This window comes from Podarcis bocagei (assembly GCF_964188305.1).
Source record: "Podarcis bocagei genome assembly, chromosome: 8".
NCBI classification, from domain to species: domain Eukaryota; kingdom Metazoa; phylum Chordata; class Lepidosauria; order Squamata; family Lacertidae; genus Podarcis; species Podarcis bocagei.
The window spans coordinates 34,308,186-34,596,543 of NC_138133.1; the positions used below are offsets into that span (position 1 = coordinate 34,308,186).

At 42.7% G+C, this 288,358-nt stretch overlaps 2 protein-coding genes across 9 annotated transcripts in view; both read right to left on the reverse strand.

Moving 5' to 3' along the window:
* Nucleotides 1-76,386: 76,386 nt before the first annotated feature.
* NFATC1 (nuclear factor of activated T cells 1) lies at nt 76,387-210,733 on the reverse strand. Of its 3 annotated transcripts, none has more exons than XM_081205800.1 (10): nt 210,141-210,733; nt 186,001-187,102; nt 176,683-176,842; nt 146,895-147,097; nt 140,166-140,338; nt 139,676-139,816; nt 125,416-125,471; nt 124,246-124,378; nt 114,436-115,116; nt 76,387-79,055 (listed from the first exon to the last, which is right to left on the reverse strand). In XM_081205800.1, exons 1-10 carry the CDS (start codon nt 210,157-210,159, stop codon nt 79,006-79,008), a joined length of 2,718 nt encoding a protein of 905 aa, XP_081061926.1. In that variant the 5' UTR covers nt 210,160-210,733; the 3' UTR covers nt 76,387-79,005. The 3 variants fall into 3 exon arrangements, with proteins under 3 accessions (XP_081061926.1, XP_081061928.1, XP_081061927.1); XM_081205802.1 differs by lacking the exon at nt 210,141-210,733 and adding an exon at nt 197,681-198,065 and having other exon boundaries at nt 114,737-115,116; XM_081205801.1 differs by lacking the exon at nt 210,141-210,733 and adding an exon at nt 197,681-198,051.
* A 31,415-nt stretch (nt 210,734-242,148) lies between these two features.
* Nucleotides 242,149-288,358, reverse strand: part of ATP9B (ATPase phospholipid transporting 9B (putative)) — a 116,303-nt gene continuing 70,093 nt past the window's right edge. For 5 of the 6 annotated variants that reach the window (XM_081205788.1, XM_081205792.1, XM_081205791.1 and 2 more), the window contains 19 exons: nt 280,615-280,775; nt 274,911-275,053; nt 265,390-265,502; nt 262,051-262,299; nt 255,617-255,778; nt 255,284-255,376; nt 252,704-252,787; nt 251,381-251,551; nt 250,357-250,455; nt 249,771-249,860; nt 248,238-248,382; nt 247,866-247,930; nt 247,452-247,607; nt 247,268-247,332; nt 246,709-246,817; nt 245,836-245,893; nt 245,282-245,485; nt 244,732-244,764; nt 242,149-244,095 (listed from right to left, as the gene is read on the reverse strand). In XM_081205788.1, coding sequence (XP_081061914.1) covers nt 243,959-244,095; nt 244,732-244,764; nt 245,282-245,485; nt 245,836-245,893; nt 246,709-246,817; nt 247,268-247,332; nt 247,452-247,607; nt 247,866-247,930; nt 248,238-248,382; nt 249,771-249,860; nt 250,357-250,455; nt 251,381-251,551; nt 252,704-252,787; nt 255,284-255,376; nt 255,617-255,778; nt 262,051-262,299; nt 265,390-265,502; nt 274,911-275,053; nt 280,615-280,775 — 2,337 coding nt within the window. In that variant the 3' untranslated portion in view covers nt 242,149-243,958. The remainder of the gene's footprint in view (nt 244,096-244,731; nt 244,765-245,281; nt 245,486-245,835; nt 245,894-246,708; nt 246,818-247,267; nt 247,333-247,451; nt 247,608-247,865; nt 247,931-248,237; nt 248,383-249,770; nt 249,861-250,356; nt 250,456-251,380; nt 251,552-252,703; nt 252,788-255,283; nt 255,377-255,616; nt 255,779-262,050; nt 262,300-265,389; nt 265,503-274,910; nt 275,054-280,614; nt 280,776-288,358) is intronic. The other variant, XM_081205789.1, reaches the window with a different exon arrangement.

Consider the following 288,358-nt stretch of genomic DNA (forward strand, 5'->3'; position numbering starts at 1 on the left):
GTTTATGTTATGATATAAATAGCAGAAGTAAATGTACACGTTTATGTGCATAACAGAACACACTAATGAAACTCAAGCCTGCATGCAACCTAGGGTGAGTACAGATGGCCATTTACCAGAGAATAAATTACCACTGCATGCACGCAACTCATCTATAAGGCACTGACGAATGGCGAGGAGAGGTTTTCCACACATCTGCAACCAGTCAGAAATCTGAGGAAGTCAGGGAGTGGTAAATTCTTCCCTCTGCTTGGCAGGACCTCACATATGACTGCATTACTAATACATAGTTACAGCCATATAGGCAGTAATTCCCATTCAGTAAAGGATGGCCAGGTCTTCTTTGTTAGCAGCTTCCTGCAATATACCTAGTACAGTGGTACCTCGGGTTACGAACTTAATTCGTTCCGGAGGTCCGTTCTTAACCTGAAGCACCACTTTAGCTAATGGGGCCTCCTGTTGCTTCCGTGCTGCCGGTGTGCAATTTCTGTTGTCATCCTGAGGTAAAGTTCTCAACCCAAGGTACTACTTCTGGGTTAGTGGAGTCTGTAATCCAAAGTGTTTGTAACCAGAGGTACCACTGTAATCAGAAATATCCAAGAATTCAAATTATCTCAATGGCAGAAGGTTAGTAGATAAAGTGTGACACAATCATACATTGGGGTTAATGTTTCATATCACACTATTGGACTGTTCTTTGCATTTCTGTTATTTTTATGCCTTGTTCATTTGGTTTATTCTCTCGTTATCTCAAAAACATCACCACTGTTGGCAACTAACATATACATGAAATGCAACCATGTACTGTCTAGTCTAGCCTTAAGACGGAGCACTAACCTGTTTGTCGCACAAAAGTGTAGTTTTTCTCAGTATGAATTTTTCCCTGCTTATCTTCAAGATACTGCTTTCAATCCAGATTGATTCTAGACACTTCCATCCAGAAGGGCGGTGTGATTACTTGATATGGGTTTGAAAACTTTCCCTTTTATTAGGTTATCCACACCTTTTCCTCTCTAAGCGTTCCCCTGATGAATGAAGAAGGAAGATGTAATTGCAATCTTGGTATAAACCCACTCACAATGTCATTGTGAGCATGGGTACATTTCCATTGCTGGGGCCACCTAGATCTGTTTTGGTCAGTTTTCAAATGGACACACTGTAGAGTAACACAGACTCAGTCTGCGATGAGCTTCATTTTCAGAATGAAACCATTTTCTCAAACAGTGTTTTCAGGAACAAAAACTATGCAACACATCTGGATTGTGTAGGGCTATGTAGAAAAAAGAACTATTCAGTCTCCACTGAATCTAGAATAAAACATTGTGTGTATACAGCCCAAGACCCTTTGGTGTGATAGACTAACACAGCCACATTTCTAGAAACCATGTTTTTCTGTCTTTCACCACATGATGGCACTGCAAGATTTAAGTTTTCTGCCTTAGTGCTGGAGTACACATTGCTGTCTGTGTTCATGTTTTCATGTAGTTAGTCCAAAAATTAAAAGCAGCATTGAAAAATATAGACTCAGGGGCTAGGTTTCAGTGTTCCCTGGCATGAAAGGGAACAGTGCTGTCTCAAAACTCATTCCTAAACATGAAGAGTCTGCAGTTTCTGTAAGATTTAGGCAAGTAGTCTGCGTAAAATCAGATATAAAAGGATGTGAGGCTACATTCTGCTGAGGGCCAGTTCTCACATTACTTTGGATATTGTTTGATTGCAAAATTCTCAATTACAAACACCCTTCCAAAGAAAGAGAAACAAATGACAACAGCAGCACCTTTTCATTTTCCTAATTTTAAATACCTGAAGCTATAGATAATGTTCATTCCAAAAACTGAGATGATCTAATTTAAAATCAAACTCTTATAATAGTGGCCCTTTCCTTACCTACTTTAATTAGAACTGAATGCATAAACATTATCATTTATACTTTATTTCATACTCTGGACATTGTGCAATTTCTCATTTATTTGCTACCTCAGTTTGAAATGTAATCATTAAAAGCGCAACCCTATAATGTCTACCCATAGGTACGTCCCTTTGAGCTCAATGGGGCTTGCTCCTAAGGGGGTGTAGGATTGCAGTGTAATTTCCCCACCAATTTGTGTTTTTCAGCTGATGTTACATCCTGAAGGTACCATAGAATACAGTGGTACCTCGGGTTAAAAACTTAATTCCTTCTGGAGGTCTGTTCTTAAGCTGAAACTATTCTTAACCTGAAGCACCACTTTAGTTAATGGGGCCTCCCGCTGCTGCCGCGCCACCGCTGTGAGATTTCTGTTCTCATCCTGAAGCAAAGTTCTTAACCCGAGGTACTATTTCTGGGTTAGCGGAGTCTGTAACCTGAAGTGTCTGTAACCCGAGGTACCACTGTAAATCCTAGCAGTGAGAATGTGCAGTAATTCATGTTACCTTTTGATGGAAGTCTGATTTGAGCATACATGCGCTTTGAGTCAGGTGCTTCCAGGTGACCTGCCTCTTGAGCATTCATCCTGATTTGTTCACTGGGAGATTAGACAATGTTGGCTATTTAATGCTCGTTCACTCTGATCTCTTTTCAGAGAGGCTAGATGACATTGTATCAAAGCAAGTGTCATTACCCCAGTAAGGAACCTATCAAATCTGCACTCTCGGAAACAATATGCAAACAGAAAGGCACCTACAGTATCTTTCAAAATGTTCACTTACCTGAGTTTTGCAATGCAGCTCTGTAATTGAACAACAGTTACAAAAATGCATATATTGGTGTGCACAATAATGTGTACATTAGCCAAAACTGCAAATAAAAATGTGTTTGAGATATACACACAAAAATGCTGGTAAAAAAAAGAATTCATGAATTGCTTCAGAAATGTGGAGAGCTGAATTGAAGATTGGAAAAACAACAAGCTAAGAGAATAGAATAGATGGATCTTTGCACTCCATCCCACCCTTTCCACTGTATTTGCCCATCACAAAAAGTTCAGTCCTTGGGGGAACTGGGTTTGACACGCAAGAGTTCCTGATCAGCATTAATTGTGCATCCTTAATTTGTCCGTATATTCAGTGGTACCTCGAGTTACAAATGCCTCAGGTTACAAATGTTTCAGATTACAAATGCTTCAGGTTACAAACTCCGCTAACCTGGAAGAGTTACCTCAAGTTGAGAACTTTGCTCCAGGATGAGAATGGAAATTGTGTGTTGGCGGCACAGCGGCAGCAAGAGGCCCCATTAGCGAAAGGACACCTCTACTTAAGAACAGTTAAGAATGGACCTCCAGAACGAATTAAGTTCGTAACTAGAGGTACCGCTGTAATTGAATCCCACCTGAAAATAGTGACACTCTGGAAGCAACTTTGATGTACCAAGTGCATTGCTTTAAAAATATTGCATGTGTAAAAGAGAGGGTCTTCAGACTCTGCGAAAAAGAACTCCCTCAACATGGAAATCTGAACTGGGTCTCGTGCCGTTACAACATGTACTACATTGGGAGAATTGGGTTATAGTGGTGTTGTTAAATGTAAAGACGATTTGGGACCAGGAAAAACCCTGGTTTTTCTGAACCCTGAAGGGAGAAAGCAGACAAAAGTTTGAGGAGCAGAAACCAGCAGTGTAGTAAGCTGTGGCACTTAGATAAGAACTGTGTGTTCCAATTAGAATTAAATATAGCATTACGGCCACTGCCTGGCCTCCCTTTGTCAGGGAGTTTGCTTGCTAATTAATAATCAAGGGTTAGATGGCTGGTTCTTTTTTTCTTCCTTAATGGGAACTAATGTTTGGGGAGATATGGGCAATCTTCTGTGCGTCTGAATGAAATAGCCATCAGCGTGCAGGTGACCCCTCCTCCCCCGTCTTAAGAAGGAGGCTGATAGAAGCCATGGGTGGGTGAAGACACTGGAGGTTTGTGGTTCCAGAGACAGAAGGGCTGCATACACGCCACACATTTAAAGCACATGACTTCCTCCAAAGAATCATGGGAACTGCCATTTTTCTACCACAGAACTACAATTCCCAGTGCCCTGAAGAAACTACAGTTCTCAGAATTCTTTGGCGGAAAGGCATGTGGTGTGTTCGCAGCCAGAGAGTGTATGAGATCTCTGTCTGGGGATTTGATGTAGGGTAATGGATCTGCTGCCTCGCTGGAGTACATACTAGTTTCTTCCACTTATGCTCTACCTGTCCTTTCATAAATAAAGCACATATTATAAAGATGGCCCAAGTGGGCTCTTTCCTCTGAAGGAAACTAAGCCTGGAATGTCCCACTGAGATGTGGGGAGGCTGCAACAGCTTATCTGGAGAGTCTTATTCTACAATCTTCTACCACAGGTCCACATGTGGTGGATCTGTAATAAAATTAAGAGCTTCTGGGATATGGTATATGAAGAGCTGCAGAAAATATTTAAACAAATCTTTATTTAAAAAAACAGAAGCTTTTCCGCTGGGTATATTAGACTCAGACATTGCAAGTGAAAATAAGAGAATATTCCTGTATGCAACATTGGCAGCGAGAATCTTAATTGCAAAAAATTGGAAAAAGAGATAGCACCCACAAAAAAATAGTGGCAAGATAAATTATTTGATTACCTTGAACTGGCCAAAATGACAGATACATTTAGGGGACAATCTAAACAAAAATTCCCAAAAGAAAATATAGAGATTCTCTAAAAAAGCAGCACCCTAAAATCAATACCTGGACTTGCTCTGAGTAATTTTTGCAAAACAAAATATGGTGTAAAAGTATAAAATATAGAGAAAAGTAGGAAAAAGGAAATGAGAAAGAAACAGTTTACCAAATATGAAATTAGGCCCGCGTTGAGGACCAAGGAAGTCAATTAGAAAAGAATAAGAATTGAAATATGGATATACGTTTATTATTTGCTTTGTATCTGTATCTGTATTTTTTTAAAAGTCTGTTCATTGCGTGTGTTTGTGTTGTAATAATAAGCTAATAAAAAGCATATTAATAATATTCTACAATCTTCTGTGTGAGAAGCTGTTGCTCCTTACCAAGAGAAAGAGTAGCGATTCAGCTGATAACTTCCATGCCTTTCACAATGAAGGCAATCAAGAGTTCTCCGCCACCTTATAGCAAAGTACACTCAGGCAGCCTGGGGACATTTATTGCAGAAGAGAGAAATGTGTGGTTATCATATGAATCCCAAGGAAGATTGGCTCAATTCATCACAGTGAAGGAAAAGCAAGCTAATGAGAGATTAACATGCAGGCGGCAGTGTGGATATCAAGACAAGATGACTTTCCAGACAAGCTGAGTAAGAAATTACAGAAACAGCTTCCCACTTTGTCACCTTCTCATCACCAGCACCATCCGCAAAGTCATTTCTAATTGTCTCAGGTGGCACATGTTGCTTGCATGTGGAGTCTTTTCGTGGCAGGCACAACTCTCCCAGCTGTTTCCACCTGGAGCTACACACAGTGAAAACAATGCAGTATACAATTAAAGGTCAACAGCGAAATCACCATCCCGATAGCCATGTCAAAATGGGAGGGCAGCTCTTCCATTACCGGCAAAGTTGGGAAACTTAAAATACGCTTTAGCAGCTTTTGGAACGGCACTTTTGTGCTTCCTATAATCTTCTGGGTGGTGGGGGAAGAGCACACAATGAATGGAATAACACTGCAATATCCAGGTGTTTGTGGTGTCCATGGGTAGGTCAAAAGGGATGTGTGATGCTAGTGATGCTCCCATGTGCAGCTGCAACCACAAGGCTATATCAGCTCTGATCCAGAGCCTGGTTATACGTGCTTTGACTTCAGGAGAGCCTAAGCAGGCACAGCTGTGTGCCATCATCCAACTCATGCCATAGTCTAACCAGTGAAATGCTAAGTCCCATGAAAATTACCATATTTTTCTGTGTATAAGATGCCCCCATGTGTAAGACGACTCTTATTTTTTGAGCCCAGTATTAAGAAATAAATATTTTCAACATTCTGTGTATAAGACAACCCCCTTTTAAACTTAAAATTGGTTAAAAATATAGTCTTATACACAGAAAAATACAGTAATTGTTCTAGGATTGAACTACCCTTCTTGTTAATTTTAATGGGACCTAAGTGTGCTCATTGGGACTTAAACCCAAATAAGTGTGCAAATTATTTCTGTCTAAGGCTGCAGTGCTATGAAGTTTTACTCAGCAATGTTTAACTGAATTGAGTAGTACTTCCTTCCGAGGAAACATTTAATTGCCAACTGTAATATGCATAGCTAGTGGCTGCTCTCATGTACAGGGTTAGTTAGAATGATTGTAGTTTTTTTACATACTTAAACTCAACCTTTCTGATGCAGCCAATAAGTGCTAAGATTGGGATATACTAAACCAATTGCTAGCCTGATGTCACTAACCAATGAAGTTACTCCAGCACTGAAAATGTTTAGGATCTTCATATTAGGTTCCCTAACATGTTTTGATGAATAAAATGAACAAACTAAATTTCATAGCTGCAGTGCAACAGCTTGTAAATGTAACTGCAAAGTTAACCAGGGAGGGGAGAATTCCACCATTTAAAAATATGCTCTTAATCTAAATCTGATTTTATGAAATTGTGCACAATTCTGATTGACTTAGAATTCTGTTTTGCATTACAGTCATACCTCTTGTTACATTTGTTTCACATTGCGGCTTTTCAGGTTACGAATGCGGCAAACCCGGAAGTGTTTACTTCCGGGTTTGCCACGTGCACACATGCAGAAGTGATCTGTGAGCTTCTCGCATGCGCAGTAGCGGTTCTCTACTTATGGACTTTTCAGGGTGCGAACAGCACCCAGAAACGAATCACGTTCGTAAGTAGAGGTGCCACTGTATAGAGTTTCTTACGGTGCATTAGCAACCACCAGTTCCTAACTGAGATAATGTCCCAGTTCAAATGTCATCTGGAATGATTTATGACTGAGAACAAACCTGCATAAGCCCTGTGTTCACACACACAACTTTGCCTCCTTTGCTTTCACTCCAGAATACACCATGGTTTCTTGTTACGTACAAACTCAGGGCACTTTGTTTTGTTCTAATCACAGTTAGTTAAAACCAACAAGGATCAACTCACTGTAAAAAGTGAGTGAACAGAGCACAACTGTTGCACCATAAATGCCTAGTGTGGAAGCAGCCTTAGCATTGATACACTAATCCTCTTTTAAACCATACAAGGGCTGATCCACACTTACATTTCCTTTGCTCTTTCCAGGCACGGCCTGTGCTTTAAAGCTCCATGTCAACACCCTTGTTTCCCTCAGGAGCTTTCTCTACAAAAACCCACTCTTTAAAACATACAGTGTATGGCAATTCACTTGAAACTCAAATTGACATTTGCTCTGATTGAGTGCTAAAGAGCAGCTTTTCATGGGGAAAACTTTGGGGGAAAACAAAACCATGGGTGGACGCAGAACTTTTAAGTGCAGACCTGTGCTTGGAGAGGTAAGTGTGGATAAACCCCAAGTTGGTGACCATCACGACTTCTTAGGAGATCAAATTCCATACACTGGGTGAGGTACTTCCCTTTGCCTGTCCTGAATCTTTCAACATTCAATTTCATTAGATATCCACAAGCGCTAGTATTATGGGAGAAGGAGGGGGAAAATATCTCTATCCTTTCTCCACAGCCATGCAGCACTTTTTTTACACCTCTATCATATCCCTGCTTACTCACCTTTTACGTAAATGAAAAAGGCCCAAATGTTATAAGTGAAAAACTGTTGACTAAAGTCTCTTGGAACTGACAACAGTTCACTGGAACTGAAAAAGTTGTCAATAGTGTCTTAAATAATCTCCAACATAGATTTTTAAAAATGTATATTGTTCGTCTGGTGAACTTTTTGAACTTTTAGTTTTTCTTCTTCTTCAGTATTGTTTGGAAAGAAAGGAAATGCTTTGATTTCTTCACAATCTAACTTTTACCTTTGGTCATCAGTCGCCTGTTCCCATGACCTATTATCCTGTATTTCTTTTCCCTTGACAATCCACTAATAGCTTCATTCCCTTCCCCTATCATTGGCTCATCTTTCTTCCTACGTACAGGCATAAGTCAGCACCAATGTGCATATCTTCCTTGTCTTCCCCCAAGATCTGATTTTTTTTAAAAAACATCACCATTAACTTTCAAACATACCTGTGGAGAAAAGTAAATGATCGTTTAGTTGTCATTTGTTCTAGGTTTAGAAGCTAACTGGAAATCCATTACATCCCTGTATAGATTTTTATAGTTTAGTTTCATTTGTGTTATAAATGAATGCCTAACTGTACTTGGCACTGCATATATTGGCTAGTGAATAGACCTTCCACAATAAATGCCTGAAAGTTTAATACCATAGTTACTGGGCTGGATTGCAGCTGAAATCTATTGTTTATGTCAAGTGTGGTTCCTTTCAAAGTAACTAACCAGGTGTCCAATGTCATGGCAGCAGTTATACATTGCATACTATTGTTGACCTACTTACAAAAATCCTCATGTGTTGGGAAGGATCCAGTAGTTTCTTGTATTTATTATGGTCCTACATGTGAACCTTCAGCTCAGTCATGCTTACTCTACATCAGCCGTGGGGAACCTTCCAGATGTTGCTGGATTCCAGCTCCCATCAGCCATGAACATTGGCCATGTAGACTTACAACATCTGGAGGGCCACGTGCTCCCCATCGCTGTTCCGTACGTCAGGAATAAGGAACCAGGTAACATCCAGATGTGTTGGACTCCAACTCCCAGCAGCCTCGGACAGCATTGTCAACGGTCAGGAATGGAGGGAACTGTAGTTCAATACCACCTGAAAGTTCAGTTTATCCATCCTTGTTATACATGAAGTCCCTTCACGGGAGGCCAGCATTGCTCTGCATTGTCATGTTTTCTCCTTGCTAATTTGCTGCTGCCTTCCTTGCACTACTTTACAGCTACCACTGGGCCCCACACTGATGTATTTGGTGACACATGCCTCCCCAAACCCCTGATATCAAACAAACACTCAGTAGAAGTAGAAGCAGAAGTAGTGTGCTGTATCAGTGTACAGTGGTACCTCGGGTTAAGTACTTAATTCATTCCAGAGGTCCGTTCTTAACCTGAAACTGTTCTTAACCTGAAGCACCACTTTAGCTAATGGGGCCTCCTGCTGCCACCGTGCCGCCAGAGCACGATTTCTGTTCTCATCCTGAAGCAAAGTTCTTAACCCGAGGTACTATTTCTGGGTTGCGGAGTCCGTAACCTGAAGCATATGTAACCCGAGGTACCATTGTATAGAGAAGAGTGAGCTTCAGGGACAAACCACCTGTGATTGGAACTTCTATATTTTTATGCTACAAAAAAGCAACTAAAAGGGGGATTAGGTTCAGGGAAATGGTGCAAAGTCAGAGGGTTATAGCCTCTTCCTCCTTTTGCCTCACATATGTACAGGATGGAAGCATGCCTAACCTCTCCTAAGCAAGCTCTTCAAAAACAAGGGAACTTAAGTATGACCAAGGAGACACATGGTTGCAGCTGGTGAGCACAAGGCCAAAACTTAAAAGTGATTACATTGAAATCAATGGAATTCAAGCAGTGGCGTAGGGGGGGGGCAGAGGGGATGTTGCCCCTGGTGCATTTTTCTGGGGGGGCCCCCACAAAATTTCAAAAGAAAAACCGCTTTGAGAGTTTTTAAAAATAACAATCAAGCAGTGTAAAAATTTCATGAAATAAATAGTAGTAAAATACAGTGGTACCTCGCAAGACGAATGCCTCGCAAGACAAAAAACTCGCTAGACGAAAGGTTTTTCCGTTTTCGATTTGCCTCGCAAGACGAATTTCCCTATGGGCTTGCTTCGCAAAACGAAAACATCTCGCGACTTTGTTTCCTTTGTCTAAAAACCGTTAAAACCAAGGGTGCTTAGCTTGAACAGCTGCAGTTGCGACTTGACTTCGAGGAGCAACTGTTAGCACGTGGTTTGGTAGCCTTTTCTCAGACTTTGCTCACTTTTGAAGCTTTTCCAAAACTTTTCCAGAACTTCTCTTGCATCCATTTGGTAAGTTAAACTTTTAAAACTTTTTTTGGGGGGTTTGGATTTTGGGTTGGGGTGTTTGGGATTCAAGGACTTGGTGTTGTGGGGGGGGGGTTTGCGATAATCTGGGAGCTTGTGGGCCTTTTTTGGGAATTTTTATGATTTTCTGTGACCATTGGACAAGGTTGTTTTTTTTCAATTTTTTTTTTTGAGTTTGAATTTCTGAGTGCTGGCTGGCTGGGGGAACAGTTGGGGAGGTTTCTGCAGGAATCTGGGGGCTAGTGGGCCTTTTTTGGGAATTTTTATGATTTTCCGTGACCATTGGACGAGGTTGTTTTTTTCAATTTTTTTTTCTGAGTTTGAATTTCTGAGTGCTGGCTGGCTGGAGGAACAGTTGGGGACCATTGGGCCATGTTTTTATTTTTTGAAATTTTTTTTTGTCTGGGTGGGGGAACAGTTGGGGAGGGGTTTGCAGCAGTTGGGGAGGGGCTGGGGGAGCAGTTGGGGAGGGGTTTGCAATTTCTGTGTTGTGGGTGGGTGGGTGTCTGTGGGAGCAGTTGAGGTTTTTGAAGACATTGGTGATTTTTGAAGCTTTTCCAAAACTTATTTTGCAGCCATTTGAGGTTTCTGAAGACTTCGGTGATTGATTGTTGAAGCTTTTCCAGAACTTCTCTTGCATCCATTTGGTAAGTTGAACTTTTAAAACTTTTTTTGGGGTTTTTGGATTTTGGATTTTGGGTTGGGGTGCTTGGGATTCAAGGCCTTGGTTCTGGGTTTTAATTTCTGTGTGGTGGGTGGCTGGGTGCTTTTGTATTTTTTGGATTTGAAGCACATCACTTATTTCTTTTTCTTTTTCTGAGTATACGAAGGTAAGAGCTGTGCTGGAAGAAGGAGAAGGTGACGCTGGAAATGAAGAAGGACATCATCCGGAAGCACGATGGCGGAATGCGTGTGACGGACATCGCCAGGGAGTATGGGAGGAATCCATCAACCATCGGGACCATCCTGAAGATGAGGGAGAAGATCCTGGCGACTGATGCAGCCAAGGGAGTCACCAGGATCATGAAGAACCGCCCAGCTGTTCTGGAGGAGGTCGAGAAGTTGCTGCTCATCTGGATAGAAGAGAAGCAGCGTGCAGGGGACACAGTGTCTGAGGCCGTCATTTGTGAGAAGGCCAAGGCCTTGCACGCCGACCTCATCCAGGAACAGCCAGGAACCTCAGCCGAGCCAGAAGTCTTCAAGGCTAGCAGAGGTTGGTCTGAACGGTTCAAGACAAGATCTGGCATCCACAGCGTGGTCAGGCATGGAGAGGCTGCCAGTTCTGATGTTCCTGCGGCTGAAGACTTTGCAGCGGAGTTCCTGGAGGTTGTGAAGATGGAGGGCTACTGTCAGAGCTGCTTCAAGATCCTAGCTCACAGAGGATCACGCTAGCCAGCGGTCATTAAGTAAAAGTCTTTATTGAATTACAGTTTCCATTCTCACGCTGCTGTCTGCAACTCTACGTCTACTAGCTAGATCGGCGAGGCTCCGTCTGAGTCTCCGCCCCGTGCGCACCAACTTAATATCCTAGCCTTGCTCCACCTTTTCCTCCTGACTGTCCTCCTCTGGGTCCCTCTACCCCCCGGGGCTTCTTCCTTCCGGGATTCTTCTGACGCTGACCCGGACCCTTCTGCCTCCTTGCGCCGGGCTTTAGGACCCGGTTCCCTTTCGGGGCTGCTCACTGCGCCGCCTTCCTCTGCATTTGAACTTGGCGCGCGCGCCCAACCTTCCACTTTCCTCTTAACCGTTTCCTCGCTCCCCGATGGAGGTGTGGCCACTCCTGACTCCTGCCCTCCCTCCTGTGGTGAGCTGCCAGCGCTTCCCTCCTGGCTCCTTTCCTCTTCCCTGCTTCCTGGCGGTGACGCTGGTCCCGATTTCCAGCTGCTCCCCCCTGAGTCTCCTCTGGCTCTATCTTCCTGGGGTGCCTCCCTAGACTCCCCCCTTGCCCTGGCCACTGGTGCTCCTTTCTGTGAATCCTCTGATTCACTGGAAAGACTGGGAGATCTCGGGTCGTCGTCATCACTCATCCTTTCCTCTGTCTCCTCCCCTTCGCTCTCTGTTTCCTCCCTTGCCCGTGCCTCTGCACCTAAACCCCTGACATCCATCCCCCCCTCGAAGCCCCCCAGTCCCCCCTCCCCTCCTTCCGGTGCTGGAGCTGGGGGCTGCTGTTGCAAAGGGACGAACGTCGGATATCGGTCGCTTCCCGTGGCAGGCCTCCAGCGGAACTCTTCCAGGTCTTCCTCTCTGCTCTCGTTGACGACAGTCACCTCCTCTTCCATCTCTGTGCCGCCGTGCTCGAAACCAGGGTCGTCCCCGAAAATGTCCATGTCCGTCTCTCCCGCACTTCCTCCAGGCGGCGTTGCTCGGCCGGAACAGTCCAGCCACTTCCTGCGGAACTGCTCCTCCGGCCTATCGTCCCACCAATACGAGGGTTCTGAGACCGATCCCGAGGGTGACCCCTCCGGGGAACGGACGTCTCGTGTTGGTTCCTCGTCCGAGTCGAACCCCCTGAACGTGCTGTCCGAAAGCGTGGGCGTGAAAAGCCAGTCGTCGAAAAAGTCTGCTGGCATAGGTCTATGTGGGAAGAGGGCATGAAACTCGTCTTTGAGCAGAGGTTCGTCTAAAGCGTAGCCCGGCACCCAGCTGTTCGCACTGGCCGGGGTGCCCTCCCTGGCGAGAAAGTATTCTACTCCCTCTTCCCCCCATCTGGAGTCCAAAATCTCCGTGACTTCGTTGATGCGCTCCTCCTGTGCCACTCCCGCGTGCCCCGTTCCTTCTCTGAGCGGACTCGGCGCCGTTCCGGGTTCCTGGAACCTGTGCGGTGCCTTGTAGGGAGTGAGCACCGATCTGTGGAACACCGGATGCATTCTGGAACCCTCCGGAAGCGCCAGCCTGAAAGCCACCGGGTTGACCTGCTCTTCGACTTGGTAGGGCCCCAGTTGTTTATGCCCTAGTTTCTTCTTGGCCAACGACCTGGCCGGCACTGCGTGGGCTGCTAACCAGACCCAGTCTCCCACGTGGAGCTCTTCGCCAACCCTTCTGTGTTTGTCCGCTTGTACCTTGTATGCGTGTTTAGCCAGCTCCAGGTGGCGCCGCAGCTGATCGTGGACTTCCTGCAGCTCCGACGCGAACGCATCTGCTGACTGCGGCTCCCCTTCTCCCCTGCATTCCAGTCCCGGAAAGGTTCTAGGGTGCCGCCCGTTGTTGGCGAAGAACGGCGTGACGCCCGTGGATACGTGCTTCGTGTTGTTGTAGGCAAACTCTGCAAGCGGCAGGTAATCTACCCACGTCGCAGGCTGTTGGTTTGCATAACATCTCAGGTACTGCTGCATGATGGCATTGGCTCGCTCCGCTTGCCCGTTGGTCTGCGGGTGTCTCGCCGACGCCAGATTGATCTTGACGTTTAGGAAGCCCATCAGTTTCTGCCAGAAGTTCGAGATGAACTGCCGCCCGCGGTCGGACAGAATAGACCGTGGCAGACCGTGAACCTTGAACACGTGGTCTATGAACAGTTTGGCGGTTTGCTCCGCCGTGGCCACCTTAGCACACGGAATGAAATGCGCCATCTTGGAGAACAGGTCCACCACCACCAACACTGCCGTCTTGCCCCTTGAGCTGGGCAGATCCGTGACAAAGTCCAGAGCCACCCTTTCCCAAGGTTCGACCGGAGTTTGCAGCGGCTCCAACAGTCCAGCCGGCGGTTTGTGCACCGGCTTTGCCCTCTGGCAGGTGTCACACCTCGCTACGTAGTCTGCGACCTCCCCTCTCATTCCAGGCCACCAGAAATCCCTGGCTACTAATTCCACCGTCTTCTCCTTGCCAAAGTGCCTGGCCGTGGGTGCGTCGTGCAGCTGCTGTAGCACCTTGGCTCGAAGTTCGTCACCCGGCACGTAGATGGCCCCTTTACGGATGAGCAAGCCATCTCGTAGCTGGAAACCGTCGGCCGCTGCCTTGCCCCCTCGCACCTCTGCCATCTTCGTTCGTGCGAAGGAGTCCCCCTGCAACGCTCGCCGCACCGCCTCTAGGTCCACGGTCGCCGCGGCGCACGCCCACACTGTCGGTGCAAAGATGTGCATGGCGGCCGCTGGTGTTGCGTCCTCCAGATACTGTGGCTTGCGGGAGAGAGCGTCTGCCATGATGTTGGTGTCCCCCGGGACATACTCTATTCGGAAGTCGAAGTCCGCAAAGAACTCAGCCCAACGTATCTGCCTCTGGTTCAGGAACTGTGCCGTGCGCCAGTGTTCCAGATTCTTGTGGTCCGTGCAAACCTGCACCGTGTGCTTGGCGCCGATCAGAAAGTGCCTCCACGCCTTGAACGCTGCATGAATGGCCAGCAACTCCCTGTCCCATATGGTGTAGTTCTGCTCGGACTTGCTGAGCTTCCTGGAGTAAAACGCTCCCGGCCGCCACACGCCCTGCGGGTCCTTCTGCAGCAGGACCGCCCCCACTGCTCTGTCCGAAGCGTCTGTCTCCACCCTCATCGGCATGCTGGGGTTGACATGAAGCAGCTGCTCTTCCGACGCGAAGAGACGCTTGAGGGCCTGAAAGGACTGCTCCGCCTGCTCTGTCCAGATGAACTTCTTCTTCTTGGAGCTAAGGGTGTCAGTGATGGCCGCCGTCTGCATCGCGAAGCCCTTGATAAACTTGCGATAGAAGTTCGCAAAGCCGACAAACCGTTGGACCTCCTTCCGGTTGCGTGGGCTCTTCCAATCCAACACCGCTCGAACCTTGGCGCTGTCCATGGCGAGCCCCTTGGCAGACAGCTTGTAGCCCAGAAAATCCACCTCCGGCACGTCAAATTGGCACTTCTCCAGCTTGGCGTAGAGCCTGTGTTGCTTTAGCCTGCCCAGCACTTCCTTGACGTGCTTGTCATGTTCTTGCTGCGACTCCGAAAAGATCAGGATGTCATCCAAGAAACAGACGCACGTCTTGTAGAGAAGTCCCGCCAACACGTGATGCATAAATGCTTGAAAAACGTGAGCGCCATTTTGCAGTCCAAAAGGCATAACTCTGTATTCGTAGGTACCCAGTGGCGTGAACATGGCTGTCTTCCACTCATCACCTTCCCGCATGCGAATGAGGTTGTACGCCCCCCGCAGGTCCAACTTGGTGAACACCTTTCCCTTCCGTACCTTCGCCAGGAGGTCGTCGATGCGGGGCATGGGGAAGTCCGACGGCTTGGTCACACTGTTCAAAATCCTGTAATCCACTACGAGTCTTTTTTGGGGCGTGTCTCGCTTCTTAACAAAGAATACAGGACTGCCCCCCACTGCCTTAGACTCCCGGATGAAGCCGCGCTCCAAATTATGATCGATGAAGTCTTTGAGTTCCTGCAGTTCGTCCTCAGACATGGAATACAGCTTCCCTTTAGGCAGCGCCGCCCCCGGCAGCAGGTCAATTTTGCAGTCATATGGTCTGTGAGGGGGTAGCCTGTCCGCCTCCTTCTCGCAGAAAACTTCCAGAAATTCTGCGTACTTGTGGGGAATCGCTTGCAGCGTGCCTAGCAGCAGCTGTGACTCCTCTTCCTCTCCTTCCTGCCTGGGTACGATGCAGTGTTCAGCACAAAAGGAAGAGCCGAAGACCAGCTGCCTCTGGAACCAAGCCATCGTTGGGCTGTGCTTGTCCAGCCAACTCATACCCAATACAATGGGCGTGTCAGACAGTTGAGTGACGTTGAAGCTGATGACTTCCCTGTGATTCCCAAGTCGCATCACCATTGGTGGCGTCTGCTTCACCACTTGCCCCCCTAGCAGCTCCCTGCCATCCACCGTGACAACCTGCAGGGGCAGTGTGGCCGGCAGCAACTGCACAGCGTGCCTGTCGACAAATTCCTGCCCTATAAAGTCCGCGTTGCTGCCGGAGTCGATGGTGATTGGCACGTCCATGGTGATTCCATTGGGCAGCTGGAGAGATGCTGTGAGCCTCACTACTGGTTTGGGCGGGAGGGGGTTCACTGGCTGTAAAATTTCTGGGGACTGCGTCACTAACACGTCTGGCTGGGCCCCAGTGCCTCTTCCTCCAGCCAGACATCGTCGTTTCCCTGCTGTGGTCCTCCCTGCTGCGTTGCTGCAGTCACCATTGCTGAGGCTGCAGTAAGCTTGTGGGGCCTCTGGGGACACTCTTTCGCCATATGCCCTGGCTGCTCACAGACGTAACACTTCCTGGTCCCTCTAGGAGGCTTCGCCTTCACTGCTGCCGGTGCTAGGGCTCTGGTTGCTGACTGAGCCCTTGCACCTCCAACCTCCATAGGTTCGGCTCCTCCTCCTGGCGGAGGCGTGGATTGCGTTCGCGCTGCTTCTCTGGGAAAGAAGGAGGGGCCCCCGGCTGGTTCGCGCCCTCCACGTCCTTCGTCCTTGCTCCACGGACGTCCTTCCAGCCTCACCCCCACTGCCAGTGCCCTCTGAACGACCTCCTGGGTGGTTCGGGGTCTCTCCCCCCTCGCTATCTCATCTTTAATCGAGTTGTGCAGTCCCTCCCAAAAGAGGTCTCTTACAGGAGCCGAATCTCTGTCCCATTCCAGGGCGCTGACCAAGGCGAAAAAGCGTGCATGATACTGTCTGACGCTGGCCCTCCCTTGTCTCAGCCCATGCACCTCCTTCCGTGCAAGATCAATGTCAATACTTGATAAGAAACACCCATCCATCGCTTTAATAAAGGCATCCGCATTCTGGAGCGCCGGATCGTTATCTCTCCATAAATTGCGCAACCATGCTTTCGCCTCCCCATGCAGATGGGACATGATGAACCCCACTCTCTCCTGTTCATCTCTAAAGTCTTTATGCAACAGTTGCAGTGCGCACAGTACGTCGGCTCTAAAGTTGGGATACTGTTGCAGGTTCCCATCGAAGTGAGAGAGCAGCCCGCCTGTCCGTCTCGCCAACCCAATTCCCTCCTGCCGGGGTGGTTGCTTTGCCAGTACGTCTAACCTGACCTGGAGATCCCTGCAGGCGGCAGCTGCCTCGTCCTCTCTCTTCCTGGATGCGAGAACCTCGGCGTTCAGTTGTGCCACTGCTTTTCTGAGGTCCTCTATCTGCTGCTCAGCCGTCATGTCTCCTGCCGTTCGTGAGCTCGCTAGTGGGCGCCTGTTTCTCTCCCCTCCTCGAGGCTGCAGATGCCCACAATGTTGAGACGGAGCCTACTGTCAGAGCTGCTTCAAGATCCTAGCTCACAGAGGATCACGCTAGCCAGCGGTCATTAAGTAAAAGTCTTTATTGAATTACAGTTTCCATTCTCACGCTGCTGTCTGCAACTCTACGTCTACTAGCTAGATCGGCGAGGCTCCGTCTGAGTCTCCGCCCCGTGCGCACCAACTTAATATCCTAGCCTTGCTCCACCTTTTCCTCCTGACTGTCCTCCTCTGGGTCCCTCTACCCCCCGGGGCTTCTTCCTTCCGGGATTCTTCTGACGCTGACCCGGACCCTTCTGCCTCCTTGCGCCGGGCTTTAGGACCCGGTTCCCTTTCGGGGCTGCTCACTGCGCCGCCTTCCTCTGCATTTGAACTTGGCGCGCGCGCCCAACCTTCCACTTTCCTCTTAACCGTTTCCTCGCTCCCCGATGGAGGTGTGGCCACTCCTGACTCCTGCCCTCCCTCCTGTGGTGAGCTGCCAGCGCTTCCCTCCTGGCTCCTTTCCTCTTCCCTGCTTCCTGGCGGTGACGCTGGTCCCGATTTCCAGCTGCTCCCCCCTGAGTCTCCTCTGGCTCTATCTTCCTGGGGTGCCTCCCTAGACTCCCCCCTTGCCCTGGCCACTGGTGCTCCTTTCTGTGAATCCTCTGATTCACTGGAAAGACTGGGAGATCTCGGGTCGTCGTCATCACTCATCCTTTCCTCTGTCTCCTCCCCTTCGCTCTCTGTTTCCTCCCTTGCCCGTGCCTCTGCACCTAAACCCCTGACAGCTACGTTCCACAGCAGGTCTTCAACTGCGACGAGACCGGGCTGTTTTGGAAGAGGATGCCCAAAAGGACTTTCATCACTCAGGAGGAGTCCAAGTTGCCTGGCCACAAGCCCATGAAGGACCGTCTGACCCTGCTCTTCTGTGCCAACGCAAGCGGCGACCTGAAGATCAAGCCCCTGCTGGTGTACCACTCGGAGAACCCACGGGCCTTCAAGAAACACAAGGTCGACAAGGAGCAGCTGAGTGTCATGCGGCGATCCAACAGTAAGGCTTGGGTCACACGTGTGCTGTTTGTGGACTGGGTCAATCTTGCTTTTGGCCCTGCTGTCAAACAGTACCTGCTGGACAACGACCTGCCGCTGAAGGCTTTGCTTCTGATGGACAATGCTCCTGCCCATCCTAAAGGCCTTGAGTTGGACTTGTTGGAGGAGTTCAGCTTCATCAGCATCATGTTCCTGCCGCCTAACACCACGCCACTGCTCCAGCCGATGGATCAGCAGGTCATCGCCAATTTCAAAAAACTCTACACCAAGGAGCTTTTCAGGCGATGCTTCGAGGTGACTGACTGCACCACCGTCACCCTGCGGGAATTCTGGAAGGACCACTTCGACATCGTCACCTGCTTGAAGATGGTCACCACGGCCTGGAAAGGGATTAGCCAGAGAAATTTGAATTGCGCTTGGCGCAGCCTGTGGCCGGACTGTGTGGCACCAAGTGACTCTGATGCACCAGAGTCAACAGTGGTGCAGGACATTGTTGCCTTGGGGAGGACCATGGGCCTGGAGGTCACGGAGGAGGACGTCTGCGAGCTGGTGGAGGAGCACAACGACGAGCTGACCACAGTGGAGCTGGTCGAACTGCAGGCAGAGGCTGCGCAGGAGCAGGCCTCACTGGAAGAGGAGGAAGCAACTGAGGAACGGCTGTCCTCCGAAAAACTGAGGGACATTTGCCTGAAGTGGAAGGAGGTGCAGACTTTTGCAGAGCAACACCACCCTGAGAAGCACGTGGCACATGACGTTGGGAACTTTTATGATACGAGGGTCATGTCGCCTTTCAGGGAGCTGCTGAAAAGGCGGATGAAGCAGCAGACTATGGACAGGTTCTTGACCAAGAAGCAAAGAGTGGAAGAGGAGCCTTCTTCGAGTGGTCCCCCAGAGTCTTAGAAAATGTACTGTACACTTTGTTGATTTTTAAATGTTTTTCTGTCATGTTTATAAAGTTAATTTATTTTCCCTTCAATTTTTGAACTGCTCTTTACAGTATGTGTGACTTTAAAGAGCAGTTAATAAACTGTTGTTGTACCAAATTTGGCTTTGTTTGGACTTTTTTTGACCATAGGAACGCATTAATTGATTTTCAATGCATTCCTATGGGATTTCGTGATTCGCAAGACGAAAAATTCGCTAGACGACAAAACTTGCGGAACGAATTAATTTCGTCTTGCGGGGCACCACTGTATATGGCCTCCGCCGCTGTCCAATCCCCAGCTTCCCTCTGCTGGGAAGACCCTTCCACACCACCATTGCCACTGCTTGGTCCTGACAGGGGGCGCAATACTTGCTGTGCCCCGGGTACTGGCAACCCATATTACACCACTGGATTCAAGCATGCTTAACTGATTCTGGATATAGCACATTGTGCATATTTCCCCCGATCGTATGTTCCTAATATGTCAGCAAAGCCAACCTGTTTATTGAATCTATATCTTCACAACAATATTTATTATGGGCTGTCAATAATGTTCCTTTCAGAAAATTATATCTAAATAAAAAAAATCCCAAACCAGCACCTGATGATAGTGAAAGCGTAATCCCCATGGTACTTAGAATCATAAGACTGTAGAGTCGGAAGGGACCGCGAGGTTCATCTAGTCCAACCCTCTAATCCCTTTCCTTTGATATTAAAACTACAACAGTTAAACAACTATCAAGTTGCAGCCTTTTCATAACACCCAAAAGCAGCTGCTTGAGGTGGATGTCTAACAGTAGGGCTGGCTCTCTCTGCACACAGAAGAAGAAGAAGAAGAGTTTGGATTTGATATCCCGCTTTATTACTACCCAAAGGAGTCTCAAAGAGGCTAACATTCTCCTTTCCCTTCCTCCCCCACAACAAACACTCTGTGAGGTGAGTGGGGCTGAGAGACTTCAGAGAAGTGTGACTAGCCCAAGGTCACCCAGCAGCTGCATGTGGAGGAGTGGAGACGCGAACCCGGTTCCCCAGATTACGAGTCCACTGCTCTTAACCACTATACCACACTGGCTCTCACACAGTTCACATAGAACTGTCCATGGAAATGCACCCACAGAACACTGAAGCAAATGGAAAGCCCTTTACACAAAACTTACTATTAGTGTTGGCCAACTCATGGATTTATGGACTGGACAGAATGTTTGAACTGGTAGTGTTTGGCTCTAATTTTATTACATATGTATGACATCTCCAACCCATACTGGAACTCTGGGTTGCATGGCTGGGGGGGGGGGCTACTGTATGTTATATTTACCCATGTTTGCAGCCACTGGAATAATTCCTGCATCTGCCAGCATAATTAGAATGAGAACTGAGAATTTGTAGTCTTGCCTTTTCCAAAATTAATACAAATTAATTTTTTAAAAAACCCTCAGCCGGGCTTTCTAGAATTGATATGTAGAGGGTTGCACTGTAAAAAAACAGAAAGCTGAGGTTCTTGTGAGACTAACCAGCATCAAAGGGTGAGATCTATTTGTACTAGAAATTCAGAATATGCAGCTATGCAGCCAAAGAACAAACTGTGTTTAACTGAGGCAATTTCCACTCTCTTCCCAGGGAAAAGCAGCCTTGGGAGAGAAAGTGAGAAGCAATCCCACCCATACCTGAGCAACCTTAATGCATGGAATATATATATATATATATATATATATATATATATATATATGCAGGTTTTGGTGTCTTCGGGTATCTTCCCGTGTAAGAGTTGGGGTGTCTAGGCGACGTTTCGACGAGGTCTCACTCGTCATCTTCAGGCTGGTGCTTTCGGCTTCTTGTTACTAGAACAGAGCAGGATCTCAGTGTTTGAGTTCCTATAAATACTGTTGAGGGGGTGTGGTGTATAGCCTCCAACGTTCTGGGCAGAGAGGAAGTTCCCAGGTTAGTGTGTCTTTTCTTCTTTTGTTCATTAATTACTTGAGGGATATCTTGAGTGATTTCTTGAGTGATATTCTGAGTACCACTTAGGAGGGTCATTAGGTGTGGATTAGTTGCTAAAGCTTTCGTGTCTTGACCTCTTGACCTTGTGAAGAGTTTTTTCAGAAAAAACTCTTCACAAGGTCAAGAGGTCAAGACACGAAAGCTTTAGCAACTAATCCACACCTAATGACCCTCCTAAGTGGTACTCAGAATATCACTCAAGAAATCACTCAAGATATCCCTCAAGTAATTAATGAACAAAAGAAGAAAAGACACACTAACCTGGGAACTTCCTCTCTGCCCAGAACGTTGGAGGCTATACACCACACCCCCTCAACAGTATTTATAGGAACTCAAACACTGAGATCCTGCTCTGTTCTAGTAACAAGAAGCCGAAAGCACCAGCCTGAAGATGACGAGTGAGACCTCGTCGAAACGTCGCCTAGACACCCCAACTCTTACACGGGAAGATACCCGAAGACACCAAAACCTGCATTCCTGTACCCGTGAAAATCTACGAAAGCATATATATATATATATATATATTTGCTTTCGTAGATTTTCACGGGTACAGGAATGCAGGTTTTGGTGTCTTCGGGTGTCTTCCCGTGTAAGAGTAAGCCTAGACACCCCAACTCTTACACGGGAAGACACCCGAAGACACCAAAACCTGCATATATATATATATATATATATATATATATATATATATATGCAGGTTTTGGTGTCTTCGGGTGTCTTCCCGTGTAAGAGTTGGGGTGTCTAGGCGACGTTTCGACGAGGTCTCACTCGTCATCTTCAGGCTGGTGCTTTCGGCTTCTTGTTACTAGAACAGAGCAGGATCTCAGTGTTTGAGTTCCTATAAATACTGTTGAGGGGGTGTGGTGTATAGCCTCCAACGTTCTGGGCAGAGAGGGAGTTCCCAGGTTAGTGTGCCTTTTCTTCTTTTGTTCCTTAATTACTTGAGGGATATTTTGAGTGATTTCTTGAGTGATATTCTGAGTACCACTTAGGAGGGTCATTAGGTGTGGATTAGTTGCTAAAGCTTTCGTGTCTTGACCTCTTGAGCTTGTGAAAAGTTTTTCTGAGAAGATGGCTGTACTGCACTTAGTTGTGCTCTGGCTTGGCTTCGTGTATAGGGGCGAGCTGTGGTTTTGTGCCCTGTGCCAGCCAGATCTGTGTAGGGATTGCAGGGGGGTGCAGCATCCGGAGGTGCCACTATGGTTTGGCTACTGGATGGTGTCTGTACTTTATCTGTGGAGAGGGTCTGGGTTTGGGTCTGGTGTGGTTGATTGGAGATGGCGTTCTGTGTGTCTCTGGTTCTGGTGTCGGTTTTTGTGGGGAGGGCTAATTTCCAGATGTCTGGCAGGCGGGACGTGTCGTCACGCTTGTTCATGTTGTGAGGGTGTTTCTCTATCTCGATGGCTTCCATGATTATTCTCTTGTGGTGATGTTCCATGTTAAAGAGCAATTTGGAATCTGCAAAATTAATTTCGTGTCCTGTTTCTTTCATGTGTTGGTAAAGAGAGGAAGTTTTTTCTTCTTTTTTGACGGCATTCTTGTGTTCTGCGATACGTGCATTTATTCGTCTGTTTGTTTGTCCAATTAAGTGGTACTCAGAATATCACTCAAGAAATCACTCAAAATATCCCTCAAGTAATTAAGGAACAAAAGAAGAAAAGGCACACTAACCTGGGAACTCCCTCTCTGCCCAGAACGTTGGAGGCTATACACCACACCCCCTCAACAGTATTTATAGGAACTCAAACACTGAGATCCTGCTCTGTTCTAGTAACAAGAAGCCGAAAGCACCAGCCTGAAGATGACGAGTGAGACCTCGTCGAAACGTCGCCTAGACACCCCAACTCTTACACGGGAAGACACCCGAAGACACCAAAACCTGCATTCCTGTACCCGTGAAAATCTACGAAAGCATATATATATATATATATATATAAAATTATATATATATATATATATATATATATATATATATATATATATATGAGAAATCTCCTATCCATCTTTCACTATATACCAGAAATTTTACTAGAAATTATAATCTCAGTGGAGGAGTCTCTCTCTCTCCCCCCTCATTTCTAGCCTGCAAATATTAGGAGCTAAATTAAGCAGAGAAACTAGTCATACACCTTGTATTCTGGAAATATTGCTTTGTCAGCACGAGTGTGATGCCCAGGAAATGTGTCCTTCTTGATCAGAACAAGAAGTCTGTCTCAAGTGACTAATGGGAGTGGTTGCTCATGGTCCCTGAGCCCTTGCTTTCTGTCCATGAGTCTTCCTTCTCAAAGAACATATGGCAGGATGTATTCCGCATTCACGCATGTTATCCTTAAAAATATGGGAGGGACAGGGCTTTCTAAATTTAAAAAGGGGAAGTTTGGTTCAGCTGTGCTTCTTTTCGTCCCTTTTGAAACATACCATTTCCCCCTTAAAAGCATCGTCTGATACATGTATTTGTAAAGAGGTGAAGAACACACTCAGCCAAGGAAACCCCCGCTTGTGGTTTGGAAATCACACTAAACTATTTCAAAACCTGCAGTTGAGGCATCAATAAAAAGGAGCTAGGCAGAAACGCTTTGCAGTAAATTTCAATCTCAATTTCAATTGCAATAAAATAAAATAAAAAACAAATCCTGGTTTTTGAATGGATTCTGGACAATTTGCAGGCTCAGATCCAAATCCCAGTGAGCCTTGCATGGTTTAGAACCTTGTTATCAGGTGAATTGACTCTTCCCAGGCCCTGACATCATCAGCCGAGGACTTCCTTGGAGTTTTCCCTCAGTCCAAGCTAGGGAGGGAGGCCACAGGTGGAGGCCTTTTTGGAAGTTACTCCATGGTTTTGGAATGCCTTACCTAGAGAGGCTTACCTGACTTATTGTGTTTTGAGCAGCAGACAAAAACCAAAAACAAACAGGTCTTCAAAAATCTGCCTGCAAATCGGTTCAGAATTTGAACATTCAAATCATTGCATTCATTCGTTATATGTTTTAGCTCTATGAAGCAGATTTTGTGGCTCTTTTCATTGTGATTGTTTATGACCAGATCTCTTTTAATTTCTGTTCTATAAATTGTTGCTGTGCTTTACAGTGTGGCTATTATTTTCTAGGGTGGTAGTCAACTTGGTTTTACTCATATTAAACCTATAGAAATTAATGGATTTAACTTAGTCACGTTCATCACTTTCAGAGGGTCTACTTTGAGTAAAACTTGAATATTGCACATAGTGTGCAGATATTTGACTCTAGCTGGATCTACACTGATCTGTAAAAATGCTATTAAATGCTATAAAAACGTTCTCAATGTACCTTCTGGTGTCACATTTTTATAACGCTTTTTTAATGTTAAAACCGACCAGTGTAGATTCACCCTCTGTGTTCTACCGGATTTTCATGATACTAAATTATTTTAATTGTTTGGTCCCCAGAAAACTTTTGTTAAGGGACAACTAAAACATGTATTTATTTCATTTCATTATTATTTTAAAAATATTTCCTAATGGCCTTTCCTCAACAGATTCCAGGAACAAGTACAAAAGGGTGAATAAAATCAATTCACACAACATAACCATACATTTCAAAGTCAACAAATAAGCATAAAACTGAGCGTAACTGGCAGGTTCACTCACCTCTAGTTATCAATGCATCCGAAAAGAAGTGGGGTGCCATCTCATCTCTCTTAGAGCATTGGGTAGCTGAAGTATCAGAATGGTGTCTGGTTCAGCACGGAAAGCACTAAAGAACAAATCTAATCAATGTTGCTCAGTGAGAAATGTTCTCATTAAAGTACATTTGTCCTTAGAGACAATCACTGAATGTTTATCCCTGCATTTGATGCATGGAAAAATAGAACCTAGTGCTTGGGGAACATACAGACCCAGTAAATAATTTACAGATTCTGTGTGGGTACAAATAATGGACAGAGGAGCAAGTGGCTGAATCAAGGAATGGTAGTTCTCAATCTGCTAAGTGGGGTCACTAGGCTGCTGACATTGCATCCAATGAGCTAAGTCAGTCTTCTCTCAACCTGGTGTCCAACGGACATCGTGGCCTCCAACTCCCACCATCCTTGACCATTGGCCATGGGATGATGGGCATTGGAGTCCGACAACATCTGGAGGTTGGGAGAGGCTGAACTAAGCACTGGTGGCAAGTGACTTCTACTCAGTTGTTGGGGGGGTCCCCTTAAAAAAATGTGCAGGAGCCACTGCATCAGTGGGAGGGAGGAACCTTTCGGCAAGCTATATTAAAGTGGTGTTAATCGATAGTCATTATGTTTGTAATAGAAACAAAGCATGTGACTGGCTGGCCATGGGCAAAGAACCGACACATGCAGCCATTTTCAGCCAATGCCACAAATCTAATGATTGTGTGAATCACTCCTGAACCCAGGCAGGGGCGAACGAAGGCTAACTGACACCAGGGGCAGGGTAAACCGCAGGCTGCACAAGTGTGGCGTCACTACGGACAGTGCATGCGTGGCGTTGCTACGTAGGGTGCATGTGTGGTGTCGCTATGTACAGCGCATGTGTGCGACACCTCGCATACGTTGTACATAGTGGTTTGCTGCCGGCGCTGCCCGAGCGCCATACAGATGGTGGTGGGATCCTTCACATGCGGCTGTGGCTGCGCGATGGCTGCTTGTGCCGCCGCGCCCAGGGGTGGCAGGGCGAGCACCTTGCGGGGTGCCTTCTTGTCACCCCTCCAGACATGGCACCCAGGGCATATCACTCCCTGCCCCCCTTGCGACGCCACTGAACCCAGGAAGTAGCAGGGTGGCAACCTGACCACCCCACTTTGCTTGATTTAATACAGTGGGTATAAAACCGTGGGCACGTCTGAAGGCCTGTGAGAGCAACTCAGCCCCCATATCTGAAGCAACATTCAGGCTGCAGGAGAAGAGGTGAGTAGCAGCACATGGCAGAGGTTTAGGGGAAACTTTTCACAACTACTGAGGCAGCAAAGTAAACAGAGAAGAGGCAGTTTTTAGGTAGGGGCGGCTGAAATAGAGGACTGAGAGTGGAGTGACTACACAGTCCTGGGCCCTGGAGATACTCAGGGGGAAATGGCTCTAGAGCTCTGGAGGTTAATTAACACTCTACAATTAAGCCCCACTGGAACCTTATGATGAGATGAGTCCCAAACCTCCTTAACAAAGGAATGAGGGACTCACAAGACTGCTGTACAGTAGTGAGTAGACTTGAGGTAGCGTCTTTCTGGGCTAAAGACACCTGAGTTTTATTTATTTCGCAACATTTATCTTCCACTTGATTGCAAGAAACCTCAATGTGGTTTGCAAAAAGAATAAAACAATAACATTATCACTAGCAGTTAAAAACAAGTATTTAAAACATTTTTAAAAATAATATACAAATTGGCAATAAGCTAAAACCAGACGGAAACACACAACAGCTTCTACATGTCTGGGTACCTAAACAAAAATGTCTTTAGCAGGTGCCGAAAAGAGTTTAATGAATGTGTCTGTCTGATGAAAATCAGCAGGGAGTTCCAAAGGGTCGGTTCTGCCACACTAAAATATCAACTTCCTACACGTGCAGAAGGAGTACTATGTGGCACCTGTAACAGTGCCAGTTCCACAGACTGATGTAGTCGAGTGGGCATATATGAAGTAAGGCATTCTTGCAAGCAAACTGTTCCTAAGATGTTAATTCTGCCTAATAAGCACATTTTGGATTTATTTTTTTTGGCCAGGATAGTGCATCTCCCCCCCATTGTTCTCCCTGGTATACAGATTTATGTGTACACTTCCTATAATATATTCATTTTTGTAGGATTATTTTTTTGGGGGGTGCTGGTTGGATACCTGTATTGCAACAATTCAAAGAAGACTGAAGTGGGAGTTAGTTGTGTTTACCTTGAAATGGAAGTGGAACGTATTTCTCTAACATCCCTATTTTCTCTCACCCTTGCTACCCTCCCCCCCAAAGAAAACCATGAAAGGATTTGCTCAAGTTTACAAATCGGCAGTTCTCAAAACATTAGGGAAACAGACTGTTTGCTAAACTTAAAAGGCCCTGTGCTATTATTGTGCAGATTGTTTGCATTTGAGAAAATTATATTCACACTAGTACAAAGGAAGTTTATTTGCAGTTTTATGTTCTTTTTAATAAAACTTGCAATTATCTATAAAAACTGTGTGTTCCTTCTGCCTGCCCTACATTACCCCTCTCCCTCTTTAAAAACACAGGGCATGCAATTTATGAGCTGGCAACAACACTCAATGCCTCCCCATCAGCATGTCCGTCTAACAGACAGCTGGATCACCATAAATATGACGAGTCCAGCTTACAGGAGCCTGCTTCTGTATTCCCTGTGTTCTTCAGGTATTGATCAGTTTCAGATTTTCCACATTACATATAATGAGTCTTAAAAGACTACCCAGGGGAGACACTGCATTCAGAGTTCGCAGCACACACTAAATGGGGGGCAAGGTGTGCTAGGATGAGCGGGTTAGGATCCGGTAGATCTCTGGGAAGTTATTGGCACAGCTGAGCTGTGCCAGCTTAACTCCCTCATCCTTGGCTCAGCCAAGACCCATCTGGTGGAGCTGAGCTCAGTGGATCTTAAGCTGGCATGTAATACCCCTCAGCTGTCCAGCTAAAACCAGGGCATCCCATTTTTTTTCTTGTGAGAGCACGGCAGCTGTTTGGGGCACCGTGATCTCAGGCCATGATCTTGCCCCCTCCCCAAGTGATTTGTTTTTGGGCAGCGATCTCATGCAGTGGCCCAAAATGAGCATTTTAGGGCACCATGCCTTCAAAAGAGCTTTGTCGGAGCTGCAATCTCACACATGTCATGTGACTTGCGCGGCAGTGAGGCCCAGTTTTGGGCCGCATCATGTCAGAGTGTTTGGCACACGATGTGAAAAAGGGGTGTTCCAGGAACATGGGGGCAGGATCAGAAAGGGAACACTTAGGTTGGATTTTAAGCCTGTTCTCGGTCACGTGATCTGGCAACCCAGTGTAAACTAAGCTGGGGAAATGAATGCTGTAACTCAAACACTGTTTTGGGCAGCAACCCTATACACAAAATGCTAGTGTAAAGCTAATAATAATAATAATAATAATAATAATAATAATAATAATAATAATAATAATAATTTATTTATACCCCGCCAATCTGGCTGGGTTCCCCCAGCCACTCTGGGCGGCTCCCAACAGGATATTAAAAACATGATAAAACATCAAACATTAAAAACTTCCCTAAACACTGCTGCCTTCATATGTCTTCTAAAATTCAGATAGTTGTTTATTTCCTTAACATCTGATGGGAGGCTGTTCCACAGGGTGGGCGCCACTACCGAGAAGGCCCTTTGCCTGGTTCCCTGTAACCTCACTTTTCGCAGTGAGGGAACTGTCAGAAGGCCCTCAGCGCTGGACCTCAGTGGGGGTGGAGATGCTCCTTCAGGTACACTGGGCCGAGGCCGTTTAGGGCTTTAAAGGTCAGCACCAACATTTTGAATTGTGCTCGGAAACGTAGTGGGAGCCAATGTAGGTCTTTCAGGACCAGTGTCCTGGGAAGTTGAGCTGGTATAAAGTTACACCAGATCCAAACTCCATTCAGCAGTGGGACTGCTATTGGCTGAGCTGGCCTAAACCTGGCACAGGGAAAACCAGCCTTTAAAATAAGGCTTTAGTTGCATCACTCTTCTTACGAGCTTAGCTTATGCCAGTTCACCAGGTCATATGATTGGGCTTAGGAACCTGCACAAACCCCACCTCTGACTCCACCCCTCCAGGCCCCCCGCACACCCTTTTTCCAGGGTTAACACCAACTTAAAATCCACCAGATGACTGGGTCCAGCTAAGCCAGGTTGGGGAAGACAAGCTGATGTATCTCCCGCTGAGCTGAAGATGAGGTACCGCCTGGCTCAGCCAGAGATTCACTGCATCCTCACCCACTCCTCCTGGCAGATCTTGCTATAGGATTGCTCCCATAAAAGGCTTGTTTCCCCCCTGCCAAGCTCAGGCCAGTATGGGCAGCAATGGCTCTGCTCCTGAATGGATCTGGTTCTGGTGTGCTTCACGCTGGCATAACTTACAAGGGGCTTGCGTTACGGCAACTTATTGCATATAGGATTGCACCCTAAGGTTCAGTTATCCACATTTCCACATCAGTTTGCATTTTTTTTTAAAAAAATCATTATATAAATTCAAAGCCGTTTAATGCAAATTTCTTTTCACATATGCACTTGGATGCAATTTTGTCTAATACACTGGTACCTCGGGTTACAAACACTTCAGGTTACAGATGCTTCAGGTTACAGACTCCGCTAACCAGAAATAGTACCTCAGGTTAAGAACTTTGCTTCAGGATGAGAACAGAAATCGTGCTCTGGCAGCGTGGCGGCAGCGGGAGGCCCCATTAGAGAATGAATTAAGTTCTTAACCAGAGGTACCACTGTATACACATTTTATGCAAAGCAATTTTCTGTAATCCAATGCACTCTTGTGCTATTTTCATTAATATGTAAGTGCCTTTTTTATACACCCCGTTATAGGTATTTTTGTACACGTTACAAAGCGTGGCAAAATTCAGAGAAGTGCATTTCGGTTCTCACGTGGTTTCGAAAAGTGTGAACTAGGTAGATTCATGTTTAAGTGTGAACTGAATCATTTTTCTCCCCCATTCCTAGATAAAACTACCATCCTCTCTGACCATATTGATGAGTAAGTATGGAAGCTGAACTCCATACTTACTCATCATGGAAGACCCTTCCTCCCCACAGCACATCCTCAGCCCAAATAGCACAAAGACACAGGGAATTACTATTAGCTGCGGACGGGAAAATGTGCAGGCACCATTCTCTTTCTCTCATTTCCTAGCAAGATATTATTTGCTTTTGAAACCAGGTCTCCCCACCCCCACAGCATTCTGTAGAAAGGAGCCAAGATTTAGAGGAAAGGGCAGAAATTACTTGGCTATATTATAAAACCAGCAAAGTATAAAATTTCTCATTATTTCGGCTGGCACCATGAAGTTTTCGCACAGTAGTCCCACATCTCGAGGTTTTCCTGGGCATGTTGGGCTACATTAACTGGCTGAGGCTTTGAACTATTTAAATGCATCCAGGGGAAAAAAGCTCCCTGGCCCCTTTTATTCATATAAACACTACCTCTATTTATTAAAAAGTGAAATATGGCTTCTCTTTTTACATCAGATGGCTTTTACAATACAATTCTACTTATAGAAAAGTCTACGGGGAAACATTGTCTTCTTATAAATGGGGATTTGTATGATACTTCAGAGACTTTTAAAAGCCTCTATTGCTGGATTTTCCATCCTCCAAAATAGATTCTTCTGACTACAGCCCAGTTTTGGGCTCAAACAAGTCTGGTGGACACTGCTGTGAAACTGATGCTTTTGGATTTTAAGTAGTTCTGTTCTGAGATGCCGTTTGTGTCTGCTAGCCATGCATATTCTCCTGTGACCACAGCTCAGTGGCAGAAATCATGCTCTGCACCAAAGGCCCCCTGGTCCAATTCCTGTAATTTCTACAAAGGTCTGAGAAAGACTCCTGTCTTGAAACTCTGGAGAGGCAATGCTAGCCCAGTGTAGTGAGCTAGATAGACAAATGTTTTGAGTTTGTATAAGGCAGCTTCCTATGGCGCTGTTTGTTTGCTTGCTAACACTACATTTGAATGCATTGTTTTCCATATCCCTCAATAACTTCTCATCTGCTGATATGAGTGGTTTGTATTTCAATATATCAGCAGCTCATTAAAAAAAAAATTGGGGTGGAGATGAATCACATATATTCCATGAGATTGTGTTTATTATACCACATTTAAGATGTATTTTTCTACTGATTCAGGTAAAAAAGAAGAAGACAAGAACAATGCACAACACATTCATTCTGAGATTTCTATTGTGTAGTATCCTGAGCTGAAGTTCTTTGGAGATCTGTCTGTAGATGTGGCAAAGGCAGTTAGAAAACAAAGTATTTTTTAACTGAAAAAAGCAATGTTATTGCAGAGCAGTGATATTGCCATGCAACAGGCCGTAAACAAGCAAACAGATAGACAAGAATGTTACAGTTGCTATCATATATACAGTGGTACCTCTGGTTACGTACTTAATTTGTTCCGGAGGTCCGTTCTTAACCTGAAACTGTTCTTAACTTGAAGCACCACTTTAGCTAATGGGGCCTCCCGCTGCTGCCGTGCCGCCGGAGCACGATTTCTGTTCTCATCCTGAAGCAAAGTTCTTAACCCGAGGTACTATTTCTGGGTTAGCGGAGTCTGTAACCTGAAGTGTATGCAACCTGAAGCGTATGTATCCCAAGGTACCACTGTATATCACTTTTAGAACTATTGTGTCTGTTATATTCACTACTCTTACAGACTTTAATATTGGTTGCACCACCAACAAGCAAGGCTAATTTCAGAGCCGCAAACGTGCCTGTATCTCTCCTCATATAGTTTAGTTTAAACATTGCAGACCTGCAAATATGCATTTTGACCATATTTCTGCTTACTTGTACAACAAATTCATGCAAATTTGGAAGAAGTGAAAGGAAGGTGAGGCCTGTAATTTCATTCAAGCAGGGAGTGCTTGAAGACCAAGTGCAGATACTGTATCGTGTTCAATCTACACCAAAACATTTGCGCTGGCATTAAATGGCCACTAGGGGCCCTACCAGCACTTTAGCATAAACACCTTGAGGCATCAATGCAGCTACATATTTTAAAATAAAAAACAACCTTATTAACCTAGTCCATCCTCTTCCTTTGCTGAAAATGAGAAGAATTCTTCCTCCCGTTCCACTGCTTTGATATATCATTTCACAGGAGATGTAAAGCAGCAACATTTTCCCTTGACCTAGCACAGAAATGACAAACTTTCATGCAAAATATGGCAGGATTGTACGTTTTAACTTGCTTCACATCTGATTCAGTTCAGATGAGAAGTGGAGCTTTAGAGAAGCACAAATATTCTCCCACTCCTTTTGTAAAATGCATGTACCCAGGACACAAGACACACGCAGGGAAGATTTGCACTGGGTAACTCCTACAGGAACACGGAGAGCCTTTTCAGATTACAGTGGTACCTCGGGTTACATACGCTTCAGGTTACATACGCTTCAGGTTACAGACTCCACTAACCCAGAAATAGTGCTTCAGGTTAAGAACTTTGCTTCAGGATGAGAACAGAAATCGTGCGGCGGTGGCGCGGTGGCAGCAGGAGGCCCCATTAGCTAAAGTGGCGCTTCAGGTTAAGAACAGTTTCAGGTTAAGAACGGACCTCCGGAACGAATTAAGTACTTAACCCGAGGTACCACTGTATTGGTTTATAACCTCTTTTTTTGCCGGGGAGAGGTGGATATAGAGCAAAGATGACAATCTAACTCAGCACTGTTCTCTTATAGCAGTAATAAAAGTCAGTCCTCTCATGTATATGCAGGTCCAAGTAAAAGGACATTGTGGGCCTATCCTGAATCCTGGACTCTAACCCCTTAACCATGCCACCTTTTGTATCAACAAAGGCAGCCCTATTGGGCAATGACACACAACCCATGGGTGCAGGCCCACAGGCACAACAGGTGCCAGAAGCTCTCCCAGAACTGGAATTAAATAAGGTGTGTTTGTATTGAAGGAATGTAGCATGTCAAGCTGTCTACAATTTAGGGGTTTTTGTTGAGGGGTTCTGTTGCTGTTTTAATTGCCCTGCTTAAAATGTCGCAAATGGTTTCTAACCACTTTCAACTTATGTGTTGGGTTTTTTTGTCGATTTTAAATTAGGGCTGTAAGATGTGCCCAGAAAGACAGCAGCTGGGGAGAGCAGGGGTGACCCCAATCACAGTGGTTCTAGGCAAGGGAAGACATACCATATATGTTATACTACAAGTTCTTAAAGAAATGGGAGTGCCTGATCACCTCATCTGTCTCCTGAGAAATCTCTATGTGGGACAAGAAGCTACAGTTAGAACTGGATATGGAACAACTGATTGGTTCAAAATTGGGAAAGGAGTACGACAAGACTGTATATTGTCTCCCTGCTTATTTAACTTATATGCAGAATTCATCATGCGAAAGGCTGGGCTGGATGAATCCCTAGCCAGAATTAAGATTCCCGGAAGAAATATCAACAACCTCAGATATGCAGATGACACAACCTTGATGGCAGAAAGTGAGGAGGAATTAAAGAACCTTTTAATGAGGGTGAAAGAGGAGAGCGCAAAATATGGTTTGAAGCTCAACATAAAAAAAACACGAAGATCATGGCCACTGGTCCCATCACCTCCTGGCAAATAGAAGGGGAAGAAATGGAGGCAGTGAGAGATTTTACTTTCTTGGGCTCCATGATCACTGCAGATGGTGACAGCAGCCACGCAATTAAAAGACACCTGTTTCTTGGGAGAAAAGCAATGACAAACCTAGACAGCATCTTAAAAAGCAGAGACATCACCTTGCCAACAAAGGTCCGTACAGTTAAAGCTATGGTTTTCCCAGTAGTGATATATTGAAGTGAGAGCTGGATCATAAAGAAGGCTGATTGCCGAAAAATTGATGCTTTTGAATTATGGTGCTGGAGGAGACCCTTGAGAGTCCCATGGACTGCAAGAAGATCAAACCTCTCCATTCTTAAAGAAATCAGCCCTGAGTGCTCACTGGAAGGACAGATCGTGAAGCTGAGGCGCCAATACTTTGGCCACCTCATGAGAAGAGAAGACTCTCTGGAAAAGCCCCTGATGTTGGGAAAGATTGAGAGCACAAGGAGAAGGGGACGACAGAGGACGAGATGGTTGGACAGTGTTCTTGAAGCTACCAGCATGAGTTTAACCAAACTGCGGGAGGCAGTGGAAGACAGGAGTGCCTGGCGTGCTCTGGTTCATGGGGTCACGAAGAGTCGAACACGACTAAACGACTAATCAATCGATCAATCAATCAATCAATCAATCAGGAGTAAAACTCAGGTGGCTTCAACCCTCTATTTTATAAAGCTGTTCATATGTCCTGTATTTTATTTTTGTTGCTGTATACGTCTATGTTATGTTATGCATGGGGAAGAGTAGGTGAAAATATTGTTTTAAATTCTTTAGAAATAAAAAGTTCATTAAAATAGAGAGCGAGAGAGCGATACCCTTTTTTGAAAAGGGAAAGAATGCTGTGTAAATCATAGGGTATCCATTTTTGACTTGTGGATCAAGAAAGGAGGCTGGGGAAGGGAGAGTTTATCAGCAGCATAAAGTTTTATATACAGCAATTGAATGGCTCATTGTGTTAATTTCAAAGAGGCAGGACAGAGGCTCTCCACTAAAACTGGTGGGGACATGAGAGAGATAGAGCACTGCATCTATTTCTGTCAATAACTAACTCCTATTCCGGTTTTGGAGCTTAGCTTTGATAAGGCGGCTCTGACTCCTGACAGGCAGGAAGAGAAACAACAACAGTACAACCTGTCAGAAGGCAAACCGCAGGTAGAGAAATGGAAAGTAATGGCCTCCAGAGATCTCTAGCCTTCCTTGCCCAGAAATTAATTTTCCATTTTTGATACAATGAAGATTTGATTTCCCCACAATGAGAAGGCAGGCAAAATGTTTTTTTAAAAATCAAACGTTTAATGCAGTTGCGCTCTCTCACTGGAGACCAATTTCCAACTATTTCACAAATTAATAATGAATGATAGAGCATCTTTTCATTGCTCAGTGCTTTGGTATCTGATTTTTTAAAAATGAACTGGATTGCGAGGTGGGAGGGGGGAGCAGGAGGAAGAGAGAAGGGAAACCAAGAGAGTTAAGAGATACAGCAAGTATACAATTGCAAAGGATAACTCCAAATTCAGCTGAAACATGTGAAAAATTCAACCAAAGTGTGACAGAGGGTGCTTCCTTGCGGCTGTTTGTTGCCAACTTATTGCGGCTCATGCTTCACAGCATCTGCATGACGTCATTGTCATCAATATGCAAGCCTGTACTTTTTCTTTGTTTAAGCCAGATTTCCCCTTACCACAGAAAATCTGAGGTAAAAATAACCTGTTGTACATCTGCAGTCCCTGCTGGTGTGGAAGCTGTTCGTGGGCGTATGTGGCACCTATTGCCACCCCCTCCTAATTCTGTTTGCTCCTCACATAAGCTAGATTTGTGGAAGACCTGAAATAATAAAGAAATAAATGTTTGAGGTTGTTTAATGCTTGGGAGAGGTGGGGATGTGGCAAGGGAATCCTGGTCCTCTTCTTGCTTTTCCTCCTCTGAGGGCGCTTCCAGACTTGCTATTTTCAGGTGGGATTCATTTGTTGTTGTTGGCAATGTCGAGAGACAATGGAGTTCATTAGGGGGGTAAAGGGGACCCCTGACCATTAGGTCCAGTCGTGACCGATTCTGGGGTTGCGGCGCTCATCTCACTTTATTGGCCGAGGGAGCCGGCGTACAGCTTCTGGGTCATCTGGCCAGCATGACTAAGCCGCTTCTGGTGAACCAGAGCAGCACACAGATACACTGTTTACCTTCCCGCTGGAGTGGTACCTATTTATCTACTTGCACTTTGATGTGCTTTTGAACTGCTAGGTTGGCAGGAGCAGGGACTGAGTAACGGGAGCTCACCCTGTCATGGGGATTCGAACCGCCGACCTTCTGATCGACAAGCCCTAGGCTCTGTGGTTTAGACCACAGCGCCACCCGCGTCCCGACCATGGAGTTCATTAGCAGCACCAAAATGACCTCCCCAAGGTACATGTCTGGGCAGTGTGTATGGAGGTCCTGGGGTGCCCAGACGACAAGGCCCTCCTCTCAGCTTCACTGATGTGGTCCAAAGGAAAGCAGAGCGATACGTACAAAATTACATTTTATTGTATTGCGATTTTAATTCCATAGATCGAGAGAGAGAGAGTGTGGCTGGCTGTTTCATGGCTGTTTCACAATATCTGAAGTACCTTTGTCCAGCGCAGTAGCAGAATAAATTGTGTCTGCGTGTGCTGTGCTTGTTGAAATTTGAATCTATGAAATCTATTGCAGTTCCACCTATGCAACTTCCAAGACGTGGCAACTTTCTTCGTTGGTGTTTGGAGCTTTGTAGGTGGTCTATTCTACTGATATAAAGGACTCTGCCAAGACCTGCCATTCATTGTGGCATTCTCTACCCACCGCCACAGCCATTGTTTGTTCCATCGGTTTTGGAACCCGCTCTAAGTCTCTCTAAGAAGTTACTCTTCAAAGCTTTCCCTCGGAGATCGCTCAAGCCAGGACATTTTCTTAATTTATATTTCGAACTGCCGTTTTCTATTTGCCTCTGGTATTTACACTTCTGTGTTTCATTTTTTCGCTGCATATCGTGAGCTAGTTAACCACCTTTTCTCACTATATTATATAGAAGCATGGGCCATGTTCCCAACCTCAAAAATGTGTATTCACATGAGTACATTCTGCCTGTATCCCTCAGCACATTTTATAAAAAGGGTCAATAGAACTCCTATTAAAGTCAGTCTAAAGATTATTTATGGTACCTGATTCAAATCCAGGCAAACTAGCATCAACTCAGACTTTAAATCCCCTTTTTAAAAAAAAGCAACATAAAAGTTTAGAATACTTGAGAGAGCCTGATTTCTTCTTGCTGCTCTTTAGAGAACAGAGGCATAAGCTCTCCTGTCTTTTTATCTTGCCTTCCTTTGAACAGAAAGCAAGGTAGATTACAAACTCAAATAAATATATGGGGTGGTATCTGACTCAGTCATTCTTAGAGTAGACCCAATGGAATCACTGGACTGTTTCCAACGTTCTCCATCTGCTAGCACAAGGGCTGTTGCGCAAGCAGATGGAATGTTGCGCAACGAGGATACCAACCCAACAGTTGCACCCGCAGAAACTTGTTGCATATCAGCTCATGCCATCTTTTGTGCTACAAAGTTACCAGCAACCTGCATATGCATTCTCCTTCGCAACATTCCACTAGCGCAAAACACTTCGCCAGCAGAACAGCTATACTGCCAAATGACAACTTCACGCTATCATTGGATACAACTCCCTGGACTTAAATTAGCCACCCTGATTAACAAAAGCCCATTTGTTTCAATGGGTCGGATCTGAATATGGCTTAGTTTGATTCCATGAATGTTAGCACAGCATGGGAGGGGAAAACATCATAGTTAAACTTGAAAACTTTTTATATGGGCCAATAAGGCCTACTTAGGAAAAAGTTTGAAACCAAAAGGCTAAAATTGTTGGATGCTGGTAGAATATAGGTTCTAGTGAAAGGCATAAAGGAGGCAGTAGGTGGCAATAATAAGATGGCTGCTGTGTGTGGTTTTTGGAGTGGAAATTACACACATTGGGTGCTATTACTTGGTGTAGAGGGTATATACGTAATAACCCAGAGCAGGACTCTCCTGAAGAGAGTGGTCAGATTCATTCAGAAAAGACCTATATTCATGAATACATATGCCTCACTGGAGGCCCAAGTGCTGGACATGGATTGCCCATCCATCCCTGGAAGAAATATTTATTTGCAGATGCAGGACCTAATCCAGAAAGGCAATTCAGTCAGGAATGTCTAGCATTGACAGCAGCGGAAGACCTTTGCTGTACTATCAGGGCGATATTCTTTGTCTGCACTCGTAGGTATTCCAAAGTCCATATTAACCTGTTCGCCATCCTTACCTGCAGAGGCAGAGGCTCGATTTAGTGCATACAGTTCCTAGTCGTGTTGATGACTTTTGCCTTGTCTTTTGAACTTTTTAGCAGTGTGATTTGCAAATCCAAGCCCTGTTGTGAAATATCCGTTGCTGCAACTATTTAAGCAACTTTGGAACGGACCCGTAAGAAACTACTGAACTTTGTATAGCTAACATATGTTAGGAATGCGATCCGATGTTTTGGAAGGCTTGCCTTAGATTATGGGAGCGGGGAATACTTTGACCTATCAATCCAATAGCACCCAATAATGTCTCTTTGAGGACATCCAGTTCGGCTGCTACAGGACTCGCTTTTGAAGCCATTTCGCATGGAAAGACCCATCTTACTTTTGTCGTCTTCTCCTAGGCACTATATTAAACTTATCACTTCACTAGCCACAGCCTTGCTCCAGCTGCAATGGAGTCCTGGGACTGCGGATTCTGGTTCTGAGACATGGTGTAGCGTCTGTCTAGTGGATTTATTACGGAGACTAAATCGTCAGCTATACTCAAAGAAGCAGGTGATTGTAAAGCCCTGCAAGGTGGTGAAGGGGTCGCAGGGAGGGCAGCAAATAACACTGAAGCCGCTTGGAGAGTTCATCTGCCCCACCTTACTCTTCCACCTCACACCCAACTATTTATGATTACATCATTTATTTAGCCTCACAAGCAAGTAGAGCTTGTACTAGTCGTGTTTTTTTAAAATAAAAAACAACAGGGCAAGCTTGCAAGGCAACATTACTTTTTGAACTAAAAACCATGTCCTCTAATAAAAGCCAATTGTGTTGAACTTGTAAGATATATACAGGAAAAAGAAACAAGAAAATTATGGGTCTGCCCTTTGTATTTCAAAGGTCTGTGTGAAGTTTTCCTTTAGAACTTTCCCCTCTTTCCCCCCAGTCTCTTTTACGCATTCCTCCCCACTTTATCATCCCTCTCTCCCATTTTCTATCACATTCATGATAGCCAGCCCTTCTTTCAGGCTTTCTCCCCCTTCCTCTTCCAGATCTTTCTTGCCTCTATGCTTCACCAACTCTCCTCTGAATTTTTGTAGGTTCCTAGTGACTCAGTCAATGGCTTTATGGGAGCTCGCAGTGTGTCAGGTGACAACTGGCCATCACCTTGAAGCGAAGATATTCTATTCTTTACCACCATGTAGGGCTGCAGTAGTTCTAGGCAAGTAAATTAACTGGCCCTTTGAGCAGTGAAAAAGAATTAGAACCCAAGGAATTCCAAGGGCAGACTTCCATTTATTCTGTGCCATCCTATAATACTAACAGCAGATTCGGTCTCTGAGTCTGTTTCCTTATGAAACCAAAATGGCACCATCTAAGCATGAGGAGAAGGTCTGGGGGAACTTAAGTTTGGAGAAGTACAAAAACAATCTTTAAAAAATAAATAATTTTTTATTGAAAATATTTCAGTTAAACAAAATAAAGTGAAAAGCAGATATAAAGAAACAAAAAGTGTATTAAAAACCCACAAACCACTATAATTCTTTTTATACTTAGCTAATACAATAGTATATAAATGATTATTGTTCTAATGCGTATACAATAATTCATAACCTACTATATATTTATTCCCCCCAAATATCATATTTGTCCATACACAGAGAGACATTGCACGTTCCTTTGTAATTCATAAAAATCTTTAATAAAAATTATTCTTTTTAAAAAATATTACTTCTTGCCATTTAAAATCAATCAATAACTTATAAGTAGAAAAAAAAGCTATAGGAAATAAATCTGAAGGGGGGAACCCCCAAAAACTGCCCAATGAGAACTGAGCATATTCAGATGACATGGAATGTTGACTGAATGTTGGGGAAAGGATGAAAAACTGGGGGGTAAGAAAATAGAAATGGACTATCCTGAAAGAATGGTTGGTTAGGTGGAACTCCACCCTACAGCATTGTGTTGCAGGCCCCAGTTGTCCCGGTATATTTTCCACCAGCATAGTCATTTTCTTACCACATTTTGTGTCCAACAAATGTTGCACCTATCTGCCTGGACTGCTTTTGAAGCTTTCATTTCCTGCGTTTATTATCCCACGGTGCAATACTTATTAGACCAAGACAAGCACCCGAGCAATCAACAAGAAAAACTATACACCACCCACCCACACAAATTTCTCACAGTTTAGCTGCATATGACTCATGAGATATGTATTAAGCACAGTGGGTGGGGACTCTTAATTTCAGCATTTCTCTGCTTGTTTTTATGGGTCCTTGCTAATGATGACTTTGGCCGCAAGCCTCAAATCATTTACTCTAGAGTAGGTCAGTGGAAGTCGACTAGCTTTTACATCCAGGCATGTGCTAAGTGGATTCCAGGTTTGAAAATCTGGCAAAATGTAAGGCAAAAAAAATAATAATGTTGGAACTCTGACATAGAAGGCAGCTGCACTAACTCACCTGATGATCTGGGAATAAGGGCGGAAATCGCTGGGGAGAGTCTGCCCCTAGCCATTCCCATTTATGAAGCAAAGTGAGTAGTTGGGCATGTTTCTTGCACGGTCATCTGCGTTGCATCTTCTTGTCGAAAGATCTGCTCGCTTAAATGGGCTCTGTTTGTAAAGGTTTTCTTTTTAAAGTACAAATTAAAATGGTTAATATTTTGTAGCTGGAATTTTTTTGAATGCTTGGTGCTTCGCTCCATTTCTCTTAGTAGGTGGGGATCAGATGGGGGTGAGTTATTTAAAGCTGAATCCAATCAAGAGGGCTGGCATCAATAACTGGCTTGTTTGGGCATCTGCTGAAGGCCCACACCAGAGCAAGGACTCCACTTAATAGAGTCCCCAGGACCTGCTCCATCTCTGCACCACAGCAACCTGCTTGCTTGTTCACCTTCCTCTTGCTCTGGCCCAGTGGTGGTGAGAAGGAGGAATTGCTCGTTCAGGGGCTCTCTGCCTGCCAAGGAAATAAGTGAGAGGCAGGGAAGAGCCAACTAAGTCCACATCTCCACATCTCCACATCAGTTTGTGATGATTTAAAGGTCCTCCTGAAAATTCACCAATGCTCTAGTGCAAATTTCTCCTAATATACACGTTTCTTATTGCAATGCACACATTTTCGCAAAACACTTTCTCCTCCTATAAAGCATTTTTATGTATGTTATGTTTACTAATACATGCCTTTTAACGCATACTAGTAGATGCATTTTTGTACACGTTGCTTAGGGCTACCATATGTCTGGATTTCCCTAGACATTACCAGGATTTCAAAGGTAGAATTGATGTCAGGAAATTTCTGAACGCTTTGTCCTGGATCTTAGGCATGTCATTTGTGATTTTTTTGCGTTCTTGTAAAAAAAACCTGAACAATTTTGGGGTCCTTCCTAAAAAAGGATCAACAACTTTCGGGGTGTCCTGTTTTTGTTTTTTCCTTTTTTTTTTAAAAAAAATGGCAACCCTAACATTGCTTGGCAGGAGAACTGCATCACCAAATTCAGAAAAGTGTAAATTTTGTAATAGATCCCCGCCATCAGTTTTATTAAAGGTTTTCAACATGTAATACAATAAAAACCAAGAACAACTAAACCAAACAGATTTAATCTGAACAAACAATGCAAAGAGAAAAGGGGGAAAAAGGAAAATGGATATATATACACTTCCATCACCATTCTATCTTAATTTTCAATTTACACACAGAAATATGAGTCCTCTTAGCTCTCACCTGGGATAGCTTCCACCTTTCTCAGCCTCTCATCCTGAGAAAAACCACTCTATCCTGTCTCCTACACAGGTCCCCTCCTCTTCTGTCCATCTGGAGAAGTGTAGTTTTTGAAGGATGGCTGTGTCTTGGTTTGTGTATTGTTTTGGAAAGTACAAATCAGGTAGGCTCACCTTTAAATGTGAACGGAATCAAATTTGTCCCCCATTCCAAGCGGTAGCAATGATCAGGAGAGGAGTGACAATAGCTGGCAATGATGGTGGTGGGAAGAAGGACTCGCTCAGAAATGGGGACCCATGGAAGGGTCCTTGCCCAAGATCTTCTAAAACGTGGAGCCAGCCACGCCAACCAAAATGATGTTTGGGCAGGCTCCATCATATCACAGAGATATCATTAAGGAAAAGGTTGTACCTCAGTAGGAGAGCACGTGCTCTGCATGCAGAGGGGGCCAGGATCAATCTCTTGCAACCCCCAGTGGAAAGAATCAGGGGAGAAGCCAGTGGGAAAGAACTTGTGTTTGAAACCCTGGAGAACTGCTCCCAGAGTAGACAGTGCTGGGCTATCTAGACAGACATAGGGTTGCCATATTTAAAACAATCAAACCCCAAAAATTGTGATTTTAAGCTTTCTGGGCTGTTTCTGCTGCTTCTTCCATTGTGTTGCCATACATCCAGGTTTCCCCTGACATTTTGCTAATTTGGCAAAATTCCCCCCGACGCCCAAAAACCAAGACATGTCAGGAATTTTCCTGATGTATGACAAGCCTAGACAGACAAAAAGACCAACCAGATATTAAGGCAGATTCCTCTGCTCCTGTATATATTGTTTTCCATTTAGCAACACAATATTAAGTTCATTATATCCTCCTTCTCTTGCTTTGTCTAGTCTTTCAGGTCAATATACATAAAATATATGGATCAAACTCAATTCAAATAGCCACTTTTCAACGGCAAGGGAAATACTGCTCTTTTACTGAAACTTAATACACCTGCAGTGCCCTCTCTGCTTTTTCCATCACAAGGGTCTTCTCATGAGAAACCCAGCCTTGATGGGTTCCATAGACATTGCAATGGGAGTTCATCATAAATAATTTCTGGAACAGAATCTTCCATATGCACACTTACTGAGACATTATATCATGCTGGCAGTGCAAGTGGGATTCATGGCAAATGGCAGAATGCAGCAGCCGATGGAGTTATTTTCTTGGTTTCATGCACTTGACAAAAAGCTTGGAATGGATCGACCATGGTCACCAGGGGGGATGTATTGTGGTTACACCTTCAACTTGCTAAATGCCAATAAACTATAAGGTGAAGGAGTGCATTATTAGATCATGCACCATTAAGAAAAAGAGAGTGCACTGATTTAGACCTGCTGGCCTCATTACAGTGAAGAACACCAGATTTGTAATCCCTGTGCAGCTGTTGATAACTTGCAACTTTTCTGATTAATACAAAGATTCTGACATGTAAGTACTTGTAATGGAAATTGCAGAAGACCAACATGATCTCAAGGAGTTAGTGTGGTGTATTGCAATTATTCTCTTCAGTGCTTAGTTCTCCAATTCTTTCCCCCATTCCTCCCCTGTTATAAAACTGCAGAGGGAAGCTTTCTGGACAGCTTCAGGCAACTCTAGGAGTTATCTAGGAGTCTTTCAAGGCCAGGAGTCACCTGCATTCTCAAGGACAGCGGCTGCTTGCATTGTGCTTGGCAGATCCTCCAAGGCGTGTGGGTTATCTGTGAGAGGTCTATTTCTGTGGCCCTACCTTACCTATGTATCTCCTATGATGTTATAGTTTATAATTATTGTGTAATGTTTTAATTCTGACTATCGGTCGAATAAAGAAATTGATTGATTGATTGATTGATCCTCCAAGGCCAGTGCCTACCTACCTTCTCTGATGAATCTACCTAGGTACTGTAGTCCAAGATCTCAAAGTTAGTATCTATCACCTAGTCACCATACAGCAGAACCTCAAGGTCACCATACAGCAAGGCCAGCCATCTATTGGAGGGGCCTGGTGTCAACTCACATAGCCTTGGGGAAGATGTGTGCTTACTTAGTGTGTAGCCTTTTAGTATAAATAAAGGTAGGGGAACTTTGTTTAGTGAACCTCAATGCAGATCAGGGAAGCCGACTTGTTGCCATTTTTCAGGGTTCACCTTGAACCTGGCCTAGTAGCAAATCAGCAGTCACATACACCCGTAACCCACAGAGCAGCATTGATAGAAATCCAACCAAACAGTTGGTAACGCATGGTAACTTTTTGGACATGCAGCTGTGAGTAGGAAGGCTGTTCAGATTTTGCCTCTGCCACAAACTCACTAGGTAGCCTTAGGCACACAACTATTATTATCTCTGCTGCAATATAGAGATAATAGCGCTGACTTAACTTACAGATTTGTCCTACGAAGATAATGCATTGAATGCTCTAACGCTAAGTATTCTGATTGCTGTGTAAGAAGCCATTTCAGAAATCTAAAAGCTGTTATTTGGCACTCGCTGATGTGTATATAGGCTATATATTTTTACTCATGATGCGAGTGAATCCATGCCTTATTTCTATACCCAATTGTGATCAATGATGTTTACAGGAATTTTGGCTTGCAGAGTGCTTTACAACTCTTCTTTATTTCTATTCATAATGCATGGAGGTGATCAAATCCAGCTGCTTGCATATGGTATAGAAAAAAGGAAGGGGGGAATTTTGAAAAGACTAGTCATCCACAAAGACACTCCACATGGTGGCATGCTGCTATTGAACTTTAATTATGTCTGTGATCACTTTGGAGAATCTAATGCATTGTGTAAATTGCTAACCAACACACAATTCTGATGTGTGTGGTTTTTATTCTTTTTAATCGTTGTAGAGAATTAAGGTGAATAGCTTTCACAGCAAGCTTCTGTGCCATAGTGGGGGTCAAATGGGTAGTCACTGAAGGAAATCCACTTCATAGTCCATTTTGACAGATTCCCCTAACATCCCTAGTCATTAAGTAGCAAAATGTATTGCATGTGCCCCGAGGAGGGAGATGCTGGCTCCCCACTTTCATCCTCCCAATATGGGGGCTCTTGGCCAGATATGGAATTGTAGTCTCAGTGTATGCCAGAGCCAGGATTTACAGATACCTAGCAAATTGGCTTCTTGTTCACTGCGATAAACTAGGCAGTACTGCACACAAGGAGATTACCTCAGTTGGGAGGTGGGAAAAGGTGGCATCCAAGTGATTTGTATCTGCTTCTTATGTTTCAGCATCATGTCAAAACTGGACTTGGACAACACAGTCCTCCAGACATTGGACTGTTTATGGAAAGTACAAGTTCTGAGGCTTACAACAATAAAAAACCCCCAAAACCAGGTTGCAAACCAAAACCTTGGGAAGCCCTTGATTTCAAGAGGTGAATAAGGGGTTAAAATAAAGAGAATGCAGGGCCCTCTGCTGAAATGTCTCTTTTCTGCTAAATTATCTCTTTTCCTTATAGGATAAGGGATAAATTATATTGGGGGGAGTATTGAAATCATGCACCTCTCACAGACCAATGAAACTCCTTGTGCACTGAATGGAGAAGAACAGCCACGGTGTACATAAACAGTTGAGTACATCTTCTGCCACCTATTAGTGACTCCAAACAATCAGGGTACATCCAGGAAGCTGCCAGCAGAAACATCAGGACGTTATTAAATATTATTCATTACCTTCCATGGAAAAGGGGAAAAAAGAGAGAGACTCCTTAATCCTTCGTCTGAAGTCCAAGAAAGCATTGTAGTGTCCCTTGGGGATTTTTGTTCTCTCCTTTAGAAGCCTTAGGTTTTGGCTCACCGTTAGGTTCATGGATAGAACTGGCTCGTTGTTGCATTTTGTTTTCCAACAAGGTAATGCCTTGCTGCAGGGATGGGCAGAAGGAAGACTGGGATCTATTGCTTGAGTGATTTGCAAGAGCCTGAAAGGGTTTCTGACTCCTAATGGATTAACAATAGCAACTCAAATGGAAAGGGTTTTTGTTGCTGCTTAAATCTTCATTTCTGGCCTTGTGCCAGTCATTTATCTCTCAACCTCAGTGTTTGTCATCTTAATTTTTTTTAATTTTTTTTTAGTTTATTGCATTTGACCAGGTCTTTTGAGAGTTATGTGTTGGAATCCATAATTTACCATACTTCAGATGTATGTTTGTATTAGTATATCCAGTGTGTAGGGTGCAGCAGGTAATTGAATCCCCCCCACAGCTTGTACTTTCCTCTTGGCAGACCCTGGGGTCTGGTAAAAAAACCAAAGTAGATCATACAAACCCAGTCTCTTTCCAGCCCTGCATAGAATCAACTTCAAGTATCATCTTGAATGCCTCGGTTCAGCAAAGAAGATCTGCATGTGTAAAGAACAAGTTTCTGCAAAAGCAGCTGAAGTATATCCAAAAAGTGCATCATTATAACCAGACCCCATTGAGTTAGCGTCATACATTTTTTCTTGTGCTTTAAATACTTTGTTCGGAGCGGCCCAGAGTGGCTGGGGCAACCTAGTGGCATATAAATAATAAAATTATTATTATTATTATTATTTATTATATTTCACTCAGGGACGCGGGTGATGCTGTGGGTTAAACCACAGAGCCTAGGACTTGCCGATCAGAAGGTCGTCGGTTCGAATTCCCGTAACGGGGTGAGCTCCTGTTGCTCGGTCCCTGCTCAAAGTGCAAGTAGATAAATAGGTACCGCTCCGGCGGGAAGGTAAACGGCGTTTCTGTGCGCTGCTCTGGTTCGCCAGAAGCGGCTTAGTCTTGCTGGCCACATGACCCGGAAGCTGTACGCTGGCTCCCTCGGCCAATAAAGTGAGATGAGCGCAGCAACCCCAGAGTCAGTTACGACTGGACCTAATGGTCAGGGGTCCCTTTACCTTTACCTATATTTCACTCAAGTGGGGTTGCTTCTTTCTGAGCAACTAGTTGTTGTGTTGGAAGTGACTCAGATTGTACCTTTAGTACAGAGTCTATTAAACAATAGATAGTCTAAGTGTCATACTAATTTTGCCATAACATAAAATTCAAGATGATTTTAATTATAGATGCAAGACAACCATTTCCCAGATACTTTTTTAATGGAAATCTGTATCAGAACTGGGTTGGTTTTTTTTTAATGTCCCCTTTGTCAAGTAACTGTACCAAGATTAATGTGAAAAGAAAAATCAGCTAATGAAGGTAAGCTGATTTACACAGGCCACCTGACCTTTTATAATAGTGGTGGTATACAGCATGGCTTACATCAGGAAAGAGGAAACTGTGTTTCTCCAGATGTCTCCCATCATCCTTGAGCATTGGTCATCCTGGCAGGGGCTGAAATGAGCTGTAGCCCAACAATATATGGAGGGCCATTGATTCCCAATCCCCATCTTACATCATCATAGCCAAAGCTGCACCTTATGCAAGTTAGGCAACTCCAGTTTGTTCTGTTCTTCATAATTTGCCAATCCATTGATGCACTTCGGAGGGGGCTTCATTCAATGACAAAACACACACAGAAGGTCCCTTGGTATCTCCTGTTAAGAAGAACCAGGTAGAAGTGCTGGGAATGAGCCTCTCCTGAGACCCTGGAGAGTTACTCTCTGTAGAAGATACTGAGCTAATTGGACCAATGATCTGATTCAGGTCACATTCTTACCAAACTCTTAAAGCACTATGATACATGGTTTCCCCCAAAGAATTCTGGGAGCTGTAGTTTGCTAAGGGAGCCGAGAGTTGTTAGGAGACCTCTTCTCCCCTCCCAGAGCTACAATTCCCAGAGTGGTTTAACAATCAACCCCTCTTCACAAGGAACTTCAGGAATTGTAATAAAGAATAATCAGAGTAGACTTATTTAAATTAATGGATTCATATTACTTACATCTATGGCTCTTAATGAGTCTGCCATAAGTATGACTTAGTTGGATATCACTATCCAACTATCTAAAGAAACTTAATTGTTGTTTTTCAGCCCTTGTTGTAAGGACTATTTTATTGACACCACCACTGGAGCAGAAAAGCTCTGCTGATATCTGATAGTGTATTCCAGGATCTGGTGTGTTTATGAATATTATGATAAAATGAAAGGAAAGGAATAAAAAGAAGCCTGTATGTTTACAAAGTGATATGGTAGCCTTACAAACTCTTTTCTTTGGCTGCTGGTCATACCATGTGGAACTAATGACTGCATAGCTTATGTAATGTTAGAGCAATATTTAAGATTTACCCTCTGAAATGCTTCTGATTACTCCATGTCATCCTTAATCAATAGTTTCTTATTTAAAATTCCAAATTAGTTGTTCATTTTCTTGGCTCCAGTCCAGAGCCAAAGTTAGTTATGTGTGCAAAAGTCCTGCCGAAACTGATGGGACAAACAGGCATGCCTGTGGCTTGCTGACATCCCATTGGTTTTCAAAGGATTTAAGCATGACTAACGTAACCTGGATTGGAGATCTAACATTTGGTTGCTCCACATTTCTTGCTATATCAAATATGCTATGTGGCAATTGCCTCTCAAAAAGGCTTGTGTTGAGGGTGGGGTTTGCTTAACCTTTCGTAGGCAACATTTAATTGGTACCATGGAAGCTGGAGGTATGATAGGTAAAGGTAAAGGGACCCCTGACCGTTAAGTCCAGTCGCGGACGACTCTGGGCTTGTGGCGCTCATCTCGCTTTACTGGCCGAGGGAGCTGGTGTTTGTCCGCAGACAGCTTCCGGGTCATGTGGCCAGCATGACTAAGCCGCTTCTGGCGAACCAGAGCAGCACACAGAAATGCCGTTTACCTTCCTGACGGAATGGTACCTATTTATCTACTTGCACTTTGACGTGCTTTCGAACTGCTAGGTTGGCCGGAGCAGGGACCGAGCAACGGGAGCTCACCCCGTCGTGGGGATTCGAACCACTGACCTCCTGATCAACCTTCTGATCGGCAAGCCCTAGGCTCTGTGGTTTAGACCACAGTGCCACCCACATCCCCGGAGGTATGATAGGCCTCTTAAATACACTAACTACTAGGCTCAGCATGGTATTTGGGTAGGATCTTTGTCTCGTACCTTGCAGATGTTCCTGTTTGTCATTGGAAAGGAAATCAAATAACTGTCTTTAAGAAATACAGAAGGGTCGTATTAAGCACCCCCATTGAATATTTCTTGGGGTTTGTGGAGGCAGGGGCGGAACAGTATTCTGCAACAGGTCATTGACACAATAATAGTTAATTGGTGGGGGGATATATGTATACTGGCCCCCACATCATTTTGCTCAGCAATGGTTCCAAAGCGTTATTCCATTATTGCCATTTGGAGGTGGGAGCACTAACACTATATGTGGTTTTAAAAGTTACATGATTTCTGCAAGAGGCTAATAGAGAAGTTTGCCAGCCCCGAAACTTTTGCAGGCTCAAGCATCACTGAAAGTGGCACAGCCGCCCCAATATCACCACAAGCATAAACCATCATGAATGCAAAATAAAAAGGATGTCTGGAGGGGCCCAGAGTTTTATCATGTGGGAAAGTCATTCTTATTCCACAAAGGTGGCTACTGATGGATCAAAAAGAGGAAATGTCTTCCCCACCCCCCAAAAAAAGATGACAAAAGAGAATGCAGATTTGCATGAAAAGTGCATGTCCTTTTTTGCATACATAGTTGCACATTTACAAGTAATTACCATAATTTAAATAGAAACACAACATCTCACCATTGTATGGAAGATTGTGATCAGGTGACTTGGGTTTCTGTTCAGTTTGCAGTCAAGGTGCTAACTGTTGATGGGCATTTCACATCCAAGTTTGACTGGTGCCTAGTTGATGATTTGCCAGTGTAGATTGTGTCGATTGATTTCTTGCATTTCTTGTACTTTTATTGCATCATTATTTATTGCATTAATGTTCAGTTTACCACTTTAGGGCCCCAAAGTAGTGTATAAGCCACATAACTTCAAAGGTCCTGTTCTTCATTCTTACGATATATGAGTACATACTGTGTAATATTAGCTCTCCCAATAGAGGGCTGACCTATGTTAAGCCACCCTATGGCCACATGAGTTTGAATGCCTGATTCAAGTTTTATTTCTGGTCTCCAGGCAATGGGACTTTGTAAGACCTCACTCTTCTTGCTGAATGAATTGCCTGGCTACACAACTCGAGATGCTGCATATGAACTGATAAGGAAGCAAGAGTGATGGTTCCTTCCAACTCTATGATATGCAAGATCTGTGATTCAAGATGATGCAGCTAAAGCAGGGGTCAGCAAACTTACCGCGCCTCGGGCCAGTGTCTCCAGTGCCGATCATGCAGCGGGCCGGAGGGTGTGGGAGCACGTGCCCATACGCATGCGCACACGCTATTTCCAGCACACTTCTGGGTCGGAGGAGCACTGGAAATAGCTTGTGTGCATGTGCACAGGCCTCCTCTGACCTAGATGTGCACCAGAAATAACACTTGCACATGTGCAAATAACGCTTGCGCATGCGCACAAGCTATTTCCAGTGCTCCTCCGACCTAGAAGTGGGCAACCACGCAGTGCAGCACCGTTAAGAGTGGGTGGCAGCAGCGGGGGTTGCTGCTGGCCGGATAAATGAATCCCTCGGGCCTTATCCAGCCTGCGGGCCTTAGTTTGGGGACCCCTGAGCTAAAGCAATCTGTCCCCTTCCTGTTCTTTGTCTGGCTCCTTTGTCCACTCTCTACCTGCACTAAGGTCAAAGCAGACTTAAGTTTGTTGTAAAGGCATGAGTGGAATAACTGCAACAAACAGAATGAAGACGGAACAAAGTGGGAGAAGCCACAGCAACACAATCTCATGCTTTATCAATAGAGGCTGGCCCATTAAGGTGAACAGGGCACTGTTTCACCAACATCAATATGCCCCACCTGCCTGCCATCTTACAACCAATCAGAGGGTGGCTCCGCCTGTCAATGGCCCAGGCTCCGCCTCCTGCTGGTCTCCCTACCTTCCACCTGACTAATCCCAATGGGCAAAGTCACCATTGAACTTTACGCAAACAGGCAGTCTTAGTGGCTGCTATATGTAGCAAAAAGCATAGACTGGAGAAGTATACTGTATCTCACCAGTCATGTGAGCTGATACAAATTAGGAAAATGTATTAGATTTGGATAATTGTCTTGTGTTGGCTGATTGTTTAGTTAAATAAAGCAAGGATTTTTTTTAAAAAAAGCTTGAAGTTTAATATTTTTCAAACTTATTTTTTGCCCTTTCTAGCCAATGAACCTGCCCACTGGAATACAAGGGAAATGAATAAATACATTTTTTTGGGGGGGGGGATGGCTTTGATTATGTAGAAGAAATAACCTCCAGGCCCCTCATGAAAGAAGTACATTTATTTACAATTTGGCTTGATTTTCAAAGGTGTTGAGCACTTAACTCTCACTATTGTCCATGTAAATAGTGGCTGGTCAAAGTCTTTGAAAATCAGGCCAAAATTGCCTTTAGACATTCATCTCTTCAGGGCAGGCTCTTGATGGTTGTTTGATAAGTGTGCTGTAGCACTGTCTCCCCAGACAGCAATATATGAGTAATAATAATAATAGCTAGCAGATTGGGGCAAAGAGTTAGGGACATTTGATGTGGTTCTGCAAGGGCTTTCATGGTGCATTTTATTTCTTTTCAACAAAAATAAGCTCTTGTTTTACAGGCAATATACTAGCGGAGCATGATAGAAGCAAGATGCCTGAAAACAATTTGGAAACAGGAAGGTGTTTGCCTGCTCATGTGCAACTTGGATACTTTTCCATAATTTTTGATTTCATTTTCTCGAAATAACTTGAATAAAACGCTGCCAACTGGCAGCCTCGGCAAACTAAGAAGGGCTTGTTTGCTTGCAATTACTTTTGTATCGTGATGCCAAATGACCAGAGTATTTCACTTTAAGTACATCCATATGCGAGCATAGACACATACCTGCCAACCAGAAGTCGCCACTTTGTTCTTTCGATTTTGTCTCTTTTGTGGCGTCTGTACATGGCAAGTGGCTCAAGCAGAGCAGCAGGCAGGCATGCAGGGCAGGCACAGCTCCTTGATGGATTGGGCCCTGCAAACAAAGGAGATAGCTGAGAGGAAGTGCAAGGGATGAGCCCCGACATAAGCCAGTGAGCCAGTATTTTTACTACAGGGATGGGAAATGGTGGTGGCCCTCCAGACCCCCATCAGCCCAAGCCACCATAGCTGAGGAGAGCTGGAGCCCAACATCTGAAGCGGCACAGGTTCTCCAGCCCCCAGTGGGTAACCTGTAAGATACAAGAAGCAGGAAAAGTCTTAGAAAGCATTGTAGGGTGATTGGCTGTATGTGGTCAGCTGACACTGACGATGCTGGTGCAGATTGTGGTTGAGATGGGGCAATTTCCCTGATATGTACTTAGATAATGGAATATTAGAGACACGAGGAACCTGTGGTCATCCAGATGTTCTTGGACTACAACTCCCATTACCCCCTGACCGCTGGCATGCAGGCTGGAGCTGATGGGAGTTGGAGTCCAACAACATTTGGAGGACCACCAGTTCCTCATCTCCAGGCTATTGTCGCACCAGGAGCCTGGGTGATGCAGAGAGAAGCGTGGATTTTTGGAAACCTCATCTGGGAGTATGGTTTCCAGCCTTACTTTCCAATGCCAACTAATTGGAAACAGATGGTTCTTTGCCATGCAATGGCTGCTTTAGAAATTGTGTGGCAGCTTCATGAGAAGAGGCAATAATCTGCAACTTCCAACTGTGCAGTAAGCCAAATCCTACCACTCTCTGAAATTGAAAGGAAACCAGGGGTGGATGGGAGAGCATTGAGATTGGATTCTTGTGCATGTGATGCTACAGAGGTGGGCAGTACATAGGTGCAAACCCCAACATAGATTAGGGGAAGCAGCTGGGGAAAGGGGTTGGAAGGGGAAGTCATTGGCAAAAGAAGAGTTATTATCTTTCCTCTGCCTGCTGCTGTTTCTCCCTTGCAAATTGTGTTCTCCCCATAACCACTTTGTAGCTTTTTACTGGTGTCTGAGATTCCAGGACCTGAATCTGCTGCTAAACATTTTTTATAACTTTTTTTTTAAAGTGTGGGAGTATTTGGGACTATTTAATGTGTGGTTCATGACAGTACATTTCTGGGCACAATTCAAAGTGTTGGTGCTGACCTTTAAAGCCCTAAATGGCCTTGGCCCAATATACCTGAAGGAGCGTCTCCACCCCCATCGTTCAGCGCAGACACTGAGGTCCAGTTCCCAGAGCCTTCTTGCAATTCCCTCACTGTGAGAAGTGAAGTTGCAGGGAACCAGAGAGAGCCTTCTCGGTAGTGGCGCCCGCCCTGTGAAACGCCTTCCCATCAGATGCCAAGGAAATAAACAACTATCTGACTTTTAGAAGACATCTGAAGGCAGCCCTGTTTAGGTAAGCTTTTAAAATTTGATGAGTTATTGTATTTTAATCTGCTCCAGTTCTGTGTGGGGAGGAGTTTTGGTGGACCATGTGGCCACCCACTCTCCTCCAGGGCGGAGAGTGTTGCCCGGGGGATCCCGGCCACGTCAGCGACTGGCCAGCCAATGGCTGGAGCCATTTAAACAGAGGCGCGAGCTGGAGGGCTTCCTCTTTGGCTCGCTTCCTCTCTCCCTCCCTATTTTGCAGGTTTTAGTCATTGGCCTTGCTATGGACTTGGTTGGTTGCCGTTGAGGGGCCTGGTAGGAATTTTTCCACTTGGCAAATTAGCACTGGCCATTTGGTTTTCGCCTACCTCGTAGCAATCGTCACAACTTTGTTAGGGTTGCGGTTAGGCATTGTTTGACCTTATGATGGGGGAGGGGAGGTGTGGTCATCACCTGCCCCTCCAAGCTTAAGGGTATTTCATTAAAGGAATCCTCGTGTGTGGATCTTGTCCGAAGCCCGGGGTGGGGCTAGGGCCATGACACGACCCTGACGGGAACAACGGGGGGAGCTCGAGTTGGTATGCATTGACGGGGCTCCCCCTTTCGGTGGTTTACCCTTACTGGATTCCCTGCACAGCGGGCAGGAGTCAGATATAGTCAGATATAGTTGGGTTCATTCAATGCCTAAGCCAATACCGCTCACATTCTGTAATCAATAAAGTTGTGGTCTTCACCCAAATGGTAAATGATAAATAAATCTCTACCTGGTGATTTTTTGCCTACTATGCAGTTGCTACTGAGACAGTCATTTTGCCAGGAAAAAGTGAACATGAAGAAGAAAGGAAAACAGGGAAAAGCAACCGATTGAGAGAGATCCCTGTGTGGATCCTGACAGCAGCAGACTTTGAGCTTTAAAATTTCAGCAGCTCCCTAGTGCGACGCCAAAATTCAGTGTCCCTCTCCTCTCACCTTCTGCTGTTTGTCATTGTTGCAGTGTTCCCTGCGGTGCCCCCTTGGCTCAGTGCCCAATGCAGGTGAACCGGTTGGGCTCCCCTAAATCTGCCTTTTGTCCTGAATGAGAAACATAGGGAACCATTTGCTGCACATTGGCAACTTAAGCTAGCAACACCTTAGCAGTCAGTAAGTCAACTTGATTTACATATAAAAGAATAATTTAGTTACATAGCACCATCAGTGTTCATAGTGCCTTATAGAGAGATTCATAGTTAAAAACGTGAGCAATCCCTGGTCTTAAGGATATTAAAATCTAAAGCAGACAGTGGGGAAAAACAGGGGGTGGTGAGGACCTGAATACTTGTAGATTCCATAAAGGGAGCTGCAGGTACTTGGTGCTTTTTAAAAAAAATATCTGCTTAATTCCCCTCATCTGTTACTCATCAATAAAATGAGATAATATGGCCGAGTTTTGCAAAGTACCATTTGAGCTCCATGATGAAGAGTGTCATTATATTATATTATTCTAAAACTGATTATGCTGAGATGAGCCATCATCACATGACCTCAGGTGGCTGCTGTCAACAGATGGCAAAGTGAAATCCTTTGGGCTCGATTATTTACTTATTCAGAAGATTTGCAATTATGAACAGTGACAAAAAAATACATACCAGGTCTTTCTGATTTTATTTTAAAAGCCTATTTTCTACGTACCATATGACATAAATCATGATATAATGGCATATGCTTGAAACTTTAACTCATCACGGTTGAAAGGTCTGTCTAGAATGTTCATTTTTGGGTTAATTTTTACTTGAGTAGACAGTGTAAATCTGAGGATGATTTTGAAAATAGAAGTTTCATCGCTGTATTCTGCTTCATGTAAATTGGCATGTGTGTGTGATTCAACTTGGAAAAGTTTGGCAAATCCAATTAGTGTCAATAAAACTGCTGGGGTTCCTAAATTTATCAGTTTAATCTAAAGGGTGAGGGGAAAGCAGAAGGGCTTGAATTTGGAAATATCCCCACTTTTCACTTGAAGAAAGGAGCAGCAGGGAAAGGAGCAACAACAACAACAATAATAAAAATGTCACAGAAGTTAAAAAGCAGTCCATCAAGTCCATTTTCATTGGCAGCTTGCTTTTCCTCCTTCACTGTAATATTTTGTTCACTGGAGTTCTCTCTCTCTCTCTCTCTGCATACCTCTAAAAAAGAAATTCTAACAGAGTTGCTGTTTGTAAAGTTTAGGGCTGTGCCCCAACGCCTCCCGCTTCTAATTGCATAATTTGATTTGCCAATTGCGAGGAGAGACTCTGGTGGCATACTTGTTTGTTTATCTCCCTCTTTTGGAAAGGTCACTATCCCATCTACGCAAGTCGCTAGCAGAAGAACTGTAAATTAATTCAATCTAGTGGTCAAAAGAAAACACGCAGCTCCTACTCCTTGGCTTCCTCTGCCCTGCTGCAGATATTTCCACAAGTTCCTCCAAGTTACAGAGTCTTCCCTGAGGGAAGCACCTCTCCTTCCGTGACTGAATCGCCAAAAGCCTGGAGAGAGCAGGAGTGAGTTACGTCCCCTTCTGGAGTTGCCTGCCAGTGACAAGCTGAGCAGAGTAAATAAAAAAAGCTAATTTCCTCTTTCTTTCTTTTTTGAAAACTATGTAGCTTATTGCTGAAAACACACACCTATGTATAATCTTTTAAAAATATTACTGAAATATGAGTGTTTTGCAGGAGTTGCTACAGAAACACGTAGTGCTATGTAGAATCCAAAATAGGATGTCTAGACAAACTCCTACTGTCTGACCTTTTATGTATTTCCTAATCCAACCAATCTTGCCAACCAAATTGGTGACTAAGCAGCAATTCACTTTATACACTGTCATAAAGACCTGACAGGGCCCAGGTCACCATTATAAATTTCAGTCTGGCTACTTCAGCAACTCTCAGCTTCCTTTACCAACACAACTCCCGAGTGGTTTCCAGCCTGTGATGTGTGCACTGGATCATCGTGAAGTAATTTTTGGGGGCCGTAAAATCCGAAAGCCACAACTCGGCTGGGAAACAGAGAGCACTTTCATCCAGCAGGACCCCAGAGTTTATATTAAACTGTAAAAGAAAGACTGGAGAAAGTCTCTGGTGAAAACAAAAATTTAAAAAGCAGTGACGTTAAGGTCAAGGGCAGCTGATTGGTTGGGCGAAGGAGATCAGCATTTGCATCTTTGTAATATTAAACGTTGAAATGGGAGTAAATAGCTCTAGCCCATATGAATCACAACCCCTCCTCCTCCTTCCTCCATAGTCAAGTCATTCTTCACTGTCCCAAGCAGCCATGTGTAAAACAAGCCAAGAGCATTTAAAATGGCACTTAACCAAAAAGTTAAAAGGAATGTCCAGTTCCAGATTCCTTCCACACTGAACATCCAAAATCGAGCTCCCTCAGAAATCCTGCAAGGTATCTGCAGCCTGCAGGAGTCTGCAAACACCCCCATTGTTGTTAATATTAATTTCATTTATGAATCGCTTCCTTGATTCAAATGTCAAAGCGATTTATAATACATCAGTGTTTCTGCAAGTTCTGTTGTGAGTCCCATGGTATCTACCAGGATGGGCATGGCAAGATTTGCTGGAGGAGGAAGAGGAGTGGGGGGGGGGAGAGCTTGAGCAATGACATGGGAGCAGGACCCGCCATGTTGTTGCCAGATGACACAGAAGGGGAGGGAGAACCACCTGAGTCAGTCTCCACTCCACCCAGCAAGTTCAATAAAGTCAGCTGATCTGGGTGGTCAGCATTGCTTCATGACCAGGCCACATGCGGTGGAAACTGCAGATGACCTCAGAGTGAAGACTCTGCCAGATATATTGCTTCAACGCATAATTCTGTCACCTGTGGTAGGTTTCCCCAGCCACCTTATCTCTGAAAAGATTGCTGACTACAGAGGCAATTAACACAGCATAGTCTGTTTGCTTAGCTAACGATAAGGGAGGTGGAAGCTGTAGCCGAATAGTATCTGGAGAGGACATAACTTGCGCCAGCTTGCTTTACACCAGCTTCTTGTGTGTAGGGTTGCTCCCTTATTCATCCTAACTGTACCCACACAAGTTACTAATAGTGTGATGCAAGCAGGGCGTGCAACAAAAGCTTGCCACGTAGAATGCTCCTCTTCAGGATACTCCATTCCATCCCCTGTCTCAGCTGGTTTTCCATCCTTCTCTCCCACAGAGGAGATATTATTTTGCTATGTATTGCACTTGAAAATTCCTCTGCAGCTGAAAAAGATAATCACTCCGTGAGGTCTCAGAGGCACAATAAATTATTTGTGTGTGAGAGAAAGGTGTTTGGGGAGGTTTTTATATTACGAAGAAAAAGAAAGTTACTGTTTCCCCCCACTACTCCCAGGGGTGCCCACCCCCAAACACATAGAAATCTGCATAATTTCAAAGAGAAGCCTTTCCAAAACACACAAACACGGCTTCCAAGAGGAATAAAAAAATTGCCTCACCTTGTAAAACAATTCGTAAGGCATGTAATTTTTCTACAGGCATTTTTGTTGTTGTTGTGTTTTTCTATCCTTACATAGAACTTGTAGCTTTGCTCCTGTTTAATAAAGTTTTAGGGGTTTGGTTATCATCACAGTTCTGCACTGTGGGGGTTTGTACATTGCACAAGACCCCCGAAGGAAGACTGAAATTTACCAAGGACAAACTGTATGCTCACCTTTCATTCTAAGTGCAATGTGCACCTCACTGCTCCAGTGAGATTCTTCAGGGATGCAAGGCAGAGTGAGGTGACCCACTCAGGCAGCTGCTTTGGGGTATCATGAAAGGAAATGGTTGTTATTTATTATTGCTGTATTTTTACTGTCGGAGTAAGGAGAGCTGCTTGCAGGATTTTCTGCTGCAGGTGCCAGTGTGACTTGGCTAGCCTCGGGCACCCCTCGGGTTGGGTAGGCAGGGGCACTATTTGTTGCCAGCCCAGCAGTTGCATAGTGCTAACCAAGGCTTGAGTGCCTTCGGAAGGAGGTCATTTAGCTTTTTGTAGCATCTGTATTTGCTTACAAATATACAGGTTGAACATAGGTGGAAGCACAGCTTGAAACACTCTGATCGACAGCCCAAATCCATTCCTCCCACATAAATACAACCTATGCTTACAGCAGGGGTTTGCAACCCCAGGCACTGGGGCCAATGGCATTTCTTCCTCTCTCAAGCCCCCTGGACTGTCACCAGTCCTGCCACCCACACTCCTCAAGAGCATTTGCCTGGATGAAATAAGCTTTTGAAGAGTAATAATAATAATAATAATAATAATAATAATAATAATAATAATAATAATTTATACCCCGCCCATCTAGCCGGGCCTTCCCTGCCACTCTGGGTGGATTCCAACAAAATATTAAAACACAGTAATGCGTCAAACATTAAAAGCTTCCCTAAACAGGGCTGCCTTCAGATGTCTTCTAAAAGTCTGGTAGTTGTTGTTTTCTTTGACATCTGGTGGGAGTGCGTTCCACAGGGTGGGTGCCACTACCGAGAAGGCCCTCTGCCTGGTTCCCTGTAACTTGGCTTCTCGCAGCGAGGGAACCACCGGAAGGCCCTCGATGCTGGACCTCAGTGTCCGGGTAGAATGATAGGGGTGGAGACACTCCTTCAGATATACTGGACCGAGGTCATTTAGGGCTTTAAAGTTCAGTGCCAACACTTTGAACTGTGCTCGGCAACATACTGGGAGCCAATGTAGGTCTCTCAAGATCAGTGTTATGTGGTCTCGGCAGCCACTCCCAGTCACCAGACTAGCTGCCGCATTCTGGATTAGCTGTAGTTTCCGAGTCACCTTCAAAGGTAGCCCCACATAGAGCGCATTGCAGTAGTCCAAGCGGGAGATAACCAGAGCATGCACTGATGGTGCCTCCTAATTGCATTTGATGGGTTAACCCTCCAAGGAGGTGAGCAGCAAGGGATCTAAATTACTAAACAGGTAACAAAACCAGCAGCCTTTCAGATCACACCCACACACCATACATTTAAAGCTGTCTTACAACGCTTTAAAAGCTGTCACTCCCTTTTAAGAATCCTGGGAGCTGTAGTTTGTTAAGGGTGCCATTAGGAGACCCTTAACTACATTGCCCAGGATTCTTTAGGGGAAGCTGGTGACTCTTAAAGGGATAGGAGAGTGTTTCAAATGTATGGCTTGGATGTGATCTCACTCACTTCAACAGGAGTTACATCCCAGCAGCAAGAGTTCAAATGAGGTTTTATACATCCCCAAATGACTGCTGGAGCCCCACCTCTTAAGCTGAAGATGCTCCAGGATCTGTTTCTGTTGTCATCCCTGATGCCAGGGTGAAATTAGGATCCTGTGCTGAGATATCACGTGACACACAATGGCTTTTGACATACTTTGTGGTTTATTTATTGCAACATTCACAAAGCGCCACTGAAAGGGAACTTAATTATGTGAAATGATCTGGAATCCGACCAGCTCCACACTCAGTGCACTTATTCCAAACATGAGTTTGGTTGATGAAGAGCATTTCATATACTGACATGGATCCTATTTCACAGTATTTGAAACAAAACACCCTTTTTTGTTTCATTGGGAGGTGGAGGAGCTTAACTTCCGAATCCCATCTTAAAAGGGCTCACTGTTAAAACCTGTAAGAAAAATCAATTCTGTTTGTGTGAGATGGAATTGGTCAGAGTTTAGTTCTACAGGATATGTGAAAGCTTGAAACGTGCCATTGTAGTGATGTTTTTTCCCCTTATGATGTGAACCCTACTGATGTACACATAACGTAAATGCACCCATTAGTGAGAATGCCTAGGTATCAGCTATGATATGGCAAAGAAAGGTACAGTGAATTATCTCTCCCCCCCCCCACATTTAGCAGCAAGCTATTAATTGATAAAGTGCAATTAATAGGAAATTCCTTCTTTAGATGTGCTCCCACTTCCATTCAGACCGTTCTTCTTAGGGACTGACTGTGTGTGGGTGAGAGATGAAGATGCAATAAGATGGCGGAGATTAGGCTTACTGAGCGGCCGCCGAGCCAGTCTGGAAAAGCTGTCAAATTGCCCCATTTAGCTCAAGGGGGGAAACGGTCTTTAGCTGGTGGGTGATTCAACGATCTGAAGAGCCAGCTCATGGATGCTGCTTTCCTGGAGCAGCTGTGGTTTGCATTCCCACTCCTTTGGTTAATTCTGGAAGTGCATGTGCAATTGCAGTAAGTTCTTGAAACTGCTTCAGCAGATACTTCTGTAGCCTGGAACAGGGGAAGCACTCAAGAGGAAAAAGAGAAAGGGAGGAAAACTCCTGGCACAGAAGGGAGGAAACTCCTTTGCTGAATGGTTTCTCCATATCCAGAGTGGGAAGAGCAGGAAAAGCCTGAAACTTGCTGTTGCCGTTGCTGCTGCTTTGGATGAGTCATAGTGGAGGGTTTTCTGGTCACTGATGTATTAGGACACATTTGCCTTTGGAGACAGAGATGTGCGCTATGTGGGCAATGGAGGAAAAAGTATTTAACATATGTTGTGCTGTCAGGTGGGAGCAATGTGTTGAAGCTGTAGGTGTGAAAATGATCCATGGGTCAGTGATAAAGCTAATTGTATGTTGTTGTTGTTGTTGTTTTGAAAGGGAAGCAGAAGATAGTTATTCAAAGGGATTTATCCTCATGGGATAAAATCCTGATATTTTTTGTTTTGTTTTGTAGCATTTTGAAGCCCTGCACACTCTTGGCCAGAGGCCAGAAACAAAACGTTTGCACAGACATTAGGAAATGATGCCACTTTCAGCTCTCTTGAAAACTGTTGTCTGTCTCCAGACTTGGACTGTATTTGCTATGTTGGTACGTACCACAACTTGCCAATAAAAACCAAACCAAAACAGGATGTGTCTGCAGTGTTGCCTTTGTCACACATGGCTCTTTAATCATTTGAATTTGAGCTCGCGCTTTAACTAAAGTATTTGCGTGAGGGGCAGCAGTTCAGCATTACTGTGGTTCCTGGTATTATTTGTGTGCCATCTCAACACACATACTCCAAGCTGCTGGTCACATGTCCATCTGGCTCTCCTCTGCCTGCAGCCTGTGCTTCCCCCATTTCTTGCTGCAATGGCAATGAGTTCTTGCTCATCCTGATATGGAGCAGTGCATCTCTTGTGAGAGCTTATGCTGTTTTAGTTTTATTGTTTTCAGAAGCTGATCCAGAAAGTTGACACCCAAGCAGACCTTGCCTGCAGGACAGCCCAGTTCATCCAGCATAATTAAAAGCATTCAGAAACCAGGAAAAATAAACTCCATGTCACTTAGAACAGCAATGTTGCATTGCTAAGACTGTAGTCCTGTACACATTTACATGAGAGTAACACCTTGCCAACAAAGGTCTGTATAGTTAAAGCCATGGTTTTCCCAGCAGTGATGTATGGAAGTGAGAGCTGGACCATCAAGAAGGCTGAATTGATGCTTTTGAATTATGGTGCTGGAGGAGACTCTTGAGAGTCCCATGGACTGCAAGAAGATCAAACCTCTCCATTCTGAAGGAAATCAGCCCTGAGTGCTCACTGGAAGGACAGATCCTGAAGCTGAGGCTCCAATACTTTGGCCACCTCATGAGAAGAGAAGACTCCCTGGAAAAGACCCTGATGTTGGGAAAGATGGAGGGCACAAGGAGAAGGGGACAACAGAGGACAAGATGGCTGGATAGTGTTCTTGAAGCTACCAGCATGAGTTTGACCAAACTGAGGGAGGCAGTGGAAGACAGGAGTGCCTGGCGTGCTCTGGTCCATGGGGTCACGAAGAGTCGGACACGACTAAACGACTAAACAACAACAACAACAACACCTTGCATAGTATTCTGCATAGAATTGTACTTAAATCAAGGGTGCAGAACCTGTGGGTCTCAAGGTGTCACTGGACTCCAGCTCCCATAATCCCTGAGTATTTACCATGTTGGATGGGGCTGATGGGAGATGAAGTCTACAGGCTCCTCACCTTTGACTTCTAGAGATATTACTGTAATTAAACAAAGGACAAATTAAACAATGTTAGGACCAGGGTGCAAGCCTGAACTATATTGACACTTGTGAGCCAAACCTGACCACCTTATTCTGAAATCCAATTCGTCTTCTTAGCCTCTTAGCGGCAGCTCATCATGTGCAAACTGAAAACAACAGTCTGTTTTGCAAGTGACAGCAAATTAGTGCGACAGCATTTTGCATGCCATGGGAGGGCATGTAGAAGTAATAGCCAAATTCATTTCCATTTCTGAACCTATTCGATGGCTCTGTGCACCACAACTAACTGCACAAAAGGCATGATGGGAATGCTTCCCATTTTAGAGTCTCAGGACGCAGAGAATTTAATCTTCTGTGACTGCTGGTCTCCAAGCACTCCTGCCAACTGAAGGCGTTGCTGGCACAAGAAGCACATTTGCCAGGTCTCCAACTAGCAAAAAATACCCATGGCTTGTAGTATTAATCTTTTCCTTTGGGTTTCGTTCAAGTAAGGTTGCCAGGTCTCAGGGTTTTATTAGCCTCCTTCTTGGGGACTCCAGAGAAAGAGGTTAAAGCTCAGGCTGAAGAGGTGGAAGTCAGGGTGCAAGCTGTCTTCCAAAATGCTGATCCCCAGGTATCCCCTCCCCTAAATAGATCACACCACTCTTTCCCAGCATCTTTCTCTGAGTGAAAAAGAGGCAGCTACCAGCAAAGGCACAAAACATGTATTATGAAAATATTTGGGAGTGAAAGCAATGACCCTACACTGGAGAAGGGTAAAAAACATTAGTAAAAAAACAATGATTTGAATGTGTTATAAACACACAACGCCAGATGGTGCCAGAGAGCACAAAACCTTTCTTTAGCGTTTTTACATAGGGTTTCTTTTGTTATCATGATTTAATTTCTGACTTCTTTATAGTTCCCCTCCCCCCATGTGTAGATCCACCCTGAGTCAGTCAAGCCATGGACACATCTTGCCCATTATGGCTTACCCAGACTAATGTGCAAATTATATACTCTACTACTAAGCTATGGCTCCTCCTCTAAAAAGATAAAACTGAGATTTCTCTTTTTTCAACAGAAAAATCATCATGAGCCTTCTCTGTCAAGGTCCACCTTTAAGCTCCAAGACTAGTGTGGACATGGAAAATGGCACCAATATCCTGAGAGTGGGAAGGTGCTTGGCATTCCTGGCATCTTGGGGCTAAGAGGATATTCACAGCTTGGACCAACATTTGGAGCAGGTCTGCTGCTGCCCTAGAGTTCTGAAGAAAAGCTATATGCAGCAGAGTTATAGGCAGCAGATATGAGTGACCACTTCACACCTGCTATTCCTGCACGAGGGGAGGGTTATCCATCAGGTATAGCTCAGGTTTGACCTCAGTAGTGTCAGGGACATCATGGCTGGCCTCAGTGAGTGTCTTGTAAGGACAACTTAGAACTACCTTCTCCACAGGGATAGCCTGAGACCTACTGCTGTTTGAGGTGAAGGCAAAATGGTGGACCTCCCATTTCTTGTATAGAAGCTGACCAGACTGGAAGTTGAATCTTAGGCTGGGTAGACAACAGGGGTGTCAACTTGAATAATTTTTTTGGGGGGGCAGGTAAACCCCACCCACATAACTGATCACATGATGTGGTACACCCACACCCACCCACCCACCCACACCATTTGAATGGCAATGCCCATGAACTTGGAGGGGGGGGCAAATATTGGAGATCCCTCGGCCCCTGGGAGTTGGCAGACAACATACATTTAAAGCAAACACCCTCCGCCCTCAGGATTCTGGCATTAGTTAAGAATGTTGGGAACTGTAACTCTGTGAGGGGCAATCTATAGCTCCCAGGAATCTTTCTGATCTGGATGTGCTTTAAATGTATTGCGAGTATGCAGTCTTGCTTGAACACTGCCTGTGTACTTCACTGCAACCGAAGAGATCAAGTTTGTTTAGCGGGTGCAGGGCACACTATCAGGCCTGTTTTCCAGCACCACTTGTCCCTGCTCTCCCCCACCACGCCAGTCTTTGCTGCCTGAGGCGGCCATCACAGACGATCTAATGGTAGGGCTTTCCTTCCCCCTTCACATTGGTCTTAGCTGATGGAATAGGCCATGTGCCTTCAATCAAACTGTGGCTTTGTTAATCCCATCTATTGGTTTCTTTCTTGCTCAGATGGCAACACAATTAGAATACAGTGTTCAGCTGCTAACCCTTAATGATGCTACCCCACAGTGACAAAACTCAAGGGAACTCAAGGAGGACGTTTAGAGTCATGGTGCTGGTACAGAATGTGACTGAGAGAAGAAGAGGGAAGTGGTTGTCTTGGGGGGAGGAAATTACTGAAAAGCGTTGGTAAACTGCATTCTGTGGGTGGCAGGCTTTCTAAAATAGCTCTCCAAAAGGCAGAAAAGGAAGCAAAGATGAAGTAGAGGAAAAAAGTGAAATGTGAAACTGGTACAGATGCAAATGAAATGTAATAAATGCATGCCTAGACATAGCAGTGCTTATGGTGTATGTTCCCTTTGACCTACTTAGCCGGAGCCCCAAAACTGCAGCAGTCAACTTTTTCATGTCCAAATCCTTAATTATAACACGAGACAGTTTTTTTAAAACACACACACACACAAATATATATCAAAAAATCACCACCCTGAAAATTGGGTCTTTGGTCACAGCACGGCATTTCTGAAGCACAGATCAAATCGCTCATGGATCAAACTACACTGCAGGATGACTAATTGTGGGATGACTAATCCCCATTTCCCCTCCAAAACTCTATTTCATAGTGGCCCAGAAAACACAACCATCAAGATGTTGTTATCTCATCATGGGCTTTTGCATTGAAACACTCACCCCTTTGCAAGGCACCCAACAGAATAATTTCTAGCCCCGAGAATAAAGAAGCTGCAATCCTGCACACACTTATCTGGGAGAAAGCCCCCTCAAACTCAGCGGGGCCTATTTTTAAACAGACATATGCAATATTGTGCTGCCAGTCGGTCTAGCATTCCCATTTTTAAAAGAATGCATTTATTTATAAAACAGTTCTGAGCTGACACTGCGTAAAAAGAGGAGAAAAAACAACAGCCCTCCTCAGAAGACTTGTAGTCTATGACAAATTCAATGAACAGAGACTGAGTGGAAGAAATTGAAGGCAAGGCCATTATATGCTGGGCAGAATATTTTCTTCTTATAGTTGTGATAAAAGTGCAATGCCACCATCGTGGCCTGTTTGTGATAGGGATGGTTGAATAAATCAGTTTGCTGTTTCTCCCTGCTTCTCATTTTTTTCATTTCTCCCAAGTTCTGCATCACTATCAACTTGCCACAATTGATGTCTTTCAACTGAATTAAAGGTAAAGGTAAAGGGACCCCCTGACCATTAGGTCCAGTCGTGGACGACTCTGAGGTTGTGGCGCTCATCTCGCTTTATTGGCCGAGGGAGCCAGCGTATAGCTTCCGGGTCATGTGGCCAGAATGACTAAGCCACTTCTGGCGAACCAGAGCAGCGCACGGAAACGTTGTTTACCTTCCCGCCAGAGCGGTACCTATTTATCTACTTGCACTTTGACATGCTTTCGAACTGCTATGTTGGCAGGAGCTGGGACCGAGCAACAGGAACTCACCCCGTCACAGGGATTCGAACCGCCGACCTTCTGATCGGCAAGCCCTAGGCTCTGTGGTTTAACTCACAGCGCAACCCGCGTTCCTTTCAACTGAATTAAGTGTGCCAAAACTTGTATATAAAGTCAAATAAGCATTACTCAGTTTCCGGTATTCTTACTGGGTATGTGAGAGGGAAGCTTTCTGTACAAGAAGTGCTATTAAAGTGATACTTTACACTATCTTCAGGCATAAGGGATGTGAAGACAGTGTGGCTGTAGTGGCTGAAGTACTGAAAGATTCCAAAATGGGCTCCTAGTCAGAAGAATCCCTTTCACTCTCTCAGCTGACCTGATCCTTTGCATTTGAAACTAGTTTAATATCTTTGCTTCAAAGAAATGTAGGAAACTGCCTTGCACAGGGCCACAGCAGTGGTTGCTTGGTGTTGCCTACTCTGCATACCCATGGCTCCTTAGGATTTCAGTATTAGGGCCCTCACTCACTGTGCTGGTTATCAAAATCTGCCAGTGAAGGCAGTTAATCCAGTGTCAAGTTTCTGGCACTAGATTTGCTGCCTACATTGGCAGATTCTCCATTCCACGCTAGATTATCTGCTACAGACATTTCTGAGAATCAGTTTAAGATGCTGCAAGTGCAATTACATTTGATCAAGATGCAGAGCTGGCCCTAGCATTAGGCAGAGTGAGGCAGCCACCTCAGGAAGCTAAAATGGAGCGTCACAAAGGGGGATAATCTATTGCGGCTGGATTTTTAGTGGCACAGAAACGGGAAAGCACTTGTGGGCTTTTCTGCCTCAGGCGCCAAAATAGTTACCCCAGGGTTTTACGCCCAAAGGGGAGGGCTCTGTTTTCTGCTCTGCCTCAGGCAGCAAAATGTCTTGTTAAAGTGCTTGTGTGAATGGTCTTGAAGTTCACAAAGTGGTGGCGATGCTGACATTGTCGCCTGTTGCAACTTCTAAGGAGAGCATTCATGCTTTGGGTGGAAGAAGATTATTCAGACTGACAGCAAATGAAAAACTTACCATAGTCTTGGTTTCATTAGTCTTCATTATATGACCACGACAGCTTTAATTGCTGCCCTGCATACATAAGTAATAAAAATGTAAAATGTTTAAATGAACTGTGCCTCCCAGAAGCCATTATAAAAGATTAATGACAAGCACTCTTTGCTAATTTAAACGTCTCTAAAACCCACATCCGTGTAGCCCTTGTGGTTATGATGATACTAGAACAATATTTGCGAGACCTCTTGTCTTGAGCTATTATGCACTGAGCTTTGATGACTTTGATTATTCCGTCCTTAGTGAGTCTGACTTCAATACATATTTGACTCCCATTTACTCAGCCTGACAACCCATCTCATTCCTGAGGTCCAAAGTGGCTTCAGGTATTGATAGCAGTCTGTCTTGAAGAACTGCTGATGATGCTCCGAGGCCTGGAAGTGCAGGCATGATTAGCAGCACTCCAAACTTTACCTCTTGCAAATTTCACTTCTTGGGCGAAGAGCTAGAGAAGAAAACAGGACTGAGCTTTTCTAACAAGCTTGGGAAATGGTTGAAGCCCTGCAGCCCTGTATCTAGCTCTGCACCCTGTTCTTCCAGCAGGACCTGAGCCCAAAAGCCCTCTCCCCTCCTGCAGTTCCTAGCAACCAGAATTTGATCAAGATGCAGAGCTGGCCCTAGCATTAGGCAGAAGTATTCAGTATAACCAGAAGTATTCAGAAGCATAATGCCTCTGACCATGGAAGGAGAGCATAGCCATCAAGGCTAGCAGCCATTGGTAGACTTATCATCCATGAATTATTCTGATCCTCCTTTAAACCTATTCAAACTGATGGCCACCACTGCTCCTGTGGGAGCAAGTTCCATGCTTTAACTATGCACTGCACGAAGAAGTCCCTTGTACTCCTTGATATCTTCCAAATCCTACTGACCTCACAAAAGTAATGGAGTACCAGCTGGTTGGCCTCCATTGCTTTTCTGGCTTCCCAACACCAAGGGTCTCTGGCGCTTTCTGAGAGGGAGAGGGTAACATGCCCGGAGCGAGGTGTGGTGCAGCATGTGGCAGCAGGTATGTCAGATTGGCTACTCTGCTATACCTGACTCCATGCCTCATTTCCCACACTTCTCCCTTTTAGGAAATGGCAGCAACTCAGTGTGTTGGGAAGCTCCACCTGCACCACCTCATTGGCTGCTACTGAAATAATAGCTGACCAAGCGTAGCGGATGAGCCGAAAACTGTCCTGGCTTCAGCAGATACAGGAGATTATAGCCAACGCTAGCTCTACTCAGAGTAGACCCACCGAGGTTTATGGGCATGTCTAACTTGGGTTCATTAATTTCAATGGGTCTACTCTGAGCAGGACTAGCATGGTGCCCCATGATATTCTTGTAAAGAAGCTGGTAAAATGCGGTCTTGACTATGCTACCACTCAGTGGATTTGTAACTGGCTGACTGACCGAACCCAAAGGGTGCTCATCAATGGTTCCTCTTCATCCTGGAGAAGAGTGACTAGTGGGGTGCCACAGGGTTCTGTCTTGGGCCCGGTCTTATTCAACATCTTTATCAACGACTTGGATGATGGACTCAAGGGCATCCTGATCAAATTTGCAGATGACACCAAACTGGGAGGGGTGGCTAACACCCCAGAGGACAGGATCACACTTCAAAACGACCTTGACAGATTAGAGAACTGGGCAAAAACAAACAAGATGAATTTTAACAGGGAGAAATGTAAAGTATTGCACTTGGGCAAAAAAAATGAGAGGCACAAATACAAGATGGGTGACACCTGGCTTGAGAGCAGTACATGTGAAAAGGATCTAGGAGTCTTGGTTGCCCACAAACTTGACATGAGCCAACAGTGTGACACAGCAGCTAAAAAAGCCAATGCAATTCTGGGCTGCATCAATAGGAGTATAGCATCTAGATCAAGGGAAGTAATAGTGCCACTGTATTCTGCTCTGGTCAGACCTCACCTGGAGTACTGTGTCCAGTTCTGGGCACCACAGTTCAAGAAGGACACTGACAAACTGGAAAGTGTCCACAGGAGGGCAACCAAAATGGTCAAAGGCCTGGAAACGATGCCTTAAGAGGAACGGCTAAGGGAGCTGGGCATGTTTAGCCTGGAGAAGAGGAGGTTAAGGGGTGATATGATAGCCATGTTCAAATATATAAAAGGATGTCACATAGAGGAGGGAGAAAGGTTGTTTTCTGCTGCTCCAGAGAAGCGGACACGGAGCAATGGATCCAAACTACAAGAAAGAAGATTCCACCTAAACATTAGGAAGAACTTCCTGACAGTAAGAGCTGTTCAACAGTGGAATTTGCTGCCAAGGAGTGTGGTGGAGTCTCCTTCTTTGGAGGTCTTTAAGCAGAGGCTTGACAACCATATGTCAGGAGTGCTCTGATGGTGTTTCCTGCTTGGCAGGGGGTTGGACTCGATGGCCCTTGTGGTCTCTTCCAACTCTATTGTCAGGGAACTGCCATCAGAGGCGAGAGGAGAGGTAAGACGCTCCAATGATGCAGGGGAGGGAACTAGCAAGGAGAGAGAGAGAGCTTACGCTGGGGAAGGAAATCCAGGGGACACCAGGGAGGAAGGAGAGGCGGAGAGTACTGCGGAGAGGAGGCTCTGAGACTCTTCCAGTGAAATCAGCGGAGAGAGCACTGGACCTCCGCTTGGCACGCCCACGCTGCGCAGAAGGCTCCCGCGCAGAGAATCTAGGAGGAGACTGGGCGTCAAAGAATTTCTATGTTGGAAGAAATTTAGGAGACGCCCACTCACGGATTCTGCCAGTGACTAAGACAGTCGCGTTGCAAGGGCTGTCAAACCAGGGAAAGTTTTAGCTATACGACTAGCTTGGAGCAGTTTGCAGTTTACGCACAAGCAACCCCAATTCCCATTACATCTATGATTCTATGATTCTATGGTTACAAGTAGACGTGGTGATCCCTTTTCACGAATCAGCTCCTGTTTGTGCAAAGGGTAAGCAATCTCTCAAGAAATACAGCATGCAAGCAAAACAGAGACGCAGTTAATTGTCATCTAGATAAACAGAGACCAAAGTTACTCCCCAACACAGATATTTTTAGTCACTTTTGGTAGCTACCCAATGAAAAGATCGTCTTACCTATTTTGTATCAGTTATTCCATGAGTCCAACACAGCAACAGTTCGCCATACCAAAAAACAGATCATGTTATAAAAAAACCCTTACACACCAGATATAGTTAAGAATGGCTCATGTTTCTGGAAGAAAAGTGAACAGGATCAAGGGAGGGCTAACCTCAAAACCTTGGATTTAGCAATTTGGCAGAATATCCTGTAAGAAAGAAAGGAATGCGTGCCATGACTCCATTTTCTTCATTTCTCCATGTAACATAGTGAATGACAACCGCTAAAAACATAGAAAAAACAATACAGTGGTACCTCGGGTTACAGATGCTTCAGGTTACAGACTCTGCTAACCCAGAAATAGTACCTCAGGTTAAGAACTTTGCTTCAGGATGAGAACAGAAATTGTGCAGCGGTGGTGCGGCGGCAATGGGAGGCCCCATTAGCTAAAGTGGTACCTAAGGTTAAGAACAGTTTCAGGTTAAGAACGGACCTCCGGAACAAATTACGTTCTTAACCCGAGGTACCACTGTAATTGATATATAATAAAACAATAATACATGTATAAAAATGTATAAAAATTACTAAAACCATGCAAATAATTGCAATAAAACAGCTTAAATTTATAGCCTGATATCATTTGACAGCTTGCTAAGCTATAGGACAAACAGTGAACAAGTTCAGACATAAAGATCAGCCTTGGTTTAGTGTAACAAAAATGAGTCACAGCAAACATTGGACTTGCGTGCCTCCACATATCCTACTCTAGCAGAGCTGAGAGGATATCAGAAGCTTTCATTCCCATTTTTTGTAACCACAGTTAACCACATCTGAACCCTAAACTGGATAATCTTAACTGTGGTTCCTTGAAACAACCAGATTCATAACTCAGGTGTAGGAGCTGGTTTCTTCCAAACTAGTCCCCGTTATGATCAACCAGCTTGTCAAGTTCAGACCAAACAACAAGATAAAATAGTCACCAAACTCTTTTTTATAGCAGCACTGGAGGACAAGGGGGTGGGTAACACACAAGCCTAAGGCCTCTTGTGGCTCATTCTTGTGAGGTCTGAACTCTTCCAGTATGTATTGCCACCAATGGATCCCATACCTCCATCCCCACTTTACTAGCAACTTCTATCAGGGACAGAAATTTCATTCATTCATTCATAAAGGCAAATAGAGACTAAAACAAGCTGGAGACAGGAAGTGCCATGGAATATATGCTCCTTGCATACTTTCCAACAGATTTCACAGATGGCAACAAGGACAACTATGTACTGTACTACAAACAAATAAATTCTTGGAACTGCATGCCTCATTGTGCATTGCTGCAGGCTTGTCTCTGCTTACTGTACACTGCATTAATTTATTCAGCAATAAAGCGTCCTGAACTGACTTCAGAAGCAGGGTAAAATCGCCCAGACAATTTTATTTATATCTTAAGTACATTTTTAATATAATGAATGCTTGCAACCCAGTCATTATGGACATTTACACAGAAGAACGCATGCACAGAACTGCAGCCTTTAGTGAAACATGAGGTGCCATCACATTTCATCCCATGACAAGAGATCATGATGCCTATAATATTCCGCACACTAACTCTACAATAGGGATGGGTAAATTCAGCAGTTTCTGTTTCTCCCAGTTTCTCATTATTCCAATCTTAAATTCAGTTCCCTATGTTTCGACATCAATTTGCGATTTTCAAAAAGTGCTCCTTAAAATTCCACCAGCTTTTTACAGGGCATATTTCTCCCATGAAACACCTTTTTGTATGCAATTTTGCCTATTGTACTTATTTTTTGCAAAGCAATTTCCCCTAATATTAATGCAATTTTTTTTGCACCTATTACTTAGCTGGAGAACTGAATTGCAATATTCAAAGAAGTGCAGATTTTGAAGGGTTGCTTTTTTTACTTCACATATTGTTTTGAAAGTGTGAACTAGGTAAATAAGAATTGACTTGAATTTCTGTCCCATTCCCACTCTGCAGTGTGGCATTCACCTCAGTGAGCTTGCCTCCAGTCAAAAAGGAAGGAAATCAGGATCTCCAAGATCTGAATCTGTATTAGTGATCCCGAGAGCAAGAGAATGTTATTACCTTGGGTTATTGAATGCCTCCAAAGGGTCACTTCGTAATACTAAATTCCTACAGGGAAGGTAGTTTTCAGCACAATCCTATACCTGTCAGCTAAGAAGAAAATCCCATTGAGTTCAGAAAAGTAAGTATAGGAAAAATTTGGGATTGGGATTGTAATGTACAAGAGTTGTACCCTGGGATTCTTTCCATTGCAAGTGAAAAAATAGCAATCAAGCATCTGTTTATAGGTGTCATACAGAGGAACAGGGAGGTCAGCCAGAAATCTGGTGTTGTCCAGGAATCTCCAGCTTCCACCTGGACACACAAAACTACTGAAAGCCAAGTTTGAGTCAATTTTGTGGCTTTCATTTTGATCCAAATAGTACAGCTACATTACTGAGATAGAAATCAGGGTTACATGGCAAATAGTGACCCCCTCTGTGTTCTCTGTCACCTTACAGAAGTGATGAACATTTCATTTTGCAGGGTTATGCTGCAATCTCATTCCTGTGTGTAAGTACGTCAATTGAAAATGGATGGAATGTTTATTATTTCTAAATCTCATGGTGCTGGGTGTGGGGAAGGGAAAGGGAAATGTTGGGGTTTTAGGTCAATTACCAGGCCTATAGGTAGCCACGCTGACAGATGAGCCCTTTGTTCATTTGTACTCTTTAAGTACTACACCCAGCACTGGATATTTTTTGTTCATGTAAAACATCAAATGAATATATATCTTAATATGCAACCATTCCTGACCAGAAGCCTGTGTCCTAGGAATATTCCACTCACCCCAGCGTTATTGATTTGGCTGGACCATGAAAAAAAGCAGAATAAATTCTAGGCATTGCAGAGAGTACTGCAATGGGAGGTCCAGGACAGCTCACACTTGCTGGCCACAGTGACGGAATTTGGGCCAATCGATGGTGGAGATGCTTCCTTCACTCAAACTGGCTCATAGAAACTCCACTTCTGAAGTGGAAAGTTTGGTTGCCATGATGGGCAAAGGCTCTAGTCCCAAATCAGAGAGCACTGCACTCACAGAAACCTTTGGAAAACTGAAGTTATTTCTACAAATTCATGTCCAAATCCAAGAGAAATGATCAGAGACAGGTGGTGTCATTTTTAAATGAAGCAGAGGCTGAATGGTTATTCATGGACTCAGTGCTTTTTTTTCTTGGTGGGACGAGGGGTACACATACCCCTAAACATTTTGTGAATCCTTGTACTTTTGTCCATTTACTGTATTTATTTTTCCTGATTTGAACTATAAAATGGTGGTTTTCTTGAGTCAAAATGAGAGTATCCCTAAACACCTGCATGGACTTAAGCTTTGGCTTTTGAAAAGATGGCAATAGTTTCCTCTTGGCCAAAATAGGAGTACCAAGTGCCCTACAAAACAGCAAACTTTGTAAAGGACTTTTGCAGTTTCTAAACAATAAATGGCATCTATATACCTATGCAGTAGTCATGACCTTAAGTATCAATATTCCAGGTTAGGCCTCAAGTTGCATGTAGAGCATTAATTCTTCTGCAGTGCCAGCCTATTGTAGTTAAACAGTTTAGGTTTCTAACAGTTGGGTGGGAATGGACCCTGTGAATCAGCTATGCTAACCCTTCGCTCTGAGGCTGGCTGTTCTGCACTTAGCAGTTCACAGGTGCTTGCTGATATTCCTTTGGAATGGGGATTCTGCAGGCTATTTGCAGATGGTGTGGTTTGGCATCTGGTCTTAAATCAATATCCATAGGAGCTCCTGCTGGCAGACCAGTCTCTCCAAACACTATTGCTTCTCCTTGCTTTCAATAGTCCCCTTTCAACAGCTACCCTACGACCAAGGAAATTACCGTGGTTATGACCTGATATCACATATGCTGTGAAGAGAAACTGGTTTACTTTGTAGCTTGTATAGTGTTCTAGACAATGTTCTGTACCTCTTGACCATGTAAAGTGGTATCTGCCTCATGCAGAATTCTGAAATTCTGGGCTCTACTTTAGGTCCCTTCTGAAATAACTTGACAGCTGCTCCTATATCTGTTATGGAGTTAACCATCATCTGGCAAATAGTTGAGGTTTTTCCTCTGCTAAGAAAAAATGGCTGTCCAGAGCTGTTGTCATTTCTTGCACAATCTGCCTACAATACAGGATAGTAAAAAAAAAATGCCGTTTTTAAACAATTACTGCTGGACAAATTTGTCTAATGTTGTGAGGGTTTTTCCCTACAGCTTGTGCATGCTGTCTGAAAGGGTCTGTCTTTTTGCCGTTTTCTTCCAGGCTTCAAATGCAGACGAGGACAGAGAAGCATGGCTCTCTGATAGGTATCCACCATGGAATTTAGCAGCATGCATCTTGCCTTTGCACTCTCAAGGAGTCACTGCTTTAAATGCGCCAATGTACATGCTGGCAATTTGCTGGGGGCGGGGGAATAATTTGCTATGAGCTTACCACCACCCAAGTACAAATCCTGTATTAATCTAGCATGTTGTCCTATACAGTGGTACCTCAGGTTACAGACGCTTCAGGTTACATATGCTTCAGGTTACAGATTCTGCTAACCCAGAAAGAGTGCTTCAGGTTAAGACCTTTGCTTCAGGATGAGAACAGAAATCGCGCCACGGCAGCGCAGTGGGAGCGGGAGGCCCCATTCGCTAAAGGGGGACCTCAGGTTAAGAACAGTTTCTGGTTAAGAACGGACCTCCAGAACGAATTAAGTTCTTAACCCGAGGTACCACTGTATAAGAATGACACTTGTAATTAAAGGGTAAAACCACTGATTTATACACATGAGCACTGAATGGGAAAGGTTTCGGCACTTGCATGCATTTTTTGTTTACAAATCTGTGCTCCTTAAAGTTGTCTCACACAAAACCAGACCAGAATAAATATCTTACAAAACGCAAGGGAAAGAAGAGAGACCAAAACAATGCCTGACTTGCTAAATAATTGCAAATCTGACCCTCCAGATGTTTCTGAACTACATGACCATGCTTGATGAGCATGAATGGAATTGTAGTTCAGCAGCATCTGGAGGGCCAAAACTTCCCCACATCTGCAATTCAGCATTCCCATGTAGCTCAGATTTTGTTTAGACATTCACTTCATTTATAAGATACGTGCCTTTTCTCTTAAAAAAAAAATCAATTAAAATAGATACCAGGCAGGTATTAAGTGCTACATATGTGAACTATAGGCACTAAAATTTCTATTAGTTTTGCTGTTTATTTTGCATAATCCTGAGTCACAGCTAGCATATATAACAAAAACTGAACTGTAATTATATGACAACTTATATGCCTGTGGTGCTGTGTGGTTCTCCAAGGCCCTTGGCAGAGCTCTTTTCCAATCCTTTTAACTGAGATCTTTCAAATGGGGTTTGAAACGGGACCACTGTGCATAGGAAATATCCATTCTGTCTTTGAGCTCCTTCCCTTTCCAAAATGTTGTCTGGAGATGCTTGGGATTGAACCTGGGATGGGCTGCATTCAAACAAAGTTATCCTGCTCATACAAGGGCTTTCCTTTTCACACTAGAACTTCCTCTCCATCCTCTGTCTCCCCAAATGTTCTGGAGGTTTGAAAGAACTCCCAGAACAGATAGTGGGCACAGGGGGGGGGGAGAGGGGGGTGCTCTGTTGTGCAAGCGGAAGTCCTTGCCTGAACAAGATGACTTCATTGGATACAACCCAATGTGTGAGCACAGACTAGCATCACCCCTGATGTCATGCATGTAGGCTCGCCCCGGTTCCTAATGTAATGCAACATAGAAGACAGTGCACATACAATTGTACACACACTTTCTCACTACAGACATTAAAATACGAAGCATTCCTGCCTTGAACTGGGACTTAATTACCCTGGTAAAAACTGCTCCCATAAATATCAATCCCAAGAAACCATAGATGGGATGCAATATCAGGCATTCGTGTTGGAGGGTGGGAGGCTACCTGGAAGCTAGAGTCAGGCAGGCAGAGGGCCAGACCTCTAGCACCCTTCTGGTGTCACCCGACCTCCAGAGACAGGACGCTGACGGGCTGTAGTGTGACTGTAACTAGCTCTGCATTGTGAGCTATTACACACCACTCATACCATGTCATTCTGTGGCATGCATAGATAGACCAGGGCTCAGTAATTCTTTCTCTGGCAGAATACAGCATGTTGTTTCAAGTTCAAAATGTATGCTGGACTCTCATCCCTTGATCATCAGTTCCAGAGCCATGGTGGATTTGCTTCGTGACAACATGAATTTGTTCTAGTATAGCAGTGTGCCAGCTGATGCTACTCATTCCAGATAATTCCCAGTCTTACCATACAACCATTGACCCTGAATGGGAAGTCTGGACTTTGAAAGTCATCTAATCTTCCTTGCTGTTTTATACTGTATTGTTTTAATTAGTGTTTTTATAGTTGATTTGATTTTGTGTGGAGTGCCCTACCTGGGTGGATGGAGCAGCCAAGTAATTTTGTTGTCCCCGAGAGGGGGCAATGACAATAAAGATATTATTATTATTATTATTATTATTATTATTATTATTATTATTATTATTATGAGCCAGAAAGAACTCTGTGGATCAGGCAGTGACTGCTGATGACCAGTTGCAGGACATAAAGTCAGGAATGCCAGTTTGGGATGCTTCTCTCCATGAAAACACACACACAAAAGCTAGCATATCCTGGAGATATCAGCCTGCTAGTTTTGTTCTAGGAATACTCTCTCCCTCCTTTCTTCACCTATGGGAGCATCAAAAAATGTGCTTCTTTGTTTGCACTTCTGTAACCCATTCTACATTTTTAAGATGTTCCCACCTTGTTCCCACCCCGTTCTGCTGCATATTGCTCATCTACCCTAAACCAACAGCATTTCTGCCAACAAATAAGCAAAAAACACACCACAAAATGAATGTAAAATTCTTATCAGATACGGGTTTTTCATACCAGGTTTTTTATTATTATTATTCATGGATTCATACAAGAGATGCATATTATTCATACAAGAGATGCATAGTTTTTCAGAGCTAGGGTTGAATGTAACAAACTTCCAAGACAGCTCAAAAGAAATTAAACAAACAAACAATGACAAATAGGGGGTGTGACATACCGGGAACAATACATATGATTATCTTGCTAAAGTTATTGCAGAAATGCAAACATTGTGGTGCTTGTGTGGTCAGCACCTCGCCCAAGATATTTCTGTATCAGAGTCAAAAATCCTTTGGCCTGCCTGAAGGTTCCTCCACTTGCACTCTTCTGACATTTCAGGAAAATTGAGAGAAATGGACGTCTGAGAATTACACTGGAACTCCATGTCTTTCTTGGCAACTACATGTTTTAAATGTAGAATACATGAAGAAAGAGCAATTGTTGTCAAGGGGCGTCCAAAAATATGGTTTAATCTATGGAGTGCTGCTCCCGCACAAGTTTCTGTTCTAACAAATGGAAATTATACAGAAGCACTTCTTGATGAATGGTACAATTATGATATTGGAAGACTGAAAGTTGCCTGAAACGGAAGTGCCTGCAATATACAGAATATAGATGCTAACATATGACATTTTAAACTGTATCATTTTATGAAAAATCCCCCTCCCGCAGGAGTCAAAAACAGTTGAACCAATCTAGCTTTCTGTGGAAAGTTGTGCTTCGTTTGATGTATTTTCTAGCTGCAAGTTTAGCTGAAAACTGTCAAAATTTATATGTATATATAATATGGCAGTCTAGGAGAAATGCATGCAACTGCTACAAAGCTGAGTACAGGATAAATATCTCTTGCTAAGCAGTTGGGAAGTCACCCAATTAGAAGGACCAGTAACGTTATAATATTTACATACAGCCATATTATATTCTTATGTTTTCACAGTAATGTGCAAATGTTACAAATATGGCTTTTCATTTTTTTTAAAAAAGTAAGTAAGACATAATTGTACAGAGTAATATTTCTAAATGTTTAGGACTGTTTCACCTTTTTGTGAAACCTGTTGAGTTTGCTTTAACTGTACACTGCACTCAGTCACCACCTTAGTAACTGTGGAGTAGTTCACTCGTATTTCCTAAGGCACAATATTAATGTTAAATGCTTTAAAAATGGAGCCATGCTTTCTTTTTGTCTATGTGACATAATATGCCATTACTAGCTATACGGTAACAACATTATTGGTTGTACGAAATACCATGTCAAAGACTACATTACATGCTTAAGTTTCATACGTACTCTATAAACTTGAAGCTGCTCTGAAAATATACTATACAGCATTGCATATTAAAACATTTGGTTTTTTGGTAATATTTGTTGTACACAAAGCAGAGAGTTATAAGGCTTCAGTGGAATAATTATCTTATAATTGAACAAATATTTTACATTCTTTGAAAATGGTATTTACATTTGCTTTTAACTCATCTTTTGTCATTTGGTAATTAATACATGTTTCATATGCATCCTTCTGGACTGTCTAAAGTGCTTGCTTATCTGCTTGAGGAAAGAAAATGCATAATTGTCTTAAACATAACAAACCCACAACATAGTAATGGCAAAAGTATTTGCATGGGATCAGGACTGCATTCTCAGAAGCAGAAATTATTGCTGAATTCAAAGCCTCCACAAGGCATATATATATATATATATATATATATATATATATATATATATATATGCGCATAAATGCTAGTTTGTATGTATAAGCATAAGCATAAAACAGTTGAGGAAAATATAGGTATCCACGTTTTTGTCCATCAACCTTAATATTTTGTGCTGTTCAATTTTCTTGTGCTATGTCTAGAAATTGATTTAAGTCAAAGTATTAACATGCAGTCCTATGATACATGAGCAAAGACCTGCAATAGGCTGAAAAGTATAGAACTGAGATGACAATCTGGGTTTTTAAAAAAATGCATCAGGAATAAGGCAACAAGATGTAAAATACAGTTCAAAAGTGAAGAAATCCAGGAATTCAGACACGTATTTTACTTTCCAGGGCTTGTAACTAACTAAATCATACTCAGGGTAGACCCGCTAAAATCTTGCCTATCATCTGAATGGATCTACTCTGAGTATGAATGAGCTGATACAACCCAACAGGGGGTTTTATACCCATAACAACAGACAGTTCCAACACACCCCAAGTTCCAATGTATGTTTGATGGTTACTGTGCCTAGAAATACTTTGCATGGCAGCATATCCAAAGCTGCCAATACAATGTCCTGATGTCAGAAGCTAACAAAATAAGGCACTTCCAGTAGAGCCCAAAGGAAAAGAAAGCCAGTTTTCAGTCAGTAACCAGTTGTGTCACATTTCCTATTTCAACTTGTGAAACGCGCCATTTCAGAGTTCGTGTCCTCCATTTTCCTTGAGATGATTTTCTTGACAGAAGGTGTTTCCTTGGTTGAAGCCAGCCAATTAGTTTTATGTATAGATATACAGAGAAGAGGTAATTGTTCCAAACATTCCAGAAAGGGAAAGAGCAGAGCGGTACGAGGGAGGATCTTCCATTTATCTGAAGCCGATGTCTCAGCGGAGCTTAAAGCAGGATATCTAGACGGCCAGCTATGAATGGACGTTGGTGCTGGAGAGGTCGTTCCTTATTATTTCATTTACTGCAAGGAAGAAGAAAACAGAAGGAGAGAAGGGTTATTGCTCTATACACACTTCTGCCAAAAGTGACACTTAAAGGCACTTGAATTAGTGTCGCCTGTTTCTCTTTGGTCACGGATGCTAAGCATAAAGTGCCAGTAAGCAGCCAATCAAACCAGGACGGGACCGCAAGAGCAAAAGGAGCTCATAATCCTAAAGGAAATTAATGCTGGGCTCCCAGGCTTCCATTAGAAAGGAGCACCTGGGGCCTTGTCGTATTGCATCACTCATATTCCACCCCTGCAATTTAGTTACACACACACACACATACCCAGTTGGGTTGACTTTGAAGGGGAAAGGGACAAAGAAGAGGAAGTCCATAGAAGAACTGATCCATGGCACATAAGCTGACCTGAGCTTGCAAGCATAACCCACAAAACAGCAGGGGGCTGACCTGAATGCTTGAAAATGGCTATGACTCAGTTGGATAGGGGTTCCGTATGCTGAAGTTTCCACAGTGGGAAAGAGAGTTGATGAAAGAAATAAGGAACCTAAATTGGTGTTTTTGCTCGCTCGCAGCCGATAGTGGTGAAACAGATAAATCGACATGTCTTCCTCAACAGTGGAAAGCACACAAATGTGTGTGTCTTGGTTTTTTTAAAAAAACAAAACGCACAACCCCTTATTCGCCTTCAGAAAACTTCTGAGGACAAGGCAGCAAGCCATAGCAGGCATTTAAAGAAAGAAGTTGACAGGGTCTATAATCTAAGCATTAACCTGCGGGATGAACAGAGTAGTGCAATGTTTTCGTTACTCGTGGTTATTATTTTTTCATTCCCTTCACCCCCTGCTTGACTTTGGAGCTGTGCAGTTTCTCACACTCCGGCTATGTCCATTTATCGCTTGTGATTTTTGGCAGATGGGCAGGAAATGACTGAACCTGGCAGAGCATATCAACAGTGAGCTGCACAACATCCCTTCTATTTCCACCTCTCCTCCCTGTGGTCCCTGCCACTGCTTGATTTACATTAAGATAGACAAAATGTCATCAGGAAGGCTGTCACCACTTTGGAGCTTTCCTAACATCACAGCGAAGGGGAAACACATGCCCACGTCATGGAATTAGCCTGGAAAAGCCCACATTTCCCTTTGCTTGTGGGCTGTTGATCCTTTCTGCTTGGATAATTCCATTTGTTTGTGCAAGAAAAGACCATGCTGATCAAAAACAAAACTTCCTGTAGCTGTGCACAGATTATTATTATTTTTTAAAAGTTTTAAAAAGATGAGTTTGGGGTTTTTTAAAAAAGTATTTCATCACTATGGCACATTTTTAGAGAGAGAAAGCAACTTAAATTGGGTTCCAGAGTGGCATATGCAAAACTGGACTATGATAGCTTTGTACATCTAAATGCTAGTTTTCCTTAGGAAAATCTGTGTAAGGTATTGGGGCCCTTGAGCACCAGAGGTCAGCTACCTTATTAATCTGTGGCACCAAGGCAGCTCACGGGCTGAAAGGCTTACTGAACTGATCTTTCCTGTGCAGCAGCACCACAAACGTAATGGCCAGAGAAGGTATTGCAGCTTGCCAACCAAGCTGGGTCAGGTGACCTGATCAACCAATGGGGGCCTGATTTGCTCTGTATGACCTTTTTCTCTAGCTTTGCTTTCTCAGTATGATTAGCTTGCTGCTTGCCTTGCCTGCTTGTCTGATCAGCTTGCAACACTACCTAATCATACCAAGAAGAACGCTTTGGTGAACAACCATGGAAAGTAAGTGATGTGGTATGTCGTACTGCATTAACGGAAAGTGCCATGAATGGTTCCTGACATCAAATCTTCTGAGAAGATGCTACAATCGGGGGGGGGGGGGGGGAACACACGGCCGGCCAATCATCAGCAAATATTTGAGCCTGTGCACCTTGGGCCTTCTGACAGAACATTTGATTTTGGACTTGCTTTGAAATTCTATTGACACAGCACTTTTAAGCACCATTGTGGGTAGGAAACAGTTCCATTGAGTCACTGCTCCTCAAGTAACTTCAAAAATCCAAGGCCATGTGGAAGAGTATGCAGCTTAAATCTACCACACACTGGTGTTTTGAGGACCATAGCTTGGTGGAAGAACATCTACTTTGCATGAAGGTCTCAGGTTCAATACCCAGCGTCTCCAGTTAGAGTTGGGCATAACTGTTGCCTGAAACCCTGGAGAGCTGCTGCCAATCTGTGTAGACAACATTGAGTAATATGGACCAAGGCAGTTTTGTATAAGGCAGCTTGCTGTTTCCAGAAACTGGAACAATGGTAGACTTCTTCCATATGGAGCAGGAATTGCCATGCCCATGAGAAGAAGCCCTTAATTGTATGTCCGTACTTGAGGATTCCTTCTCGGAAGCCTGACTTCTGGATCTCAAGGGGCCCTACGGATTGGCTGTCATTGAGAATATGTCATGAATATACTACTGTTACTTTAAATACTCACCAACATCTGTCTGAAAACAAAAAGAAGAGTGGATTTGCTTATGGGTTGAATTCCCTTTATTAGTGCACTTGAAGTTGAAAACAAGCCCTGTTAAGCCAAATGGGGAGAAGGGGAGGGAATCCAGTTTGTTTATTCCATTAGGGTCTACAGCTAAATGTTGTATTTGATGTTTGTCATGGCATACTAATACTTCTTTAAAATAAGCAAAACCTGTGATCTTGCAACGGGGCAATGGGCACAGCAACAGAGCTGGAGAAAAGCTATTTCAAATACCCCTGAGCATGAAAAGTTACTTTTTCGTCCAAACAAAAAGCACAATCAGTAAGCAGACAGTTTTGGGTCTATTCCCCAGCAACTGCCTGAAAATGTAGTCAATTTTAAAATTGTAGCCCAATTGATGTTTCAGCTGTTTTGCAGCAAACACATTTTAGATAGCTTAATGTGTAATCCTTTCTTTTATGAACTATCGTATTTCGGGAATGAAAATGTGGTTCAGTCACTACGTGATGTCATTCACATATATATAGATCTAGAAGCAAACAGGATAACTAATGGTTTGTTTCATTCTTTATTTTCATTTTTCAAGAAAGCTTGAACATTGCGTCCCAATGTCAACAGATGCAGGGATCCGTTCATAATTTTAAAATATTTAACAAACACCTCTTTCCACTTGCACAGAACCCTTACAGAAGCCTTACATTAGTGGCTTTTATATAAACCAATCTGGTTATTACATCTCTTTAAGACTGGGCTTCTCATCTTAACACTCGTTTTGCACGTGAGGTAACTTAGGGACACAGGCAGATAGCTGGCATGCTAAAAATCATACAAGTCAGTTTGTGGTCAAACTGAAATTCAAGACATAAACTTCAGTCTAAGATTATACTGTTCTTGGAGATGAGCGGAATCCTTCCTATACTAACCATTCACACAGCATTTTAAAAATATGTGAGTTTTTTTTGCGAGCTTGCCAATTACACCTACAGTTTCCCAACATGCTCTCTGCTTTAAAAAATTGTCAGAGCGAAAGTTTCCATGTCATCCTCACTTTCCCACTAGCACCCTGCACCCTCTCTCTTAAAAAAAAAGAATCCAAAATAGATTTAAGAAAGGCAGGTTTGTCATGTGACCACGCTACCTGTCAAGGGACCTGAAAAATAAAATGTTCTGTCGTTAAACCCATCAAATGTTGCAGCAACAGGATGTGGCAAGACTGTGGTTTAATAAGGAGGTTTTTCTTCTGAATTTAACTTTAAAATGACCTTGCCATGGAAAAGTTTGCTTCAGGGTAAACAAAAGCATAACTGATAACAATAGTTTTATTTATTTCTTTTAGAGGCAACTATATTTCATCACATTAACATACAAAGTTTAAATACTTTTGCCTACAAGGCAAACTCTTCTGAAGTTCCTCCCCCCTCCCCCCAATATTAAATTGGGTGCTCTTAGAATCACAGAATAACCTTTGCTATAAAATAATGATCTATAGATGTAATCCTGATCCTATCAAAGCTACTATGAAAACATCTATTAATTTTAAATTAAGCCAAAGCACAGACTATTTTAGCCAGAGATCAAAGCTTTCTTAAGGCTTATGACAATGAAAACAAATGGGAGATAATTGGCAAAAGAGAAAAGAATGAATTATTATTATTATTATTATTATTATTATTATTATTATTATTATTATGCCCTTCCTCCCAAAGGAGCCATGGGTGACAAACACAAAGAATTATAACAATACAATTAAATATAAAATTAAAATGGCTTTTGTTTTCAGTACAAAATGTGTCATATCATATTAATGAGATGATATAAGAGTAGAGCACAGACTACAGCACAAATGCTTTGGTGCATAGAAGAATGCAAGTTCAGATCTGCTATGACTTTACAACGATATACATCATTTGCAAATGCAAGTTAAAGAACAGAGACTATTAAACAACAGAGGAGATAAGAATTTAAAGCATGGGCTGCAGAATGCTGAATCTGCAGTTTAATGACCCAAGATTATTCTTATTGAAAAGTGAGTTTTTGAGCCTGCTTTTAAAAAAAAAGAGAATAAAGCAATGTTTAAATTAGCAAGACACTGCACCATATTCCACCTAAGAATATCACTGTGCAGCAGAGTGAATTCAGAAAGTATATTTACAGTGGAATCCTATATACTGTACATCTTCTCGAGCTCAATGGGACTAACTCCCAAATAAGTGTGTAGACTTCTTAAGAGTCTACAACTTTCTGCTTGCACCTGAATCACAAGAACAACTGGTGTGAGAAACATTCACCTGATTGCTCAGAGAATACCACAGAAGAACAAATAGACATGAGCCCAGCCCCAAAGCTAAGCGGTGTATTCCAGGAAGATATGCAATTGTTAAGTTACCCATAATGGAGACAGAATGTGGGCAGATTCAGCAGCTGCAGCAGAGTTGTGCTAAACTGAACAACATCCTCAGGTCAGCCTCACACTGTAAATTTTAGGACATCTTACCTTGGGAGAGAGTAGAAATGAAATTGTGTGTATCTCTGTCCCTTCTAGTGTTTGTGAGGAATGCAGACAGGGTGACTCCCTCTCTCCAACAAATGTCTGAAACCCTGAAGAGCTGTTGCAAGTCAGTGTAGACAGTGTGGAGGTAGGTGGACCAATGGACTGACTGAGCTAAGGTAGCTTGCATTATGTGTTCCTATGAAATGAGGTTTGTTAAAACCCTCAGCCTTGAGCAGGGCTACACTTTCTTACTGGCCTTGATTTGGGGCCTCTAACAGATACCTGATCAGGTGAAGCTTTTACTGGCATGGAGATAAGTTACGTGAAGCACTTCATGTGCTTTCTGTGTGTTGGGGTCAAATGAGATGTGATCCTAAAAGCACCACCAGCATCTATGTCAGGTTTTTATTTTAAGGATCATTGGGACCACAGTACACTAGGAGGGCTAGCCATGATCACCATGAAAACTGTCCCTGTGCTATTCTGGGTGGTTGCAGCCTAAGTCTGCCCCCCACCAGTTTTGTTGAACTCTGTGGTTCCCCAGAGTCTGATGACACCTCTCTCTTATGTGTGGGTGTTGCCAGTTTGACTACATAAGGATTGGCCCTAACCCCCCAAATACTGCTAACAGAGGAATGAAGGACTATGTAGAGGTGCATTTACACAGGTCTCTATAGGCCTTCGCAGTGTTTTTTTCTGGGGTGGGGACCATGTACCCCTAAACATTTTGTTGGCCTCATTGAAGGGCAGTATTTCAATATGAGGAGGAAAATGAGAGTACCCCTAAACATTTTTTTTTAAAGAAAAAAAGCACTGGGCCTTTGAAGCTGGACTCTTCTTCACCATTTAGATCATGTATAGCCAATGTAGAGCCCTACAGATTTTGCTGGATTCCACCTCTCATCAGCCCCAGACTGTGTGGCCAATAGTCAGGGAAGACGGGAAATGTCGCACAACAACATCAGAAAGGCACCATGTTGGCTACCTCCACCAGATAATTCCCCATCATTCCATGAATGTAGAGATGACAGTATAGAAATGGAGCATGCTTAGTTGCTACCATTTTTGCATTTTGCTCATAATTTTGTGGGAGCCAGTGCTCCAGAAACATATAAAACACAGTGTTGGCTTTTACTTGTGCCTGACTTTTTGAAAACTTGGGTTCCATTTCAGGTGGCGCTAACTTACAGTAAAATGCTTAATTTCTGTGAATCCTGGGATGGAAGATAAACTTGTCATCCTTGAATGTATTTCAAGAAAAACTAATTATTTGGCTTCCTCTCTTAACAATGGGCCTTAATGTATAGAATTATGCCAATACAACATCTGACTATACGTGTAGGACACTGTTTGAGCCTTCTCAGAGCTGAATGCCCTTGGTTTCCATTGAATTCAGAATAAATTGTAAGTTCCTTCCCAGAGAATAAAATGGCCACTGCTTTTTACAATATTGAATACATGACCAACTCTCAAACAAATAATAAAAATGACAGCAATGGAGCAGATGAACATTTGTGCCAATAACGCAAAAGAATTCTGCCCAGTGGGCTATATATTTTTATTTAATACAAGTCGCGTGGGTCATTTACAATGTCTGCCTATAGTTTTCTCCTTCCTTTTCTTTTCCTGAGGAATTATGCCTAGTCTTATCAAGGAAAAAACCTGACAAATAAATGACATGAGCTGTAACGTTATAATATGAGGGCCTTTGACTGCACTCTAACAGAGGCATAATGATGCAAAACAAGGCAGATAAGAGAGTCATAATGGTAGCCAACCAGTAGACACTTCGGGGGGAAACCCCAACAAAATGCAACCCAACTTTATTTTAAGTAGTCCTATTCAGGTCCTCTTATTATAAGCTGGTATTATTTCCTGTGCTACAGCTCAATGTGGGAGCACATCGTTAATGATGTGTGAGAAGTCATCCTTCTCCTCTGGGCTGATTCACGCTTGCGTTTACATCAATTGGTATCCTGTAACTTGAAGACTTGCTGCCGAAGGTGTGAGCTGCCTCTGTTGAAAAGGACTTGTGGTTGAGGCGATGCATGATGCAAGCCCTGTCTACGCCTGAGGTGTTCGATTTATTTTAAACATGCAAATCACCTCAGTGAGTAAGGGATATGTGACTCTGAACTCCTCCCAAGGGACCTTGTGCCGTGTGTGAGAGAGAGTCTGCAAAAGGCAGCACCCCTTTTAACTTGTTAGCTTTCTCACAGCCTGTGGAACAATGTGGGGAGAGATGAAAGTTCTTCTGAGAACGAGCTTAGAAGTCATCATCATTATTTATTAAATTCCCATACTGCCCTTCATCCAAGGATCACAGGGCAGTTTAAAACATAACAACAGAAAAAATACACAACACAGTAACAAACAAAAATAATAACACTCCCCCCCCTGCCCAGTTTTAAATGCCATAGATTGTGTAATTAGCCAAAGGCCTGGGAGAAGAGGAATATTTTTGCCTGGTGCCTAAAGATATGTAATGAAAGTGCCAGGCGAGCCTCCCTGGGGAGAGCATTCCACAAGCTGGGAGCCACCACAGAAAAGGCTTGTTCTTGTACTGCTGACCTTTCATGGAGGAGGCAAACAAAGAAGGGCATCAGAGGATGGTCACAGGAGTTGGGTTGGTTCAGGGTCCTCATCAATAAAATTGGGATTATACTTTAATGATGCTGTGGGGGTCAAAATAAGCCTTTGTTACTCACACCTTTAGTTTAGAGAGAGAGATTCAAAAAGATGGGCACAAGAGCACACTGCTTTGCTACATAACAGAAGGTCTGAGTTAAATCTGCCTATAGTCAAAAGAGTTGTGATTTGTCTATGTATTATTTCAATCTTTTCTTGGCCCCCAATGATGCTTTGCAGAACTCAGTCTGAATGGATGGATGTCAAAGGTGGGAGGGACCCACTAAATTTGCATTTCAATTTAGACAGATTATGTTTGTGTATACTATATAGACTTTCCCCCAGCAGCCAACTAGTAAAAGCTTTGAGTTTCTAGAATAGATCACATTAACTTTGTATCATACCATTATCATATAAGGATATTTGTCTCAGATTTGAAATGATCTATTGGCCTAGCTGCATCCTTTTGCACCAATACTCATTCCTGGTCAAACAGACCTCACTTTTCTCTGCCCATTCTCTCCCTGCTCCCCCCCCCCATTTATATTTTCGCTTTAAGATGCTCCTCTTTGCCTTCTCATTTTGGCACTGTGTGTGTGTGTGTGTGTGTGTGTGTGTGTGTGTGTGTGTATATATATATATATATATATATATATATATATATATATATATACACACACGTCTTCCTCACAACATCCACATGCTACACTCCTATTCCTTCCTTTGGCATGTAGCTTTCTCAGATTCCCTAAACTCCTCCTGCTTCTTTCACCCCTCTTTTTAGACCCCACCTCTGCTTGCCTTGAGCTCCTTAAAAATTGAGCATCTCACCCAATGGCAAACACACCCCTCTGTAGCATTAAGGGTAACTCAAACCAGAAGAGATGTTGGAGATCTGTGATTGAGTCTGATATCCCCTTAATGCTTTGCTTTATTTTTTTGGTAATAAAAGGAACTCTCCCTCCATTCCAATCAGGAATGCTATGCTGTGAGGAGGACAGCTGAGCCCCCTTCCCCTGTACCATCTACCTCCCCCCCCCCCAAATCCCCACTTTCCCTTCACTATCTCCTATGTGCTCTCTTTAAAAAATAAAATATCCATGCCAGTTTCTTCTAATGGGGTGAACAGTAGTTTCAGTGGTAGGGTAGGGCCAGAGAACACATTAACTCCTGCCCACCCTGCAGGGCCCTGGTGCTGATGTAACTCCTCTGTGCCCTGGTGGCTACAACAAAATCCCTAAATGGATAGCAGCATGGATTTATATTGCGAGGATTTCCACTCACTACTGATTAAAACACAGCAATCTTCTTTCACGTAAGAAAGGTGTAAATAGGAATATTACATAACCACAAAGGAAGAAGGGTGTTGTTAGGAACTCTCATGGATGGAAAGGCAATTCAGAAACTAGCAATATTTCCCTCAGGCAACAAACAACAGATCCAGCCACAGAATAATAGAAATGCAAAACAATTAGCCAACAACAACAAAAAGGCTTATGGAGCAGTGGAAAATATAACCATACATTCCATGAAGGAACCGGATCTTGTGTTACCTCAGGTATTCTGGATGTGTCTAAATCATAAATTATTTTTATCTCTTTCATCATAATAAGCCACTGCCACAGGGCATACTATTTTTGGAGCAAGAGAATAGGCCGGTGAAGCACACGAGTGACAACAAGTAGCAGGTTTTAACAAAACATGATCCTCCCATATGTGAATAGGGTTTTGGCAGTGATGTTTGACAGCCATTAGAGGGGAGTAATTTTCCTACCTGAGATAGCCTTTCCTTTTCCCTTTGTTTGCTAGCTTGAAAAATCCAAATTGTAAATGCAAAACGGGCCTGGCTGGTAGATGTACTTTGCTGATGATGTTCCAGATGAAGCGCAAAGCCTTTCTTTTTTTCAGTCAGCTTTGAGGGTGCAAATTATTATAGTCACCTGCTGCATTGCCAGGCATAGAACCATAGACTCAGAGTTGGAAGGGACCAGGAGGATAATCTATTCCAACTCCCTGCAGGAATCTTTTCACCTAACGTGTGGCTCAAACCCACAACCCTGAGATTAAGAGTCTCAAGCTTTATCAATTTAGCTATGGTTTATATATATATATATTGGCTATTACCAGTATTGGCCTGCACACTTGGGTGGAGCTGTGGAGCCATCTCCCTGACACCATCATTGCTGCAGCAGAGCAGTGAGGTCAGGTCTGCATGAGCCCAGTGGAGGAGTTAATCCAGTGCTCCTGCAGGCTTGCCCCATGCAGGCCTGACCTTGCAGCCACCATGCCCTGTCCAGACTAGGTAAGTTGCAGCAATGTTGGTGTTGAGAGGGTGGCTCTGCCCTACCACACAGACTACTTACTGCCAGTTAGTCATACCTTGGTTGCTGAAAGCCTTGGTCCGCGTACGTTTTGGCTCCCAAACGCCAAAAACCCGGAAGTAACTGTTCCAGTTTTCAAACATTCTTTGGAAGCAGAACATCCGATGTGGCTTCCATGGCTTCCAATTGAGTGCAGGAAGCTCCTGCAGCCAATCGGAAGCCGTATCTTGGTTTTTGAATGGTTCTGGGAGTCGAACGGACTGCCGGAACGTATTAAGTTCGACAACCATGGTACCACTGTATTACTATAACTATGTGTTCCAAGCTTGTGAAATTTTGTTGTCTTGTTTTATTTTGTGGGAAGCCATCTTGAACACTGTAGATGAGGTACAGTATAAATATTTCGAATGAACGAACGCACACTGTACATCAATAACTAAGGTTGCAAAAATTATACCATGGATATGATTTGGAAGGTAAACCAGGGAAAATGTCAACAGCGCTTGACATCTATGTAGAAGCCACTTGACTAGAACTCTTGCCTGGGTTCCCATCCCATATCAGTGTCATTCCTGGATTCATCCACTCACCCAAGGCAAATCTCATTAAGTTCAATATTTTCTGCCAAGCACAAATGAAAAGCTACGATAATTTGGATTTGTTTCTCCTGACCACTGTGTCATCTATAAATTGTTATGTTGATCTGGTCTATAAATATTTGACAAAATAATGGTAACACACAGAGAGAGAGAAGCTAAAAGTGATGCTAAAGATGTCACAGTCATTTCTTAGAGACAGGTATCTTAGTGTGAGTTTAAAGGTACAGAAATAGCTGCCCAGCATAATGCAAGTTGCAACTGTCCCCTCACCCTTCAATTCACACATAAATATACATATACACTCAAAAAGGAGGACTAAGGGAGCGAAAGCCACATTTTAACCAAAATTATGTATTTACATTCCTAATAGCACAAGTGAAGCAAAAGCTAGGCATGCATTCAAGTTTTACACAGAATTTCCATACCACAAAACAAAACAACCCACTGTAACCGTTATGTCAAATAAAAAAGCCAGTGCTAAAAACCTGAACTGTTAAAGGGCTGGAAGAAGAGAGGTGAGGTGGACCCCATGAATTATTGCTTCTAGGGACTTCCGGGTTGGCGCCTCTGGCAATGGCGGATTTCCTCCGATCAGGAGGAACCCGCTCTGTGGAAAACAGGGTCTGAACCGCCACGGCGAGGCGGAGACCCATCAAAAACCACAGGCGGGAGAAGCCTGTGGACGTGGGATTTGGCTGGCACCTTTCCGCCCCCTCCACTCGCGGGGAAACCCTGTTTTGGGGATCCGGAGCGAAGTGGGGTGAGTGGCGCGGTGCTTTGAATCGACTGCTTCTTTCACGGAGTGAAGCCGCATTGCTGTTGCCGGAGAGCGCTGACTTTTTCCTGTGGACAATTGGATTTCAAACAACTGCCCGTGAGCAGAACGGAAAATTGGACTGTGAAAATTTTTTAATTAGGCACCGAAAGCGGGAAGGTCTAAACAGGAAGTCCGCCTTCCGCTTTTTGTAGATAGATTGAAGCAAAGATACGGCAAGCTAGAGTTCAGAAAGTCGTTTGTAAAAGACTAAATTTTCATCATTTAAAATTACTGAACCCCCCTTGGAAGCAGGAGAAGAGGGGGGAACCTTTTTTAGACTGTTTAAACCTGCAGAAGAGAGAGTAAAGAAAGGTAATTTTCCACCGTCTTGAACCTGGGAGCGGGGTGTCAAGACAGACGTTTTGGAGAAGTTCATTGACTATGGACAAACGTTTTTGACAGATAGTTAAAAGAATAGAAATATATTGATTCCTTTGTTCCCTTTCGCTTTTAAAAGGAACAAAATATTGACAAAATATCTGAAAAAGGAAAACTTTGTTGCTAAATCTGCCTTTAAAAAAAAAAGAGGAGGAAAATAGACGGATACAAATAGAAATTGCTTCCCCTAGAGGGAGCTTGTGAAACTGTTTTTAAAGTCGAACTGGGGAGTTTTGCAGCTGTAAAAGATTAAAGATCGTGGGACCAGACTTCGACCTTGAACAAGAATGTGCTCAGAGGCTTTGGTGCTTGCCCTTTGCAAGACAAGTGCTTTATTGGAACAGTTACATGAGAAAATGGATTTGATGACAGCTGCGATAGGAGATTTTGGACAGGCAGTGGGTACCTATATAGAACCCACTCAGGAATTAATCTAGGAGTGCGCTTTGACAGATGAGATGAGGGAGTAGGCTGTTGCTGGACCTCGGGTGGCAGAGATGGAGGGAGCTGTGGCCCAGCAGGAACATGAGTCGTTGGACTTGATGAATGAACCTGGAAAGAGTCAGACTTGGAGAGATGGAGTTCTGCTTGGCTTGGAGATGGGGGGCTGGATGGACCCCCCTATGCAGAGATGTTTTGACTTTTCAAGTCTGGCTTTAGGCCGGGGGGAGCTCGGAGCTGTGGGGGCCCCTAATTTTGGAGGGGCTTTGAAACATGCCTTTAAATATCACATGGATTTCAGTGTTGACTATGGAAAAGGGGCTGACTTGTCAAGAAGGGACAAGAATATTGTCAAGTTGAAGTCTCCCAGAGTGAAAGGAGCAGAAGACAAAGTAAAGTACAGGAATAAACATGAAGAAGACCTGCGGAAGGGACATGGAAAAGACCTAAGAGCCTTGGATATAAGGTCACCAGGTTGATGGACTAGATGGATGGGACAGAAAGGACTGACAAAACCCGAGACCAGGAGAAGAGACGATGGATGAAGATTGGAAGAAAGTTTTAAAAAATTATTTAAAAAAAGTATCGTAAAATTAATGAGTATTAGAAAAATGTTGGAATGAAATTATGTGGCTTTAGCAGAAATGTTAAAAAGAATTATGTAAGAATATGTTATGGTTAAAAGAATTTGGTATAAGTAAGATTTAAGTTTTAAGTTTTAGGGTTTTTTATGGTAAGATAAGGTTAAAATAGATTAAGGTAATTTAATGACAGAATATCGCGAAAGATGGAAAGGATTTGCTGAGATAATTAACAACTAGAATACAAAAAAGGGAGGTGTGAGGAGGTCAATGAAATAAGTTAATGAAAGTTAAGGATTTGGGAATATTGGATTTGTTTTTAAATTGTTGTATATTTTTGTTTTTTGATTGTGTTGTATTGTGTGTTTTGTTTTTTCTTTTTGATTTTGGTTTCTATTGATTTGTATTGTTTAATTGTTACTTTATCTACTGTTGTCTTTCTTTTTCTCTTTTTCTTGTTTTTTCCTCCTTTTTTCTTTGTAATTTTAAAATTTTCAATAAATATCATTTTTTTAAAAAATGAATTATTGCTTCTATTTCCTAGTACTCACTTAATAAATAATAGTAGTAGTAGTAGTAGTAATAATAATAATAATAATAATAATAATAATAATAATAATAATAATAATAATAATATAGATTTCATTAGAATTTTGTCAACATTTGATAACCTAAGTCATTGATGGCCAAAGGACAGTTTGCAGACCCAACATGCCCTAGTAGTTCCATAGTAGTAGAAAAGGAAAAAAAGAATGCTCCGATTAGCTTTCAGTACATGTGCTTCATAACTCTAAAGCCCTTCCTGAATGGGTGACGACCTTTCATTCCTCCAGAAAAGGCTGGCCATGAGGCACACAGAGCCATGTGACTCAGGCAGCAAATGGCGGGAAGACTATGCCCTTGCCCATCTACACCCCACAACCAGCCAGCCACTGGGATCCTTCCTCAGAATGAGGCACTGCAGGTGTGGTTGCTTAGTGTGGTTGTGCTATCATCTTGCAGTGCTTTAAGATGCCATGTTAAAATTCAGTTTAAAATCCTCTTAAAACATAAACTGCGTTTCAAAGCTATATTTTCAAGCACCACAAAGCAGTGTGCAAGTGCTCTCTGTGAAAATAGGCCACGCTGGTATAGACTTAGCCTAAGTCCTCTCTGTTTTCTTGGTTCCTTTTTAAAAATGTTATCTTTAGTCCTGTTTTTCGTAATAGAAGCAATAAACCCAATAAAAACATCTCAAACAGTTTTCTTGGTCCTAATTGAATGATGAAGGCTAACCCAACATACCTAGTGGTCCTAATACAGGACTGTCATGAGAGCAGAACGTAAAACAGGTTGTTTTTTTAGGATTGCTGGATTATAAATAATTGACATTTTATGGTAAAAAACAAAACCAGATGGAATTAAGTGTGGCTCAAATTATGGTCAAGGACACGTCATCTCACTGCAAACATCTGGCAACAATTATAGTTCACACCAAATCTTGTCACGTGACACTTAAAGACATATCACTTGTCAGCAGACATTTTGTACCCACCCACCCGCACAAACATACAGTATCTAATGATTTTACTAGGAAGGAATGACATTTTCTCCAGGCTTGTGACTGCAGCATGCAGTCTAATTTTATGGAAGTTCAATGGCAACTTCCACCATTAAGGCTGCAATCCTAAACACACTTCCTATGAAGCAAACCCCACTGAACACACTAGAACTTACTTCTGAGTAAGCATGAATAGGAATGCACTATTAAGTGCACAAGGATTCCTAAATGTTGTATAAATGTTTTCCTGATCCATGATTTCTTCAGGTAAGTTACCATCCTTCTTCTGTTTGGGAACAGAACCTCACTTTCCTCCTCTGAAAATCAGCTTTGGGAGGGGGCAGCTTTCAGGAGTGAAATAATAGGTGGATGGATGCACAAACTTTATTCCACCTGCCAGTTTCTCCTTGCAACTTGCCTTCACGCACTTCAAGAGAGTTCTAGATATGCATTTGCTATTCCAGGAGAAGTGGCATCACCAGGGTTTCAGTATATCAGAATATGTCACTTTTGCCTCAAACCTTCCCTATCCTACACCCCAAATCCTTAATTTCTCCACATATACACTCTTACTTGTAAAGAAGTTTCCACTACAACTGTTAGGTTGTGGGTGAACATATCAGACGACACAGCGATTCTTCAAACAGCTCTTGTTTATTCACAGGCCAGGACAGAACTGAACTGAAGGGTTCAGTCAGCCTGCTTATATAGAGCTCCAGTACAACGTAACTGTAACAATTTTCTAAAACTATCCCATCACTGAATGTCACTTTTGATCCCTTATTTGCATAACTATCTACAGTATCCCCCTGCTGGCCCAGGGTGAGAACTTCAGTACATAACAAAAACCACTTGAGAGTTTCATCCATGAGAACAGGAAGCTTATTCCACCGCATCAATGACTTAGTGCCCTGATCAAGGGAAGTAATAGTCCGCCTTGGTCAGACCATATCTGGCACCACAATTTAAGGAGGATACTGACAAGATGGAACATGGAAGGCAACCAAGATGATTAAGGGTCTGGAAACCAAGCCTTATGAGCAGTGTTCAAAACTCCCATTCTTCTAGGCACATTTTGTGACAGGGAATTTCATTAGTGCGAGCAGTAATGTGCCTAAGATTTCAGATTAAAATTGCAATGGAAGGAAAGGAGCAGCTTTTTCTGCCTCCCCACTTCCAGCCTCTTAAGAATATTGGGGGTGGGAGATGGGAAGGGCAAGGACTAGACCATGTGAAAAACAAACATAATATTTTAGCTGCAGTTCATTCATTTCCAGCTCTGTATTCTTGTTATAAAAAAGTGTTCCTCGACATTGCACCCATAACCTAGGTCTGAGGTGCCATTTAACTCCTAGCTTTCACATCACAGTTTCTAACACTGCTGAGGAGGAACAGTTGAGAAAATTGGGTAAGATTATCTGGTAAAGAGGAGACTGAGAGGAGATATCACAGCCATCTTCAAATATTGAATGGGCTGTCACATGGAGAGTGGAACAACCTTGTCTTCTCCTGCTCCAGAGTCTAGGATCCAAACAAATGACTTCAAGAAATGAGATTCCAACATCAGGAATAATTGTCCGACAGTAAGAGCTGTTCAACAGTGAAGAAGACTCCTATGAGAGGTGGTAGACTCTCCTTCCTTGGAGATCTTTAATTAGAGGTTGAGTAGCCATCTGTCATGTATGATCTAGTTGAGATTCCTAGATGACCCTCAGGGGTCCTTCAACCTCTAAAAATCTATGATTTTATTAAAAAATAAATATAAGGTGGCACCTACAGTTTGCATAGTAGTATAGGATGCTTCAATGTGAATATGGCATGAGTAATTCTCTCTTCTTGTCTGCTTCTGAATAATCAATATGCCAGCAGGCACTCTCATCCTGATATAAACTGTTGTGATAGCAGAATTTAAATCATAAACATTTCTTAGAATTGCACAATGTTTAAATAATTCAAACATGTTGTGGTTGAAATAAAACCAGATGGCTTTATCTGGGTATAAACTCCCCTGAATGCCTCATAATGAATAGTTCACAAAATATCAGCCTTTAAAATGCATTAAACTTTGATTAATTTTTTTGTTAATGGCTGTTACTATGGTCTTCTTATGGCCTCTACACTTACTCAAACAACCCTTTTAACCTGGTACTTAAGGCTGTAGATTTCAGATTATTCCAGTCCTTATAGTTACTGCTGCTCATACTTGTAATTACACAAAATCAATTAGAGAGCGTACATGTCTGGTCCGTTGATTTGATTTGATAGTAACTAATGCTCCAGCAATGTGTAATTATAAGAAACCTAATGACCTCTCTCTACCGAATGAAACTATCATTACATCTAATATTCTTTGATGAATTGCTCATTATGTACAATGTTGAGAAATATTCTGTAATGACAAATACTTTTTTAATCAGTACCAAAATACAGTCTTATTTGTGTTCACAACCAGCTGATGCTTAGAATTATCCTGCCTCACTGATGACCCAGGTACTGTTAAATACAAATGTCCCAATTAAACATTTGCTTGTAATCTGGAGAGACAGTTCCATGCATTTTTTTTAAATAACAAAAAGCAGAGTGACGTGGGTGTGTATTCTGATATCTCACACAACAAGCCATGATAACTACTATCTCCCACCAAGAAATAAACTAACCAGTGAGCTGAATGATATGAATTTTGTCTGGGACTCACAACTTTCCGCCCCACAGAAAGCCACATACAGTGCACTGTAAATAATGATGGTGACAGGAGTTCATTGCTACTTGGCTGAGGAAAGATTAATGTTTGGTGGGGAAAGGAGGAATGTGTGCATGAAGTGTACAGAAAAGCTGAGCTCTGCTGTATAACCCCTCACTATAGGCCAAGGGAAGGCACCCCCACCCTCTGAATTTTGCGAATACCTACCTGTTTTCTTGGGAGAAACCATCTTCTGCTCAAACTGGGGAGAGTTTATAGATTAGCTTCCCAGCCTGAGAGCCACATGTGAATACCCAAGTCCAGGCTCTCAAAGTGATCTGGCAGAAAGACTTGAAAGTGAGAGCTGTAGAGCTTCCATTTTTCACTAGAACTACATAAACACTTTGCATGCACTACTTCCTTCTCCTCTCATAAGAGATGCTACTCCCAGGACTAGCAGTTAGGTGAATCTAGGGCAGGGATAGTCAATGTGGGACCCTCCAGATGTTCTGAGACTACGACTTCCATCAGGCCCAGACTTCACAGCCAATGGTCTGCGGTGATGGGAGTTGTAGTCCAACAACATCTACAGGGCATCATGTTAACTACCCCTGATTTGAGGTAGTGGTTAATATAGTCCAACCAATAGGCCCCAATCAGATTATTTCTTTCTCCTCTTCCTTGGCAGGTGAGAGAACCCAATCGTCAGAATTTTCACTGTGGGAAACATGGAAGAATATTCTTTTTTTTTAAAAAAAACAACCCACTGGAATGACTCAGAACATTCTGCATTGTACTTTCAAAGCAATCAATAGCAATCTGCCTGTACGATCATTTTCTGTTTTCTCTTAAATTTCCTGAGAAAACACCTCACCATATCGGTATTTGGAAAGTTACGATGTGTCATCCTGGCTTGGGTTGTGATTCTGCAGTACATAAGAAAAAAAGATTCTCTGAAAGTTAGCTGTGCTCTTCATTCAATTGCTCAGCAGTTTAAATAATAAAAAGAACTGTAATAATCCTGAGCATTCAGCAGCACATTTTGCACACAAAACCTGTAGCAGACAAAACAGGCCACCTCTATTAAAGCCGCAATGCTGATCTCCTTTGGTATCTGAAAGCAAAATCACTTGCAACCTGCATATGCAGGAGTCAAGGGGCTGCCTCCAAATAAGTTTTACTCAGAACAGAGACAGTGAAATTAATGGGCCTAGGTTAGTCATGTTCATTGTTTTCAATGGGTCTTCTCTGCGAAGGAGTAGCATTGGCTACACAGCACATGGTCTACTTTATTGGTACACACTGGAGGCCTTATTCTGCATAGCACTTTGTGTCTAGGATCTCTAAGTGAGCAATATAAATGGGGATATTCTTCAGTCCTTATGCAACTCTAAACTTATACCAAAATTTTACTGATTGCTTGAGCACGCAGAGATATATTCACCCCATTAAACATGGCTGAAAGCTCTCTTGTGCCTTCTGTATGTTGTATTGTTTATTCTGCAATAAGCTTGCCCTGCGCTGGCTTTCTGAAGCATAGGGCATTAGTAAACTGACCACAGCAGTTATAGTTGTATCTTGGTTGATGGACACCTTAGCAGGTGAACGTTTTGGCTGCCGAATGCCGCAAACCCAGAAATGAGTGTTTCGGTTTGCAAACGTTCTTCGGAACCTGAACATCCAACGGGACTTTGGCAGCTTCTAGTACGGAAGCCGTACCTTGGAAGTCGAACGTTTTGGAAATCAAAAGGACTTCCGGAACGGCTTGCATTTGGCTTCCAAGGTACGACTGTATTTAAAACAAACTTTGGATAGTTTAAGCCACAAACAATCTGCTTCCACTTTTTGAACAACTGCAATTTACAGCACAACCCCGGATATGCCCACTCAGAAGTTCAATGGAGGTTAATCTCTACTTTCAGTTAAATGGGTGCAGGACCACAGTCTTAAACTCATTCAGCAACATTTAACTACAGAAAACTATTGAAGGGAAGCACTACACTGGTGTCTTATATGTATGAATGCATGAATGTGCCCTAGAGAAAAGCTGAAATCCATAGTACAGAAACCCATGACTATGTGCACATACATGCATGCATGTGTGTTTTCATTTGCAGAGAAAAACACAAGACAAATTGAACCGCCAAGAGAGTAGAATGTTCAACCTGAATAAGCCCAGATTTTATTAATATTCATTGGAAATTCTTTGGAGTATGTTCGTTGCAGATTGAAAATTGTAATTTTGAACACAAAAAGTGCCAAGTTTTTTGTCAGGAGTGTGTGTCTATTTTCTTAGGTTTCTGGTTCTTCAGCGTACATCAGCTACACATTTTCAAGGCTTCTCCATAACCATGAAGGCTCTAGTCATGTTGTGGCTCTTCGCAGCTCCATATACGCATGGGGGAGGGGGAAGTAGGTGCACAGCTCAAAGCATCACTGAACAGCTAACCCTGTTTAAAATTTTAAAAGGATGACTTTCCAGTAGCACAATTTGTAGCAGCTTCCAGAAACCTCTCTAGCAGGTCTCCCCTGCACATGAGTTCGGGTTTGTAGGACTGTAGTCTTGAAGAAAGCGATTAAAGGCAGGAGTACTTGAAAATGATAGGGGCCCTGGACAAATTGTCCCTTTTATATTTCATGGCTAATCAGGCCCTGCCTAAAAACAATTAACATGATTTGTTTAAAAGCTCTGAGTAAACGTTGTGCATCCTGAGATTTTTCTTTGGACAGGTAGAAGTAGGAGCCTCTCCCACTTTACCACACCTTTTCTAAAGCAGCATTGCACAAATGATTATCTTGGGTAGCTTCCGTCTACACACATTTCTGAAATACTTTCATTCCAACCTGTTTTGGAAGGAAGTTTTAAGAAGAATGGAAACCTGGCATTTAACTCAACTGGGAAGAAGTGGTTTCCACTTCAGTGAGAAAGGGAAAATGCTTATAAAAAGAACACAGAACGTTACAGCTAAGCATGGAGATGGAAGATAAGAAAAGTTGAGAGAGGGAGAAACTCAGGCAATTACCTGTTTTTGTGTGGAGGCTGAGTCACTTTCGCTTGCCTTTCTCTTATCCAACCGTGTAAATATTTTTAACAGCCAGATGGACATTTTAAATCATTCTTTAAAAAATGTGGACTGCCCTGATTTTTTCCTTAAACCTAATGGGTGGGAGTTTTGCCGGCCGAAATCTGGACAAATCGTAGTTCTGGATTGTGGAAGAGAAGATACCAACCTTCTCCCACAAGACTTTAACCTCCCGTTTGCCACAGAACTTAATCTATGAAGGGACCTCTCCTTCTGCCAAAAGGAAATAACTTTCCTGCACAGGGCATCTGGGAATACCAGAAAACAATCTTAAATCCATAAAGTAATTGTAGTGTAGTTTTACTGAGTTGTTCAGTTCAGTTCAGGATTTTATTACAATGTCAACAAATGTTTAATTTGTTTTAAAGTTTAGGTTCTTTAAATCTGAGTGATATATGGTAGTTTACAGCTTGCTGGCAACTGCTACTGTGGAGGAAAAAATGAAAGTGCATATAAAGGCAGTTCTACGTTTTGACATTATAAAGCAGGGAGCAGAGCCAAAAGCAGCAACTAGCACAGCTTTCCCAGTGCTGGCCAGCTTTAGGGACTGCTCGCTTATTGACATCAGTTGCTGTGGGATACATTTCTCTGCTCTTAACCAATCTCATCTGGAGAGCATAATTAAAAAAGAAACGTCTTAATATGTAATTTCTCTCCCCCCAAACATTTACAGATGTTAACTAGGGAGTCAGTCCACAAAACAGCACTGCTCTGTCACACAGTGTCCATTAATTTCGGGAGACTGGGGGCAAGCTTAGGCAAGCAATGTGGGGTTAGTTCGTGTGTGTGTTCGAATTGTGCTCTTCACTGCTGGTGGCTGTGGGCTGACTCCCTCTTTATCAGCTCTGAGATGGCTTCTAGGACCTTATTTTGAAATCAGCAACTATTTAGTATATGAGAGGGGAGGGGAATCTGAAATTGATATACTATATGTATGTATAATGTCTGTGTTTTTTTTTGTTTTTTTTTAAAGAAAACATTGGCTACTTTAAAAAATGTACACCAATTGCTATATTTTCCTGTATGTTTCATGTGCTTCAGCCCTCCTAAACATTGCTGGAGAAAACAGATAAGGCATCATCCTATTCTCCTGACTTCAAACAAAGAAATAACAGAATGCCGTTTTTAGTTTCACTGAGTTTGCTCTCTATTTTCTGTCGGCCTCCTTGGCCAAATACTTTCCCCCTCCCCTTCCCCCCCCCTTCCAGGTGCTGCTAAAAGCATTTACAGAAACGCAGTGAACAAACCTTGGAGGCGATGTACTTTTATGCGTACATTGGGCATGAGAAAGCGATAGCATTAAACAGAGTGGCTTTATAGAAGGCCCTGTCCCTGGGGAAATTTAAGAAAAAGGGGTGGGGGTGGGCTTTCCTCAGCTGGCTGAAAACTGTGCAAGCAGACGTCTCTGCTTGCGCTGGCTGCACACGTGTCAGTCCCACTTCTGCAATGTTAACTGAAGTGGAACTTTTTTCTCAGCGCCAAGTACTTCATGATTTACACAGCCGTATCAAATATCTCTGGAGTACCCTGCAAGAAGGTGATGGCTAAAACCTCAGTCCTGACATTTGCAGCCCAGACACAGTTGTCTGATTGAGGGCCTCTCTCTCTCTCTCTCTCTCTCTGGCTTTCGTTGGAGCCAGAGCCTTGAGTAAACCAGAGGAATTTCTCGATTTTTCTGAGGGCCGTGAGCGCTAAGTGTTTTCCGGTACCCGCTTCCTGCCGTATCTAAAACAACAGCAGCTGCAAGAGCCTGATAGAGAAGCATCCCAGGGCACAAATTTTCATGAATCGGGTGGGAAAGAAGAAGGGCGGGGGGGGGGGAGGGTGAAAGAAGACATTTATACTGGAAGCTGATAACAGAGGCATACATACGGCATCAGATTTGTGCTTGCCGAAGATAGCCCTCTAGACCGAGGGCAGTGAAGTTAGAAGCAAACCCAGCCTTCTGCTGTGACCATGGGAATAATAAGTTTCCATGCTGGTTAGGATAACAGAGGGAGCCACTGCGCACTGGCCCTATTGTACTGAGTATCAAACTTTGATTAGCTAATGTCTCCAACGGGCAGATAAGGAAGGACAAGTGACTCAGACACTAACGCTTTCATGTCCTTTCTTTACCATGACCGTGGGTGTTTGAAAAAGAAAAAGTGGGGGGTGGTGGTGGTGGTTGCATGCTTCCAATAAGAAAACAATAAGGAAAAAGGCACAGCTGCCTGGGAGAAACATATTACAGAACTCAGAAAGATTTCAAATAAATAGCACGTAGTTTCATGGAAAAATTGGAAGATTTTAAAAACAATATTATTGTTGACATTTTCTAGGCCACTGGTTTCCAGATTGTGGGGAAGAGCCCACCAGAGGTTGCTGGCAAGGACCTGGAGGATGAGTTGTCAGGCTGATGAGGAGCTTGCTCTGCTGCTGACAGTGATGCAAAGCGACTCAAATTGCAATGTGTTTGTACCAAATACACGGCATGGCTGCATTTGGAATACTACATACAGTACAGTGGTCTCCACCTTTTAAAAAGGATGTTGAAGAGCTGGAAAGATTCAGAACAGACAATGCGCAACTAATTTATAGAATTAGCTGCCAGAAGAGGTGGCAATTGCCAGGAGCCTAATGGCTTTAAAAGAAGACTAGAGCCAAATTCAGAGAGGATACGTCTATCAATGTCGGCTAGTGTTCTCCAGGTTCGGGTTATAGCCACACCATACATTTAAAGCACTTTTATGGCAACTTAACATTCAGGGCTTCCACCAAAGAATCATGGGAACTATAGCTTGTTCAGAGTGCTTATTGTGGTTGGAAGCCCCTCTGGACTTCAAGTCCCATGATGCTCCACCAGGGCTCTTAGTTTCTTAGCAAGGGGATCAACACTGAGAGACGAGGATCTACTGCAGGTGTCTTGTCTAAGGACTCCTCAAACCAGCACTGGAAGTCTGATAGGAATAGTAACTGGCTGATTCTCTGTTTTCTTTTGGGGGGGCTGACTCTACCTTCTGGCAACTGTGGGCCTAAACAAGATGAACTCTCACCAATAGGAGCCATACAAAGCAACCTATCCAAAGACCCAGTGGGGGAAACGGCATGGGAAAGAATTGGACTTCGAGAAGCAAAAAGGACACTGATTAGAACATTAAAATAGACTTCTATGGGCAAGTCATATATATTTGCTGTGCTGCATCACAGCCTATCCCTGATGTATCATCGCCCGTTATCTGATAGTCACTAACAAGTTTTAAAAGAAGGCTCCAGGTAACAGCAAAGGAAGCTGGCAGTCATGCTTCACTTGTTGGAGCAGGAAACAGGATGGTAAGTTTCCGCTTTCATTTCTGCCCAAAGGTTTGGCCTCAACTGGATTTATGTATATTGCGAAAAGGAAGAAAAGAAAAGAACTTCACAGTGTTGGATGCAATCCTGAGACTAAGTTGCATTTCTGTAGCTCTAATATACTGAAGCAGGAAATGGAATGAAAACCCACTCTAGCAAAACCCTGTTTTGCATTTCCACTTAAAAGTTCATCACATTCATTCAGTTTCTGGGTTTGAGCCATATTTTGCAGGAACGGCACACAAAGGAGGACATTCCCCAATCCTTAATTATTTCTCACATAGTAGAACTATAGATCTCAGAATGACAAAAGGTTAGACTATTTTTTTATGCTTCTTTATCTTATAGGCTCATTTATCTCACATATACCACCAAAGTGAATGGTTATGAGTTATGCCAGGCAGCTTTCTTTTAATATATATATATATATATATATATATATATATATATATATATATATAATGTTTTAAATGCAGCACTGTGGTAATTTTGGTCTGGAGGTACTTCGTAGTCTGAAAACTCCTTGCTGCAGGTGTTTTCCCCAATTAAAGTTAAATATAGCTTTAAAAACTTGTGCGGGTGGTTATGTTCTCTGCTTTCAGTTTCTTTTGTATTAGCCTGGGTTCCACGCACACCCCCATTATAAAAAAAAATGAGCATTAGAGGCATACACCAGATAGCAATCTACAAAATGCAGCAAAATATTCATTGCTATAATATTATGACACATATTCATTAATTAGGCTTTTCTTTAAGCATCTTCTCCAACAGTCCCTTCCAGCAATCCATTAAGCAAGCCACAAGCCTCATGTGAGCCACTTCTTGGATCTAGCCCAGGAATTTGGAAGCAGTTTATTAGTACTTCTTAAATCATTTCCATTAACTAGTCTTAAAACTCATGTTGGCATTTAATATGGGCTTTCCTATAAAGAACAGGACACAGAGGTCCTCCTCCAAGGGTCTTCTGGTGGTTCCCTTACCGTGAGAAGTGAAGTTACAGGGAGCCAATCAGAGCGCATTATCAGCAGTGGCACCTTCCACGTGGAACACCCTTCCATCAGATGTCAAGGAGATAAAGAACAGCACAACTTTTAGAAGACATCTGAAGGCAGCACTATATCGGGAAGTTATTAATGTTTGACGCTGTGTTTTTTTAATGTGCTTTAAGCTGGCTGGAAACCCAGCCAGATGGGCAGGGTAGAAATATTATCATTATCATTACCATCTAATTATAATAAAATGTTCTGGGTCAGTTCAGGCTTAGACATATATACCCGTCAATGACTAACTTGCGTCCCCTACACACTACTACGGGAGCAATCCTAAGTATAGTATGTGTAGGTTATACCGGCTTAAAATAAGCTGGTGTAAAGTATGCCAGATCCAAACTCGGTTCAGGAGCAGGGCTACTGCCAGGCTAAGCCTGGTGCAGGGAAACCAAGCCTTTCACATAGAGTTTGATATAGACCACTCTAAGTTCCGACAGCTTGCCACGTTACATGACCATGACTGCAGCCTCAGGGAAGGAATAGCCAAGGAGAAAGGAGTGTGAAAAAATATCGGTCAAGGCCCAGAGTTAGCAGAGCCTGGGTTTACAGTGTAGTTAGGCAAATGTCCTGTATCTCTTGTAATGTGAGGCAAATGTCCTGCATCTGATTGGCCATTGGGAGAGCAGGATGCAGGACTTCACGGGTCATTGACCTGATGCTGCAGGAGGTTCTAGCTTTCTCAGGAGCTGAACCACCCTCATTTTCTTCTCATAACAACCCTGTGATATGTTGGGTGCATAAATGAACCAGGGTCTCACTGGCCCCGGTTTTTAGCTCTAACCACTATATTACACTATATCTTTGCAAATGCTATTTTTCTTTCTCTTCATTTGAAGGGGGAAAAAGTCAAGATCAACACGAATTCAAATATTACAACTGTAAAGAAACTTGTGAACATTTGGGGAAACTGGAGAAGCAGAAACGTAGCAGACTCCGAGTCACTGACTGCGGCTCCTTATATCCATTTCTCATAATAAGCTGACAATCTTTTCTGTGGTTGAGCTTGTAACCAGTCTTACGTTTAAATAGAAGTGGTAACAGCTCCACATGCCACTATATCCCTACAGACTTATCCACTTTGTGAAAGATGACTATCTGGTCTTTTTGACTTTGCGTTGAGATTCAGTTGCAATACCTACTGGTATTATTATTATAACCCTGAGCCATCTGATGCTATTCCCAAACCTCACTTCTATTACCAAAACACTTGTAAGCTTTCCTGAATTACATATAATGCTTGGAAAATCCTTCGCAGTCTGTTCCCTGTGATCTCTGCATTTCTGGAGAGCGCAAACCTGAACCTCAATTGCTGTAAACTGGCGGCGGAGGTGGGGAGCTGTTGTACAAGCAATAACAGCTCTTCTGGCTTTATGGATGAGGTGAGGATACAGCCTAAACATACCTGTTTTCAGGCAAACTTTGCAGCCGCCACACAAAGCCCTACTTTCTAGCAGTCACTGCACCAATCTGGAGTTGGAGAGGTTTGGGGGAACTCCAAAAGGCAGGGCTTTCAGGACATACTGCCAATGACCTCTTAAGCATATAAAAAGAGCCATGCTGGGTCAGACCAAAGGCCTATCTAGTACAGTGTTCTCACAGTGGCCAGCTAAATGCCTACAGGAAGCCTACAAGCAGGACTGGAGAGCAACAGTACTCTCCCATATGTCATCCTGAGCAAGTGGTATTCAAAGACACACTGCCTCTTGCACTGGAGGTATAACACAGGCATCATGACTAGTAGTATCCTCCATGAATTTGCCTAACCAACTTTTAGAGCCATGCCAGTTGGTGGCCATCACTACATCTTGTCTGTGATGGACCTTGGAGTCTCATTCATTCATTCATTCATTTAGACAAAATAATAAAAATAAATAAATAAGAATAAAAATGTGCACCCCACCACCGAGATCATTCTATTACAACTATCCAACCTTCCAAAATTTCAACACCTCTTGCGATAGTTTGACCCCTTTCCATTTTAACAGTACAAATTCTACAAACACCCTCCATATTTCCTCAAAACCATTTCTCCTGCATATTCCCTGTCTTACCTGGATGGCACATTAATTTATGATTAATATCCCACACCTCTTTATACCATTCTTCCATTTTATATTCTGCTTGCCCCTTCTGCTTCCTAGCTATAATATTTCATGCAGCTGTCAATAAATTTGTGAGCAAGTCCTTCAGAGCCTGTGAACCTTCCACCCCATCGTAAATTGATAATAATGCTACCTCTGGACTTTTGTTCAGCTTTAACCCAGTGATTTCTGTTGTGTCCTTAAACACCCTTTGGAGTCTCAAATTTTAGTGGTGCCCCTCTACCTTTCGTACTCCATTCTGAATAATAGTTGCAGCCATGCATGCCAACTCTAGGGAGCCGAAGGCACCTTGGCACCTTCAATATTTGTTTTAATGGGGCTGGTCCCTCTCAATCTTCAGGCGACCCCACGCATGCCGCGTCCAGTGGCCAGTTCCTCCAGAACGCTCGGCCTCCTGCGTCATGCAACACATTCCAGCTCCCATCTTGGGGGCAACCCAGCACCTCTGGTTGCAGTGTCCCAGCAATGCCTCTGAGGCTCCGTGCCCAGTATGACTGAACCAGCCGTGCTCCCCTAAATCCACCTCTGATATTGTGGCAGCAAACAACATGGCTCAACTGTGCATTGTGCAAGTACTTCCTTTTTTTCTATCCAGAATCTCCCACAATTCAGCTACATCTGATGACTTAGGGCAGGCATGTCCAAAGTCCATTTTGGGGGCCTAATTCGGCCCCCTGACCAGTTTTATCCGGCCCCTGTGTGGCAGTTATTTATTGGGGTCAAATCCTTAAAAAAGCTCAACAACTTCAATCCTAAAAAATGATCAACATGTTTGAGCACCCCTGACTTAGGGCTTTAGTGTTATGAAAGAGGAGGGGGGACGTCTCTCTAGCCACATCCTACATACCTGCATACATCTCTCCTGTGCCTCCCCTTACTCACATTCTCCTCTCCCCCCCCCGCACAATGACCCTGCCTCCCATATATTGCATCCTTTGCTGGTAGGTTTGTTGCACGAGCCCCTTGACCGCTTTGGTTGCCCTTTCCTGAATCTTTTCTAGCTCTACAACATCTTTTTTGAGGGATGGTAACTGGAACTGTACATAGTACTCCCAGGGTGGATGCACCATAGATTTGTATAACAGCGTCATGATAATGGCAGTCTTATTTAGCAAACATAACAATGGAGACAGGAGCAGAGCTGTACTGAATTGGAGGCTGAATCTCCTTCCCATCCCAGACCTCTCCTGAGGATCTCACAGTACTGAGAGAATCTGGACTAGGGGCGGGTGAATTTGCCAATTTCACTTCCTCTCAGTTTCTCATTTCCCCAAACTGAAATTCAGTTCTTCATATTTCCATGTGAGTTTGAGGTTTTGCCCTTTTTTGTTTTTTAAGATCCTCATGAAAAATTTCATTTGAATTTATCCTAATATATATGCAAACACTTTTGCAAGCTATTTCCCCATATTGTGGTACCTCAGGTTACATACACTACAGGTTATATACGCTTCAGGTTACAGACTCCGCTAACCCAGAAATAGTGCTTCAGGTTAAGAATTTTGCTTCAGGATGAGAACAGAAATCGTGCTCCGGCGGCGCGGCGGCAGCAGCAGCAGGAGGCCCCATTAGTTAAAGTGGTGCTTCAGGTTAAGAACAGTTTCAGGTTAAGTACGGACCTCTGGAATGAATTAAGTACTTAACCTGAGGTACCACTGTATATATATTAATATACTACTAGGTAGAGGAACTGAATTACAAAATTCAGAGAAGTTCAAATTTCAAATGATGGCTGAATTTTGGTCCTTCCAATGTTTTAAAAAGTGCAAATCAGGGAGGCTTGCTTTTAAATGAAAACTGAATAAAAATTCTTCCCTGTCCCTAGTATAAGCTCCAGCAGATGTTTATTTTGATTTGCCGGAAAATCCTAAAAATGCCATGCAAATAAAGAGGATTCTTGCACTGTAATGAGCACTAATAGTCTCCAGGACACATTTCGTTGTTAACAATGCTTTTTATATCATTATTAATAATCAACCTTCATATGGTATATTGAACACACTAAATTGATTCATACACATTATCATTTGAAATATGATACAAGCTCCCTTCAGGTCAAGTGAACACATTTCAAGTGCTGGCTACAATAGTTTTTCAAGATTACGAAGATTGATAGTCTGCAACAGTTCTTAATACATAGTCCAGACACTGTAAAGTGAGAACGATGTCAAGCATGCAGTGTAGTCTAAGATTAGGTTATGGAACAGCACAAAGATTAAACTCATATTAATTAACAACGGTAGAGAAATTAAACGTACGTTTCCGAGCACAATTCAAAGTGTTGGTGCTGACCTTTAAAGCCCTAAATGGCCTCGGTCCAGTATACCTGAAGGAGCGTCTCCTATCTTTCCTTCCACTCAGGGCAGTGCCCAGTCAGGATGTCCTGATCTGTTCTTCATAAAACAGTACGCCACTAGGACTACTTTTCCTCACCACATTTGCAAAACTTATGCAATAGTCAGGAATGGCCAAAATCCTGATGAAAGAGACAACTGGCCCCATCTTGGCTTTAGGCCTAATTTTGAAAGAAAGAAAAATTCTCCAGAAGCATTTTTTGCAAAGACAGGCCAGGTCATTAGAGTAACAAGAGTTTAAGCAGCTCCCACAGTGGCTGTGGATTGATCTGCCAACACTGCACAGCTCTCGGGTGACGCTCCCCAGAAATATTTCGAGCTAATATCATATTCCAGTGATGAATGCGAGCATCTGAACAATGCTTTCTCGGGACAGAAGGCTCTGCTTCTGCACAGTGTAAATTTTCTTTGGCACCAGCCCAGGCTTATAAGCAAACAAACGTTACTATAACTTATGCACAGCAGGGCCTTATCCACCGAGCAAAATTGCAGTTATTTTTAAAAAAAATCCTTCCTATTTGGAATGTTGTCGTGGAAGGAAACGAGTGGCTTGAAATGTGGAAGTGACTCTCGTTGGTCTTTCCATTTGTTTGCACAAGACAAATTTGGGCTGAAAAACAGAGCTGGCACTTAATGTCATGAGGCTGAGCACATTCGCTTAATTAAAATGTTTAGTGCAAAAGGAACAGGATTCTACAGGGCTGCAAGTCGCAGCGCACTTGCTCCTATCTTTCTCTACTAACATATTACCATGTGTGGTGTGCTGAACTTAGCCCTTATCCCATAAGAACACCTGCCCCAGCATCCTCCTGAAGTTACACATTGCAAGAGACAATTACTAATGGCAGAGAAGCAGCACTTAGGACCAGTTTGTCCATCACCAGAAGTCTTCACATTGTGGAACTTTGCAGGCCGTAGTTTGAAAATCATTGCCTTAGAGTTGATGTCAAAGAGAGCCTTTTCTAACTTAGCATGCTCACCTTTTATTTCTAAGCCTTCTTCTGGGGTGCTTCTTCTATCCATCGACACCATCATTATCCAGTCTACTGAGCAGGTATATTATCTTAGATGCTCCTTTGCTCCCCATATTGAATGCTATCAATTTATGTAACTTCTTTCTGTATAACATTGTGAAAAACTCCTCCTGCTGCGCTCTCTCTCTCTCTCTCTCTCTCTCTCTCTCTCTCTCTCTCTCTCTCTCTCTCTCTCTCCAGTTAAAACTCTGGTTCATCTCTCTGGATGGGATGGAGATGGGCAAATTATATTCTGACCAGCTAAACCAAATGAATATATAAAACATGTTATATAACATATGACCATAAAATTTAATGAAAATTGGAATACCATTGATATAGCACCATACCCCCTCCAAGGGAGACCCAGGAGAACTGAGAGATTGGAAGTAACTTCACCACCTTGGGGACACCTCAAGGTGTAGGGGAGAGAGGGAGAGAGACATGGAGAACCTTCACAAAGCCAGTAGCTGAAGCAAAAAAGGAAATCTTAATATTGTGACCTGACCCATTGTGGTTTCATTTAATGGTCCACCACTCAAATGTAGACATTTAGATACATTAAAGGTTTGACCCTGATGAATTATTTGAGTTCTATATTTTCCTCTCCTACCCATCGCGTCTAACCTTCATCTCCAATGTTAGCGACCCAGCATGTTTCAACACAGTAGTATGTACGCTTTCAATCATCATTATAAATGAGGAGGGGTCCTCAACCCAGGCACTCAGCCAGGTTTACTAAAACTTTCCATGAGGAAAGCCTTTTGTTTTCCCCTCCAGAGCTGCTAGACTAGGCCAGGAGAGAGGAAGAGAGGGAGGGGAAGAGAGGAGCGGGAAGGCATTATGGGGAGCTTGAAATCCACTCTGGTGTGTTGACAGTATTACTGGGCTTTGCAGAGTACCTGCATGTTGTTCTAATGACATCTGGACTACTGGAAATCAGTGAGCACACTCAGAAGTTTTTAAAAGGCATAATTGTGGCAGCAGCAGACTAAACTTAATGCCTCGAGAGCCAATCACTTTAATCACAAAGCTGAGGTGCATGAAAAAGGATACATTTCAACGCAAGAATAATTCTGTCTGGTATAGTTCCTGTTCAAATAAACTATATGACCAAATCATGTGCATTTCAAATTTATATATAAATTTGAAATACATATAACACCCCCGCCCTTCCCGAACATATGGTGTAGAGGCAACAGAATTTAATATATGCTGCATAGGAGAAATATGGACACGTCAGACATCTAACAGTTCGACAGAGTAAGCAATTCATGGGAAGGACATTAGCAATAGCTCATATTACCTCCATAAGTTACAGCTTTTACTGCAAAAGTTATTTTTAAGAGACACCTTTAAAACGGCTGGTTAGGCTGCAGCTTTCAATAACACTTTGCCTGTGGTTTTACCTTTTTTAACATACTTACGCGAGAGTTTAATACTCCCAATTTATCTTTTATTTTTTTAAGAAAGCCATTGAAATGTATGCATTCATGGGCAAAGTGCTATAAAACTCACAGCTGCACAGAGACAATTACAAGGGGCAGAAGCTGAATGGCATTGGGGCAGGGAAGCGGATGAGGTGTTTTTGATGCCTGCTGTCAGCCATGTTTAAAAAATCCAGGTACCTCTTGGTTTAGCATCTCCCTCTCTCTTTCTCTAAACCCACCTACCCAGACAGATAGACATACAGACAGACAGAGAGACAGAGACAACCTAATGGGCAGGGAATCTGTGGCTCTCCATTTGATGTTGGATGACAACTCCCATTATCCCTGCCCATTGTCCTTAAAGTTGGGGCCGTTGGGAGCTGGAGTTGAACCACAAAGGAGGCCCATAGGTTCCCCATCCCTCTTACAGATAAGACCATCCAAGCAAGCCTTCAATTATAAAGAAGGGGGGGGGGATACGTAGTGCAATGAAAAAAACAGCAACAAACATTTTAGTTCCCAGATTCCATTTCCCAAATTTGTTTCAGGTAACTCTGACTTCAGAGACAAATATGACACTCAGTTTGTACTGAGGTGCTGTGGGCGGGAAAGTTAATGCCTTTTGTCCTTGATGGGAATCAGACCAATGGGCTGTTGTAACAGGGCCTTCTCAGCAGTGACCATGCAGTTATGGAATTTATTTCCTATTAACATCAGGCAGACCCTACCTCTTTGAAGCAGGCCTTGGAGACACATTTCTTCTCTATAGCTTTTAATTCAGGGTCATAAATAGTGGTTGCTTATTGGATGGTGGCCAAACTTTATTATTGTCTCTTTGCTGGTTTTCACTTTATTATTGTTGTCGGTTGCATATTTTAAATGAGCTTTATGAGTTGGATTTATATTGTAAACATGTTGTAAGCTGCTTTGTGGAGGACATCTCAGAAAGCCAATCATAAATCCCTTAGATAATTAAATTAATGTTCCTCGGGTAACAGAATATTGTGGGGAGATGATCAACAGTGCTTAAACCAATGATTTTCAGCACACATTCTCAGAAGCAACTTCCATTGGCTTCACAGATCTTACTTAAAGTATGTGCATTTTAGGTAACCTTTTTAATGGTTTTGTTTAACATTTTGGGAAATTGCTTCCCATTAAGAATATCATTCAAATGATCACACCTTGGCTTAGTTACGCCAAGATGTGTATGAACCTTTCGCATAAACATGCAACCTCTTTAGTTCTTACTCTGCTGTGTGAAATGTTTAAACCAGGAAGTCTTTGACTAAACCAGAGATGCCCATTTTGGCATGAGTTGGTTACCAGCTCCCAAACAAGCCAAGATATTACACCAACTTCAAACCATTTTTTAAAAAAATACACTGGCTTGATCTAAAGTATAACCATGATTTCTAGGAGTTGTGTCCAGTGAAGTAACTGCATGAGGAGAAAAATCCCTGCTCACATGACATAACTTCCCCTCCTTCATCTGTATGCTGAAGCAGATTCGGGGAGGTGTGCTGAAGCAGTGGGGAGGAGAAGGAGATGTTCTGTTGAGCAAGACTGTTGGATTCAACTCCTGGTTCAGACATGATGCGAATCTATGGCTTATTCAAGGTTTCCTGATTTAATTGCAGCTCACACAGAATAATCTGAGTTATTTATTTATTTTTTGAATTCATAGACTGTCTTTTGGCAAACCTATGACTTGTTCATCCAAAGTTTAGATGGAAATAAGCCAACATTAGTTAAAAGTTAATATGCTTTATTAAAAAAAAAGTTTAGAACATAAATGCCTCTGGTTTGAAAAGCTATTGTAACTTGGTTGCTGGTTTTTTCCTTCAAAACATTATTTGTTATCAGTGCATTCAGTGAAACACTGACTAATAATATCTCTTAGCATAGAAAAGTTGGACCATCGGTTACTTTCCAGGAGTTTCTTCCTGTTGGTGCTGACTGTCACTCACAAAGATAACATTTCTTGATAACCCCCGTTAATTTCTTTGATGTTTTTAATGGTAGGAAATAACTTCACAATTGAATGGCATTTGCTGTAGGAAATGACCTTCCTTTGATACTGAAAATGACCAATTTGACTTTGCACATTAGGAACAGTTAGAGAGTTTGCACATACTTTGCAAGGCACAAATTTTACTGAAAGGTGACATTCTGCTAGTGGCCAAAGAACTGCCAGCTTCAAGTGCAAGTGTGGTTGTAAGTCAACCACAGCGAATACTCTGCCTGATTGAGAAATGTCCTACAAACTTTGAGCCATTTTAGAAATATCTTACAGAAGACAGGTGGTGTGGATTCTATATGGATGTGCATAATTTTCACATATCTAAAAGTGTCTTACATTGGTGCAATTTGATAATTTGATTAGACGCCATCTAAAAACAGAGAGCCAACCTTCTGGTGGAAGATTCCAGAAAGAGTGCCATTTTCCTGCTTTTAACATCACCATTTGAAAATAAAATTACCAAAGGAGAATGTTGTTTTTGAAGGAAGGAATGCATTAAAAAGTGTAAGGTAATCCTCAGATACCTTGATATAAAAACATGCAAAACCAAGGGTTTCCTTAGGATTTTTCCTTTTGATTAAATTAATTGCATGATTAAAATTTGCATTGTCTGCATGAGTGCCATATTAATTCCAGTGGTGGAGATGTTTGGTATTAGTCATAGAACATTTTTGATTGAGTCAATTACTTTTGGATTTCCGCCCCCTCAGATCTGTAACATATCTGAACAGGTTGCTACACAACCAGATAACATAATATTGTTCAAGCTTAAAAATTCAGACTTTTAATCAGAATTCAGGAGGAAAATTAATAAAGTACTTCATTTTTTAAAAAATGTCATTGCTTTGCCCCACAAGACAATCATATTCATAGTTTAAGTGGAACAATTACCTTAAAATCGGGATCTGTTCAAAGGTCTTTCTATACCATGGTGCATTTATATCATGTTTTGTGTTACTGAAGTGGGCCTCCTCTTGCCTTGCTTACACGCTCTACGCGGCTCTTGCTTTGCTTGCTTTACAGCGAGCTGGGAGGAGCAAGGCAGGAGGAGGGACGGACAGGAGCCATGGCTCTCGTCCGCCCCTGCTCCCAGCTCGCTATAAAGCAAGCAAAACGAGAGCCGCGCAAAGCGGGACAGAAGCCATGTAAGCAGCTCTCGCTTTGCTTGTTTTACAGCGAGCGATGGACGGAAGCCATAGCTCCAGTGGCGGAGGCATCCCTCAGCTTGGGACTGCAGCGGCAGCTGAGGGATCCTGCTGCCGTCCAGTGCATTTGCTCCATAAAATGCACAGACATTTCCCCTTACATTTTAGGAGGAAAAAAGTGTGTCTTATAGAGTGAAAAATACGGTAAATAAGGCACAAGTTCATATGAACTACCAGGGCTGTAAACACCACATCACAATTCAGTGAGTTAATAAAATTCCAGATTTTGCCCTTTATTGCTCTGAAGGAATAAATCTCTTGGAGTTTGACAAACTCATTGTAGCATTTTAACACTGCAGTGGTGCGTGCAGTGTGTGTATTAGCCAGCTACACATTTACAACAGAAAGTAAGGAAACTGGAGATGTGACTGGTGAAGCCGCCTTAACTTCAGATGTCGAAGAGTGAAAGTCACGATTTGATTTATAATTTGGACTTTTCTTAGCTGAAACAGAGCAGTTTTATCACTTAATTCCAGATAGCAGGCTTGCGCATTTCAACCTGCAGGATATGACAGGCAGTGGATCAATTCCAAATCAGCTCTCAGTGCCATTCTGCAAGCCACTGGCATCGATATAAGCCAAGACCATATGGTTAAGATTATTGCAATGTAGCTGTTGGACATGTGGATACTTCGGCAATGACTAACAGCATTTAAACGTTTAGATTATGCACTTTCATTATTGCTGATGACATTAAAGGAATCTTTCCCATCCAGTTGTCACTCGAGCAAAATTAGGCAACACTCCGCAAAGCTGTTAACGGGCAGCTTCCCCCATCAGAACGTTTCAGGAGGTTAAAAGAACTCAATGGCACATCAAAATGGCTGAACATAAACCTCTACATCTGCAGGAGACTTACCATCGTCCAGGTATAACTGGTCCAATTCCTCGCGTTCTCGCTTGATCGTTACAGGAATAGGGGCCAAATTATGATTACTGTCCTCATGCAACTCGGGCAACGGCAGTGGCTGATTTGCTGGAGATTCATTTCTTTGAACATTCGGCAGTTGCTGCTGACCCATTACGGATGAGCGAGTTGGACTGCAGGACTGCAAATAGGTTGGCTCTTGGGTTACAGATGGAACTGGAGAGGAGGGACTGTTGGGATAGAGTGTTTGTTGGTAACCAAGGGAACAGCTACTGCTCAGATGTTGACTCACCTGCGGCTGCAGCATGATGTGAGATGACTGATCTGGAGAGCTTGGATGCACAACTATAGACCTTGGCACTTCCTGTATGGCGGGGACACCTCCAACCGTCTGCTGAAGTCCTAGGTGGCTGTGGCCTGGGTTGGTGATGCACTTGTAAGCAGGAGAGGAAAGATCATGCAGCTTAGGACTTGAGCTGGGAGACGATGACATCACAGCATTTCTCTGCTGACAGGAAGTGAAGCCAGTCACAAGGCACGAGCCAGGATCAGGAGGCATCATGATCTGCTGGCTGTAGTATGGCTTGGAGAGAGGGCTTAATCCTTGGTTCCTTGGTCCACAGGTTTGAGCAGGCTCATAGTCGTCAGTGGGTTCTGTTTTTATAACTGGAACTGTTGAAAGAAAAAGAAAGTGCTTTAAATAAACACGGAGTTGCACATTGGTATGATCAAGTTGGCTTGTGGCTAGGATACCCTTTGCAAAAACAAACAACGTCTTGAATAAGACTCTGTGTGTCCTTTGCCTGGTTCTCCCACCCCATAAAAAATATGAATGAGTCATCCGCACAAGAAAGTCACAGCTGGTTCTAATATTGAAAAAGACTATTTTCTTTGGACTCTCCTCCAGCTCTAATGTGCTATAAAAATCTATTTGCAAATAGCTGCGCTGCAGTAGAAGCTCTGGACCCAAGGGCTCTATGGATTTGTAGTAATCAAAGGAAATTTTTTAACTTGGATGTACTACCACATGTCTACTGCTACTGATGGCCCATTTGATAGATGTCTGCACAATGGGTAAATTCAAGCATGGGGATTCAGAAAAGGGGCTTCCAGAGTTCACCAAAACAAAACTTCAGGAAGAACGGCATGCTTATGAAAAATGATGCATTTAATCATACAGCTTTTTTCTTGAACAAGCTAGAATCTGACTTTTCTTTTTTAAAGCAAATACAGTGGAACAGGGTCTACATATCATTTTTATAGCCCACAGAAGAGCACACCAATATATATATGGTATGCAAGGAGCATCCAGATCACGGCTTACTTGATTCAGAAAGATAGAAACAATCCTTTAAAGCCCTTGTCTACATTCTACTATGCAAAAACGGGCTACCTTCTACTTGCTCAGTGAGGCAACAGCTCCTCCCACCACCACACCTTGTGGCTGTACTTGCTAATCAAGCACAAGTCACAGTTTCTAAAAATGCTGGGGAGAGAAGGCTGAAGGGCTTATTAAAATGATGCATACAAAAATGTTCATTTTAGGAAAACTTTGCACCAAAATGCAGATAATTTTGTGGTGACTTTTTTTTTTTAAAAAAGAAGCAAACAGATGCAGAAATGTGGTGATCAGGAAATTATCAGATTCATCCACCTTTAGACATAGCATCAGCCAAAATTACATTAGAACCTAATTTCTGCAGCAATGCTAGCTATAAATCAGTGACGTCTCCAAATGGTGACATCACAGAAGTTGGATAAACACAATGAGCTCCTGTGTGGACACAAATGTGGTAAGGGTCATTTAAGTTTTATAAACTGAAATGAAGGCTCTGAATGAGTAAGATATTAACACATCAAACCTTCACAAAAACCTTGCTGAGGGAGGACAAGTATGGTTGGTTGTGTGTATTTTTTAAATGAATTTGCAAAGGTCCATTTGCTGTGATATTAGAATCCAGAGTTTCTAACATTTATCTATTTTGGTTTGTAGCTATTATATAATATGTAAGAAATATGGCACATACTACAAAATACAAGGCATTCAGCTGCCATTCTTCTAATTACCGTATTTTTCATTTTATAAGATGCACCCGACCATAAGATGCACCTAGTTTTTGGAGGAGGAAAACAAGAAAAAAAATATTCTGAATTCCAGAAGCCAGAACAGCAAGAGGGATTGCTGCGCAGCAATCCCTCTTGCTGTTCTGGCTTCAGCAATAGCTGTGCAGCCTGCATTCACTCCATAAGATGCACACACATTTCCCCTTACTTTTTAGGAGGGAAAAAGTGCATCTTATAGAGCAAAAAATACGGTAATTGGGTGACTGCTGTTAAACAACAACCAAAGGTTCTGTGTTGTATTAAAGCCTAGTTAGATTATTGTAATCAGAGCTGTTTTAGGCAACATAATCAGTTGTGCATGCTGCAGTAAACCAGTTAGTTGAGACGTAAGATGTCACAGCAGATTTTCTGGTCTTCCTATAAAGAGCCATGCAAATGCATAACGAGACTTTATTGGCTCTGACGTATGTACTTCTATGGCTCACATCTACACAAAGTGTTAGCCTGTTGGGTTATTCTACTAAAAACTCAACATTAAGTATAATTATATTTCCAAGTAATTCAAATTACTCAGTGATGTTACAATTCTCTTCTGTTTCCAAATAATTCAGTTATTCAGTGCTTTACAATTGCCGTTAAAATGTTTGGCTGTTCAACAAACACCAAAAGAGACAGGACACTGTCAAACCATGGGCATTCAATTCTTCGAGAGGAAAACCCTGGGGCCTCCAATTTGCTTATGTGGAACTAATGATGCTAGAACATGCATTTTCTATCGTAATACATTAAGCATGCAATTCTGAAAGAGGTAAACTGAGTCCAAATTTGTCTTTACTTCTAAAGAAGATTCTTGGACACAAGAAACACATTACAGCCCCCTCCCCCAGAGCAACAACAACAAAATGTGTTGCTTTGACCACTTCTTCATGGTTTACCAAATGCTAGTTGTATTGGTTTGAGAACACTGGGATGGGGTGGAGCCGAGAAGCAACTGCCCATTATACTTTAGGGAACCCAACATTAGTTTACATTGAGTGAGTGTTATAAAGAAAAGAGTGGAAGTGGAAGGGATGAATCTGATTAAGATCCAGAAAACAAGGATATTCCAGTTAGCAAGCTTTTTTGCTGGGAGGGGGCTCCTATGCCTTTAACAGCTGCACGATAAATTGGACTTCAGCAGGTGAAGCTATTCCCATTACTGCATCTCTATGCCAGAAAATTCTTTGTCTGCTGAATCCATGCATGCCATACAGCTGTTGAGACTAACTAGTTCTGATTATATGCTTAGGACGAACTGCATGCTGTCCTGTGATCCAGCATGCAATTTACTGCCTGATCCAAAAGAAGCAAAAGATTACCACGAATGCATGTGTGGATGTGTGCATATGCTGAAAAACAGTAAAAAATACAAAATGAATGTGAATGCCAGAAGAGGCTACAGATGCTAAACCAATAAATACTGTGATTAAAGAGGATTCCAATGCATCCACAGGGTATCTGTGAAGTGATATGATAAGTGCAATCTCTGGAATGCTGTCAAGCAAATCCCATAAATCCTCCATTGTTAGAGACAGTGGCATAAATCCATTAGGGAGATTTGGTTCATGTAGTTAAAATCTTGAGTCAAAATGAAATGTCAGACTACCCTCCAGATTCAACTATGCAGTTTTACTCATGAAGCCACACTGTGGAACATTCAGGGTTCTTCAGCAGGTTGTCAAGATCGGTGCTAAAACCACTGGATAACACATGTACTTTCCATCTGCAGCAAAATCCCAGGTACAAATGTAGGAAGGTATCCAATGAAGTTATACTTAAGAGTAGATGCACTGAAATCAATGAACTTAAATGAGTCATGACTAAAGGAAGTCCAGTTATTTCAGTGGACCTACTGTAGGATTCAGCTGGACACAACCCCAACTACTTTACTATTGTTTTTAACTCTTTAATCAGTGTTACAAGCCAATAATCCACTAACATTTTCACCACTGCGGATTAACTACATAATTGAAAATATATGATAAAACTGACAGGATTGCCAGCAATATATCCCGACTTAAGAGCTACCCTGTTCTCATCACTGCAGTTTGTAGACTAACTTGTCAACAAGCTTCTGTTGCTTTTAGAAAAAACTAATGGCATGATCTGATTTAATCAACAACAACTGTATAGTGACTAGTGCTATGTCAGAAATTTTAAATGTTTGATTCTTAATGTGAAAGTTGCAATGGAGGGCAGGGGTCAACCTTTTCATGCATTCATAGCAATTGTTTCCCAGATTTGAAAGTGTCTGATTTCAGCCTATCCGGGAATCATGGTGTGACTGTGACAACTACATGGTATCACATAACAAATAAGTTATGATTTTGTGATACTGCCAATGCAGTTGGAGTTTGATATTTTCCCCTAAGGACTGTGTTTGCTGATTTTGGCTTCCTGGTCCAGCTCTGCTCCTGGGTGTCCAGGTGGCATCTACAGCCAGGAGTGCTTTTAATCCATTTGAGCTTGTATGCCAGCTGCAAACTGGGGAAAGAAAATATTGCTGCTTATAGCTACCAAGTTATAATATGCTTTATATGGGGCTGCCTCTGAAACACTTTTGGAAGCTGTAGCTAGTCCAGAACATGTCAGACAGATTATTAACCCAGAGCTGCCTCTTTGATCATATTACATCTGCGTTCAAAGTCTCGCATGGACTTCCATCTGGTTTCTAGACACAATATGAAATGTTGGTGCCTGCATGGTTGAGGTGCAGGGTATTTGAAAGATAGCCTTCTCTCATATGAACCTGTCCACGCTGCAGTCGTCACTTGAGGTCCTGCTATGTGACCCTTGTTTTCCAGTGTAAGGTAGAAGGGGAGGGGGCTATGGATAGAGCTTTCTCAGTCATGGTTCCCAAATTCCGGAACTCTCTTCTCAGGTTGGACACTTTGTTCCACTACATAATATGCTGTGGAAATTGAAATTCTCCCCCACAGCTGAAGAGTTCTCTGAGTTCTCTCATTTTTAATATCAGATTTCTGTCCATTTATCCTTTGGCATAGAAACTGATCTGTCTCGTCTACGTAAATGGTTGGCAGATTGCATTGTTGGCAGATGATGGCATATATCATATTAGAGGCTGTGCAGGTGAAAAAGCCCATAATTGTGTGGTTCATGTTGTTTAGTCCCATGATAAGAGTGGAGAGCTAACATTGCTGTTTGTAGCAAGGGTTTGTTCTATGGCTTATATGATTCAGGATGCACATTAGGTTAAGGTTTTACATTTAAAAGGCAGAGCGATAGAAATGCTTACAAGAGGATCCATGAACAGGATCTGGAATCTCTAACAGGTTTCTGAACTTTCCAATTGCATATACATTATTATTTTCATAACATCTTTCTCCCTTTTTAAATTTATGCAACATGCATTGTTCAAACTGTGTATATGATTTCTCTACATCTCCACTTGTACAGTGGAATCTAGAATATATGCCAGGATTTGCATAGAGTTAAGTGTCTCGCTACAAAGCTAAAATATTTCTATTGTCCATTAACTGTGAATTGTTTAACTACATTCCAGAAATTGCATTTAGAAGACATCTGAAAGCAGCCCTGTATAGAGAAGCTTTTTAATGTGTAATGTTTTATTATGTTTTTGAATATGTTGGAAGCTCCCAGAGTGGCTGGAGCAACCCAGTCAGATGGGCGGGGTACAAATAATACAATTGTTGTTGTTATTGTTGTTGATATTGATGAAATAACATATGGGTATATTTTAGTCATAGGGATGCGGGTGGCACTGTGGGTTAAACCACAGAGCCTAGGACTTGCCGATCAGAAGGTCGGCGGTTCGAATCTCCGCGATGGGGTGAGCTCCTATTGCTCGGTCCCAGTTCCTGCCAACCCAGCAGTTCGAAAGCACGTCAAAGTGCAAGTAGATAAATAGGTACCACTCCGGCGGGAAGGTAAACAGCATTTCCATGCACTGCTCTGGTTCACCAGAAGGGGCTTAGTCATGCTGGCCACATGACCCAGAAGCTGTACGCCGGCTCCCTTAGCCAATAAAGCGAGATGAGCGGCGCAACCCCAGAGTCGGTCACCACTGGACCTAATGGTCAGGGGTCCCTTTACCTTTACCTATATTTTAGTCATCTTTGATATCAAGAAATATTTATGACATTTGTAAGACTCAGGCCCTTTCCCCCCTTTGCCATCCGACAGCTCTGCTAACCCAGCAAGGTTAAAGAGTTTGCTCAACTGAGCATGAAAGTTTAAAGCAGAAACATCTCAGGAGAGCAGCAATAAAAACACAGATCTGTGTCACAATAAAGGAAGCTGTAATATATTGCATCTTGGTTTTACTACTTTCACCTAGTAAAAATAGCTTAATATTTCAGTTTAGAAAGTGAGCTAACAGTGGGTGGAGGATGCAAAAAAGAAAAAAGAAAAAAGCAGCGTGGCTCTTAAATACCGCTAGAAAACTATCACTATAAATAGTCAGTGAATAATTATAGACACTGAACAGGCAACAGAGCCCAACGCTAGCAGAAGTGGTCAATAACCACTATTTGAATTGCACCCCGTAGGAATTGGGCCAGTGCAGACCCAGACCATGTCATGATATGGACAGCTGTGTGGTTGCATGCATACGTCAGCAATTCTGAATTGCATCGTGGTTAAGAGGGTGAAGGTTTCTGGCTGAAATCTCAACTCAGCCATGAACTCACATGGTTGCCTTTGACGAGTCACTATCTGCTAGTTCATCCCCGATCCCGTCCCTATAGCTAACGTATAGTGCAGCAATAGGGAGTACTGAGCCCTTAGTAAATGATACGAAACAGCTCTCTTCCATTTAAAATGGCTTTTTGCCGCCATATAAACAGAGTGGCCTGATACTTATTCTCAGCATTGTGGACAGCTGGGATCACATTTAGAAAAGTTAGGATGCCACAACCTGAGAATTGGCCCAGCCATGGCTGTTTATTTTGAATAGCATTTTATGATTCTCTTCATGAGTCTGCCATGGTTGATACTGTTTGCATATGAGGAAAAAATGGTTGCAAGATCCAACTTTAAGTAGGCCCCTCACAACTTGGCAGCTTCCTGCTCAGTTGAAAGATAGAGTTGACCACTTTGTCCAGCTCCTCAGACATTTTTGGTGATTTTTCAGGTCTAATAATGCTAACTTTATTTATTCAATAAAGTATTTTCCTAAACTTTCTGAGTTTTTAGTTCATTGTCCTTGCTTCCTGTCACAAAAGTTTTAAGCCATAAAACCACCGCTGAGAGGGCATTGATAGGAAATTAGAGAGTGCTGTGACACTGAGATTAGAATATCAAATGGATTGAGCCAGGCCCTCAGTATTTAATAAAAATGGACACTGCCAGAAGGGATTACAAGCAACTGAAAAAGAAAGAAGCATTGTTATCTGGAAAAATATATTTGGCAGTCTTTTAACTGACACTCATACCATTGGCATGGGTTTTAAAGCAGAGTGAATGGTTTCACTTGGCCTTAAATTTAAGTTTTAAAACAGATGTTGGTTACTGAAAGTACTATAAAAAATTAGGAACCAATTCAGTTTCACATTGGTGGATTTTAAGAGAGTATGATCTAAAATTACTCACTGCTATTAGTAGTAAAGCTCCTGTCAATATGATGGGTGGCAAACGCCAAGCATCATGGGGGGTAGCGTCGTTTGCTTTGCTTTTCCAGTACATGGTGCTAGGGCTCACTTGCCTTCACTCAGTTCAGCCCAGAAGGACTGGGCTCCATTGGGTCAACAGCAGAGCGTGGCGAGGTAGTAGGAATGCCCACATCTTCCCACTATACAGTCCTAATGCTTAAAGAATCATGGGAAGATACAGGCTTCTGCCATGTTTAGACCACACAGCCCTTCGTCAAAGACCCTGCTGCCATGGTGAAGCAAGCAAGAAGACTCAGAGAATGAGGCCTGTTGTACCCTTAATCTACACTCTGCTAACATCATAGATCTTTGTGCTATGGAGCACAAAGGAATGGCCTGCATGATATGGGCAGATGGTGAAGAAAAACTATCCTCCTCTCTCTCTCCTCCCCATTGTGTCAGGATCAGGCCTTGGGTACCCTTGACAAGACAGAGTTTGGGCAGGTGGGAAACAGCCCTTTGTTGTAAAATGGCTCTCACGGGCTTTGTTTATCCCACTCAGAACAATGATTGCTAGATAAGTTGCTTTTCCTATTTTGCAGTTGGAAAAACGAGGTTGAGAGATAGGAACTTGCATAAAATCATCCATGATCTGAAGGCTGAAGTGGGACATGAACTCTTATCTTGCAGATTCATGGTCCATTGTATATATTGGAAGTCACATTACCTCAGCAGGATTAAAACGGATCACTAGAAATCTGCTGCCTAAATCAACCACAGTTAATATACTTTTCATTTTCACCATAATGATCTGCAGCCTTCACAGACAAATACGTATATCAAATAATATTTGGGTCCCGTTCAACCATCACAAAGGCGCCCCACAGTTAGCAGGGCACTGCTGTATATGGTTATGGTTGCTATTTTCACATTCTCTTTTCCTTGAGTATATTTTGGCTCCAGCCCTCAAGCCACTTCCTCTGGAGCAGCCCCAATGACTTCTGTGGGAATGTCTTTCTCTCAGGAATTGTATGTGTGTGTGTCTATGTAGGTTTAAGGATTATAGCCTTTTGATTCTGAAATATGGATTACCATATTTACAATAGTATACTTCTTACACCACAGAAAGGTACAGGACGCTGTTCCTTTTGATGTGATGTTAAAAACCAGGACTCCCTTTAATGTAGAATGAAGTGAAATTAAAACAGCAGGTAAGTTTGTTTGAAGAATTTCAGGTTTTGCTACAGATGTTTCAGCACAAAATGTCTTCTCCCCTCATGAAATCCATAGTATTTGTTCAGTAAGCAAAATAATTTCTCTGCAAAAACATGATACATATGCACACACGATGGGTAGTCTGTCTCCTCTTTAAAACAGCCTGCTTTATTTTCACCAATGAAGTCTAAAAGAAAATGTTTAAAATAATGTTTTGTTTTTAAAAGGTGAGTGAATCAGTTGATGAAACAATGGCTTATAAATAAGGTCCATGAAGCTCCTCGCATAATTTTGTTACATTCAGGGGTGCAATAAAAAACATAAGTGTTTTGTTCTTTGCCAAGGCTGACCTCTCTATTTCCACTTAGGCCTGTTGAGCAGGGGAAATGACTGTGGAGGTACAATGTCAATATAATCTATTTCCTTCTTAGCTCCAGGTTCTATGAGTAGCATCTATTCCAGTGTTTCCCAAATTTGGGTCTCCAGCAGTTTTTGGACTACAATTCCCATCATCCCTGAATACGGGTCCTCCTAGCTGGGGTTAATGGAAGTTGTAGTCCAAAAACAGCTGGAGACCCAAGTTTGGGAAACACTGATCTATACTCTACATTTGATGTTACTCAAGTAGTTCACAGTGGTAGTGGATTGATCTCAATGAGCTAGAGGAACTTTTGTTGTGCTCCTGGTATTATTTTGCACCAAAATTAAGTCCTACAGAGAGGTCTACTGAAGCAACAAAATGATGATTATTTTTTTTGCACAAGACATTCCCCTGCCCACCCCAGATTATTCCACATATTGACATATCATCAGTTTGCTATTTAAAAGAGTGCTGCACAGTTATTATAATCATTTTTTAAAAATTAATACAATACTTATTCTCTGCAACTTGAAGCTAGAAATATGTTGTTACCATTAGCAGGAAGGTAGGTGAAAAGCTGGTACTGGCTTCTCTTTCTCTTTCCATTGCAGACATAGAAATTAACTTGGACGGGACTTGTAATTCTCTGATTGCGGAACGGTGGAATCTCAATCACCAATGAAGTCTAAAAGAAAATGTTTAAAATAAAAGTTTTGTTTTGAAAAGATGAAACAATGGCTTATACAGAAGGTCCACGAAGCTACTCACATTCGTGCAAAACTTTAGGGATAGGCCTCCAGAGCTTTGCAAGAGTATTTCCTACACATTTGAATTTTCTTACAGTGTCTTGTGCCATGGGTAATCTGAGCAACTCAATGAGAGGGTTTTTGGTCTGTTTTTGCAGTCATGCACTTCAGTACAAAATGCACCTGATGCAAACGTGTGTATTTATTTATTGCTGTATATACTTAAGAATATAAGAAGTGCCTGTTGGATCAGGCAGATGGCCTTTCTAGTCTAGCATCCTGTTCTCACAGTGGCCAACCTTATGCAACACCACTGTCTCCTCCTGCGGCTTCGAGCACATGGTATTCAGAAGCATACAGTCTCCAATTGTGGAAGCAGAACATATCCATCTTAGCTAGTTGCCTTTGGCAGCCTTATCCTCCATGAATTTGTCTCATTCTCCTTCAAAGCCACCCAAGTTGGTGGCTCTAACCACTTATGGTGGGAGTGAATTCCATAACTATCTGTCGTATAAGTACTATGTTTCGGCTGTCCTGAATCTTCCAACATTCTGCTTTGCTGGATTATCAGGGGGAAAAAATCTCTATCCATTTTCTCCATGCTATCCATAATTGTATACACATTGATCACGTCAACTCCCACACATCACAAAATTAAGATAACTACAGATTTCAAACGGATTGCTGCGTTCTGCTTTGCATATTGTTTCAGAAAGTGTAAATTTGTTAGATTTGGCTTTAAATGCATATTGACTCAAATTTCTCATCTATCCATAACAGTCACTCACAGTGTCTCTCCCACATCCATACACAAACATACAGTGTGTGCACACTGTACTTGATATTTTGCTAGCTGAGTGATGAACATGCATACACACACACACAGAGAGAGAGAGAGAGAGACAGACAGACAGACAGACAGACAGACAGACAGACAGACAGACATTATGATGTTTCTCAAAGGGGAGATACTTACTGGCTTACACAACTCTTTGTCAGTTTTGGCTTCCATTTCCCACACGTGATGACCATCTAAAAAACAAGAACATGAAAAGAAGTTGTCTAATTCTACACCGTTATTTCTTCACAGGTGTCAGAAATGAAAAGGGGGTCTCCCTTTTTGAGACAGCCTTCATTTAATATCACACAGAGAGGATGAAGTTGAAACAGGCACTTTGCTTCTTTTGTAGTTTTTGATTCTCCAGTGCAATCAGCCTTCCAAGGTGATCCTAGCAAACATTTCGCAGGCTGTACAGGAAAGACCAATTGCAGCAATAAAAGTGCTAGCACGTTTGCAAAGCTAAGCAGGATCTGGTATGGTTTCAAATTGAGTGGGGGACCACGTGTTGAGATTCCTGCATTGCAGGGGATGGGACTAGATGATCCTTGGGGTCTCTTCGAACTCTATGATTCTGATGGACCATGGTGGCTGGATCCAAAGGGAGTTGAAATCCACCAACATCTGGAGTGCCTTTGGTTTCCCCATCCCAAGGCTACAGTGTTGGACTTGGGAGAGTTGGCTTCAAATTCTTATCCAGCCATAAAGCTTTCTAGGTAACTTTGGACCAGTCATGATGATCCCCCCCCCTCTAGTTAACCTGTGTCCTAGAACTGTTGTGGGCATAGGAAAGAAAAGGAGAAACTGGACATGAGAAGTCTATTAAGGGCAAAGGGCACAGACTAGATCCCACTCATTGTTTTATCAGAGCTGAAAATAGGATAGAATGAAAATGCTATACCTAGAACCGTCTGAGCTGGTTAAGAGTTTGTAGTCCTTTCAGCTTTGTAAATGAATTACCAGAGCTTCAGGCTTTTTCTATATTCAATCTATTCTGAAAGATTAATTACTTGAATTGGGATTCTGTTTTACAGTTCCTGCCAACTCATCAAATCTTTCAATTATTTTTTACAGTGCCATTGCTGTATATTACTTTTTCTTTTTTTCCTTTTAGGCTGATTACAAATGTGTGTCTGTTCATGAAAGTTTTTTAGGTGTTACGTTAAAGGAAGGGGTTGTATCGAGTCCTTTGACTATCTGAGAAATAGCAAGAGTTAGTGTTGCTCCAGTACAAAATTCTCTTGAGACTGTCCAGACTTTAGCTGCTGCAGAAAAGTTGAGGGGAACAGATGACTCAATAAGAGTTAGTGACATTTCATTTAACAAAAACATAAGGAGGAGAAACTGTTATGAAGCAGAGACCAAAAAGCAAATAATTAAAAAAGCAAAGAATTAAAGAGGGGGGAAAAGCAGGCAATTCCTCATGTTACGTCTGGTGAACCAAGAGGGAAATCTCTACACCCACGGACTGGGATCAACTCCAGGAGAGAAACCTTAGAGCACTACGTCAACTTCTTACAGTAAACATGTTTTGTAGGTTTATCTGGATCAGCTAATTTTGTTTTGTTTTTTTAAGGGGGGAAAAAGTTGGGAATGGATGGAATAAATTTTAGGGGTCTCAAAATGCTAAAAGACTTGCTTATATTGGAGAAAAAGGTCTTATGTCAGTACAACATTTGCCAAGTGTCCTACCCAAGTATGCTAGATGCCGTCTCCAGTCAGAATGTGCCGGAGGAGTGAGGAGTGATACACCACAAAAGTTTCCATTGTAAGGCTGCCACATCTGCATCAGCCTGGCTGACTCACAGCCGAAGGCAACTCCCTGCCTGGCCGAAGTCCAACAAAAGTACACCAGAGCAATTTATACCTTTCCAAAATGCAAATAATTCAAATTACAGACATAACATAAAGCTGAAACAGACACATTTCAGGCATTCCCTTTAAAGTTTAACTCACTCAAGTGATTCTCTCCAAATGGACTTTGTTATTGTTGTTGTTGTTGATAGTGTGTGTAAAAGAAAGGGAGACGGAAACCTAGCAAACCACTCATATATGTTCCTCTCATCTATCCCCAGAAATCTTTTTTTGGAACATATAATGTTTCTTCAGTGAGGTGTTGTTACTTTCTGTACTGGAGCAATTAATCTAATATCTGACCCTTTAAAAACCTGGCATTAAATTTGTTTTGATTTCTTTCTTTCTTTTACAGTTTAACTTTTTGCCCAAAGGCTTAAACAGCATTTTCAAAACTGAATTTTAAAAGAAGCACATAGACAACTGAAATGGTTCATAGCTTGCCTGTGAATGTAAAATTCTTGAATTGTTTGCAAACAGACGAATTCTAAGATTGTATCCATTGTGGGATTGTTGCTGACACTGTGAAGCCTATCATTAGTCCCCCTCTCTCTTTTTTTCTTTAAGGGAAACAGACTCACTAAACAGCAGTCCAGCTTTCCTGTTTATACAGCTGAAAGGGGAGTGGGAGGGAAATCCCAGAAGAAGCAAAGGCCACTGATATAATTTGAGGCTTCCACCTTCACGTTAATGGGCTTTCAATAAAAGGCACTAAAGAAAACAATGCAGATGAGGTGTGCGTTCACACATTCACTTCTTTGTCAAAGTCCCCACGTTTTAGTGTGTGTGCTTTCTTTTTAGCACACATGTGAAAGGGTTAACAGGACTTGTGTTTCTAAAACATGTCTGTGGCTGGTTTTGTGTTGGCGCAATACCAAAAATAACCACAATTAACTCTTTCGAATGTGCACTTGTGTATGTTCTAAAGAACAGCACGCCGTTATGAAGAAACACAATTATTAGTTTTTGTGCGTGAGGAGACTAGGTGGCCATATCCAAACAATGAGAACTGTTTACAATTTTAAAACACCACCTCCAAACCCTTGCCATGTTTCCTTGTGGCATAACAGATAGGGAAGTTTCCACAGGAGGAGTGAGGTAAATTAGTTCTCTTGCATGAAGGCAAGAGCTTCAGTCAGAAACTCTGGCATTTGGAGATTGATAACAGTGGTGGCCAATTCTGCCCACCTACCGCATTACTATATAGGCTGGTTTTGAATTCCTAAAAATATAAGCAGGGTTCTGAAATGGAACGGCTGAGCGCTGAATGGGCCTTTGTAACTCACTCTGTATCAACTGCTCTCTACGGAGTTAAAAAGGAAACTCTGCAGAAGTCAAAAAGTAAAAATATTCCAAAACCATTAGGGAATTCCCTGCAGCATGAGTCACAGAAACGGCTTCCCCACCACACCCATCTAGAAGATTTCCACATAAAAAAGCCATTGTGGGCTTGTTCTAACACAGCAGCAGCAAGAGCAAAAATATATTTTGTATATCTCACCACTTCAGTTATTTCTATTGAGATATTGTTGCTAATTTTACTTAGCTTTCTTCTCCTTATTTATTAGAGTGTGGGAAAAGAGGTTTCAGAGGAAACAGGCTAAATCCTTAATGAATGAGTGCCATGGATTATGCTTCAATTAAGATGAAATAATATATTTAATATGAATGCAATGGGTTGTGCTTCAGTTAACGTGAACATAATTAGTGTGCATAGTCTTACCAAAACCCTTATCCCATTCTTAGTACAATCACATTAACTATGGTTTGTTGGAAACATGAAACATCAAGCATGGATTATTAAACTATCTTGTTTCAACAAACCATAGTTAAGGTTAAAGATTAAGGTTTCAATGTAATGTGATTACCTGAAATTAGAAGCCAAGGCAGCAGTACTGAAAGAGGAGAGGAGATTGCATCCACCTGAAGCCTACTCATTTCCATCAAGACAAACCATCGACTACCGTAGTTGCTAAATGAACATAGCACTTTTAGGTCCTAATTTCAAGACAACACAGCCTGCCTTTATTTTTCAAAGATTTAGATAAAATAATTGCCTCCAATGTGGCTGAGTAGTGATGAATTTATAGTACCAAATTATTAATTAATCTGTATGTATAGCTTCCAAATTATTAATTAATCTGTATGTGACCAGGGGCTTCCTACGGTAGTGCCAAAAATTGTGGAAACCCCTCCTTTAGGAGATTTGTCAAGCTCCTACCCTTTCAGTGTATAGGTAGGAACTTAAACACATTTATTTAAGCAAGATTTTGATGCTTAGCAATTTGTTGCCTCTTCAAGTGCTTAACATGTTTTACCTTGCTGCTGTTGTGCATCTTGATTTGATTTAATATTTGTGTGCAGTTTTTCCAACAACAAAGTGGAGCTTAAAACTTTATTTTCTTTCAACTATTAGGAATGGCTATTTATGTTTTTTGTGGGGGTTTTTAAAGAAGCTTTGTGGATATTTGCTACATAAAACAAAGTAAAAATGTCAAATTAAATAATTCGTTTTGCTTAATTATATTTTTCTTATTAAATTTTGGGGTTTGAATTCTGCTGCGGTTGATCTAATACTTTAACCACATGTTCAAACTTCAAACTGAGATTATTGGTAAATACCCTAATGATCAAGGGTCTGTATACCAAGTCTTATGAGGAACTGTTGAGGGGTTGACTAGATGGCCGTTGGGATTCAAGATGACTTTAACAGATTGGACAACTGGGTCCAAACTAATGAAATGAATTTCAGTAGGGGCAACAGAGGAAGGCAACCAAGATGATCAGGAGTCTGGAACCCAAGGCTTATGAGGAATGGGAATTCGCTGTGTTTATCCCGGAAAAGAGGAGATTGAGAAGAGCTATGACAGCTATCTTCAAATATCAAAAGTGCTGTCACATGGAAGATGGAGCAAGCTTGTTTTCTCCTGCTCTGGAGGGTAGGACTTGAACCAATGGATTCCAGTTACAAGAAAGGAGACTCCAATTAAACATCAGAAAGAACTTTCTGATGGCAACAGCTATTCAGCAGTGGAACCGATTCCCTCAGAAGGTGGAGGTTTTTAAGTAGACGTTGGATGGCCCTCTGTCATGAATGCTTTAGTTGAGATTCCTGTATTGCAGGGGGTTGAATAAGATGACCCTCAAGGTCCCTTCTAACTCTATAATTCACTGAAAAAGTAAGTGCAAGGTGGTACCTACAATTTACCTTTACCTATAGGATGTTCCAATATGGATCTGGCATAAGTAATCTCTCTTCTTGTCTGCTTCTAGGAGTCACAGGTGAGAGCTGAGTGCAGGGTAGGGAAGAAAGGTGAACAAACTACCCCAGGAGGACCACCAATGATACTACCCCTCCCCAACACCCCATACTTCCCATTGGACTACAGCTCCCATTATCCCTAACCACTAGCTATGCCAACTGGGGCTGATGTGAGCTGGAGTCCTATACAATTTGCAGGGCACCATGTTTCCTACCCCTGCCAGAGCAAAAGTGGGCTGAGGTGGCTCTGAACATCTGCCAGGAGTGTAGGAGTGTGAGTGTAAGAGACTCCAGGTATTTGGGAGGGGGATTCTTCCAGTTTCACCCCATTAATTGTCCACCATTTGTTTGCGGTTCAACTCTGGTGGTATTCCAGTAGAACTCTGGGGTTTGAAATGCCAATAATGGATTGTGTGTGTGGGCTCACGCACCCTATTTAGTAATGGCCGCTTACCCGTTTCAGCGGTGAGCAGCAGTTGCGGCCTACCACAGCACCTCAAAAGCCCACGGAGCCTCACCATGTTGTTTTGTGACCATTGGCTCGCCTCCCTGGCCACCATGGAGCATTGTGGGCACCACCAGACCCTCTGTTCAAATTCAGCCAATCCGCGGTGGCCTGGGAGGCGGGGCTTGGGGAGTGGACCTGAGGAGATCCAGGTTCAGCACAACCAACCTCACTGTGAGGTTGTGAAGCTAAACCGTCATGACTTCCCCCAAATAATTCAAGGAGCTGCAGTTTAAGGGTGCTGAGAGTTGTTAGGACACCCATACTCCTCTCCTAGAGTGACAATTTCCAGAATTTCCATTGAAGAAGGATGGATTGTTAAATGATGATGATGATGATGATGATAATCTTATTACTTGCATGCCGCCCATCTGACTGGGTTGCCCCAGCCACTCTGGATGTCTCCCAACAAACCACTCTTGGAATGTGGGAGAAGGGGATTTGTGGTTCTGTGAACAACTTTCAGCACCCAGAACAACCTACACTCCCCAGTATTCGTTGGAGGAAGTCATGTCTATTTAAAGTGCTTCAAATGTGTGGTGTAAACTTTGCCTCTAATCCTAAACATACTTGGGAGTAAGCTCCACTAAATCCAGTGTGGTTTATTTCTGAGTAACCATGCATAAGGTTATGCTGCAAGGCTGTGATTCTAAGTATGCTTATGTGGAACAAACCGTTTGAAACTGTACACAAGTATCTAAGGGACATATTGACCTTAATAGCCCTCATCGAAATACTGTATGGCAAGACTCAGTAACAGTGATACCGTCTTACGTGGATGCCATGCATCCCATACTATCTTTGCCTTTTCCTGTGCTGCAGCGTTAGGAAAATCTGAAATGTATTTCCTACCAGCGACGTCACAACTACTGTGTGCTCGTGAAAGGATTCCGCACTGCAATGGTTCCATCATCTGATTAAACTCCCTGCTAAAGATATCTCTTTCTGGTAAGTGGCCAGGGACCCCTTTATAAAACCAGCACCACTCCCGGAAATAGGGACAAGTGACCTTTCCATTAACTCTTGTGCTCCAAACTGTACAATTCTCATGTTTCTAGCCCCTCTTGATGGCAGAGGCTTTCCAAGTTCCTTGCAAATGAGCCGACACAGAAATGGATGCAGCAAGCAAGTGAAATGGGTGTGGTGGACTCTGAGAGATAGGCAGCCGCAGAAAACAACATTATGCAGAAGGCATGTGGCCGAGGGATATTCTCCCACTTAAGTTTATTACGTGAACTGCAGCTTGACTACCAATCTGAAACTTGATCCTTTTCTGGCCACTTGCCCCTCAAACTGCGACTGCTGCTGGCAATGGAAAGACCAATGGAAAGATCTCGGAGAATGTAAGATCTTTTACCAAATGGAGTTCAGCCAAAAGTCTGCTCACTAGTCTCCACGTCTCATCTCATCGGAACAGACGCCAAACCTTGAGCCTTCAAATGCTGCAGTGCAAAACGAAATGTCTACAGAAGCAGAGCTCACACCCAAAGGTCCTTAAAGTATCTGAGGGACGTGTCTGTTTCAGGACCAATCCCTGCCCCACTTCTAGTAATCTTTTTCCTGAAGATTCTCCTGATCCTCCCGGACAATTCTTTTAAAAATGCAAGTGATATAATTCAGCTAAACTACAGTGCTATGTGAATAGTTTAAACTGCCCAAACTCAGTGACGACTTCTTATTCCGTACATTACAAGATGCATTAAAGCCTTCCACGTTCTAGGAATGTAATATAGAAGTGGCAACCTTCCTGCACCTAACTACCCTGCCTTTCTATGAAAACTCATGGGATTAAATACAAACGCTTCCAGAAAATATAAAGCAGGCTATGTTGCTTGCTAAAAGCAAATGTAGAAACATATTCTCCATGGGAAACTACCAGGAATATGATTCTCAATACAGATCTTTCCCCCAGCAAAATTCCTATCCCCCCAAAAAATTAAGAAAAAAACAACAAAATTAACTCATATCCCATCAAAAACTCATACGGAAGAGCAAGGAAGAATTGAAATTGGTGCTTCTTCCAAATAAAACATTATTTAACAAAATGTCTGTTTGCGAGAAACTTATGATTATATCCTGAGGGCAAATTAATATAATTGTGCATGTGATTATAGACGTCACTTGATTAGTGCAATGTGTTCTGTCACTGTGATGGTTATCCTTTACCCATCACATTGCGTGCAACAAAAGGTGAGCCAAGCAATGCCAAGCTTATCATGTGTTTGGTGGTATGCACACTGATTGTGTCAGATCATCTTGAAGATACCCTGAACAAACATGGAAGTGCTTAAACAGGGATGTTATAAAGCCAGGGATCTCCAGCCTTGGGGTCTGCTGGCACATCTGCAAACTGGATTAACTGTCCTGGGCACTGCACACACCAATTGTACACTCAAACCAATTATATTGACTACAATAGAATGCTTCTTGGAAGTCTAAGCAGGAAGGAGATTTATTGGGTTCCAGGGAAGAACTCTGCAGCTGCATGTATGTTCACGGATACCACACAGGTGAGCCCTATATAGGCCTTGACCATCATAGGAAGCTTGATTCTCAAAAGGCATCCCGCAGGCATCCCTGAGATGGCTTTTGAAACGATGTCTGCCATTTTTCTCAACTAAGATTCCGTAAATTGGATTGACAGGGTCACCTACGAGCAAACTACAGTGTATACATTTGACAAAGCATCTTACCAAATTATTTTAGTGATTAATTGTGAATTCTGCCATTTCTTTAAACACATGTCACATACTTCAGGAATAATGTAGTCAACATTCCTTTGATCTCGCGCCGCACACACACCTTGGCCAGTATAGTTAATGTTAAGTCTGAAGACGTTGAAGATTTCTCCCGAAAAAGGACTCTTATTACTGCTTCTCAAACTCTCTTTATTGAATGCTAACCCAAATTGAAAAAAGCAAGATAAATCGAAAGACGGTCCCAAACCACAACTCTTTCTGTGCAAAGAGGAGTTTGCAGCAGCCAAAGGAAGTACTGGACTCACTGCTACAAGGAAATCTTGAATTTAAGAAGGCTGAACCTGTAAAATATAGCTGACATCTTCTTCTTTTTTAATAACTGTGTGACTGAGTGTCTTGGATACACATTTAATATTGACTTTCACTTCTGGAGAATATAGCTGGATGTGCAAGCAATAATTTATTGACAAAAAAGCCCCTGAAGTAAGGGCTTACTTCAACACTTTGTTTTTTAAAAAACAGCCTTATAAAATGCCTGAGGAAATTACAGTACACTTCTGAAGACAGCATGCTATGGCTCTTGAAAGGAGAGCAATCTCAACCCCGGCTCTCACTACTGCATAAAAAATAACTCTGCTTTCAGAAGAGGTCTTTGCACAATGTTTCTCCCCCAACAAGCTATTTAGATAAGTATGCTAAGCAGCTAATAATATCCTCCCACCTAGCTTTTCCTTTCAGCATTAAGAAACAAAGACACAGAGCACTGTAGGTGAGGCTAACGTCTCATACATCTTCTCATACTTCTTTTTTTAAAAGCATTGAAGAGGGAGTTAAGTTGAGACCACAGCTCTGTTTCTGGCTTGAAGTTCAAGAACGGACTTGATGATTCTTCAGGGTTTCCCTTTCATATGAGTCATTGTTAAGATAGGCCAACAGTGCCTCTTCTCCCGCCTTTCCCATGCAAGGACAATGCTATTTCTCCAGATCCTAGCAACTGAAAGCTAGCCCTTATAGGGAGGCAGAGTTCACAACATTCAGTGAATTAATATATTGGAATGCTTTGCATAAGCAAATGCTATTATATTTATAGATCACATTAATTAACATAGACCTTATTAAAGCCTTTGAGTTTGTCCTTAGGGATGGGTCACAGTTTTGGTAACTCGGTGCAGAATGTCAAAATAATATACAGATATATAAATATATGGATACATTCTCTGATATAGTGTTATGAGTTTGAGAGAGGTAGGTTGTATGCCCGAGCCCCCTTCTCATTTCTGAATCCAGCATAGATTCAGTTCCTGGAATAGTCCTGCTAGCTTCCGGGTGAGATAATGGCCCTCTAAACACGAGCCATTAAGGTAACAAAGGAAGCAGTTCTGTGTCAGATAGCAAATGGGCCTGTCCTCTCCCCCAACTTGCTGGTAGCTGGAAAGACAAAGGCCAGAGTTGGGAGTGTGAGTTTGAGTTATGTGATCAAGAAGCTGGCTGCAGGCTGGGCAGCTGAGAGACAGAGCCATTGCTTGATTTCTGCTGGAATCCAAGGCTGTGGCTATGGAAGAAGCAAGACCCTCTTGGAGTGTGAATGCTCTGAGGCCCTCCATTGTAGGCTCAAGTTGTGTATGTGTGTAAATAAACCATATATCATAAAGACACCACAATCTCTGCTGTCCTTCGTTCCGAGGAAACCTGGAACCCCCTGGCACCATACGTGGCTCGTAGATAGGAGTGGCATGCAACAATATAATATTACATTGCCATTAGCCATGCCATCAGCTACACTGGTAAAAGAAGAAATTGCTCAGTACGCATAGAATTGTCAACCATTTACAATGTTAAAAGGCATGCATTAAATTCTAATACTTCCTTTAGACTGCAATCCTATACACACTTACCAGAGAGTAAGTCCTACTGAAACCCAATCTTGTGTAGACATGCATACAATTGCAATACTAGTAACATTATAGCCAGCCACTACATTGCCTGACAGCAAGTTCTTATGCTCCTGGTCAGAATGGGAAGCCCCAGTTTCCCCATATGTGGACTTCAAATCACATGTTTTTATTGCAGTGTGTGTTCTCTTAAAACTGCCTGGATTCTTTTCTCCTGGTCTGCTTCCAATGTTTATTTTTTTGTCAACAGTTTACTGTTTTGTGCATCCAGCTATATTTTTTCACACTGAAAATCAACATGAAAGTGTATCCAACACACCCAGTCACAGGTTTTCATTTTTTAAAAAAGAAAGGATGCCGGCTCCATTTTAAAGCTTTAATCTTGAATTCAAAATGTCCTAATAGTTCAGTACTTACTTTGACTGCCACCAACTTCTGATTGCACAGAAAGTGTAGTTTTGTACAGTTTTTCAATTTGCGCGTTCAGACCCAGAGACCTCCCCCCTAAATAAACACACATTTGACTCAAATATTAGTTTTGGTTTTTGGCAGAATTTAGGCCAAAACCTTATTGATTACAGAAAAGTGAGTGGTTGCATATGCTCTAGTTTGACTCGCTCCCTGCACCCTTGCAGGTAGCACTGACCCAGGGCACCAGCATAGGTCAGCCAAGGATGAACACCTGAGGTAGGTGAAAAGCCCAAGAACAGACTCTATTTACACCCCAGATGCTCCCCTGGATTCAGGCACGGGCACAACCCCCTCTCAGGGGTTGACCAAACCAAGTTGAGTCCCTGGATTCCTTTAATGGAATGCCCTTCATATAGGGATGGTGAGACCGTTCTCCCATCCCTATCACCTGAACCAGTGCCTATCTGCAACCTTACAAGTTGTGACGATTTGCTATGTGGCAGGCAAAACCCAAATGGCAACAGCCAATCAGTCAAGTGGGGAAAATTCCTGCCGTGCCCGTGTCCCAACGACAGATGACACACGACGGCATAGCAAGGTCAATCGCAAAAATGCCCTAAAAGTAGGGAGAGGTGGGTGGGTGTTCAGATGCAGGACCCATAAGAGGAAGCTCTGGGTCATGTGCATAGGTATATATAGGTCCCTTGATCCGTTTAGACTGCACCCCATTGGCCAGATTAAACCCAGCAATGACGGACCTACCAAACAGGTGTTGTGGCTATCCAATTAACCCACCCACAACCAGGAGGTCAGTCTCCAGGTCTCACCGCAACACATGCCCTCTTTTAGTGAGGACACGATTTATCTCACTATTTTATTACGGGAGATCTCTTTCACAGCATTCAGTGGAGAGAGAGTTTCAAGAGCAATAATGCAGTTCTTCGTAGGACAAATCTTCCAAAAGATGTCAATGTCTTAAAAGTTAACACTAACTATTCTGGCCAAGTTAAATATATGTATTGCACAAACTCAAAGACACGTTGAGTACATTCTCCCAGAGGCATGATGGCAAAGAAATCACAGAATCCAGAATTTAATGGCCAGTTCTAAAATAGGTCACACCTAAAGCTCTCCCTTCCTGCTCTTCTCCATGCAACCCACTCCGCTGGATTCCTAGTTTGAAGGCACCCACTTTATGTATTTTATTCACTTCTCCCAGCATTGATCACGTGGAAGACAGCAAGGGAGTCTACGAGAGGGCATTTGACTGACCTGGTCAGTTTGCATCTCGGTAACTGTACTGCAGTTGGATGCGACAGTTGCCAGAGACTGCCTTACTCAGCAAAAGCGCATTGTGCTGTTAGGGACAGTCAGAAGATTGCAGAGCGAAACAGCAATCTCTTTGGAACTCGGTGAATGTTGAGGGTTAAACGGCCATGACCATCAAAGCCTCCGTTTGAACGGCTGGGAGACGTTAAGTGCGAGAATTTCAGGAGACAGCTTAAAGTTCAGGGGGTTTCAGCAAGCAGCTGTGGAATGTCTCGTTTGTGCCAGCACCACGGAAACCTTTTCTAAAACAAGAAGGCATTTAAAAAGGAACGTTACTCCTCCTTTGCTCTCGCCTTCACTGACCCTGCCTTCAGCTCCCTATCTATTCTAGCCTCACTTGTGATCTCGGGTTTACTCTGAATTATATTTACTTAACCCCCAGTCCCACCAGTGGTTTGAAATAAAATGGGAGATCCAGAAAGATGTTCCCTCATCCCCTCAGCCATTTGCAGCTTAATATAGAGTTGACTCTACAGCACCTCGGAAGAGGAAGTACAGGTTATAAAAGGACAGACAACAAAAGTGGGCTTCTTCAATGGTAATATGTTTTATTTCGTTCCTGGTCTTCGCACAGCTGTCAGACATGTTTTGATCAGCGCTGATCTTCCTAGATGAGCACCTACTTAAATTTACAAAGCTTCGCACACCCCTTAAATTTACTACAACAATGAGAATGTAATTCCCCGGTGCGCCACGAGAAATGTTTTTCAATGCTTTCTTGCTGTCAGTAGTGCGCCTTGCCAACTAATTATTAAAATAATGAGGGGGGGGGATGAAATGAAAAACATAAATGAAGCAAGAAACCCCAAATCCTCGTTTTAAAAAATGGGAATTGAAATAAATCATCTGTGAAAGAAACTATAACACTCCCTCTGACTAGGACATAATAAAATCAGCCACACACCATCAGAAGCTCCTTTACAGATTGTAGAGCTCTGTCCAGCAGTTGTTATAAACATTATGTGCAATTACATCATTTGCACTGGCGCCCATCATTGAGAAAGGTTTCATCAGTAGAAAGTTATTATTGTTTTAACAATATAGGCTAAGGGCCAAAGCAGATATAGCATGGGAGATCAACAAGTGGTATCTGAATTTCTCCTTCATACATCACTAGCTTCTGCAGGTAGCCATAGAGCAAACCCTACTTCCTAACTGCACTGGTAAGAAGAGTATTACAGGATCTAATCAGAATAGCCAGGGGCTTATTTCTCTATACACCCTGCAATACCGTATATGCCATTACGTGAAACAATGATCTGTTTATATAGGACAAGCAGGTCAGTCTCTACACAAGAGAATAAATGGATCCAAACCTGATGCCAAAAATTGCAACTTTCTTCCCCACCCACCCCGCACAATCCCACCCACCTCCCACAGAAGCACCAAATGTCCATTTAATTACATTTAATTCATTTCAGTTTTTAAACAAAGTGCTCACTCCTGCGTTATTTGCTTATGGGGGGGGGGATACATTTTCAAATGATGCAGAGACAAGCATTAAGCTTGAGCTATCTTTCACTGAAATTCCAGAAGTAGCTTCTACATTGTGTGAAAGCTGAAATTTAATACATGGAAATTAACAGTAAGGGAAATGTTGGGGGAAATGGAATAAACTGCTGTGTGGATGCAGTTGAGGTCTTTAAAGTCCTAGAGGACGCAGTTGTTGTCTTTGTTTCCAACAGACTCACACAACTAACACTTTGGAATTCACACAGTGAACAAAGGGCTGGGCAGATGCTGGCGAATCTATCTCCTCCTTCCGCATCAGTTCCCCTAAAAAATGCCTCTCCTCATTAATAAGGTGGTCCATAATGGAAGAGAAGGAGTTCCAAATCCTTCCATGAGCCAGTTGCCAGGGATGAGGTGGCCCATCTCCTTCTGCCAGCGCCCCTTTGGATTCAAGTGTTCATTTAGATGCAAGCACAGAGTGCTTTCCCTGATATGTAAATTCCCTGATATGTAAATTATGGAAGTAGAGAAGATGAATCTCCAAATGTTCTGTGTAGGTACACATCCTGATGTGTGCGTGTTAGTTGCAAACACATGTTTGCTTCTTTCACTAGGTTCTAGGTTTTTTTTACTGCATTTAAGAAAGGATAGCATTTTTAGGCTTTCCCACTGAAGTCAGTGGGGCTTACTTCCAAACATGTTTAGGTTCAGGCTATTAGTGTCGCTTATGGAAGCCTCTAAAACAGTAGTGTGATGCCTGTGTCCCTAGAGGTGTTGGACTAAGAACTCCTATTATCCCTGAGCACTGGCTGCAGCTGATAGGAGCCAGGCATCAGGCCTCATCCAGAGAGTTGCAGGTTCCATACTTCTAAAACTGTCTGCATTTTAAAAAATAATGGATAGGGGCCCGTGTAACTTTTACTTGTCATGACATACAACCAGCAACACACAAACACAGATCTGCACTCATCTGTAGGACCAGTGTTTTAAATACCTGGAGCTTTCTCCACAAATATGACTTTGGAGTCTTGAAGAAAGTTGTGTCCGTTCAGTATCATTTTCTTTCCACCCATCACATGATAACTATCAGCACTTTGCTTCTCTACCAAAGGCAGCTCCTGAGCAGATCTTTGAGCTGATGAGATTGAGAAATAAGCACCGTTATTATAAGCACAAATCAAATACTGTGAACGCACAAACACATACACAGAGGTCTGAAGGATTTCGTCCTGATATTCAAACCATGATCCTTCTAGCAAGCCTACCTAAATCAAGATATGCCAATTTCTGCTGGAAATAATTTTAATTTTGGTTTCAGTGATGCAATGGCTGAAATATGCTTTGTCCTGGCTGAATTTTAAGGATGGAACAGACAAAGCAGAACATATTGATGCTGAGCATGCACATGAACACACACACACACACACACACACACACACAGAGAGAGAGAGAGAGAGAGAGAGAGAGAGAGAGATTATACTCACAGCATTCAATTGGGTTGGATGCCACTTGTAGAGAAAGGTTTCTCCCATTAGGTTGGGGGATATGAACGCGGAAGACCAGTCGAACCCGTGTATTCTTCCTTCCAATGTCAGTTTCCCCTTTCCTCAGCTCTATATCTGAATTTCTGAGTTTCAGTATTCCAGCACAGTCAATGCTGTCCAAATATAAACAAATAAAAAACAAACTTTAAAACCAGCCTTCATAAGCTTCCAGAACAACATTTTTTTTTTTGAAGGGTGGGAGGGGAATTATAGTCTCACTGAGGAAAAAGTACCACATAGCTCCCATTCACAGAATTAAAATCCCTCGGGAAGTCCTTACCCAATAGCTTAATCCACCCTTGGATCAATCCCGAAATCAGTTATCCAAACTATCAAGAGTGCCGCCTCTGGAAAGGAGCTAACATGAGTTGCCCATTGGCCCCACTCTTATTTTAGCACTGCTTGCTAATTCGCCACATGGCAGCATGAGGCCTACAGAGTTGCTAGGCAACTGCTACCTGATATCCCTTCCCTTTTATGGGACATTTGGACATCACAGAAAGGATCATGGGGCTCTTTTCCCACTTCCATTCACCTTCTGGAAGTAACTCAGTGGAAATCTGGGGGTTTTGGCTCCAGCTCCAGGGACTAACAAAAACCCTATGATCGATGTCAACAGGGTTGGACCCACATCATTAATCTTCCTGGCATTTCTCTGACAAACAGGAATATACTGTCCCTAGCACTGCAGTTAAGAATCCTGAGATGTTTTTGAAACTTCATTCCACGAATATTTATTACTGAATGGTTCTCTTAATGCTGTAACTCCTTGCTCTGACACCAGTGGAGGGCCGTTATGTTGAAAATTATTTAAGGGTAGGGGAATTTTGAGCAATTGGGTAAGAAAAGAAAAGAAAAACAGCTTCAGGATTAAGATTTATGGATAAAGTTTAAACCAGGTGCCATTCTGAAAAAGAAATGTTACATCCTCTCCAACATTTCTCCACTGAAAATAGGAAACTCCTATTGATGTTTAAATCAGCAGCTGATAGTGTGTTTCCCTTTTCGTGGAAAGGCTCCCAAACCACTAAACTGATATGTACCAGCAAGCGAGTCCAAAAGCTGCCCATTAGGTAGGAGCCCAGACTCTGAGCTCTCATTTTGAAAAATGAAGCCTCTAGGTAGAAAGTTATGCAGCAAAATGTGCTGTTCCCTTTCTAAGGCCCCATCTGCACTACAGCTTTAAAGCAGTATCGTACCACTATAAACAGCCATTGCTTCTCCCAAAAATGGCAAATGCAAAATGTGGAAACTTTGCAAAGAGGCTCAGTCATGACTTCTGCTGTGTTCAGGCACCCCTTAAGAATTCACTATATACTTAACTTAAAGTACAGTGGCATACATATCTACGGTACTTAGAAGTAAGTCTCTTTGTATTTAATGGGGCTTTCTCCTAGATAAGTGAGTATGGGATGGCAGCCTAGGCTCTGGGTTTAGGGGGAAACAGAGTTATTGAGCCTTTAGCAGCTGTATGGCAGGCAGCAATTCAACAGGTTAAGCCTTTTCTAGTATGGATACAATTATGGGAAAAGCTTCACCATGACAGCACTCTAACTTTGTGTTATGCCATGCCCCCATGGCGGCCATGTTGTGACTGGCACCCACAGCACTCTCTCAGACATGTGTTTTAAAAGGTTGGTGACCGCTGCATTCGTTAAACTGAGTTAATTGTCTCAGGTGGTGGTCACAGCAGTTGATTAGCCCCTTCCCCACTTGCCACAGCCCTCCACTTGCTTGCCACAGCTACCACCCCCCTCCTGCCTCTAGAGGGGTTTTCCAGAGTGCCTGACTGCCCCATCCCTGGCTCCGAGGAAGCACTAGCTCCCAACTGGATATAATTTCAAAATCCATGGAAGAAGTCATAATTCCAAGGAATTTTCCTAGAAGGAAAATGGCAAGAATGAAAAAAAGGAGAGGAGAAAGGTGGGGAGAGCAGGAATATCAGAATGGAGAGCCAACAACACTTGCATCACATGGTACTAATGGACCCCTTGATAGGTAAATGTACTACATTTTTGAAGAGTCAGCTAACAGCAATCTTGCTTTGAAGAAAACCTTAAAGAAATGAAATCTTGGGGGTGGGGGAGGTGATGAAAAATCTCCAATATCATTTACTCTGGAGTATCATCTTCAGCAAAACATACTAAGGGAAATGAATGGGACTTAATGCTGAAACTTGGATCCCTGAGTTAGACATTTGCTTTACACTGAGTATGTTAGTATTTTTCTTCCTCACTGTAAACATGATTTGCAGAATTAGGATTTAAATGCAGAGTACAATAACAGGAATAGCTTTTTTTCACCCTGATCCCATTGTTAAGCCCATATTAAGTGTGAGGTTCTCAGCTCACAGACATAAGCAAGCCTTATAAATGTCAAACACACACACACACACACACAAAAAAAAAAAACCTTGAGTGGAAAGTTTGATTAAAATTTATTATAACTATGGATATAATACTGTCATGAAAATTTATAGACTCTGGCTCAGAGATCCACTCAACCAGTCTTTATTATAATGGAGGATATAAAATAAGTTTGTAAAATTAAAGCAACTTCACCTCTTTTATTATCTTTCTATCTCTGGGGCTTTGGGCTGATTCAGACAGAATATGATTAGATGCCATGAAAATTAGTCTTCTAGATGCTCCACGTTGCACATTTCCACCTCCCCTTTACAACAATTTCTTTCCTGGTTTGGGGGTGTTTGTCTTCCAATCCAAGATAGACAGACATAGTTTGAACTTGGCTTCCAGCCCTGGTTTTGAGAGTTTGGGTGAAGCAACAAACTATGGTTTACCTCAGACTAGGAAAGAAGGAGGGAAGTATCTGGCTCCAGAAGATGAAGAAGGAGTGTGTTGGCCCCAAGGCTTCCTGAAGGCTTGCTCTCATTATGCAAACCAATGGTTTGGCTTTATATCTCAACCAGCCCTTACTACTACTACTACTACTACTACTACTACTACTACTACTACTACTATTACTATTACATGACACACAAAAATTCAACAGGTAAAACTTGCTCCCTTTTGTTTAGTTTTAGCACCAAGAAAAGGAGCATGCTATCTGCATAAACAAACTGCCATTATGTTTGTCATTATGACGCGAGTTATGCGGAAGACTAATATGCTACGTGCTTGCCAAACACAAGAAAGGAGTAAATTTACTTCAGTAAACTGGGAAGAGGGCTGGCCATATGCTCCATTTGTATAAATTGATTGCATGCCACCGACTTCAGTGGAAGAAAGCCAGTTTCCACATACATTTTCAACTAGAATTTGGCACAACTCTCCTGCTATAAAATATCAAAAATGGTCAGAGCTGTCTCTGTCTTGGTTTTCGGTGGGTGGGTGGGTGGAATTCTATGAGATGAGCTGCTGTGGTGGCAGGCAAGTATGTCCAATTAGACACAGGGCCAGACATCATAATCCCCAATGTTGTTCCTGTGTTGCAAGCAAACCAGAGATGTTACACAGCTCAAGACCATGCAAGGAAGCTGGCATTGGCCCTCTTTTGCCGGATTCAGCACAGTATTGATAAAACCCTTACAAAGCCCAAAAATGACTGGGACGGGACCTAAAACACATACCATTCTAAAGTCCATTAGAACAATACTATATCCCTGATATATTGTAATAAACTTTTACTGTATGCTTGTAAAAGGCAAACCACAGGGGAAACACCAGTTTATTTATTTATTTATTTATTGCTAATTCTACTCAGCTATTGAGTGTCCCACATAGGACTGAGGTTTTTCCTGCCATATATATCTATGAAATCCTTATCTTTAATGTAATATTGGGGGGGGGCAGGTTAATAAGGCAAACCCCAGCAAATTAAACTCTCCAATCATGGAGCTTCACAGTTAAAGCCTCTCTTTCCAGGTCTCGGTGGAATAAATCTACCGTAATTTCTGAGAAAGATCTTACAATAAATATATGTGTAGCATTGCCTCATTGATCTAAATGGCTTGGCAGACACCAAAAACATTTGATTAGTCTCGGCATTCAAGTAAACAGCTGTGATATTTACACATAATTAAACTGACACATTACATAGATTGATATAGCAAGACCTAAGCGTTTCAGGTTAACTGAGATCTGAGTAATCAAATCATCATTGTAATTATAGGGTCTGATATCTTGCAGGAGCACAGTGAGGGAGAAGAGAGAGAGAGAGAGAGAGAGAAAGAGAGAAAGAAAGAAAGAAAGAAAGAAAGAAAGAAAGAAAGAAAGAGAGAGAGAGAGAGAGAGAGAGAGTTAGAGTTATCTCCATGTTCATTTAGTTGGATTGCTCAAAAAGAAGAGAGATCCCATATTATCTTGTGTGTGACTCTCCAAAGGAAAGGCTTGGCTTTGCACATACAAGCCGGCCTTTTGCTTCAAACTGTCAAAATGCAATCCCATGTATATTAACAAAGAACTAAGTCCCATTGTAACCAATACGCCCAGGTGAGCACGCACAGGATTGTAGCCACAGTGAATTAGGGCTCAATCTTATACACAAGAACCTGGCATAAATTAAAGGTAAAGGTAAAGGGACCCCTGACCATTAGGTCCAGTTGTGTCCGACTCTGGGCTTGCGGTGCTCATCTCACTTTATTGGTCGAGGGAGCCGGCATAGAGCTGCCGGGTCATGTGGCCAGCATGACTAAGCTGCTTCTGGCGAACCAGAGAAGCGCATGGAAATGCCATTTTCCTTCCCACCGGAGCGGTACCTATTTATCTACTTGCACTTTGATGTGGTTTCGAACTGCTAGGTTGGCAGAAGCAGGAACCGAGCAACAGGAGCTCACCCCGTCGCAGGGATTCAAACCGCTGAACTTCTGATTGGCAAGTCCTAGGCTCTGTGGTTTAACCCACAGTGCCACCCGCATCCCTGGTATAAATTAAGCTAGTGTAAATTAACCTGGGATGACAAGATTCCACCTAAACATTAGGAAGAACTTCCTGACAGTAAGAGCTGTTCGACAGTGGAATTTGCTGCCAAGGAGTGTGGTGGAGTCTCCTTCTTTGGAGGTCTTTAAGCAGAGGCTTGACAACCATATGTCAGGAGTGCTCTGATGGTGTTTCCTGCTTGGCAGGGGGTTGGACTCGATGGCCCTTGTGGTCTCTTCCAACTCTATGATTCTATGATATCGGATACAAGCCCTACTTTGGTCAGCTGCTGCTGCTGCTCTAAGCCTGACAGTTTGGGGGGGGACAAAACAATCGTTCTTTACAACAAATGCAGTACAAAGTGTTGTTGTTATCTACTAAGGTCATCATCCCTGACCACTGACCGTGCTGGCTACAGCTTGCAGGAGTTGTAGACTCCAATATCTGGAAGGCACTACATTGGCTATCCCTGGTTCAAATGATTCAGGTTGAAACATATATGCCATGAAGTTGTGTGCATGTTTTCTGCAACTTTTTTAAACTACCAAAAACAGCTGCAAAGGCTACAATCTTCAATGAAGGACTGGCAGGAGGCACAATTATTTGCCCTCCTATCATTTTCCCCGCTCAAAATCATTTCCTCTGCTAACTACCTTTTTCCCCTGTGGAGGCAAAGTGTGCATAACAATGCAAGCATTCACGAAAACAACATGCAAAAGTACATTGTGGTAGGTAAAATTGTTAGCAACATGTGTATATTAGGTAACACTACATAAGAATAATTTGGGCAGATGTACACTACAATGATGACAGATTTAAAAAAGGACTTAAAAAACACTTCAAACTAATCCAGAAATATGACAAACTGCATTTAAAACTGCAAATATGACAAACTGCATTAAAAATGAGAAAATGAAATTGACAAGTTTGTCCATCTGTCTTGGAGGTGGGGAACTGGCTATATATATTTTTCATATTCAGCCATTTTTCTTCCCCCACAATCTGTTGGTATGGTTGGTTACTTACATTTTCCCCTAAGCAATGCATTTCGTACCTATTTTTGGTTGGACAAGCACAGTGCAAAATTCAGAGAAATGTGAATTTTGACGGATAGCTGCATTTCAGTTTGCAGATTGTTTCAAGAACCGTGAATGAGCTGTTCCAAGTTTCTCTCCTATGTACAACCACTCTTTGCTCTAGTTTTCAACCTCCTGTGGCTCCCTTTTTTTTGAAAATTAAAATTAAGAAGTTGAAAAAAACTTACCCAACCTTTTGCCTCATTTAGCTGCAACCTCAGAAAGGACCTGGACTAATTTTTTCCTAAATACATACATACACAAACACACTCCTATTTTCTTCTTCGTAGGAAAGATTCAAATAGGTCCTTTATTGCAGAATAGCCTGCAGGAATAAGGTGGTGGTGTGTTAGGAACTTAAAAGTGGGAGCCGAGGCTGGAAATATTTGAGGCACTGTAACTGATACTCAGATTTTAAATGGCAAAGAAGCACATTGTCGCTTTCTATCTAGAGTTTCAACCAATCAGTTGTCCTAAATAAATATTTGTAAATTTTAACTGAGGCATTAAAATGCTGCTGAGCAAAGCACGCATACAAAAGCTAGGGGAATTTTCCAAATGAGAAAGATATTGTACAGGATTCTGTACCAGGGGCGGGTAAGTTACATACAGTTGGCACTCAGTTTTTAAAAGGGGGGGGGGAGAGAAAGGAGAAGAGAAAAAGCAGAGTAGGAAAACACATAGCACCAAAAGTGCTGGGAGGATGTGTGCCTTACATTGCTCTCATGTTGTTTTCGGGAAGAAGCGGGATTTCCAAAACTTTGGTGTTGGAAAGTATCGTTTCGTGGCTGGTTGTGGAGACCGTCTTCCCAGTGATCCGGTGAACCTGGTAGAAGGCATGGGGTCTCAGCAGGCGGTCGTCTGCAGTCCCGATGAACAGCTGTAGCGTGAGCGGTTCACTTTCTAAGTAACCGTGTAGCTGGCAGGAGAACAGAAAGAACTCTTCATAAGCACCGTACACATAAACTGCAAGGAATCTATTAAATTTTTATATGCAAGGGAGTCTAATTTAAGGAGAAAACTTGTGACAGGTGCTAAGTGTTAAGCTCTCCTCCCCCCTCCCCCCACACGTACACATACTCCTTTTTTGTGGTAACATAATATAGGGACAATAAAAAGGTACACTCCGAGAATGTATCATTATTGTAGATGACCTAAGGCACTTCAGACAGACTTTGAGCAGCACAGATTCATACATTTCATGGAACAATTTTTGACAGAAAACAGCAACGACGAGAGTCTCTGTTTCTCTGGAAAAGCAAATAGGTAGCCGGAGAGTGAAAGCCAGGAGGATTAAGTTTCATCACTTCTGCTGTCAATATCGTGTGTTGGCGTGGAGAAGACACCCTCAAATCTCTAGGAGGCAAAATACTATGTCTAGGTACTCACACAGAAATGGGGGCAAGGGAGAGAGAGAGAATCCAAATAGGAGGAGGAGGAGGAGGAGGAGGAGTTTGGACTTGATATCCCGCCTTTCACTTCCTTTAAGGAGTCTCAAAGCGGCTAACAATCTCCTTTCCCTTCCTCCCCCACAACAAACACTCTGTGAGGTGAGTGAGGCTGAGAGACTTCAGAGAAGTGTGACTGGCCCAAGGTCACCCAGCAGCTGCATGTGGAGGAGCAGGGAATCGAACCCAGTTCACCAGATTACGAGTCCACCGCTCTTAACCACTACACCATGCTGGCTCTTATAGCTGAGGAGGTTGTGTGAGCATCACAATTTAAGGAGCCTGAGCAACCAAGTTCTTTCCAGCCCCTGGTACTGAGGCCTCCTTTATGATAAGTGAGCATATTTGCAGAATGATATTTTATAGCGTGCCTAGGCTGAAGCCTAATATACATATTCTACAAGCACACAGCATATACAGAATGATGTCAAGAGAAGCAGTTTTAGCTCATCTCCTGCTGCTCTGGCACACCTGATTCATCAGAGAAGAGAGGGGAGGAGGGGTTCAGACTGTAGTTTCTGTAGTGGTGACATACAAGATGCTGAAATATAACAAATCAAATCAGCGGATTGGAAGAGGCAGGGAAGGGGGGGAAACCTCAAGTTAAGTAGTTCAATCTGCGCTAGTGTCTGGCTACCTCTTGGCAAGCTGCACACCAGGCAGAGCTTCTGATGTGCACACCACTAAAACTCTGCCAAAGGGAGCCCTTCTGCCGCACGCAAGGCCCATTATATCTGGCACAATTGGCATTCCTTCCGTGTACGTTTGTGAAATGCCTTAGCTAGCAAAAAAAAAGAGAGAGGGGAGTCACAAAATGTGCTGTTAAAGCTAAATGAAAGTTAAGGAGTGATAGTTTTTGTTTCAATCTGATAAAATCCTTTAAACAAACCTTCAGTGGGAATACAGCTTGGTATGTGGGGCAGAAGTAATATCTGGGAGTGCCTTGCTGGGAAGCACTGAGACTGCTCTAGAGGAAAGGGTCTCAGAAGCCCCACTGCTGGCACAGAGTCCACCAGACTGTCCTTGCTAGCCAGGACAAAATAGCTGGTGCACAAAGGAGGGATGCTGAAAAGCAAGCCACTACTACAATTCTGTGTCTGAAGCATGCAAAGAATACTAGCAGAACAGACAAGGAGGCATCGTATTAGCTTCTCCCTTTCTGGACTTTGCATGTACGTTCTTTAGAAAGAACTAGGTGGACCTTCTGAAACCTGTGTGAGACCCAGCCTCAAAACACTGAAGTGTTTTCAAGAAGTGTTTTGTCACTGATGGTGTATTTAAAAAGAAAAGAAAAGACATTACTGCATGGAGATTGCAGATATTGAGAAAGGATCACCAAATAAAAGCCTCCTGACTGATTTGGTGGCTTTTGTGCTGGAAGTCATGGGACTGATAGGATACTGGGGGGGGGGCATTTGATCGTGGCTCCTTTTTATGAAACACTACATTAGGCGCCTCCAGCCCTACCTCAGAAGTAATGCGAGCCAAATTTGTTTAGTACACCCGATGGATATGGAAGAAGACTGAAAAGCTGCTCACTGGTTCAGCTCTCCCCTGTGTCCAAAACATGGCATGGCAATGTCTGTTTCTGTTAGTTAAAAGGTTCACAGGAAAAGTCACCACTGATGGCTAAAAGAATAAAATATGGAAAGGGAAGGGAAGGGAATAGTTATACTAGTGTGTAATGAAGAATTTTTGCTCATCTAGGCAGGGTCGGGATTCATTAGCACAGCGGCACCTATTTTGTCAACTACAGGAGGAACTGTCGGGAAGCAGGCCCAGCCCAAAACACTTTGCAGCCTGAGGCAAAGGACAAAATGGCACCCCATCCATTCCACCTGCAGAAGCCAACCAGCCTGTCAACGGACATTTACTCCAACACTAGCAGCAGTGCTCTCCCCTACTCCTAAGGGCAGCAGGGTAGTTTACGGGATGCAGGACAGGGTGTGCGTGTTCTGTCTTTAACATCTGACACCGTACCCAACAGCATCTGCCTCCTGATGTGGCCACCTCATTTTGCTAATGGTAGGACTGGCCCTGTTGGGAAGTCATCAGAAATCTCAGATGGTACATACAAAATGCCCCATTGAGGGTATGTAGCTTGAGCTGGTGTCTTGTTTATAGCTTATTTGCATCACTGCAACCAAACAAGGAAGCTACAAGTAGACTGTTTTGTCTGTCCCAGATTTTTCTGTCAGCTTCACCCTGCTAATGGATGGGACTTGATAGCTTTGTTCCTCTTGAAATGATTTGCATATCAATGCATAAGTGGGCAGCGCCTTATCTGGAAGCAGGCATCAACTTATTACGGGAAAGATTGAAATGAAAGCAATATTGGTTTAATTAACTTCTGCAAACCTCATAGAACATGGCGCCCAGCCAAGCATTACACTTATAGGATAAAAGGAGTCCTGAGATTTCACCCAAGTCTCGCTCTAGACAGGTGTCTTGGTCTATATATGCTAACTCAACTCAAAAGCTAGTACCAGGACCTAAACTATTACTGCACATTAACACCTTGCTTCTGATTTGCTGCCTGGAGTTGTGATCAGCAGTTCTAGGATGCAAAGTTACATTTTCTGATCAAGATTTATAGCACTGATCCACAGGTAGGTTTTAAAAAACAGCTTTACACTCTGAGGCACAACTTGGAGGTCTCACCATCACGTTGCTTCACTTCACTTTGCAGCTTGTGGTGGAATCCAGAGTAATTGAGACAACACCATTACGTCACAATTACATCACCAACTATTGATAGTCGGCCTACTTACATCACAAAAAGCAGGGCACTGAAAACCCACTTTGCCCTATGGCAGCGATCAACTCCCAAACTGATATGTGTCTCCCACCAAAGACAAGCAGGCAGATACTGCCCCTGATTTTCACACCTATGGTACAAATAACTTGATCAGAATTTCAGGTAAGGCAAGTGGGGCTGATCTGTTTGGTTCTGCCACGGCAGTCAGTTCCTAACATATTTTCACCAGCACAATGTAATGACAGCATGAAGGAATGGAGTCTTTTCCAGGGTCCTTAGGGCACCATGACTGATAATGCAAGAGGCTTTGGTCCTTCTTGAGTCCTACATGGGACTTTTCCTGCCAATAACAATTCACTGTTGCCAATGACTGCAGATGTCCGGCACAATGCTGGCTTCCACCACAGAAGCAAAGGCATTTTGCACCAGTGATGAAGTCCTGTGGAATAGTCCAGTAGCTGTTCCTGGATTCCTGCTGCCTTTGCACTGCAGTGCAGAATACTGAGCAGTTAAACTGTTAAGTTCTCGCCTAAGAAAACTGCAGCAATTTTTCTCAGACGTTTGTTGCCACGCTCCCTCTCATTCTGCTTGTTTTGAATTGGAAAACAGATATTGCAATTCCTCAGGGTGATTATTCAAGCCAGATGTTTGCTGACAAATGTATCGTGTACTTAGTCACCCACTTATGTCAGGTCCAGACAAGAGGAAAATAAACAAGTTGAATAAAACTGCACACACGCACACACAACAAAATTTTGCGTCTCTTTGTGATGGACAGTTCTTACTGCAAACACAAACCATATTTCCCCTTCTAACACGCACTGTGCAGGGGACAGCCTGGGTCAAAACATAGGGTCTAGCCCCCAATACAAAAACACAGGTGTTGCTGTCCCAAAGCTGTCATTTCCTTTTCAATTCCATCAACTGAATTGCATTATTTGCTGTTTACATTATGTCACCCAAGCCTCACTATGCCATCCATGGCAATAAAACATGATGCAAGGATTAACATTTTGAAACGACATATTCAGCGCTTGCCTAATTTTAGATCATGCACCTATTTCCATTAGCTACGCGACGGATGTAGCTGTACCAGCTTTAGAAAAGTAGACAGAATGGAGTCAACTTTTGCTCTGGAAGGGTCATCTACACAAAACAGTTTGTGTCTTGCTAAATATTTGAAGTTGTATTTTACAGAGTTGCTGTAGATCAAAGTTTGGACCAAGGAAACGGAGCTGCTTCTCTCTGCTCCCTGTCAGCTGGACACAGGCAGGTAAAGAAACAGATATGCATGTTAACTGTAAAAACAGGAAGGGGGAAAATTAGCATTCCAAATTATTAGGAAAAAATGTGCGCACACACATGCACATGTGCATATTTTCCACGCATGCTCTGGAATACTGTTCCTGGCTGGCAGCATGGGAACCATGTGTCACAGACCCTATTTTTATCCTTTTCTTTCTGTAACATGGTCCCAAGGCTAAAGTGCCACTGTCAGCCCCGCTGCAACTGAACACTACTGACACAGAACATTCTCGACAACTTCAGGACAAGAATTAAAGTATGCATTTTTGTGGATGCAGTTTTTCAAATATACGGCTCTGCCAAATCTGTGCTGATAAACATTATTGTAAACAAAAATCAAGCCAAAAAAAACCCCAGTATCTGGCTTTGCTTTTCTCACCAGAGCTCTTTTGGTTATAGGTAGGATATCAGTACAATCTATGCTCAACCATAGATGATATTTAGCATTGCACTGTATGTCTAAGTCCCACAGAATTTAGGTGGGGCTTACATGCAGGTTAAGTGTGCATCAGATTGCAAATAAAGTTTTCCAAGTGTAAAGGCACCCATAGATGACCCACCTTTCCTGCACAACAGTATTTCTAATATGGAGGATCTTAAGAAACTCATCTCACCATACTGTGAAGCCACAGGCCAAACTCTGCAACTCAAATGAATATGCCTAATCCAAAAATATTTTAAATTCCAGTGAAATGAAGAATTAGATACAGGCCTGGTTAGTCATTCATTTTATTATGCAATCTAATCATTTACAATGAAAAGCAGAGATGATGGTATTTCGTAGATAAGGGAAACCCATCCACAGGTCAAATTGGTAATACCCTGAGCCCCAGTCCTTCAGTGTACAATGTTTGGACAACTGCTTGGCACTCCTGCTATTTGTGAGTTATTCAATGCAACTCTCTGCAGTTGCCCCAGCAAATCTGTGCTTTTTAATCATCCTGCCTTCCAAATGTTCCATTTACTGAGCACCTCTGACCTCATTTCTACTCAAAGAGTGACAACCTAGTAAGGCTTTGGATATGGCAGTTACACCATCTTCAAGTGCCCCCCCCCAAAAAAATTACAATTGCAACTTTACTCAATTCAGTCACATCCTGTCTGGGAAAGAGGAATGCAAAATCATTTCTCAGTTGAGAGTAAACCTGACTATTCTACATGCTAGGCTGGGGATTTGGAGCAGAACCTTTGCTGGGAGCAAAATAAAGTTGGTTAGGAGGTTCCCCATTCACTCTATGACAGCACAGTGCAATGGAAAGAGAAATATAGTGTAGTTTGGACAAACATAGTTAAAAAGAACCCCCTCCCCCCAAAAAAACCCCTATCTCTCTGCTCTCCTAATAGCACAGGCCTGAACAACAAAACTTCAGGCACCAATCCTGAAATAAAAATATAATTGGGGGAGGGTTTTTTTAATGGCAGGAACTGAGGCGATAGAATTGGGATCATTAGTTTCTCTCACCACTGAACTATCCGGAAAGTGAGTGCTTCCGCCAACAACCCCCCCCCCCAAGACTCGTGTTAAATTATACTGTTTCACATGGCTTGTTTGTAAATTTAAATAAAAATGAAAGATTGTCTGCATTAAAAAATATATGAGCAAGGAGGCTCATATCTTGTATCCACTTCCTTACGCAATGCTATAAAGCAAATGTGCATTGTCTCCCAAGCAGTCTAGCTTTGTGTTAGTTCAAATCTCTGTGATGGGGTGAGCTCCCATTGCTCGGTCCCTGTTACTGCCCACCTAGCAGTTTGAAAGCACGTCAAAGCAAGTAGATAAATAGGTACTGCTCCGGCGGGAAGGTAAATGGCATTTCCATGCACTGCTCTGGTTCACCAGAAGCGGCTTAGTCATGCTGGCCACATGACCCGGAAGTTGTACGCCGGCTCCCTCGGCCAATAAAGCGAAATGAGCGCCGCACCCCCAGAGTCGTCCGTGACTGGACATAACTGTCAGGGGTCCCTTTACCTTTACCTTTACAATCTGGATTATTTAATATAGTTTCTTAATATAGTTCTCTCTGTGATGTGAGAAAGGGTAAGGCAGTCTACATCCATGTATGTGTATGTGTGCATGGTCACACACTTACAACGTGTCTATCTGTATATATCATATATATCCATGTAGGAAAAGGCTGTCTGTGCCTAGCTGAAGTTTGTACAAGAATATGACTATGTTGTAAGGAATTATTAAATTTATAGTAACAGAGATGTTTTGCACTTAGTGACTAGCTTACCAGGCATTTGGGCACTTATCCAGAACAGAATGCTATTTACAGCTGCTGTCTTGCACCATACTCTCTGTCTTTAGGTCTATGCTGTAGCACAGGAGCAGAAACATATCTGTTGTTCTAAAATGTTCCTCCCTCCTATAAGACAGAATCAGGAAGCCACCCCATCACAAATACACACAATTAGATCCATTGAAGTGGCATTCAAGTGTTTCTTATGTCATCTGTGGAAGCATTTTTCTTGAACAAGACTAACAAGAATTTCAGACTGTAGAAACCCCCTTTCTGCAACATGGCATTTTGGCACTATTTTAGGATATCTATTCTTCACACCCCCCCTTCAAATAGTCCCTTAAGAGGAAAGAGATATTGTAGAGTTGGAATGTGATGCAGTTCACACTCACTCCTACCTGAAGAAGCTTGGTGTGCCGGGAAAAGTTTGACAGCTTAATCCATTGATTGACAGATTGACCCAGTTTGACTGAAGCACTTGAGCTGAAGCCCTTCCATCAAACTGGCTTCTGGATCATGGCCAAAAGATTCCGTAGTTGAGTCAAGGCGTTCTGGTGGAGGGGGACTCCCAGTTGAACATTACAGAAAACTCTATATGCTGCACTTTCTTTATCACAAGTGCAGAGTACTAGTGAGAAGGAATGGGGGGGGGACAGGCTTCATGGTGGGATTAATGAACAGTGGTTAAGAAATGGGACTTTAAATGGTTAGTGGATAGTTCGGCAGACTGCATTTCCTACCACAAATAATACTTTAGATGCTTGTTTGTACCAGAAGATCTGCTTTAGTTTTTAACAAGCAGGAGCCCTGTGACACCTTAAAGGCTAACTTTAATATACCAGCTTTCTCCAACTCGCATCAGCCTCAACTGGCAAGTCAGAATGTTGGGGAAAATGGGAGTTGTATTCCAAAACATCTAGAGGATTCCAGGTTGAGGAAATCTGAATTGTGGACTGAGCCTTCATGGACTAGAGTCCACTTCATCAGGCGTATCTGATGATCACTGTACATCACAATACATTTGTTAGCCTTAAAAGTGTCACAAGAATCCTTCCTTTTGCTGCAACATAATGTCAAGAGCATCCCTCTGGAAATACTAGTTTTGAATTTGGCTTGGATCCAACCACGCAAGACTTTCAAAAGGCCATTATGTTGAGATCTCCCTTTGTCTATGAGAGGGGTCCCCTCTGTCACTAAAGGACGGAAACAAACCAATCCAGTTGATACACTGGCGACTTCATATGTAGGGTTGCCATATGTCCTCTTTTTCCCAGGACATGTCCTCTTTCTCATGGGTATGTAAAATGAGAATCATCACAGCAATCCATAGTTAAAAGCAGAAGTCGACAAATGTGTCCTCTTTTTTGCTCTTCAAAATATGGCAACCCTATAATCATCAGGCAAGGGGGGAAGCTGAACTAGAAGGAAGTGGCCATGTGGGCAGGAAATCAACAGCCCCCATGAGATCCAGTGCCAAGGGCCTTCTGGCGGTTCCCTCATTGCAAGAAGTGAGGCTACAGGGAACCAGACAGAGGACCTTCTTGGTAGTGGTGCCCGCCCTGTGGAACGCCCTCCCATCAGATGTCAAAGAGATAAACAATTACCTGACATTCAGAAGACATCTGAAGGCAGCCCTGTTCAGAGAAGTTTTTAATATGTAACGCTGTACTGTTTTTAACACTTGATTGGGAGCCGCCCAGAGTGGCTGGGGAAACTCAGCCAGATGGGCGGGGTATAAATAAATTATTATTATTATTATTATTATTATTATTATTATTATTATTATTATTATTATTATTATAGGATGTTTTTCCCCCAAGGAGGTGAAGGCAGTTGGGCTGAGCAGACAGGCTGCTACGGTCTCTCTCTGCAGACCCACTACTGTAGGAATGAGGAATCTTTTCCAGCACAGATTCATACTGGCCAACCTTCTGGGGGCCGTATGGGTCAGGGACAGAGGGGAAGAGAAAAGCTAAAAAAAAAACCCCTAGTCTATTAATTTCCATTGCATTCTCCCATTGCACCTTATTAGATTCACTGATTATTGCTTCCCATCCTTTTCTCCCCATTTCAGTATTTATTTCCACTCCATTGCACCTTCTTAAATTCATTCCATTATTACTGGATTACTCCACAATGCCGAAGCAGAGTCTGCCTCTTAGATGATAGCAAGCCACACCAAATCCTTACTATGCCAAAGTGGTCAACATGGTTTACCTGTGGATATTTTTTGGAGGAGGGGGGAGTTCTAAAAAGCTTATCCAAATCTCCCTACACACGAAAACTGCCAGCAGACAAAGTTGTGAAGCAGCCTGTGCAGGCAATCAGAACAAACTGTAAGTACACCTGGGAATTCTTTCCTGATCCTAGTTAAGAATTTGAACTTGGAAGTCGTGACCAGTCCCAGACACTGGAAACTTTTACCAGGGAGGGGGCGCTTCCAGTTGTTGTTTCAGCCACCATAGCCAATGGTCAGGGTAATGGGAGCTGCAGTCCAATAGCCTCTGAAGGGCTGCTGGTTCCCCATCCCTGACAAAACCTTCTTACATTTGAGAAGTAAAAATAGAGCACCTTTTACAATATGGTCACGAAAAGTGCTCAGAAAAGGAGTAAGCAATTGATATATTTAACAAAGGTATTGAGGAAAGGAAGGGAAGAGAGATATAGGCGGGTGGGGGTATAACAGACACAGCCAACATGATGTCAACATATAGTTTCATTTCTCTCCATTTAGATATTGCAAAAACATCTGGACTCCAGTCAGAACTCTCATTTTGAATTGGAAAAGCTTTGTACTAGAGACAAGAGGAGAATTACATGCGTGCTTTTTATGATTCCAGATGAAGAAGGTGACGAGAAAGACTGATGAGTAATTTACGGGAGTTTTGTAGAACTCGGCTGAAGCAGCAGATGCTGGCTTCCTGGGTGTGAACTCAACTACTGCGCTAACATTACCACACATAGAAATAATGAAAGCATATTTCATCAAAACTGGAACGTTGCCTTTGTGCAAGTATAAATATGTCTCGGAATTTAATGCTCAACAAATGCTTAAATAAAGGCAGCACCACCAGCTGGTTAAAGAATGCAGTCTAGGCCCAGGTCCTACAAAATGACAAAAAGTGCCCCAACACCTCCCCCCACCAACACCCCACACTGCAAGCTTTGCAGTGTCTGGAAAGAATGTGTATTTTTTATTATACACAAGAAGTTAGAAGGACATACGGTACAGTTCACAGCCATTAAAATCAATGGGAGTTTTGCCATTGGCTTCAATTTGATGTGGATTAAGGCCACCATTCTGAAGCTTCTATGGGCTGCTTGTGGTTCCACTAATATGTGCCATTACCCTTTCTGCATACATGTGCTATGTGACCCATTAAGTTCAAGGTTTCGTTATCCAGATGGCAGTTCATCTTTGGGAACTAGTCGCGGGTGTTACTAATTCATACAATATACCTATGTACATGTAGACAGATTGGGGGGAAACATCCAGTGTCTGATTCTTTAGCAGGGCAGGGGTTGGGGAGGGAGAAAGGCAAGTAGCAGCTTTGATTTATCTGTATCTATCTATATCTATATCTCCATGGCCATAATGAGATAGCGTTCAGTCAACTTCTGCTATTTTTAATACAGAAATTTAATTGTGTGCATACTCCAAAATAGTCCGACATCTTCCTGCCAAGAGGAAGCTTGGTTTATTTAACAGTAGACTGTCGTTTGAAGAGATAGAGTAAGGAGCTCCATTTAAAAGCTTCATTTCTGTAAATATTTGGAGAAGGGTAAGTACGAGGAAATATTGAATCATAACCATAACATTTTGCAATGGATGCCTGAAAATGAATGGGGAGAAAAATCAGACAAATCAAATGGGGATTTGGAAAGAACTAAGGCATGTTGAAGTTGATGTATTTCAACAACACTTAAAAACAAAATTGTAATTCTAAGGATTAAGGTTAGAAGTTTGTGTGAACTGCATAGTGAGGGGTGAGAGAGTGCTTTCATGCTCATGCCTTGCTTGTGGGCATTTGGTTGGCTACAGTGAATAGAATGCTGGACTACCTGGCCCCAGGGCCTGATCCAACAGCACTCTTAAGTTTTTTACCCACCTTCCACAGAAATCAATGGCATAACACCCAGTGTTTTCAATGGCTGGATTGCTATCTCCACACACATACACAGTGCCACACATATACACAGATCTCTCAGATCTGAGTCCAGTACTCTAACCTCTACACCACAGCGGCACGCACATTACTGCATACCGTGGTGAACACTGTGTCAGCCAAGTGGAGACATGTGCTTGTTCATATGCAATAGATATATAGAAGGGATCTGTCAGAAAAAAAAACAGGTTCCCGGTGCTTAGCCTGTCATGTTTACAGAGACACATCCCACTTTCACCTTCTACAATGCTCACTGTGTCAATCACTGGTGTACACTCAGCAAACCCATATACCATATAAGGTTTGAAATCATAGCCGCATACTGTGAAATGCATGTGTATTCTATAACTGCAGTCGCAATTGGCAGAATTGTTCACAAAGCATGCTGAAAATACAGTAACTGGCTCTTTGAGTTCTCGTCCATGATTTCTACTCCAGCCAGAGGAGTGTGCAAAACAAACTGAAAACTAGGAAGCAATGAAGTTTTGGGTTGTTGTTTTTTTTTTGTTTGTTTTTTTGTTGTTGTTGTTTTTGCAAGGCAGCCCTAAAACTTTAAATTGCCATTTGACAGCAGGACATTTTGCTCTGAAAAGCCAAACAGGCATTTTCAATTAAAAGCATGCAGCAAAACTGGTACCAGGGGCACTCATATTAGTGATAGTTCTTCTTCTTTTACAAACTGGTCAAGCAACATTCAACAAAGCCATGGTAGAAATTGTGTTTCAAAGCATGGAAAGGCATTGGGATTATTTCCACAGTAATCGGAACAGCTACATGCCACCATTGCCACAGCCTCTGTTTAGTGAACTTTGAGACCAATCCTAAACTTCTGAGCAGGGCCAGCCCAAGACATTTTGGCACCTGAGGTGAACCACAAAATGGCAAGGAAGAAGTAGTGAGTGAAGATCTACATCAGGAACAAGGGGTGGAATAAAGATCCAAATTGGGAACAAGCGTGGGAGGTGATCAGCAGTACCTCCTATTCATCAAGAGGCTGTTGCAGAGGTGACATTGGAAGGGCGGCCAGGTAGGGGGCAGATGCAGTCCACAAGGAGGGTGCTGCAGCTGACACTGTTACTGTGGCAGCAGAGGCAGCAGCAGATGAGGCATTCCTTGGAGGCCAGTGTTGAATGAAGTATTGCCCTTGTGGGTCTTGATGCCCGAGGCAGTCGCCTCACTTGCCTCATGGGTGGGCCAGCTGTACTCTTGAGCTTTGCTGCTTGAGGGAGTTGAGGGCTATGGCTGAGACACTGGTTCACTGACCTCCACCAACCTGTGTTGGCAGGGCAGAATGGTTGTAGACTTTGGCTTTTTGGAAGAACTTGCTGCAGCCATGGAAAGTGGACCAGGTAGAAAGCTACTGCTGGGAGTGTTCCTGCTAATGTCAACAAGAGTAGGGCCCAGAAATAGGGAGTTATGGAGGTGGAGGAAAGCCAAGCATTGATTCACTGGATGCTAAGCCTCACAATTCTTCTAGAGCAGCCTTTCTCAACCTGTGGGTCCCCACATGTTGTTGAACTACAACTCCCACCACCCCAAGCTAGCAAGGCCAGAGCTCAGGGATGATGGGAGTTGCAGTCCAACAACATCTGGGGACTCACAGGTTGAGAACCGCTGTTCTAGAGCCAATGTAGTGACAATAAAGGGAGGGTGGACCTTTCCAAGCTGGCATGGCCTGGAGTGTGGCAACAGATCTGCTACCCTCTCCGCCCCTCTCCGCCCTGCCCTGCCCTGCCCTGCTCTGCCCTGCCCATCTAGGATTGCTCTTCCTGTTTATCCTGTAGAACTCCTATAAGTTGAACTTTCCTGAAAATGCAAATATGCAGACTAACTGTACCACTCCTAAACTAATAAAGAGAAAAAGAGTGAAAGCAACCAACATCTCTTCCAACTTTGTATCAGTTAATTCAAGTGGACTTTGTGAGAAACCAACATCCTCTCCTGAAATTATTCATAGCATTAGTAATTTAATTTTTGAAGTGTCCACAGTTTCCATGCAAAAAAAATGAAGGCACGAGGGAGGGAAAGGTGAAAGGAAGGATAATCACAGATAGGATTTGTGTTGGATAAAATGCAGTATGTGCTTCATTTTTCACACGGTAGTATCCACATTCCTCCTCAACCCCTCCATGGTCTCCCAATCTCTCCTCCTCACAGCTCTGTCAAATGGATGAGAAGGAAGAAAATGCCATGGATCGCAAGAGCAATGCCACTGTTTTTGTATGTGTGATCAACACCAGGCATTGCTTCTTCAGTCTGCGAACAAATAAGGCAATTCACCCAATTCTACACCTTTCTCTGGTGATGTATCGGCCTGCCCTGTTGGTGGTCTGTGGCCACTGCGGCCTCCTCCATCATGCCCCATTCCGAGCTTTTATATGGCCAGTCACTGCCACCCCCTGTCCAATTGAGTCCAAGCATTTAAGCCAATTAGGGATATGAACACCTGTGGTTCTACACAACCTTGCATCTAGCCTTTATTTCTTGTAAGCTAGAACAGGTATTATTTATGTACAAACATCTGTCGGTAGCCTCTCTTTTTTGCTGTATTGAAGCCAATGGAAGCCAATGAACATTTAGATGAGTCAAACTACAGATCTATCTTATATCAGCTTGGTATTGTTTACCTGGAATAAGCCAGGCAAGGACTCCTAGCTAAAAGCCACACCCAGTGACTGTAGACAATACAAAGCTCGATGGACCAGTGGTCTGGCTCAGTTAAAGGAGATGCCAGCAATTTAACCTGGGACTTTCTCATTGAGCTATGACCCTTCTCACGAAAATGAGAGCTGATCTAGTTTAGTGGTTAAGAACATGATCTACAGTCTGGAAATTACCCATCCCCCCCCAATGGCCTACTCCCATATTGTCTCTCAGTTCTCCATCTCCCTGGAATAGGTGGGTAATGTTACCCTGCCCACCTGACATGGCTGCTAAAAGGGCAGTTAACAGGATGTAAATGTGACAGGCTCCCATGTACAGGCTGCCAAAAAGCATCTGGCCATGTTGGCATTTGATTTTATACGGCAGGCATAATGGTTCAAAAGGTTCCTCGCCCATGAGTATGCAGCTTCTGCGCATTACTCTAAAAAGCCACCTGGCCACACTGTGCTGGCAGAGTCCAGAGCAGCCAGCCAGAGCCTTGTAAAGATTAGAGCTGTCGTGCAGGATGCCAACAGAAGTAAGTACGGCATTGTATAAATTGGCTCTAGAACTACATACTGTATGTGAATGTAGAGTCTAGCCCTTAGAAGAAGAAGAAAACACCATGTCAAGAACTACGATACTGTTCAAAAAGACACAGGCTCATCTTTAACAAGGTTGGTTACAAATAACACAGTAAAGCTCGTTATCACCCCTTTTATCACACCATTTCCTGAGAATTTGGCACTGAACATGCAGAAGTTTCAGGGAATGTATTGGAACTTGTGCCTTGCCAAAAAGAACCCAAAAGCCCACCCTGCTTTTGACTCTGAATAGGGATCAATTTCAAATGTTTATCTAAGACGGATGCTGCCTACAGTATTCTAGCTGGCGTGGAAATAAAAAAAAGCAGCGTCTTGCTGTGGCACCGGAAAATGCACCGATTAAGAGCTTTTAAAACAGAATTACCCAAAAGCTTGTAGAGTAGCTTACGCTGCACTGTATCTTTTTATCAGATGGCACTGATCACTATCAGACTACAAATAGTCTGTTAAAAAAAAAAAAGTCTGAAAACTCTTCCTGCCTTAAACACTTAGTAGGCAGGACAGGAGTTAAGTGAAAGTATGTGAGAAGTTTGACTTGCATTTATTTGCATGGTGGATGTTGCAATGAATGATCTCTCTACTTATCACCAAGATCTCACTCTCTGCTTCAAGAGAAGATAAATGATGAGCTTGTAGTCTAAGCGAAAAGCAAGGGAACATAGTTTCAGCCTAGTGGCAACCCCATACTCCATTCTCACCTTTTTGGGTGGGGACTATGAGTCACTAAAGTGGAAACATGCACTGTTATTATGCATGGTGTATATCGTTATGCCTTCATAACTTTCTAGTCTCGTAACCAATGGAAAAATGTACATTATAAAGAATGACAGCAGGTGAGCTGCTCTTGCTTAAAAACAAATGAAAGAATAGAATTCATTCTTCAATACATAATGGCCCCAATCCATAGAAAACTGGTAGTGATTATGTTTAGTGGGCATCTTGACTACTGTGTAAAAAAACAACAGGATGGAAATGCCAAAAACAAGCGAAAATTTTATTCAAAAGTGATCTGAGGAGGAATCCTGATCATAATTATTTCACATTAAATACCATTGATGTAACTGAGAGCTAATTTGGAATAGGTTAACATGCGAGGGAAGTGAAGTCCACCAGTGTCAGTTGCAAACCCTATTAATATCAGTATTACTTGAGCACAACTATCCCCCCACCTGAGAAAACAATTAATATTTGTGTGTATGCTCTGCAAAAAAATAAAAATATTTTTCTGTGTATGCTTTGCAGAGTTCAAAGACTGAGTTTAAAGTCACTGGCATTATTATAGAAAAGGGACCACAATTGCCATCATCTCTGACATGCTGGCTTCCCCAACCCGATACTCTGCTAATCTAACAAATTAATCAATCCTACGCATGGTCACTTGGAAGTAAGGCTAACTTACTTAGAATTACAGCCCAAATCAATATCATTAGTAGTCCTGGCAGAACCCTAGAACTCTGCAAATTGAAAATGGGAACTGGTCGACATCTTATGGCACTGCTACAACATTTCAAGACCAGTTAACATGTGAGTGGGCCCAATAATGTGGGTTCTCCTTACCACCAAAGTGTTGCCTCAGCTGTCAGTAAGAAGAAGTGCTGCTCAAGGCACAGATGGAAATTGGTCCATAACCAACCACTGTGATCAGAGACAGAATTAAGAGGTATCTCACAATGATGAGCAGATGGCTAAGAGGTAATGCAAGGGCAACGGCAACAAATTTCTATTTAGTGGCCCCTTAAGGCTCCTGGCTTTCAAGGCTGAGCAAAGACATTATAGGCTGTGCTCGTAAAATGCTAATAAATCATCATTCCACACAGAGAGTCCCAAAAAGTGTTCCCTGCTTCTGAAATGCTGCAGCGTGAAATTTTGCAAGAGAGAAAAAGGTTCTTCTACATCTCATTCTCTACAACATTCCCGCCTGATGGTCTGAGAGGGAAATCTGGTCATATGCACATAACAAGTGATCAAAAAAGACAAATGCAGATTTATCCAGGGACTCACAGGGAGAAAAATGTCTCTCAGGCAGTCCAGCTATGCTGGGAAGTTTCCACTGAAACATATAAAATATAGAAGTGATGTTGGCTATGCTTTGTCTCTCATCTATCAGCAACAAAAATCAGCCAGAAGCTTCCTCGTGCTGCATATGATGAATTTGGTGGTATTTTGCTTTGAAACCTCTCAAGTTTAACCTCCAGTCAGAAAGGACACCATGAGAAGATAAGAAAGAAGAAGCTAGAAACAGAACATTTTGCCAATTTTTAAGCTAGTCAGTTGAGAAAACAGAGGGAAACAGTGCAAATTTTTGCATCCACTTAATCCTCCTGTCTTCTGTATGTCAAGTGCTGACCTGTCCCATTCCAGTGGTCTCTACAGGCATGATAAATGGATTTTTGGAAGCTCGCTATTTCATAACGGGAGAAAAACACCTTCTTCAAGTGCCGGTCCTTATCAGTCAAAAGAGCACCATCAATGTACAAACACAGGGACAAAACAGGAAACTACTTTATATCAAGGCAGATCATTGGTCAATCTGGCTTAGTAATGACTCTTCAGGGTTTCAGACAGGGCTCTATCCCAGGCCTACCAAGAGACGCTGGGGGCCGAACCTTGAACCTTCTGCAAGGTTTGCAGAAGTACAAAAAATGGGGGGGGGACTCTTGGAGGGAAAGAACCCCCACAAATCAGCCCATTGAGGACTGAGCGTGGAATACTGACTGACTGCTGGAGAAGCAGAGGAGAAAAATGTGGAGAGGGAACAATGGAGTATCATGGAAGAAGGCAGTTCCAGCCAGTGAGCATGACTCCACACGGCAACATTTTGTTGCTGATCCGTACCAGTATTGGACACCTAGCATCTTGTTTTTCTTTCTTCTTCAACCCACAACAATCTGAACATTCAACAACTGAGAAACTATTATTAATGGTGTGTCACAGCTGAATCCACTCTGTTAGGACTTTTGGAGTGTCAGTTTTACTGTTTGGAGGATATAAGTGCATTCATAATAATAATAATAATATTTTTTGTTATTTATATCCTACCCATCCGGCTGGGTTTCCCCAGCCACTCTGGGCAGCTTCCAGAATATACAAAAACATAATAAAACATCAAACATTTAAAATTTCCCAAGATGCCTTCAGGTGTCTTCTAAAAGTTATATAGTTATTAACCTCCTTGACATCTGATGGGAGGGCATTCCACAGGGTGGGTGCCACTACTAAGAAGGCCCTCTGCCTGGTTCCCTATAACTTCGCTTCTCGCTGTGAGGGAACGCCCAGAAGGCCCTCAGAGCTGGACCTCAGTGTCTGGGCTGGATGATGGGGGTGAAGGAGGTCCTTCAGATATACAGGACCAAGGTCACTTAGGGCTTTAAAGGTCAGCACCATTCTACACCACTTGCAAAACAAAGGCTGTCTAGCACATCATTCACACACAAATCAAATTTCCCACGTGCTTTGTTGTGATGCTGCTTCTTGTAATATAACGCAACTTAATTTGAACAGCTCCATGTGGAGAGCCACAGATGTGAAACACTTCTCGGGGTGGTAGTGGATCTGCTAACCAAGGCATCACAAGATTCCCATGTTAAGGTTGTAGAAGTGTTATGATTAAAATAAAACACAAGAATACACACACAGCATTCTCAAAGTCCATGGGCTTTTTAACAGAAAGTCCTCCAGAACAACAGCTGAGCTGGCAATCATCTAGGAACAGAGGAATCACCATTCACTTGGGTGATAAAGTAATACCATGTTGTACAGAAGTCATCAACTGTGTCCTTCTGTTCACGAATAGTTCTTTGACCCAGTGGAAGCTCCCGTGAACAGAAAGCAGGGGAGACAAATTTCACTGATACTCCTCTTCTTTCCATCAAGACCCTCCAGAACATGAGGGGCAGTAGAAGAGGGCTTTTATCTGCAGGGGTTGCAAGAGAAAGGGACATTTGCAGATGTCACTTCTCTCCTCCCATTCACCAAAGCCCTTCCTAGATGAAAGAGCCTGTTATTAACAGAAGGGACACCATTACAGTGGTACCTCGGGTTACAAACACTTCAGGTTACAGACTCCGCTAACCTGGAAGCAGTACCTTGGATTAAGAACTTTACCTCAGGATGAGAACACAAATCGCGCGGCGGTGGTGCAGCGGCAGTGGGAGGCTCCATTAGCTAAAGGTTAAGATTGGTTTCAGGTTAGGAACGGACCTCCGGAATGAATTAAGTTCGTAACCAGAGGTACCACTGTACATACAACAAGGGATGTTGGAGAATTCCATGAGAAATGGAAATTGCCACAATTTGCATGTTTGCATGAGGCCAGGAATGGAAATCACACAAGTAAAAATGAGCACTATTTTACCGTGGTTGTTGTTTTTTAGTCAAAGACTTTATGTAAATAATTAAGTTATTTTCTGCATTGTTTTTGGCATCTCCCTTCTGTTGAAATCTATTACGTTCATTTAGGCTGTAGCAAATGGCAAGACAAAAGTAGGTTTTCGTGGAAGACAAACTGCAGCGGAACAGAAACAGCTCTGGTTGTAATGAGAACAGGATGGGATGGAAATCATTGCCTCCTTATATCCCTAAAGTTTGGCTACATTTCTTTGCAACTTTGATTCATGAGTCAGGTTTTTTTCTATTAAGATCACATCCTATATATTTCTTTGAAGAACCCAACATCAGTTGCATTTCAGGTGGCCAGTATGCCATACATCTCTGTTTAACCCTACCATCAGCGGTCTAACTTTCTAATGTAGTATACGCATGAGAAGTTCCGCAAGGATAAGGTTCCAGGAACAGCCCTTAATATCTCTAAATACTATGTTGGGGGAGGGAGCAGGAGCACAGAGAATCCATAGCCTCCTACCTATTCCCATGGCACACTCTGCCCAAACTGCCCCACCCTAATTATGCCATCCAGATTTCACTGATACATATAATTAACTATGTGTAATAACATACACTTTCAATTTATTTCAGTCATTCCAGCCCTCCCCCACCAGCCCAACCCTAACTAGTAATACCATCCGTTCCTGTATCATTATAAAATGGTTTGAAAACATGCCCAAACCATCTACCCCATCCTAACTTTGGCTGTCATAGAGACAAATTCTCCACCTTTCTGGAGATGCTAACACTTTTTTTACTAGGCCTGCTCCTATGTGTTTCATCGCAGCACTTCACGCAGAAATTAAGCCGGTGAAACCTTTCCCATCAGTTAGTTCATCTGTATTCCAGGAAAAGTTTCACCTGCTAAATTTCTGCAAGAAGACTTACTTTTAAACACACAGGTGTAGGGCCACCAAAAATGCTTGCAAGCCTAAACCTATCCTAACAACGCACAGTCACCCTACTAATTCCACTTTCCCTTCAGAGCAGCCATTCTGGGCCCCTAGCAACTAAAGTTGCCCTGAGGAGAGGAAAATAACACCGGCATGTTATAATGCAGCCATATTTTAGAAAAAGTGAGTCACTTTTGTAAAGAGAATGCAGTAGAACAGTAGCTGTGGATGATGCTTCAAAAACAGAGCTGGGTGGGAAATACATTAAGGTTAAGATACGCACCACAGTTGACCTTTTTTATTTTAAAAAATCAATTTTATGAGAGTTTTCAGCATAAAATACAATAAAAACCAAACTAATCTGAAGAAGATAAATAAAACGGAAGCAAGAAAAAGCAAGAGAAGGAAAAGAAAAAGAAGAGGAGGTAAAAAAACAAAAACAAAAAATAAGAACAAGGTCCTCTGTTATAATTATATATTAACGCTTGTTCCACACACAGAAGAGTCAACCTTCCCAGCTCTCACCTGGGAGCGTCCCCCTCTTCTTCCAGCCTCCCACCCTGGGAGATCCTCTCTACTCTGCCTCTCACTCAGGGCCCCTGATCTTCCATCCATCAGCTTCCAGTGTGTATCTTCATTAATCCAATACAGAAAACTTCAAAAAACATAGCATAAATTTATATATAATTAACAGAGAGCAAGCAAAAATGAAAGACCAAAAAGAGGGTCTTCTGATTCTCTGTCTGCCTATTGTATTTATAACAATTATTTAAAGTACTCAAGGTGACTCCCAGATGACTTTTAGCTGTATTAATGTCCAGTTTTTTCCTCAATCTGCTAGGTTTTATATTTTCAATCTTCACTTCCCAGTTGTATTTTCAAGGCTGCAGTAGCAGTTGCACACTTCAAATGTGTGTTTGGGGAATACTTTTCTGCCATGTCTAGACGGCAGGGCTGCTCCAACGGAAGCTGTCAGGCCTTCCAGCGCTTTACTCTGCTCAATTCATATTACACGGTAAACAAAAGGATAGAACAAATGACAGGTGATGAGTAAAAATATTTCGAGCAGCATGGGGGGGGGGTGATAAAAAATAAAAAGCCCTCTCCACTCACAGCCTCTGAATCAGCAAATTCTGCCTAAACTTGAGAGTCTGAGTGACGATGCCTCCAGAGCACACATAACATTTGTGGCAGCAATTAATTTAGCCATTTCCAAAGATGGATTTGGGATTCAGCTACATTAGTAAAAAAACAACAACCCAGCATTTTAAATGTGTTATAAACATGCAACACCAGAAGGCGCTGTAGAGCACAAAACTTTTCTTTGTGATTTTACATAGGGTTTTCTTTTCTTTTGTTATAATGATTTTTAGCAGGGGTTTTTCCTGTGTGTAGATCCACCCTAGAGAAAATGATGTCAGTATGTTGATGTGGTTTATGCTAAGCTCCACCTTTATCTGCCGTCCTTTCTGATTGGCTCTGTGCCTGTACCATAATTTCATGACTGGTTGGCTTCAGTAATGTTCAGCCTTCTCAAGTATGTCCTGGTGTAGAAAGTTTGAGGACCCCTATCCTAAATCATTATTCCAAAAACAGAAGATAGGTCCCCCTTTTTTTTGTTGTTACAGCGTACACACCCCTACAAGTCACCTGGTTCAGTGTAACATGTACCAGCAATGAAATGATCAAAAGCAGCAGCACACCCTGTTTCAGGGCATCCTATTTTCACTCTGAGATGTACTGTTCTTTTTGTGATCCAATTGACTATCTAAAATATATAGCATTTTACTTATAAGGCATTCGGAGAGACCAACACAACACACCAATCTTTCAAATCTCAGCAGCCTTTGTGATAGTAATCCTGAACATTTCTATTTTCTGAAGAATGCATTTTTGGGGAGCGTAGATGGCTACCTTGGCAGCTCTGGTTATACAGTAATCCTGTGGAGCTGGCTGTATGTGAGCTAAGAAACTTTCCCCGCCCTAGATAATTCACTAATGATGCACAGCCCTGCTCCCATTTTATTAGATTTATGGCAGCAATAATATGCATAAAACATCTGCCAGGCTATTCTCCTTTTCAATTTTGATTATCTGTCTGCTACTTTGTGGTTAGCTTTAACTATGCAGAGGCAAGATGTGTGAAAGCTATTCAGCTTAGATTTATTCTTTAAAAGTACCGTCTGTCTAAAAGCAGAGCTATAAAATTTAGGCTCCCTGTCTGGACTGTAGTACAGCTCTGCGGCTGCATGCTATTAACTGCAACCTGGCTAACAGGTGCTTGCCAATTTCTGTATATTCTCAGTGTGAGATGGGATTACAATTCCCTCTGGTTGAAAGGGGAACATTTTCTTTCAAGGGCCAGCTACCAAAAAAAAAAAAAAAAACACCCCTAAAAATGAGGCCTGCCATATAGGGATAAACTTAATCACAGCGTACCAGTAAGTCTCTATATTAAAAACTTTTGTCTTATCTATCCTCTTGTCAAACTGCACTTCACTCAATACTTCCCGGGTCACTTGGGTTTCTATGTCTAAAAACAGGTTTCACCTCACTTCAGCGAAAAACAGTGATTAGCAGCAGGTGAGCAGGACAGTCTCTTTGAACATCACAGGATGGTCCAATGGGTCACTTTCAATTATCCCCCAAGTTATTTTTCGGGCTATGAGGGGTTTACAGAAGAGGTCCTGTCTCCAATTGTACTTTCAGCCAAACCACTAACTCCAGCTTTTCTGTTGATGTTGAAGGCATTGTTCAAAATTAGCCAGGCACATTTTGCACCTGACTATTTGCCACTTATGGATGTGGGTGGCGCTGTGGTTTAAACCACAGAGCCTAGGGCTTGCCAATCAGAAGGTTGGCGGTTCGAATCCCCGCGGCAGGGTGAGCTCCCGTTGCTCAGTCCCTGTTCCTGCCAACCTAGCAGTTCGAAAGAATGTCAAAGTGCAAGTATATAAATAGGTGCTGTTCTGGCAGGAAAGTAAACAGCATTTCCGTGTGCTGCTCTGGTTCGCCAGAAGCGGCTTAGTCATGCTGGTCACATGACCCAGAAGCTGTATGCCAGCTCCCTCAGCCAATAAAGCGAGATGAGCGCCGCAACCCCAGAGTCAGCCACAACTGGACCTAATGGTCAGGGGTCCCTTTACCTTTACCTTTATTTGCCACTTGTGACCAAGTGTCGATGCCTGTGTGCCAGGATGGTCCATGCCTGGGGATCATTGGATATTGCCTGTTTTCACACACTAGCAACATATCCTGTAGAATACTATCAGGTATAGTTTATCTGCACAGTCAAAATGAATTTCAAGAACCAAAACGCTTTTTCTGTGCAGCCTGAACAGGAGCAGTGGACAACATTATAGTTAACTGTTGTCACTTGTCTTCACTTACCTCACCCCCCCTGCCCTGCTCACAGTTGTGAATAATATGTATACAGTGGTGCCTCGCAAGACGAAAAGAATCCATTCTGAGAGTCTCTTCGTCTAGCAGTTTTTTCGTCTTGCGAAGCAAGCCCATTGACGGATTAGCGGATTAGCGCTATTAGCGCTTTTAGCGGCTTTTAGCAGCTTATCGGTTTAGCGGATAAGCAGATAAGCGGCTTAGCGGCTTAGAAAAAGGGGTTGGAAAGGGAAAAAACCCTGCAGGAACTCGCAAGACATTTTCGTCTTGCAAAGCAAGCCCATAGGAGATTCGTTTTGCGAAGCACCTCCAAAACAGAAAACTCTTTCGTCTAGCGAGTTTTCCGTCTTGCGAGGCATTCGTCTTGCGGGGCACCACTGTATATATTCTCCAATGCTGTCCCTGGATAAAGTGACTTTTATTCTTTCAGTTCTCAAAATTCTTAAGCTAGCTCAAGGATGTCATCTGAACTAGCCAGATGTTTAACTGAGAATCAATCACAGTCAGTCCATCATTTGAAAAATAATACTTTAGAGCGGTCTTGCCCCAAAATGGCAACTAGGCATTTCATTTTGGCAATTGTAACCTTGGTTTAAGGAGCCATTTGGTGCCTTGCTTATATATCTGAGTTTCTAGCACTGGTTGAAGGAGCATTTAAAACACATATTTCCACACACACCCTTCATCTGCTATTGTTTTAAACTCTTTCACTATGTGCAGCAAGACTCCAGTTAAATTAACATTTGCAATCCATTGTTTTTTAAAAAAAGTTTTTTAACTCAATGGCTCACAAAAATGATTAAAAACATAATGAAAAGTTACTAGAATTTAAAACCTCAAAAAAACTGTCATTTTAACAAGCAACAGCTTTAATCATCTAACAAATAGCAAATGTCTGACACGCACTGGACACAATAGTTGTTGTTTCTGAGTAAAGAGGCATGGAATCACGTTCCCCCAAAGAAGCATCTTCAGCAGAGAATCCAAATTCCAAAAGAGCTAATGACACAACCAACTAGGATGGACTGTCACACTTCTTTAGAACTTGCTGGGTTCCTTCTAAAGAGACGAGCTGTTCTCTTATTTGTGTGGCAGAGGAGTGACGCCACCACAGGGGAGTTCTATCAAATCCCTTTGCACACTGGGAAACGCATGAGGGGTCTAGGAGTTCAAACTGAATAGCCACAACTCCTCATGTTCCAGTCATTCTCCCACTACTGCATGTTCACCGGCAATGTGAAAGGGTCCTACACATAGACAAATGCACTTGTGCACAACTGCATGCAAGGGGAGGATTCTGAGTGTACACACATTGCTTCACCTTCAAAAACTGAATGCATATCCATTAGGGACAAGTCTGGTATAAACAGCAACCAGAGAACAGTGAACACAGTGGAACAATGTGTGAAGGGGGTTGAGTTAACCACATAGTAAACTCACTGTAAGAAGCCCTCCTGAAGCCAAAGATTTTATTCCTCTCCTCCTCTTCCCCCTCCTACAATTAATAGGTTTTGAACTCAAAAACTGGGTGAAGCACTGGCATTGTCAGTTTTATGGAATGTTCTGTTACACCGTATATGCTTTTATCAGTGTTTTTAAATGCTTTAAAACTTCTTCAGTATATAGACTTCCAAAACATGTTATCTCTCCTTTACTCATTGGAAAAACAAACCACACTCCGGAGTTAAAAATTAAGATATCTTATCTTTATTATTAAGTATCTTGTGGTGATGTCCATGCATCCCAAAGCACTACAGGCACAACCAAGAAATTGAATGGACATAACTGAAAGCAGTTCGAAAGCACGAAGTACAAGTAGATAAATAGGTACCACTCCGGCGGGAAGGTAAACGGTGTTTCTGTGCGCTGCTCTGGTTTGCCAGAAGCGGCTTAGTCATGCTGGCCACATGACCCGGAAGCTGTACGCCGGCTCCCTCGGCCAATAAAGCGAGATGAGCTCTGCAACCCCAGAGTCGGTCACGACTGGACCTAATGGTCAGGGGTCCCTTTACCTTTAACTGAAAGTGAGCGCACCAGGACATGTCTAAACAGCTGTTTTCCCCACTATCAGCAAATTAGTATAAAAGGCAACAACAAAGCGGCAAAAGGACAACTGAGCAAACAACTTGGGAAGACTTCCACTAACCATGGTTTCCCATTTTGTCCCAACTGGGAAACTGTGGTTAATGTCTTTGGAACAAACCTGGATATGAACAAAGCCATGGGGCTTTTCTATGTTTTTTTTGGATAGGCTGACCAACAAGTCATATGGACAAAGGACAGAGAAACGCTGACAGATAAAAGGTGAAGTGGCAGGCAAGCCCAAAACTTTACAATTTAATGCTGTATTGTGTTTTTAATATTCGATTGGGAGCTGCCCAGATGGGCAGGGTATAAATAATAAATTATTATTTATGATGATGGTGATGATGATTCTATATCCACTTGCTGCCGAATGGAGGGGTTTGTCAGCTCTAACCCTCGATTACCCTTTACTTCCTCTTCTGTTTCCTGTGTACAAGGCCTCTAGTGCTGAAATACCCCATAGCACTTGAGAGTGAAAATATGCTGTATGTGCTCAGTATCAGAGAAATCAAATCAGTTGCCTAGGGCCACACAGGATGTTAGTGGGAGGGAAGGATTTGAAATCCAGATTCTTCAATTCCCAGAACAGAAGACTCTTTTTCTCCCTTTGCAAAATACTGAATATAGAAGAGTCATTATGATTAGCAACACAGTTTTATGAGACGGGGCATGAAACCCTTTGCCAAGCATTACCTCACGGTGGCCAATTAACCAGCACCTTTGATTAGCCAGTGTTCTCAGAACATTTTTAGCTCTTTCTAGGTGTGTCAAGCTCATCTCACTCTCCAAACATTTAGAAATCCTCGGGATAACTCAGGGCTGCCATGGTAGCTAAACAAGTATACAGCAAATGTGTAGGAGTGTGGGAAGTGAGATTAAGCGCTCAGGTGACTTTATGCATATTCATTCTGAAGGCGGCAAAAATAATAAGTCCCAAAACAATTGAGTGTGTGAGGCTGAGGTCCCTCCCTGAAAACAGGTGACATCTCCCTTATCACTAATTATCTCACTTGGTTGAATAACGCTGGGGGGAAAGAGAGAAGGCTAAAGAAGGAATTGAATGAGGAAAATGAGGAATGAAGCCCCTCACAACTAGATTTAAGGTTCATCCAGCCAATGCTATATCTGTGTTGTAACAGACCACCCAGCTGTGCCAACTGCAATGACAACATACACATGCGAGTGCTGGTTCGCACTGGCAATTGTAGTGAGATGAGAAAGGAGTAGAGAGCCTAATAATATACAGCTCAGAATATGTTGAACCAACACAGAAACTAAATGTGGTAAATGAAATTGTGCATCAGATAGAGACTGCTGCAGGCCATGGCTCCTGTACATTTAACAGTTGTGCTCATGAGGAAATTAACAGCAGGCAGATACACTTCCAGTTTTCCTTACACACTCTCTTCAAAAGAATACAAAGAAACCACCACTGACCCAGTCTGAGGGCTCATGCCTCAAGTGGCGTTGACCCAGCCTGACTTCCATGGAGGGACATCACAGTCCCTTCTCCTCAAAGCCCGGGCAAAGATGGGCTCACGCCACTGCTAACACTGGGCCCAGAGCCTCTTTCCCCTGTCTACCTCCTCAGCGAGCCCTATGGCTGATACAGCAAGGTCCTTCCAGGAACAGAGTCATTGGAGGACATCCGTGGGAACCGGCAATTCTCAGCAAAAGAAGAAGAGGGAAGGAAATGCCAACTGAATAACCCTGGCACCATGTTGTCTCTGATCCTGATAGCAGACTTGAATGGGGCTATTATTATGATAATATTTTATACGCTGCTTTGAGTTCGTCTTGGGGCTTTAAAGCGGGATATACCGTAAATTAAATTAAGAAGTAGGCAAACACTGGTGTGCAAGGCTCTAGCTGTCTGCTCAGGTTCCAGCCATGTTTTGCCATCTGTCCTCCTGATTTCCAGCTCTTTAACTTTCTATAGACTGACTACTTCCCTCAGGAGATGTTAGGCTGGCATGAGTCAGGATGCCTGAATATTGACATCCCTTCAGATAGATAGATAGATAGATAGATAGATAGATAGATAGATAGATAATCAATGGAGACTTTGGAGAGGGGAAAAGGATGCTTGGAATAAAACAAAAATACTTAGGGAACCCCCTGCTCCACCCAGAATCTTGGTTTTTTTTCCCATGGAGAAGGAGAACAAAGAAAAACAAGCTCCGCTTATTCCAGGGACTGAAAACTTGATTCATATTCATTACACCCATGGATCTGAGGTTTGCTTTCCTCTTTTCCTTCCAACTTTTTTTTTTTACTACATCCCTTTTCCTTTTCTTCAACTCTGCCTATGCAGAGACACGCAGCAGACTTCGTTTTATTTCCACACGCTGTAGAAAGAGATTGCAGGGGAGTGCCAGGACACATTTAGCCCAATTAAATGTTGGCACTGTGTTCCACCCGCCCCCCCAATCATCCGGGTGGAAATTTTAAAGGTCAAACTGACCACTGTGAATTGATGCCTCCCATCTACATTTCCTTGCACTGGGCTGCTAGCAGGGTACATACAAACAAATGTATCACTAGAAATTTTAATCTTAAACATCACTTGTTGTTTTTGCTTTAAATACACAAATAATGAGATAGGCGTGATGAAATTTCCACAGTGAAATGTGCTAAAGAAGCTAAACAGTGGTAGTAAAATCTTTAGCTATCTCTCTGGAATTCAAGACTTAAAATTATTCCCAGCTGAAAACCACCCCAAACTTGCATTATTGTTTTATTTTTTCAAAGAATGAGCAGAGAGCAAATTTCAAGAAAGATTATTCCACCCCCTAAAAGCTTTTAAATAAATGCAGGCCACATGAGAGGAATTTTAGGCCCCATCAAAGCAAGTATTTGATGAGCTTCCATAAACACCCAAGCATTAGCCAACCCTATTTTTTTACACAGGTATACACTGACTGTCTTGTCTGTTCTGCTTTCCGTGCAGGAGGTCTCAGTTTCAATCCTAGAATATCCAGGTAGGTTTCAGAAAAGACTCCTGTCTGAAACGCTGCAGACCCTCTCCTAGTAAGCATCAACAATACTAAGACATCCCAAATGGGAGGCTCTCGTGGTATACAAACGGTATATTGCCATAGACTTCAGTAAGATTTCTTATGTAAGCAAGGAAATCATGATGTTGCCCCTTTATTACTGATAGAACCATAATTCAGCTACAGAAGATTTGATGGTACACTGTTCAACCTGTAGCTTTCAGGGGACGAATGGGTGTGGGAGAAGGAAAAAAGTAGACAAAGAGCCTTGCTTTCCAATTTTGAATTATTCAGACTTGAGAAAAGCTTATTTCCATCTGAAACAAAATGTAGCACACTCAGAAAACATTTATGAAAGAAAAGCCAACAGACTTCGTAAATACAGCAAAAGAAAACTCCTTCCTGCTTTTCTCTCAAGAAGTCTTGTTACAATCTTGTGCATGCATCAATTTCAATATGAACGATGTAACAATATCAAGAAGCCAGAAACATCCTGCATTACACAGAGACTTTGAGCAATTATCCTTGGACATAGGAGTGTGGAGCCAATACTGTGGAATATACTGTTGCATATTCTGAAAATGTGCAGTATTAAGGAGACTTGCTCTGGGTATTCGTAGCGCAGTTGTTATCACTCACCTATCATTGTATCTTCTTCTGCACATCTCCTGAGTACATATTCAACCGTGATATATGGCTGTTGCTGAAAATGTTTATTCATGCTGCCGTAATGCACAAGGATGACCAGCCAACCAGCTTGTCCCCGCACCAGTTGGGCACCTTATTTCAGGCTACCAGAGCTCATGCACAAACATAGTCTGATCGTAGGAGTTAGGCTCATCTAAGGACCCTGAAAGCAATGGTTTTAAACATACCTATCACTGCATAGAATTGCAGCCTGAGTGGTATGTCAAGTGCTACATAACTGTCAGCAAACAGAAGCATTCTGATAGTAACCACATTATTGTGGTTCTGTATGAAGCACACTGTAGGGCACACATTCAGTCTTTGGAGGCCTGTTGTTGTTGAGCCAATGAAGGCTCACGCCCAGTGCAAAGGAGTATATAACATGTAATGTTTGTTTGATATACCGCCCTTCATCATAAGATCACAGGATAAAACACAGGATAAAAACAAGTAAATAATTGGAGCAAAACAGCAAAACAATAACCTCCCCTCTTCCTACAGACACATTTAAAAGGCTGTTGAATATTAATCAGCCCAAGACCTGGTTGAAGAAGAACATTCTCACCTAATGCCTAAAAATATATAATGAAGGCACCAGGTGAATCTCCCTGGGGAGAGCATTCCGCAACCGGGGAGCCACTACAGAGAAGGCTCATTATCGTGTTGTTGCCCTCCGAACCTCATGTGGAGGAGGCACACAAAGAAAGGCCTTGGAGGATGAACACAGAATCCAGGACGGTTTATAAGGGGACAGTTTATATGGTTCAACGAAGGCCAAGACGTAACTTTTGGAAGTAGCATATCAACCAAGGTCATCAAAGCTTGTTAGAATTTGCAAGGGGTCCTTGCCCAAACAAACAAGCCATCTTCGCGAGCATGAGAAAGGCTATTACCTGCACCACTGGGTGTCCCCCCGCAGACGCCTTGACAGCCCCTCGACTCCCTTCAGTCTCGTAATGGGCTCGGTGGTGGGACTTCGGCTGCACTTCAATCCGAAGTTCATAAGGTCCTGAGTGAGACGGCAGCTGCCAATCCAGAGCAGGCAAGGATGGGCTGTAATGGAGAGCAACCGCGATTAAATATTAACATCCAGTCCACTATCATAAACCGCAAGAATCTGGCACTATTACTTTAGAGGCCACGTTTAGCAGTTCATCCTTCACCATCTTACACTTAAAATTTCATCAATGGAGATAATGGTATGACATAAGTAATTTAATAGGTAATGGTTATTTTATGAAGATTTATGTATGGCACAGATTTGATAGGCCAGATGCAATCAGATGCTTAAACAAAAACGGAAAACATTTTAAGCTTGGGTTTAAAAAAACACACCACTTAATGCATCAGCCCATTAATCAAAATGGACAAATGCAGATAAGTAAGATGTGTGCATGGAGGGTGGGGGGTGGAATCTATTCTGAGTTAGACTCTGGGTGAGGTTGGGTATCAGAACTTCAGTTTCTCCAATTTACATTCAACCTACTTTGTTTTTGATCATGTTTCAGCAGCAACCAAAATTATTTAGTTGGCTTCAGCCACAGATTGGCTCAGCCATGTTCCCTCTGCACTAAGGGTGTATCTTTGCTTTCTTCAGCACAGGCAAACTGACTTCAGCCAGCAACGAGTCCATGCCTTCCTGTTACTGCCATTGTGGAGAGTTCACCTCTATGACAGGCAGGGCAGATGCCAGAACAGGATCTCTCAGGTGATGTTGCACCTGTCTTTCAGAGATTCCTCCTCCCCTCTCTCAACATCTAGAGGGCCACACATCTCCGCATCTACCCAAGGTGAAAAATGAGCCCTGAGTTGTCGCATAAGCGCAACCATTTACAGTTTATGCAGGTAATATAGGTCAGTGGTAGCCAATCTTTTTGACAAGGATGCTACAAGTCAAGTCAAAAATATCAGAGTGACCCTCTCTTCTATATGTATGTTGCCTCACATGGCTGTTGAGTTGGGGACTAGGCAACGTCACCTTGCAGGAGGGGCAGGTACAAATACCTCCCTGACAATTTATCGGCTGGAATTATTTATATCCTGCCTTGCAGCTTGAGTTTCCAAAACAGAAACAGAAAAGATCCAGCAATAGCCTAAATGTGCGTTCAAAAGTAGCAATGAAAGTTAAAAGGTCCCAATTGCCATTAAAAGCATGCATGAGTCTAAAAGCCACCAGGTAGGACACTGAGAAAATGAACTGGGGAAGAAGCAGTCCACAATCAAGGTGACACAACTGATAGCTCAGCCAGTAGAGAAGGAGACTCTTGATCTCAAGGTTGTGGGTTTGAGCCCCACACTGGGCAAAGAAAGATTCCCGCATTGGACTAGATGACCCTCGTGGTCCCAACTCTGTGATTTCATGAAAAGGCCCTGTGTCTCATGCCTACCCCCTCCTCTCAGAAGGTGAGGATACTTTGAGCAGGGCCTCTGAGGAAGATCTGCACAAGGCAGTTTCATGTGAGACTCAACAGTCCTTCCAGTCCCAAGCCACTTACGAAGTCTTAAGATCAAAGCCAACTTAACTACATTATAGCCCGGCCCATGGCTCCTCCTGCTTCCATCCAGTTCTGCCATAAAGTCCTGCTCTCTGTGCCACAGACCACTGAAAGTCAAAGCTGAGTGAATGACTTATCCCCCCTTATAGACTCAATGGTTGGTGTGAATAGGATCCAGGGTAAAATCTACTACCAAAATATTATCTACAACTATAAGAGGCAGACACCTCTCAATCAATTTAAGTCAAAGCTGCTATGATTACAGTGTTGCCATGCCACACTGTCTTGAGAAGCCTGAGGTGACTGGCGTAAAGTTTTCACTCAAGCACAATTGGCAAGTTCATGAGGCTCATCCTGTTCTGTGTATGCTAGCATTTAAATGTTCCTGGATAATTATCTGGAGCTCCCGCTTGACTGCAAGAATAATTTATATAATATAGAGCAGCTGCATAACTCATGTTGCAGATCATGTTATGAAACAGATGCTTCCATCTTTAAGCCAGTTCATATATGATGGATTTCGCTCTCTCTTTCCCCTAAATATCTATCTGATTGTGACATTTCCAGGGTGTTTCGTTCTTAAAAGCTCTAATCCATCAATCATCACAAAGTTTGGATCCTCTAACTTTTAAAGGGAGATGGAGAAAAAAAGCAAGGTGAAGCTGGCTGAATTAAAAAACACACAAACCAAACTTTATTTTCTCTCCTTAAGATCTTAGAGGAGCACCTGAAACACTGACTGAATGTTGTTGCTGTTGCTGTTATAAGGCAACCCTGTAGTTAGGCATGCCATAATTAAAATCCCACTGCAAGGGCCGACCAACAAAAGTAATAATAATAAATTGAGAATTAAATGCAGTTTTCCTGACAGAGGAAGTGGCATGATGCTTTAAACAGTTTCATGGGTTGTGGCTTGGCAATGCAATTTCCTATTCTAGGTTATCTGTATTGTGCACTTAATTTCCTGCAGCACAACTTACTTAAAAGGAAGAGATATCAAACATATATTTAGATTGTAGAAGTTCTTTCATGGGGGAGGGGACCAGGAGAGCCCAACTGCATCACACACAGGATAATATCCTGAAGAATACATGGGCAGATGCTCAGTGAAGACAAGAGCTGTAAACTGTACTATTCCATAAGCATCAGCTGTTTTGTGTAGATCTAAAATTAATGTAACATATGAATGAGACAAACATGTTTCAAAACCCATGTGCCAGGGTTGGCTGACTGTTGACTTATACCCTCATTGACAAATCTGGGTTTCCTGCCATGTTCATGTGTGGATTGGCCCCTAATCAGCAAAATCCCAAAGTCTTCTTTGGAGCTAGACTGATCATCAACTGGCAAACTCACCCACTGTTATTCTAGTATGAAAATTCAATACTCTTCCAGGACTAGCTTGGCTGTGAAAGTGACTGCAACAACACAAATGCTTGGAGCCAGTGCAGCAAATAAAGTTGTCACAATTTTCCTGGTGTTTCTTCTTGCCTTTCACAGCCACCCGCCACACCCAAATTGAGCGAGTGAAATTAATCCTATCGTGTCATGAAAAGCCTTCACTGCTTAATTTGTATGCATCGAGGAGCAATCAAGGATAGAGGAGTCAGATCAGTTAACAGAACTGGCAACGATTCACAACAGCAGTTGATCGGTTTAACAAGAGTAAGAAACAGAATGTCAAACTGCACAGGTGATGCCTAGTGACATCTTATATGTGGTGATCACATGAAATATCATTATCTAGCCAGATCTTTTTCTTTAAAACACCTTTGTCTCCTTTTGCAGAAAGGGACTGAAATAGTTCACAGTGGAAGGAAACTGGAAATTAAGTTTCCAACAAATCCCTGTTTTCAAGCAAAGTTTAAAAAGTTAGGAGAAAAAGTGATCATACTTAGGGTCCCTAACGCTGAATTTTACATATGGTGTTTCAATCATCCACAGTGGTGCTGAAGAAGGATTTTTAAAAACACCCTATTTCTAGAAGAATTCCAAAATCAAATTTATGAAATGTCTTATGATATAAACAATATCAGGAGCCATGGTGGGGAGAGGGCTGAATATTTGGATTTTCATTTTGTCAATTGGCAAGGCAGTCCACATGCTAACATTTATTGTGAAAAGGTACAGGTTACATTACAAATATGTCGTATACAGGCCACACTATCTTATTACTTCACTGCAATCATTTTAAACCAAACATATTCTGCTTTTTCTTATTATGTAAACTGGGGTGGGCACAAACAATATATTACCTTTGGTCCCCAAAAACAGCAAACAGACAAAATATGTAAGCCAAAAGGATCAATAACATAATGGCAGCAAAATAACAAACTTTAACTAGGTAGCCTACACATAACACGTGGAAATATGAAAACTACTAATGATCCCACAGATGCTGTGTTAAGCAGTAAAATGCCCATAGCTGTGGTTATTTCAGGAGCATGGGTGTTGTTCACCCTGCCAAAGCCTTCTTGGCAGATGGCGCATATATTGTACCCTGTGGAATCAGACAGCTCTGTTGATCAGTGCTATTTCGATGCCACCTTTCAGGGCAAAGCCCTACTCAAGTGGCTATCACAAACAATTAAAGGAGAAAATGCAATACACTGCATTTTTAAATATTAAATATTTTAAGAAAGTTTAACATGATGTTAAAAAAATCAAACTCACAGCACGTTTTTAGTTAAAATCTAGCTGAAATAGGCATACCTTTACGGTCCATTTACTAACTGCTACTGATGTGGTTGCGTGTATCTCCCTTGGGAAGGGGTACCATAAATACAGAGTCACCACCGAAAATGCCCTGTCTCTAGTTCCTGTGGGGATTCCCTTGGGCTTAACCTAGTCCAGCAGCTAGATTGCTGACTGTCAACACCATATAATACCTCTGTTGAGAGAGCTGCAATATGCTACTAAATGTACTTCAAGGTCCCGCTTTTAGCATTCAAAGCCCTACTACAAACTTGGGGCTAGGATACCTAAGGGGCCACCTTGCCCTCTATATCCCTGCCTGGCAACTGCACTCCTCGATGGGGCAATGCTGAGAGTGCCAGATGGCCCCAAAGTGAACTTAACCTGTGGGGTGAAAACCTGGCTTTTAGTGTTGTAGCTCCAGCTCTCTGGGATCAATTACCAGCCGAAATCAGGCAGGCTTCTAGTTAGGTACCCACTGAAGACATTTTTGTTTAGAGAGGCTTTCCCCATGGTGCAACCTGCTCACCAATGGTTTCCAGCAACTGGTATGCTGCCTCTGACAGTGGATGAAGCACATAGCCATCATGGTGAGTAGCCTTTGCTAACCTTAGCCACCATGAATTTGCATAATCCTCTTTTAAAGCCAATGCTTTATGTAAACCACTTTGAGATGCTTATTAACATCTTTTGTACTTACAAAAGCAAGAGCTGTAACGTATCAGAAGACTTTTGCAAAATTCACAGTGGGGTGGTTCCTTTTGGCATGGTACATGCTGGTACATACTGATGCTAGATACCAATACATTTGATTATCTAATCCTGTGGTGCAATACCAAGAGGGAAGTATGTATTAATACCTGGCTTATGTTGCACACAACCTGGTTGAATGAAGGCAAACATCTCCCAAATACGTACACCAGAATTCTCTGCACAGCACTAAGCTTATTGTGAAGGGAGGCTTTGATCTTTAGGCATTCCATCTCCCTAGCCATGAACTCAGATGAACCATCAACCAGCTTCGAGTGCATTGGTGGCCTGATAAAAATTCTGCTGGTGCACCAAACATCTCCTTGTTTGAGCTAACTGAGGTGGTTTCAAGGGTTCTGTTGACGTCTCCAAAGACCATTAGCCTTGGGCGTCTTCAACATTCATGCCAAAGTGGTCTGCCTTATCAGGAATGACTAAGGATTTCATGGCCTTGGTGGTATTCAGAGACCTGTGTATATCTGGGCAAGGCAGCCTTCTGATTGAGTTTTCAGTAGGGGACTAGGTTAAAATTATCTGTGAGCAGGAAAGCCATATTTGATTCTATTGTCATGGACAGATCATTCATTACCTGGATTTACCCACAGCTGTCTGCAACCTCTACAGGAACAAAGGCTGAGTGTAATAGGACTGTCCCCCCCATATGGATGAACCTGGGTGGTTTTCTTAGGTAAAAGGTAAAGTTAAAGGGACCCTGACCATTAGGTCCAGTCGTGACCGACTCATCTCGCTTTACTGGCCAAGGGAGCCGGCGTACAGCTTCCGGGTCATGTGGCCAGCATGACTAAGCTGCTTCTGGCGATCCAGAGCAGCGCACGGAAACGCCATTTACCTTCCTGCTGGAGTGGTACCTATTAATCTACTTGCACTTTGACGTGCTTTCGAACTGCTAGGTTTTAGGAGCAGGGATCGAGCAACAGGAGCTCACCCTGTCACGGGGATTCGAACTGCTGACCTTCTGATCGGCAAGTCCTAGGCTCTGTGGTTTAACCCACAGCGCCACCTGCGTCCCTCTTTCTTTCTTAGGTAACCAGGAGTTTTTCCTGCAGGTTTAGCCAGCAGTCTTATTGAGGCTCTGGTCTCCACAGGGAATGAGAGACTTGACCCAAGCTATCAATATGATCACTCCCAAGTGTTATCAGCACATAGAGCTCTATCAGCACCTTGGTAATCCATAGTGATCCTTTCTCAAAAGCAAGATTGTGTCAGGATTGTAGCTATACCTAGATGCTGTGTCTTTAACTAGAAACCATACGACGTTCAAAACCAGAGGATGCCATTTCTATTACATCGCTAGACAATTCCCTGTCAAAGACACTTAAACAAAAGCTAAGGAGGATTATTGAAATATCTCAGCTTCCCTTCTTTCTGCCTCACTAGGCTGTAATCATTTGCCTCAAGAGCATTTTCCATCATAGATGGAGAAGTTTAGATAAGTTATTCCATTTTGCTGGAAGCAACATGATTCACATGGCTATTAATCTGCTTGTATCAATACTTCCCTTATGAACTGCTGGTTCTGCTGTAAACATTTTCTACATGCTAACTCTTGGCACGCAAGATTAAAGGCTACCTGGTTGCAAACAGAACAGAACCTTAAAATGCACACAAATACATCCACACACAAGGCTCTCAATGTGGGCTTTGTGCAGGAGCAGCACCCAGATGTTTGGGATTAATCCAGAATCAGAATCTCAGTGCCAAGCATGCAATGAGGATCCACCGATTATTATGATTTTAAAGAACTAAATGCCAGTGATCTCCACATTTCTTGGACAGGCTGGCATGGCAAGTATTCTCCCCAGTGAAATCTAAGGTTGTAATATTGAAGCCACTTTCCTGCAAAAGGTTGGCCTCTCCCCATCCCACTCCGAACCCCAAAGTGTTTGCAAAAAGGGGTTGAGGAATTAGAAACTCAGGAACGATTCCTTGTGAATGCTAAAAAAGTAGGCTCCTGGAGACACCATTCAGAGTTTGCATGAAACTCAAACACCATTGTGAAACTAAGCAGCCATGCGCACAGTGGATGGCTCTCAGCAATTCCCTATCTCACAGTTTCAAATCCCCAACTATAACATGGAAAGAAAAATGATCTCACCCGGTTATTGTGGATACAAAATGTAAAATTATAATCACACCAATTCTTACATCCAAATAAGAACTTCCTTTTAGGATAGAGGGGCCTTGTTGACAGAGAGGCAGGTGTGGTCTTCCATATGATCATAGATATGTGAAAAAACAACTATTACTTCAGGAATTTTCCAATCACCCTTTTGTTTTAGGATTCCTCCCCCCCCCCTTTATTACAGAGGTAATACAATAGTTTTGGCAAATAAACCATTCAACAGGGTGGATCTTGGAATCTGTATTATTTGCTGGAACCTAACCTAGACTTTGAAACAGAGCAGATGTGTCAGAGGGTGGGAATCCCAGCTCAATCGTGACGAATTATTGCTGGGGAGGTGTTTTTTTGGGGAGTGCACTTAAAATAACAATTTCAATTGTGTGCTCCCATGATTGTATTGACATCTGCATTCAGTTGTCCAGGGTTATTTAATATATAATACATATAATGAAAAGTATTTATGGGTTAAAGGAAGCTTGGTCAGGGCATTTGATTGGTAAAATAACTTAAACCACAATTTTACAGTAGCTTCCAGCTGTCCTGAAGCACGAGTTAATGAGATCACATGGAAACAGACTGAAAACCAGGAAACATTTTTTTTTAACACAAAAACAAAACAGTGGAAAAATGCTGGATTTTACTTTCATTAACACACTAGGGAATGCTGTGTTCATTTTAACTGCAGGTGATAAAATGTTTATTTCCTTTTTAGAAAACAAATCTCTGTTAGCTACTGTATGATAAAGATTCTGGTGGTCTAATCACCACTTGATCCCCCCCCCCCCTCGCGATTGTTAAACACACACGTGCAGGGCCCTAACCTACCCACATTTTTTTCTCAGCTAATGCAAACTTTTGGGGAGATAGCATCGGATAATTTCTTATGCAGGAGAGCTCTGAAAATCATTGTTCTCCTTTAGAAGTAAGTTGGCAGTTCGGGAAATCGCTGCTACAACCCACACTAAACCAGTTTAGGAGCTAGCATGCATCTACATCTGCCTGTGAGTTTTCCATTCATGATGTTTAGAACTTTAATTCCCAAACAGACGTTGTAGGTATCTAGTACACATTTCCACACTTCCTCATGGTGCAGAGATATGCGTCACCCATCACCACATTGCATGGGGGCTAACTTTAGGGTTGGAGGGTGGGGTCTGTGGACAATCCCCTACCCCATGTTGATGGACTCCAACTCTCAAATGTACAGGATTATTATTTTTTAGTACAACTAACCAATTTAACTAACAGTATAGAAAGCAAGTAATTACTACCTTATTTTGATGTGCTATACAGATATATGCACACACACACCCCAGCCATAAAACCAGGATTTTTTAAAAAAACAAAACACACCACTGTCCTACCAATTATTCTGAAGCTATGTATGAATAGGAGGAGAAACACTTTTAGAAGAGATTCCTTTATTGCAAGGGGTTGGACTAGATGGCCCTTGCAGTTCCTTCCAAGCCTACCATTCTATGATTCTAAGTCATGTAAAATAAGGAGGAAATGAACAGGGAAGAAGGAACTCTGGTAAGATGGAAGGGTGGCTACAGAAAGCATCATGAGATCAGGGGTTGCATGAAGCTCCTGCAAACTGCCAACCTGTGCCCTTAGGAATAGGACATTAAATATACAAACAGGCCACTGGGCATTAAAAACTAGGCCAAGCCAGTCAAAAGCCATACAGTAGTGTGTAAAGTTAGGGCATGTCATTTTAAACTTTTCCCCACTGTGCTTTCTTTTTTTATAAATGTTATTCTGTAACATCTATTTTGTTATATTACTCTTATACAAAGTTATACTGTTTTCAAGGTTGGAAAAACAAAAGAGAAACAACAGGAACCCAGAAGCAGCCATATAGCAATTCCAATAACCTACAGATGGTGGCTTGATGCTGCCTTGCTATTGGTCAATGTGAAATTAAACCAGGGGACACCACGAAAGAAAACAGAAGCACAATGTTGTAGGCCTGATTCTAACAGGCGCCACCAGAAATCTTGTCTTTGACTCTTTAGATGAAATAGCAAAAAAAAAGGGGGGGGAGCGGGGAGTCAGGGACAGGGCATTAGGAAAAGTAATATGTATATCTTTTTACCCCACAAAAAATAAATCCCACAAACTTGTACCTCATGTAGGATGATGGGGACAATGGCTTAGTTTTGGCCCATGGATAGGGATGTTGTGGCACTGAAAGGTACTGATCGCAAAAGCTTCCTTTCCTGATGTGCTGAAACCCCGGAAACTCTTCTGGCGACAAGTCGGCTGTTGGCGATATGGTCCCATGATCTTCCCCGCTCGGTTCGGTCTTGAGTGTCATGGACTGGGTGTGATCGATTGCCGTTCTCCTGGACTTGGTAGGAATCCCGTCGTTCATGTCTATTGTGCTGTCAGTGGTGAGGGCGTTGATGGCTGCGACGATGGCTGAACTGGTGTACTGGTTAGTGTTTCCTAGCCATGTCTCATCAGTCACGCTGACTCTTGGAGAAGTCTGGGGAGAGGGTGTTGGAGAGGGGTGTGGCGAGTAGGAAGTCTGCCTGCCGTTCAGGCTGTATTTTCTTTTGTTGCAGGGAGAAGATGGCCTGGAGTTGCGAGTGCTCAGCCAGTTTTCCTCGGTGATGCTCGTTCTGGGAGACGCCGATGGCGAGTGTCGGGGCGAATTAAGTAACGTGCAGGTCACCATGCTCCGTTGATACGCTTCCTCGGCGTCCGTGGTCTTGGGTGACACACACGGCGATTGCCAAGGAGATGTCTGAGGCGAAGTATAGGGATAAGAGTAATTGGATTCATAAGACGATGCTTCTGAATTGCAGCTTCTGGAAGACAGGCTGCTTGCTGGACTCAGGCAAGATGGGTCTCGATAGGCCTCTATGTTCGGCAGGTTCAACGTCGCAGTCGTAGGCGATCTCTTGGCGTTTGGGACGGGCTCCTCGATTTCCGGATCATGGAAGAACTGGTTGTTGTTATGATGCAGCCCCAAGTAAGAGGTTATTTCGATTCTAGGGCTTTCTAGCGCTGGCACGCCATTAGGTCTGACGTTGGGAGACAGATAATATCCGGCGGTGCCACTTTCAGCATGCCCTCCATATCCCGAAGGATGATTAGTTGATGGGACAATCGAAATGACTGGATTGGATGTCTGAAGGCCATGACATGGAGCTGACAATGAAGGATGTGCCACACTTAGAGGCAAGCTGGAATTTATATTTGAAGATGCATAGTTATAATGTTCTGTAAAAACAAAACAAAAGATAAAAAAACAAAAAAGAATGGCATGAGATGTTGCACACGCAAACGAAATTCATTAGCAAACTGAATCCCAAACGCGATCCAGTGGATAGGATGAGAGCTTCACCAGGGTTCAGACACCACTTTAGCTATTTCTATTCAGTGAGCAGGCTCTTTGCTCTTTGTTCTCCTGCTCTGAAGTGGGAATTACATTGATAACCCAGTGCAGGGTTTCCCAGCAGGACCAGTGCTCAGAGAGGATGGGAACTGTAGTCCAAAAACAGCTGGGGACCCGAGTTTGGGAAACCCTGACCTAGAGGAAGGGGACCAGGGGCTCTTCAGATATTGTTGGACTCCAACTCTCATCAGCCCCAGCCAGCCTGTCCAATGGTTAGGGATGATGGGTGTTGTAGTCCCGCAACATCTGGAGGGCCACAGGTTCTCCACCCTTGCTTTCTAGAAATGATTCCACAGAATTGGAGCATTTGATTGCACACTGAAGGCATATTTGGATGCTACCAAGAAACAAATGCAAGCTATCTCTGCATCTTCGTGTGTGTGTGTGTGTTTCTGGTGCAACTGACATTGCCGTGACTCACAAAGCTCCCAAGCAGAAAGAAGAAGCAAGGGTTTGATGCATATCTTGAACTCCCACATCTAATTCACAGAGGAGTTTGAGCTGCTGTTACAATGGATCACACAGAGAGAATGGCAGTCGCTCATTTATCTTTTCTCAGTGCTTCCAATACACATTCAAAGCTGCCCTAAAACTTCACTGCCATTATGTGGAATGCATGGAGCCTTAGCGGCCAATCTTTTTTTGGGAAAGAGTGGTGCAAAACATGAAGCAGTGACACTGTGATGCCCAAATATGCATCTGTCTGTGCTCTGGTGTGGCTTTGCTTCTAATCTACTGAGCTTGAGAGCAGAGAACAGGGCAGCACAGGAGAGGAAGGTCTGACTCTATGACGTACCTGGGCCCCGTGGGTCCCTGGGCTTCTGTCCAGACATGCCTGCTACCTGTGTGAATTGTGGCGCCTGTAGATTGGCCACACATGTTATTTGCATAATGTGCATTGTGCTTTAGACACTGTTCCCTACAATGACTTTCTTTCAGTGTAGCTTCTGTCAGAGAACGGTGCATTTGAAAATGCTGTGTTTCAATGCTTAATAACATTGCTATGAGGAAATGAAGATTCCAGCCTTCCTAATAACTTCTCTCAATATTATTTCCAGGCTCAGCATCGGCACGCATAGGTCCCAGCACTCTGTTAGAGCCCACAAATGCCACTTAACCCTGGTCAACCTTTAAAAAAACTTCTTTTTTAACAGCACTGGGCAGTTGAGTCTCAAAGTCACCATTTTAATTTCCTCCAAAGACCCTTACATAGTACTACACCAGGGCATTGTGGGAAATTTGAATGGTGGCTTTCTGCTGCTAAGCAACACTGCAGCTGCCTGCTGTTACCAGGTAAGTCTGCCAAAGTTCACCCACAGAGAAGGGGATCCACCAGAAGGACATTTACAGAGAGCTCCCCTCAAACTTGCATCCTGTTCCTGATGATCTCTTCCTAGATTGCACTTCAAAGCAACGTTTGTGGGGGGCAAAAGTCTTCGCGGGAGTTTTTAACACTGAATCCAACAAGCAAATAGTGAATGAACAAAATGCCTGAAAATAAATAAAAGGACACACAAAACTAAGATGGAGATAAATGTTATATGAAAAACCATTTTAAAAATCCTATTTCAAACTACAACTCATACAGATTAAAATGTATTTGCAATTTGTCTCAGACTGTTGGTATTCATCACAAATGTTTTGAGATAAAGTGTGAGAGAGCATACTTATGCACAGTAAACACATGAAACTGTACTAGACACACAGGCGCATGTTGCGCAAAAGAAAAAAGAGCTACTTCTTCCACATAAACCAGCACAGCTGATCAGCCAGAGCACAAGCAACACCCCACCCCCGGTCTTCTTACTTCAATAACTCAACTTGGAGCAAAATGGCTCCATTCACTCTCCAACATCAGATCAGTACAAGTACAGTGGTACCTTGGGTTACAGACGTTTCAGGTTACAGACTCCGCTAACCCAGAAATAGTACCTTGGGTTAAGAACTTTGCTTCAGGATGAGAACAGAAAGCGCACAGCGGCAGCGGGAGGCCCCATTAGCTAAAGTGGTGCTTCAGGTTTTGAACAGTTTTAGGTTAAGAATGGACCTCCAGAACAATTTAAGTTCTTAACCCGAGGTACCACTGTAAGTTCTTTTCTCAAAGCCAATGCTGAAAACAAACCAGATTGTGTGTGCGTGTGTGTGCGTGTGCGTGTGCGTACTGCCTGTTAACCATGAAGAAGCAGCTGCAGTTTACAAAAGCACATAGAAATGGAGGTTGTTTGGAAATATTTAGAGAGTTGTCATTCATCTGAGCTTCCTGTAGCCACCAAATTTCATCAGACGGGCCTGCTAGCAACTCAGTTGGAGTGGAACTACATGATATGGAAACGATGCCTTATGAGGAACGGCTAAGGGAGCTGGGCATGTTTAGCCTGGAGAAGAGGAGGTTAAGGGATGATATGATAGCCATGTTCAAATATATAAAAGGATGTCACATAGAGGAGGGAGAAAGGTTGTTTTCTGCTGCTCCAGAGAAGCGGACACGGAGCAATGGATCCAAACTACAAGAAAGAAGATTCCACCTAAACATTAGGAAGAACTTCCTGACAGTAAGAGCTGTTCGACAGTGGAATTTGCTGCCAAGGAGTGTGGTGGAGTCTCCTACTTTGGAGGTCTTTAAGCAGAGGCTTGACAACCATATGTCAGGAGTGCTCTGATGGTGTTTCCTGCTTGGCAGGGGGTTGGATTCGATGGCCCTTGTGGTCTATTCCAACTCTATGATTCTATGATTCTATGATATGCTTAACCCGGTTCAAGTTGTGAGTTTCCTTGCAGCTTTTCCACACCCCTGGCTGCTGGTGGTGGTGAAGAAATTAACACTACGACATTTGCAAGCATCCCTAAACATTACAGGATGAAGCAGAGATGACTCGACATGGAGCAGCCCTGTGCCATAGACACACCCTCTGAACATGTGCGATTTTCTATTCTCCTTTTCGAGAGGTGTATTAATCTGCTGAAAAGCTCCTTGACATCACTTTGAGCAGCAGTGGAGTCCTTTGAGGCTAATGGATTTCCCCTGGCCACTCCTTAGCTGGCTACTTTTTTGACCTTGCATGTTTGCATTTCTGACATTCTGCTGAAGTCACATTTTCTACCTAGCCCTCTGCAACCATGAGGGCTAAAATTGTATGTGCATGTGTGTGTGTGTGTGTGTGTGTGTGTGTGTGTGTGTGTGTGTGATTTAACTTGACTCAGTGGTACAAGAATACCCCTGCACTCACAGGAGCTAGCAGCTCTGACCCCACTACAAAATAAAACCGTGCATTTGGATGTTGGTGATCTGACACTAAGTAAAAGCGAAACGAAAGAAGTGCCATGGTCAGATCACTTCCTGGTGCAACTGGACTTCTCCGCGACCCTTCCCCTCTGCAGGGAGGTGGGACCAATTCGGATGGTCCGCCCCCGCCACTTAATGGATCCAAATGGTTTCCAGAGAGTGGTAGGGGATACTTTATCCCATGTTGATGGCCTTTCAGCCGATTCCCTGGTGGCCCGCTGGAATGTGGAGTTAACCAGGGCTATTGACTGTTTGGCTCCGAAGCGCCCTCTCCGATTGCATGGAGCCCGGACAGCCCCGTGGTTTTCCACGGATCTGAGGGCAATGAAACAATCGTTGAGACGGCTAGAGCGCCGGTGGCGGATAACTCATTCCGAATCTGACCGGACACAGGTCAGAGCTCAACGTCGAGCCTACCAAGTGGCGATAGCGACGGCGAAGAAGAATTTCTTCACCGCCTCTATTGCATCTGCAGAAAACAGCAGCAGGAGACTTTTTCAGGTGGTTCACAATTTAGCGGAACCACCTGCAACATCGGGGCCCAGTACGGGCCACATGTTCTCCTGCAATGATTTCGCAAAGTTTTTTGCAGATAAAATCGCTCAGATTCGGGAAGAAGTAGACTCCACCGTGGGAGCAGGGCCGGGGCGGGAGAGTGCTAGAGTTCTGTCTAGTCAAGTTGAGTGGGATCAATTCCAATCTGTTACCTCCGAGGATGTGGACAGGCTGCTTGGACGAGTGAAACCAACCACCTGTCTCCTGGATCCTTGCCCATCCTGGCTTATAAAAGCTAGCCGGGAAGGACTGGGCGATGGGCTTCGTGGGGTGGTGAATGCTTCCCTCCGTGAGGGAGCCTTCCCAGACCCGCTGAAAGAGGCGGTTATTAAACCGCTTCTTAAAAAACCATCTTTAGATGCGGCCACGATGGCCAACTATCGCCCAGTCTCAAATCTTCCATTCCTGGGCAAGGTGATTGAGCGAGCGGTTGCCGAACAACTCCAGGCACGCCTGGAAGAAGCGGACCATTTGGATCCCTTCCAGTCGGGATTCAGGCCTCATCATGGGACTGAAACTGCCTTGGTCGCACTGGTTGATGATCTCCGGCGGGCTAGGGACAAAGGTGAGAGCTGTTTCCTAGTTCTGCTGGATCTCTCAGCGGCGTTCGATACCATCGACCATAGCATCCTTCTGGACCGTCTTGAGGGGCTGGGAGCTGGGGGCACTGTCATACAGTGGTTCCGCTCCTTCCTCCTGGGCCGTGTTCAGAAAGTGGTGGTGGGGGATGAGTGTTCAGACCCCTGGGCTCTCACTTGTGGGGTGCCTCAGGGTTCTGTCCTCTCCCCCATGCTTTTCAACATCTACATGCAGCCGCTGGGAGAGATCATCAGGAGGTTTGGGCTGGGTGTTCATCAGTATGCGGATGATACCCAGCTCTACCTCTCTTTTAAATCAGAACCAGTGAAGGCGGTGAAGGTCCTGTGTGAGTGTCTGGAGGCGGTTGGAGGATGGATGGCGGCTAACAGATTGAGGTTGAATCCTGACAAGACAGAAGTACTGTTTTTGGGGGACAGGAGGCGGGCAGGTGTGGAGGATTCCCTGGTCCTGAATGGGGTAACTGTGCCCCTGAAGGACCAGGTGCGCAGCCTGGGAGTCATTTTGGACTCACAGCTGTCCATGGAGGCGCAGGTCAAATCTGTGTCCAGGGCAGCTGTTTACCAGCTCCATCTGGTACGTAGGCTGAGACCCTATCTGCCTGCGGACTGTCTCGCCAGAGTGGTGCATGCTCTGGTTATCTCCCGCTTGGACTACTGCAATGCACTCTACGTGGGGCTACCTTTGAAGGTGACTCGGAAACTACAACTAATCCAGAATGCGGCAGCTAGACTGGTGACTGGGAGCGGCCGCCGAGACCATATAACACCGGTCTTGAAAGACCTGCATTGGCTCCCAGTACGTTTCCGAGCACAATTCAAAGTGTTGGTGCTGACCTTTAAAGCCCTAAACGGCCTCGGTCCAGTATACCTGAAGGAGCGTCTCCACCCCCATCATTCTGCCCGGACGCTGAGGTCCAGCGCCGAGGGCCTTCTGGCGGTTCCCTCATTGCGAGAAGCAAAGCTACAGGGAACCAGGCAGAGGGCCTTCTCGGTAGTGGCGCCCGCCCTGTGGAACGCCCTTCCAGCAGATGTCAAAGTGATAAACAACTATCTGACATTCAGGAGACATCTTAAGGCAGCCCTGTTCAGGGAAGTTTTTAACGTGTGATATTTTATTGTATTTTTGGTTTTTATGGAAGCCGCCCAGAGTGGCTGGGGAGGCCCAGCCAGATGGGCGGGGTATAAATAATAAATTATTATTATTATTATTATTATTTACCATTCAGGTTATTCTGTCTGTATGTTTCTGAATTGAAGCTACCTGCAGTTTTAACATGTCTTTTTCCGCTTCGGGTGCTTTTAAAGAATCCTGTACTCCTGATTGATTGAAACAAACAAGTCAAGGCTTCTTCACTTCCTTCACATACAATGTTTGTTTCCTTCCTTCCCAGGAGACAAATGCCCCAAGCGCTGAGTCTTCCCTACTTACAAACCCGAGATCCGGAAAAGCTGTTAATGATCAGGCTGTATTCCCAACACAACTCAGTCCTCTCTAGCATTGCATGTGCAGCAGAGACTCTGAGCTCCTGGCGGCTTCTCTTGTTCTCTCTCCCTCTTTTTTGTTTCTTACTAATATACTCAGCTCCCTCAGCTCCCTAGTATTCGGGTTTGATAAATGATTCAAAGTGAGACATTGACACACGACACAAAACACCCAGCTGCTCTGTAAGCAGTTCAGAGAGATATATGTTCGGCTGATTTTTATCATGCCACGCATCATTAATATATTCAACACCCATACAAATCCTTTTACCAGATGCCTTAGGAAACCTGGATATTGACCAAAAGATGTTCATTGACTTAGAGGGGTGGAGCAGCACAAATAAAACAGGGCTACACTGCTCTCATCATGCAATTCAAATCAATGGTGTTTGCATTATGTTCGTACAAAATATACACTGTCTCAGGGGTTGGGGAACCTCACACCCAGGGGCCAAAATGTGGCCCTCCAAACCTATCCATCCTGCCCTCCAGATTCTCCCCACACCACAATCTCTCAGCTCTGCACCCTCCTCATTAGTTTTTGCCTGGCTGGAATGTGTGTGAATCTGTATAGAAATTACTGCATAAAGGAAAAATATACATTCACTGCTCCATCCCACTTCTGGTCTGCGGCCCCTGGAAGGTTGCACAGAAAGGAATGTGGCCCTCTGCCTTGAAAACATTCCTCACCCCTTGCACTGTGTCTAAAAGTACTTGGGGCTGCATAAAAGGGCAGCTACTGAACTGAACACAATCCACTGGAAATGCTGTATGACAGCCATTACAAGGATAAACAGAACCAGGTTCTTAACACTGGGTAGTAGTGGTCTTGGGGAAGACATGACCCTGTCCGTAGACTTTTATATCGTGCTAGGTCAGATCAGGTGAAAACCTTGCTTGCCCTTCCCTGGCCACATCTCCATCACCACGGGATCCCTTTGCTACCCAAAATATTATTCATTGGCTTACCTGCCCTTCACCATAAGGCCCCAGGGCAGGCAACATATATACCCACATAATATAAAACACAACATACAAATTAGTTTGAAAAGGGTTTATTTTTTTTTATTATTTTTTTTGGAGCAGGATCTCCCATAGCATTTAATCTTCCAGAGTGAGGGGGATTCTTGTGTTCAAATAACAACGACGAGATTTATTGGTGTGGCTGTTCAGATCTGCCTGTACTAAGAAGAGCTGAGGAGGTGGAAGTGGTACTTGAACTTAAAGGCCACACCTGGCCTCCTCCAGGAACAATGTTGAGAGGGGAAGAGGAAGACCCTCACAGCAGTCTCCAGGTAAGGCACGCACTTCTCCTGTGCCGTTTTCTGTTCTGTGTTCCCTAACTAGATCCACAGACAATGTATGCATCTGTGCCTGTCCTCATCATACCCACAGGAGACACAGGAAGGACTGGTACTTCCTGTGGAACTTAGTCATATAAATATCTTGCTCTGTGCCTCTGGGCTGATTAACACCGGTGAATATCTCTAGCCAGCAGTGTATGTGGGTATGCAACTGCCCGAGGAAATGTTTAGTATGAACTGGTCTGTGCATGTTCAGAGCTGGAAGCAGGGGTGGATTTGGTTTGATGAGGCCCTAAGCTACTGAAGGTAATGGGGCCCTTTATATGTCCAGCTGTCCTTTGTCAACAACAAATTGTCAAGTTTTTTGTGTATTGAATATATGCTGTATTGTAATTTATGGACCTAATTTATGGACCTAATAACAAATAGGAGCCTACACAACTCAAAACATTGTTGCTGTATGTAGGTTTTATTTTATTTGTTTTTTATATTATATTTTGGAAAGGTACATCCAGTGGTTTTTTCCTTTAATTTTTTTTTTGGGGGGGGGCGGAGTGGGGCCCTAAGCTATAGCTTCTTTAGCTTATATGTAAATCCGGCACTGGCTGGGAGGCATCTCAGGGATTGCAGCTAGACTTTTTCCAGGTGCCACAGATATGACACCCTTCCAAGGAAAGTAATAGCATTGGATCACGTTGCACACTGATATAAAGTTGTTAACAACTGGATCGTAGCCCCACACCTAGCATGGATCAAACCAACGGTATCGCCATCCTGTCTGTAAGAAAAGACTGACTCATATATAGCAGAAAATGTAAGTGGGTTCTGTGTTGCAGGCCAGATCTGAAAATATGGAAGAATGCTCACAATTCACAAGATGCTTCAAGAGTAACTGCATTAGGGAATGTTTAAGCTCTCAAGCAAACCTGCATAGGGGAAAACATGGATAGGAATATCCTCCAAAATAAGAAGTACAGTGGTCCTCTTCAAACATAGAATTTTTCTGGTTTCTTGGACTGGAAAGATGTGAAGTGCCTAAATGGTGCCACCACACATTTAAGGGCTCTACTATATATATTTGTCAGTCTTCTCTTAAGAGATGGTGGTGAAACCAATGGTTTGACCCATACTAAGCTCCATTCAAAGTTCTGCTTCGATCAGGGTACTGCCCTGTTTAGCACCAGGTGCCTCCACCATCTGAAATAGGACAAGTGGCAACCAGAGACAGCCTTTTCAGTGATGGCTCCTCGGCTTTCAGAGGTCTTCCCTGGCAGCTACTTTTACTATCATTCAAGGAACAATCTTATACACAAGAAAGTGGCATAGAGCAAGCTGATGAAATTAAGCTGGCATAAAGTTGCACCAGATCCAAACTCTGTTCATCAGCGGAATTACTCCTGGCTGAGCCAGCCTAAGCCTGGCAGTGGGGAAACAAGCCTTTAAACTAGTGTTTGAGTTGCACCATGAACTGTAAGGCCTCACACTGCCAATGGAACCCAGATACTTACTCTTACGTATCCACAGTATTCCACAGAAAAGTAATGGCTAGCTTCTCAGGACGGGGGAAGGGAAAGCTACTGCTTACCGGTACATTCAAGCTGCTTGTGAGAACTGCATCCCCACCCAGTCATCACCAGTCCCTCCTCCTTCAAGCAGCATGTGGCAAACAACCCCCCACCCCCACAGAGCTTCTCGAGCTGAGCAATCAGGAAAGAGGCTGGCCCCAGAGGTTTCCTGCAACTGCTGGGCTTGAGTAGTATTGCTGGGAACTTTTCATCAAGGACTGTCTTCAAAGGCCCTTCTGCTCCCAGACTGATGCAAGGACCAACTCAAGTTTCCCCAAGCTGAGATCTTTAAGGTCCTCCCATATCTTCTAGCCAAAGGTTCCTATTGAGCTTGCTCAGAGTACACAAATGACTACGCAGAGAAGTATACACACACCACATGCCATGGTTTTGACTATAAGAAGGTGGCATACAAATGGGACTATGATGGCGTGGACTATGATGACAAGGAATATGATGGCGTGACACTGGGGTTTGATGTTAGTGGGGCAGCCAAAAAGGTTCCATGTAGCCCAGGCCTTTTTTCCAGCCAGAACTCATTTCCAGAGCTTCTCAGGTGGGCGCCGTTGCCATTCTAAGAGAACAAGGGAGGAGTTCATGGTGAGTTCTGGCACCTCTTTTTCTAGGAAAATAGCATTGGTGTAACCAGTACATAAAACCTGGTCTATAGCCCATCCCAAAGCACAGGCTGCCCTGGCTCTGGGCCTTCCATGGCGTTTTCCCTCCCACTCCCCTTCCTCTTTCTTCAGCCTCTTTGACCCTCCAGCCTGTCAAGCCCTTTGACTCTCCAGCACAGAAGGCAGCTCGCTGCAGCGTGCCTTGATCACTTTTATCCCACTGACCTCACAGCAGCCACGCAGGCGGCAAATGCTTCTGAATCCCACTTGCTGGAAACCACAGAAGGGGAGCACAGCTCTTGCGCTCCAAGCCTGCTGGCTGGTTCCTCACCAGCAACTATTTGGGAACAGGACGTTGACCTAGATGGGCCGTTGGCCAGATCCAGCAGTCTCTCCTGGATGCTCCATCCGAGAGAGGGCCTTTCTGCAAAAAGACACTTGCTTTCCCTTTACTCCTTCTGCAAAGGCTTCTCAACACGCATCAGTGAAACCTGAATTCTACTTTTCCCTTTTCCTTTCTTTCTTTCTTTTAAAAAAGGGTTGCACAGGTGGGAAAAGGAGGTCACATTACCCTGAGACAGCAGCACCTGTTTCGCGAACCATTTGGAACAGGCAACCTCCTAGAACCTTAGAGTTGGAAGGGACCTCAAAGGTCATCCACCCCACCCCCCCTGCGATGCAGGAATCTCAACTGATCCAAGTTTGCTCTGCTTAAAAACTCCCAAGGGAAGGAGTCTGAGAGCCCACCACCACCTCTGCGGGGAAACTCTGCTCGCTTGATCCGAGCTGACCCGTCCCTTAGGGGAAAGATTCGCAGCCACGGGAAGCGCCTCCAGATGGCTCCCTCTTCCCTCCCTCGGCTCCGCCTCTGCCGAAGACCGTTCTTCCTCCGTCCCAGAAGAACCGCTATATTTAACGTGCTGCAAATAAACTAACCTCTTCTCTCTCCCCCCCCCCTTCAATCCCGAGAGGCCGGACGCCGTTGCCTCGCCACCCACCTTTGCTGCCGGCGCCCTCATCGCTCTGGTTAAACTCGAAGAGGAAATCGAAATCGAACTCGGGCTCTTCCTCCTCCAGGCTGGTCATGGCTTGGGAAGGAGACGCAGCGGCAGCGACCTCCTCCTCCTCCGACGGCGCGGGGGGAAAGTTGCCGCGGACGGTCTTCTCCCTTCGCAGCCCCCGGACACCTGTTGCCGCGCCAGCCAGCGAGCGAGGAGCCTCCGCCGCCGCCGCCTCTGGACAGGCCTGGGGGTCGCGCTGACCTCCGCGCCGGGCAAAGCTACCCAGGAGCTGCCTACTCGCTGGCTGGCTGCAGGTCCCGGGACGGCGCGGCCCCTCCTGGGCGGCTGTAAGGCGAGCCTGGGGCGCGCGCTCGCTTATCGCCCGATCGCTGCCTGTCTGCGGGATCCTCCCCCTGCCTTTGTTGATCTACACCCGGAAACATCAACAAGCGGCTTGCTCTGCCCGCCTCGCGCTCTCGCTCGCTGGCTGGTTCCTCTTTTTTTAAAATAAACCCTCTCTGCTCGGGTTACAGGCCCGGAGGGGGGGGGGGAGGTGCAGCCAGGAGAGGGACGCTGGCCTCTCGTCTCCTCTGCCGCGGCCACCTGTCCGAGTTAGGCTCCTGGGGGGGGAGAGGGGGGGTCTACCTCCTTCTCCCTTTCAAGTTGGCTGCAGTGTTATTTGCTTCCATTTCTCTCTGCACCACCACCCCTTTCATCTACACATGCCTTGGTGAATCTTTCCTACTTCCACAACCCCAATGGCCTTGGTGATGGGGTCTGAAAGTTGCCTCACATCTTAGCAATCGGGCATTTTCCCGCAGATGCATATCCAAAGGCAGATGCAGAACTCCTTTGGGGAGGCATAGAAATTTTATGAAATGAATATTCCCTTCCAAAAAGAAGAGTACATTCTCTGAAGATATTTAGGGGGTGGCCAGGAAACCCCCCCCCCAGCATGTTCCCCTGTGTGTTTAAAAACCTTCCTGTTGAAAACCCATAGCTTTTCCAATTTTGTTGTGCTATAGCCTTGCAGACAGTAATAATGTAGCATTGGGAAAGCACAGAACTAACAAAGCAGAATAAAGCCATTGGTAATATGCCTCCTCTTTCCATATGAACTGGACCCTGTGATCATCATCTGAAGCCCTTCTCCGATGCTTCATCCATGAGAGGTCCAGAGAGTGACAACTTGAGAATGGGTGGCTCCTGTGTGTGGAATGTTCTCTCCAGGGAGGCTCAACTGGCACCTTAGTTACACATTTTCCCTCTATGACCAAACCTTTGGCTAATTAACAATCCATGGCCTTTCAAATGTGGTGTTGTTTTGTTGTTTTGTTGTTTTGTTGTTTTGTTGTTTTGTTGTTTTGTTGTTTTGTTGTTTTGTTGTTTTGTTGTTTTGTTGTTTTGTTGTACCTCACCCATCTGGCTGGGTTTCCCCAGCCACTCTGCATGGCTTACAGCACATAAAAATTGTAAAACATTAGACTTTTAAAATTTCACGATACAGGGTTGCCTTCAGACGTCTTCTAAAAGTCAGATAGTTATTTATTCCCTTGACACCTGATGGGAGGGGCAGGAGCCACTACCGAGAAGGCCCTCTGCCTGGTTCACTGTAACCTCACTTCTTGCAGTTTCTTTCTGTTTAATTATGTGTGTTCTTGTTTGTCTTCTCATATTGTATTTTTATGTATTTTAATGCTGTGAACTGCCCTGTGATCTTCGGGTGAAAGGTGGTATAAAAATTAAACAAATAAATAAATACTACTACAGTGGTACCTCTGGTTACGTACTTAATTTGTTCCGGAGGTCCGTTCTTAACCTGAAACTGTTCTTAACCTGAAGCACCACTTTAGCTAATGGGGCCTCCTGCTGCTGCTGCACCACCAGAGCACGATTTCTGTTCTCATCCTGAGGTAAAGTTCTTAACCCAAGGTATTATTTCTGGGTTAGCGGAGTCTGTAACCTGAAGCGTATGTAACCCGAGGTATTGGGTCATTAACATGTTGTACAATATACCTACAATAAAACACCAGTCTAGAGGGGCCCTACAACAGTGGACATTTTTACTGCTTGATCATTCCTGGGCTTCTGGAGAAAGGGCAAGATATAAACTGAAAAAACAAATAATAAAATACCCAGAGGATATTAGCCCGCAACAGCCAATTGTGGAGGAGACACTTAAGCCCTTCTTCCTGCCCTCTTTTCTATAGTCCCTGTGTTTTTGTTCTTGGCGTTCATCGAAGGGCAAACATGATGGCAATCTAAAGAGGATCCCTGAAGCATTTGGCCCATCTTGGAGACAGCAGGTGAGAGAGTACAAATCACTCGAGCCCAAAAAGCCCACACCTACAACCCAGATCACAACTTGTTCAAAAGAGAGCGAAGGTTCTTGCGGAACAAAACATGCAGTAATGGTGTGAACCAAACCCAGACACCAAGTTATTCCAAAGAAGAGAGGGTTATCAATCATAGCCCCGAGAAGCCAGCCAACACCCTGAGACACGTCGGTGCCAAAAGTTGCCAACTCTTGAAACTCACGTCTGGTATTTGGTGCCCAGAGCCAGGGTAGGTGGCGAGGGTGGCAGCGCTGGAGCTGGGAGCAGCATGCAGCCCTCTTAGGCAAGCCAAGGGGTGGAATAAAAGCTGTTTTAGATAACCAGGTACAATTAAAGTAACAAACGAGGAGTGGGGGGGGAATCCCCCTTTGTTATATGGCAACGGGGGTGAAAGTAAAACAAAACAAAAAACCCAGCCATATCTTTTCTTTTGTCCTCATTGCTTAGCAATGCACTTGCTGCCTAGGGAAAATAAATAAATAAATAATAATCCAAATGGCTCCCTCAAGGTTTGAAGGTAAAAGTATATTGGGCAGGCCACATCTTACAGGGGAGACCCTACCGCAGCCATGTGTTAACATTTTGTTTCTAGCAATGGCAGTCCTGGGGGGCAGGGGGCAATAAAGCTGCCGGGCATTTACTTCACACCATAAATCCAAACCCACAGGTACTTAGGGGCACCGTTTCACTTCCCATGTCTTTGTGAAGGAGGCAGTGATTGTCGACTGAATGGACATCCTTCGCATGCGGCTGCACACCGATCCATTCAACCTAGTCTTAGCCAGGCCATAGGAGTTGGCTCAGAGTGTTGCTTCCGCTGTGGCCAGAAACGGTGGACACACTCGTGCCTCCAGAAGCATGCAAGAATCAGACGTACGTGTGTGTGTGTGTGTGTGTGTGTGTGTGTGTGTGTGTCTTTCTCAGGGAGGATGAGCATTCTGCAAATTTCCCTAACGATAGTCACGAGAATGCCTGTGTCCGTTGCAAAGTTAAGCAAGGGTGTAACCCTTTCAACAGTGCTGGCCTAAAACGTTTTGCCAATGGAAGCACCAAAAAGAGTCTCCTTCCAGCACGCTACAGCCGACATTTCAAGAAGCCTCATTCAAATATCTGTTCCTGCCTTCATCATATATCCCTCTTGAATTTCGCCACCTGAAACAGCCTGCATGGGACCGACAGCCTTGTCTTCCAGCATTACATCTAATCTGGGTTTCTTGAGAAGTTACGTATATGCAACGCACATGTTAGAACTAAATTGTGAGAGGGGAACAAGGTTGTGTTTTGAAAGACGGTTTACATCTGGGAGCCAACAACTGGTCCTTATTAAATGCCCCTAAGAGACACATTTGTGAGTCCAACCTGTGTCTGAAGGAAACGGCAGAGGTCTCAAAACATTCAAAAATGTGATAAGAATATGTGAATGTAAGAAGAACCAGCTGGTCAGGCCAATGGTCCATCTAGTCCCATATCCTGTTCTCACGGTCACCAACCAGATGCATGTGGGAAACCTGCAAATAGGACAAGAGTACTCTCTCCTCCTGTGTTTTCCAGTAACTGGTATTCAGAAGCATACTGAACTATGGAGGCAGGACACAGACTCCATCATGACTAGCTGCCATTGATAGACTCACCCTCCATGAGATGCATGTTACAACTCCAAGAGCAAACCTGTGAACTTTAAATCTGCTTGAGGAATTTTAGATGTGCTAATGTCTGCTTTTGGGGAGGGTGGTGTTTTGTCATTTTCTGAGGATGCCTGCCTGCCACTTAGATATGGGTATAGAGAGAATCCAAGAATTCTGGCATATCTATGTGCAGCTTATAAGCAGGCACCTGGGCTTCTGTCCTGTGTTCCTCTCATGTGATGAATTTTTGTCATTGTGGTCTCTTGCAGAAGCATTCTTGGGAATTAAAATTTAAATGTAAGATACCTGAAATATGTAAGGGCTGCTCCTTAACACCAATTGTTGTTGTTGCTGCTGTTGGCACCTGCAAATGCATTTTCCTGTCTTCCTCAACCACTGTTCTTTGCTCTGAACTATCTTTTGCTAAGCCACCAGACCTGGATGATTAAGATACATTTTCCTTTCTTTCGGTGTGGACACATTGGCTTCCAGGTCAATCGTATGACCAGTTTTTATGCACTGAAGTCAGCCAAAGCTGGCCTTTGCAGTAATTTTGTCATGTTTAACCAGCTGCACAAATGCCATCCATCATCAAGTACCCACAAATGTGAGGAGAAACAACTTTTCTATGAACAGTAGATCTTAGTGGTGCTGTTGAAGCAAGAAATTCCATCTGGAGCAAGCAGGACAGGATTGTATTTTTGATAACTTATTTTGAACAGCTTTCCCTGGAGAATAACATTTCTGTTCGAAAACTGGGAAGCAGCTGATAAAATAATGATTTGTGCCTGTGGATTTTTCCTTCTCTTCATTCTGAGATGTTTACGAGGCAAGTTCAACATAACAAATTTCCTAAAAAATAAATAAACTATGGCTGTTTAGAAAAAGTGCTGTGAATGGGTCCTTAGTAGGGTTTGTAGTTCCAAGGAAGTGGGGTTGTTCCAGTTGATGATTTCTGAATGTTACTAACTCCCCCCCCCCCCACAATGCACACACTTTTGGGGGGAAAGACTTGCATCTCTCACATTGTTTCTTTGCTTTTCTTCACCTCTTCTGCCTAACCTCCTACAAAGTAAAAAAAAAGCAATAGCAAATTAACTAGGCTTAATGTCATAAACAACACATCCTTTTGGAAAGCATAAGGAATGGGGGGTTCAGCTAAAAAGTCTGATACAGTCACCAGGGAACCCGGCAAGTGATAAGGTTTGTATTTCATTCCACTGGCAGACAACAGTCTAATCGACAACGGTTTCCAGTTTCCCAGAGCACACTGATTAGAATGCACTTGTATCTTCTTGGCTGACTGACACATGATGAAGCCTTGAGGATGAATGGCAGCTGCTTGTCTGAGTGGGCTGGCAATTGGGAGAAGAGCTGATCGAGAGCTTGCAAGCAGCCTGCTTTTGATTCCAACCAACAAGACCCTCTGTGAAAGGAAGGGGAACTGTCTGCACATGCGTTGCATTCATATGCTACGAAATAACAGCAAGTTGTGTTGCAACCAAGGTCAGCTAAACCTGGGTTTCAAATCTTCACTTGCTGGGTCTTATTTTAAGCTTAAGTACATTTTTCTAGTCCTTACATTGTGTAACGGTGTATTTGGGGTGGGGTGGTTTTTGTGTGTGTTTTTTGGCACTGCCTGACCTTGCAGTAGTCAAGTTTTAGGAATGGGCTGCTAGGTTGCAATCCACAAGGCAGTTCAGCTCAAGTCTTTGGCTTCCATTACACTAATGTAGCTTAGATCTGAGAGCTTGAGTTCAAGCAATTTGTGGATCAGGCTAAACATACATTTCCCTTCAAGCTGTTTCCCGCACCCCACTTGCTAAGGATCACCAGTCTTCTAAGAGGGGATAGTGAATAGCATTAGCAGTCATCACTATTACCACATATTTAGCTGCAGCACCCACTAGTGCCAATTGTTATATAAATCACATGAGAAAAAAGAAGTTTAATAACAACAGACATGCATACAATGTACTACTTAAAATGTATGTTCCAAAACACTGGGGCTTCACATTATAAAATGTGCTGTCACTAATTAAAGCCCAGAATAATGTCCAGAACAATAAACAAAAGTCTAGGGCAGACAGGAAGACCATATGCTCCAACCAATATTCCTATTGCTCATTAGACCTATACTCCTTCCAATCCATAATTTTAGCTCCTAGCACCCACAGACAGTACTCACATTCACTCTGAAATAATTCCAGAATAATCCAGTACAGGGATTCCCAAACTTAAGTCTCCAGCTGCTGCTGGACTACAATGCCCATCACCTCTACATAGCAGGACCAGTGGTCAGGGTTGATGGGAATTGTAGTCTAAAAACCGCTTGAGACCCAGGTTTGGTAAACCCTGATCCAGTAATTTAGTGGGAGTGCCGCACAGTAAGTGTCTTTGGGACCACAACGCAAAATAGTTGCTTCCCCCACCCCTTTAACAAGAAGCTGTTATTTGCATTGTTTGGCTTGTAATTAAATCTTTAAAAATGAGGTTTTTATAAACAAGGCTTTAATTGCCTGCTTGAAAAATACAGTGTTTCCCTTTAGCCAAGATAGTTTTAAAGTCTGCAACATGCAAATGACCTCACCGTCCCAGAAGCCAGCACTACGGAGCTCCCAGATCTTCAAGGCTATATTTCAAAGGAATAGTTTTTAAAAGCAGTTATGGAAATGGTATTCCTCTATAGACTCTGGGAATCCCATTTTCCAGGATGATGGCTGAAAAGTCCATCAAAGAGTGCCAGGAAAAAAACATTTTTTTTCCATGAGATCCAGTATGCTTCTCTCTCCCTTCCCCCTACTTTCCATAACAAAGTACTATATTGCCTTACACATTTTCTATTATGGTTTACACTGCTCTGGCAAACATCTGCTCCTGGTCCCCCCTGCCCCGGGCAGTTTGCAGAATCTGATACCAAACTGGTGGCTGTCACTGCTGGCCCCTTTACACTGTTGCTTCAAACATTCTTAGCAAAGATGCTACCCAGGCATCTTGACAAGGAACTAGCTAGGCACTCTGATGTTGGGCAAGGGTGTGTTTGTGAGTGAGTGAGACCTGGCTTTGAATGAAAGAGGTTGTTGTTGTTGATTTAAGAGGCACATCTGCACCGCCGATTGGCAAGACAAACTACATTGTGAAATGTACCAGCTTTCCCTGCCTTTCGATTTCTTCTTGGCTCCCAGCTGTTTGTTCAAAGTTTGCTAGGCTGAATCACCAGGGCATTTTTTTTAAAAAAGGACTTTGGCATCAGTTTTTAAACTACCATCCGGAAGAGCCAAATCATCATGGTAATTTTTTAATAGGAATTTGAGGGGGAAGGAGAGGAACCAAAATAAATAAATAAAGGATAGAAGAATAAGCGCCTTTGTCTCACGGTTTCTCCCCTTTGCTCATTCTGATTTTAGTTAATTTGATTTCTAGTCTTCGCTTTTAATACTTAAAAGTGAAGGAGCGCAACAGCACTGCTACTGGCACAGGAACCCCTGTTCCATTTAACTGAAGGAGCCTCACCCCCAAATAGTGCACCCATATCTGAAAGTTAAGGTTAAAATACACTAAGAATTTGTGTTCACATTGTATGTGTGTGCACATGTGTGTGTGTTTCCAATGAACAAGATTTGACCCATTAATCTATGTAAACAACTGAGTGCAGAAACAGACAATGAAATATCGGAAGCGATTTTCGGAAAACTGTTGCGTAATGTAGCTCTTAGAACCCAAAGATGCCTATGAACACTAAATGAATATCAGGAACAAAGCGTTAATAATGGCCGTCTACCCAGGGAACTTATAAGAAACCGTCTTATACTGAGTCATTGGTTGCTGCAGCTTGTATTGTCAACCCTGACCCTCCAGGATTTCAGACCTCAGCCTTTCCCAGTCCTTCCTGGTGTTATGAACAAGCAGAACAACAGGCAGGAGGTTTCCCAGCAGTGGGACCCACCGGCTGCTACAGTCCTCTTGAGCACCTTACCCCCAAAAGAGGATATTAGTCACTAGGCAATAATTATTCAACATGTCCAAGGAAGTATTTTTAAGGAGGAGATGCACCACCGACTCCTTCAAGGCAGGTGGTACTTCCCCATTCTCCAGCAAAGCACTGATCATTCCCTGGATCCACCAGGTTTTGCAAACCATCATGGAATCTTTTAAAGAAAAATCAAAATCAAAAATAATTTATAAGAGAGAAACGGCTGCCTCAGTGGGTTGAGCAACCCTCAGTCTTGGGACAATTTTGCCTAAATGCCCTCCACAATTCACCACCTTTATTTAATGCAAAGCGGCATTAAATATAAGGTTGCTGCAATTTCATTCTGCACTCGTCTCCACTTGCATAGGAGACGTGCCAGTGTGTCCAAAGTTGAGACGTTAGTTAATGAGAAAGGTGCAAAGCTTTTGCTTCTTTTGTGAGTTGGTGATAATAGTTAGCATCTCTCAAACAGAAACGTAAAATGCATATTTCATATTTGGTTCAGGCTAGATGTGCAGCTGTTTTCAGGATGAATCGAAGAGATCTGCCGAGCAGCACTAACAGCACTGAGCCAAAAACAACCCAGTGAGCATGCAAATATACCTACGTAAGCTAGAGAGTCTCATTGTGAGGAAACTAACGAAACTGTTGCAGCATTAAAATGCAGGGGTGGTTTTGGACACTGTAGCCAACGACTTCATCAAGAACCAAAGTGATTTTAAAAGACCTCTTAGGTTCATTCTTAGATTAGAGTTTTGTTGTGTTAAAAAGAGACAAAGGGCTAGTAGAGAGCAACGTGTTGCTGGAATTGGTGCACAGAGTAAAGCAATCTGGGGAACTCTAGCAAAGAAACTGGAAGCTGCAGCCCAGTGTTGTTTGCTAGTAGTGCATCCCAGTCCACTGTAGCATCATTTTACAAAGTTTGTGCAGCAAACATTGCTTGAAATACTTCAGTGGGTCTTGAAATACCTAAGGTCAATGGATCAAACTTATTGCATACCCAATAACTAGGGGGTCACATAGTTCTGCTTCCAGCAAGGAGCTTTTGCTTTTAACAGCTACATCCCAGGCAGAAATTATGTGCTCAACATGTGATGAAAATAGACTCATTTGTATAATATTTGAATGTTTGCCTTTCTATCTATCTTCTGTTCAGCCATTTTGACCGCACTAGAAGCTATTGTCTTTCTTCTTTCCTGGCAGCCTTTAAACCTCTGTTAGCCAACATGCAAATATATGTGCCAGTTGTCATGTGTTCCTTGATTTTATGGCTTCATATGTGTACAAGCCTGTACAACTAATGATTGGCCAAGCTGAGCACCAGCAAGACTATCAGACCAAAGGAATGCTTTGCAGTAGCACCCGCCCTCCCCAGTTTTGCAGTCCTAAGCATACAGTGACAACTGTGAAGTTTTATTGAGCTCTTGGCGGGTCAACATGATAGTTGGCTCCAATCATTTTAATGGTTCAAAACTGTACAGGCCTCCCGAAGGAGAATGCAGATGATCATATACCGAAGAGCGGTGTACAACAGAGAGTATGCAGCTAATAAAGGGAGCTACTCAGCCATCTCAAGCAAACATCTGTAACTTAGATCACAATGAATGTCAGTTAACATGATTGTGTTTTCAGCCTTCCTCAGCCTGGTAGCCTGTAGGTCTTGTTGGACTCCAATTTCCATCAGCCCCAACCATCACTGCCCAATGGTCAAGGTTGATGGGAGCAGGACTCCAAAACATCTGGAAGGTACCATGTTGTAGAAGGCTGGTGTAAAGGAGCCCACAGACTTAAGTCTTGGCATCATTTGGGGGGGGGTGCACAATACAACACTACACATATCAAAGCAAAGGTTATTTCAAGCCAGAAGCCTTCTTTGAAAATAAAAAAAAAAATAAAGCTTGAAATATTACAAAGATGTTCAGAGCTGTGCCAAGTCCCATACAAGAAGCTGAGAAGTTCATTTCACTTGCCTAAACAGACTGAGGGCTTCACTCCTCTACTCACAGGAGCAGGTCCTGTTGAAGGAACAGTGTCTTGATCTATTATTTAAAGCAATTTAGAGGTGGCATTTGCTTCTTCCTGCCTTTTAAAATAGTTGGCTACTGTACAGTAGTTGACTGCTATTGCAAAAGTACACTTAAGGGGGCAATCCTATGAGAAGAGCAGCTTTAGATGCAGTGGATCTCTGGTTTGGACAGCCAGGCTCAGATGATATTCCCTGGCTCAGCAGAAGATATGACTGTACTAACTTGCTCATGCCAGCTCAGTCCAGGCTCAGCCAGGGGCTGGGGTAGTGGTGGGATTTAGGAGGGAACCTAAGACTGTTCAGCTCAGTCACATGACCTAGCAACCTGGGAGCGACTCAGCTGCTGAATGAAATAGGAGCTGGATTAACTTTACGCCAGTTGAACTTACACTGTCTTGCTTTACGTCCGTTTCTTGTGCATTGGATTGCTCCCTTAATTGTCATTCAACAGACTATTTGGAAACTGAAGCACTTTAAACTAATTTCCCCCTAATCCTTAACATGAAATGAGCCTCATTGGACCTTGATCCTAAATGCATTCACTCAGGCGTAAGTCCCAGTGAGATCAATTGGGATGACTTTTGAGTAAGCATGCTCTGACTTGCAGCTTTCCGTTGAGCTGATTTCCCTTGGGAGCATCAGGAATCACTTGCAAGTAAGACTACAATTGTAAGCGCCCCTGTTCAAAAGTGCATTCCACATTAATTAACATCCTATGATAGTCACTAAGGTAGCAAATGTTCAGGTCTAGGATGTAGTGCCTTACCCGTAGCTCCTTGACCTTTAACAGAGATGTTATAAAAAGTGGAGCACAACTGAAGGGTGCAATCTTATGCATATGTACTTGGGTAGAAGCCCTATTGACCAAGACCACGAATTCTGAGTGAATATGCATAGGATTGTGTCTAAATCCAATAGCTCTAGTAGTTTAACTGGTTTGTAGGTGGGGTTACTGAAAATCGCTGCCAGTTGGCATCAGGTAGGTGCCTTCACTGTTTTAAGTGCTTGGTAGAAATGTTTCTGCTTAGACAACCCTACCCAGACACGTAGAAAGTTTACATGTGTATTGATCTGTTTTATCACTTTCTCCTGGTTTTAATTATTTGGATGTTTTAAATGGCAGGTTTTAAAACTGGTTTTGTCGTTTTATTCTTTTACAGCTTTGAGCAAGCAGTATATAAATTATATGAAATAAATAGAACACTGTTACATTCTGGGAAGTGTTGCAGTTCAGTGGTCTACCACATGCTTTCTGTGCAGAAGGTCTCATGTTCCATACCTGGCATCTCCAGGTAGGGTTGGCAAAAAGCCTTTCCTGACACCTGAGAGAGTCTCTGCCAGTCCATGTACGTAGACAGTGCTAAGCTAGATGGACCAAACATTCTGAATTGCTATAAGGCAACATCCCATGAAATCAGTTGCTTTGGAATCTTAAGGAAGCCCATGGAACTACTCTAGAACAGCGAGTCACCTTTGCTTTCCTGCAATGCAGGCCATTTTATGAAAGTTTCTTAAATCTCCACAACAAGGCAACAGCGAGGGGAGAAAGATGGAGGTAGCCGAACCAAGGAAACAAACAGACCATTTTTGAAAGAAGTTGGGGAAGGGGAGGAGACTAGTGTCTTTTCTTAAGGTTTGAAAGTATTCCTAGACTTTAGAAATCGAGAACGGTAAAACGGTTTTTTAATTAGAGCAGGGCGTGTGCTCTGTCAGACCTCGGCTTCCTCCTACCCCAGCCGGCGCTATTAAATGCTAGCATTTAGTGGTTAGAAGTAATTTGACGGGCTGGATTGGTTCTGCACACTGTTAACTCTGTAAAATATCGGCGCGCACAATGCACAGAGGCAGCCGCGTACTCTGAGAACTCCACTGTGTCCTGGGATTCCTTTGGTTTCAGAAGGAGGCTGCTCCACCCCTCCGATCCCTTTCCACCGGCTCCCATAAGCATTGCTCTGTTGCACATCCCGCGTAAGCAAGGCGCCTGCCCACACGCAGCAGTCGGCAGCTAGTCAGCCAGCCCACCCCAAGGGACTCCGGCGATGCCCCTTAGAATAAAAATTAAAAGAGGGGGCGGGGGGGGGGACCCAGCCTTTCCCTCTCCGCCTTGAGCTCAAGGATCTCGCAGCGCCCAAGGCCAAGTTCAGAGAGGGAGAGGAGACACCTATTGGCAAGAAGTCGCAGCAGGCAAAACGAAAAAGAAGAAGGGGGGAAAAAACCTGAAGGCTGCTTTGGGGAAACACCAGGGGGACACCGCTTCCCTCCTCCCAAGCGCAGCCGCCAGCCAGGCCCTCCCGCCGGTACACACACACACAGACACGCGCACGCGCAAACACACGCGCAAACATAGCCCGGCGCCTGCCCGGGTTTCCCTTGGCGCGGCTCTCCACAGAAGCAACAGCAGCAAAAATGTCAGAAAAGGCAGAGAAGAATCTGCGTCCGGGGAGGAGAAAGCGGGAGAAAGCGGCTCCGGGAGAGAGAGCCACCAGCGGTACTTTACCTTCTTCTGCCGATTTCATGCTGCTGCGACGGGACGGACGCGCACCGAAAGTTTCCTTTTCACCACTGGGCTGGATCTCGAGGCGCCAAGAGGATTTGGTTCAGAGGATCGCCCCTTGGCATCCGCTCAGCACAAAAGGAGAGAAAGTGAGGTGGAGGCAGAGGGAAGAAGGAAGATCCTCTCTCGCGCGCGTGTCTTCACGCCCACGTAGCACAGCGCGCGTCTCCAAAGCTATTAAATGGAGACTCCAAGCTGGTGTTTCCCTCTCGCCACGGAATTTGGAAAGCCAAACGCGCGCACGGGAGGGGGGGAGGTTTTTGTTTTTTGTTTTAAACAGAATAAATCTGGATCCTAAGCAGATGTCATTGAAATGAGCGTTGAGTGGGACGTGGGGAGAGAAGGGAAGGGAAGGAGGGGTGGTAAGGGCAGGCGCAAGGGATCCTGCCCCAGAGAGGAGCGAGAGAGAGCGCTTAGGAAGTTACTCACACGCGCTCTCCCTCCCTTCTCCTGGTGTCTTATTCAGGGCCGGGGTTTATTTTGATCAGGAAAGTTTGCAGAGTCTCTAAGTCTCTCTCTGACGCACGGCTGCTCGGTGACTGCTGCCTTTTTAAAGCTGGAAAACACCCCCCTCCCTCCTTCCCCCTCCCAGCCCCTCTCCCCGCCCAGAGCCCCGTGATGTCACGGGTCCTGCGAGCTCCTCTCAGCTGCCTGGCGAAGGAGTCAGCCAGCCAAGCCAGCGGAGAAGAGCGCTGCAAGCTGGAGAAGAAAAGTCCTAGAGGAGAACCCCGCTCTCGCTCCGCTCCACCTCCAGCGGATTCTGCTGAGCAGGCAGATCTTCGCCACCGTCGAGGCTGCGACCCAGAGCACCCACCTAACCGATGCTATCTATCCCCGAAGTTGGGTGCGCGGGGGACCTGGTGTCTGAGAAATGTGAGCCGCAGATCAATAAAGGTGGGAGGAAGAGGGGCTGGAGAGAGGAGCGGAGAGGGACCGCGCATGCTGAAATCATTAGGCTGAGGAAAGGGGGGGGGAATCTCAGGCTTCCCCCGCTGTGGAAATTTGGAAAAGAGCATCAACTGGCAAGCATCAGGAAGGAAAATCCCATTCTGCTAAATTACTAACAGACTCCGAAGAGTTAGTCTCGATAACTGAGATTTATTGAGATGGGTCTTATTCCGTAAATATTTCAGCAGCGCCGTTTTGAAATTGCAAAATCAACCCCGGAGGAGTGAAGTGGCGCGTTTACAGCTCCTCCCTCTTTAAAGCAAAACACACGCACGCACACAAAAATACACAAATGCACAGTGGCACTTGAAAGTATAGGCTGCGACAACTTTTTATGAAGGCCCCAAACAGTACGCGGGGCTTTGGTATCGTTCAAGCCTTCTGTTAATTCAATCCTTTCCCGCCGAGCGTCTCGCATTATATCACTGCTGCTCTTGATATGCCAAAATTTAAAGACGGGTGGGTGGGTAGAATTCCTCGCTGGAGTTGACAAAAAGAAGATCTGGGCGGTTAAAATCTCGGGCGCATGAATAAAAATAACAACCACCACCCAGTAAATCTACTTCACAACACTCCATTTGTCTGGGGGAAAGGAAGCTCTGCCGACTCAGTGAATAAGGAGAAGCCGGTTATTTGTGTTCGGGAACTGCTGAAAACGTGCTACATTTGGCACGGACCTCAGACAGAGCTTAGCGTAACTTCTGGGGCGGTTTCCTCCCCAAACGAGCTCGGGGCTCCTAAGTGCTTCACAACGTCAGTGAAATTCTAGTGTAGCGAGAGAGATCTCCGAAAGAAGGGGCGCCGCACGGCCCTCCCCCCGCGCACGGCTTTTTAGCTCTTGCAGGAGTTCTTTGCAGAGTTGAGTTGGGAAGGAGAGCGCAGGCGAGCACGTGCGCGCGGGGAGGGCGCGCCGAGGCAGGCTTGCTCGGCCTGTGGATGGGTTGCAATGGAAGAGACTCGTCGCGGCGCGCTTTTTCTCTGGGAGTGGGAAGCTGACACCCCCTTCACAGAAATCAGTAGGGTTGATCCCGAGTCAATATGCCACGTTTCTCAGGTTAGGAGCGCTCAGTAAGATTGGTAGAGGTTAGACTTCCTCAGGGTGGTGAGTTCGAGACCCACGCTAGGCAAAAGATTCCTGTTTTGCAGGGGGTTGGACTAGATGACCCTCGAGGTCCCTTCCAACTCTACGTTTCTATGATTCTATGACCTCTCTTCCTATCCGGAAGCGTTGCAACGGGCCCTTCTCCTCCTGATTTTGCAGCTCCACCCCAAATTCTTGAGTGGGCAACAGGTACAAGTCCTTTAACACCCAAGTGATGTGTGCCCAATATGTGGCTCCATCAGCCAGTCTAATTATCACACCGCTGCTACGACTCTGCTACTACATACTCCGACCCGAAGGGGCATTTCCTAGCTTTTCTGCTCCCCTTTTGCGCTTGGCGCTTCCCGGTCTTGAACTGGGAATGGCGTCCGGAGCCGCACGAAGGGTCGCCACTGCCCTTCGTTGGGTAGGAAGGAATTGGGGGACAAATGGGCAAGAAAAACCAAGGAGGGATGTTGGTGGGAGGAACACACGAAGCCTCCTTTTAGTGAGTCCAGACACTGATCCATCCAGTCCAGGGTCGCTCACATTGATTGGCAGTGGTGGCTCGCCAGAATTTCTGGCGGGGGTTCTCCCTGGAGCGCAGAGGACCTTTGGCCGCAAGGCATGGACTCTAGCAACGGAAGGCAATGGCCATCCCTTGAGTTTTAGTTTCCACTCGTTTTCGGAGTTTGGGGAGTTCCCCTTCATAGTGAAACCGCCGGCGCTATTTCTCCAGATATGGAGGAAACAGGACGTGCCTGGTGGGCGAAGGGTTAGGGTTCTTCAGTTCCCTCAACCTGTCTGTATCTGATCTCGCGTTTATTCCACCCCTCTTGGCCATTAAAATCGTAGGGGGACATTTCCAGAGCTGGAATTGAAGGGACAAGGGAAAAAAAAAAGAGAGACAGGAAAATGAGGTTTGTTGACACTTAGCGCCTGCGGACCCGCAACCACGACGCGCTCTGGCACACAGGCACGCACGCTCACACATCTCCAAATAGACGTGCGGATGTTCCGAGCACAGCGGGATGTGCCGGACTTCAACTATACAGAGGCGAAACAGGAAACGTCCATCTCCTCTTGACACAGACCACTGCAGCGACACGTGCGCCTACAGAAGCGCAGCACTTGCCCGGGTATTCGCTACCACCGCAAAAGCAAGAGTTGGCACCCTGGTCTTTGCACTGCGGACCTGGATATACCCAGCGGAGGACCTACATTTTGGGGGGGTCCTGAAGCTTGCTGGGGGGCCCTTCGCAGCCAGCAATGAGGTCTGGGTAACCGCCGTTGTCTTCTTTAGTGGGGTTGTTCCATGACAGATCCCCACACCTTATAACATCTGCGCTACTGACTCTCAGACTTTGGGATTGTTGAAATATACATAATAACAACAAAATAATAATAATCAATTTGGGGATTAGGGACCCTGTAGTTTAAGCTTCATTCTTTTTATAGTAGATCACCCGTGGGCATACCACATTCTTATGGCATCGTGTGCAGGCGTGGAAAGACACCCACAGCCCAAAATGAATCGTACTGTAAAAAAAACCCGAGCTGGAAATACATGTGGGGGCAGAGGAGTTAATGAATTGTTTAAGGCTATGGAGGTTATCTATATTTGGTGGAAGTTGGTGGGGGGAGCTTGTGGAGTTTATTTCTCTGTTTTTCTCCCCACAGCTGACCAGAAAAAGCACCCACACATGGTATCAATGTTCCCAGCAGGAGAGCATTGGATCGGAACACCAAGAGATGACTTGCACGTGCGAAGGGGCCATCACGGATCTAATACCCCCGAGCGGTGCTTCACGCAATCAAGCTGTAGGAAAGTGGCGCACGCGTGCGCACACGCGACGGGGTGGGCATTTATCCCGGTGAAAAGTATGCGTTGAGGGAAAGTTGAGCGCGCGCGCTGTTCATCACAGGATGGGGAACCATCCCTTGCGGGAGGGGCCGTAGTTCAGTAGCACAGCAGCACATGCCTGCCTGACACGCAAAGAGCACGGCTTCCATCCCCGCCGTCTCCAGGTAGGGCTGTGAGAGGAGCAACACACACACAGACACCGCCAACCTGGAACCGCGGAGACCCGCTGCGAGTCCAAAAAACAAGAGGGGCTAAAGCTGTGATTCGATGGAAGGCAGCTCCCTGGGTTTCCTCCACGCCACCACAACACACACACACACGTGCGCGAGGAAGCCGTCTTCCCCACAGCAGCCCTCGCCAACGCCGGTCCGCCAGCCCCCCACGCGAGCGCGGGCGTCCCGTCAGAAGCCACCCAAGTCCTCTCTCCGCCTCCTTCCCTCTTCCTCGAGCCCCCCCTCCCCACACCAGCCCCCGCGCTGGCTCTGAAGCAAGGGCTGGCGCGCGGGCGGGAATTTTGTGTGCGCGCTCTCTCGAGCGCGTGAGTGTGGAGGCTCCCCGCTCGAGCTCCGGCAGGCTGCTGAGTGAGGATGAAAGCTGCTCTCGCCCTGCCTGCCTCCTCCTTTCCTGTCTGCTTCCAGTGAGCTCTCGCTCGCTCGCTCTCCCTCCCGCTTCTCCGGCGCTGAAATGACGGAATCCCCAGTCTGTTGCCTCCTGTTTAATGCCGTTGCCTGGACCACCGTGGCTCGGCTCCAAGTCCGAGGGAGTTTTCGAGGGGGGAGGAGGGCGGCGGGAGCAGCAGCGGCAACTGCAGCCAGCTAACCTTGGCCGCCTGGGCTGCGGCGGCGCGCAGCTGGCCCCACCGCCAGATGTTCCCGCTTGCTCGCTGGGCCCAGGCGGCCCCCAGCGCTGGCTCCCCACGCCGCCGCCGCCGCCGCCGCTGTTCCCGCCACCAAGCTGAGGGAAGCTGTCTCCTCCCGCCTTCTGCTGCTCTCTTCCTTGCCCCGCCATTTCTCTCCCTCTCCCTCCCGTCTCCTGAAGTTTGTTTACAAGCGCTACCAGGAGAGGCTGCGAACCTGACTTTATTTTAGGGGTTGGTGATGACTAACAAAGTTACAAGAGAGCTTTTGGTACCGAAAAACAAGCCTATTTTTAGTCGGGCCTGTTGTTTCAGGGGCTGGACTGTAGCAATTTCACCCCTACGCCCCTTCCAGATGCCAGCTAACTTCTGGCAGAGAGGTGCCCTGAAAGAACAAGGCACAAATAGAGAGAGAGAGAGGCCTGTTCCAAGTTTTGCACCAGAAGGCATGTAGTAGTTAAGAAATAAATAACCTGCCTGAATCAACTCGAGGAATCCCACACATCATTGTTTTGGATACAATTGGCTTTAATTTAATTTGGCGTTTCCAGGACACAGGCCCCACGGCTGTTTTCCACCTCCCTTCAGGCCAAAGGCAACCCTCAAAAGAGTGTCAGGTGCACTTTCCGTGACCTCGCTGCGTTGGGACAGCGGAGCCCTGATGCTGGAGTGGGAATAATGCTCTGCATTCATCGAGGACCCCTCCTTTACCTTCCTATTTATTTAAAACATTGCTTCGCCACCCTTCATCCGGATGGAGTGCAGAGAAGCATGCAACAGGACCGGGCCCTGCAAGTCAGTGGGAGGAGGCGTGTGCCTCCTTTAAGCACAGCAGGGAAATATATGGCATATATGTCTCTCATCACTGCGTTGCTGTGGGGAGAGCTGCACTAGGTCACACAGTGACCACAGCTTAATGCAGGTCAGGAGTTGGCAGCATTATGGCCCACATCTAAGGAAGTGGAGAACTTGGTTCTGTGTGCCCAGTGGCTTTTCCCAAAAGCACCTCCCCGTGCTTCACGACAACCCTGGAAAATCAGTCGAATTCAAAGGGCGAAAAGGGAACTCATCCCACCCGATGTGTGCAAAAGGCCTGGCATCTCCTAAAAGTACAGTGTACAGACTAGGCACTGGGAAGTTCCAGATTCAAATATTTCCACAGCACACACTAGATGTGCAAAAAACCTTAGAGTCTTTCAACCCAGTGGTCTCCCAATCTACAATATGGTAATAACAACAATAATAATGTCATCATCATGTCGTAATTACTATACAGAAATCACATTATTACGATTCCTCTTCCTTTTTTAACAAGTCCAGGGATGCTAAAAGGAATAATGCATATAATAGAAATGTAAATGATGGTTTAACTACACAGGGTTGCTGTGAAGATTAAAGAGATCGTTTATATGAAGCGCTTTGAACTTCAAACATGAAGTAAGTGCTTAGTATTATAATTATTTATGTGAGGGAAGCAGCATATAAAGAAAAATAATAGCATAACAACATATATATTATATAATAAATGAATACCTTATTGAAGCTGAAATGAGGTACGTATTCTGGGGAGAGTTGTGAATGAAGGACATGGATGTGTGATTCAGGAGAGCAAGCTCCTGCCAATTTGGTGCTTGAAGTAGAATGTACCAGTATTCTGGAGGTTATTGCAGTGGGCTTGTTGAGAGAACAAAGCAGCCAACAGTGTCGTTTTATGGATAGGAGTGAATTAACTGCTTTCCACTCTACTTTATTAAATGCAGTATGACTTACACACATTTTCACCAAAAGTTCAATTTTAAAAAAAAACTTTTGTCCATCTGGTGCTTCTGATGGTGTATAAATATGCTTCCTCCCTATTTTCCACCATTTGGGTAAGATTTATACTTTTTGGGGTCCATTTAAAACCTTGCTGTTTAACCATGCAGATATTCTTTTGCATTACGGTAGCTTGCACCTTTTTCAGGTGATATAAGAATGAGGTGCACAATTTATCAGAGTCTCACTCGTTGTGGTTTTAAATACAGTGGTACCTCGGTTTACATACGCTTCAGGTTACAGACTCCACTAACCCAGAAATAGTACCTTGGGTTAAGAACTTTGCTTCAGGATGAGAACAGAAATCGTGCTCTGGTGGCATGGTGGCAGTGGGAGGCCCCATTAGCTAAAGTGGTACCTCAGGTGAAGAACAGTTTCAGGTTAAGAACGGGCCTCCAGAACCAATTAAGTACTTAACCCGAGGTACCACTGTACTCTCCAAGCTTCCTGAAGAGATTTGACACTCTTAACTGAGCCTTCCCCCCCTTCTTTTTATATAATCCTCTTATTTCGGGGTGGGGGTGGGAATTGCCTTTTCAAATTCAGGTTGGCTGTGTCCTAGTCACTTATAAGTTTAGTTTTATAGCTTTGTGATCATGGCTTCCAAAACATTTAAACTATTTACATCTTGTACTAGATCCTGAGCACTGTTTAGAATTAAATCAATAATTGCTTCTGTCATGACTTAACAGTGCAATCGTGTGCACACTTACCTGTAAGAATTTCTTCTGAGCAAATATGCAGCCCCCATTTATATTTATATTTCCTCAAATCATTTATATTTCCTCAAATCAGACCATTCATATTGGGTTGGTTCCAGAGATGCTGTGAGCAGTGATTCCCTCCCGGGGCAGGGGAGGGTGTGACCCCTCCCCCATGCTTCCTGAAAACCTGGAGGCTTGGAGGAAATAGTGTGGAAACAGAACTGTCATTGCAGAGGGAAGAGGGTGCTGGATTCCAGCCCCTTCTGCAAGTAGAAGGAGGAGTCTTTCCCTTTGCTGAATGGCAAGTTTGGACCCAACTCAGTGATGAGCTTTCTGATTTACCCCGATTACTTCTGGCATCAGACAGAAAGACATTACAGTTTTGACTGAGAGCAGATATGTCCCTATTAGATAATAATGCATTTTTACCCAGAAAATTCTGTCTAGGGTGATTCTCCGGATTCCAAAAATAATAATTGCCCTCTATGCTTTATTCAGTATATAGAGCAACACTATATGCGGTATGAGGATGCGGGTGGCACTAGGATGCGGGTGGCGCTGTGGGTTAAATCACGGAGCCTAGGGCTTGCCAATCAGAAGGTCGGTGGTTTGAATCCCCGTGACAGGGTGAGCTCCCATCGCTTGGTCCCTGCTCCTGCCAACCTAGCAGTTCAAAAGCATGTCAATCAAAGTCAAGTAGATAAATAGGTACTGCTCTGGCGGGAAGGTAAACAGCGTTTCCGTGAGCTGCTCTGGTTCGCCAGAAGCGGCTAAGTCATGCTGGCCACATGACCCGAAAGCTGTACTCCCTTGGCCAATAAAACAAGATGAGAACCACAACCCCAGAGTCGTCTGCGACTGGACCTTTACTCGTGGTATGACCTACTCTGACCTTTGGAGCAGTGCTACTCAAAGTGGTGTTCCGTGGGCTGCTGCTGGTCTGCAAGCCATCAGTCACAGGTCCATGGCGACTCCACCACAGTCCAAGTTGGGTGGGATGCTTCAGGAGCCAAATATGGTACTAGTCCCTGGAACATTAGGGCAGGGGGAATTGCTGGTCCAAATCAGATAGTTTGAGAAGTGCTGCTGATTTGCTGTTTCTCCACATTTCTGATGTGTCTGCTGTCATAATAATACAGTACAGTAAATACAGTACTGTACAAAACTGTACTGTACACCCTCTTTTTTGGGAGGGTGAGTGGGTGTATGTTTAAGTTCCAGGCCATCTAACTAATTCATCTATTTTGGCTTTGGGACTTTTATTAGCACATTAAGTGCCAACTTCCCCCCCCCCACCACCAGTTTTTCTACCACTTTAATATTTCTGTATGATTCTCCTTGGTTTCTACAAGCCTATTGGCTACCTTTACTTTATGGCCAAGCACAAGAGGCAATCAACCTTCCTGAGGGCGGATAAGAGTGAGAAAAGGGTGTTGGATGGAGGTACAGCATTGTCCAACCTTAGCACAGTATCACTAATCTGGCTGAGAGTATATTCAAGAAACGGATGTTATCTTCCCCTAAGGGCTTTATATTAAATTTAAGGAGATGGCAAATGGGGGCCTAAACCTCAGGAACTAAGGATGGTTAGGTCAGACAAGTAGTTTGTTAAGAGTGCTGGAACTGTAGCTCTCTGAGGGGTGTACCGATATATGGGATACAAACACAGGCTGTGTACACACCAAACATTTATTTTACCCTCCGCCAAATATTTTGAGGAACTGTAATTTACCCCCCAGACAGCTACAGTTGCAGCACTCTTAACAAACCACAGTTCCCAGGATTCTTTGGGTGTAATGTGTGTGCTTCAAATGTGCTTTAAATATATGGTGTGTACTCAGCCACACTTGGCTGGACCCAGTGACTTGAAGAGTAGACTAGGGATGTCCCTCTAGTGGCCCTCCAGATGCTGCTGGACTACAACTCCAATCAACCCCATCCAGCTTGGCCGGTGGTCAAGGCTGATGGGAGTTGTAGTCCAACAACAGCTGGCAGGCCAAAGTTTTTCCATCCGTAAGCTAAAGGTTCCCATGCTGGGTAATGCCAGACAGACTAGAAGTTTCTGCATCTCAGCAACAAGGACATTAAAAATTTCAGGACAAAATCCCCCAGGCTAGGCAGCAGTGCCTCTTCTTTCAAGAACTTCCTCTCTGGGTAGCTAAAGAATCTCCCACCTGGAATAGCACTTCCCCATGGTTGTTCAGCCAATGTTTCTATCATTTTCTCAACTAGCCCGAGAGCAGGATCTCAAATCAGCTGGATCCTTCCATCTAAAGGTCCAGTTTTGTAGAGCCACAAACCTCCCAGTAATGCCCCCATAGTTCTCATAATTGCAGAGACAACCTTGATAAACAAGGCCTAGCAACCCGCAAGTGCCAGAAGCAGCGTAAATAACAATAACCCAACATTTATGTTTAATCTTAAAATATATCTTTTCGTCATCATCGTCCCCCAAAAGGTACTCTCATTATTTTAATGGCCAGGGTTAGTAATCCACAGAAAAATACCTCAGGAAATATTGCCAATCTTTCAGCTAGACTCATTGCTCTGTGAAAGATTTCTCTCTCTTCCAATTTGCTCTTATTTTGAACGATAGCTTAGCATAGATTCCACATGACCTCAGCCATCTCCCTGCTTGAGAATTAGCTCCTTTGTTTATACCAGTGCATATCACTGTATAGCTCCTTATTCTATCACAGTTACCCCTTCACTATTTTTATCGTTGCTCACTCTTATTCCCTCATCAGTCTATAGGTTTCATTAACTTTCCATTTAAACGTGCTATCGGTTTTCTTTTAATACATAACCCTTCCATTGTGTAATCGCGAATTCCAGCACACTGGCCTATTTCCCAAGTGTATCCAAATCCTTTCACAGTCTGGAGCATTCCTGAAATTTATCAACCATCCCCATCCTATTATAATGTCATTGGCGTGTCTGGGCCAGCAATTCAGTTTATAAGCCTTAAACAGAGCAGGTCCGTCTCAGCATTCAGCCAGGAGGGATCCCCCTCCCAAATTGTCAGCTCCATGTGTGGGGAGGTTAGCCTTCCCCTGCCACCATGAGTCATATCACTGTTTCTTAACTGCTCTGCAGGGCCTGATATCTGGCCTTGAACTACAGCAGTATTACACAACCTTGGGACCCTCCAAGTCGAACATTGCCCACCAGACACGTTCTGCAGCTTGGCAGCCCTGCTGTTTCTGTAGTCCAATAGTAGTAGTAATGATGATGATGATGATATTATTATTTCCCCAGCCACTCTGGGCAGCTCCCAACAGATTAAAAACAGAATTTAACACCAAACATTAAAAACTTCCCTAAACAGGGCTGCCTTCAGATGTCTTCTTAAAGTCAGATACTTGTTTATTTCCTTGACATCTGGCGGGAGGGCATTCCACAGGGCGGGCGCCACCACCGAGAAGGTCCCCTGCCCTGTTCCCTGTAACTTCACATCTCGCAGTGAGGGACCCGCCAGAAGGCCCTTGGAGCTGGACTTCAGTGTCTGGGCAGAATGATGGGGGTGGAGACGCTCCTTCAGGTATACTGGGCTGAGGCTGTTTAGGGCTTTAAAGGTCAGCACCAACACTTTGAATTGTGCTCGGATACATACTGGGAGCCAATGTAAGTCTTTCAGGACCAGTGTTATATGGTCTCGGCAGCCACTCCCAGTCACCAGTCTAGCTGCCGCATTCTGGATTAGTTGTAGACAGCAATACCAGGGGGTTTATGGAAATCTTGGTGGGTCACAAACACAGATAGTTAGGAACATAGGAAGCAGCTGTATACCAGGTCAGTCCATTGACCCAACTAGTTTAATATTGTCTGCCCTGAGGTGCAGCAGTTCTCCAGGATTTCAGAGGAGTCCTTCCCAGCCGTACCTGGAGATGATGCCAGGAACTGAACAAAGTGCATGCTCTGTGACTCAGCTCCATCTCAGTTCTAGGTGGCTTTGGCTTGGTGGGTCACACATCCCAAAAGAATCCCTATGGTTCTAGGTGACTTTGGTTTGGTGCATCATACATAAGTCATGCTTCATGCCAGTCCTCAAAATAGATATCCCCCCCCCCATTTTTTCTTTTGGTTGGCATTTAAAGTCACCATATAGTGACTTTAAAAAAACAAGCACACCATCTTCCCTAACTCAAAGCATGCCTTTCAAAAGTGGGTATCAGTGTCAAAATCTTGAGAGGCCCAAGTTATCATGTATAGAAACAGCACAAGAAAAAATAAAAGAGAAGGCACAGAAGGGGTAAAAGTGAACCGGTGGGATGGGACAGCTTTGTCCAGCATTTTAGATTTCTGAAAGAGAAATCACGATGTATTTCCATTTAATGCTTCCATCTTAAACATAGTCTTTCTGCAGTAACTCTCAAGTGATCATGCTTAGGACTGCAGCCTTATTGCTTGCCTGGATGGCTGGATGAATTCCTCAGTATTTTGGCATATACTAGAGAAAAATAACACCACAAGACGATGGGTTCTTTCTCTCTCTCTCTTTTAAAGAGATGACTGGACGCAGTCATCAAACAGTTTAAGAAGTACAACTGATGCAAGAAGTTCCGAAGCAAGCTGGTGTATCAATTGGAAGTGAAGTTAAGAAATGGGAGAAAAGTGAAAGTGATACCAGGGAGAAGCAAGAAGCAAGCTTTGGAGAGAGAGGCGGGGGGCCAAGAAGCAAAGAAAGGGATCAGGCAAAGTGAATGTGCCAGAAAAATAGGTAGCTCTGTGAAATTTCATAGATCTCTGACGGCTTTTTGAAGAGGAATGCATGCAGCTGACTGTATTTAGGAGAGGGGAAGCTTCTGATATCTATTCCATCTTATTAGACATGAAATTTGTAAATTTCCAAAGGCTCTGAGCAGTCTGGGAAACTGATCTTGGGGAACGCATTTCAGACTCCACATGGAACTTAAAGTGGACCTCTACTCCCTTTAAAGTGATCTCTGTTGCAGTTAGAGAGAAGCAGCATTCAAGGTTGCACATCTTAACTCTGGAGAAATGAAGCTATATGAGCTCATCCCTATCTCCTAATTGCTGGAGAAGTTACAGCCGCTACTCTCATGTGGGGGCCCTATGTGCCTCACTTCTAGGATCTTGTGTTTAACCATATCTCTAAAAATCACTGAACAAGCAGTTCCAAAGGCTCATTTTTCAGCTCTGCTCTGCTCTTCCTCTTTACTAATCCCAAATTACGTTGCAAGGACCTTATCCTCCTCTTGTTTGCTGCAGCCAGAATGACTGTAGCTAGTGGTTGGAAAACATCCTCTGACTTCTCAATTGCTAACTGGTACAGCTGTGTTTGGCACATGGGCTTTGATGGAAACATTTACAAAGGCCATGCGCAGCCTGATGCATTTACTACTATGTGGTTCCCTTTCCTTATGCTCTCCAACTCCTCATCTGTAGGTTTAAAAGATCCGACCTGCAGTCTTTTGATAAATCATATTGTTGTTGTTGTTAATTCACATGCTGACCTATGAAAGGACCTGATGAGATAGTCTGTTCCTTCCCATGTGAATATTTTTGTGTGTGTGAATATTGCTTTGCCCACATGCCCTGTAAAATGAACCACAAGAGACCCATGATCATTGATTTATTATTGTTGATTCTGCAATGCAAAGTTCTGATGGTACACAATCAATAGTATATATATTGATTCCTCTATCTATCTATCTGAACAGGGATCAGGTGGTCACTGCTGGTGGAAGAAATAATGAAGATGGGTAGATGGGGCTTTACAGCAGACAATGTGTATTAATTCACATCCTTCCATATGTGGAAAGTCAGCCTTGCTTTGTTTTCCTGCTCATTCTGCTGAGTGGGGCCCTGGATTTCTGCCCACAAAGTCTTGCCTTGGTGCCAGACTCTGTGAACTGAGATTCTTAGGGGCGAGCCTCCCAGGAGCGGCATGGGCCGTCAGATTCCTCCTTCGTCTCACCGTTGCTGCTTGTAGAAATTAGCAGGGAGGCGGATTAGGGCAAAGCTAGAATTAGTTGACTTTGCCTGCCATTAGCTCTGGCTCCGCCTACTGTCTGCCCTACTAGTCGCAGTGGGTGCCAGTCACCACTGCCTATGACCATGGGGAGCCAACTAACTTCCACTTCCTTTTACAAAACCTCTGAGACCTGCTGCTCATGACTGCTAGATATACAAGGCTTGGGGGAGGGTCTCTGCATGCACACCACACCATATGTTAATACGCAAGGATTCAGAATTGCTTAGACTAAAACAGGTGTTAGCATTCACTGTGCAAATGCATTTAATGTGGCTTTAGTGACTGTGGTTGATCCGTGATCAGGGTTGCAACCATAGCATATGAAGGGAGGGAGGCTTCATCATTCCCTCACAAGGTGGTCCTGCCAAACTCTCCCCCACAAAAGCTGCTATTAGCTCCAGAAGCTAAATTAATAATGACCAATTATTCTATATGAGTTAATCTGTAACAATTCAGTACTAACTCAAAAGGCATGGTAGAAGTTCCCAAAGCAGCCGACGTGTCTCAAGGAAGAGCATAAGCCAGGGAACGCCAGAATCTGCTCTCTGCTAGCTTTTCAACCTATAATGCATTCCTTTTCTGATCACCCCCCCCCCCATCATTAGGAGTATTTGTAACTGTGTACCAGATGTCTGGAAAGGGGAATCTCTCCCCACTGGCAAAGCCATACCAGGGATGGTTTGCTGTGTGTCCCTTCCTGAAGCAGCAAAGAGGATTTCTTTCCAGTCCAGTTTGTAACATTAGGTGAATTGCAACTTGCTTTCCTTTAGCCGTGCTACTAACGCTGCAGAAAGGAAAAAAGTGGAAGAGTGGAGTTTTCGGTATTGGGAAAAGGGCAACCTGTACCCCTGCAAGATACGTCAGGTGTTAGGAACAACAGGGAGACCTGGCAGGGAGTCACCATTTCCTGCCGTGAGAATGGGGGGGGGGAATCATGGTGGGATATGGCAGATGTGCTCAATGGAGGACCTTTTCTAGGCACCGTGATTCACTGTGCTGCTGAAGTGTAGCAGAGGGAGTGAAAGTGGGGGTGGGGTTTCAGGAAGGAGTTCTCTCCTCCCCACCCCCCACCCCCAAAATCACATCTGGGAGTTGTGAGCAAAACCAGACTGTTTTGACGCTCTGCTGTGAGCAGGCCAAATTAATAATCTGGCAAGACAGCTGCTACTGTTCTTTCGTCTGAGCAACTCAACTCATCACCTCAAGGAGAGACTCTCTTTCTCCAAGGCGCCTGCCTGCCTGCCTGCCTCCTTTGCCTGCCCAGGTCTTCTGCCTCTGCATGGCTGCTCCTGCTCCTCAGCTTTGGGCTCAGCTCTGTCCCCTTGCCCATAAACCGCCTGCCACTACGGTCTTGACAGTTTGCTGCCCACGGACATTGTCACCGCTTCATCTCATTTGCTGCCTGTGACTACAGAGGACCATTGCCAGAGGCTGATCTTTCCAAGGTCCAGGATCAAATACTTCTGAGGCACAGGGAATTTGGGAGGCAGAGTCTGTATGAGAGAGAGGGAAAGAGAGATTCATGGGAAGGTGGAGACTAAGGACTATCAGGGACTTGGAAGAAAGGTAGAAAGAGCATTTAACGTGCAAGAACTCAGACAGGGGCACACCTGGCACCTGCAAAATACTCAAGGGAAGGTACTTCTGTTTCCTGAATGACTACCTGGCCTCTAAATAAAATTCCTGTGATCTGCAGTTCTAGTCCCCTAAATATGCAACCCCTGTTACTACCTGTCTCTCAGTGCTTTCCTCTGGCTGTTATTCGGACCTTAACAAATGGCAGCAACTTGCTCTAACAAGGTCTATGACTGGACTGAAGACTTTTGTGTCTCCAGGAGCAGCAGAAGGCCTTAAAGCAGCTGGACTCATATTTGGAGCTGTGCCTTCTTCCTGGGCAATTTCCACCAGGCTCATTGTCTGCACTGATAACCTAACATGGCGGATGTGGGCTACTGATGTGAAGCAGAAAAGTTCTTGAGAGAGACACAGGCCAGGAGCATTTAGGTTCTGGAGATCCAAACTGAGACTGTCGTCATTGATCAAGCTCAAGGTCACCTGATCCAGCAGACTCTGGCTCAGTTCATGTTGCTAAGGCCCTGGGCTCAGTTTTCAACACCTCTGCCTCCTCCTCAGATTGGCTGCTCCTATCTGAGTCAAGAGTAAGAAGCAGAGTCTAGGTTGCTTTTCACACCCAGGGGTTCTGATGGCTATGTTGCCTATGTAAAAACAAGTATTTTCTTTTCTTTTCTTAAGTGATATTTTTTTAAAAATAAAGTTGGATTCTGAATAAAGTTTGCAAGCCAAGCCCCCTGTCCCTATGCTTTGTGGATCTGCAGTATAAGTTCTGCACTCAGAAGCTGAGTTGCCTTGGCAAGCACCCAGTATCAAATAGCCTTGGTGATAGAAGGATGATCTGAAAAAGGAATCCATGACTGTTGGGAAGCTGGCAGAAAGGCTGTTCCACCAACCATTCCAAAAGTCTTAAAATTTTGGCAGTGTGATGCTGTGGCCGAAATGGTCACTGCAGTGAGTAAGGATCAACAAGAGAGTCAGGGGTATGTGCTGAAATGACACAGATTTTACTTCTCTATCCATATATATATATCACACACTATGAGTCACAATCCACTTCTTGTACAAGCACCATTTATATGAGTGGGGCATCCATCCTCATACATGGAAACACCTTATTTAGGCTGCAATTTTTATGCACACTTCTCTGAAACCAAGCCCCACTGACCTCCATAGGTCTTACTTCTGAGTAATACATGGATAGGATTGCACTGCTAGGTTTGTGCAGGGGGAAAAACACCATAAACTGGATAGTGTGCACCATAACTTACAAACCAATGTTTAGGCTAGACTCATCCACCAGTTGTTGTTGTTGTTGTTGTTGTTGTTGTTGTTGTTGTTGTTGTTGTTGTTGTTGTTGTTGTTGTTGTAAAAAGCTAAACTCTCTGCCCAGTTGAACTACTCCAGTGCACATATTTTCCCCAACAACTTCCTCATTTTCCACCTTGTCCACCAGCCTTTGATTATGGAACAAGTGCCCTAGTATATCAGCCATCCATTTGGTAGTGCAAACATATCTTTATCATTAAGGACTACAGAAAAGTGGTCATTGTGAGAAGGGGAAGGCCCATGCATTGCACAGGAACAAGCTTTCTGTTCAACCAGACCAGTGGCCCATCTTAAGCCCAGTATTGTCTAGACTGACTGTCAGCTGCTCTCCAGCATTTCAGATAGGGAAACTTTTCCATCCTTACCTGGAAATGCCTGGGATTGAACCTGAGACCTTTGGTCTGCAACGCAGGTGCTCTGCCACCTCACTGCAGGTGGCTTTTTTGTGTTATGGTGTGTGAGATAACACACTGCACTCTCCTTGGGATCCCTGTCAGTGAAGGTGAAATAATCCTATTTCAGGAACGGGTAACAGTTTTTATCTCCACTACAATAGTGTCCATTAGTGCTTTGCTTTTCCCCACCAGAGTGAACCTACTATTCTATGAGTATTTGACATAAGTTGCTTATTTTAAAGGTGTGTTTTATTATCATATTTTTGTATTGGATTAGATTGTTATAAGGTGTACATTTTTTGATTCTTCAGTCTGTAAACCGCCTTGGGTATTGTTAAATAGAAAGCTGGTATACAAATTAAAAGTGATGAAGATGATGATGATGATAAGGACGTTACACATGAGAGGGTAAAGTTGGGTGCGTTTGGGGATTTTGTTGGACTGGCTGAAATCTGCCTGCAACCACTGATGACTCTTTTGCCTGATGCAAAGAGGCACTTATTGCCCTCTCGCCATAACTATGGTGGAATCTACACACATACCCCCCCAAAAAAATGGTTCTGAAAATGCTTTTTGAAAAAGCATTTTAAAGAATACATTGAATTTTCCATAAGGCTCACCATGGCCATCTAGTGTCACATTGTATATTGCACTTAAAACACACTTAAAAACGTTTTATTTGAAGCTGTATAGCTGAGTCCTATGTTTCAAATTGTAGCCCATTTGCTACAAAGGGCAACAGAGACCACCAAGCCAGGCTTTGGTGTCTTGGTTAAGCTCACTTTCCTCTTTGTAGGTTTCATGAGAACACTCTGGTGTGGATCTCTGCTTACAAGAACAAAGCACTGATGAAACTAATTTGGAAAATAAATATGAAAAAGTAACAAGAGCTAAGATGATACAGCTATGATGCTAGGGATCGTTTCTGCTTGTACAAGTGACTGAGATGACGTGAGCAAAATTCCGCGTTTAACAGAGCAGCACATTTACTCAGAAGTCCTAATGTGTTCTCCCAGGCTACTTTTCAGCTAAATGTGCATCAAATTGCAACCTAAGGGAATTGGCTGTATTGGGTGGAATATGTGCGATTTCAAAAAGTACTGTATCTTCAAAAAGTATCTTCAGTATCTGGTAGGTTTTTCCAAACTGCTCAATGTAATTCATTTCTTGGTATACCGCTCCCCCTCCTGGCATACCACTGATAAAACAGGAAAACAGGATAGAAAAATTCTGATAGAAAGACAGGAAGGTCTACACAAGGATAATGCTTGGTAAGCTAGGAGCTGCAGCACATAAGATGGGGAGCATCTTCATAATGGGCATCCTGTTTAGGAATCTCATGCCTCATTCTCCATATGTTTGGTTTCCATAATCCAATTTATGTCTCGTGAACTTTTGGACGCCTGTTGAAGACCTTCCTCTTTCAAAAAGCCCTTTAAGTGGAAATATTTCATAGAATCATAGAATCATAGAGTTGGAAGAGACCACAAGGGCCATCGAGTCCAACCCCCTGCCAAGCAGGAAACACCATCAGAGCACTCCTGACATATGGTTGTCAAGCCTCTGCTTAAAGACCTCCAAAGTAGGAGACTCCACCACACTCCTTGGCAGCAAATTCCACTGTCGAACAGCTCTTACTGTCAGGAAGTTCTTCCTAATGTTTAGGTGGAATCTTCTTTCTTGTAGTTTGGATCCATTGCTCCGTGTCCGCTTCTCTGGAGCAGCAGAAAACAACCTTTCTCCCTCCTCTATGTGACATCCTTTTATATATTTGAACATGGCTATCATATCACCCCTTAACCTCCTCTTCTCCAGGCTAAACATGCCCAGCTCCCTTAGCCGTTCCTCATAAGGCATCGTTTCCAGGCCTTTGACCATTTTGGTTGCCCTCCTCTGGACACGTTCCAGTTTGTCAGTGTCCTTCTTGAATTGTGGTGCCCAGAACTGGACACAGTACTCCAGGTGTGGTCTGACCAGAGCAGAATACAGTGGCACTATTACTTCCCTTGATCTAGATGCTATACTCCTATTGATGCAGCCCAGAATTGCATTGGCTTTTTTAGCTGCCGCGTCACACTGTTGGCTCATGTCAAGTTTGTGGTCAACCAAGACTCCTAGATCCTTTTCACATGTACTGCTCTCAAGCCAGGTGTCACCCATCTTGTATTTGTGCCTCTCATTTTTTTTGCCCAAGTGCAATACTTTACATTTCTCCCTGTTAAAATTCATTTTGTTTGTTTTTGCCCAGTTCTCTAATCTGTCAAGGTCGTTTTGAAGTGTGATCCTGTCCTCTGGGGTGTTAGCCACCCCTCCCAGTTTGGTGTCATCTGCAAATTTGATCAGGATGCCCTTGAGTCCATCATCCAAGTCGTTGATAAAGATGTTAAATAAGACCGGGCCCAAGACAGAACCCTGTGGCACCCCACTAGTCACTCTTCTCCAGGATGAAGAGGAACCATTGATGAGCACCCTTTGGGTTCGGTCAGTCAGCCAGTTACAAATCCACTGAGTGGTAGCAGAGTCAAGACCGCATTTTACCAGCTTCTTTACAAGAATATCATGGGGCACCTTGTCAAATGCCTTACTGAAATCAAGGTAGGCTATATCCACTGAGTTCCCTTCATCTACCAGGCTTGTAATTCTGTCAAAAAATGAGATCAGGTTAGTCTGACATGACTTATTTTTCAGAAATCCATGCTGACTATTGGTGATCACAGCATTCCTTTCTAGGTGCTCACAGACTGTTTGCTTAATGATCTGCTCCAGAATCTTCCCTGCTATTGATGTCAGACTGACTGGGCGGTAATTATTTGGGTCCTCTCTTTTCCCCTTTTTGAAAATAGGGACAACATTTGCCCTCCTCCAGTCTGCCGGGACTTCGCCTGTTCTCCAGGATTTCTCGAAGATGAATGCCAGTGGTTCTGAGATCACATCTGCCAGTTCTTTTAATACTCTTGGATGCAGTTCATCTGGCCCTGGAGACTTGAATACATCTAAACTAGCCAAATATTCTTGTACTGTCTCCTTAGTTATTCTGGGCTGTGTTTCCTTTGCTGAATCATTTGCTCCAAATTCTTCAGGTTGGGCATTGTTTTCTTTATCGGAGAAGACTGAGGCAAAGAAGGCATTGAGGAGTTCAGCCCTTTCTGTGTCCCCTGTTTGCATTTCACCATCTTCTCCTCTGAGTGACCCCACTGTTTCTTTGTTCTTCCTTTTGCTACGAACATACCCATAAAAGCCTTTTTTGTTGCTTTTAACCTCTCTAGCAAGCCTGAGTTCATTCTGTGCTTTAGCTTTTCTGACTTTGTGTCTACACGTGCTGGCTATTTGTTTGAATTCCTCTTTGGTGGTTTCCCCCCTTTTCCATTTTTTGTACACATCCTTTTTTAATCTTAATTCAGTTAAAAGTTCTTTAGATAGCCACCCTGGCTTCTTTAGGCACCTTCCATGTTTCCGTCTCATTGGTATTGCTTGACATTGTGCTTTTACTATCTCCCTCTTAACAAACTCCCAGCCAGCATGAACTCCCTTTCCTTTTAGTATTGCTGTCCATGGGATCTCACCCAGCACTTCCCTAAGTTTTATGAAGTCAGCTTTCTTAAAGTCAAGAAATTGAGTCCTAGTATGCTTGGCTGCTCCTTTCCGCTGTATAGTAAACTTCAGAAGAGCATGATCACTCGCGCCTAATGATCCTTCCACTTCTACCCCACTAACCAGGTCATCAACATTGGTTAGGACCAGATCTAAAATGGCTGTTCCTCTTGTTGCTTCTCCCACTTTCTGGACAATGAAGTTGTCTGCAAGGCCAGTGAGGAATCTGTTTGACCTTATGCTCTTGGCTGAGTTTGACGTCCAACAAATATCCGGGTAATTGAAGTCCCCCATTACTACTATCTCCCTTCCTTTTGCATGCTTGGCCATCTGTTCCAGGAAGGCATCATCTATGTCCTCCGTTTGGCTTGGGGATCTATAGTAAACTCCCACAATGAGGTCTCTGTTATTCTTCTCTCCCTTAATTTTGACCCAAATGCTCTCACTTTGGCTTTGAGGTTCTAAATCTTGGATCTCTTCACAGGTATACACATCCCTGACATATAACGCCACTCCTCCTCCTTTCTTGTCTGGTCTGTTTCTCTGAAATAGATTGTATCCCCCCATTATTACATTCCAATCGTGGGACTTATCCCACCAGGTTTCAGTGATGCCTATTATGTCATATTTAGTTTGCTGTACCAAGAGCTCAAGCTCATCTTGTTTATTTCCCATGCTTTGCGCATTAGTGTACAGACATTGAAGTCCATTAATCATTCCCCCGTGTCTCTTATTTAAGGATTTTTTCCTCCCACCACTAGGTCCGTGTGCTGTTTGCTCCATTTGGTCTATGACATTTGGATGATCATCTTCATTAATTGATAGACTCCTACCTTCAGGAGCACTGTCTCCCTCCCCCACATTAGTCAGTTTAAAGCCCTCCTGATGAGGTTTCTGAGATTTTTGGCAAAAACATTCCTCCCAACCGTTGTGAGGTGCAGCCCATCACTTGCCAGAAGTCCATCTTCAAGAAACTGCAGTCCGTGATCTAAGAATCCAAACCGTTCCTGTTTACACCATTTGCGAAGCCAGCTGTTCACTTCCACTATTTTCCCCTCTCTCCCTGGGCCACGTCGTTCAACTGGGAGGACAGACGAGATGACAATTTGTGCATTTAGTTGCTTCAATTTCCTGCCGAGAGCCTCGTAGTCTCTTTTGATCTTCTGGAGGCTATTGCTTGCAGTGTCATTGGTTCCCACATGAACCAAGAGGAAGGGGTATTTGTCAGTGGGTTTTATGATTCCTTGCAGTCGTTCAGTTACATCTTGGATCTTCGCCCCGGGGAGACAGCACACTTCCCGAGACATCTTGTCAGGCCCACAGATCACTGCTTCTGTTCCCCTCAGTAGGGAATCCCCTATCACCACTACACGCCTCCTCTTGGGTTTGGTCGGGGTTCTTCCGTGAGCTGTCCGTTCCAAGGTCGCCTGCACATTCCCTGAGGACTGACTTTGCTGCTCGTCTTCATATACCTGATCGACTGTAATGAGGGAGAGATCCTCAAATGGAGTCTGCTCTTCGTCTTCCATGCTAGGGGAGAGGACCTCAAAGCGATTGTGTATTTCTAAACAATCAGAGTGAACCCTGGGCCTCCTACTTCTTTGAGTCACGTTTCTCCATATATCTGGCTCCTGTGTTGATGAACTAGCCTCCTTCTCAGGGGAGTCCCCTGTCTCCTCCTTGGTGGGGACGGTGTGCTCTGTTGCTTCCAAGAAGAGCTCCAGCTCTCTAATTCTTTGGAGCGTAGCTACACGTTCCTCCAGTTGCTGGACTTTGTCTTTTAAAAGGGCAATCAACATGCAATTGCTGCAGGTGAAGCTGCCTGCAACCTTTGGCAAGATGGCAAACATTGCGCAGGAATCGCAGGCGACTGCGGCTGTTCCCTCCCCTTCCATCTGGAGATCGTGTTGTTGGGGGTGGCTACAGAGGTCCTCCATCATAAAAAGCTTGAAGACAGGACAAATAACTTCGCCCACAAAAAAAAAAAAAAACCTAGGTCTCCCCCAACAAACGTTTGAGACTAGCTCCCCTAAATCTAAAAGATGGATATAACTGCTCCTCCCACAGCTAATCCCCTGCCTCAACAGAAACCCTGCCCCCTCTGACCTTTACACAGGGAAAACAGCTAATCAGCCACAAGAAACACACACACACAAGAAAACCCTTTTTGCTCCTTCTTCAACTGCTGCCCTACAAACTCCCTACAAACGTGGGTTGTCCAAGTCCGTATCTGTACTGGATTTTCATGTGTTTTTCCATGTGAAATTGCTTTCATATATGGAATTGTTCTCAAGCATCTTTTATGTGTGGGTTTATTTTTTATTGCTTTTGGGTTGATGTTTTTGATAATTCTTTTTGATGTGCTGGATCGTTTTAAAATGTGCTTTCTTTTGTTATTATTAGATGGTGGGTGGTTAGGGAGAAAATACAGAGCAAGTGTTTAGTACAGCACTAAAGTGAAATAGTCTGTGACAAGATTGTATTCTACCACAAATAATAAAGTATTGCAGGAAAACAGTGAGGCCTGGCGCTGATAGAGGAGCAACAACTCTGTTAGTTTCAAGTATATTTATGGGTTTGCCAATTTATATATATGTAATAATCCCATAGAGGTGACTGTCCTGAGTGCATTGATAATTGAAATCTGATCTGAGCACTCTTCGGACCACAGTAACAGTACTACTTCCAGTCACCCAAATTTAGGAAACGGTTGAAATGATTGAAATAGCAAACTATCAGAGTTATGAACTGAACAATAGCAAAGAATGCAGAGACTGTAATGAGGGCAAAAATCTCAAGACATGTGGGACATGGGGAGTCCCCTTTTGAATTTTTTTTATAATTGGAGTATATAATTGGTATTATTATTATTGTTGTAATTTGGAATGATTTGATTGGATTTGTCATTAATTGGAGGATTTTATTGAAAATGAATAAAAATTATTTACAGAAAAAGAAAAAGTAATAGCAAACACCGAACAGGGATAGATGGCACCTAGATGAAGAGTATCACCAAAACCTGACCCTGAAGGCATGTTAATCACTTGAAGACTGCAACATCAGGTGATACCTTGCATGTGCGAATGGCCCGCCATGGCTTTAACAGAACTTTAATATGTCTTCCTGCATCAGCTCCAAGGCAATGCTGAAACAGGGAACCCTTCCACCCAATTAGTGCCAGTCACAAAACGTTCAGGAGGAAAGGACCGACATGGGTGGAATAGGTCTTTAGCCTCTATTTTATTTTGCCATGTAACTTTCAAAGGAAAACCCTGAACCCCAGTTTGGGGTGTGTGACAGGCGACCAGGAGGGCTTAGGATCCTTTGGATCACAGCCACTTCACAATATGACACCCCCACCCCCACATGTCCCCTTTTTGGCAGTTCTGCCATCAAAGATCTAATGTTGTTTGGGTTAGGCTTTTGGAGGAGCTAATGGAGTCAGAAAAGTAGGTTCCAACACTGGATCTCCTCCTCTGAAGTCAGTGGGATAAAGCCAATCTATTCTGCGGCCCCTGAGATGCTAGAGACCAGTGGCGTAGCGTGGGTTGTCAGCACCCGGGGCAAGGCAAGCAATTTGCTCCCCCTAACCCGTGGGTTTGCGCCCCCTAACCCTAACCCCCAGATGTTGCACCCAGTGCGGCCGGGCCCCCCTGCACCCCCCACGCTACGCCACTGCTAGAGACCACCGGATTGCACTTTAAATATGAAAATGGCAAAGTGCCTCCGGGGTCCAGGCCTTGATGAGGAATTGAGCTGCTGCTGCTGCTCTCTGCCGGCTCAGTCACTCTCACCGCATGATGCCCGTGACTCTGTTTCTTATGGAAATTGCTCGCTGTTCCTCCCTTTTTCCAAAAAAGCTGCAGTCCCTGATGCTGATCCTCCTGAGGCTGAGACTTGTCTTGAGTCAAGACGCACACAAGATCAGCAGGCTGCCTTGTCGAGAACAAAACAGGCAGCCAGATGACTCACAGCCCAGAAAAGGAAAGGAAAGAGGAAGAGGTGGCTTGCTCTTGAGTCACAGAACCTTTTGCAACATAACTGGCTCCCCCCGCCCCCCCATAAAGATATGCGTGCCACCCAGGGGTGCCTTGTTCTTCCTGCCCGTTGTGACGGTTCTTTTGCTCCCTATAGAAATGTCAAGTCCTGCTGTCCCCGGTTTTAGTTTTAGGGTTTTTTTGCAGCATCTGCCTGTTTCACAGTTAAGTGTGAAACGCGCTGTGCTAATCCGGGGAGTTAGAGCTCCACCTAGTGGACATAGAATAAGTGGCCAGAATAAGGTTTTGCAAAAAAAACACCACCCCAATCCAATGTTATCTACAAGTTTTCTTCTGAAGGGCAAACAGCAGCTCCGGGAGGCAGTTTAGACAAGGGAAAAAGCACCACCAGGGCTGGTGGTGAAGCCCCTGGTCTATAGCCGCACCCCATCTCCATAGGCCAGCTCTGGTTATCCCATCCCTGTGGGGATATTGGGGGGGGGGGCGAGCGGATGGGTGTGATTTTCAGTCCAAATAGTTTAACTGGGATAAGTGAAGAGGCTAAATAAAGGAATGGGAAAGTCAAAGCCAACATGTATGAGAAAACTGTTTCTATGTCTGTAATCAACAGGGAGGTAAAGGTAAAGGGACCCCTGACCATTAGGTCCAGTTGTGACCAACTCTGGGGTTGCAGCGCTCATCTCACTTTATTGGCTGAGGGAGCCGTACAGCCAGCATGACTAAGCCGCTTCTGGTGAACCAGAGCAGCGCACGGAAACGCTGTTTACCTTCCCGCCGGAGCGGTTCCTATTTGTCTACTTGCACTTTGACGTGCTTTCAAACTGCTAGGTTGGCAGAAGCAGGGACCAAGCAACGGGAGCTCACCCCGTCGTGGGGATTCGAACCGCTGACCTTCTGATTGGTAAGCCCTAGGCTCTGTGGTTTAACCCACAGCGCCACCCGCAGCCCCAATCAACAGGGAAGCTAATAGTTATTCAGCTGCCGCATTTGAACATTTGCATACGTTTGCAAATGTAAAATAGTGAGATGTTTTGAAAAGCTACTTTAAGAGACTGTAAGGAGTGTCTAGGAGGGTAGTTTTTGAAGTAACCTTTGTCTCCCACACCAAAAGCTGTCCAGGTACCGTTGGCAGTCCTGCCCCCCGCCCCCAGTCCCATTTTCTGGAGAGGTTTTCAAATGGCTGCCTTGTTATAGGTAACAAGTATCTTAGGGACCACTTCCTCCTTCTTATTCACCAGAATCTCTATGATGATCCAGGAGGCAATTTTGCAATACCATCCATTCATAGCATTCCTATAATTTTGAGAAAGTCAGTGTTGGGCAGGCTGCAGCATGGGGCTTAGGTGTCTGGTGAAACCCAAGTTCAAATTCCCGCTCAGCTAGGAAAATCAGTGATCTAAACCTCCACCCCCAACCTCCAAATTATTAAAAATGTGCTTGTTGGAGGCCAGGAAAAATCAAAATGTACCAGATGAACATGTACCAGGTGGCTGCAGCACACAATTATGAAATCCCATCTCTGTGAAAATGGAGAGTTTTGTGAAACAGTCCTCTTTGAGGACCTCTGGAAACACTATAAAAATGGAGGTGGGAACAGATCAGTGGAAACCCTTCATAAGTTCTTCGTCTGATTATCAGCCAAATACCCAAATGCTCTTCTACTGATTTCTGAATGTGTGTTTTTTCCTGAGTAGGAGAAGGGAGCACCATGTCTGTGAATATACCTAGCGGCTGCCAATCCCTTGCCTTTGCCTCATTATTCTGCTAACAGGCCTGCACACAGAATCATAGAATTTAGACTTGGAAGGGACCCTGAGGATCATGTAGTCCAACCTGAGACCACCCTGAGACTTCTAGGTATAAATAATAATAAATTCAATTATTATTATTAATCATCATCATCTCCTGCAATGCAGGAATTTGCAGCTATCCCATACGGGCAGATTGAACCTGCAACCTTGCACCACACTCTGTCCAACTGAGCTAACCGTCTCTCATATCTAACCACCTGCTTTTCAACATAACTTCTTTATATATATATATAAAACCATCCTTCCTTTATTTCTTTCCCCCAAGAACTCTACAGCTTATTGTGCTCATGTGTCTTAATGGCAGAATGAGTTAGCTGTGTGTCAAGAAGAGGGACGCATGTGCTCCTGAGTAGTAGGTCAGTGACCATGGCTTGTATAGTCTGCTACCAACGAGGTATAGCTTCTGTCCAGCCCTTTATGCCATTTGGAAGTAATTGCTTTTGGACAGATGGCAGGTGAACAGGGGGGCCCTGTGACCGCTTGCCTCTTCTCCGAACTCCTTGACAAAAAGACTCACTTCTAGACAACTGCAGCTCGATTTCTCTCTCTCTCCTGAAAAACCCCAGCATTTGAATTAACTTCACTGTGAAAGGCATCAGACTTGCTATTCTCCAAGTCTACGCCCAAGTCCCCTGCATTATAAAGGCTGCCAATGCCTTTCCTGATCAGTGCAGGATGGGGTCACCAACCTTGGTGGGTGCAAAAACACACACTGTGGGCACCGCACACACCAGTGGTGGACTTTGGGATTTAAGATTGGGTGGCGCCCCGCTTCTCGCCTTCCATTGTTTATCAGTATTGTAGCGTTCCTTGTGGCCCCCTCTCGGCTTGGTGTCATGCTCCCCTAAATCTGGCTCTGCACACAACACAGCCCAAGCACAGACTGCACTCTATTCTATCAGCTACATTTGAAAGCTTCTTTCAAGCCAAAGTCCCAAGGGAAGAGGAGGAGGAGGCAGGAACCTTGTGGGCAACAAGGAAGGCCTCTGTGGGCATGTGGGCACCATGTTAGCAACCCCTGATTTATTCAATTATTACTTATGACCACAAAGTTTTTTTTGGCAGTTAAGATGAAGGCATCACCTACCTCTCTAGGTGCAGGAGATTGTGGGACTGCGCATTCCCTTCGTCCCAGCACTGCATAATAGCCATTTTGCACTGGATATTCTCCTAGTGACAACTTCTTCACTAGATGCAGTGTGCAAAGAATTCCACAGTAACACTGTTCTCATGGAAGGACAGGCAATAAAACTGCTTTGCAGGGATCACAAGTCTGCAAGAACACACCCTGTATCCACTCTGTGTAAATTGCACCCCATGAATACCATTTTGAATTCCTGCCTTGGCAAATAAGTGCTTAGGATTGGATATACAGTGGTACCTCGGGTTAAGTACTTAATTCGTTCCAGAGGTCCGTACTTAACCTGAAGCTGTTCTTAACCTAAAGCACCACTTTAGCTAATGGGGCCTCCCACTGCTGCCGCGCCGCCGGAGCACGATTTCTGTTCTCATCCTGAAGCAAAGTTTTTAACCTGAAGCACTATTTCTGGGTTAGCGGAGTCTGTAACCTGAAGCGTATGTAACCTGATGCATATGTAACCCGAGGCACCACTGTACTACCATTGTGATGCCAAAATGTCTTAAGGGTGTATCTACAATGAGTCAGCCTTCCCCAACTTGCTGCCTTAAATATATTATGGTCTACAACTCCCATCATCTTCAGCTAGTTCACTTGCTGGTAGTCTAAAACACCTGGAGGGCACCTGGTTGGGCAAGTCTGACCTAGGTGAATTAATCACCCCACTTATCAAGACTTCAGCAGAACAGCCGTGACATCGAAGTTAAATCTGTACCTTTCTGGCAGTGTGATGTGGAGTATTGCTATGGAGAACATCACACATCCATGATCTTCTAAAGGGACTTTAGCTACCATCATGGAACTGGCTACATCAGCAGAACCACATATTCTTAGAACTGAGAGGCAGCCTTTTGTGATGAGTTCATAACTAAGAGGGAGCATAGCAGGACCCCACAGTTGAAACAAAGTATGTGGAGCAATGGAGGCCCAACTTGTGTGGTGGTGGAACTATGGGTACCTACACAATTGATATCCAAATCCCCACTCTCCAGCTGTTTAAGTGGAAACAACAAATCAAAGGGTAATTTGTAGTCATTAATTTTGATGTATAGGCTTCCCTATCCAAAAGGGCTCAACAGAGGTTGTGAAATTATAACCTAAGTAAGAGGTGCTGACTGCAAAAAATAAAAACCCTGAACCTCCTAAGCCATCTTGCCAGCAGTGCTCTGTTCCTGACTGTCCCCTCTGAATTTCCATCACATACTGTACAGTGCATCCTAGATCTTGGGCAGCATTACTTAAAATCAATGAATTTATTGCCTGTACAGTTGGTAACTGTACTGACATCTAATTGTCTCCAAAATAATTTACTTTCTAACTAGCTCATTCTGTCTGTTGTCTTGTTTTCTCACCCACCCTTCCTTTCATTTTATCTTAGAGCAGTCTTTCCCAGTCTGATGGATTTCCCTCACCAGTCTCCACTCTTCTGTTCTCTCTTTCCATCCATCTTTGCTCCTTTAATTATTGCTGAAGTTCCCCACGGGTCCATTTTCCTCCTCAGGTGCCCTCACTCCTTATCCTGCAATCTTTGCACACCACCACAACAGGAGTGCCATTTTTACACCTGCCCAAACTATTCTTTGCTTTGGATACTCACGTTTCTCCTGGGCCTCTCAATTACTGTATGGGATCTTCTTGACAAGGGCTTTAGTTCACTTTCTTTCTAGGAGGGTCTTGGCACCCTGATTTGAGTTCCATTCCAGCTCATAGATACTGGAAATCTCTTATTTTTTACACATTTTCTCAACAATCAGATTTCCCTGCAACTGCAAACTCTACCAGCTGTCTTCTAAGATTCTTCAGCTCCTATATGTCTCCCAATGCAGCTGTGTTGGCTGAGGCTGATGGGAATTGTAGTCTAGAACATCTAGAGTTCACATGTCATGGTTTAATAACATATAGTTTAGAATTATATGTGAATGAGATGAATGTATGCCTGATATGGGCTGTTCAAACGAAGTGTCGCCTAGGTAATAAGTTAAATGAAGAATCACCTGAAATCTTTGGAAACTGTGAATCCTCTTCTCCCCCACCTGAAAGATCTTGAAAGATCCTTAAATTATAAACCCAGAACCTGCTGCTTGTGTGCCTAGATAAGCAAATGAAGGCTGCTGAATATTAGTCTGAACCCTAATTTGGAATAAAAGTAACAGCAGAAGGGAGAGACATGTGATTGCAAAACGGTTCATGAATGTGTTCTGTTCCAGGCATCTGACTGTGCTGACTCGGCTGCAGAATGCACTCATCAAATCTATGGCTTTCAGCTGATGGAGTGGCAAATAGGCCTTTGACTGTAGTTCCGTATCTGAAAGGGAAGATTTTCACCGGCAATTGGCTGAGCAAAGACCTACTCACACAATAACAGCTGTGAACCCTGCTGAGGGCATCTGTTGGGTTGTTAATACTGCTTGGGAATCATATAGCTCTGACTGTGTTTTGTTTACTAGAGAAATTCCTATGCTTTTCAACAGCGTTAAAAGATATTGTACCTCCTGTTTGTTTACATATAATGCTGGGACTGTGTTGTCTCTGTTCCCTACTGCTGATTTTCTTCCCTGCAGGGGGGCTAGCATATTGAAGGGCTTTTTTATTATTTTCATTTCAACTGAGTTATAATAATAATAATACCAGCCTAAATGTACAAATGTGCTGTTAAAACAAAGAGCGTTGCAGGGAGCTGGGGCCTGATTCTCTCGCTATTCTTACACCAGCATCTGCAGGGAGAAACATCAACTACGGCATTTGAGAAAAGGGAAAGAGGCCTTGCAGGTAGAATCACGAGACAATTTCCAGCCTCAGCACAAGTAACGACAATTTTAGGAAATGGGTGGGGAGCATAATGCCTCTCAGAAACAATAATAGGCATTCTGGTAGTAAGCAGGACAGTAGCTAGTCCCCCTAAATTAAGCCATTCCATCACACAGTAAAACCCTTTCTCTGCTGAAATGGAAATATTCAGGAAGCTGAATTTTACATTCTGTGCTCCGGTGGAATTACAGGATACACAGACCATTCCCAATGAAAGAGTCAGAGCCTTGAAACACACACTTGGTTAACCAGTTCAATGCTGTCTCAAAAATGAAGTGGCACATGACTAGTTCCAGTACTGTTCAGACCTGATCAGACTTTGCCTTTTGAAATATTCAGCACAATCGCTCCCTGTTATTTTCAGTATATCTCTGGACTGCCTGATTTAGTAGGGACCAGGTTTTCCCTGTGTCATTAATTGTGATAGAAGATATATATCGCAGGTGCGCTGTCACTGCACTCCTACTACTGAAGATCTCCAGCCTAAGCAATGTGTAAAGTCACAGAAACCCTGTCATTCACTGAAGCCAACAACCCTAGCTACAATGTGAAAACTGTGTTTTCTGTGAAAGTTGGGCCACTTAACCTTCAAATGGATCCATGTATTTCATTCACTTCCTTATGACAGACTCTTATATCTAGTTAAGTTCCTTCCACCTCTGTAATAGTTGGTTTTGGCTAATATGACTAAAAGGAAATCAGGAGCAACTTGAATTCTTCTTTGTCTTTAGTTTCACACAATTAAAGAACTAAGATATAACTCTCCAGACATATTTTATTTGAATGGCTAATGAAGTCTGAAGATCACCTTTTCATGGCAAATAGTGGTTCTGAATTTGTCCACAGGCTCTCTAGACATAATTGTGTGATGAATAAACATGAATCAATCCATCAATTGGGTGGTGATAAATTAGTGCTATTTCAATAGGGAAGTCATGTTTCTGACCATACCTTGCTGCATTCAAGGATTTTACATGTCATAATAATGGCCTCAGCATCCTGAATTACACTTGCACATGTCATGCAATTTCATATATCAAATGACATGTGTCTGCAAGAAAAAACCATAGCTCCTCCTTGACACAAGCATCAAGAAAGGGGAAAGGTGTCAAATTGCTCCATCTTCTCCCCAATCTTGCTGTAGCATGGGCTAGTCTGATTGTTTACTTTTTGGGCAAACAAGTTTTAGATATTTGCACTCCATGTACACTTGCCTCAGAAGCTTCTCCTGTTACAAAGGAAGAATGAGTCCCCACACTTTAACTCTCTGTACCCTCACATAGGAGTAGGTGCTGGAAAAGGAAAGGTTATATAACAGGTACTGTGCACTGCACTTCCACCTACAAAGCTCGCAGTAGAAGTACTGCAAAAGTGAAATGGTAATGCTTTTCTTCCCTGTTTGCATTAGGTATAATAAGATGCAAGTGACAAATATTGGTTAATTGTGTTCTTTTCACACAGTGCTCTCACACTAACCATGTAATAGTCAGTTAATTTTTAATATACATATGTACAAATTTATATACAGGAGATACACAATACACTTATGTATATTTGCGTTCTTGTACACAGATATGCTCAGGTAAAACTACTTGCATTTGTTAAACCAGGTCTGTTTTTCTTTCTTATTAATTTAGCCCACAACAAAAGTTATTTTATATCAAAAGATGACCAAGCACCTTTTGTTCATGTACTGAATTTAAACACGGTGAGGTTTTTGCCTGCTTGGATAAATAATTACAATGGAAAATGGACATTGGATATAATATTGCTGACTACTCTGTTCATAAGCTGATGGTCATTTGTAATTGTTTATTTATAAGTATTCCAAAAGAACTGGACGTATTTTAGCTTTGTTTTCAGTTACAATAATTAAAACACAGCACATATAAAAGCTTAGCAGATTTCACATATCATGAGCAGAGCAGTGTGCCAGCACATAACGCCCCCACGCCCCCCGCAACAACCTGATGACATCTAGTGGGCACTGTGATTAACTGATTGTTCCATAAGTTCACAGAAAGAAAATTAATGAGCAAAGCATAACAGAAACACTACCAAACATGTTTATTTTACAAACTTGCAATAATAATATTTGGTAGAAATGAGGTTTTATTGCTTTTATAATGAAAAAAAAAGTTTTTTTATTAAAAAAAGAAGCAAGGATCAGTTGCTATTAAAACATCTTCAAAACAAATGGAGTTGGATAGTAGCTCAACTAGCTTGGCAACAGTCTGTCTGTGGAGGTGTCCAAGATTAGCATCATTATAAAAGAAGAAGGGCATAAGATGATGGTTCTAAGTAACTATAAAAGGAGTTGTGAGATAGTCTAACAAAACAATGTGATACAAAATACAATTATTAATTGCTTAAAACATACAAATAAACTATTATTTTTAGCAAAGAAACATGGGTCAATTATATTTACTATTTCAGCCAGTACTTGACTAAGCTAAATAACCTGGTACATCTATTTCTTGAAAAACGAAACAGCACTGTGGAGAAAAAATATCCTGCATAATAATACAGTACGTAAGATTCAGACAACTATCCATCAAGATTACATCAGATTAGAGTGTGTTATTTTCTTTTCTTTGTTGTAACTAACTCAGAAATATAAAGATTAAGTTTTGGAAGATGATGGATTTTCTACTATTATTATGTTGTCCATTTTATCCTTTTTACCTGAGTAACCTTAAGAAAACAATTACAATGTGCATGTACTTGCCTGACTCAAGAGTTCCATGTACAGTCTATGTTCAAATGAAGTTTGTGGAAAGACCCTCATTATTTCAAACAGAAAGTCAATCCACATGTACAAAGAGGAACCATGTATGTGGATCAGTTCCATCTACTGAAATCAATGGGGGAAACATTCCAGGAAGAGGAGTTGTGCATAGACACAGAAACTCCTGCACCCAGAACAGACTGTTTGGGAATGATCCATTAAGCATGGGTGCTACATAACCATTTTCCATGGGGCTTGAGCAAAATCCCCACTAAAACGCCGAAAGCTGCACAGAACCCATTGTTGGTGGATTTTCTTTCATCCAAGGTTAATTTCTATATATGAAATGTTCAGTAATGCGCTTATGCTTCTGGAGTATAGCTTTACAAATACAAAGCAGCTAGGAGTTTATAAAACATTTACTGAACAGTAAAGTCTGGGTCAATCTGTACAGATTGGTAGGTATAATGTAAATATGTACAGGAATTTATTTCCATCACGTTTTGTGCAATGTGGCCTCCATCTGCAATTGAAAGGCTGCTATTTATGACATGGATTTCTTAAATGCAGCTAGCAATGGAGAGTACAGGGGAGGAAAAAGGACCACAGATCCCAAACAAATACTGTGCTACGCAGACAGCTGTACATAATTCATATAGTGCATATATCAGTTACATAGAGCAGCAAATACAGACAATCGCATTTACAGTTTCTAGGCTTGTTACACTTTTTTTTTTACGTGGGAATGAATGAATATTCTGATGAAAGAATGTGTCTATCAGTAAATTATGAGCTTACAGGAAAAAATGTTTTCAGTTTCATGTGCAGAAAAATAGTGCAGTAGGAATAAATCCTTTACAGTAGCAATTAAATAATTCAGTAGCACTGTTAACTCAGAAGTTTAAAAAAGCTGTGTACAAAAGGAAATGTTTGTTCTGAACAGTTCTGCTAATAAGCTCACTGTAACACCTCGAAGAGGTTCCCCGTCTTTTTTGTGCTGTTTGCTCCATTTTTCTGGTTATTATTTTTCTTCTCTCTATTACAGACTGAAGTAGAGTGTGAATGCTTGAAGCAATTTCTAGGTATAGTCACATTGGTGGAAAAAACACAGGTGTGCAGTCACTTTTACGAGGTAAGTTTGGAATAACTTGGAGGAGAAAATTTACGTTTTAAGTACTTCAGAATATAAAGTGGAAGACAGCTTACTACAGTGATGGCTGACACTTTCCACAGGAAGGTCACAGTTGTGATAAAGGCAAGATCTATAGACATAAAAAGGGGAAAATAAGTTATAAAAGCAGGAAATTGGGGGAATGTCCAATGTGCAAGATCAATAAATATCACTGAACGCTTGTCACAGGCTATTTTATAAGACTGTGAGGTGGTGGGAGCTGATTAACATTAGGCCACAGCTGTACACTGTCATATGTTTCTTTTAAAATTGCTTTATTAAATCAGTCTCTCCTGAAAATGGACTGAATAACACCACTATAACAGATTTGAAAATGCCAGGCTCTTGCTCAAAGGCAAATGTCAAAGAACAAAGGCAAGGTGTTCAAATATGTCACCTTTTAAAAATCCAGCATGATTTAAACAAAATTAAAAGCAAATTTTGAACTTTGAAAGTTGCATTTTATGGATTTCAGGATTGTTGACACACTTTCACTGATATTTGCACATGTAAATTTAAATACATATTCAATTAAACAATTAAGAACCTGATCAGTCTTTTTCAATACAAATCCATTAAGATTCCAAGTAATTACCATGCAGTGGAATATGAAAAAAAACCTGTTTTTTCAATGCTAGCAAAAAGGGATGCCTGTTACTGTTTTGGCAAATTTGTCCTAGTGCTCTGTGGGGCACTTTACCTTTAAGAAAATAACAATTATACCTACCTAAGAAAGCTCCAAAAGACACTCTGCCTATACCTGCTCCGATAAGGTAGAAGAAGAAAGGACAGATTTATAGAAAAACAAGGAAATAAGAAGCAATATATAAAAAAGGAATGTGTTAAGTAAGAGAGAGCTGAAAGGTTTGAAAGTGGTTAGTAGTATCTGAAGGCTGCTCTCCTACAGACCGTACCATTTCAGATTTAAAAATACATTCTGGAATATATTCTAAAAGTGAGTGTTATTTTTAAGAGCTATGTTAGATAAACAGAAGACAGAGGTCAGTAACTCCATACCTCCAACAGCGTTTTTAATTTGAATGCTGTGGCGAAGAGGAATCCTAACACAACCCATTGTGATAAAGGCCAGATTTTTATATATAATGTAAGTTGCCTGGTATTACCTATGGCGACAGTCCACATATCTGGATCAAATTAATACAGCTGAATTGAATTCAGACAAAAACTACTGTCATACTGCTCACAGCTGTGTAAACATAGCACATCTTAAAACAGAACAATAGATACTACCCATTATGTAAGTGATAGCTACTCACCAAAATATTCATTTAGAAATGCAAGCGAGGCCACATAACAGCAAAGGCTGAAGATTTCAGCCACCACCATTAACCAATGCCATGTTCGTATGGTAAGTGCAACCATCAAAAGCTCAGTCAGGATTAGTGCAGTGAAAGAAATGGCAACAACATGGACAAATTCAGATTCGAAAAGCAAAAGAGCTCCATACATCAGAATGCCACCTGAGAAAGATATACAAGAACTTTAATAATGGATTCACTGTAGAGCTCATCTTCTTCATGCACGGTTAGTTACCACACTTCCACTCCTCATTCTAGGCATTCAGGGACTGCATGGAGAATATGTGAAAGGGGCTCAAACAGGCTTGGGGGGGGGGGAATCAATGTTGAACTGCAATTAATAGGTCTGACACTACTTGAATATCATATTTCAAGATAAACATAAAGCAATTTTTAAAAGCCCTGTGGATGAAACGTTAACTTTTGGAAATTTCATTGTGAAAGCTGAAATGGAACTGTTAGAAGACGGGGGGGAAATTTACTCAAGAAAAAAACCAAGTCAGATCTCTTACCTTGGTAAATACTGATTAAAACCCAGATGAGGAAAGTCTTAAATGACAAAGATCTTCCCTAAAAGAAACAATGAAAAGAAGTTTGTAAGCAACTTGGACAAGGCAAAATATATTCAATTAGCAAAAAACCATGTATTTTTAATTATATATTTTGGGACTACAACGACCTCATTTTAAAAACAGAATATATGGGCTAAATTTCAGCAATTACATTTGGTACCTAAACTTAAAAGATTTATTTAAACTTTTGCAAAAAAGATTCAATTTCCCTATTGAATATATAGTGCTGTGCTTCAATTTTGCAATAATTATAATCACTTCTGGAAAAAACAACCTCAGCTGTTGTTTTGAAAGGGGCGTTTGTTTTTCATTACTGATATAACACACAATTTCACTTTCTCCCTTAAAATCAACACATGTAACTATAATATGCCAAATGGTATCCATGGGCCATGACTTCGCACTGCACACAGGTGGAGCATTCTCCCATGTGGCAGGGTCTGGGAATCCACCAACCATCTAAATTACCCACAATGCCCCTGAATGATGATTCCCAGAACCAGCTGCAGTCAAGAGAGTGGGTGGACCAAAACACCTACTACTTGGGTCCCAGCAGCTGCTCGAGGGTGCTGATGCTGGTCTTAATATGAAGAAACTGCCCAGTGTTCAAGGCAAGATGTATATAATGTCAACTTATCACTATAATATTTTGCTCTGGAAGTGGCAACTCTTTTTGTAAACTGCTTAAACATTTTTTTTACAATCAAATGGTGTACAAATTTTATGAAAGAAATGAACATAGGGCCAAGGGGGGAAAAGAAAAAAAAGGAAAGAAAGAATGTCACCCACATGACCCGTTTTGAAAACTCTTACCTTAGTAAGGTCTTTATAAAGTTCTGGATAAAGGAGTGCCATTTCCGGTTTCACATCCTGATCCAGCACTAAGGAGAAAACTGGGAACATCGTGTATATGGTTGCATACCTCAGGGAGAAATCATTTGAAAAAATATTTTAAAATGTATCCTTTACATAAACTTGCTTTCACTTCCATAATAATATCTTGGTGCCCATGCAAGCTATGGCGTATGTTGGTCTTGCTTTGAACATTTTTATCTTCACCAATCAAAACAACACAATCTGATTATGTATCTGTTTTATATCATTTATATTTAAGAGGGAGGTTCACAGGAACTCATGGCACATGCTTCAATTCATTGGTTTCTGTCTAGAATTAGTACTGTTTTTGAGGCCACAAGAAAAAAATTATAGTGGCCACCTATAATGGTAACATATTACATGCCATAATAGTGGTAACATAATGAAAGTTACTGTTCATTATAACTAATAGCCATTATCATAATGATGAATACTGTAAACAAAAAAACAACACACCTCTGAAATAAGTTTTCGTAGAACTGAATCTCTTACTTACCCTACCATGAGGAAACCTTGGTATAAAGGAACGGATGCAAAATAGAAGACTGAAGAAAACACAGCCTAAAGGAAGAACGCAGTATATTATATTAGGATTCTTACAGATAATCTGGGAAAATTATTTAAATGGCTAGAATAATGTTGGTAAACAGTTCACCATGAAAGCAAAAAGAATTAAATACCTGCATAGTTGAAATAATAAGGCCTCTGTGCATGACAAATTGACCAAGTGCTGCCGATCTTTTGTAACTATTTCGACCATGTACCATCAGCAGCCGGCCAATGTGTTTAAATTGTGTAATTGAAAAATCAGCAGCCAAAGAAGCTTGTTTCCCCTCCTAAATTGAAAATAAGAATCACACATTTAAAAAAAAAACCAATCAACACTGTAAACATCACCTTGGAAAAAGTACCATCTATTAACAGGTTTAATAATGAGCACCTCCAAATCTGATAATTCAAGTGATGGGGATTTATACACAGCATGAATTTTTACTACTGTAAGATATGCATATACCAAATGTATTTACAATTTTAACCAGTGGATTCCAACACATTATAAAGTATACATTTAATAAACTCTGTAATAAATATACCTTTCCTTCAATTCCAATTCCACAGTCGGCTGCCTGGATCATATTGACATCATTTCCTCCATCACCTGAAAAAAAGTACAATCACCTGTCACATTTTAGACCAGTTCCACAATCTTTAAAATTTGCTTGTTGAATTTAATTTCACTTGGAATTAATTTAGAGAGTTTGGATTTGATATCCCGCTTTATCACTACCAGAAGGAGTCTCAAAGCGGCTAACATTCTCCTTTCCCTTGGTTTTTATGAAAACAAATAAATGAAAATATAACATTTGCCTATTAAATTATCCAGGACAGTTCCTTAGTCCTTGTACTTGAGAGGACAGACATATCATTAGTTTGTCAACGGGAATAAAACCATAGTGGATGCTTACCTATTGCACAAGTACGTTTTCCTGTGTGGTGTTGCAACAATTTTACTATGTGGGCCTTTTGGGTGGGTGAACATCGGCAGCATACTACAGCTGGACACTGACAAGCTAATTCCACAAATTCATGCTCATAGTATTTCAAGCAGACCTACAAAAAGCAACATATTGGGGGTTTACCACTTAACAGAACTCCAGCAGTATTTTTAGCTTAAACAACATAAGAGTTAGTTGAAAGTTGGATCACTTTTCAGTGCTATTCCCATGCACCAGAAGTACATGTACCATGGGCTACGGGCAAGCGAGAAAGAAATGGTAGATAAATGTCTGTTATTGTAAAGTCTAAAAGGCAGCTTGTTTCTTCACCAATGGAAATCACTGTTGTGTGTGAATGAAGGTGTAAGAACATACTATTTATCTTGGAACCTTTATTTTGATACAACACAAAATAGGATCTATTAGAGCATGTTAATACAGTACATGCTTTGAATGCAAAGGTTCAATTCATGTTATCTCTAGATAGAGGTGGAAAGGGCTTCTGCATGAAAACTTGAAGTGCTGCTACCAGTCACTGTCAACAAGACTGAGCAAAAAGACCAACTGTTTGCACAAGGCAGCTTCTTATGATCATGTCCATGACAGATATTCCTGACCTTCTCACAACTCATTGTGGGGCAAGTTCATCCTTCCCAACAGGAATAGACACTATATTGCAGGAACAAGAGACTTGCCCACGTATTGACTCCTTCTGCAGAACTCAAAAGGAGGAGCTCACAGATTTGCTAGGGGACTAGCTGAGGGTGGAAATAATTTGTTCCTGAAAAGATGCAATCAAGAATACCCACAAATCACTCATGGACAACCCGCATATAGTACAAGACACTTAACAGAGTGTAATTATTGTTACATATCTGCTTAATGTTTGACTATATAAGCTACATTGTGTATGAAATAAATGTTTATTGCGGGTGGGAAATATGGAGATTGTTTAACTGTTTTCAGAAACTATCCCCCCCCCCAAACACAAAAATGAGAATGCTGATTCTTAAACCTTTCCAGTAAAAATCTCCTTAGTAATTCCTGTGCCAGTGTCTCTGTAAATTGTAACTGGTAGCTTCCAAGCACACACTTATATTGCTGAATGGGCAGGGTAGGGCACTGCAACTCTTGGAGAGGCTCTTTTCCCCCCTTGGTATTTAAATTGGAGAATTTAACTCACAGAAAGTTATTATCATCTTTGATATTATGAAATGACGAACAAGTATTTTTGCAGAAGGAGGGTGATAACAAAGTTATACTCAAAGTAGATCCATTTATTTCAATGTGTCCAAGGCTGGTATCAGATAACAGATATTCTGGGTAACTGTTCCTCAACTTGGTTTAATCTTACAGTATTAAGTGTTTTTGATGTAAAACAAACTGCAGACCAAAGGTGCTATTCGGGTCCTCTTTTGGCAGTCTGGTGGTAAAAGTACTTAGAATTAATCAATTTTTAAATTACCTTAACAGTACAGTCACTGACAAAAGCCAGGGCCTTACCTCCAGAGAGTCCCCAGATATTACCAATGCACAGTCATGTTTCCTTCTGAATGCATTTAGCTCCAAATGAGCTTCTCCACGACTTGTAACCTTAATTAAAAAAGATACATTCAACAGTTTAAGGTGTGACAGTAATATCTATCATCTATCTATCTATCTATCTATCTATCTATCTATCTATCTATCTATCATCTATCTATCTGCTTTTTACTATGGTGGAATTACTCTGTTTTCCCCCCACCCTTAAATCTCTATGAATCTCTTGCCTCCCACTGTAAATAAGATACAGCAATATCTGCAATGCTGAAGGGAAGCTGAGTAGGTGAAATTTTCTAAAACTCCCCTTCGGAATGATGCAAAGCTGGGGATTATCAGTCATGAAACATAAAAACCAAATTAAACTGGGGCAGCTAAGGGTGTATAGTATTCCCACTGGAATTCATTCTTTTACCATACTGTCTGTCTGTCTGTCTGTCTGTCTGTCTCATAAAATGAATGAACACTTATCATGCCTTTAGCAAACACCACAACAGTAGCAGACATTGCTAAGGGTGACAAGAAACAAAGTACTGGTAGCAATACTTACAGGTCTGAAAATATGAATATCTTGTGCTCTGGATACTAGGTGAGAGCTTTTTGCAATACAAGTAGCTGTCTCCAATTTATCTCCTGTTAACATCCATATCTATGAAGTAATTGAGAGTCAGTTTAGTTGACTATTACTTGTCTATTGCGCTCATAAAAAAATGCAACTGTATCTCTGTCCTGAGAATTGTATTCAATTGCTGTCTATCAAAGCAAATTCTTATTATATATCATTAACCAAAAATGTATAGGTCCCCTCTGCTAAGGATATGGTGCAGGGTCCAGCTGTTGAGGCCAGTAGTGGATGGTGCGATGGGACAGAATTGCTCACCTGACCTCTTAGCAGCAGAGTTGCTGCTTTATACTAAGAGTGGGAGGTACAAGTTTGTGGGGAGGTTGGGGCTGTGCAAATTCACTGGCGGAGTTAATACAACACTCCTGCCAGCATGTTCACACAGTGCTGAGCTCCCCACCATTTTTTATCTCCCACTCACTTTCCCAGGAAGCAGCAGTGATTCACCAGCCAAGAGATTGGGTGAGCAGCACTACTCCTGCCCTCGCCCCGTCTGCTACTGGTTGAGGCTCTGTGTAGGAAGAAGGGGTAGTTTAGGTTGATAGGACGAAGGTCATGTGAAGTAAGTCAGTATTGTCACACAAACAGATGTGTCTGTGGCTGCATTCATGGAATATTTCACAGAGGAACATTTTATGACAGTTGCAGGTACAGAATATATTTATGTGTACTTTTGTGTACATTCTTTGTGGAATAGTTATCTATTGCTGTAATAGTTAAATAAGTCTTCCATGAGAAGTGACAACATGGGTATAAGAGAACTGAGCTGGGCTTCTCCTTTCTCTCTCTTTAGTTCTGCGGCCTAATCTGCAGGAGCTTATCCAGTATCCAAACGCTCCTTCTCACATGGTAGCAGGCTGAATCATTTGCTATTCGTGGAAATAAATCTACCATGCAAAGACAACAAATTTAAAGAAACAAGTTAACTATCTAACAAAACAAAAGCTAGTACCTTTATTCCAGCGTTTCGAAGCATCTCCAGAGTTGGCCTGACATCAGCCTGTAGCTGATCTTCCACCCCAGTGAGACACAGTAATTCCATTTCTCTTTCTAAACTCTCCACAACGGCGGCCACCTTGAGGGTTCTGTCATGTATACTTAATTTTGCTTGGTTGTATCGATTCTATTTACAAGACAAAAATCCGACTTTATATACATAAAAGGTTTTTACTTGTTGCAAACTGGGACACTATCGTAAGGATGTAAGAGCAGTCCTGCTGGGTTAGTCCAGCACTCTGTTCTCACATGGGCCAACCTCAACACAACAGCATTCCTCCCACTTGTGATTCACAGCAACTGATATACAGAAGCATATTGCTTCAAGACAGTGGAGGCAGAACATAGGCATCACATTTAGCAACCACTGATATTCTTATGCTCAATTAATATCTTAAATAAGTGATTTTCAACCTTTTTGAGTCCATGGCTCCCTTGACCAACTACATTGTTTTTGTGCCACCCCTGTGGAGCTCAGGAGCCCAGTTATGTCACCCCCTTGCCTGCAGAGCTGGCAGCCGCTCACCCTTTTCCAAACACCCTCACTTGGGAGTTCTCTGGGGAGCTGCAGCTGCCACTCCTAGTCTCTGAGCTGCCCCCCCTTGCCCCAAAGGGAGGTGCCTCCTCACACTGCCCCACATGGGCCTGGGAAGCACCCCCTGGCCAGCCCCAGAGGCACCATTCGCCTAGGAAGCTTATGGCCTGGGACACTACAACAGTTGTGCAAGCCTTTGGGAGGCAGAGACGCGAGAAGGCATTAGAAGGGAAGAGGGACAGAGGCCAGTGTTCTTGCAGCACCCCAGGCCATCATTCAAGGCACCCTAGGGTGCCACAGCACATTGGCTGAAAACCACTGTCTTAGAGGAACAACATTTCATAGCTCAATGCTTAGGAGACAACAAGCCTGAAAACTTAAAGATGAGGCTTCAACTGTTGACAGCCTTCCTTGCTGCCAGATTTTCTCCTCCACTCAGAGATTAAGTTTGAGAAGAGGGCAAGAGCTGTGGCAATGGAGGGCTGGTAGGTAGCTTCATGGGGCTCAGTGTCTTTTCAAGCTTTCTTGAGAAAAGTCCAAGCTTTCTCAGAGTTTTCTCCTAAAAGCCCACAAAGACTGAGCCTATGATGAAACAAGCTAGAGTAGATCTCACTCATCATTAGTCTATATTAGCCAGAGGTTTAACATTCTAAATTATTTTGAAACACTGAAGTATTTTGGATTAAGTGTGTTGTTAAACCCAGAGTAATACAAAAACATCAGTATAGTATGAGGGTTTTTTACCTCAAAATCCTGATACTGTTCTTCGGTTAATGATTTTTTGGCAACAACCAGAGTGCGTAGTCCTTCTCTTGCCATGTTACCACACTAAAATTGCATATAATAAACAATAAAGCATAGTCATAAATCATGCAGAAATGTCTTTGCAAGTGATAGGGGCCCATTCACCAAACTCAGATTAATAGGCTTTGATATTGCAAATGAACAATCAATGTGAAAAAACTCTAAGGCTGGAAATGATGCAACATCATTTTGCAAGTTTCTCCCAACTATTCAAGGGAAAGTTCCACCAGCTCCAGTCCTTTCTGAAAGGGTGGGTTCAGAAGGTGGTTCTGGAGGATGGCCTTTTCCACCCCAGAGGTACTGGCCTTTGTGCCGCTTCAAGCTTCCAGCCTCTCACATTTCTAATGCTCACTTACATCTACTATTCAAGAGAGGCAGTGGAAACCTGAAAGAAGTGGCTGGAGGCAGTTCTGGGAGGGCAAGCAAATAAACTTAATCCAAATAATATAGAAGTATATTGGTTGAGAAGACCACCGATGTGGTTTGCAACCAGTTTTTAACAGGATTACTCTACAGTTGAAGTGCCTGGGGGCAGAGCTTGCTTGTACACCCTGCTCCCATCCCCAGTTTAACCTTTTACATGTTCAGACAGATGCCTGAACAAAGTTCTAGACTCAGTGTTATCCTTAAAACATATAAAAGTTAACATGCTAAAACAGATTGAAATTACTTCAACTTTCTAAGCATCTGGGCATCTAAGCATCTACAAGCTGCAGGTTATCTCTGTGGTTAGGCATGCCTTTCAATTAGCTGAAGCTGGTAGCTAACTGTAATCCTATCTGGAGAAAACTGACCAGGCTTCAGCAAAACATACACTGGTTACATTCGGTCTAGGCTAATCTATATAGTGAATGCTTCCTTTAAAGGCAACCTAGAAGCTTCATCAACTGCAAAATTCAGTCATAAGAATGATTGCTAGGCCTAGGTGGTTTGATCATATGATAAACTGATTTTTCATCATCTGCATTTGCTACCCATTCATTGGTGGTTTCAATCTGAAGTGCTAGTACTAGCCTTTAAAACCCCAAACAATTTGGTAACAGATTATTTGAAAGATTGCTTTCACCCATGTAAATCTGCAGGACCCTAAGAGGCCCCTTTCTAGGACCCAACACTAAGGTCTATCAGGTTGGCATGTGCCAGGGTGAGGGCCTTTTCAGAGGTGGAAGCCCCTCTCCCAGTAATTATTTGCCCTCCTGTCTTAGTCCTTTAAAGCTGCACCCAAATACTTCGTGTAAATTTATCCAAGCCTTGTATTGATTTTACTGCTGTCCCCTCATAGATGTTTTAAAAGATTTAACATGTTTAATAGGTTTGTTTTAAACATTTTTATTGAAAAAAATGTGATGACTTGCCATTAAAGGTGGGATAGTACTATATTAAATACGTAAATTGATAGTAAAATTGATAGTACAGACAAGTAAGTGTCCTGGAAGTTCTATATAAAAATAGCAAATAAAGTTGAAAATAAGGAAGCTTAATTGTGAATATTCAACCAAACATTTATGTGGGCCTCTACATGATTTTTAAGCCATTGCTTTATTTCAACAAGTTTCATTTCTGCCCACCCAAGTTACACATATTTAAAATGATTTTTAAGTTAGTTTTACAGGCTAATGTATCTGTGTGTCATAGGAGAATTACTATTACCATAGCATAAACATGATTGGCAGTAAGTTTATTTTGTTAAATTAAAACACAAGAATTAAAAATAATACAAAACAGCAACATTAATGATTCTTCAAAATGCTTGATGCTCTCTGTCTAGTGCAAAATGATTATTGATTTGACCTCATAATGCTAAATAAATTAAGCAAGTATTTTACAATTAATTGTGCATCATTATCGCCAAAAGTAATTTTTATGACACTTTATTAGCTCTTCAGGGAGTTTAATTTATTCATGCCCCTGATTAAATCAAACTGCCTCAAGCAGGTATTGATTTATATTGCCAATACCATTATGAACATGCATTGTGTGATCATCACATTACCATATTGTCTATATGTAAGGTCAAATTAAGACAATTGCTGGTGTCTAGTACAGCAACACAGTGCAACGTATTTAGTTTGTGAAAATAAATTTATTTATAATGTTACAGTAAAAATGTATGGTAGTTAAAAAGAAAATAAAAGAAAAAAGTTGGGTGCATCTAAAGAAGCTCTTTCAACCTCATTTTATATGTTTATTTGTTCTGGAATGAATTCTGAATACTTAAAAAAGACATCCATCTGTTGTTTAATTTGAGAGTTAACTTTCTTCTTCTTTTTGCATTATACAAAATTTCTAAACCACTGCAACTCTTTAAAACCTATTAGTGATACACTTAATTGCATTTCCCAATCCATTATTTCTTTGGTTCATTATTTCTATCTTTGAAGCAGACAGATGTTATTGGACTGGAAGCCATTACTATTTTGCTTCTGTTCTTTAATTTCACAGTTCTACATTTCCTTATGACAAAGTAAAACAGTTACTTTTTCTCTTCAAATTGAAACAACTGTTTTTAACATTTCTTACCTCCTCTTCTAGCCAGTCATTATACTGAACAATGGAGGACATTGCAACATCTGCACCTTTCATGTAAAACGTAATTTCACCTGTAGATTCATCCTGTGGGGGAAGATACTATATATTAGAAAACAGCATAGTCTACTCATACCACAGGCAAATACCCATAGCCTTTGGTAAATTATTACCAAAGACATAAAGTATTTGAGGAGGACAAATCAATATTATTCACATAGTTAGCGAACTTTTATATTTGAAAACTTATATACATTTTCAAAACAATAAATTTTCATAAATATATGACCTGCAAAACAGATGAAGAAAAATACTGACAAAACTTACTCTCACTATGATTCCCATTCGTTTGCTTTCAGATGTAAAAGGGAAAATTTGCAGAATATAGTATGTCAGAATCTGTCCACTGGGGGTTTTCAGCTGCATTGAAGTTAAATCCCTGCTCACCAAAGTAAGACCAACACTTTCTGTCCATTGTACCAGAGCAACCTATAAAGAGAAATAAGTTTTGATTGCCAATTGTATCCAGTGCAAATAAAACTGCACACAAACAACTGTCTATGATTAATTGTAGAAATCTAAAAACTTAAAAAGCCAAATATTTTTTGTACCATATATAAGCCAAGGTATGAAATACCAGGCCAACAAAATCCCTTAAGGATTACAGTATACAGTCGTAACTTGGAAGTCGAACGGAACCCATTCCAGAAGTCTGTTTTACTTCCAAAACGTTCAAAAGCCAAATCACGGCTTCTCATTGGCTGCAGGAAGCTCCTGCAGCCAACCAAAAGCCGTGGAAGCCCCATTGGACGTTCAGATTCCAAAAGAACGTTTGCAAATCAGAACAATCCCTTCTGGCTTTGCGGTGTTCAGAAGTCAAAACGTCCGCGTTCCGGGGTGTTTGGGATCCAAGGTATGACTGTACAGGTATTCATAAATCCATTACAAGCTCATAACTGTTTCCCATACAGTTTGGTACCAGTGACGTGTATACCTTTTTATGCTGGAAACTGAAGGAATCTGAAACACTGAGTGTTGCTCTATAACAGCCTGGTTCAACACGCGGTCCAAAGGCCACATGCAGCCCTCAAGGCCTTTTTTGGCAGCCCTTGATAACATTTGACCCGCCGCCCTCATGCTGCCATCCCAAAACCGGGTTAATGAGGCTCTGGGTTTTGGTAAGGAGGTGTGAGGGCTCTGCCAGGTTCCTACAGTCCACCCATCTCCTTTCCAAAGCTTAGTTACCTTCAGGACGGAGGTAGGAAGACTCTAGGACCCTGCCAAAGCCTCATGCCTTCTCCTCAAAGCCCACTGACGTGCTTACCCAGCTTTGGGAAGGCAATGTGAGGGCTGGGGAGCATCAAATTTTAGGCTCGCTCCTTCCTCCCCCCCCCACCCCAAAGGACAGTATTCCATGTTGACGTTCTCTTGTGGCCCACTTGGTATGAAAATTTGAGCTGCCCTGTTCTATAAAGAACCCAAAGAAGAGGCTACCTAAACTGACCTACCTTCATTAGGCATGCATCAGGAAATAGATGTTACTAGTAAGAAATGAAGAAAGAACTCAGTGCCTAGTAATTAATGAGCAAAGTTTATCTGAGTATAGTTGGGGGGGGGGCAGTCTGAACGATTTGCTGCTGCATGCATATTATTGTAAGCACCAGTAAATTAAAATGTGGTGAAATGGTTATTATATGAGAATATAATAAAGAGTCCAAAATAAATACATTTTAAAATGCCATTTTCAGATGCACAACAAAAGCTGTTTTAAGTTTGTCTAACAAGCTCACTATATTAGCTGCAAATGATCCAATACTCCAAAGGTTAATTTTCAATTTTCACAGTGAAAGGTTACTATTACATTCTGACCTGTAAATTGCATCTTTCCGTTAATACCCTATCATCTCATTTGTGTCCCTTTGCAACGAGGACTTGAGTGTTCTATATTTGGTGACTCACATCTGTTTATTATTTAGTTTATGCTTGGCTTCACATGCAAGTTGAGTTGGCAGTTTATAGCACAGCTACATTTTAGATAGTTATACCTGTGCTAACAGATAAGGTCAAGGAGCCAATAGAGAAGAATCACCAGGCTTTTGCATTTATTAGAGAATCCCAAAATTTCAGTATCTGGTAGTTCAGTCACATATGTTAGCCTATCAACAGTACTCAAAGGCTTGGATCCTAATCTTCTGCTTCATTTATAGGAAGAAGTTTCTTTTGATAAAATGAAGTCAGGCTCATGGAAGGGTCCATGAGTGCAATTAGGATGAGAGCCGTAACAACCTAGAATACAGTGTCTCCTGTGCTACCGCAAATCATTTGGCCTTGCTCCAAATGGAAATGGAACAGGAAGAAAACTTCTTAAGGGTGTCTTGCCCTTTTTTCTGACTCAAAAGAGAGTTGGCAAATGAGGCCCTTCATGTCATTCCACAACTGAGTGAAGCCCAAGGTGCTCTAGTTTGGTGGTGCCCCCCCCCCAGCTGTGGGATGCTCTGCTCCCTGTGGCACAACTGGTACCAACACTGTTCAGTTATCTACACTGACTGAAACCCCATCTCTTCTTCCAGCTTTTTGGTGGGGATGGGGGCTGAGCCTAGCATTCTCAGAGGAAGCAGATTACAAGTGATGAAGGTTTTGAGATGGTTTTACTGACGGATTTTATATTATGTTTTTATATTGTGGTTATTTTAAGGTGACCAGCCCTGAGATTATGTACAATGAAGGGCAGAATATAAATCTTTCAATTATATAAAACAAAAGCCTTCCCTGTCCCCAAATTAGGTTGCTGATAAAAAAAAAGTTTGGAGGAGAAACAGGGAGTGGATTTGAAAAGTGAGTTCAGTTCTGTACTAGAAACTAATTCTTATGCTGAGCTTGCGCACAGATCTGCAATTTCTGAAATTACACACACACACACACACACACACACACACACACGATGCCACAAGCCTTGAGTCTGCCCCAGCTCTAATTTAGAAATGTAACAACAGCAATTTTAACAATTATGCAATTCAGCAATTTTAAGAAGTAGTATTTCATATGATATGTGGTCACTGTAAAATTCCTTCTGGGAAAAATATTTCACAATCACGTCACAATGTAAAATGAAGCTTTTCCACTCTAATTTGCATATGAATATCTTATCATTTTTGTGAACATTTTTATTAAACTTTGTATTACTTTTTATTCTACTTTACTTCCATTGTTCTTCCCTCACCATGTCTTCACAAAATATTAAAATCATGTTTAATATTTCAAATGTTGGATGTTTTGGTATATGCGTGTAGCAAATAAGTAGCTAGTTCATTAGAATTAGCCATCATTAAAATTGTGACTAATCCATCTTCACTGACCAAAGAGGGGCAAAGGTCTTCAAAGGCTCCTGTTCATAGTAAGTCTCTGAATTATTTGGGCTTGTGACCTTTGAACTTATTGCTCTATTTACTAAGTTCATATCCTTTTATGACTGTTCATTTCATTAGTTTATCACCAGCTTTCTATGATTTAACTGGGCATACATGTATGATAACAGAGCATCAGCATTAGGTTTCATCAGTGGAATTCTCAATATGTTCCCTTTCCTTGGTATGCTGTAGAGGGCACAAGGAGTAGACAAATGAAACTTTCCATTCTTTCAGAGAAAATGAAATATTGATCACTTATCATAAGAAACAATGAGCTTGGCATAAGTAGAGCTCATGCTATGAATACAGAATAAGTTACTTATCTGAAACTACAGTAGCTATATGCATTATAATGAAGCTTCCTATTGGTCTTAATTCCTTCAAAATTTGTTATCAGACATTTCAATGCCCATGAATATTGTGCATACTATTCATTCATTTATTGTGGAATGCTTTCAATATATTCTGTGAAGTTTTAATGTTTTAGCAAAAGAATGATATATGCTCGAACTATTTACATATCTTTCCTTGATTGTCGGCTGCGAACATTTTCTGCAATCTTAAGACTATATGGTGCCTGCTGCAAAGAATACTAGTATATGCTGTCACATAAGGAAATGCGATCAGCTATAAATTATCAGAAAACACTGCATTGTTTAAAAACATTGAATGCATAAAACCAGTCTGTCAAATGATACTGTTGCTTATTAACCAAATATGTTTTGATAGGTCAACAAATGAGGTTAAAAAGAAAACATCAATTGAACCATTTCCCTAAATAAAGCTCCAGGGTGCAATATTCACAGCAGTATATTCAATAAAAATGCTTTTAAAATGGTAGTTGTGTGATTGGGAAACATTGCATCATCTGTCAACCTAACTGCAAGAAAGTTCAATAAGCTAAATAATGAACCATTTACATTATTTTCCTTAGGCTCCAGTGATTTGCAAGGATAGCATCAATAGAGCTCTTAAAAAAATTATGATAAAGACCTTCTGGTCTTTTCAGTTCTAGCTTTCTTTTTGTGATACAAAGATTTATAGGTTATCTGAACATTTTCACAACTTTATTTTTGCTTACGACTAACACTTTTTAAAAAATCCTCAAAAAAACAAATTTTGCAAGAATTTCAGGAGACAAAAAGTAATTGTAATGATCACAAAGTAAAGCTGATATTCACTGAGGATGGTACCTGACTAGATTGTATTCAGAACAGATACACTAAAATGAACAGACGTAAAGCTGGTCATGTATAACTTAAGTCCATTAATTCCAATGGGTCTATTCTGAATTTTACCTAACCAGACACCACCATAAGATTATTCCCTTCATTTTGTCCAATTTCTACTACAGCAAAATTAAAGGGTGGCCTCCAACAGCACCAGCCCTCTTGCAAATGGACTTCAGCTTTCTCAACAGGACTCCCTTCTTCTCCTTTTTCTCATATCCACAAAATCTGTTTTACAGGGTTGGGGCACCCTCTGGAGCAGATAGAGGCACAGGGGTGGCTGCGGAATGAAGAAGAAAGGGGAGTCCGCTCATGTGATATTGGAAATGGCTGATAATGGATATATGTTGTGATCATGCATATCAAGGCATGTGAACTGTCTCTTGCTAAAATGGTAACTACCAACTGGTAAGCTTGACATCGATACCAGGTATCCTACAAAAGGTATATACAAAATGGCTTTCAAATTTAAAACCAAGAAAACATAGTAGAAAATATATAATATAATATAATATAATAATATAATATAATATAATATAATATAATATAATATAATATAATATAATATAATATAATATAATATAATATAATATAATATAATATAATATGGAGACAATTAAAATAACAGCAGCACATCAGTGATAAAAGAGTAATCCACTAAAATACTAGCTACCAGACCATCTCAGACTTCATGAGTTCAGCAAATGCTATTCTAAAAAAAAGCCTCAGACAGCATTTACCATACTCTCCTAGGCAGAAAGTTCAGTGGGGCTGGTACTGCCAATGAGAAGGCCTCAGACCTGGAAGCACCCAAAGCAGAGCACCCTCAGTTTCAGGTACCCACTACAGAGCGTTTTCTAGCCATTACCCCCGGCCCCAAATTCAAATTTAATAAATTCAGAAGACGATAAACAATTCAATATATATGTAGCTAACATGCCATTTTTAAAAAAGGAAAATCAAACGGTTTTTCTTTGTGAATTCAGAACTAATTATTTAAACATCATTACTGAATTTTATAACCAGAGTTCCCAGCTCATTTAACTGTAATTACATAGACCCATGCTCATTCAGAAAAATCATTATATGTCAATTATATTGTGGTTTATGTATGTGCTGATTTTTGGTCCCCAAAGTGGTAAACAGAACAGTAATACGAAGAAATGTACAATAAAAATACAATAAATATGATGGCTAGCAAAACAATACAAAACAGCAAATAAATGCTGGATAGTGCCTGACCTAGGTGGTGAACCAGCCAAAATATAATGGTGAATGACTAATCTGGCACTGTCTCACTCAATCCAGTGACTACCTTTCATTCAGTGTTCAGTGTTGTTGTCACTATTCCCTTCTTGTTACATCAGGGCACACAAGCAGTCCCTATGCCCTAAATGGCCTCTCACCAGGGTCCTTGCATAAAGAGGCTAGCCCCTCACCCTCACTAAATAAATGAGTTTGTTTCCAACCATGGGCTGGATCCAAACATGACCTTCCTCAGATGGATTTAACCAAATGAAGATATATTGTAAAGATTGCCACACCATCTAACATTGAGTTGGCAGATGAATTTTCCTTTAAAATCACAGTATTTCAGAGGCTCTTGTATTCTAAACATATCAAACTACGTATCTGCACTTTGTGTGCCATTAATTGTTGGAATGATATCAATGCTTCTGCAGTTGTAAATGTTGTTATGCTCTATTCTAAGCATTGCAAATACAGTATAGCAAGGAGAACCCAGTTGTTATTTACTACATTTCCTGTAAAGGTAAAGGCAAAGGTACCCCTGAGTGTTAGGTCCAGTCGCGGACGACTCTGGGGTTCCGCGCTCATCTTGCTTTGTAGGCCAAGGGAGCCAGTGTTTGTCTGCAGACAGCTTCTGGGTCATGTGGCCAGCATGACTAAGCCGCTTCCAGTGAAACCAGAGCAGCGCATGGAAACACTGTTCACCTTCCCGCCGGTACCTATTTATCTACTTGCACTTGACGTGCTTTTGAACTGCTAGGTGGGCAGGAGCTGGGGTTAAACAATGGGAGCTCACCCTGTACATTTTCTGTAGCAAGTGACAAATATAAATAGCACAACTTAGTTGAAAATATAAAAATTATGATGGAAGCCTTACCTCATCAGGGCTAGAAGCTTGGTAAGTTCTGTTTTCATCACTGAAGTCCTGATCTACCTCAGCATATTCTGTTTCTCCAGTTACTCCTGCTCGGGATTCATATACAGGTGTAACATTGTGACACAACGCAATAGCTTTTACTGCTTCATGTATTCGACTGCTGACAGTTTTGCGAACTTTTGGTGCAGAAGACTGCATCTTTCTGGAAGGTGTTGAACTTGTACCATTTCCACTTGCCTGGGAGTGCACCTTTAAAATATACACAGAATAACCGGATCAAATATATATTGCATTGGATCATATATATATTGCAGCAAGGGTGAGAAACTTCAGGCTTGGCCTTCCAAGCCTCTTTGTGGAATGAGGATAGCTGGCCATATATCTATATTTATCTATACATGTGTGTGTGTGTGTGTGTGTGTGTGTGTGTGTGTGTGTGTGTGGAAACTTATGGCTTCTGTCATAAGTAGTTTACTCTACAAAGGCAAAACTCGCATCCATTGCTCTGCCCACTTTCACCTGTGAACACACCGACCACTGGAAAACAGCCCCTTGAAGTTGCCCACAAAAGAATGAAACCTGAGGGAATGAAAAGCTTCCCCATCCCTGCATTACAAGTATGAGTTGAAATTGTAGTTTCTTGCCAAGAATACCTGACAGGTATTTTAAAACCTGTTTGTTATGGTGTTCACTTTATTAAGCTTCCCTGGCCTTATAATTCCAGTAGGAAATGAATATATTTCAGACAAATTCTTCAAAGTGAGTTGCAAAATATTGCTCCTCAAAATATTGAGGGATATTGTGAATTGAACAGAGCTTCAAGTTACATGCTTTCTTATAAAGCTGGGGGATGGAGAATAGAAAATTACATATGACTCTTCCATTAAGCAGGGATGTACTGCTTTAGGGTAATTTTTCATGTTACTTTTCCTGACGTGTTGCCAAGAGGGGTACTGGGAAAGCCAGAAGATGTTTATTTGCACCTTCCAAGCTGTCAAAGGTGACCAGGATTTCAGGAGTTGACTATCCACACGTTATAAAACCTTGTGGCTTCAGGCTGTTTTCAATATGTACTTTAAGAGTATGCATCAGGAAAGTTAACACGGGAAGAGTTCCAAGATGGATTGCACCTTGAGAACACAGATGGTCCCTGTTATATACATGGAGAACACAGATTTTACTGACTGCTAGGTTTTATTATTTTTCAATGCCACAGTAATGTGCTGAAGTACAGAAGGAATTTTCTCTTGTAGTAGTCACAAATGTGTCTGTAAAAAGGCAAGATAATGCATGCTAATGTTAATACTTCTTGGAAAGAGATATTTTAAGCTAGTATTACTAAACAATTCCTCTCACCTCACTTGTATTTTCAAACCAACTTTTTGTTCTCTATAGGGTAACACCACTGAAACCCTGTTTGGCAAGCAAGCATTTCTTTTTGACTCCATGTACTGATCCACTGAACCGTGAATATTCTGCCCATCAAATTACAGTGTAGTCTAATAAAGGGTTTAACTTTCTGATCATCTGGCACTGCTTTTCAGCTACTGCTTTAAACCTTTGCATTTACATTCTGCTAACACTGATGCCATTATAGCCACAAATAAATTAAGCTGATTTACTCCTTCTGAATTATGTTATGTTTATTGATGCTTGTATAATTTAATTTCACACAAATTCCATTAAAGATTATGCCCTCTATCACAAAATGCTTCCAGTGGGGAAATATAATCAGGTTATAATAGATTTGTGTGTTGCATTAGAGTGGACCTACTTGACTATTGTCATCTTAATAATAAAACTGAACACAAACAAGGGGAAAAATCAATGCCACACAGGAACTACTGTATAACTAGCTGCTTTAATAATCATTGCTTAAATAAAACAATATGCCATACATACTTTTGTAAGCAACAACAATTAAACCATTATTTCCCAAATGATGGCTATTTCTCCATTTTTCATACTAAGAAAGTATGGCAGAATTAAATTTGTTTATTAGGATATTTATAACTGGGGGCGGGAGAGAAATTTTACTAATAAAATAATTCTTTCTCAAGCGAAAGAAACTATCATGTGTTGTTTTTTTAATTGCAAAGCCTTTGATTTTAAATATGCTAAAATCCTCCGGTTTGTTCTCTACCCTTCATTTCAAAGTTAGTTTAGGCTCTGAAAGAGTGAGGATGTATTAGGTAAATAAAGCAGATCTTTCTGCCTGGTGATTGTAACAGCAGCATAATGTATGCATGCACTAACAACTATCAGCTAAATCTCAGTTTCAATTAAACTTGTATGGATGCATGTTAGATATTTTTTGACCTACATGAGGTTGGAAGCATTTTCTTACAAAGAGAATATAATGCCACAAACATGTATCCCAAATTAACAAACATACTTTGGCCTTCTCATATGGATCTGTTCTGTAAAACGTGCAAGCCCCACTGCACTTAAAGGGGGGAAGACCACATACAGAAACCCAAGAAAAAAGTAACATTGATGTTTTAAATTATCTGAAAGTTAAAACCTTGTAAAATGAAAAAGATGTCACAGAAGGGAGATGGTACCACTTATCAGTAGTCTATGGTAGGTTTCATTAAAATGGTTGGAGCTTGCTTAGTTTGTATAGCACAGAGAACTATGAGCCAGAGAAGTTCCCAGTTTAAATCTTTCCTTAGGCATGAACTCACTTGGTGCCTCAAGCAAACCCCCATCTCAGTTATTTTCCTATATCTGTGTAATGGGGTTAAAAGTACTGGAACATTCTGTGCTGAAAGTATATGAAATAATCACTCTGGGTGAAGACTGTTAGTTGAGAGCTTGAAAAATCCTTTAACAAAAGTCCTGGAGATGTTTATAAAAATATAAACTGGGATGAAGGAATGGGACATTTTTTAATAATATTTTTTTTTATAAAAAAATCTGACTTTTCAGCAAAATAAGATACCGTATCTTGGCATTGCGCCAACTTCCCCATCACCTCCCCTCTCCCAGTATCTGCAGTGACACTGGTGGCAGGACGTCAGTAAGTGCTGCCACCCCACCCTCCACTTCTGCAGTCTGATGGTCTTATACTAAGGTAGATTGGTTTGATATGACAGGAGGTACGCTGTGGTTAGGGAAGTGAACTTTGCAGTTCTTATTACTGCTGTGTTTCAGGACCCTTCTTTTGCAATGCAGGCATGAAGGAAGATCTTGCAGCTCTGACCAACTTGGTAAAATTAAGACAATGAACATCAAGAGCATTGGGATTTTTTTATAGTACACATTTTTTCAAAAACCTATATTTGGCTCTGAGATTGTTTTACAGCAGTAGTAAGGAAAGTGACAAGCACAAAATACCTGGGAATAGGAATTGATAATATGATTCTGAATTTCATCCATTGTATCTGTTCCATATGACACAGTGCCGAGATGGAGGCGTTTAAATATCATCTCATTCTGGGTAAGTGTACCTGTAATATAAGCATCAAATATCCAGCTCAAATAATCAGTTTCTTTATGGGAACTTTCTGCCATCCTAAAGAGCCTCCCAGGTTACTGGTTTTTGTAATGTATCTCAGTAAAACTGCAATCCTATACCCACTTACCTGGGAGTAATAAACAGAACATGAAGGCTGCTGTGAAATTAGGCTCAGGATTAGAATATAATTGTCAAGCTCCAGTATTCTCAAGGTAGTTGAGCTGAACAGCAGATACCCCTATCAAGACTAGAAATTAACTCTGGTTCTCTAGTAAGACCTGACAACACTACTGAATACATAGTTTTGTGTTTTGTTTTAAAGCACTCAGTCTGGATAGTGGGAATGTATATATATTTTCACTTCAACTATTATTTAAACAAACATGGCTCCATTTATTTTAAGTGTTCACAGTACTAAGTTATCCCCAGAGGGAATAATACAGTCCAGTTTTCCCCTCCACACCTTTATGCATAAGCACTTGTCTAGCTGTTGTGGAGAATAGGGGTTCTTGGCACAGTCTCAATATCTCTGTCCAGCCCATCCTTTTTTATTAATAAAAGAATGTGAATAGATGGAAAAGGACATGGAAACTGCACCCAGGACTCACCTTCAGCCTGGTGAGGCCAGAGTGCTTGTGCTGTACACACATCAAAAAGCTAGAAATGAGGTTACATTATGTGTTATAGGAATCTTAACATGGGCAGCGGCTGAACTCTAGCTTTAAAAAAAATAAATTTTAAAAAATGCACCCGTAAATTATCTAAGAGTAAATTACATCAGTAAATAATCTAAGAGTAAATTACATTTATTGATGCAAAAGGAGCCAGATGAAAAACATTGCCAGTTTGGATGTGAAAATATGCACATATACAAACATTTTAAGATACTGGCACTAACTGATTGGCTACAGTCTTCATTAGTTAACAAAACATCTAACTGTTAAAAAATACTACAATCCTAAATTACTTGAGTGTGTAATTTTCTGGACCTTTGTGACAGATTTCACACTTCTATAGTTTCACTAACTATCTGTGCTATAGGAAAAAAGTATACAATGTTTTAATTTATATTTTATCCAGAGTAGTGAGTGTCTGAAATTATTCGAACAGTAAGGCACGCCAGTATACATTCAATGTGTTCCAATGAGATTTAAGCATGCTTATGTTTCTCATATTGCACAGCGCTCACAGTTACAATAATGTCAACATTAATCAAGAACTGCAGAAAAAGAACATTTTGACAACCACTTGGGAAAATGTGTGGAAAATACCATGTGGCAAAAATAAAATCCAGATACCATGTTGTCTTAAACAGGTCACTGGGAATTATCACCACTTCCCATTTCAACAAATTTAGCCTGTAATCGGTACTAAGCCTTGAATTTCAGAATCGACATAAATAGTATGCTTTTAGAGATCACTTCCGATCTGCAAGAAACTACAGGGTGTCAGTCAGCGAGTGACATTATGTTCACTGCTGTCAACGGTGACATGCTTGATTCCAAGAAAGCTTTAATTGAAGGTTGGGTGATGCAGGGTGCGATGATGAAGCAGAGGCCAGAAGTCATCACTGGACAGGTTCATGTGCTAATTCAGTCAAGGAAGTTTGCATACCATGTTATTTAAGCCTCAGTACAGGGTGAATGATCCCATTCTTCGAACCATGGCGAAACTGAAGTTACTTTTGTCATTTAACAATTCCCCAGGATGTATTATTAATTAACCTCTTCCCTCTCTTCTGTTTTTAAGCATTCTAACATAATGCTTCTGAAAGATATGGAATAATAAGGGCTATTTCAGGAAAATTATTTTAATACAAGTATGGGAAACAGTGACTAACATAACATACAGCTCAATACCCTTTTGGAAAACAGAAAATATTCTTTTCTGTAAATTAAAGTCTTAGCTTTGATCTCATGCTCTCTCTCAGTATGTCAGCTAAACACAGCGTCATAGGAAAGAAGAATGCTAAAGCATTGGAAACACTATAATTACTGTTCTGAGATTGGATATTGTTTAGACAGTTAACATGCAGCTTTTGCACCCAAAAGGGGACACCTCTATTTGTGCTCTTGAGGTATGTTCATGGTTGTCTGATTTAGATCTTTCTTTCCAACTGCACATGGCACAGATTCAACTTCCCCCTTCCCTTGATTTGTACAATATTCATGACTTACTCTTGATCATACAATTATCAGACCAAATCAGTTTGTAACATGTCTTTGGAGAAGTAACTTTATTCCATTTCATACACGGACATATTTATAATAAATTAAAGTGCATATTTAGAGTTCAGTCCAGAACCATAATAATCAATGGAATTTCTGCAGTTTCCTTCAGTGAGGCATCAATCACTATGTGCCGTGATGCTGCATCCAATTATGTGCACTTAGTCCCACTGAAATTAATGAGTATAAGCATATGCAGTGTGTTTACAAACCATCCTAATGTGCCAGCAGAATTTAACACTAGAAGATATGCTCATGGAGTTCATTCCATCACTGTAAAACCTGGAAATAGACAAAGCAAGCTTTCCTCAGCTGATTTGATATAGGTAAACAAAGAGGTATTTTATGAGGTATGCAATACCCAGGACTTAGAAAACTTTACAAGTTTAAAACTAGTGCTCCAGTCGTGCCATGATTCAAGCATAGTAAATTATTAGCAAGTTTACTTAATAGTAGAGATGAGCTGAAGTTCAGAAGGTGCCAATTTTTGCATCATTTTTCAGTCTTTAAAATCAAAGTAGATTTATTGAATCAGTAGTCATGGCTCATGACTGCAATACGGTGCACGAAAAGCAAATGCTAACAGTGATCCAAAGCCTCTGAGCGGGGAAATGTCCTCCTCAATATGTATGATTCAAAGAGCAGAGCAAGTGCTGTTCATTTCTGTTTTTTCTCTAGTTTGATGTAGAAGCAACTAAATGGAATGTCTGAAGCTGGGAAGGAGATGGAACTGTGTAACTGCACAGATGTAACTGGTTACGTATAAGCAACATAGTTTTATTCTTTGTACAGGCATATATATGGTGGGGGGGTGCAACTGTAGGTAGGATAACTAAACTATTGAGGGCAGTCAGCACTGGTTCAAAATTCTGTTGCTTGAAGCATAATCATTTTATTTATATGCTGCCTTTCCATAGTTAAAACTATGCTCAATGCGGGTGGGTTACCCCACTAGAGCTGACAGGTTGCAAATACTAGCTTGCAGGATCCTGAATCCCAATCTATATAGGAAGATAACACATGTGTGCCTGCACGGAGACCATGAAGCAGAACAAAGAATTACAATTTAATTTTCATTTATACACTTGAAAATAGGGACAGAATCCAATGGTGCACAAGCAAACTACCACTTGCACAAGGCTTCGTTTCCTCCTCTCCTCCCTGCAGCCCCCTGTGCATTGCCAGAATCTACTATGGAGGGTTTCCCTATCCCCTGAAGCAGAGATTGAGAGTGCTAGTAATGCTGCAATGGGGGAGTAAGGAAGATTAAGTCCCATTGCACAAGCGTAAGTCTGTTCCTCTTGCACACATTGGATAGAACCCTAGGTTTACAGCAGTTATACTAAAATGTTAATCTCATATAGCTTATCGTAAATGGTAAATTACAGAACCTTTAATTGGTAAGGTTTGCTAGTTTGAACAGAGGTTTCAAAGACACAAAGCGGGCACAGCAGCCATCAAATGATCAAAAGACACTCATTTAACACATAAGGAAAGTATCTTAAACAAAAAGTTTGTGTGGGATTGTTATAGCGATTTTTTTAATGCTCTTTAATGAAGCAATGAGTTTTGTCTATGAGTGTATCATTAAACACAGAAGAAAGCAGGCAAATAAGAAATTAATTTCTAAAGATAAAGTCCTGCAGGCATCATTCCATGGGTGACAACAGATGCAGTTCACAACAGAATACCAGGGAAGTTTTCTTAAAGCAGATGCAGAGATCTCTGATTAAATATTACTAGATGCTAGTTTGGTCTAATACCAAAATTCTAATAAAGCCACAATGAAACAAGCAAATACTGCTTAGGTAATTATAAGCAACTTTGCTAGGAGTTGCAAGAGAACATAACCTTTCATATTGTGTAAACAGTTGCTTAATTGCTGTGGTATTTTCAAGAACATCTAGCACTCAGGCATCAAACTCAAAAAGGTTGGAGAACCAAAATCTCTCAACCTCAACCCTGCACAGGGGTCACACACAAACTTCCCAATTTTAATGATGAACCAGTAACAGATCAGTGGCTAACTTATAAAAATAGCCCACAGACAACACCAGCCACACTTACTTCACAACTCTTTCATAACTTCTGTCAGAGCTGCCCGAGGTCCCAGCTCACAAAGGACCAACGGCAGTTCGTTGTTATATACAAAAGTCTTTATTGAAGTTCAGTTCCACTTTCACAGCCGCAGCGTGCAGCTCTACGTCTGAAACTCTAGACCGCTGAAGCTCCGTCTGAATCTCCTCCCCCCAGACACCAGTTTAAGACTCTAGCCTTGCTCCACCTCTTCCTTTGCTTTTTTTCTCCTCTGGGTCCTCCTGTCAGCTGGGGTCTCGCCCTTCCTAGACTCTTCTGACGCTGAGTCCCCTGAGTCTTCCCCCTGCCTCCGGCGGGCTTTAGGACCTGGTTCCCAATCCGGGTTTTCTGCTGTCCCATGCGCCTGTACATTCGAACTTGGCGCACGCGCCCAGCCGGCAACCTTCCTCCTGACCGTTACACTGCTCCTGTCACTGCTTTCCCCTTCGGGGAGGCTAGCTGGACCTGACCTCCCCTCCGTTCCCCCACTCTCTGATAGAGGTGTGGTCAGCCCTGACTCACCTTCTCTCCCTGCTGGAGGAGACGCTGGCCCTGACACATGGGACTCTTCCCCCCCACTACGCTCTGGTGGGGAAGCTGGTCCTGATCTCCAGCTGCTGCTTTGGGAGTCCCCGCTGGCCCCTTGTTTCTGGTGCGTCCCCCCTGGGGCCCCCCTTGCCCTGACCATCGGCGCCTCCTTCTGGGAATCTTCTGATTCGCTGGAGAAGCTCATGGAATCTCTCGGGTCACTGCCATACTCCCCTACGCTGCCCTCTGATTCTTCCCCTTCGCTCTCCATTTCCTCTCTCCCCTGTGCCTCTGCTCCTGAGCCCCTGACAACTTGCTTCTAAAAATTCCAGTTTCCACTTCCCTACCACCTAAAACTTCTTTCAAGATGCCATTGCTTGCCCTAAAAAAGCAAAGGAGCAGGAGCAGCAGGTCCCCAGCAGTTTTGCCCAGCAGTTTGGATCAAGCATTGAGGACTCAGAGCCTCTTTAAAAGCCCCTTGGGTCTTAATGTTTGACAGCCCTACACCAACAGCAATGATGTAGCTCCTTATTCAGTCCATAGGAACAAGGCAGTTCTTCCAGGAGAGCAAGATGGTAGGCGGTATAAGTATAAAAAACCTTTACTAATGATCTAAATCAAAGTTGAGGAACTTATGGCCCTTCAGGTGTTGCTGACAACAATGCCCCCAAAGTTACTAACAATATGCATAATGAGATACGTACGTGCAAACCTAATTAATCACACAAACCCAGTGACATATCTAATGCAGAAAATGCCACTAATCCAGCCATTAATTATTCCTTGCAAGTGATAGCTTTCCTTCAGTAAGCATACTGCGCTCTAATTAAAAGTTAGCACCCTCTTATGTTATTTCCTGGGAAATACAAGCTCAGGGATACACAGTATGATTGGTTAAGATGTCTGTTTGAATTTGCTACAACTCTGTGGCAGGAAATTTAATTGATGTGAACCCTGACAACTACTCATAACCTCTGTATTTTATTTAATATTACCTTGCTCATAAGGACACCAGTGAAAACCCCGTTACAAATTCATGTCACCACACACTGATAAGCCCCTTCACTCAAATCCTCAGACAGATCAGCTTTTTGGGATATATCCAGAAAGCTGCTTCGTGTCTTCAAGATGCTCTAATACCATTGACTGCTGCTGGAGCTCGCTTCTCTAGCTTTAGCCATTATCCTTTCATTGCCCCTCTCATCCCCATTTCCCTGCCTATGATCTGTGTTTGTTATTTTTTTGGATCTAGTATGGGTACCTCATAGGAAGGCACAAATCACTGTCTATCTAAATAAGAAGGGTTTTTTCTACTTTTCAGACTATGAGGGTTCTTGAGAACCTGAAGAATATATATTTGGCCTTGGGGTTGGCTTGGTGGCACTGTAGAATCCTCTAAACCTAACTGTGATGGTGCACAACATGTTGCAATGAAATCCACTTATCAGCTTTCCTGTATTCAACTGCATGCCAAGCCTCTCTTTCTACTTTTCGTATGTAGATCTTGCTCATTTACAGCTCTTGCAAAAGCTGAATCTCAGATATCTGCAAGTGATCCCTTCTTCCAAGTCAGTCTCCAACCCCCCTTCTCCTGGCGCCCAGTCATTAGTATCCAGCCATCACTCCTCAGTGTCCAGACAGTCCCTGACATCTAGTGACGGAGTTGACATCCGTTCTATCCTTATGTCTTTTCTAGTCAACTGCTTTCATTGCAGCAAACCTGTGACTGCAAAAAGCAAAACATCATGTGTGTATTGTCCTCCCACTCAAATGTTCACATTTGAATTAGTACCACTATGGCATCATGTATGCAAAAAACACAGATGTGTGTTTACTCTACTCACTATCACTCTTTCCTTCCCCGAAGTAGGTGTGGGAGGGTAGATGACAGTCTGGCTTAACTATATTGTTAAGAACATATCTGTAAGAACATTGCTATGCCTTTCACTCAAAAGAGAGACTTATCTAGATATTACTAAGAAGTGCTTTTCTCAAAGGAAGAGCATTCCTATTCTAGCTGTCTCCGTTCATCACTCCTGTGATGAAAGAATAGTGAGTTACATAGGAGGACTCATAAGGAACAAATTTTCTCAGAGAGAATATATGTGCATATGGAGGATCTCCAGCTTCTAATAGTTATGGAACGACTGGATATTATAAAGCATTCCCAAAACATGTAGAAGTGGAAGTGACACGAGCATTTCCAATGGATTCTTGCTCTTATTGTGGATGCCCAGGATAATAAGCCTGTGGTCTGCATTAATCTCATAAAGTGGTACCCCTGGTTTTCTTCATGCAAAGCTTAACATATGTTAACTCTAGATTAATTTTAAACACAAACCTCCACTGTTAACACATTAGTCCCTAATACAGGGCTTCCCCAGAAGATTATGAATTCCATTACTCTCTGCATCTGTTCAACTATTACATGTGCTAAGTATCTCATTTGGTCCACACAGCCGCTAAAATGTTAATTACAGCACTCAAATGCGAGCGTATGCATTAGTAAATAACTGTGCTTGGAAGATGGTTTGTGTTTGTTATAATTGAATACTGTGGTTGCTGTCAGGAAGGGCAGGGAAGTTGCAGTATCAGACTCTAGATGTCAAAAACATTCAATACATATTGCCAAATATCTTTTTCTTTCTTTTTGTTGTTAGGAACTTCTTGTGCCCTCGAGAGACTAAAATGTCATGCTCAGCTGCCCTTGGAAAACACACTGCAAAGAGTCCCCCACCCCAAGTAATGGATGACGCCTTTCTGTCAAACTTATATGTGATTCAAGTCCAAACAGCCTGGCATTTTGGGTAATGGATGCTATAATTAAAATGTGAGTCCTAAAGAACCTGTTGTTTTAGTGGGTGTTTTTAGTAATGGCTTTGTTCTACATGAAGATAAAAACTCCCTAACAAAGGAATTAATGTATTGCTTTAATAGGCTGCACCCTGAGTTAAGTTTTAAAATTTATGAGTTCTCTGCAGCATTGTTCTTTAAACAATGGTATTGTCAAATGCAACCAGTGAGAAGATTAAAGTTCTCCCAGCAGATTAAGTACAAATTATCTGTCCTCCTGTTTCAGCATCATTTGTTCATTTATCACATAACGTCTAGTATTTCTGGTCAGTGTCAATATGCTCTGCATCCTTGCAGTTAACAGATGTCTTCTCTTGTCGAATGAATTACTTTATGTTTCACGCACTGGTGGCCGCAGATGTGTCACTATAGCAACATCATTAATTTCAGATCTTACCGGAAACATGCACTCCAATCAAACCTAATTATACCACATTGCTTTCTTGTCCCACAATAAGGAAACTATAATGCAATTATTGGGATACTTCATTTTCTATTCTGCTGTGGCAAATGAGAGAGCCACTGTGATGGACGCTTCTTGTCAAAAAGCTTATTGATGAAGCACAAACCCAATTTACAATCATACAAAGGACTACCTTGCAATTATGTTAGTAATGTAATGCTCCTTAGACTCTACAAATAATACTTAATCATTTCAAGAGAAGCTAGAGCTACCGTGTTTTGCAAGCTATTTTCATTATTCTCTTCTCATTTTCGATACAGGGAAACCCAGTTTTGGGATGGGGTTAAGTGGGACAACCCCATCAAAATATCATTAACCTGGGTAGTCTTTTTTAAAAAAAATCACAATAATTTGTTTTAAGTTGAACACCCACATTTTAATGGTGAAACAGTACACATTATTGCACAAGCCAAGTATCTTTTAAACTACTGTGGAAATGCAGGAGTACATATTTGCAAAGGACTTAAACCATGGGCACTCCAAGGGATGAGTGCCCCCCCTTTTATTCATATCAGTTTAAATACAAAACAGAAACGACCAACAACATGGGAGATTTTGTTTGAAATTCTGGGCAAGTCATTTTCATTTTCAGTCATCCCCTGTAAAATGGAACAGTAAATCTACAGTGGTGCCCCGCAAGACGAATGCCTCGCAAGATGGAAAACTCGCTAGACGAAAGAGTTTTTCGTTTTGGAGGTGCTTCGCAAAACGAATTTCCTATGGGCTTGCTTCGCAAGACGACAATGTCTTGCGAGTTCCTGCTGGTTTTTTCCCTCCCCCCCTTTTTTAAAGCCGCTAAACCGCTTATCAGCTGATCCAATCAGCAGATAAGCCGCTAAAAGCCGCTAAAAGCGCTAATAGCGCTAATCCGTCAATGGGCTTGCTTCGCAAGACGAAAAAACCGCTAGACGAAGAGAATCACAGAACAGATTTTTTCCGTCTTGCGAGGCACCACTGTATCTCATAGGGCAAACAAATAATTATTGTGAGCATTTCTAGCATAAAAATTGTATCTCCTTTTTCTACATATTACCCTTCTGTATCCACAGAGAGGCAAGGGACGTTTTTCTCTTTTATTGGACTTTGGTCATAAACACATAGTTAAAACATTAGCTTAACTTAAAGTAACAGTTGTTCTATCAAGGTAACCGATCTTACAACGTTTAGACTAGGGCACCCAAATCAGGAAATATGTCAACAGCACTAATTCTATAAATAACATTCATTCACAGAATACAATTAAAAGTTGTACCTGTTTTATCAGTCAGTAGATACACCAGACGACCTAGTTCTTCAGGTATGGTGCTTGTTCGAACAACTGTTCCAGGTATATTGTCATCTTTCATAATCATCCATCCATAGGCTGCTTTGCCCATATCTAGGTTCACACGTAAACTGAAAAATACATATGTCCCTCTTGTGTTTAACAACTTCACTCTTTATGATAGTAAACAAAACGTTAAACCAATAGCGGAGTTTATCTAAATAAGCAATTGATGGTCCTATGAGCTGGAGCTTTATATCAAGAGGCAAGAGTGTTCAAATTGCATTAAAAATAGTTTGAAGAGCTAGTTATGCTTTAATCACTCAATTAACTGTGGATGCAACCCAGGAAAATTTTCTTCCTGACTCTCACAGAAATCAGGATTTAGGCACATCTAATCTTTCCTTTTATCAGAAGATTATTCAATTTAGTGTTTGTGCCTGACATTTCAATCTTAGACCACTGCACTGATATAATTTCTGGTTAAGCTGTAGTAAGGTCCTGGTTCATAAAGGCATTGTGGCAGATGAAAATCCTGAGCGCATCTATCTATCTATCTATCTATCTATCTATCTCACAATAAACACATTTTCAGGTTTTAGCATGTTTGCATACACAATCACAATGCTGCAAGTGTGCAGTTCACCAAAACAATTAGCCTCTTGTCACTCTGCCCACACATCCCTCCTTAAAAACCTAAGTTGGCTTTGTGTGTACATGTGGATCCACCACAAACTCCTTACCCTTCAATGTCTTCCATTGCCTTGTGGTCCTTACCACTCTCTCTTATATCCTCTCATGTCCCTTCTTGTGGTTTCATTCATCCAGTACCACAAACTTCAGCCTGCTGAAGGTTTCCTGCTCCCTGAAAGAACTCTACCTTTTCTTGCCTGGTATTGTGTCTTAAAACATTTGCATGCAACCACCTTACTTCCTTCAAATACTGTCTAAAAACCTGTTTTCTATGACGCTTTTGTCACAAACCCTTATCTACTATAACTATACCTAAGATTGTATAATTGGAAACCATATATTCTTCCCTTCTAACGCTTGCATTTGTATTCACACCTTGTGCTGTTCTTTCCTTTGCACTGAATTTTACATTGGTGCTTTAGATTTGCAAAACACTGTGCACGCTGATGGCATCATATTAAATAGCCTTTTCCTTGCATGATACTGTAGCAAATGTAAGTTATTAACAAGTATCTTCTTAAAGCAATGCTCTCCTTTGAACCTAGTGTTTATTAAATTAAATAGAAGCAGAACATATATATTAAAATGGACAGGTATAGCATATAGACAAATTACTGTTGTCTATCCTCTGGTAACTTCTATGTTAGATTACTCCAACTTGTTATAGGTGGGGCTGTCTCTGAAGACAGTTCAGAAACTTCAGTTAGTGCAGAATTCAGCACCCAGTCAGTCAGTCAGTTTTATTGCACATAGCCAAAGGCTGCCGCTATGTACACAGAATCATTCAACAATTAAAAGAAAATATACTGAATTGATACAAAAAACTTAAAACATTTATGTTATCAAGACACTACCTACTCTAAACAGTTATAAAAGTATCTTAATATACAAATTAAGACATTAAACAGAATTCAGCACCCAGGTTCCTCACTAGGATAAGATGGTTTGAGCAAATAACACCAATTCTGGCCTGACTGCACTGGCTGCCAGTTAATTTCCGGGCCCAATTCACAGTGTTGCCTTAGACTTATAAAGCCTTAAATAGCTCAGGACCACAATACCTCAAGGACAGGCTCTTCCCATATGAACTGACTCAGACCCTGCAATCATCATTTGAGGCCCTTGTTCGTGTGCCAGCTCCACAAGAGTTCTGGAGGGTGGCAATATGAGAACGGGCCTTTTCTGTGGTGGCTCCCCACTTGTGGAATGCTCTCCTCAGGGATGAAAAGGGTAGGAAGAGTGACTGAGGGAAGGCATTAAAAACCCAAAGCACTTCCTGTCAAGTTTTGCCTACTGACATGAATGACAAGTAGTAGAAGAATAGCAATGAATGTTCATTGCTGAAAAGATGAGAATGATACTGTACAGAAAAAGGGCAACTTTATACCCAACATTATATAAGGCCCATGCACCCTTTGGGATATATCTAAAACTGAATGCATATTTCCGTCTCTCACCAATCTTCCCTACAGTAAGCCTTAGATAAAATGAGAGAAGCTTTTATAGATATCCAACACTCGTGCCCATTAGGGACCCTTCGTGGTCTATAAAAACATTTTTTCCTCTTGGTGCTAGCATTATCATGGCATCAAGCTGTGTTAATGTTCACTGCTTGCTTTAAAAACAAACAAACAAAAAACAGAGTGAATGTGTGTTTACACACTGGAAACTTTGAGTACACAGCTTTTAAAGACCAATATAAATAAGGGTTCACTAAATGGCGACCCATTCCTGAGTGGGCAATCTTGATGGCATTTTCCTTAAAAGAACAGGGGAGCACCTCATTCTAAAGAACCAACATAAATATAAAACAGATCCCTTAAAAATATAGATCAGGGAGTGGGTGGAAGCGTTATGTAATTTGTCCCTAATGATAGTTCTGGCAACAGCTAATAATTGAAATTGGGTCAATTAGGCATAATATATATGGGCAGGTTTGGAATTCTTGGTTCTGTATTGGCACTGCTTAGATGTAGAAGGAAGCAAGTTTTCTGATATCAGAAACAAGCTGCAGGATTGTGTGTACTCTAACCATTTGCACTGAAATCCCCCACCACTTCTCTTTATTTATGCAATGGGATTCTACAGAGCACATACAATTGAAGAGAACATGCATGGGGGAAACAGCATTTCCCCAGCCACAAAATATCACACTCTGAGCACTGGGCAAATATCACCGTAAAAGCGCAACATTGAGAAAGAGTGTCAGGATTCCGCGCAACAACTAACTGCGCAATTACTGTGCTAAAAAAGTCATCTGGAAAGGCCCTGAGATAATGTTCTGTTATTCTGTTAGTCACTACCTTGCCAGCTTTGCAGAATGCTGATCTCCTGATGGGCTAATAGTATCCTTTCACCCGATGATTTACTTAGAATAGTTTTGTAGTGTCATGCACAATAACTTCCAGCTGCCTTTAGCCAAATAAAATTCCTTAGGGGAGCTGTGATAGAAATATTTGACCTGTAGCAGCAAAAGAACTAAAAGGGAAGCAAATAAAACTATTTCTTTCCAACTTTGCTTTATTTCATTCTGCTTACTGATGCCCCAAACTTGATGTATGGTGCATGAAACACTCATAGATGCTTGATTACATACCTGCAATTGCCAACTTCGCCTGATTTTTATGATCATGTGGTTAAGCATCACAACAGCATTGCAATAACTATTAAATCTTTGGGAAGTCTTAAATATCTTCCCAAAGCAGCATTTTCTAGATTCTAATGGAGACAAAGCCTTGTTGCAACACATTTGCATGATGCAGAAACTGGCAACTCAAAAGTAATGCCAATACTATGTTACCTAGTAAGATGTAATCTAAAGGAAACTGTGCAACATAATTACAGTCTGAAAAGTGTGGTCAGAGCATTGTCAGCTGAGTTAAAATGAAAATTGTCACTGAAAACCCATCATTTCAAATGCATAATGCCAGACTCAGGTAGAGCAGGGAGGATACTGCTCGTGTATATGGCCTCCATTTCTGAATTTGTGGTAACAGAATATGTGATTTAACTTTAGAGAGACACTTGATAGTTTAACAAACAAAAACTTGTTTTCTTTATCTTTATAAAACTTTTTTTTAAGGAAGTCAGACCAAGAATTGATGTATTAAAATGATTAGCATAGAGCTTCCTACATCTCTAGACACACAAAATTACAGGCATAAATATACACAGATTTATTTGTAATGATTAACAAAAGGTAGCAAAAAGTAGCAAGCCAATTTACTAAGACAAGTTTTACTAAGACAAAAATAAAGCTCTAGCCATCATTATGGTACCAGACCTTATTTCATAACATGCCTTACTTTCCATAAATAGGTCCAGTGTGAATTATTTTTACAAATGAAATTCCTATTCCAGAACAGTCGTTATTGAAGAAAACATATGTTTGGGTTTCTTAAAAAAAAAAAGCCCTAAAACCTAACCAAGCCATGCTTGTTCCTGTGAATCAGCAGTTTCCTACTAAGATCTACTCAGAGTAGATCCAATGAAATTAATAGACCTATGGTCATTAATTTCAGTGGGTATATTCTGAGTAGGAATAACTAGATCCAAAGTTACACGTCTGAAGAGTAGCTACTGCCTTTAGTAATCCAGTTTGCAGCACCGCTGCTCCTCCCATCTTCACCGGTCACACCAGAAAAAGTCTTGGAACTTTAAAAGTAATGAACTTCTAAAATGAGATCTGGTGGAAGTTAAAGCTTTGTGTAAATCACAACTACTACTTTGTTGCTCCTGATTTTTAATCCCACCTGTGTGAAGCCTAGTTATTAAGCAGTTTAAGGGAAAGATACACGCTGAAAGACACACTATTTCAAAGGCATTTTCTTTATAAGTTCCAGTGCTAAACTATGGCACGGAAAACAGGTTTTGGGTAATAATCAAATATGCTCATTCACCCAAATTAGACCCTCTTTAGATTACTTTTATATGCATTCAGTTATTTGTGCCCTTCAGGGTACACTTAGCTCTTGGACCAATTTTTTCATCAGATAGTGTAAGAGTAAGAAAGTGGGGTTGGCGTCAGCGAGGAATATCTGGCTAAAGAATTGACCCAAGGAAGCCAAGGAGTCTGCTAACACTTTTGTCAAACAGCTACAGAGGCAGAAGAATTCTAATCAGATCATGGTCCATGCATGTCTTAAACCTGTTTTATTCTAGGTTTCTGCAACTCCTGTGGACAGAGGAAAATGACTCATCACTTAGATCACTGTCCAGTTTGGCTATCTGCAGCTTTGTTATATACAGAAGAATCTGTGTTGATTTTTTTTAATGTGCTGGTCACTTCTGTCACACCAGGTCTACAATTAGAGCTAAAAGGAATAATATCAACCAGTAGCATAAATTACCTTTGAGTAGTCCAGAGTGATTTTTTCTACTGAGAAATATTCCACCAAGGTAAAATGTTTTAAATGAAAGCTGGTTTTGCAAATTACAAGATCACAGTAATGTCTGTTCATTCCTTTGTTTTGAATAACTAAATACTTAATAAATGGAACTATTCAGAAGACATGTTATTTGCTTGTGATCTCCAGCATAACCCACAACATATTTAACTTTAAAATATAGAGGGGGCCAATAACCTAACACTAAAGATATCTAAATAGCAGGGTAAAAAATGTTTTCATGCCCAATGCTTTAACTAAAAGAATGGGATAAATTATGAATGCCTGAATAAAATCAAGCAAGCCTTTAAAATACACAATGTATTTTCTGATATACAAATATTACACCCTTTAAAAAGCATTAATGCAAGTAATATGATTATTACATGGAATATTTCAGCTAGATTTAACATTATACAAAAAAGTACAACAGAATGGTTTTTTGGTACAGTGATCTCTTCAGTATCTGCAGATTTGCTGGTACCTTCTACTACAGCTTCCTGATAAGATCAATTTCCTACACAATGAGAACCGAAGGTACAGTTTTTTTGTTTTTTAAAAGCTACATTTAGTGAAATTAGATATCTGTATTTCTCTCTTGTTCTTATACATACCTGATAGGGATTATGTAGGAAAAAAGAAGAAGAAATCGAAAAAGGTTGCGGTACCATGGTCCCACAAACCCTTGCAAGGTTACCATAACAATGGAAAGTGCAACTAAAGCCAAGAACAGTGCTTTGGTCAGTTGATTCAGTTCAAGATCCAGCAGGCCAACCTAAAGGAAGCAACATAAATTCAGAAATCATTAGGCTGTACAAATACTTCTACAATGTTATACTTATATACAGTATAAAAAATAGAAAAAAACAGCCACTCCTTTTGCAATCTGAGATTTCTGAGCCAATCTCGATGTTAGCGACTGTGAAGATGAGAAAAGTCGGTTTCAGAACAATTACTCAGTCAACACTATTTTCAAGCTTTGAAGCCTATACCCTATCACTTCTGAGGGTACTTCACAAAAGTTTTCCCAAGAGTGGCATAGATGTTACACTCCCCACGGTAAATTCTGTGTAACCATAGCCCTCTTTGGGCATTGTTTGGTCCTGAATATGTCACCAAAGGTGCAAGGATTGGGACCATGCTGGATGGCCCCTGCCTGCAACGTCACATGCACTTCTCCTAACGTCTGTGTGCACAGCACAAATATCTGTAAGGGTGGGCCATTTGTGCATCATTGTATGCATGGAGGTTCCACCTACAACTAGAACTTGGACAGTTAGGATCCCAGATCTTGAGGAAACCTTGGCGCGGAGGTTCCACCTACAACTAGAACTTGGACAGTTAGGATCCCAGATCCTGAGGAAACCTTGGCGCGTAGAACCATATGTGTGAAGGCACCTTCCCTGCAAATGTTCATTTTTATGGAAGTATACTAGGGAAAGAACACATGACATCTAGAGCTGGTCTGGCCATCAACTAGCATGATGGGTGGTGGCTGGAGAATCTGGAGAGTACCAGGTCAGGGAAGACTTCTGTAAACCATGAAAAAGTGCCAACCATGTGACAAGTCTTTCAATTTGCAACTCATGAACAAAACCAACTGCTTTTAGCTAGTGCTGTATGTAGTGCATGATATTATGAAGATAACATTTTGTGCCAACTAATTCAAATTTTGTAATCAGAAAGACCAAATTGTCTTTATTTATTCTAATTATGCATATTTGCATGAGGTGCTCCTTACATAATTTAATATAGATTTTGCTATTCTGGTACTAGGAGGGGGGAGACAGAGAAAAATGCAGAACACTGAAGCATTGTTCCTGAATACTGGATATCTTATTCCATCTCCCTCAACACTGATTCTTCTGAGATTTCAAACTTTGCTTGTACACTTTCAAACATTTTGGTTAACACAAAATGACATTTTTGAACTATTTTTAAGGAAAATTGGCAAAAACAACACTGCCGACATGGGTTGCCATACGTCCTGATTTTCCCAGACATTTTGCCAGGCAACGCTTCCAACTGCAGTATTCAGGTTATGTCTGGGAAATTCTGGACTTATGGCAACCCTATGTTTATTCCTATTAGTATTTTAATATTTTTTAAATGAACGATGAAAAAATCATAGGAAATTGAATTCTGTGTTTTAGTTGCATTTTTTAATTTTCACAATTACACAACTATGGTTTTAGCCTTCTGATAAAGCAGTTTCTACCCATATATTTTGGGCATTGTTGCATTGTTGTTTTAAAACTGTTTTATTCGATTGTTATGTTGTATAATTATATGGTTGCAAGCAACCAGCCCTGGGACCTTATGGTGAAGTACAGGTAAGAAATCTCTTAAACAAACATTTACTCAGAACATGAGAACTAAGGTGAACCTAGACAGCATGGAAGGCTCTCAGTTTCTGGATTTTATTTGTAACTGGGCAGGCCTCCTCTTTTATGGCTGTTGTTCCCCTGAAAGCAGTCTGAAACTATCATAGGAGATAGTTCCCTACTCACTGTCACACTGAAGCTCCCAGCCTTTGCTTCAGCTACCCCTATTTATCCCAAAGGCATGCATCAAAGTGTGACAGATGTAAATCTAAAAGGCAAAAAAGTTGTTTTTTGATGTTGTTTTCAGATATGGCCAAGGCCATGGAACTCAAAAGAAAATGAGCACCAAATGAAGGTAAAATTTCCCCCTACACACCGGTATTAGTTTAAATCTTTGCTTTACAAAGCATTTGAATTTAAACCTTACTGAATTCCAGGATAAAAATGAAAAGAAAAAAGCTACAGTAATTAAAAATTGCTCCACAGTCTTTCACCATTTATATTTCAAATACCTCCATTTCAAAATCAAAGGCTCATATTGATACAAGGAGCCCTTCAGACCAGTGTAATACTTTGATTGGCTCTTCTAGATGACACTATGGCGACAGCTGGCTAATTATCTCTGAGGGAAATATTCCTGATAAGAAAACTCTTTAGCTCCCATCAGAGAGACAAATACGGTACAATACTTCAAGAGGGAAAACAATTTGTTTAAGAATTATATTTAAAATACTTTTGGAAAATTCCAACATTCTTGCTTGTCTCTGGGCTGTTCCTTCCCTTGAGAACTAGGCAGCTGAAGACCACAGTGGCTGATTTATCAGCTGCATTTAAAAAGCAGCACAACGAGGACAAATATCTTGCAATTTCCGCTGCTTCAACTACTACATAGTTTATGCTTGAATTATTGAGAAAAATAGGTTTCTGGATTAAAATGAAGAAAAATTAAGCCAGGGAAGTAGAGCATGTTTCAAAGCCCAGATCTTTTTGCATTGACAAAGGCAGTCTAAGTTTCAGGCCTCGCTGAGGATCAGATGAAGTCATTATTCATTCAGTCAGGGAAAAAAGACTCAATTACCTCAACCTAAAGATGCTATCAATGAATGCAAAGTGCATATTTTACTCTATTCATCCAAATCCCATTAAAAAGTGAAAGGAATGATTTAATCTGGCCTTCTAGAGTTGGTCTTTTTTGTAATAAAATAAAGAATCACTGTCTTGCAATATGCATAACCAGTACCTCACACTTTTCTTGCTGCATCATAGCACTGAAAGACTGTAAAAGCCAAGACAAAACCTGACAGAAATGAATACAAAGTTTCCTTTGAGAAATGGCATTTATGGGCCCAAACATTATACATAGCCCACTGGATACACATGTGTAGATAACCAAAAGGATAAAAACTTTCCTAATTGATGAAGACAGATTTGGATGCTAGCTTAGGGTTTATTCAATAGGCTTAAACAACTTTTAAAACAAACTGCAAAAAGTTTGAGAGGTAAACACTTTTTCAACCGCTCCAGCAAATTTGTCTTTTCGGCTAAAGTGATTGCCTATGCATGGTAACTTTTCTCCCATGGTCATATGTCCATCACGTTACCTTATCATTTTTATGTACACACACAAAAACCTGTGCTCTAATACATGTTAAAAGGGGGAAATAAATGTAAAACTTGTAAGCTGTTTATCTCCATGTCTTGTGTTGTCTTTCTAAAGAGAAGGAATTCATCTTTTTATGACTAAAAACCTGTTATCCTATTTAAAATTACCATAAACAACATAAAAGACTTCATTTGTAAATAGATTTAAATTTTATTCTGAGTATTCTTAATAGTTTTTACAATTTTCAATGCCTATAGAACAATTTTCCTTATCAAAATGTTTTGTTTTGTTTCAAACAACTGATGACAAAGTCGTATATGCCACTAGAAATTTTAATCTCCCAGGGAAAATTTGTACATAATGTTGAAGACAACCACAATAGTTTTGCAAAGGGGCTGTTCCGGGATAATGAACGCAATAATTGCCTGTATAATCTAAAATGCTACTAATGGCAACAATCACATATCCATTTAGCTTCTCTTTAATTTATGTAGCAAGTTTTAAATAGCTAATCGTTCTCAGCCAAATAATGGTTTATACCAACAATAAAGGGTAAGTATGGCATTGTCCTGCTTAAACAAGAAAATATCAGTTGTCTTATTTGTTTAATTTTCAAATCACTGAATGACTAAGGGTTCTAATCTCTGAAATGTAGTGCTATTGTGATATGTCACTGAAAAACAGCTCAAAATAAAATAATTACTTGTTTTTGTGCGCAATAAAGAGGAACATGCAAAGCATTTAAAATGAAAGTATACTGCAATAAAACAGCATTATAAAGAAAATTTTATTAATATTCCTAATAACTGTTTAAAAGTAAGATAAAATCTATCATAAGTCGTTTTTTAAATGGATAGCTTTAACAAATGCAACTTTTGCAATGTAATACTTTTTGACAGGCAACCATTTTTAATTACAATATGATTCTCAAAATCCAACACGACTACAGTGTCCCGAGTGCTTTGAGGAGAGAAGCTAGGCAGCCTTATTCACCAAGTACTTAAAAGGTCAGCAGGAGATCCAAAGAATGTTAGTGCCATTCCACCCTAATACAAGAACTAAAGGAGTAATCCGCCTACTCTCATTTGAGATTCTGATTAATAACATGGAGCGACTCTCAACCATATTTAAATTGTAACATCCAAGGATAGTTTGATTATTAAAACTGAATTAAGCATAAATGATGCTTATGAATGCTTTACTTTTCAAAGTTAATACTCAACAGAAGCCAACATACAATGCAGCTGACCAGACAAATGGTTAGACACTGGTTTTCTAGTTTCCATTTGATCTCATTTTCAATTTTAAATATTATAGATTATACAAGTCTGGTGTTCAATTAGAGAAAAAGTATCTATAGAATAATAAGTTTTAATAATATTTGCATAGTGTATAGTATAGTGCAACAGAAAAACTGTAAGTGATCTGCAAATATGTTTTACAATAACCTAATTGGATGAAAAATATTTCTCTTTTTTGATTGCCAGTTTTAATTTGTGCATCTTCAAATTATTACAATTTTGAAGTCTAAAACTCTGATTCCTGTCAGATCAACTGACAAAGTTTATTGATTAATCTGACAGTTCTCATACAAAACAAAGTCTTCTACTGATCGGGTAGTGAAATCTGCAAAAACTAACATTAAGATTTTAATGCTAATTAACAAAATGAATGACAATTACTTCTTTGTGCATCTCTTCTATTTAACTCTTCTCACTTCATGCTTGGTTGACACAAAACAATATGTAAATTTACACACAACACCTCATGTACAGTCCAAAAGCTCTGCCTGTCTTTTGATGAGTAAATTCAAAAGCAATGGAAAAGACCTAAAATAAGAATTCCATGGGGGGGGGGGGAATCTATTTGTCATTGTCTGTATTTTGCCCAAGGCTTCACAATTATTTAATCGCAAGGGAAAGCAATAACTGAGCATGGGAATGCTTCCCAAAGAAGTAAAAAGCTGTTGCAAGTCTTCTAATATTTGTACAGGATAACAATTGGCTGCTCATGGAAGGTAAAATTTTAATAATTTCGTACTTGATTTCAAGAAGCTAAAAATGCAGAAGAACCTGAATGTGAAAAACGACAACTAATAACAACTTTGGCACTGAAAACTGAAATTTAAGAAAATTGTTCAAATGATCATCTTCTAGGAAACATTTTAAAACATCTCTAATCAACAATTATAGTTCAGTTTAATTACCAAATGGACACTGCAGTAGTATTTGTCTATCTTGAGCTAAGTCTAAGTTGCATAGTACTAACAGTTAAATAATATGAGATATTTGGTTTGTAAGGAAATGTTGCATTTATCTATGTACAGACTCTAAAGAACAGTTTTTTGGGGAAGTACAAACACATGGTTTTAGTATGGCACCATTACTTTGGATGACATATATTAAAATACACTGAAGGCATGCAAAGATCTATTGGCAGCAATTATGTGAAATATGTATCTTCACAATTCTGACTGCCAGATAGTTTCACAAACAAATGTTTTAAAATATTTTGCAAGAGTAACAAAATGTCAAGATCCCACTTCACAGCAGCAGCAGCCATTTCTTAAATTTCTTGCAAATTATTTTGTTTTCTGTATTAAAATGTAAAATCTTATCACGTCATAAAACCGTAGGGCCATTTATAAGTAATGTTCTTAATGATACAAACAGGCATAGCCCAATTCAGACAGCAGAGGGCACTCAAGAACGATGTTAACTAGTTTAAACTGCAAAGTCTCTCGTAAAGCGAGCAACTTTCCTTCCATTTGGATTCTTCACAACCACAGCCCAAGGGAAATATCACTATCTGAAATGTTTTACAGTACACTTTGTTATTCAAGAGAACTCTGTTGTCAAACTGTAATATATTGCTATGTATACATGTAGAGACAAGCCAGATTTGTGGATATGGTTTTGACATGTGCAATACCTTCTTTTTCTGTGTGTAATATATCTTCTCTTGCCATTTGCCCTTCACAGTCTCAAATACTTCCCCATGTATTCACATATACGCACATTCACACAGATGCACACTCAAAAAATATTCACTCCTCACATAACTACTACCTACTCCTCTCAGCTCCATATCTGCATCAGCACACAGCCTGACCGTTCCTATACTTTGTACAGCGGTACCTCTGGTTGCGAACAGGATCTGTTCTGGAGCCCCGTTCGCAACCTGAAAGGAACGCAACACACGTTTGTGCACATCGTGATTTGCCGCTTCTGCACATGAAATCATTTTGCGCGTCTGCACATGCGCGAGCGGCGAAACCCGGAAGTAACCCTTTCCGGTACTTCCGGGTCACCACGGAACACAACCTGAAAAGACGTAACCTGAACCGAACGTAACAAGAGGTATGACTGTATATATACTTTTTAAAAAACAAGCAATTGAAATGTTCCTTAACATTCCATAATGTTTAAGCAGCTGATGCCAGAATTCCCACAGAAAACAGCAGTAGGTGTTTCAAAATTAGTTTCCTTCTTGTGTTGAGTTTATCTTATTGTGCTGGTCCCGGGGGGGAAGGTACTATTACCGTAGCCAAAGTTCAGTCCTGAGTCACTAGCCTGGTAGCAGCTCACAAGCTGAGACGCGAGGTCCGAAACAGGGAGCCGGGCGGGGTCAGGAACACTCGAAGATCAGAAGCAGGAAGCCGGGCAGGAAACAGGAACACTGGAAGGTCCGAAACAGGGAGCCGGGCGGGAACAGGAACACTGGTAGTACAGGTCTAGGTCCGGGTAAAAGCTGGTACTCCACAACGACGTTGCTCCCGCAACCTGGGACCGGACTGACTGACCTTGATCTTCTCTAAGGCCAGGGGCGGTCCCGGCCCCCAGAAGCCCCGCCTCTCCTGGCCTTAAGGCGAGCACTCCTCCTGGGAGAAACCAGTTCCCTTCGCCTCTCTGCCCTAAGCCTCTGCAGTTCAGGAGAGGCCGAAGGGTTACTGGGCCCTGGGGAAGGCTCACCTGTAGACACTGAGTCCTCAAGCACCTCTGGGGCCAGAATGGTTTCACCTGGTGCCTGCTCCCGAGGATCTGGCACAGGTGCAGGCTCCTCAGCATCTAGTTCAGCCGGCCCTGGAGGCGGGGACTCCTGTGCCGGCTGGGATTCCTCCGGTTCACTCTCAGAATTGGAATCTCAGGCCATCACACTTATTTTTTGTGGGGAAATGGCAGAACTATTCCAGCCAAGCAACCTTCTCGAGCTTTTTCTGTTATCTCATTTGGAAACTGCCGTTACACACAAGTGGGGCTTAACTTTCAAGAAGAGCTGTAAGTTATTTCTCTGAAGTACAACCCTGCAAATCTAACTTTTATAAGATAGAACTTTGCAAAGCAAAACATAGTAGGCAGGTTTAGGAGTGCAAAGAATGTAGATCAGTATCTATTAGTAGTTTAGCAAAATTCTGAACAAAAAGCCCCTCAT

Coding starts and splice junctions, on each gene's coding strand:
- NFATC1 (XM_081205801.1), bottom strand. CDS start 197,768: ATGACCAGCCTGGAGGAGGAAGAGCCCGAGTTCGATTTCGATTTCCTC. Junction 139,817..140,165: donor ATCCAACCCAATTGAATGCT/GTGAGTATAATC, acceptor CAATCTCATCAG/CTCAAAGATCTGCTCAGGAG. Junction 115,117..124,245: donor CACCTACCTTCCTGCTAATG/GTAACAACATAT, acceptor TTCTTTCAACAG/TTCCAGTTATAAAAACAGAA.